General features: G+C 40.1%; 3 protein-coding genes across 7 annotated transcripts; 1 reads left to right on the top strand and 2 right to left on the bottom strand.

The window, feature by feature from the left end:
* Positions 1–9,092: 9,092 nt before the first annotated feature.
* Positions 9,093–61,925, top strand: LOC309386538 (guanine nucleotide-binding protein subunit alpha-14-like). 3 transcript variants are annotated; one of them, XM_081942029.1, is made up of 8 exons: positions 9,801–9,916; positions 23,912–23,946; positions 25,629–25,813; positions 52,899–53,053; positions 54,149–54,277; positions 56,523–56,652; positions 59,551–59,704; positions 60,559–61,925. In XM_081942029.1, the coding sequence occupies exons 2-8, from the start codon at positions 23,931–23,933 to the stop codon at positions 60,741–60,743; spliced, it is 954 nt and encodes a 317-aa protein (XP_081798155.1). In that variant the 5' UTR covers positions 9,801–9,916; positions 23,912–23,930; the 3' UTR covers positions 60,744–61,925. The 3 variants fall into 3 exon arrangements, with proteins under 3 accessions (XP_081798154.1, XP_081798153.1, XP_081798155.1); XM_081942028.1 differs by lacking the exon at positions 23,912–23,946 and having other exon boundaries at positions 9,093–9,916; positions 25,629–25,762; XM_081942027.1 differs by lacking the exon at positions 23,912–23,946 and having other exon boundaries at positions 9,095–9,916.
* A 1,008-nt stretch (positions 61,926–62,933) lies between these two features.
* VPS13A (vacuolar protein sorting 13 homolog A) lies at positions 62,934–201,209 on the bottom strand. 3 transcript variants are annotated; one of them, XM_081942022.1, is made up of 72 exons: positions 200,853–201,207; positions 192,076–192,119; positions 191,872–191,914; positions 185,923–186,018; positions 183,866–183,967; positions 180,819–180,925; positions 180,030–180,089; positions 179,566–179,625; positions 166,014–166,094; positions 161,267–161,324; positions 160,067–160,194; positions 159,283–159,389; positions 158,832–159,003; positions 156,743–156,805; positions 155,645–155,774; positions 154,743–154,837; positions 153,988–154,130; positions 153,033–153,234; positions 152,823–152,937; positions 152,565–152,701; positions 151,632–151,764; positions 150,048–150,165; positions 146,233–146,371; positions 143,747–143,834; positions 142,511–142,680; positions 139,868–140,024; positions 134,931–135,010; positions 134,603–134,662; positions 134,363–134,513; positions 133,591–133,707; positions 133,410–133,513; positions 132,690–132,857; positions 130,794–131,101; positions 127,967–128,114; positions 126,614–126,761; positions 125,768–125,895; positions 122,956–123,125; positions 121,222–121,445; positions 114,161–114,393; positions 113,296–113,388; positions 112,687–113,043; positions 111,041–111,142; positions 109,621–109,779; positions 109,259–109,520; positions 107,653–107,813; positions 107,258–107,361; positions 104,593–104,890; positions 103,179–103,574; positions 101,995–102,099; positions 99,675–99,821; positions 98,236–98,364; positions 95,157–95,290; positions 94,535–94,664; positions 93,067–93,299; positions 92,292–92,445; positions 89,658–89,804; positions 89,236–89,317; positions 88,405–88,474; positions 87,900–88,008; positions 87,612–87,725; positions 86,374–86,519; positions 86,199–86,280; positions 81,395–81,508; positions 80,952–81,027; positions 80,669–80,832; positions 80,350–80,395; positions 79,728–79,851; positions 78,726–78,840; positions 68,609–68,694; positions 67,911–68,034; positions 65,452–65,526; positions 62,934–65,019 (listed from the first exon to the last, which is right to left on the bottom strand). In XM_081942022.1, exons 1-72 carry the CDS (start codon positions 200,950–200,952, stop codon positions 64,966–64,968), a joined length of 9,579 nt encoding a protein of 3,192 aa, XP_081798148.1. In that variant the 5' UTR covers positions 200,953–201,207; the 3' UTR covers positions 62,934–64,965. The 3 variants fall into 3 exon arrangements, with proteins under 3 accessions (XP_081798148.1, XP_081798147.1, XP_081798149.1); XM_081942021.1 differs by having other exon boundaries at positions 89,658–89,807; XM_081942023.1 differs by lacking the exons at positions 62,934–65,019; positions 65,452–65,526; positions 67,911–68,034; positions 68,609–68,694 and adding an exon at positions 76,217–76,569 and having other exon boundaries at positions 89,658–89,807; positions 200,853–201,209.
* A 58,994-nt stretch (positions 201,210–260,203) lies between these two features.
* FOXB2 (forkhead box B2) lies at positions 260,204–261,254 on the bottom strand (the record flags this gene model as incomplete). Its single annotated transcript, XM_081944420.1, has 1 exon — positions 260,204–261,254. The coding sequence occupies exon 1, from the start codon at positions 261,212–261,214 to the stop codon at positions 260,204–260,206; it is 1,011 nt and encodes a 336-aa protein (XP_081800546.1). The 5' UTR covers positions 261,215–261,254.
* Positions 261,255–280,449: the final 19,195 nt, after the last annotated feature.

The raw sequence follows: 280,449 nt of genomic DNA on the forward strand, positions 1-280,449 counted from the left end.
TTTGCAAAGGCATTTGTTTCTTTTTTGACAACTGTTTCTGAATTGACCCCAAGACTCAGCCAGCATTCATCTGTAGACTGGTGGTAACTCTCAGGGACCCTGGTTGTATAAACAGCATTCCTGTATCATTCAATTACTGGTAGCCACTTTTTTTCTGTCACATTCCAAGACATCTTAGGCATCAGAACCTAAGTGTTAATTCAAGATTGTGTTTCTCAAAGTCCCTAAATATGGAAACGGCAGGTAAGATCAAGTTTCTGTCCAGTGGTAGGACTGAAATCTTGCGTAAGGAAGTTCTGTGGGCTCAATTACTGTGGTTTCCATCATCACTTCTTCCTTTTCTGGTCTTAAACTGGCAACAACATACAGTAGTTTCCCATATAATTTACCTTGAAAATAGGGACGTGTAATGTTCTAAGAATCTAATAAAGGAGGCAAACAGTTTCAGTCTAAACTGACCATTTTAACAAATCTTAAATTTAGGGACATTTTCAACTGCAACATCTCAGTTCCTTGTAAACCCTTAATTTAGTTCAGATTGTGGTTAATAATAAAGCCACATAAGAGGTGGTTTGAATATTTGTGTCGGGGAATTTTACAGATAAATCAAATAAAATGTTCCCCTCTTCCCATGGTTTTTCACATTTCTCTTTTTCCCACTATAAAAAAAAAGCAAGGGGGGGGGGTCAGGAAAGATAAATAGTGTCACACTATTTCTCACAATTATGGCTTTGAAGGCATTCTGGTAAAAGTAGCTAGCATGCTGATCTTCATTTTCTCATAGTTGTAAGAGGCTGAAACCTCTTGCACCTGCACAGGCAGCATGTCACATAGGCTGCAAATCATTGTCTGACATCCACGTTAACGTTTATTTAATAAGATATCTGTGTACAGAGTAGCTGAGTTTGGAAAGTAAATGCTTGGAGGTCTGATTCCATTTCTCTCAAAGTCCTTTAGATTTTCACAACCTGCCCTGCCTTCTGCTTTTTATCAAGCAGCTGGATAACCCTGGCTGCCATCTCTTACCTTCTATGCCTTGCTTTGACGCCTCACTGGAATCCTCCCTCTAACCTTGAGAGATATAGGGCTGTCATAAGCTGTCCTAGCCTTCTGATATTCAAAAGGTCAATGTGATGCAACTTGCTGCCCATATAGCTTATAGGCATGTATCTAGAGGTTTCAGCCCTTCCTTCCTTCCTTCCTTTGTCAAATAGATGATTTTCACTAAAGGCAAAATAAGTTCTTCTTTAAGAAAAAAAAAATCTGAAATCTGAAAGGCAAACATTTAGTACAGTAGTTAATGGAAATCAGTTGTAGAGGTGTTCAGATGATGGGGGGGGGAGCTGCCTTTTTTTTTTAAAAAAATGAAATTTAAACAAGATGTAAGACTCCCAGCAGACCACACAAGGCCACTCGTGCTGCAAATGAGTTTCTGCCAGGATCTGTAGAAAACGTCAGGTTGGATTCTAAGGAGAAGTTATTCCCTTATGCACAATCTAATGATACAGATGAATGCTAAAATAACTGCACAGAGAATTGTTAAACAAAAACTTCAGTACAGCACAATAAACCAAAGATCAGATGGAAAACTATAGTCATGTTACCTCTGTCTTTTCAGAGGTAGTACTTTCTCAAAGGAGCTCTTCTTTCAGTTATTCCTCAACTTTTCTCTTGTAATAAATTGATTTTTCTCTCAAGCTTCAATCTACGGCATCTGTCTTTATTTAAAAGAATTCCACATGTTCTTAGCAAAGAGCTTGGATTCAAAGACACTTGACACTTTGTATGATGTAAAGCAGGGGTCACCAACTTTTCGGACCTCAGGGACCCCTACATTCATAATTTTAAATCCTGTGGACCACTAATATAATCTGCCTAATGACCAGATGGGTGGGTGTGGTTAGGTGGTCATGTGACTGGGTGGACATGGCCAATTCAATGTAACTTATGCCGACGGGTGCCTCGCCAGCCTCTACTTGCCCCTCCCCTCTCAGCCTGCCCAGGCTCCTTGGGGCCACAACAGGAAGCAGTTGTTGGAGCTAAACATCCACCACGAAAAAGAGTTGGCAAAACAGCTGGCTCAGTTCAAATTAGATCTGACTGAGAAGGAGGCTCAGCCTAAGCCCCTCACTGAGGTTACAAGCATAGGCTTTCCAAGCAGAGGGAGTGCAAGGTCAGGTACCGGTGCCTGGAGGCTCAGCGGGCTGAGATGGTCAGCCAGTTCCAGGCCATGATACAGTACCACTGGAACAAGCCCCCCCCGGCTCTTCGTCGCCAGCGGCGCTTCCCTCCAGCTTTCGCCCAAGCCCTACAACAGGAGGCTGAAGCAGGCCATAAGTTGGAATTTCTGCCCCTCTCTGCCCCGCACAAAAAGACCCTGAAGGGGGAGACTTTCTGCAGCAACACAAATATTCATTGCACATATCCGTCCCAAGGGCCATAGTTTGAGGCCCCCTGATTTAGTGCAATATTAAAAAAAGCAAATAATTTTTCTGCAGACCACCAAAATTTTCTCACGGTGACCACTGATCTAAAGTCATGCCTCAGCCAGAGTAAATATTGATCTAGGATGGGGTTGACAAGTATCCAATTTTTTCCTTCATGCTACCACAAAATTGAGAGAGTAACGAGAACATATTAGAGATAAATATATTTAAAGTGGCCTGTATAATTTTATCCTAATACCATACACATTTTAAACATTTGATTCTCTTGAGCTGCTGCTGCTATTTAGCTAGAGCAGTAGAATGGACTTCCTTAGCTGATTAAAGGATCTCTCTTTAGCAATGTTGCATGAAATACAGGAACCAAAATATTCGGAAAAATTGCCAACCAGAACTTTCCTAAAATAAAACTAAAGGTTCTGACCAATGGCTAAACTTTCCCTTGAGTTATTAAAACTTGCCTCTTGTCTAGCACAGTCTATGACAGAAACTAATTGCTCAATGGACTTCTGTGTCCTTAATCGCTTAATTTATCCAGTTCTACCAAATTGGTTCGTCGAAGGCATTTCCTTGTCTTTTCTATGAACCTTAAGAGCAACTCCTTGTGGTTAAGACCAAATAAACACAAAACTGGAAAGTCTAGAAATGAAAATACAGCATCAGCTGATGGATACCTACAGGTGAAACCCGAAAAATTTGAATATAGTGCAAAAGTTCATTTATTTCAGTAATGCAACTTAAAAGGTGAAACTAATATATGAGATAAGAGTCATTACATGCAAAGCAAGATAGTTCAAGCTGTGATTTGTCATAATTGTGATGATTATGGCGTTCAGCTCATGAAAACCCCAAATCCACAATCTCAGAAAATTAGAATATTACATGCAATCAATAAAACAAGGATTGTACATAGAACAATATCGGACCTCTGAAAAGTATAAGCATGCATATGTACTCAGTACTTGGTTTGGGCCCCTTTTGCAGCAATTACTGCCTCAGTGTGGCGTGGCATGGAAGCTATCAGCCTGTGGCACTGCTGAGGTGTTATGGAAGACCAGGATGCTTCAATAGTGGTCTTCAGCTTTTCTGCATTGTTCGGTCTCATGTCTCTCATCTTTCTCTTGGCAGTGCCCCATAGATTCTCTATGGGGTTCAGGTCAGGTGAGTTTGCTGGTCAATCAAGCACAGTAATCCCACAGTCATTGAACCAGGTTTTGGTACTTTTGGAAGTGTGGACAGCTGGAAAATGAAGTCAGCATCCCCATAAATCTCGTCTGCAGAAGGAAGCATGAAATGCTCCAAAATCTCCTGGTAGACGGCTGCCTTGACCCTGGTCTTAATGAAGCACAGTGGTCCAAAGTCCTGTTGCTCAGTGGTCCAAAGTCCTCTTTTCTGATGAGAGCAACTTTTGCATCTCATTTGGAAACCGAGGACCCACAGTATGGAGAAAGAATGGAGAGGCCAATCAAGCACAGTAATCCCACGGTCATTGAACCAGTTTTAGGTGCTTTTGGCAAAAATTGCTCTCATCAGATGATGTAATATTCTAATTTTCTGAGATGGTGGATTTGGGGTTTTCATGAGCTGTAAGCCAGAATCATCACAATTATGACAAATCATGGCTTGGACTATCTTACTTTGTATGTAATAAGTTTTATCTCATATATTAGTTTCACCTTTTAAGTTGCATTACTGAAATAAATGAACTTTTGCATGATATTCTAATTTTTCGAGTTTCACCTGTATATTCCATTTTTATCACACTTGAACAAATTTCCTTGTATTGGGATTACCTTGGCATAATTATGTTGGCTTGTCATTGGTTAGATCTAAAAGTAGCTTTGCTTTTGGATCTCATTCAGATACACCATCTCTTTGCTTCTCATTCAAGCAGCCAGACTTTTTCAGGCCCTCTGTAAACCTCAACAAAATGAAGTTGATGTTTCATGGGATACACAAGTTTATCCAGCTTTATTTTTCATTTCCCAAAATATCTTTTGATGAAACCAGGCACTTGAAACTATGAAACTATGCATAGACATATAAAGTGTACTTGAAACTATAGGTAGTCCTCAACTTATAACTAGTTGCTTAGTGACCACTCAAAGTTATGACAGAGTTTACCAGAAGTAGTTATAACGCTGTTCCAAAGTTCTGACAGTTGACTCCCTGGTCACATGACCACATTTCAAGCTCCTGGCACTTAGGGCTGTTTGCAGCATTCTGCAGTCATGTGACCACATTTTATGTGGCATTTATGTGGCATTTACTTCTAGTTTTCAGCAAAACCATCCCTTAATGAACAATTGGTTTGCTTAATGACCACAGAATTAGCTTTACAACTGCTGCATTTGCTAAACGACCCCACCAAAAAGGTAAAATCAGCCTCCTGACCATCATTTTACAACCATCATAACTTATCATAATGAGTAGGCTCCATTACAGTCATAAATTGAGAACTACCTCTATGGATAGACCTAAAATGCACTGATACTCTAAAATGTTAAAATATTAATAAATGGAATATTAAAATGACAGGAGTCTAAAGAGCAATTATTGCTCTATGTAACACTGTTAAATAAGTCACTGAATGTTAAAGTCTGTTTCACCTTCATTATTATTAATAACAGCAGTACTTCCAAAAGTAAAATTCCAGTTTAACATTTTTATTGACTTATAAGATAAAGTAAGAAACAAAATATGAAAGTAAATAGGAAAGCAGTGAGGAGGAAGGGAGGGGAAGAAAAGTGAGGAAGGATTAGGAAAAAGAAACAGAAACATTGACTTCTGACTCTCTCTGACATTAACACCAAATCACACCTTTTTGTTTGTTTTTTTCATAATAATGTAAACTAGCCATTTCTATAAGGATCTAATTGGTAAAACCCAAAATCAAAATGTCATTCTTTTCCACTTCAAGAACAAAGTTCAGAAGTAGTCTCTTTGTGGAAACAAAAGTACTTATATTCTTTTCTTTAATCAAAATAGTCAATTTTGCCATTTCAGCCAACTCCATCAGTTTCTGCAACCATTCGTCTATGGTAGGAATTGAAGTGTCCTTCCAATGCAATAGTCTTGCCATTGTCAACATATATAGTAACATAAGTTCCAATTTTTTTCTCCAAGTCTTTTTCTATTAGACCCAAAAGGAAAATTTCTGGTTTCGTCTTCATCTTCCTTTTCAAAATTGTCTGTATTAAAATATGAATCGTACTCCTTTTTTTTTTTTTTTTTTGCTTTATCACATTTATTTATTTATTTATTTATTTATTTATTTATTTATTTATTTATTTCTTAGATTTTTAGACCGCCCCTCTCCCAGAAAGGGACTCGGGGCGGTGTACAATCAATACAGATAAAATCGGTCATAATAATAAAATACATTTAAGATACATTTGGAGGGGGAGATAGGCTGTACTAAGAAATAAATATATTCTAATCCTAAAAACATCACAATTAAAACCCCAAACCCAATTAAAATAAAATAAATCCCCGGGAGGTAAAACTAAGAAAGTGCCAGGCCAGCTGATTGAAATAGGTGAGTCTTTAACTTTTGCCGGAAGGAACGGAGGTCGGTGGTAGTTCGAATGTCTGGGGGGAGGTCATTCCAGAGGGTTGGGCCCATCACAGAGAAGGATCTACTCCCTCATATCCACCAGAAAGGATAACAAGTCCCTTCTTTACTTTTACACTTCCAATGTTCACCCAAAAGCAAAATTAATTATACTGAACCGGGGAAGAGGCAATGTCTAATATTGTTGTTAGTTGCGAAGTTGTGTTTGATACATCGCGACCCCATGGACAACATTCCTTCAGGCCCTCCTGTCCTCTACCATTCTCTGGAGTCCATTTAAGCTCAAGTCCAATGCACAGAATGTCTTAAACTCAACCACGGCCATTTTCTTTTCCTTATTTGCATTCTGTATCTAAAACATAGATTACCTGTGACTTATAACTACTCTCTACAATATAGGAGGCAGTCTGATATTAATAAATAACCAGTTACACCCAGAACTGTTCCAGTTCTTTCATTGTCACCACTCCCTAATTACTAGATTCTTCTGGTTAGGCCAAGGGCGCTCTTGCTCTTATCATATTAAAGAGCAGTAAGCACTATGAAGATAAGACATCAAGGATGAAGCTTGCAAGATAGGAATCTGTGGAATCAGGTCACATAATTTACTGAATATTGAACATAGATGGAGTTTATTTATCCATAAATGAAGGCAGCACCTATGCATTTGGGGGCGGGGGATTCCCTAGAAGGCAGGATTAAATTCAGGAAAAGACGCTAACTTCTTATCATCTCTATAATCCTGGGATCAAATAATGTCCACCAATTATGTACTGGAAAGACTTAACTTTTCTCCTCAAGAAAACTAGTTACTTTGATTGTCAATCAGTTGCCAATTCAACTCAGGAAGGACGCCATTTACCTCACCATTCCTTATTCCCAGAAAGAGGGCCCTCCAGCCTAACACATCCTTAGGCCCAACTATGTTTATTAATTTCAGTACATGAGCTAATATTGCCTCAGTATGGATCACAATGCAGTGGGAGTTTGGGGATTTCCCATAATATATCCCCATCGCACTTTTTTTTCAAGGTTAGCAGGGTCAGCCTGCAGGGGGGAAAAAGAGTAAGATTGTCAAAGTATGAGTAATAAAATAAACAGTAAGAACAAGAATAAGCTTTATAGCCTTTTCGGCACTGCAGCCATCAGCTGCTAGCCTCCCATGTGTAAACTGTCTGGAAATAAATCCAGTTTAAGAAATCCCTTCCCAAATTTCATCCTCAGCCTCCTCTAGTAATTAGGATTTAAGGTGAAAGTATATATAGCAATGGGTGGAGGGAGGGTGAGGTACAAGGAGACCATCAACTGAGTTGGAAAGAGTATGAATGCATACCCAAGAGAAGAAGTAAATATTGCAAGCATCAACAGAGTGGAACTGAAGGAAAGTAAAGGCTATAAATCAGCAACCCCATAGGAAGTATTTCTCATCCTAATTGGAAGTAACTAGCTACAACTTTTTTTTAATATCACCAAGAGAATATGTCATAAAAATATAATATGTAACCAGTTTGATCACCTCAGAAACCTCTGTACATTAAGTCTGTCTACTAGCCAAAGTCTTAAGCCTCTTTATATAATTTCTTACAGATTTTGCTGGATTTGAAAAGAATAAAAAGATGGAGTAAACCTCCCCCCCCCCAACTCTTTGCCAACAGTATTCATATGAGTTGATTCCATTTTCTGCTGTGGAAGGAGGTGCCATATCGCACCTTTGTGCCTCTATATGTGTTTCTGCAAAGACTGGGAGGAACAAAGCAGATTATATAATCCTCTCTGGGTCACATGACTGAGAGGGAGGAGCATTTAGAATGGAGTAATCAGCAACATACTGAGTCACTGCTCAGCTGCCTCTCTGACAGGAATGCATTAAGGGAATTTTTCTGGAATATTTTTCTACAGATCTGTACTATGTTGAACTCAATCTTTCTTTCTATGGCTCTCCCTTCTCAATGAAATTTCATCTCGTTTAGTTTACAAAGTTCTTCTGGTGATAGACACCCAGACAGATGGAGTGAGTCCATCTCAAGACCCCGCAATGATTTATTTTCAAAATTATGTTGGCCTCGAAAAAATACATACATACATACATACATACATACATACATACATACATACATACATACATACATACATTCTCTCTCTCTCTCTTTATCCATCCATCCATCTATCATCTGTCCATTATCTGTCTATCATCCATCTATCATCTGTCTGTCTGTCCATCCATCCATCCATCCATCCATCCATCCATCCATCCATCCAGTACTTAGTCCAAGAAAACTGTGTTTATATATAGGAAACACAGTTTTCTTGGACTAATTACTAGATGTTTAAATTAGTATTGCTTCTTGTTGTTGGTCTGTGGTGGTTCCAGGGATCTTGCTTTTCAACGATTTGTGAGAGAAATTCATTACTGAAGGTGTGCCAGGCAGTAGCCACCCAACGGGTGAAAGTTTAAAAATTCAGCTCGGTGAAATTTATTTATCCTGCCTGGGGAGGGATGTGCATTGCGCAATGATATCCGTACTGGGAAGAATATACCTGTTAAGGCATGCAGAAAAAGAGAAGGACAAAACTGGGGAAAGCTATGGGAAATAAGCAAGAAGACTCCACAAATGTTGACCCGGATAGAAAACAGAGGCAAGTAAGGAATTGAGAGATGGAAAATTGCCAAAGTCAATAACTGGTGGCAACTGGCGCACACTGAATAGGTGAGCTGGATCCTGTTGCAAAGTTTACCAGCTCAAAAATCTTTTTTTCCAATGAGTTTTGATAGTTCTCATTGAATCTACTCGCCTGCTTCAATGTATCCTTGAATCACGAACCAGGGTTAATGACCTATATAACAATCTGGATCAAACCTTATTATTAAGCCAGGAGCCACATTAGGGCTTAGATAGAAGTTTCCTTCAAAGGAGGCTGATCAAAATCAGCCAGATGGTGGGGAACTGTGTCACAACCCAAGCTCTGCCTGTTTTGTATGTGCACATGACAACAGGGATGTGGAGCTTGGATCACCACACCGCACCCATCATTTTGCACTTTTATTTCCTCTTCCTCCCCCCCCCCCACCTCCACCCCACATGCCACTGAGTGGCAAAGTATAAAAACTATTTCTGATCCATAACGTGGCTTGGCTTCGGCTTAACACATTGCACGAAGCCAGCCATTGTGGCTTGTTAAGCCACGATTTAGGACATCACGCTGGCCAACTCTGTCAAACGTTGTTTGTTTTGTTTTTTGTTCAGTAAACCGTGGCTTAACACGAGGCGTCGATTCGGGGCGTTTAAACGGACGGCGCTCTGACTTTTGGGAAGGAACGAGGGCGAGAGTGCACCTGGACCGAAGACAACCCAGGTAACCTTGAGGTTGTCGGAGCGCCCGAAGGGTTTGTGTGTGGGGAACGGATCTGCTGTTCCCGGAACAGCGCCGGATTTTCATCCGTACAAGGAAAGAAAGTAAACACTGCAAGTTTACACGCTCCCTTGCAGCCCAAGGAAAGCAGACCCGCGTCGGGCCAGAAGCGGAAAGGCTCCTTCCCGAAAAGTGAACGTGGGTTGACGGGGCGTGGCCTGGGCCGCCGACCGAGGGACTTTCGCTCTCCCTGGGGAGTCCGCTGACAATTCAGCCGGAGTTGCGGCCTCCCACCCGTTGCTGGCCCCCGATCTGTGTTTCTGCCTGGCAGGAAGAAGCGCCCGAGTTATCCGAGGGACCTTCGAAGTTTCCAAAGAAAGGGGCGCCCTCAGCCCGGCTTCTCCCGGGGCGCTGCCGAGCATGGGCGGCCAGTGCTGCTGCTTATCCGAAGAGCAGAAGGCGAACCGGCTCCTGAGGCTGGAGATCGAGCGGCGGCTGCGTCGAGACAAGCGGCGTTCCAACAAGGAGCTGAAGCTGCTGCTGTTGGGTGAGCCGACCGGCACGTCCTGCCTGGGTTTGGGCTCGGCCAGGGTGGGGCGCAGCCTTGGGGATCCGCTTCAGGAGCGATCTGGGGAAAGATCGGGAACCTGCCGAGAGCAGGAGCAGAAACCATGAGCTCACCGCTGCCAAGATCGCAGGATTTAGGTCAGGATTCCCCAAATGGTTAAGGAAGAGGTTCTGTTTAAGAACCTTCAGAGCTGAAGAAGCTTCTTGGCTGAGAAGCGAAACGTCTTCAAAGAAAACACCAAAAAGTCCAGTTGTCTCTTGAAAAAATGCACCTTTGGGACAACCATGACCTGGATGACTGAGAATCTCCATAGACATTCTGTTTAAGAGTTGCTAGTATTATTTTAAGCCCTGGAGGAACGTTGTCCATGGGGTCGCGATGGGTCGGACACGACTTTGCAGCTAACAACAAGAAGTATTATTTTGGCCTGGCATTTTAGCATGGTAGTTGAGGCTGAGATTTGTAAATGTGTTTATTCCTGATTTAAAAGGTTTATTTTGAATAAAATTACTAGTATATTACCAATTTAAAGGGCAGACCAAGGTGCCGATGTTTCTAGGGAACTTACTCAAGGCTATTTCCAACCTTACTTTCCTGAGAGATAAAAACAGACAGCTGAATGCAGGAAGTTTATTCAGATATTGTTTGGGGAGGGGCAGCCACTGACTTCTTATCTAGAATAGGTGAGTAATGCTGTATGTAGTCTGTTGAGTAGACTTCGAAGTCCAGTTTACATAACACGGAATTGAGGGAATGTGGGCAGAATTTATGTACATAATTGCAGCATGATTCCTTTGCCACGTTTGCACAATTTATTCTTCTGCTATGACTGGATGCTTTACTGCATGTTAGGGCTTCTGGGTGGGGGTTGCCTCTATTGTGGTGCAAGAACCCCAACACATCTCCTTATTCCTAGGTAGCATGAGCCAGTATTCAGTTTGGATCTGGACACTGCACTCAGTTCAGCCATGAAACTCACCATGTGACTTTGGCAAGCCACTACTGATATAAATCTATTGCCCAAGGTTGTTATGATGATAAATCAGAGTGGGGAGAGAATTATTTTGGGGATGGTTCAGCCAGCATGCAGTTAATAATGACCACCTGCCTTGATCACCTGCAGCCCCTCTGGATTTTACTGAACCGTTAGATTAATGTGAGAAAGCTAAAAGCAGCCCAGAGGAAGGAAGCCCACACTGCATCCAAGGCAACCCACAATAGTAACATCAGGTTGCACCTTTTTTTGCTAAGCTTTACAGCTTGGTTCTCTGCATGGTGTTCTTTTAAAGGAAAAATATTAAATAGAAGCTGTGAGCGAATAAAGTTTTTATTGTGGTCCCAATGAAAATAATCACCTTCAAGACACACACACACACCGCCCCATCCCACCTCTTTTTTTTAAGTATAGAATTTCACACGCTCAACATCCAGCCTATGAACCATTCTTGATGTCTGTGTTCTAATCCAGGAGTCTCCAACCTTGGCAATTTTAAGCCTGGCGGATTTCAATTCCCAGAATTCCCAGAATTCTAACAGTTGAAGTCCTCCAGGCTTAAAGTTGCCAAGGTTGGAGAGCCCTGATGTAATCTGTATCCACCCATCCTTGACCCAGGATAAAGTGTACCAGCCTGACATTTGCTGGCCTCGTTGGTGTTTGTCATCCCACCTTTCTTGTCTCTGTTTCCAGTCACTGTCAGGCATTTGACTTTCTTCCATGGTAAGGGGTGATGATGCTTAAGAGATTTAATGCACGTAGAGGTTGTTCTTGGATAGTATTGAAATAAATAAGGTTTAACACTGGTATAATTATTCACTGAGGATGAAGTGAATGCAATGTTTTGGGAACATCGCTCTTGTTATAGTGATTGTGGTGTGATTAGGTAGAGAAGTAGAAAAGCAGCCTGTGTCTTCATGATTTTTGGACAATCCTCCTAGCAACAAGGCCTTCTTTTTCTGACCACCCATTTTGACCAACCAAATCATAAAACGCAAAGGGCCAAAAAAGCCTGATCTGTCTTTCTGCTGATATCCCTACTATGGTATTCATCATGCAAACTCAGCAGCTAAAATATAACCTGTTTCCCTGAAAATAGGACCTCCCCGGATAATAAACTCAATCAGGCTTTTGAGCGCATGCGCTAAAAATAAGCCCTCCTTGAAAATATTGCAACGCAGCAGCAGCCATGAGGTGACCACGCTCGCTGCCTCCTGCACTTCAAAAACAATAAGAACCCCCCCCCCTGAAAATAAGGTCAAATGCTTATTTTAGGGGTCAAAAGAAAATAAAACTCTGTCTTATTTTTGGGGAAACACTGTAGCAACAGAAGGAAAAACACTTCCCCTGTTCTCTTCCAATTAGCCAATATTGTTTACTTTCACCATTTGTAGGTGCACAGAATGCCCAGAGGCATTCCAGGGAAAAGACATTAGTAAAGAGGCAGGAACTAGTAGCACTTTGCTTTTACAACATGGATATTCTACTTGTCCAAAATATCGTAAATGGTCATTAAGGATGGGAAGCAGTTCAGGTGAAAGAGAAATGTATTTTGAGGCATTACAGATAATCATCGACTTGCAACTGTTCGTTTAGTGACAATTCAAGGTTAGAATTGGAAAAAGGTGATTTATGTCCAGTTTTCACACTTGCAACTGTTGCAGCATCCCTATGGATTGCATGATCAAAATTTGGGTGCTTGGCAACTGGCATGTATTTATGATATTTATGACAGTTGCACAGACCCGGGTCATGTGATCACCTGTTGTGACCTTCCCAGCCAGCTTCTGACACGTAAAGCCAATGGGAAAAAACATATTCTCTTAGTGATCACATGATTCATTTGGCTACTGTCATGATTCACTTAATAACTGTGGCAAGAAAGGTTGTAAAATGGGGCACAAGTCTCTTAACAGCTGTCATGCTTAGCAGTGGAAATTTTGTGCTCCATTGTGGTTTGTAAGTTGAGAGCTAACTGTATAGAGAAGGGGGAAAAAGGGTACTGACATAGCTGAGTCAGAAAGGCCAATGAATGACATGGAATAAAAAACGTCTCTATATTCTAATTAAAATTTCAAAGAACTGCTTGGGACTAGGGAGGAAGAATTGCCGTAGAAGAATGGTGAACTATTTTTCAAAAACATTTTTATGTGTATTCATACAAACACAATAGCAGCACTAATCATATTTTTTCTTGCTCATGTGATAAATGGAGATATTCTATTTAGTATATTTCAAAAAGATTTTAAAGTACTGGTTAAAGTACTTGAAAAAAGGGGTAAAGTTCATGTGTGAAACATTGGCTTTTTCATATAAGTAATAACTTTTTGAGTGAATCTTCTGGAACATGTATTTCTGTTCTAAATATCAAATAAAGCAAATTCATTTTATATGTCAATTCAGTTATTGCTATTACTAGCACTAGCAACATAGTCTTAAAACAATTGAAAATAAAGGATAGTGATTTGAATCAGCATAGGTAAAATAGTTGGTAACCAAAATATTGACGCAACTAAACCTCATTAAAGCCAGTAATGTAATGTATCGTGCTTTCAAAACCACATTAGTTATGCCTGAAACTCATTTGTGGTTAATTATTTGCTCATTCTATTTTGTTACTACTGCAACAGTGATTTTGAATGAAATTCATGTCTGAAACTAAAAACTGTATTGGATGTTCACAAACCAAGACAACAGCATCTTTTGAGATGGTTTTTTGGGAACTGTTTAACAGAATGACAGACCCTAAATGTTCATTTTACCACCATTCCCTCAATCTGCCAGATTTGAATAGCAATGATGGGACCAAGTCCTATATAACTCTCGGTTTGAATTTCTAAGATCACATCTATACAACTACTTCAGCCACCACTTCTAGAGCAACTTATGCCTGGGGCAGCCCAAGATTAGATAAGCAGTGTGTTTCCGCCCCCCCCCCCCCAACCCCAATTTATATCACTGTAAAGTTAGTGCTATGCAATATGTGACTCTAAGTTTCAGTGGTGTCTCCTTTGGTTGCTCTTATGCTCAACTGGGGTTTATGGTGGGGCACATGACTTTATAAGCAGTAATACTTTCAGAGTATCCTCCTACCCAAGCTTTCTGCACAACAGTTCTTCTGCAGTACATTGTGCATTGTAACCTCCTTAAAGTGAAGCTCAGAAGCTGAGTCTCTTGGAGATTTTCTATCTCAGGTAAATTCTGCATGACAGACCTGTGTGAATAGACGCTCTTTGTTGAAGTCTCCTCTTATCAAGAGATAGGACAGGAAGGGTCAAAGAGGTGGGCATTTTGATGACTACTCCCCTCATTTGTAACAGTGTATCCTCAACACAAGAGGGGTCTCCCTCTTAGTCTTTCCTGCTAATGCAGAATCTGCTTTTTCTAATTTTGGCTCAACCAAGTGTTGGTCCATCCCATTCCACAGGAATTGACTGACCGGCTTGTTACACAAGCCTGACATTATGGGCTAGGAGACAGTGACTGGCCCAAAGTCACCCACAGGCTCTCATCCCTAAGGTGAGACTAGAATTCACTGTCTCCTGGTTTTCTAACCACTAGCCCAAATTGGCTCTCAGTGTCTTCCTTCTTATGACTTTCAAGAAATGGTTCTGGAAGGCCTTGATAATTAAGTAATGAAAAAAATATTTGTGCCATTATATTTCTGTTAATGTTTATTTTATATTATTTGTTGCATTAATTTTGCATTTGATTTTGATTAAAAGGCTCTTAAGAAAGAGAGTTTATACGCTATATAAGTACAATGTGGTTAAACAAAACTGCAACAAAGTGGATTCACACTTAATTTTTATTCATTTTCTTAGTAAAATTGATTACCGTAATTTTCAGAGTGTAAGATGCACCTTTTTCCCCCAAAAAAGAGGCTGAAAATCTGGGTGTGTCTTATATACTGAATACAGCATTTTTGACCTACCGAAACCCCGCCCCCTTCACAACAATGGATGTGCAGAGGGGTTGGGAGACTTGCAAAGTGCTCCTGGGGGCTGGGGAGGGCAGAAATGAGCAAAAAACCAGGCCATTTTTGCCCCCACTAGTCCCCAGGAGCACTCTACAAGCCTCCCAAAGTCTCTGCATGCCCTTTTTTTCTCCTGCAAAAAATAGCCCGTTTTTGCAAAAAACAGCCTGATTTTTGCTCATTCAACACCCCCCCCCCCAAGCCCCTAGGAGCACTCTACAAGCCTTCCAAGGCTCTGCATGCCCTTTTTTGTGTGTGTGCAAAAAACAGCCCAATTTTGTGAAAAATGAGCCTTTTTTGCTCTTTCCCACCCCAACTCCCAGGAGCACTCTATAAGCCTCCCAAAGCTCTGCATGCCCTTTTTTTATGCAAAAAAACGAGGCGTGCAAAGAGTTTGGGAGGCCTGTAGAGTGCAAAACCTTTTTAAAAAAATTTACCTCTTCAAAATCATGGTGTGTCTTATACTCCGGTGTGTCTTATAGTCCGAAAAATACGATATATGTCTACAATTTCTGGTTACAGTTTATCGTAACATACATTTATAAATATGGATTTGCACATTTATATTTTTTGAATTAAAGTTTGAATTAAACTTCTGTTTGCTTGATGTACTCAGACATTTGCAATGTTTGTATGCAACACATTTTCACAACTCGGCAATTTCTGAATAATTTCCTTTATTGTCCCCCCCTTTCATTTCCATTTCTCTAAAATATACTATATACAATACTATGCCACACACACATATGCACATATACCAGGTAATAAGAGTAGCAAGGTTTTACCCAATTTTTTTTCAGTTTTCCAGAGAATGTGGAGAGAGAAAAATGAAAAGAACAACGAATCAAGTGAATATATAAGCATAAAAGCTGGAGGATCAGTTATTGTCATTAGTCATAGTGCCCTGAGTCACTTTTGTATTTACTTGCACAGGATTGTTATTGTATTTTTATCCCATCTTTTTTTAAAATGTCCTAACTATGAGATTAGGCAAACAAGGATGTCTTTACTTCCTGATTTGATGGAGTGACAGGGTGACATCTAAAGTAAGAAACCTGTGAATGACAGTACCATAGTAATTGGGTCAAGGAGAGTTTTCTTAGCAATTACCGAAGTATTAATATACTTGTGATTGCATCTTCTACTTAATTTTAAGATATACAGACTAGAATATTCTGTCCCGCATTACCTCACAAACTCTTCGCAACGAGGAATACTTCCATATTTTCAGTTATTAATTTTTTTCTACAAAACATGTACAGTAACTAATCCCTTCAAAACTTCAGTATCACATGAATGAGCGAGTATTGTGGTTGAATTAAGTCTTGAAGTGGATTTCCTGTCTGCAAAAACAAAACATAATCATTGCTTTTTCTGAGTTATAGAAAACATTCAAAGGAAAGGGAGAGCGACGGCAGGTCTCCTTGGTAACAGTAAAACCAGCAGGTTTTTCAATTTCACTAGGGGGTGAATATAGCACTCATTACATTTTTTTAGATAACAAAATAGTTTCCATTTTTTGATGTGATGTGCAAAAATACTACTGGGGGGGCGAGGGCGAAAGGTATTTCCATGAGTTTATTTTCTATGGAGAACAAGATGTTTACAGTAGGAGGGAGCTAATGACTTCTAACTCCAGTTACTTTATATGTATAATATAGTATTTAGTTATTATTAATTATTATGGCTGCCTCTGTGAGCTCTCCCTATCTCTGGAACTTTTACAGTAGAAAAATACACCATAGTGCAGAATTCATAAAGTAAACATTAATAGTAAATATAAGTCCAACATTGCTGGTCCCAAGCCTGGATAAGAAAGGAAGAAGGTAGGCATCAGACTCTACTATAAGTTGGCTGAGATTTCCAGCCAACTTATCACAATGCATCAAACCCCAAGCGGACCCTGAGATACGGCGGGAATAATGCACAGAACAAGAAGACAATGATAATATAATCTTAGAAGAAAAAATAATGGCTTTCTTTTGATTTGTTTCTTGTATTACAAGAGCCATCACTTCAACATTCAGACTCTTGAAGAGCATATCTGTCTTGTGAAGTTAGGGTGGGGTGGGGGGGTTGTCCGAAAATATGAGCAAGCAAGCGTTATCCAAATGCCTAGTACTGTATTTTGCAGGACGTAGCAAAGCATGGAAGCACCCAGATAACCTTTTGACATTTCAGTAATCAGAGGTCTAAGGCCGCATGTTGGTGAACCCTGATATTCTGGCCCTCTATTTAGGTTTAGTTCACTGCTGCATTCCAGTAGAAAATTTGTATACAGAATAGAACTTATTATTACTAGCTCCATTAATGATCAATTAAGCTTGCTGCACCTACTATGACAAAGGAAAAAATGTAACATCAGCTACTTCTAAGGTCTTCTGGTAGATCTCTCTGGAGTAGGGTAACGAATTGCATTCAATTATTTAATGTAACAGTAGCAAATTATTTTCTCCCTTGCCTGCCTGCACTATAAATTATATTGCTGAAAAGACCAATGTGAAACTTTATGTGGAAAGTATGTGGATCATTTATCTCGTTCAAGCACAAAAGCAAATTCCTGGGTCTAGGCTTATTTAGCTTCTGGTTTTATTCCCCCCCCCCCCCCATTAGGTTCCATTTGGTGGTTGGGCTTCATAATAGAATAGAATAGAATAGAGAATAATAGAGTTGGAAGGGATCTTGGAAGTCTTCTAGTCCAAGCCCCTGCCTAGGCAGGAAACCCTACACCGCTTCAGACAAATGGTTATCCAACATCTTCTTATAAACCTTCAGTGTTGGAGCATTTCTAAGTGACTTGAGTGACATCTGAAATCTCCCCAGCATTTTGAAAGGTCCCGCTCTGTTGTTTTTGTGAAGTAATATTTGCCCTTGTTTTAGAGCAGTGAGTCTCATCCTTCCTAATGCCGCGACCCTTTAATACAGTTTCTCATGTTGTGGTGACCCCCAACCATAACATTATTTTATGTTTTCTGTATTTTTTTGAAAATATGTGTTTTCTGATGGTCTTAGGTGACCCCTGTGAAAGGGTCATTCGACCCCCAAAGGGGTCCCGACCCACAGGTTGAGAACCACTGTTTTAGAGGAATAGAAGAAGACATTTCTACCAAAGTCCTGTTGATGATGTTACCTAGGCTGGTAGCGAAACATTTGGAAACTGAATGACAAGCTCAGAAAGCAAACCACTGCCAACATCTCAACCTGTATCAGGTCCACATTAAAATTAATGTTTAAAGATCAAGAAAAAAAGCACAAAGGAAAGAAAGAGGGGAGAAAAATGAAGAGAAGATGGGTTGCATGAGGTGATAGTGCCCCATTTTTGAATGAAAAATGACAGGAGCATGGCACAGAATGGCAGGGTAACGGTGGGTGGTGATTGCAGATGTTCTCTATATACAGGTAGTCCTTGACTTACGACTATAATCAAACCCAAAATTTCTGTGGCTAAGCAAGACAGTTAAATGAATTTTGCCCCACTTTGCGACCTTTCTTGCCACAGTTGTTAAGTAAATCACTACAGTTGTTAAGTTAGCAACATGGTTGTTAAGTAAATCTGGTTTCCTCATTGACTTTGCTTGTCAAAAGGTCGGCAAAAGGGATCACATGAGCCCTGGACACTGGAACAATCCTAAATATGAATCATTTGCCAAGCAGCGGGATGTTGATCATGTGACATGCTGCAATAGTCGTAAGTGGGGGAAATGGCCATAAGTCACTTTTTTCAGTGCCATTGTAACTTTGAACAGTCACTAAATGAAGTGTTGTAAGTCATGTACCAAAAATGTGAATATTCTTGTGAATATTTGTAATTTTCTTGGTAAAATATTAAGAGAGGGAACAAACATCCCATATCATGGGACACATCAGTAGATATGGTAGCTACTTTGTTGTTTTCCATACGGCGAAACCTAATCCCATTTTGTCCAGAATGGGTGCTTTGATTGTCCTCAGCTGAAGAATTGGGATGGTCTTTGAAGCCTGCCTGCCCTTTGGCTGCCCTTTTTCTCATCCACAGTAGCATTGTCTTTCGTTTCCATTTACTTTTTGCGTTGTTTACTTACCAGTAATCTTCTTAAATAATTACATTGAATTATACCTTCTTAATTAAATCTTCTTTAATTGTAACTCTCTGCATCCCTTAAAACCTGGTGTTCTGCCTTGCTCCATGGAACTTCTGGAAAGCTGCAGGGATTTTGACAGTCTGCCCTCTGCCCTAGCGTTACAAGTTTAACTGTATGTGCAGGCGTAAAATTTCAGTGAGCCAAATAATACTGAAGAACTAGAATATTACAGGTTAGAGGAGGAAGACTGCTGTCAGCATAATCATCTCAGTTATCCCCCCCCTCTAATTGCTGTCGTTAGGATATGAAAAGTAGCTTTTGTGCTTGTAAAGTCTCTGTGGTCTGAAATTGACAGGGTTTTGATAACTATGGGAGTCTGGCTTCTTCACATTTTTATGGGAGTTGGGTCATGTCTAGACCAAACCTTCATAATCTGATATTCCCGCTGCCACTTTCATCTGTTTGACTATAAATCAGTCCTGCCGGAGATTGTGATGGGAATTATAATCAGTGCATCTGTAGGATACCAGATTGTGGAAAGTTTATCTTGATAGTTTATTACAGTACTTATTTGTTAAATGGCCCTTTGACTTGAGGTTGAGTGTTTATCTTCTGGACACCACTCTATAAAAAAAATCAGCCTTTGATCACAGCTGGACTTAATTTTCCATAAGTAGATGCTTGCATGCCTTGAGGCTGTGTCCATAATTTCGCTGCTCATTAGAAAATGCTGTGCGGGGATATGCCATGATAGCTTCATTATATCATCAGATGATGAATCCATAGGAATTGAGAAACAAAGGGCTTGTATGCTTGCTTGAGGTAATGAATCTTGATTTTAGAAGAATGTGGAATAACTTCAGAGTCTGCATGGATCAGCCACTGGTTACAAAAACACCAGCAGGTTATAAATTATTCTTATTTTTAGTGGAGCAAGTAAAGTCTTTTTGTCAGCCCTTGTGCTTCAATGGAAAATGGAAAAGGAGAACAATTGGGGATAATAATACATTGAGAAGCAACAGCAAGAACTGATTGCTGTAAATGAATTTCTTTCAGAAAAGCCACAACAATCTCTAGATATTGAAATTGTGGGTTTAACTCTTAGACGTCTAAAGTAAACTCTGCCTCATTGAATGATCAATTGTTGCAGATGTGTGCCTGTATTGGGATGGCGGTATTATTTAAACACTCGAGATTCGATGGGATTTCAATGTATTTCCTGTCATGACAAATATCTTAAAATCAGTTTTATGAAAGACATTTCAACTGAATTATAAGGCCCAAATGAGAACATAACCACCAGAGAACATGAAATGTGTTTTTGTCTCAGCAAAATGCTAAACTTGCAATTGATAAGTTTTACTTCAGAATATTGATAAGCATTTTCAATCAGTCAGAATAGAGCTGGAAGGGACCTTGGAGGTCTTCTATTCCAACTCCCTGCTCAAGAAGGAGTCCCTTATGGAGTTTCCAGTGGCACTGTTGGCGTTGGAAGACGCTCCCTAGGGAATGCCAGCCCCGTGACTGAGTATAAGCTCTAGAACAGCATAAATCAGTTGTCTAGCGGCTTGAAAACTCCCCCCTCAGGAAAAGAGGGGGGGTGAGCAGACAGGCAATTTGGGTAGAGCTCCCCGGGATCCCCAGGAGAAAATCTGGGGCGCGAAGGGTGAGAGCTCCCCAGAAGCCTGACATAGCTCTTCTTCCGGGATGCTTCTGCTTTTGCAGAAACGAAACATCACGACCACCCCTGCTGTCAATGTTTAAATCTATATTTGATTGATACGCAGGCAGAGCAAAACAGGAGTGAATATAATTGTAAGTACAACTCTTAATTCCGATGTAATATACTTCCCTCTGTGAAGACAAAGGGACTTAAGATGGTGATTGAATAACAAAGGATGTATCAAAAGTGAAACCTAAAAGGGACAGCACTTGTTAACTGCCTTTTAATGATGTTAAAAGACTCAAGAGTTTAAGATCAAAGAAAACAGTATTAGTTAACAAATCTGGGGGAATAGGTGGACTTTTTGGACTTAATAAACTGGCTGTTGAAAAGTTTGTTTGAATATCTGGAAATAGCTTCAAAACAAACAAAACTAAGTGTTTCCAAGAGCACTGGAAGTTCCCCAGCCCAGACACAGAAACTACAATCTTTATTACCCCCAGTAGAAACACAAACTCTGACACTTGAGGCTCTCCAAAATGCATTAAAGGACCAAGCTGTTGTTTTGGAGGAAAAGATTTCAAATGCTTTTAAAGATGTGTCTGAGGAAATGTCTGGAATTAAGGATTTAATCCAAACCCGTAATCAACAGATTAGGGAGGACATTGTAGATGCATTTAAAGGTTTACTTGGTTATGTAACATCTCTGGAAGAGAAGGTGGAAGAAATTAATCAGTCTAATATCAAGTTGGAGAATAAAGTTGAGGAGGCACAAAGCAAAATCGATAAATCAGAGGCAGAAGTTACAATGATACAATAGAGAACAATGGAATTTGCCTTAAGAATAAGAGGTCTGAAAGAACATAACCAAGAAGATCTGAGAGATATTTTTGCTGAAGCTTTCGCTCAATTAACTGGTGAACCAAAGGTAGAATGTGCCTGCAAATCGATAAAATTTACCATGTCAATTCATGCATTGCCAGACAGAGACAACTACCAAGAGATATTGTAATTTATTTTGTCACCAGGAAAACTAGGAATGAAATACTGAAAGCAACTTACAAAAATAAGTTACAAGTGGCAGGACAAGACGTGGTAGTACTGAAGGAAATCCCTCCAAAAATGTTGAGATCCAGAAAGGATTACGCATTTTTAGTGGAGAAACTTAGAAATCGCCAGATACAATATAGATGGGAGGCCCCAGCCGGATTGGTAGTGAATTATCAAGGTGAAAGATATCATCTTAACTCAGTTTGGAAAGCAAGATATTTCTATAGCAATGTATTAAAGGCTGGATACCCTCCATCCCCAGGATCTAGAAGAAGAAAAGAAACAGGTGAGACTAGACAGCAAGATATTCAGGTACAAGCGGGAACTGCTCAAGCTCTGGACTTACCTGAGGAGACAGAAGAAATTATGGAAGAAAGACAAACTCGAGCAGCCACTAAACGCAAAGAGCAGTGTTGAAAAGTGTTGGCGATCCTTTTTGGCACCAAGTGCTGAAACGGGAGTGCATGGGAGGGGGGTTAGCGCCAGAAACCAGAAGAGCAGCTCCCCTTGCGCATGCACATGTCAGGAATCTGAGCTTCCGGTTTCCGGTGTGCGCATGTACGCTGGTCACCTGGTCTTCTGGTTTCGGGTGTGGGTGCAAAAAACAGCTGGCTGGCACGCATGTGTGTGCCAGAACCCAGAAGAACAACGGGCGATGGCTGGCGTGTCCAGAGAGTTGGCTCTGTGTGCCACTTCCGGCACGTGTGCCATAGGTGTGCCATCACAGCCCTATACCATTTCCAGCTAGTGGCTGTCCAGGCTTTGCTTTAAAATCTCCAGTGATGAAGCATCTACAACTTCTGAAGACAACCTGTTTCACTAGTTAATTGTCCTCACTGTTAGGAAGTTTCTCCTTAATTCCAGATGGCGTCTCTCCTTGATTAGTTTCCATCTATTGTTTCTTATCTTGCCTTCTGGTGCTTTGGAAAATAAGTTGATCCCCTCTCCTTTGTGACAGCCCCTCCAATAATGGAATACTGCGATCATGTCACCCCTAGTCCTTCTGTTCTCTAGATGGGCCATACCCTATTTCTGCAACCGTTTTGGTCTCCAGGCCTTTAATCGTCTTAGTTGTTCTTTGCACTATTTCCCAAGTCTTAACATCGTTTTTGTAATGTGGGGACCAAAGCTGGATGCAGTATTCCAGATGTGACCTTACTAAGCATTTATAAAGCAATACTAATACTTCATGTGATTTTGATTCTATGCCTCTGTTTATACGATCAAGAATTGTATTAGCTTTTTTGGCTGCTGCCACACAGTGCTGACTCATGTTAAGTGATTGTCCACTAAGACTCCAAGGTCCCTCTCACAGTTACTGTTTTTTGAGCCAGGTTTTGCCTAATCTGTACTTGTACCTTAGGTTTTTTTTTCTGCCTAGGTGTAAAACCTTTTTTTTTGTCCACATTAAATTTCATGTTGCTGGATAGGGCCTATTGTTCAAGTCTGTCAAGATCTTTTTGGATCCTAAGCTTGTCTTCTAGGGTGTTGGCTATTCCTGCCAGCTTAGTTCCATCTGCAAATTTGATGATTTCCCCTTCTATTACCTCTTCTAAGTCATTTATAAAGATATTGAAGAGTACTGGGCCTAAAACAGAGCCTTGTAGTACCCCACTACTTACTTCCCTCCATGTAGATGTAGTACCATTAAGGAGTACTCGTTGAGTACAGTTTGTCAATCATTTGTCACCCATTTTTGTCAAACTGGCTGTCAAAAAGCATGGTTGCTTAGTTTTATCCAATGCTTTAATTTCTCTATAGATGGTTTGATTGACTGATCACAGAAGTGTGTTGGTGGGACACAGAGAAACACATTCTTGCTTCGGAATGGCTTTCACTTGGCAGCCAGATGGCACCAGCATTGTTTCCTTTTCAGTACTAGACCTAGTTTTACTTGTGTATTTGGGGCTTAACAGCAATGGCCTGCCAGTATTCTGCTGGTTTTTCGTTCAAGAAAATCTGTGCCTCTCTAAATCTGTGCTCATTGCTGTTTTAATTTTTAATTTTTTTATTCATGTATTTATTTTTATAGGAAGGAAGGAACGAAGGGAGGAAGGAAGGAAAGGAGGAAGGAAGGAAATGACAGGGAGGGAGAGAGGGAAGATTTTTTTAATGTTCTCTGCCAACTTCCCATAAGAAAACTCAATGGGGAAGCCAGCAGGAAGTCGGAGGTTGCTCTGGCTCTCACTGCTTTTTTGCCCAGTAATAGTCATTCTGTTTTTCTGTTTAGGTAAGGAAATGTCTCTGAAATGGTGACCCAACTAGGTAAGAGTTGTCTAGTGATAGTTTAAAGTGCTACAGTAGTGCCTAAACCTAGTGACCACCTTGTTAACACAAATTAACAAATTAGTTAGATTTTCACAAGTTAATGAATTGAGCTTAGAACAGAATAGAATTCTTTACTGGCCAAATGTGATTGGACACACAAGGAATTTCTCTTTGGTGCATATACTTTTAGCGTACATAAAGAAAAATAAAATAGAATACATTCATCAAGAATCATAAGATGCAACACTTAGTGATAGTCACTGGTTACTAATAAGCAATCAAATTATACTAGGAAACAAATAAAACAATATAAATTTTAAAGATACAAGTAACATGGTTGTAGTCATAAATGGAAAGAGATAGGTACTAGGAAGGAAGAGAATAATAATAGTAATACAGTCTTAATAGATAATTTAACAGTGTTGTGGTGATTAGTTGTTTAGCAGAGTGATGACATTTGGGGAAGAAACAGTCCTTGTGTCTAGTTGTTCTGGTGTGCAGTGCCCTATAGCGTCATTTTGAGGGTAGAAGTTGAAACAATTTATGTCCAGGATGTGAGGGGTCTGTAGATATTTTCACAGCCCTCTTTTTGACTTGTGCAGTATCGTCCTCAGGGGAAGGCAAGTTATACACATTGTTTTTTCTGCAGTTCGAATTATCCATTGAAGTCTGTGCCTGTCTAGTTATAGAGGTACAGATGACAGACTCAATAATTCCTCTGTAGAACTAAATCAGCAGTCCAACCAGTGCATTCTACCAGTGAAACATATTGTTTAGTGAATTCAAAGACAGAAGCTGTCTGCAGGCCAAATTACTTTGGTTTTTTTAAAAAAACTGTTGAGAGGCTATTAAGGAGAGGTTAAAAAAGAGAAAATCAAGAGAAGCCGTGGTGTTTTATTGGTGAATTGAAAGAGGAGATGCAAAAGATAAATAATAATCTAAACTTTTAAAATATAAACAGTATACGTAAAAATAGCCAGTGCATGCAGAGAGAACTTGCTAGAAATAATTAGCTTCATTACTCAATTTGAAAATCTCCTCAGTAATTTGCAAACCATACTGGAGACCCAGGCATTTTCAGATCATTCTGAAGCATTTGAATTTTTCAATCCCTCAATATTTTCATTTGTGGTATTGAGAGACCTCTAGTGGTGATATGGGGAAAATATTGGGTTTTTTTTTTTATTTTAAAAAGCATGTAGCGTGCTCCTTTTAAAGTTATAATGTACAATATCTAAGTAGATTATTTAGTAACACTTTAAGAGAACATTATTATGCTACATATGTCAATTGTAAATTTACCTGAAGAGGAGATTTTCTGTTGTGACTTTTTGAAGAATTTTCTTTCCAAAGTATAGGTATGTAGATATATTAGAAATATTTTCAATAACAGACTTGTTCTTTCAGATTCCTGTGGGTTAATGTCATGTTTTCAATCCCTGCCTCTGACTTCATTTATGACTTAAAAGCATTTAATCATATGTATGCTATTGTTTATATAAACACTGAAATTTTGTGACTGTGCTTCAGGCTGTCTCCTTACTTACGCATGCTATATGTGTTACTTTTTGGATAGCCCTATGTGTGCATCAGTTGATATTAGCATGAAGGAATAAAATCTCCCTTCCCTTTAAAAAATTGCCACCATGTTGCTTAATTATCACTTTCCTTTCTTGCAGGTACAGGAGAAAGTGGGAAAAGTACATTTATCAAGCAGATGAAGATAATTCATGGATCAGGCTTTTCAGAAGAAGAGAGGAAAAGCTACACGAAACTGGTTTATCATAACATATATTCTGCTATCCAAGCTATGGTGAGCGCTATGGATGCTTTACAAATACCATACTCATCTGAACAAAGCAAGGTATATTATTGCCCATGAAATCACTTCTGCTGTTATTATATAAATCAGATTAAGTAAAAATGCTCTGGTATAAATATATTCAGTCAATCTGGGTAGGGAAGGATTATTTCATGTGCAGGCATGGAGTAGCTGGAAATACGTAGTAATTCTATGGATTCTAACCAAGAATTTCAACCTTATGCTAAAACATGTATTATTTCACAGTGTGATTCGTTTATGTACATATGCAAAGGAGGCTGCAATAAGGTCACCAGATCTGGTTTGCAAAAATCTGGACCATCATTTGAAGATAGCAGCTTATTACTGTAGGTTACACAGTCAGCAGATCTTAGACTAGATTTGGCATGTTGAGTCCTTCCCAAGGATGTGGAGTAGGCAGATGTTTTGGTGGTGTCATCGCAGGGTGTAAGCTGTTCCTAGCAAAACTATCTTTGATATTCATTGCACACAAGAATTTCTTTTGCCACAGTGCTTCTATTTCTAGCTATAGTCTGTGTATATTGTGATTTTCTCCCATTTTTCTCTTCTAATCTGTTGTTTTTGGGTATTGCAGTGTCTACTCTCCAGACCTTTGTCTTTCTTATCAACAATGGTTAAGTCTGGGGTGTTATGTGGCAGGTGCTTTTCTGTTTTAATTCTAAAGTCCCAGAGCACTTTAGCATCTTCATTTTCTATTACATTATCTATTTTATGATCCCACTAGTTCTGGCTTGCAGGCACATATCTTGTAGATATTCCAATGCATCATTCTTTGCCATGCTGTTGTTTATAGTCAGTCTGTGCAAACTTCTTGCAACAGCTAACTAGGTGGTCCATAATTTCTTCAGCTTCTTTGCAGAGGCGGCGTTTACTGTCTGTTACTGCCTTCTCAATTTTGATGTTGTCTGTAATTGTTATTAAGGTTTGGTCTTGTGCAGCCAGAATTAGTCACTTTTCCAGTAGAATGGAGGGAGGGGTCACAGAAGGGTTATCGCAGCCTGATTGGTCCATTTGACTAAGAGAAAGCTTCTTAACCTTCGGCTTCTCCCGTTGGTTCCCAGTTTCCTCTCAGTCAAGGTCCAAGACTCAGGTTTGGTTCCTAGTTAGAGAGTTTTTATAGCTATTTTTGTATTGGATTTAGTGAAAATTGAGTATTCTAAATTTAATTTTTTTTTATAATTGGTCTGCCTTGCAGGGCTGTTGTTTACTGCCCTCGGAAGGCTGAGAGACGGGGGGGGCGTTCCATGCCTTCCCTCTCCTAAGGGGATCGCCCGGGCTGATGCCTGGAGTCTCGGGCGTGCTGGGCGGTCCTATTACCTCTATTGCTTCCTCGTCTGCAGAGAAATGTTTCAATTGCTTTGAGTCGCAGCGCGCCGGGGTTTTTCGGCGCGAAAGCGGCAGATCGGCTTCTTTTCCAGTCGCTTTAATCCCGGGACCGGTTGCAGCTCGCGGCAGCGACGCGGGGGCGTTTTTCTTGCCTCAGGGAGTGTTTTTTTCCGGCTGTCTCAGTGAGTGCTGGCTAGGATTGAGGCGGCGCGCTTGCGAGTGGTCGCCCAGAGGCTCAGGAAGCGAAGGGCAAGGTCGGCGGCCATTTTTGGGCGCGCTTTGTCGGAGGACCGCCCAAAGAAGCCGGCGGCCATTTTGACGCACATGGCTGGGCCTGCAGCACGTAGAGGCCGGAGGAACGTGTTGGTGCGAGTGGCAGCGTTGCCAGAAGCCCGGAGCAGGCGATTCTCACCAGGTAAAGGGCCGTAGCTGCTTAATTTCTCTGCCTTTCGGACTTTTCACCACCTGGAGCACGTGAGTGGGGCGATGGCGGAGAGATCAGAGTCCCAGCAGGCCGCGCCGTCTCAGGCCGGCGAAGATAGGGCGGATCCCACCCCCCCAGCTAGGCCTCGAGCTTCTAGGCCTTGTGCAGAGGAAAGGCCTTCAAGGGCTCTGCAGAGAGATGAGCTCAGGCGATCCAGGGCCATTGAAAAAGTCATTGAAAGGGCTGAGAAAAGGCAGGCCCGGGATCTTAGGCCTAGATCCAGATCTCCACGTCCTTTGGCTTCCTGCCCTTCTCCTCCTGTGGCCAGGGGGTTTAGCCCTTCATCTTCATCTGCCTCCTCATGCAGATCTGATAGGAGTCAGGGGCGGGGGGACCCTCGCTCTCCTTCTCCTTCCCGGGGGACTAGAGGGGCAGATAGGGAGGACCCTCTGGAGGGTACATCTGCAGGCCCGGGCAGGGGCAGAAAACGTAGCAGGGCCCATGTGGCACCAGACTATGATTCAGAGGGCGATGAGGAGGTTCTGGAACACCTCCCTGAGAACCTCAAAAGGCTTATTTCCGCGGCCATTTCTAGGGGCATAGCCCAAAGGGACAGGCCGTACCATCACAGTAGGATTACTCCTTTTAGTAGATCTAGGTCTAGGGCTTCTTCCCCCTCCCTCATGAGTGAGGTCTCCTCAAGGGGGGAGGCAATGAGGGATGATTGGGGGTTTTCGGAGGAGGAGGATGCGGCTCCCGAGCCGCCTCGTTCCTCAAACCTTTTCCTCCAGGCCATGTTCAAACCTTTGCTTAAAAAGGCTAGGAGGACCACCAAAGTAGGCACTGGGGACCCCACAGTCCCGCCGCCCACAGATCCGGACATGGTCATGTTCTCGGCGACGGCCACCAATAAGGAGGAGATCCCTGCTCCTCCCCTTTTCTTGGAGGTAGCTACTAGTCAGTGGGCCCGTCCTTCTAACTTTTCTCCTCCTGGCAGCAACGACCGTCGCGCCTATAACATGGAAAAGTCGTTTGTGCAGGCTATTCAGCTTCCAGTCATAGATCAGCCCATTGCAGCTCTAGTCTCCTCTTCCCCAGTGGTCTCGGGGGATGCGGCAGACAAGCTTAAACCAGAAGACAAGAGGGCGGAGCTCACTTTACGTAAAAATTATAAGGCCTCTGCATGGGCGGTGTGAGCGGCGGCTGCTGCTTCGTACTTCAACCGCACGACGGTGATGTGGCTCCGCCAACTTCAGGATCGGATCCCGATACAAGACGAACGTGTACACCAGGATTTGGCTAAAATTATGGCGGCGTGTCAGTACTCAGCTGACGCGACCTTAGATGCTGTTAGGTTCGGTTCTAGTGCCTTAGCCACTTCTGTGGCCGCCCGTCGGCTCCTGTGGCTCAGGAACTGGCAGATGGACTATAAGGCCAAATGGGATTTGGTGGCAGCCCCCTTCACGGGTACCAATTTGTTCGGGGCTTCCTTAGAACCGATTTTGGTGGAAAACAAAGATAAGAAAAAGGTTATGCCTACTTCCACCAAGAAGGCTGAGTCCCGTAGTCAACCTTTTCGCAGGACCCAGTTCAAATCCTATGACAGGGATCAGGAACAGCGTTACCAACCGTACAGGCAGGATAGACAGTTCAATAGGCAGAACTTTCAGGATCGTTCTAGGTATCAGCCGCAGTCCAAGCGGCCCTTTCGTGGGGGGGGTGGCCATCCCTTCCGCAGAGGGAAATGACTCGAACCCGAGTCATCCCATCGGAGGTCGCCTGGCACTGTACGCGGACAAGTGGGATCAGATCACATCAGACGGTTGGGTCAGGGCGACCGTTCGCCACGGCCTAAGGTTAGAGTTTCTCTCCAGCCCCCCGAGCTTTTTCAAGGTCTTCCCCCCGGCTCGAGATCCGGAGCGGCATGGACCTCGCGGTCGTCCACCTACTAGACATCAGGGCGGTGGAGGTCGTTCCGGAGCCGGAGAGGGGTCAGGGCTACTACTCTCACCTGTTCGTAGTCCCAAAATCCTCGGGGGGTTGGAGGGCAATTCTCAACCTGAAACGCCTGAACCGTTACCTAGTCTACAGGCGGTTCAAGATGGCATCCCTAAAATCAATCCTGCAGTGCATTCGGAAGGGGGATTACATGGCCTCGGTAGATTTGACGGAGGCCTACCTCCACATCCCCATTCTTCAGTCTCACCGGCGTTATCTCAGGTTTTCTCACAGGGGCAGGCATTACCAGTACCGAGCTCTCCCCTTTGGTCTAGCCTCGGCTCCGCGGACATTCACCAAGGTCCTGGCAGCACTGGCGGCTTACCTACGTTCCATCCCGGTGAGACTTCAGTGCTACTTGGACCACGTCCTTGTCCAGGCGGGGTCCCTTCCCAGAGCCACGTCGGATCTTCGGCTGACGATCCGTTGGCTCCAGGCGTTGGGGTTTTCCGTGAACTTTCCCAAGAGCCACCTGTCCCCATCCAGGCAGATCCTCCACTTAGGGACAGTGATAGACTCAGTGTCAGGGAGGGTCCGCCTATCCCCAGACCGCCTGACCAGCCTGCGTCAACTGGTCTCGTCCGTAAGAAGAAGAAGGTCTGTTTCCATCCTGACTTTGTCTCAACTCCTGGGGAAGATGGTCTCTTGCATAGGGATAGTTCCCTGGGCCCGGCTTCACCTGTGTCCACTGCAATGGGTCTTGATTCCGGTCCAGAGACGAATGATGAGCAGCTCCTTACGCCCTGTTCCTGTACCGGCGGAGGTGAGGCTTTCTCTTCGGTGGTGGATGTCCCCGGCTCTGCAGCAGGGAGCGTTGTTTTGGGAGCCGGAGAGGGTGACCATGACGACGGATGCGAGCCTCTTCGGCTGGGGGGCAGTGACAGACTCCGACATGGCCCAGAGGCGTTGGCCGGTCTCAGATCTCTGCCACAACATCAATTGGCTGGAGCTGAAAGCCGCGAGGCTTGCCCTTCGGACTTTTCATCACCGCCTGCGGGGACGCCATGTTCTCCTGCTCACGGACAATGTGGCGACGAAGGCTCATGTCAATCGTCAAGGGGGCACCCACTCCCGCGCTCTCTGGCGGGAGGCACAGTTGTTGGGCCTGTGGGCAGAGAGACATTTGGCTTCGATCGTAGCGGAGCACATCTCGGGGGTGTCGAATCTCCAGGCGGATTGGCTGAGCCGCACGGCTCTGGACGATGGCGAGTGGCAACTGGGCACGGAGTTGTTCCGGAAGATCTGCATCAGATTCGGCTCGCCCCTTGTGGACCTGTTCGCCTCCCCCGACAACGCCCAGCTGCCGCTGTTCTTCACCCGGTTCCAGACCCCCTCGGCGGAAGGAGCGGACGCCCTCAGGAGCCGGTGGCCTCCGGGCCTTCTTTATGCCTTTCCTCCCCTTCCCCTCATTCCCCGAACGATAAGGAAGGTAGTCACAGAGAGGGCTCTCGTTATCCTGCTAGCCCCGCACTGGCCGAGGAGACCATGGTTCGCGGACCTGGTCCAGCTGTCGGTAGTAGATCCCTGGAGGATTCCCCCAGGGGAGGTCGTTCTGCGTCAGGGTACCGTGCATCACCCATAGCCACAGTGGCTTCATCTGACCGCCTGGCTCTTGAACGGGGGATTTTGAGGGGGCGGAGGCTATCATCGGGAGTCATAGCCACCTTAGAGGCGTCCAGGAGGCCTTCCACGGTTAGGATTTACAACGCCACCTGGAAGGCGTTTGCAACATGGTGTGTTCCACTGGGGTTGGACTCCTCTAGGGTTACCGTCCCGGACATGTTGGAATTCCTCCAGAAGGGATTGGAGGACGGCTTGTCGCATAATACCCTCCGGCGACAAGTGGCGGCTTTGGCCACCATTTTGGGGGGGGGGAGGGTTCTCCGACTCTTTCCCGTTCCCCCCTGATTAAGCGTTTCCTGAAGGGGGCGGCTAATATCCGTCCACCTCCGGTTCATAGATTTCCGACCTGGGATCTGACCCTGGTTCTCCAGGCCCTGACGAGCTCTCCGTTCGAGCCACTTAGGACGGTGCACATGCGTCTGCTTACCCTTAAGGTGGTGTTTTTGGTGGCCATTACATTGGCCAGGCGCATCTCAGAGTTGGGGGCCCTTTCTTCCCGCAGTGACCTGTGTGTAATTCACCAGGACAGGGTGGTCCTTCGTTTGGATCCTTCGTTCATTCCGAAGGTAAATTTACAGTTTCACAGGGCCCAGGAGGTCGTGCTCCCGAATTTTTATCCCAACCCTTCGAGGGAGCAGGAGTTGGTGTGGCATAAGCTGGATGTTCGCTGGGCTGTTCGCATATACCTAAAGCGGACTGAGGGCATTAGGAGGACCGAGGCGTTGTTTGTTTCCTTTCATCCAGGCTCGTTAGGACGCAAGGTGTCTTCTTCCACCATCGGACGATGGATTAGGTTGGCCATAGTTGAGGCTTCCGGGGCTTCCGGGAAGCCCCCCCCGTCAGGGATCACTGCTCACTCCACCCGCAGTGCCGCTACATCTGCGGCTTGGGCCACCAGGGCGCCCTTCGAGGATATTTGTAGGGCGGCTGCCTGGGCCTCTCCTACGCCTTTTATTAGGCATTATCGTTTGGATGCTTATGCCTCGGCTGAGGCATCGTTTGGCCGGAGGGTCCTTCAGAGGGTGGTGGCCGATTCCTCACCTGGGACCCAGTCTGCCCGCCCGGGGACGTAGCGTGGGTATGTCCCTTCTGTGACCCCTCCCTCCACTCTACTGGAAAAAGAACGTTGGTCTTACCTGAACATTTTTTTCTGGAGAGGTGGAGGGAGGGGTCACATTCCCGCCCTAGTTAGTTAGACAGGGTCCGGGAGGTGTAGAATCGGGAGGCCCCGGGGGGGCTTGTCCTTGTTTGTGTTTAACTTGCAGGTGCTGACCGTGACATCGCGGAAACTGGGAACCAACGGGAGAAGCCGAAGGTTAAGAAGCTTTCTCTCAGTCAAATGGACCAATCAGGCTGCGATAACCCTTCTGTGACCCCTCCCTCCACCTCTCCAGAAAAAAACGTTCAGGTAAGACCAACGTTCTTTCGTCTCTTTCTTCCATTTTCCTGCTTTTATCTATTGCCAGGTTTTATTATTATCTGTTTTGCCTGGTAGTTTTTTATATACTGGCCATGTAAGGCTTTTGATCTCTCCAATACTGAGTAATCCTTCATGATGTAGTAGCTTAATTCCATCTTCGTCACTGTCCTTCAGATATTCTTCCAATGTCCTTTTTTATTCTTCAATTCTCTAGTGTGCATAAAACAGTCCATGCCCACTCGTTTTCCTTGGTAAGTAGAGTCTGTTATTGTATGGGTGAAGGATATGATTTATAGTCATCATGTTTCTAGGTCTTTCTCTGGCCACGCCTCCTTTGCCTCTTCTGGCTCAGTTTTAAAAACTCAGTCCGCCCGATAAGACTAGTTTTGGGGAACTCTCAGTTTTTGAGTAAATAGACTGGGTTCTCCAATAGTAATTTTAGAGTATTTTATGTATTAATATTAAGTTGTTATTAGGATTTTTCCCCAGATTTTATTATTTTGGCTTTTTATTTTCCTTTTTCAATTTTTGCCAAGAAGAAGATTTTACAAAAGTAAGGCTGAGGCAGTGATCGGTTCCACAGCTGCTTAGTAGCAGCTGGGGGAACAAGCGAGGCCGCTCGTCCGGCGTCTGCTGGCGAGCGCAGGGAAGGACAGCAATCCCCGTGTTTCCCTGGTCGCTTTGGAGAAGAGGCTTTTAAAAAAGCCCTTGCTTTTCCAAACGGCGTCTTTTGCCGATCGGGAGAGCGGCGGCCATTTTGAAAAGCGCTGCTTTGGCGCGCTTTTCGGCTGCAGCCAATTGGGAGCACCTGGACCTTAAGTGAGACTTTTGGCGCGCAGAAGAGCCGGCGGCCATTTTTTTGAAGCGTTTTTGCCTACCGGACAGCAGCAGCAAGCAGCAGAGCTCTCCGCCTCAACCAGACAGCCGCGGAGGATTGCGAGGGCTTGCCTGGGTCTCCAGCAAGCCTGAAGTTCCCCAGCCACCTAAGGGGAAGCGGCAAGGAGTGTCCTGGTGCCTGATCCAGCCTCCCAACTGAATCTGCAGACGCTTCTGGAGCCGTCGGGCCAGCGTCCACTGCCCTTCCCTCAGCAGCGACCTCTTCGACTCAAGATCAACCAAGGATGGCTGATGAAGGTTTGGAGCGAAGGGAGGAGCTGGCAGGGCCATCTGCAAAGCGCAGTAGGCCAGATCCCTCAGGCCAAGGGAGAAAGGGAAACAAGGGCGCTGGGGGAAAAGCTTCCCACTCTTCAGCTGGGAGCAAGGCCCCCAAAATTCAAGGGGACAAGGGGCAGGACTCCCTAAAGGACAAGTCTGCTAGGCCCCAGGTTCCCTCTGCACCCTTACCAAGTGAGGCTGGGCCAGTTCCTTCCCCACCCATTCAGAGGGAGATAGAGCAGGGGGAGGAAATGGGGGATAGATCTCCATCCTTCTGTGATAGGGATTCCATGTCAGGATCCCCTGCAGCCTCTCTGGGTTACCCAGGTTCTCCTAGCTCTTCAGTCAGGGAGGATATCCCCTCCTTTCAATGTTGTTTTCATGCAGAGGATCAGAGAGATCCTCCTAGGGGTGCCAGGGGACAGGCCTATGACCAATCCAGGCCTGTAGAGGACAAGGGCCCAGCTATGTCAGCAGAAATGAGGGATCTCATCACGCAGGCTATTTCCCAGGGTGTGGTAGAGGCCATGAGGCTACAGGAAGGCAGGGGTGGCAAGGCCTCTAGGTCTGTTCGCCCCCTGGGGGAAAAGAGGACCAGAGTGCTCGATTCCCCGGGCACTTCTATCACCACAGAGGTGTCTACGTGGGAGGAGGAGACTGCTGAGGAATTTGCTCTCTCGGAGGATGAGGATATGCCTCCAGACAAGCCCTCCTTCACTGGTCTCTTTAAGCCATCCTTGTTCAAGGCCATTCTACACAAGGCCAGAGCCTCTACTGAGCTTGGTGCCAAACCTAAGGACAAGGAAGTCCCCTCTACATCCCAGGACCTCATGGCAGGGCTGTTCAGCGAAACAACCCCTGACCCAGAACTGATACCAGTCCCTGATATGTTCATGGAAGTTATCCAGCGCCAATGGGCGCAGCCAGGTACCCTGGCCAACCCCAGTGGCGCAGACAAATCACTGTATCCCTTAGAACCTAGGCTGGAGGATGTATTGAAACCTCCAGAAGTGGATGCTCCTGTGGTCTCTCTGACCTCTAATTCTAATCTCCCGGCCGAGCTATTAGAAGGGTTAAAGGCAGAGGATAAGAGGGCAGAAAAAGCTTGTCTCAAAACGCACCAGGTGGCTGCCTGGGCGATCAAAACCTCCACTTCTGCCTCGTTCTTTACGAGGGCATCCCTATTATGGCTGCGCCAACTCAGATCTCAGCCCCCATCTGAAGCATCTCGTTGGCGACATGATCTTAACAAGATCATTACGGCTGTGGAATATGCCTCTGATGCGTCCCTGCATGCAGCGAAATTCGCCTCCAGGGCACTAGCATCTAACATCACTTCTCGCCGCCTGCTTTGGCTCCGGCACTGGCAGGCGGACATGAAGGCAAAGTGGAAGCTGGCTTCAGCTCCATTCAAAGGGGACAACCTCTTTGGGGATTCCCTAGAGAAATTCCTAATTGAGACAAAGGATAAGAGGAAGATTCTTCCTTCCACCTTCAGGAAGCATGACAGAAAAGGTCAGGGCTTGTTCAGGAAACAGGCCTTTCGGGCACAGGAAGGTGCCCAGGGCTCCACCTCTTCCTATTCCTCCCAGAGACAGTTTAACCAGTCCTCTGACAGGTCCCAGGAACGAAACAACTTTTCTTCCAGGGGCAGACAATCCAATCAAGGGTCCTTTCGGAAGCCCTTTCGTGGGGGCTCCCACAACCGTCAGTTTAGACCTGGGAAGTGACCGTCTGGGGTCTCCTCCCATCGGGGGCTGCCTGCAATTCTATGCAGACCGTTGGGAGGAAACAACCTCGGACAAGTGGGTCTTAAATACCATCAGGAGGGGTCTAACCTTGGAGTTTCTATCCTTCCCTCCGCGGACCTTTGTTCGCTGCCCACTATCCAGGAACCCTGTAAAGAGGGCTCTCATGCAGGCAGAAATAGATCATCTTCTGCAGATCAACGCAATAGAGTCAGTTCCTCCAGAACAGGAAGGGAGGGGGTTCTATTCCATTCTCTTCCTGGTCCCCAAGAGTTCAGGGGGGTGGAGGGCCATTTTAGATCTGAAGCGCCTGAACAGACATCTGGCCTACAAGCGCTTCAAAATGCAGTCTCTTCAGTCGATCCTAAGCTGCATGCGACAAGGGGATCTGCTCACCTCCATCGATCTCAAGGAGGCATATCTGCATGTGCCCATCCATCCCGCACACAGGAAATTCCTGCGCCTGTGTTACAACGGAAAGCACTTCCAATACAGGGCGCTTCCGTTCGGACTTTCTTCTGCTCCCAGAACGTTCACGAAGCTTCTTGCAGCTGTGGCGGCCCACCTGCACAAGCTTCCAGTCCGCCTGGAGTGCTATCTGGACGACATCATCATCCACTCAAGGACTCATCAACAAGCGGTGAGAGATGTAAACATCACAGTTCACACCTTACAGGACCACGGGTTTTCCGTAAACATGGAAAAAAGCAACTTGACTCCTGCCACACGCATACAACACCTGGGCGCCATAATAGACTCGGTATCTTGCCAGGTGTCCCTGTCTCCGGAAAGAATCCGCAACCTCAGGAGCAGAATCCGGTTGTGTTGCAAGAACAGGTCTTGGCAGGTAGTGCAACTATCCCAACTGTTAGGGATCATGATTTCTTGCCTCAACATAGTTCCCTGGGCACGTCTTCATGCAAGGGAGCTGCAATGGTTCTTGCTTCCAATGCAAAGAGCAAAGATCAGCAACTCCACCAGGAAAGTTCGCATCCCACCAAGAGTGACTCGGTCTCTGAATTGGTGGCAGTCTCGAGCAGTGGAGAAGGGCTGCCTATTCAGAGAACCCGACAGGATCGTGGTAACGACCGACGCCAGTCTCTACGGTTGGGGGGCGCATTGCCAGGGTCAGTTGGTGCAAGGCAGGTGGTCCAGCGCGGAGGCAGCCCGGAGCATCAATTGGCTAGAGCTCAGGGCAGCCCGGCTGGTGCTGAGGAGATTTGCAGAACAGCTGAAGGGGCACCACGTTCTGCTACTGACCGACAATGTGGCCACAAAGGCTCACGTGAACCGGCAAGGAGGGACCCACTCCAAAAGACTCATGTCAGAAGCGGAGGCCATAGGGCGATGGGCAGAGATCCACTTAGCGTCGCTGAGGGCGGATCACATCTCCGGAACCAGCAACGTGAGTGTGGATTGGTTGAGCCGTCAGACCATCGACAACTCAGAGTGGCAACTTCATCCGGACCTGTTCGCACAGGTGGTAAGGAGGTTTGGTCTCCCTCAGGTCGACCTGTTTGCAACGGCGGCAAACACACAGCTCCAGCGGTTCTTCTCCCGCTACAAGTCAGCACAAGCGGAGGGGACGGATGCCCTGAGGTCCAACTGGCCTCCAGGTCTGCTTTACGCGTTCCCGCCCCTCCCCCTGATCCCGCAGGTGATCTACAAGCTGCTGAAGGAGGGGGCGGAGCTGATCCTGGTGGCTCCACATTGGCCCAGGAGATCCTGGTTCGCGGACTTGGTCGATCTGTCTGTGGAACAACCGTGGAAAATTCCTCCAGACCAGGTATCCTTGCGTCAGGGGGCCATCAACCACCCAGAGCCCCAGTGGTTGCAGTTAGCCGTCTGGCGCTTGAGGGGCAGCTTCTGAAGGACCAGAGCCTCTCAGACAGCGTCATTAAGACTATCCAAGCGTCCAGACGTCCGGCCACTACTCGTATCTATGACGCGACTTGGGCTGCCTTTTCTACCTGGTGCAGCCAACTGGACATTGACAGTGTGGAAGCATCCATCCCTCAGTTGTTAGACTTCCTACAAGAGGGCTTGGACAAAGGACTGGTGCCAGCCACACTCAGGCGCCAGGTTGCTGCATTATCCACCATCTTAGCCAGACACCAACTTCAATCCCTGAGTCACCATCCTCAGGTCAAGAGTTTTTTGAAGGGGGCTTACAACATTCGACCCCAGGTGGTGCACAGGTACCCGACCTGGAACCTACCCTTTGTCCTGCAGGCATTGACAGCGGCTCCCTTCGAACCTTTGAGGAAGGTCTCTCTTCGACATCTGACCCTTAAGACTGCCTTCCTCATAGCCATTACTTCAGCCAGAAGGGTATCTGAGATTGCGGCCTTCTCGGCCAAGGAAGAATTGTGCATCATACACCCAGACAGGGTCATCCTACGGTTAGACCCCGCCTTCATGCCGAAGGTGAATTCTCATTTTCACAGGTCTCAGGAGGTGATCCTCCCGAATTTCTGTCCCAGCCCTCAACACTCCAAGGAGTGCAGGTGGCACAAATTGGATGTGCGAAGGGCAGTCCGCATTTACCTGAAACGAACTAAGGGCATCAGGCACTCCGAGGCCTTCTTTGTGTCTTTTCAACCAGGCTCGCTGGGGCGCAAGGTGTCATCTTCAACCATAGGTCGGTGGCTGCGGGCTTGCATTAAGATGACATATGACCTTCAGGGCAAGCCGGTTCCACCTCGTGTAACGGCACACTCCACCAGAAGTGCGGCCACGACCGCGGCCTGGGCGACTCAAGCATCTATTCTGGACATTTGCAGAGCGGCCACGTGGGCGTCTCCCACGGCCTTCATTAGAAACTACAAGATCGATTCCTTTGCCTCTGCCGAAGCCTCCTTTGGCCGTAGAGTGTTACAGAAGGTTATTGAGGCTCCAGACAATGCTACTTCTTCCCGCCCTGGGACACCATTGATTGGGCATGTCCCTTCCTTGGACTCTCCAAGCAGCGCTATGGAGAATGACCGTTGTCTTACCTGAACGGTCGTTCTCATGGCGCTGCGGAGAGTCCAAGACCCACCCAGGGTAATTGTTTAGCTCCGAGATTGTATCTTTACACAGGTGTGAGCTGAGGACATCTTCGTCGGACAAGACCTCGTTTTTAAAACTGAGCCAGAAGAGGCAAAGGAGGCGTGGCCAGAGGGGGAAAAATCTACTCAGTCCTTGGGCAAACAGGCTGTGTTAACCCTTCCTTGGACTCTCCGCAGCGCCATGAGAACGACCATTCAGGTAAGACAACGGTCATTCTGAAGAATTTCTATGTGGCCATTAACACTTGTCACCAATTTGATAGCCACATGCTCAATCAGTTGGATATCATTTCACCAGGATTATCTGTCAGTAATTTCTTCTTTAACTATTCAAAGCTCATGTTTGTTTTATAGTGATAGTATCTAGTCATACAGTCTTCTGCTGGTTTCTTTTACCACTTTGATTTTGCATCAAAGGGGTTCCTTGAATGATTTTTGCCTTCTCATTATGTGTCCCAAATATTTAAGCTTCAAATGCATCATTAGCATTTCCACTGAACTGTCTGGTTTGATTATCTAGTAATCAATGTTTGTCTTTCTCTCTGTCCACGTCCAAGGCATTTTCCACATTTCCCCCCACAATTCAAGGGCATTTATTTTTCTTTCCTCAACTTTTCTGATGATCCAGCTTTCACATCTGTTATAACCGGGAAAGCCATAGTCATGGCATTATGCACCTTTGTTTTAGGTGTGCTGGCAATATTTTATCTAGTCCCATCACAGAAGACATAGTTACAGCTTTTGCATTTTCACAATTTGTACACCGCAAATTTGTCTCTTCTGCATTGATTTTGGGAAGGAAAATTAAGCAAAGAATTGCATGCTATCCACCTGCTGCTTCCAACATGAAAGATGAAATTTCAGCAGGAGGCGAAAAACCAAAGCCAAACTGCCGGTGGCCCTTGCTTAATGGTGGTAATTGGGAGCAGAGTTTTTATTGCTAAGTGATGCATTCATCAAGCATGATGTCACATGACTGCAGTGCTTAGCAACAGCATTCCCAGCAGTTGCCATTGCCATTGTTAAGCAAGGATGGCAGGTTAAGCACGGATCACATGTCACTACAACTTTCTACTTCCTGCTGGCTTCCAACAAGCAAAGTCAATGGGGAATCCAGCAGGAAGTGGCAAGTCCTGATCACGAGAAGTCTTAGGTTTGGTGGCTTGCAAACAGGCCAGTGGGCAGGTGAATGCTGCGGAGTGCATGTGGGCATAGGCCATGGGTGCTGCCATGTGGCATGAGTGCAGACAGGCAGGTGTGCTATGGCATGTTGCAAATGAACATAGATGTATGAATATTTGCACACTACAGCCTGGCTCTCCTCAAGAGATAAAACAGCAGGATTGTGAGCTACTGACTGGAGTAACTTGCAACCTCTGGCCAGCTTCCCCACTGACTTTGCTTATGGGAAGTTGGCAGGGAAGATCACAAATGACAATCATGTGATTACAGGGGTGCGGCAAGAGCCAAAGTTTGAAGGACTGGTTGTCAGTCTCCTTCATTTGAACAGTTGCTGAACTAGTGGCTGTAACCCAAGGGTCATACAGGTAGTCCTCCGCTTATGACCACAGTTGAATCCAGAATGTATGTTACTAAGTGAGAAATTTGTTAAATGAGTTTTGTCCTGTTTTGTGACTTTTCCTGCCACCTTGGTTAAGTGAATCGCTGCAGTTGTTAAATTAGTATCACAGTTGTTAAATGAATCTGGCTTCCCCACTGACTTTGCTTGTCAAAAGGTTACAAAAGGGGATCAGATGACCCCTGGGCACTGCAAATCACATGACCATGGGGTTGCTACAACAGTCATAAGTGTGAAAAATGTCACTTTGAACAGTCACTAAATGAACTGTTGTAAGTCGAGGATTACCTATATATGTATCTCTACAGAATCTAGCTAGAGAATCTAGCCTAATTTGATCACCCCTTGCATCCTTTTATGGCTCACTCTGCAAGATAGTGTAATGTAAATGTATACCTGACTAAAACAAAGAGACCTATGACTTGGTAATGTAAAGTGCTGTTAGGCAAAATTAATTAGCATAGATTGCTAGTGAGAAAGTTAAATTGATTTATTTTATTTATTTATTTATGTCAGGGGTGTCCAAACTTGGGAACTTTAAGACTTGTGGACTTCAACTCCCAGAATTCCCCAGCCAGCTGCTGGCTGGGGAATTCTGGGAGTTGAAGTCCACAAGTCTTAAAGTTCCCAAGTTTGGACACCCCTGATTTATGTCCTTTATAAATAAAGGATATAAACAAATTTCTTTTAATTTTTTTTAATTTTTCCAGCTCTTACCTGTCTATTCCTACAGGTAGTTAGTGTAATCATGTGTAATAATACAGTTGGAGGGAAACTGTTTTTCACAAGCTGTCAAAAAGGCAAATTTCATGGGATCATGGGATAATTAGAAAAGAGATTGGAAATAAAATGCCAACAGGATAATGTCATCTGGAATACCTTGTTCAATACTGGCTGTTGCATTTGAAATAGAGCTGGAAAAGGTGCAGAAGAGAACAATCAAATATTTACCTTACGAGAAAGAATATCTGGTACATCTCAGACTAGAAAAAGACAACTGAGAGGGAATATTATCAAGGTGTGTACGTACAATCATGGATAGCTGTAGGGGAAGGGTGAGAAAACCTGGGGGTGGAATTAAAAGAGGTATCAACCTAGAATCTCTGTGTAGCTACAAGTGAGCTAAGTCCAACTCTCTCCTTGAATTCCATTGACCCTTATCTAACTCCTACCAGATGCTGATCTTAGTTGAGAAGATTTCTGTACATAGGAACGAGTACCAATAAATCAGTTTAACTGGACATTCACATGTGGACACGAACTTTCATACCTGACAATGGCTTGGAAGAAGATAAGGAGAAGTTCTTTTCTGTCTGTCTCTTTTGAACCACTAGAGTCAAGAATCACATAGAAGGAGATTTGGATGAGACAGAATAAAGCACTTCTTCACAGAATGCATAATCAACCGTGGAATTTGTAGCTGTAAGACACTTTTGCATGGCTTTACAGAGAATTGATTAGTCATGAAGTTTCATCGTTATCTCTGAGTTGGATGCAATACGCCTCCAAATATACCCATTGAAGATGAATATTCACAGGAGTCCATCATCTCTCACTTGTTGCACATCGGAAGTGTCTGATTGGTCATTGTGAGAAGCAGTGTTCTTTACATCACCTGACAGCATTCCAGGGTAGGGAGAATACAAGTCTCATATAAGACTCAGGTTGGCTGAATGGTTAAGGTATTGGGTTAGAAGCTGGGAGAGCCTAATTCAAGTCATCACTTAAACATGGAAGCAGTGGTGAAATTCAATTTCTTTTACTACCGGTCCTGTGGGCGTGGCTTGGTGAGCGTGGCAGGGGAAGGATACTGCAAAACCTCCATTCCCACCCCACTCTGGGGCCAGCCAGAGGTGACATTTGCCAGTTCTCTGAACTACTGAAAATTTCCGCTACCGGTTCTCCGAACTACTCAAAATTTTTGCTCCCGGTTCTCTAGAACCTGTCAAAACCTGCTGGATTTCACCCCTGCATTGAAGTCAGTTTGGTGACCTTGGATCAGTCCCAAGTTGGGGTCACCACAACTTAGTATCAGTCATCTGCAACACACTGGCTGAAAAACAAAACCTGTTGTCACAACCAGTGTTGAGGAGCTTCCCTATAAAACTAGGTGGGTACAGTGAGAAGAAAGCATCCCTGGCAAATGTGTGAGACAAACAATAAAACAACAGTTATGGACTCATAATTTAGCTTTTCAAGAAATCTAGAACCTGGTTTGGAGGGATGATAGCTTTTGTTCATTCTTTTTACTACATTTGGATTTTTAATTGGGTTTTAATTGCATTGCTTTTGTTTTATATTAGTTTTCTGTAGATTGCATCCTGACAGAAAAGTGAACTGTTGTTCTCATATTTTTATTTTAGATATTTCATATATTTAGATATTCTCTAATATTTATTTCTAAGTTATCTGAAACAAAAAAAGAATCCATTTTCACCCACCTCTCACCATAAATAACCTATCAGAATATTTTTCCTTCAAAGTTCTCTATTATTTGTTTGAATTCACTACTCTTTTTGTGCTGCAGGTGTGGAGAATTTGTAGCCCACATGTTGATATCAAATAAAAATGAATTAACAATGGGTTATGGCTTTAAAAAGAGCAAATATGATTATACTTCCACACCAGTAGAAATATGGTTCCACTATAATCTGCATTGTAAATACATTAAAAAGAAGAATTTTTGGCAATATATAAGAGAAGGAGTGTCAAACTCGATTTCATTGAGGGCCACATCAGGGTTGTGTTTGATCTCAGGGGGCTGAATGGGCATGGCCACCTCCACCCACTCGGAAGACCGAGTGGGTGGGTGTGGCCAGGGTGGACATGGCTAGCTCAATGTCCTGCAGCCCTCTGCCAGCAAAAATGGAGCCCGGGCGGGCTGCACGCGGCCCTCCCGGGCTCTGTTTTTGCTGGCAGAGGGTTGCAGGAGGCCATTACAGCCAGAAACGGAGCCCAGGAGGGCCGCATACGACCCTCGCAAACTCTGTTTTCACTGGCGGAGGCACTGCAGGCCAGTCCTTCACTGATAATCTTATAAACAGTAACTGAGGAAACTGAATTTATTTAAATTTGGAAAAAAAGAGATCCGAGATATCATCTTTCACGTACAGTACTTGTGGGGGTGGGGTGCTGTCACACAGAAGAAGAAGAAGAAAAGAACTATTCTCTGTTACCTCAAAATGCAGGATGTGGAATAATACCTTTCAGTTAGAAGCAGGCAAAGTCGGCTTCAGTCTTAGAAATAAATCATAATGGTAAGAGTGAATGCACAGTAGAAATAATTTTCTGTGGACATTTTGGGCATTAAGGAGAAGCAGAACAGCCATTTAATTTCTATTCCTGAACTGCAGAGGGAATCGGCTTGCTCGGTTATCTATAGTACTCCTTCCAGTTCTGTAACCCTGACATGATCGAATCCCTGCCTGTGGCCAAATCCTCCAGTGATTCTCATAACTGTTTTCTAGGCTGCTATCATTGCATTTAAGGAAGAGTCTAGAATAGTCCAGTCTAGAGAGGAAAATGTGGTAAGAAATGGCATTGAAGGAGATCTTCAATTTCCTTGCTGTTTTTAGTTTGCTTTCCAAAAATACTTTTATACAGGTAATTTGATTTATGATCAGTCACTAGGCAACCAAGATTATGATAGACTCCCTCCTCCCAAAAGCAATTTACAACCTGGTTTTGAAGTTATGGCCACTACAATACCCCATGGTCATTCGCCATTATGACCCACCTACTCCCTGTAACCAATTGCACACTTAAACTGCAGGGACACCCACCTATTCCTCCTATTTCCTCCCATCCTATCCTGCCAGGTCCCTTCAGGTCTTAGGCATTTGTGTCCCCCCCCCCCCGCCCCCGGTTCCTGCAGGCCTTGGACTGATTTTCCATCCCACCAGGGCCCAGACTCTCCTCCCAGGGGTGGATTGCTACCGGCATTACTGTTGGTTTGGCATGTGCATTAGCACCAAAAAAGGTCTGTGCATTTATCCTTTTGAATGAAAATAAGAATGAAATCAATATTTTTTCATTTGTTTGGCATTTTTAAGACCCTGTTTGTAAACTTCTACTTTGGACTGAGTATCTGCATAGTAGTCTCAGAGTCTTGATGCTCTCAAACATAATGAAAGCTAATATTAAAAAGCATTTACACCAGGTGTTAGATCGGGTGAACAGATGAGACAAACTCAGGCTTCAGTGACAAACAACAGCTCTTTATTAGATAACTATTTACAAATCCAGCATTTGACGGCTAGCCCTTTCGGAGGACCTTGGTGGAACCTACCATTTGACTGTCAGTATGTAACACCAGGCATTGTTGGGCTACTGTATTCCCAGCAATAATCTCTAATCCACTTCGAATAAGTCTCTTAAGCAGAAACTCCTTTTATGTAGTTTTTTTTCCAGACCTTTTTATGTAACCTTGGTCAAACTCAGCCTAGAAATTTGATCACCCAACAATTATTCTGAACCGAGTTGCAGTTTAATCCCAGTTTTTATAGGGTAGTAAAAAACTCTTAATCCAAGAGGCATGGCTCCCTACACTTTGCCCTCTGGCCTATTCCAACTATTGTTGGGTTTTTACCAGATCCCACTGTAATGCCCTTCCTTCAGCACCATTATGGGATAGATACAGGAGTTTCCTCCGGGCTCATTGCTTGTGCTCTTGTGTTGATCAATAACACACACCTTTATATTGCAGGAGTTATAGAACATTGCACCAAAGTCTTATTTTTCCCCAAATAGCAACATTCCCAGCCAGTCAGACAGTTTCTATGTTTATTTTCTAGTTGCTGATAAATGTTCATTTATACAACCTACAATGTTGTTGTAAAGTTTTGTTATTTAGCATCCAAGGTTTCACAGGAGGATTTAAAATGGATTATTGTCTATGTTATTTCTGTTTATCTATTTTGGCTTTCTTTTTCTTTCCGTTTCTGTTTCATTTGTTGGCCAAAAGCAGTTATAAATCACATTGAAATTGACTTACCTGTGTGTTTGCAGTTTGAGTCGCTCAAGAGGGAGATGTCCATCCGAAGAAAGTAGCTAATGTGTACAAAGAAAAGGAAGGAAGATCGATTCAATTAAGACCTGAACTTATATAAACTCTTGGAAAGTATTGATTTACACATAAATTAGATGTGGAATTTTCTCTCCATTAAAGCCTATCTTCTTTGTTATGAAATATAGATCAATACTATTGTCCTCAAATATTATAGATGCCAGATTGAGGTATAAAAGTTTTAATAATATAAATTCATGGCCCACATGAGGTGGGGAGTTTTTTAATTCCTATTATTTACTTACATTCAGGTACTTGGGCATCCTCCTGATATATTAGGCCAGTATTATTGATCCCATATTTAGGAGTTGTGGTGTGAAATTAATTAAAATAATAGAAACCACTACAGTACTTCACCATCTTCTCCACATCAACCAAATAAAATTAGAATTATAAGCATTTTTAAGGGATTCCCTGAGATTGTTTTTTAAAGCTAAAAGAAAAGAATGTCCCAATTTTAAACCATCACTCTAGAGAAGAATTTCAATTGCTCTGCCGTTAACATAATTCTATGCTGCATTATTTCTTCTGGCCTTGGTTAAAACCACAGTGGCATGTTAGATTAAGCAGGTGATCTTGATTATGTGATTTAGGATTAAATATTCAACAAGAAATTAATGTAAATCCCTTTGTTAATTAAGCAAGGGAAATATGCTAAATTCTGAGGTGACTGGGAGCTGTTATGTAAACATCTGCAAAAATCAATGAATGGCCATCACAGAATTTGTGCTATGTAAGTCAGTTAATGATGCCTTATAAATTGTGACTCTAAATGAAGCACAGGAGTCTGTCACAGAATTTTAGTATATTTAATCTTTAAAATCCTAATAAAATGTACGGGGCATGGGTTCCAGAATGAGACACGCTATCTCACTATGGTGGGTAGGTAAATTGGTCTCTTCTGCTAAACAAAAGCATTAAGACTTTACAGTAATGCGCAATAGATTTTTTTTAAAAAACTTAACTTAAGTTTTTTGTACAGTCTTGGGATCATCCAAATTTGCTAGAAAGTGATTCATTTCCTGATTTGTTACAGCTACTGAGTATTTTTCTCCTGAGAGGACATGAATTGGTTCCATAAATCTGGATGATGAGGTAGGATCAAAGAGAAAAGATAGTTATCTATTCAAGGTGAAAGATACAACTCTGGACATGTTCCATTCTTATTTTATCTAGCTTCATGTCCTATCTCTTACTGGAACAACTAATAAATTATAATCTATTATAACTGCTGATAAGTAGCGGAGCAAGGAGGAAGTGATGGAGAAGGAAGTGGAGAAGAGGGTTCAGTGAGAAAAGGAATCGCAAGTATGCCAGGGATGGGTTCCGGCAGAGACTACTGCTGGTTTGCTCAGGGATGCACTGTGCACGCATGTGCAGTACAACTAAAATTGCTCTGCGCATGCGCAGAAGCAAAAAACAAGATGGCAGCCACCGGGAGAACTGGTTTCAGGGGTGTAGCAATCCTGGGTCGCTGCCAGTTCCAGGAATCCAGGCTGCCAAGCTACTAGCGGTCCAAACCAGTAGGAACCCACCACTGAAGTCTGCCTACTGTTGGGTGACCAACACCATATTATTTTACAATTCATTCAGTTTTCATACCTTTGGTGCTTTGTATAGGAGTTCAAAATGGCATGCATTCCATTCCATCCTCCACTTTTCCCCTACATCAAAAACCCTGTGATGTATTTCCATGTAGGATGTAGAGAACTTGGCAGTCATTATAGCCTAGTCTTTCCTACTGGAGCTCACTAATTTGGTTTAATTATTCTCCATTGTGGAACTTTATTATTCCACATGGAATTATTTCCTGTGGAAAAAAAAAATACAGATATTTTGAACAAGCAAAGGGCTCCAGTATAGGTCTAAAGCACTGACTTTGGAATTATTCCATCAAAAATTGGAAGGGTCACAGATGTCTGTTTTCTCAGGTTTGCTTATGGGAAAATGTAGAGACCATACATGCATGCTGGATAGACACATACTGTATGCACACTCTTCCCTTTCTAATTTCCACCTCATACATTTCCATTTCATGTGTTGCCTTCTGTTCTTTAAACCTCATGGGGCTCTCATTTTTGGAGGATTTTATCAATTGTATCCCACCCTGTTTTCCATTGTAATAAATTGTAATAAATTGTAATAAATTACAATTACCTTGGTCCTCTGCATATTATTTTTCAGATCTGTCCCCCTCATTGAACTGTACTTATTTTACAATTTGTTGCAAGTCATTCTGGCCATGAAAACAACATTGTCTGCATGCAAAAGTAGTCGCATATTCATATCTCCACCCAACACCCTTGTAACAGCACAATAATAATTCCTTATGTGTTTATCCATAGAAATAGGTGACTTTCCTCTCCTATCAGAAGACCTATTTCAAATTCCACTTCAGGCTTCATTTTGGCTTCCAAAGAAGTTCCTTCTTTCATTTTATGATTTAATTACCTTTCTCCCCCCCCCCCTCACCATTTACCTTCTGTCCTTGTTTCCTCTGTTCTGCTGTTTACATACTCTGGACAATCAGATTCTTAGAAGCCAAATACCGTAATTTCCTTGCTTCTTCTGGCAAACCTCCATCACAAATTGTATAACTTTCTTCAATCTCCCAGCTTTACTGCAACACTCTGGGATGCCTAAATTACTACACCGAAGTATAGATATTCCTTGATTTACAACCATTCATTTAATGAGTATTCGAAGTTACAAGAGCCTTTTTGGCACTTACAGCCGATACAGTAACTATGGTCATGTGATCAACAATTAGATGCGTGACCGGGCTCATATGATCTCTTTTGTGATTTTCTGAAAAGCGAAGTCAATGGGAAAGCCAGATTCATTTACGAACCATATTACTAACTTAAGAACTTCAGTGAGTCACTTAACAATTGTGGTAAAAAAGGTCGTAAGATGGTACAAAATCACTTAATAACTGTCTTGTTTAGTAACAGAGATTTTTGGCTCATTTATGTAAGTCAAGGACTAGCAATAGCAATAGCACTTAGATTTACATACGACTTCACAGGGCTTTACAGACATCTCCAAGTGGTTTACAGAGTCAGCGTATTGCTTCCAAATATCTGGGCCCTCCTTTTACTGACTTTGGAAGGATGAAAGGCTGAGTCAACCTTGAGCCAATGAGACGTAAACTGCCAAACTGCTGGCAGCTGGCAGTCAACAGAAGTAGTCTCCAGTACTGCATTCTAACCACTGCGACCCCATGGCCACCACAACTACCCGTATTGTAGAACATGAAAGAGAGAACATGATAGCAGCAATGTTCTGGGTATGGGAAAATGAAGGGAGAAGGGTAGAGGTGCAATAGAGAAGAGGTTGAAGTCAGTCAATAGGGTGAATATAGAGCAAAACCCATGGCGTCATCTATGATGGCTACTTCATTTTGGAAACAATACAAAGTGCTAACATTTATAATATAATAAAAAGGAGACTGAAATAAAATAATTTTTAATTCTTTTCGAACTTAATTCAAGCCACTTAATAAGTGGCTAGTATAGGTGAAACGGCATACATGGAACCGTAATGCAGGAAAGGGAATATATTCCTAATTTAGTAGCTGGATTAGAAGAAATAATTAGGTCAGGCAAGACAGCAGCATTTTGCTCTTCATGAAAGCAGTCTGATTTCTTTTTCCAAGTGTCTACCTGAGTGTGGAAAAAAAGGGAGATGTTGCTGATTTATAAGCTTTATTGAGCTTAGAAAGCTGTTATAACCTTTGTTCCTTAAAGTAGTTGCATTTATTTTTCCGGCTTGCACCAAAATAGTGTGCTTTAATGAGCAGCAAAGCTGCACTGGACTTTCATGAGGCCCAGTGCACTTTTTCGGAATAGTTTTTGGAATAAGCGCTTATAAGTGCATGCTTGAAGCATCACGTTGTTCCTTTGAAAAGGGTTTTGAATTTCTAGTAACCCAGAATGCCACAAACAGACTATTCCTTGAGGTTACATGTAGGTCTCATTTGCTGCCTTGGTACCCAGTTCTTTCCTGGGCACACTTCATAGGCCTTGAAATGACAGATTTTTCAGCTACTCTTCGAAGACCCTTTTCTCTTTGTGAGGGGCAATTTGGGGGGAAACCTGAAAGAGAGCTTTTTTTAAAATGGCGGACTTTTTAGCAAGGAAGTTCAGGCAGCTTAGTTCTGTCCTTATGGTTGCTGCTGGCAAGCAAACATTTTGTTAATACTGGCAGCGTTTTGACATCTAAACTGATCTGTTTGCTGAAGGAGGTGATCTATATTTCCCTTTTTTTCTACCTTAATTTATGTTCCCTTATGATGTTGCACGTTATCCTGCCCTCTTTATTTTTCAGGCCTTTTGGACACTGTTTTGAAATGGAAAGTGGGACAAAAACTTTAAATAAATGGTGGGGTTTTTGTCAGCGTACCTTATCACTTCAGCAAAAGAAAAATTTATTTATCGGGAATTCAGTGTGTGCTGGTTTCAACTGGTGATAGCAGTCAATTAAGCATTTAGATAAGCAGATTTCTAGCAGGCTTGGTATGATTTGTATATACGAGAACATCTTGGTCAAGTGCATTTTTCACTTCACTCCCTCTTCAAATAGCATGGAAATGCTGTAATCAAAGAACCGATTGTGGTATGTCTTTGCTATTACTGGGTAGCAGGCATAATATCCAGCCCAGCACAGACACAGACAAAATGGCAGTGCTTCGTTACTATGGTGACCACCTTAGGTATGACTTTTCAAATAGAAATAGACTTTATAATAGAGTATTTCAGTTTATGTTCCTGGAAGGAAGCAGCAGGTTTTATAAATAAGCTGCAACCATCTTAAGTAACAATTCGCTTTACTGCAAGATTTTTAATTGTTTGCCTTTTTCTCTATGTGTTTTACTATATCAATTAGCTTTATGTTACAAACTTTACCACCTGCAGTTATAATACCGGTAGTAATTTTATGGAAAGCAATGGCTGTGCCAGCCTTATGAGGTTGACCAGAGCTGGAAACAGACTCCATAGGAAGACTTGACATTTTCTTCACTGAAATTAGTTGCAATGCAAAAATGGCATTGTACAAGATTGGTTGAAATTTACCCCTCCTTACTTTAACTTTTATCAAATAAACTAGTTTTAGAGTCCTTCCTTTTATTTCTGAAAATGTTAATTAAAATATTGTTATACGATTTGATCTCTCTTCAATTCTTCTTTCTTCCATTACAAAGGCTTCTTTGAAGTTTTAACAAGCCTGTTTTGTAAATCCCCGAAAAGAGATATTATAATTGTCTTGGTTAAGCATTTATTTATTCATTCAATTTTTTATAGCCACCCATCTCTGGGCAGTTTACAGTTCTAAGTACTATAGTTGTATTTCCTTTTTAATTGTTAAAACTTCAGCCAGCTTCAATACAATACAATACAATACAATACAATACAATACAATACAATACAATAAAATAGTAGAGTTGGAAGGGACCTTGGAGGTCTTCTAGTCCAACCCCCTGCCTAGGCAGGAAACCCTATACCGTTTCAGACAAATAGCTATCCAACATCTTCTTAAAGACTTCCAATGTTGGGCATTCACAACTTCTGGAGGCAAGCTTTTCCACTGATTAATTGTTCTAACTGTCAGGAAATTTCTCCTCAGTTCTAAGTTGCTTCTCTCCTTGATTAGTTTCCACCCATTGCTTCTTGTTCTACCCTCAGGTGCTTTGGAGAATAGTTTGACTCCCTCTTCTTTGTGGCAACCCCTGAGCTTCTTTTGAATAGTCTGTAAAATGTTTTTATCTGGGTCATTTTCTTGAGCTTTCACTTGTATTTCCACTTTAAATGCCTTTTCTGTTTATAATCCACACTTTTTATTCTAATATTTTTGACTCTATTATTTCTGCATCAAGCAAGATTTGTTTCACATCTGTCATTCATTAACATTGGATGATTGTTTATCCATAGAAGCATACATTGTTACTGATATCAGAGTTACTAATTTCTGGCCCCATTCTTTAATTTTTAACAGCTGAAGCATTTTGTATCATTTTGTAAATTCCAATCCTGATCAAAACTTTTGGTTTACACATTTTTGCCCAGAATCTTTAATCCCTAATAGTGTCCAATTTAAATCATAATCTAATATGTGATACGACTTACAATAGACAAAATAACTTCATTTCCCACAAAAAGCTGTTTATTTTATATAGTTAGCTCCAAAATCTTATTGTCAAAGTTTCAAAATTCCAAAAATTTTAGTAATAGCACTAGTAAATACATTACAATCAAAACACCTAGCATGTTTTTTTAATTTATGTGAGAAATCTACATCTTTTCATGCCTGTCAGGTTAATTTTATTCACATAGTCCAATGCAAATAAAATGCTTTCATCTGTTGCCCAGCCATTTGTATAAAATTTCCAAAGTGCCTGATTTCTTCATTCCTCAAAGTCACATTCTGGCTAATGCTAAAGGAATCAGAGTCAGCCTAGGGTAAGTGGAATGCCAAGTACTTTAGCAATGACGAGATTTATTTTTGGTTTAGATTCATTTCTATCATGGAACATTACTGCCAAAAGTTATGCCTGCATGTATGGCATTAGGCGTCAGATTTTAAGAAGATCATAGTTGCTTGTTTTTCTTTCTTTCTTTCTTTTTTGAAAAAAAAATCCAAGAAATAATTTGGGATACTGATTGCTGGGCCAGTAAATTCAAATGCCACTATGTGTTACTGCTTGCTTGCTTATTTATTTAACATTTTTCCTTTCCGCTTGGAGGACACTCATTATATATACGCTTAAAAGATGAGCACTGAGAAAGGACATGGGAAAAACCCAAAGTAATAACAATCTATTACTGTTGTCTATTGTCTATTTTAAGAGCTATATACTATTTCTAAGTTACACTGAGAGCTATGTGCTTGCAGCAGTTGGTGTACCCGGGTGAATTCTTTTTTCTTTCTTTCTTGTCTTCATATATTTAATTCAGAAGGTGCACTGTTACCTCCAAATTAAAGTTGGAAATTTTGTTCATCACTTTGCACTTTAGGAAAACTTTTAAATGAACAGATAGGTGTTTATTTGGTACATTAGAAATAGCAAATAGCAATAGGTAGTTTTTTTTAAAAGGCTGCTTTAATTAGGGTATTTGTGTAGTCAATATGGAAGACAGTGTCTTCCACTGTGTAATCAGTGCAACAACCTGCCTCCAGAAGTTGTGGCTGCTCCAACACTGGAAGAGATTGGACAACCATTTGTCTGAAATGGTATAGGGTTTCCTGTCTGAGCAGAGGGTTGGACTAGAAGACCTCAAGGTCTTCCAACTCTGTTATTCTGTTATTTATGTCTTCCTGGTTGTGGGGAGAGCCAACCATTAAGAGTCCTGATTGCATATCTCATTGGAAGCAGTTCAGACACATCAAATAGAGCAAGGGGCATGCATCTCCAAACAGCCTTCTTAGATATTGTTGTTTTCTCTTCCACCTTTCAAAGCTATTGATGCGCCATGGAAGCAATAAAAGATTTAGCCTTGTCCTCCATAAATCACATGTTTGCCACAGTTATCTCAATCAACCTTATAAGAATTGCTTGTTAAGTAAAGCTTCATTCCAATTGCTGAATTGGACAAATTAACTGGTGCTCTTGGTTATGCTTTGCTTAGCATAGAGCTGATGAACTCCAGTTTAACATTTTCTGTGTTCAAATGGATTTTTCCCAATCTATAACTGTGCCTACCCGTCACTCCCCATTTCAGGATGACAGCCGGATGATTGAAGAGGTACAAATAGACAAAATAGAAAGCCTGGAAAGAAAATATGCAGAAGCAATTAAGAGGCTATGGGAGGATCCAGGCATCCAAAAGTGCTACCACCGACGGAGAGAATACCAATTGTCAGACTCAGCTAAATAGTAAGTATAGTAATCTTGTCAAACTTCACTTTTGCTTTAAAAAAGTTTTTTTTAAAGTATGGCTTATTACCACTTTGTTGTATGAAATGTTAATGAACTGATTTTACGAAGTGTGCGGGTTCAGTTTTTATGATTTCGAACAGTTAATGAAACATAGTTGAAACAAATGCACGACAGGATCACATAGTGCTTCTCTGGTGAGAACTGGAAATTGCTCTCCCCCTCCCTTCTTTCCTTTTTTGTGGGGAGGCCTTGGAGGGCTGCAGTGGCTTATTGACCCAGTGGCATCATTGGAGGCTCAAAGCTGAAGGTTGTAAGTCTCTTTTCGGAGTTTTGGAGGCATTGAGTTTATCCTCAATTTTGATAAGTCTTCCAAAAACTTGATTTTTTTTCTTTATTAGAGAAGAAATATTGCTATCAGAAAATATAATTGTAATGCCAAATTTTGATCACATTGTTTTAGAAGACTGTCATCAATACATAATGTATGCTTTTCTGTATAAGGGATATGCATATAAAATGTTTCCAGTAGATTGTCCTTCTCTGTTAAATGGATATTACAAATACTTCCTGTACATTATCTAGCTATCTGTAGAATAATTGGATATTTGATCTTTGAAGCCATCATCGTCTTCTTACATACTTTGCTCACCAAAGCAACTGAATGTATACAAGGAATTGAATTTAAAAACAGAAATAAAGTAATATCAAGATGTACATATGTCAGATCACATCGGGGAACAACAGTAATGGGGAAATAGTAATCAAGAATTGGAGTTACAGATCACTTTATCTCAGATCCAGCTGGAGAAGTCAAATCTTTAGGGCTCTTCTGAAATCCAGCAGGTTTAGAGCATATATGCTTCAGAGGGAGGGTATAGGGCAGCGACAAAAAAGCATTACAACTCTCTGCAGTCTTCAAGTAGAAGTAAGATTTCCACAACAGCATCCTAATTCGGAATACATCTTCAAACCTTTTGTTGTTGTTGTTGTTGCTATATTAGCTTTCATGTGAAATATCACTTTTAGTCTCTTGAATCATGTGAAATGCTTTCTGATGGCATGAACTAAAAATGTGTGACTTTGATTTTGAAGTTTCCTTTCAGATTTAGAACGTATTGCTGTGCCATCATATGTGCCAAATGAGCAAGATGTCCTCAGAGTGCGCATACCAACAACTGGAATAATTGAATATCCTTTTGTGCTACAAAAAGTTCCATTTCGGTAAGTCTATCCTGAAGGCCTTCTCTTAGTCATCATGATTATCATATGCTCAAAATTGCACCAATTGTTTTCAGTAAATGGATAATTATAGAAAATGCATAAAACTAGAAAAATTCTCTCCAGTCTTGTTTTACCTTTGCTATTATGCTACATCCATTTCCATCTGTAAAGAAAGATTTTAGAATCATAGAATCAAGACATTTAAAATATCATTTAGAAGGTCAAGACCAAATTAAAATGTCCATGATGGAAGGCTAATTCGCCTTTGCTTGACCATATTCAGTGAAAAGAAGCATACCCTCTGTAATTGGTTCCATTGTTCAACTGTGCTTACTGTAATTGATAAGTCTACTAGCTGATAACCCGGTGTTGTCCGTGTATTTATTTATAGGGGGAAATAGGGGCCAAACGTAATTTCTAATGTTGGATTTTCCCCCTTACCAGAGGGAGCTCCCTTGTGGAGTACTGTGAAGCCATTACCATGGCAACTCCACTGTGCTGTACAGTAGAAGCCATTTTACGGCAGTACAGCATTTTAAGCCACAACAGGCTGTATCTTAACAGAGCACACCCCTCCGAGGGTTGTTAGGGGTATCTTAGTATTTTTTTCCAGAGAGTAAGTCATCTGTGTACCAAATTTGGTTGAAATATGTATTTGTGTTACAACCCCTGGTATGCCCAAATATGGGAGGAAGCTCACTACTCTATATTTGGGCATACCAGGGGTTGTAACACAAATACATACCTATTTCCCTGGCTCAGCTGATAAAGGAGGAGAGCCTGTAGCATAGTGGCTAAGACTCCTGCCTAATATGTAATACAGCCCAGGTTCAAATCCCAGTAAGGTTATGGCTAGCTGATGAGAGCTAAATAGCTCGAAATGGATCTATACTAGTCTCCCTTTATTTATTTATTTATTAGCACAAATACAACACACACACACATATATACATATACATATACATCATATACATATACATATACATCATATACATATACATATACACATACACACACACATACATACATACATACATACATACATATATATGTGTGTGTGTGTGTGTGTGTGTGTTGTATTCGTCCCATATTTGGGCATACCAGGGGTTGTAGCTTCCTCCCATATTTGGGCATACCAGGGGTTGTAACACAAATATATATAATCTAAAGGTAAAGGCTTTCCTTTCAGTTGTATCCGACTCTAGGAATTGGTACTCATCTCAGTTTCTTCGCCGAGGGAGCCAGCATTGTCCAAAAATAATTTCCATGGTCATGTGACCAGCATGGCTCTATGCCAAAGGTGCACAGAAAGCTATTCCCTTCTCAGCAAAGTCATATCTATTAATCCACTTGCATTTGCATGCTTTCAAACTGCTAGGTGTGCAGGACCTGGAGCAAGGAATGGGAGCTCACCTCATTGCGCAGAGCTTGAGTTTCGAACCTGGGCTGCCAGCTCTCCAGCTGACAAGCTCAGTGTCTTTAATTGCAGAGCCATTGCGCATCAGATTTCATAATCTATAAACTACTAAAATTGTAGTTGTCTTGACCTTTAGCGGTGCATCATTGGGCAACAATTTTTGAATAAGGTACCTCAGCTGGACTGACAGAATGTGTTCAAGATCGAAGACCCATGACTCTTGATAAATGAAATTTAGGGAAGTTATGGCTGATTTAGTGCTATTGGCTGCTGCTGCACTTCTGGTTTGCTGCAATCACGCAAATTTACTTTTCAACAGTCCATGATAGTTTCCCAGCCAGTCTTACAATCCCTTGCTCACGCTCTCCCCCCTCCCCTCCGCCACAGCATGGGCAGCAATAGGAATTGTTTTTCTGAGTTTTGCTGAGAGCTGCTACTGCCTGGTTTCAATATCTTCCACATTTGGATTCACTTTATTCAGTGCATTAGAAAAACAACTCTTGCACTATACATTTTCACTACTTGTCTTTTACTCGTAGTGCACAGCCACTAGGAATGTGTGTTGTGGAAGAGTTGTAGAGATGGGATGAAGTCACACATTATTTGATCCAACAATAGAATTGGTACCCATAAAGCTCAGATAACTTGAAATAACTTTTCCATCATCATTTTAGTGGAACATAATTTACCTGTTAATTTTTCCAAACGTAAAATGTAAAAATCAATTGTATAAAAATCAATAAATCGTTCTAGCAAAGTGCAGCCTCAAAGTTGGTGCTTGGCGAAGTTCTTTACAGGATGATTAGTGAGTTATGCTCCTTTTTACAGAATAGTAGATGTTGGTGGACAAAGATCAGAAAGAAGGAAATGGATTCACTGCTTTGAAAATGTGACCTCAATTATATTTTTAGTTGCACTGAGTGAATATGACCAAGTCCTGGCAGAATCCCATAATGAGGTAGGACAAAGAAAAGTAATTGCTGTCATAAATAGTTGTTCAATACTCATGTGTGCATCTTAACAGAAGTTATCATGGAAGGCTGACATTTGTGCCACTTATCTAGTGGGGGGAAAAGGAACTTGAGCCATAACTGCCCAACTATGCCCTTAACACGAAAACTATACCAATATAATTGGCTTGGACTTCTCCATGTTCAACAAAACTAATAGAACATCCATGGTTGAAAATAAACTAATATATGATTAATAATAAATAAATGACAATACGTAGCTTCACTTAATGATCACAATTGAGCGTGGGATTTTGGTTGAAAGCCACTGTGATTGTTAGGTGGGTCACCACATGGCCTGATTTGATTTTACCACTGTTTTTACAATAGTCCGTAAAATGGCTCACCACCGTTCTTAACCGAATGACATGGTCGCTAAGTAAATCCATTTTTGAGAATGGGCATTTTTTTTGCCTGGAAGCTGGCAAAAAACATTGCCAATTATGAGCACATGACTGTGGGGTGCTGCAACTGGTCGTAAATGCAAGCTAGTTGCCAAGCACCCAAAATGCAATCACGTGACCATGGTGTGTCTGTGCACATGTGGCAATCGTAACTTGTATGTAATCCCATCCTTGGGGAGGAACAGGGTCTGTCATAACTTTGAATAATCTTTAAGTGACAGGTCATTAAACGAGGACTACCTCTAATCAGCCACAAAAATCAAACCTAGTGGCATCTCAATCAAGAGATGTTCTCTGGAAGAGCATAATTTTTAGCATCTTCAAAGAACAAGCAAGGGAACATATCTGAGCTCTGTAGGCAGGCTGTTCCAAAGAAGGACCAGTTCCCCAAGAGCAACGCCTTTGAATAGGTCAAGTCTGATTGGAAGATACGGTCCTGAACGTACCCAAGTGTCAAAGGCATACATAGGTCAAAACAGGAATTTTGAATTATCCCTAAAAGCTGCTTGGAAACCTATCACGTATAATGTTATTCTGGCCACTTGTGCTGGCTAACACCTGGGACACTCCATCCACACTACCAGAGGCTCCTAAGTGATCTTCAGAGACAATCACATATACAAAGTGATAAAGGCCCGAGTTACTGCAACACAGCCTGCTCCAGGTAGGGTCGCAATTGGTGCACCAGCAAGAGCTGGTCAAAGGTCTTCTGCCTACACCTTCCATTTGCCAACTGACATTGGCTTTGAGCATCTCCTAACTCCTCCTTCAGTCCCTCTATTCCTCCCTACTAATGAGTTTTCTGATCTCACAATCTACATCACCCAAAGCATTCCACTATGAGTCAGCCTCCAGGAACTTTGTATAGGTAGACTTTGAGTTATAAGGACAATTGGGACCAGAATTTCCATCATTAAGCAATAGAATCATAAAGCACAATGTCATGTGATTGCATTGCTTAATGATAGCAATCCCTGCAGTGCCCATGGCCATTGTTAAGAGAAGATTGTGGGTTGTTACACAGTTTCTAACAACCAAAGTCAGAGGGAAGTCAGCAGAAATGTGCAAATCTCCAGTAGATTGCAAGCAGGCCAGCAGACAGGTAAATGACTGTTACTGGGTGGGAGAGAGTGCATAAGGGTGTGCAAATGCACTGGAAGGCACATGGGTGGCTTGGGAGGTGAGTGCAACGAAGCGTGGGGTGGCTGCTGCTGGGTGGGAGAGTCAGAGCGAGCTGCTGGGAAGATATGGCACAAATGCAGCAAGGCTTGGGAAGGTGTGCAACGGGGAATAACTGGTACAGACTTGGGATGGTTGCTAACAGGTAGGGGAAAGTGCACTAGTAGCTGGGGAAGCATGAAGTGAGCTCAGCAAGGCTGGAGATGGTGTCTAAAGCGTTGGGAGAGTGTCCGAGCATAGCAAGACTCAGAGGATGCATGAAGGTCCAGGGATAGTTTACGGGCGGCCAGCAAGGCATGTCATACGTGCAGAGGATGGGACATGTTGCGCGGGTGGAGAGAGGCTAATCTGAGCAATTTACAATCTTCCCTGCCAGTCTCCCCATTGACTTTGCTTGTGAGAAACTGGCAGGGAAAGTTGCAAATCGGGATCACGTGACCTTGGGATGCTGCAACCATCATAAGTGTGAGCTGATTGCCAAGGGCCTAGGTCGCAGCTACGTAACTATGGTGGTCTTGGGATGACAGGAAAATTGGGAAAGGTCATAACCACCATCCACAGCATAATGGTAACTTTGAACAGATGCTTATCGAATGGTCGTTAACCAAGGACTACCTGCATCACAATCCTGCAGTCCATTGAAATCCTTCAGCAGAGATAACTGTAACAATAACTGTAAATCACTCATCATAAACATTTATAAGTAGGTGGTTTGCTATCACGCAGCACTCAATTTTGTAGCAGGGCTCATCTTAGTGATTCTTGTATGATTGCAGTTTTATGTATGGATTCATATGGAGTCCATGCTATTAGTCATACACAAACATCACCATTCCTCGAACAGAATTCCTGTTTTCTTGCCAACTGTACCATCTGGAGGTGGTCCAGTAGTTTTCTGGAAATGTGCCAGCATTAAGCATTTCCTCTTCTGGAAGATATACTTCTCCAACACTGTTGCACCATCCCAAAATGAAATAGATCATTGCGTTCCCGAGGTGGTGGGGAGGAAGTTCCAGTGTTCCCAGGAACATTCTGTCCACCGGCCAGTGAAGTTTTCCCATCTCCACATGTCTATTTTAAGATGTGTAATAGTTTATGGCATTATCTGGATAGCTAATATAGTTGCCCAGATTAATTACATTTTGTGTACATGTCAGGATGAAAAAAATGTACTTTCGTTTTGAATATTAAATAAAGGTTCTTTAATTTTTGAAGATACCCTATTTAAAAATGCTTCTTTGTTCTTTTATACTTTTCTTGTAGAATCGTTTGGAAGAAAGCAAGGCCTTATTCAAAACAGTGATTACCTATCCTTGGTTTCAGAAGTCTTCAATCATCTTGTTCTTAAACAAAAAAGATATTTTGGAAGAGAAAATTATGTATTCTCATTTAATTAACTATTTTCCACAATTCCAAGGTAAATAATTATTCTAAGTAGGGCTTATCTCTGTTATGCAGGGGTACAATTTCTTCTATTCACTTATACAATTGGCGCTCTCTTGGTAAAATCTGTCAGCCATCACTGTTCTTTCCTATACTATCAAAATTTGTTATTTTATTACAATTTATATTATAGAGCCGTGGTGGCGCAGAGGTTAGAATGCAGTAAGTACTGCAGGCTACTTCTGAAGGCTGCCTGCAATTTGGTAGTTCAAATCTCACCAGGCTCAAGGGTTGACTCAGCCTTCCATCCTTCTGAGGTTGGTAAAATGAGGACCCAGATAATTGGGGGCAATATGCCGGCTCTGTAAACTGCTTAAGAGGGCTGTAAAGCACTGTGAAACAGTAAATGCTATTGCTATGCTATTACTTGGAATACTTAGTTTGTATTATTATAATTGAAGTTACACATTATCAGATTCTAATCCTAACAGATGGATACTGATGCTAGAATAAAAAGTTATCATCTGTTCAATCCAGCATGTTTGAAAACAATGGACTGGATTACACTAATAAACATTCAAGGCAAAAGGAGAAGGGAATGGCAGAAGGTAATTAGATCAAGGATACCCAATCCCCAGGCCATGGCCCACTACTGTGCTGTAAGCAGAACCGGGCCATGAAAGCGGCAGGAGTGTGTGTGCATACATACGCACTAGCGGGAGCAGTGGGCAATCATGCACGTATTTGCTGGCCTCTCACAAGGAACCATCTCCTCTCCCCTGCGAAGAGTCAGACACAGTTTAGGTATTGAACAACTAATAAATATAAAAACGTATTTGATGATCTCAATCTGCGGTTTCTTAAGTTATCGATTTTGATTTTGAACAGGACCAAAACAAGATGTCAAAGCTGCTGGAGACTTCATTCTGCAGTTATATAAGGATCAGAATTCAGACAAAGACATCTATGCCCACTTTACGTGTGCCACGGACACCGAGAACATTCGATTTGTGTTTGCAGTTGTTAAAGAGACCATCCTTAAGTTGAACCTAGAGGAATTCAACCTGGCATGAATAAAAGGGAATCAGCTACATATGTTTGACTACACTGCAATTTTATTTATTACTTATGAAAGATTCTGTGTAATAGATTTTTAAGCAATTGTTCATGTCCTTGCTGAACATGGAAGGGAACTTCAAATAAGTTTAGAACTTTTTAAGGAATAGATTTTGAATATTCTGCTTTTAATTTTTTGGAGGGGGTTTGTGAGCATTTTGGTCATAATCACAGAGATCCTTTTGCCTTTCATAATTTATAATACGGTAGATGTGCATTTAAACCTAGCGTGGACACAAGAATGAGTTTGAGACTAATTGTTCTCTTATTATTCAGCAGAAAGAAGGGTGCTTAGTTTTGAGCAATTATTTATTAAATCTGTTTTTAATGGTGCCTTTCTCCTTGTAGTGAACAGTCAGCCTTAACAGGTGGCAGCAGTTGGTTGCTCTTTTTTTAGGCTCAAAAAACAACAACAAAGTAGCCTCAAGCTTAATTATTACTTGGGTGTGAATTATATAATTCTCTCAAGCTAGATAAAAAAAAGTTGGAACTGGTCTGATGAAGGGACTAATAGAGTCTTCACATGCTGTTCCTGTGAAATTTGCATGAAGTTACCATGAACTGAGCTTCATCAGAGTATTTATTTTACTTGCAATTAAATGATGGATACCAAAGAGGCTGTTTGCATATCTTCTCATTTAATGACAGGCAGCTACAACTGACAGGTGCTTTTATGAAAAACCTTGATGCTTTAATATTATTTGAATTAATATCAATAGGTTAACAAGCCAAGAGCAGTTGTTTGAGGGACCCTCTATTCCCAATTGTATCTATCGGTCAGGAGGGATGCATTATGGGGCCAATCTGCTAAGAAGGTACACCTGAGGGGAATCAAAATATCAGTCTTTCCTGCTGTGGTTCCTAGCCCTCTGGAGCCCAAGTCTTCCTATTCCAGCTTTCTGAAAACCCTGCAATAAAATATGGTTTTTCCAACAACCCTGAGGAACCCATTGGGAGTCTGCAAAATGGCCCCACTGTACTTAGAATATTGATATTCTTCCACAATCTTTATTTCTATTTGTGTTTAATTTTTTAAATGATTGTTATATTTGTTTTTAATCATTTGTTGACTGTATGCTGCTCAGTGACATGGGTAGCTATACAAATTTGCTAAATAAACAGTGGCTTTCTATGATCAACTAATCCTTGTTTGGGAACTTGAATAATGCTTTGATTCTCCATTCGATCCCTTTTAAGAAAAATGTTTTACCTATTCAAAATCTTTTATAGCTCACTTACTCTACAGCAGCCCCTAAGTTGGATCAATAAAAGCAATCTTTATTTTAAGCTTTACAATTTCAGTCACTCAATACAAAGAGAATGAGGCAGGGAAGAGAGATAAAATGTTTGGGCAGCAATCAAGGAAAGGCAGGGTGAGCTCCTTCAATTGGTGTGGCATCTAAAGTGCCAACCGAGCGTGGCTGTAGCTAGGTGACAATTGTGGCTGGGAGACCATGTAATGTTGCAAGTTTGGCATTATTTTAAAGCAAACTCTGTCCTCAAATTACTGTTTGTTTGGTGAAGGTGTAAGGTATAAGCGATGCCCAAATCTCTGGGAATCCATGGTTCTTCTCAATGCATAAATACAGTGACTACATTTTTGGTACTAAGCAAATGGCCACACTTATGGCAGTTTGCAGCATCCTGCAGTTATGTGACCACGATTCATGATTGTTTGCTGGAAACCAGCATTTACTTCTAGTTTCCAGCAAAAAGCAATCCACAGCAAGCAACGGATTTGCTTAATGACTGTGGTGTTTACTTAACTACCCTGGTGTTTGCTTAATGACTGTCATGAAAAAAGATTTTTTTTAAAACAGGTCTGGTTACTTGCTTTATAACTCTCATAATTTACAACTGTAATTGCCAGGCTTAATTATGGTCATAATTCAATAACTAATTGTAAGTGAATTTCTCTATTTAAACGTAGATTTGGTCTTGAACAAGTATTCTTGGTTCTTTTCTCCTCTCAATCCAAGCTGATTTCTCCTCCTTTCATGGTCCTTCAGCAACATCCTTGAGCTACTGAATGAAATGCAGCCTAAATATCTAACAAAACATTTTACACATGTGCCTATTTAAAATAAACAGAACAGCTATGTTGAGAAAATAAAAACTACATCCAAATAAGGTCAATTGAAACAGTGTAAAAGCTAAATATGTGTTTATTGTATATCTTTAAAGATGCTATATAGTTGGCCTTGCTGTACAATTAATGCAGTGATTGAATATGCTCAAGTGTGTGATATGAAGTCAGAGACCCTAGATGGGTATCACAAACTTGAGCCACACAATACAAATTATACTTTGGCATTTCTGATAATCTAATTTACAGGAATTATATAAAGAAATAAAAGCTTGGAACAATGCAATGGAGAGCAGTACTTCCCTCAAGCAGTTACATAAAACGTATCAGAATATATTATAAATACATAACACATACTGTCACATTGGGCATGCCATTTACTTTATTCAGCTTTTACAACAAAGCTACAGTTTGATTAGTTTAAGCACCACTAGTGAAGACTAGTTTTCCTCCGCCACAATCATTCAAACAATCTGAAAAGAATATTCTGGCAGCAGACATTTACCGCATGCATCAAAGTACTCAAATCTGTATTGTGCAATATATTTATGCGTATTTGCATTCCATTTCTCTTTCATGAAGTAGCCTCTGTCATAAAGGTGGGATAGGCAGTATTTATTTGCATAGTCTTAAAATTAACATTGTGCAATATTTTCCCCATCCTGATCTGATAGTGTGTGTGTGTGTGTGTGTGTTATTTTGATATATGTTGTAACATTACTTTATTAAATGTTCTGAAATGAGCCATGGTTTCCCTGTACACACACACCCCAAAATCGCATACAAACCCATGGGGACATTCTTAGATAAAATCAGGGATGTATTACTACTTTGGATCCAAAGCTGAAACAGTACTTCAGAGTGGGAGCAAAAACACATGGATGCATTTTCTTGGAATTCTCAGCAAGTCCAAAAGTTTCTTTAAGGCAGTGTTTCTCAACCTTGGCTACTTGAAGATGTCTGGACTTCAACTCCCAGAATTCCCCAGCCAGCTGGCTGGGGAATTCTGGGAGTTGAAGTCCAAACATCTTCAAGTTGCCAAGGTTGAGAAACACCGCTTTAAGGAGATGCCAAGAGGTATGATACAAGACATGTTCACTCTGAAACATGCTTTTGACTTCATATCCAAAATGTAACTCATTCCTAAATGAAAAACTATGATTCAAAGCTGATACAATACTTCAGAGTGGCTACAAAAACACATGCATTTTCCTGGTATTCTTCAGCAAGTCCAAAAAAAGTCAGTTTCTTTAAGGAGGTGCTGACCTATGGGATATAAGCCCCATTCACTTTGAAATATGCTTCTGACTTCAAATCCCAAATATAGCTCATGCCTAAATGAACTAGTACTTTAAAACATGAAGCTGTGTTGATAGTTTTCTGACTTCATTTTGACCACCGACCTGCAAAAAATCACTAAAATTTCTTATTTCGTTTGATAGATATTTGCTTAATTGTATAACAACAGAACGTTTTGTTAATTTTTTATTATATAAAAATGTGATTATTTAAAAACGGTGTTACAGTACCATAAACTCCTTATCTGTATCAAAAATTAAATCACTTCATTATATACATATGTATTTATATCTATTAGTAAACAAAAAGCTTCTCAAACAAAGCAAGGTCAGCAAGGTAATATTAGAACACTGCTGCTGGTTAAATCAGTCTTCCTGAATTAAACTGAATTTCAGTGACTATTAAAGGGATGTGTTAGTAGAGCATTACTTTTAAATAAACAGAATAAAAGCATGGAAGAACCTGATTACTACAACATAAGACTCTGCTAAGATGTTTGGTCTTGTTGATTTAAAAATGGCAGATCTAAAAATAAAACCAATTTAGTTTAGATTTAAACAATTATTATTTATAAATACAAAATCAAATAAGTCACATTTCAATAGCAGCTTTCAGCAATAGAGCCGCTTGCACCTATTGATAAAACTGACCTTTTTTCACTCAATAGTATGTAGAAGATTCAAAAACAATTGATTTAAATACACAAAATTACCGTGTCAATCTCTTTGTATTTAAATAGTATCACATGCTTTGAAATATAAAACAACTACAATGTTCTGATTTTCTTCAACTGGTCATAGTTTTGGTTGACTCTCCTTTACTTTTTCTTCCAGCTTACAGAGGATCCACTGTGGAAATTAAAAAGAAAAAAATTGAACAAACCTAAGTTAAAGCAAAAGTGATTTGGTTAATAAAAATGGGGGGGGGGGGGATTTACAAATTAATAAAGCATAGAGCTAAACACTGAACAATTCATGTGGTGTCATTACTCTCATGACCACTGTGAATCACCTGGTTAAGCCACACTTGAATGAAAACAGCTTCCCTGAGAAATGTCACACCCATGCCTTCCTGCTTCTACTATGAAAAAATTGATATCTGGGCACTTCAGATCTATCTACAACTCCCAGCATCACAAAGAAGCACCGTAAAAGAGCAATGAGAATTGCAATTCACCAACAATGGAAGTACTTATTCACTATCCACATATTGTCCATTACATTGTTGATTCCTTCAAAACAGGATTAATATATTATGTAGTAATAGCATTTCATATTCACCTTTGCATCTTCTGGTGTTCTAAAATTAATTATTTTTCCAAATTCTTTGGCATGAAATACAGACTTCACTCGTTCCTGAAATAAACAAGCAAACAAATACAGTTGTGCATTAAAAGCAAATTTCCAGATACCTAGCAGCACTATTTTTTCCGTTCCAGGAAAGGATTCACAAGTTATATAATGAAATTACTATTTGTTTAACATGTCTTTTAGGTTTTGCAGATTCCCCGCACCCCCCAAATCCCAAAAACAATCTGTGACTGGCTCTCAAATTTAAACTTTCTCTCTCTGAACATTTAGAGTATTTGGGGGGGGGGGTGAGCAATATCTATTGTAACTGCTGCAGTTTGCAAAAAAGGTACCTCATCAGAAACCTTCTTAACCTAATATCCTCAAATGCATTGGATTTAGCTGATTTAGCATAGCTGGAGACCACTAGATTGGAAAAAGTTGCTATGTGGGAAGACGAAATCTCTAAGACAGCAGACTACATAAGATTTTTCTGCAACACGATGAGACCCTTGTATGAATAGTAGAGTAGATATTTTGCCAATCATTATAATTTTTTAAAAATAAGCTAAAGGTTTCATATAAAGTTTAATAAAACAATAAATTAAATATTTAATATTGTACAAGATGAATTTTAAGTACAGCTATTTAGATAAAATCTTTTTGAGAGTACTGATTGAGAAAGGATCCCAAATGCAAAGGGGTGTGGGGGAGTACTAAATAAGTGAAGGAGAATCCTATCATTTTATTCATTGTTTTGGCATGTTAAACTCTTGCAAATTTTGAAGACGTTTATCTCAGAAGTCCTGCTTGGCATGGGAAAGTTTCTGCATCGTGATTTGTACAATAACCTAAAGCTGGGATGGCGAACCTATGGTACGCATGCCACAGTTGGCACACAAAGCCATTTGTCGGGGCACATTTGTCAGCATACGCGCGCTGGCCAGCTGAGTTCCGCCTTTTTTAAAGCCATTTTTCGCTCTCCCCAGGCTCCAGAGGCTTTATAGGAGCCTGGGGAGGGCGAAAAGAACCCCCCCCCCGAAGAGGCCCTTCGGAGGCTTCAGGAGCTTCCCTGAAGCCTCCGGAGTGCAAAAAAACGGCCCTATGGGCAAACCGGAACTTCAAGAACAGACTTCCAGTTTGCTCATAGGGTCTGTTTAAGCCCTCTGGAGCCTTCAGGGGCTTTTAGGAGGCTTCCCTGAAGCCTCCCCGAGGGCTTAAACCGGCCCTACAAGCAAACTGGAAGTGACTTCCGGTTTACTCGTAGGGTCATTAGTTCTCTGGAGGCTTCAGGGAAACCTCCTGAAAGTCCCTGACGCCTCCGGGTGTGTGTGTGTAGGGGAGGCTGTTTTCGCCCTCCCGAGGCTCCTATAAAGCCTCTGGAGCCTGAGGAGGGCGAAAAACGCATGCAAAAAATGGTGTGGGGGGGGAGTGCCTCTCATGCATGCATGTGCATTGGGGGGGTCATGCGTTGTATTATGGGTGCGGCATGCCCGTGCACGACCCCCCTGCGCTCCCCTCCCTTATGGCACGCGAGCCAAAAAAGGTTCACCATCGCTGACCTAAAGGCTCTTAAATGAAAAAAGGTTAATTACTAAGCATCTTTTTTGGATGTAACATACAGGTAATGTCTGACTGTCTCTGTCTCTGAAAGGAGTCTGATTTTTGGAGTGGCAACCATTCATAGGATGGCACCATATTCCCTAGTTGAGTAAGGGAGCAGCCTGCTTTCCTTCTCCAATGCAACCTCCAGAGCTCTACAAAAGGTAAAGGAGTGACTTGGTGGGAGGAGAGTGTAGAACCATCTGGAGTGAAAAACTGGCCGAAGTCCTACAGGGATGGGGGGGGGGGAATAGGGGGGGGAGGTTCAGTTTCCTGTGGTCAGTTTTAAGGGAGAATCCATCCAATTTCTGTGCACATGACCATGGGCATACAATGGCATTAACTTTGAAACTGGGCTGTAAGTAGCTTTTGGGGGGCTCCACAGTAACTTCCAGTCGTAAGTTGATGACAATCTGTGTGCATGGAAATCAGAGTGACAGAAAATGGATAATTCCAGGATAATGGAATGATGTTTGCTTCTTGGCCAGACCAGAACTACAAGGTACACATCCAGAGGAAAGAAATGGTGAAAAAGAGTGTCTTCCAACAAGCAATTTTTTTATGGTACTAAGCAAGAAGGGGAGGCAACAATAGTAATTTGGGAGATGGTGAAGATTTGCAAAGAAAGAGTGAATTGTAATCAATACAAATGAAACTCAAGCTCCATGAAAATATATATACATTTAAAATGATAACATATCCTTTATTAGTTAATAATAGTTAAGTATTATTCATGGAAAAATTGCTTACTAATATAATATTCTAATATTTATATTATATAGTATATAACTATTTGAATGTTAATCAAATAATTTGTTTTGTTCCATCTCTACCATCCATAACTTTACCTTTGCTTCAATGCGCAACCTTCGTCCATCAATAATGAATGGTTTCTTGGTAAATTCATCATATGTGTACTGCCATTCACATGTTAACTGTCCAAACGTACCTCTTGTCACAAACAATATGCCACTGTATACAAATACAGGACAAATAATTAAAACAAATACAATCATATAACCTTTTTTTGAAAAATAATGTTTAAATATCATATAAACATTCAGTTTAAAATTCTCTCAATTTCAGTCTTCTTCTTTTTTCTTCATCTTAGTGATTTCCCACAAGTATAGGATCCACTTTTATTTGGCTCAACCAAAAAATTATAAAAATGAAGCCTGATGGCAATCAAAATTGCTGCACTCAATTCATCTTTAACTTCAAGTTCTATCTACTGTATTTAATTCCAAATTCACTTTCATGCTTAAAAGAAATCAATTTTGTCCATCGTAAAATTATTTTTATTCTAATTTAAAGTAAATTGAGCACTAATTACAAACCAGATGTTCATAATAACTGTAATTTTAATAGCTGGAAATCTGTTATTCCTTTCACCACTTCCCTGCCCCACCCTTCCCCATCATTGACATAGAAGACTTGAAGACAAGAACTATCTTTCTACTCACATGTCTAAATTCTGGGAAACATTTTGATTACAGAGTGCACATAAATGCTTTGTTTAAAATAAGAAATACTGGAAGAATCTTACCTTTTTGTAACCATTAATAAATCTGTATTATTAACCATTGCATGTGTAAAGTATCGCAGTTTTGCAAATCTTCCATTTTCAATATTCTAAAAGAAAAAAAAGTTGTAGAGTTTTCTAGAATACAGCATCTTAATTTTGAGGAAAAGATTTATATTGCATTAAAATCTTATACAAATATGTATGAACTTGATACTTTTAGTACTCTGAATATCTATTATGAGCAAAAATCTCTCTCTTCACTAACTTTATCCTGCCTCTCCCTATCTCCTCTCCATTAAATCACATGCCACATAATTATTAGTTGTTCTGAAATATTATATGCAAAATTGCATTGTTTCTAAAATAATTAATGGACTACCCTGAGACAGTTGGAACACTTATAAGCTGCATTTTTCAGGTTATATGAATTTTAAACTAGTAAAGGTATCTTGAATTAACTCGGCATTATTCAAAATAAAGAACAGATTCCATTCTTCTTTTGGGTAGGCTCTCATACTAAAGGAAACAAAAGCAAAATAAGTGTGAGGATCCTATGCTTTCATACCTTTATATGAAAGTACATGTTTAAAACTCTAAACAGTGATTTGTATGTAGGTTGAATAACTTAAGATATTAAGATAGTTTGCTCATTATATTCAGGAATAATAATAATAAAAAACAAACACCTTCTGTGTTGAGTATAATGCTGTCTCCCATTAAAGAGTTCTACATACAAAATTATTATTTTTTCTTATTAATGATTCATTATCCATCCCTCAAGTCACAGATTATCCTGAGCTTAAAGATATATACATTGTATAAAAATTTAATCACAGCAATGTATTCACATCTAGCATATTTAAATTTTTGAAATGGTTAATGATTTTGATGTTTCTCTGAACAAATATAAACATTCATTTTTAGTATTTGTTTTGGTATTTATAAATTCCTTTCTCAACTAATCAACCAAAGGAATTCTTCTATTAAAATAAAATTCTACTTTTATAACCACAACAGTTGAATCACGGGAAAAAAAGATTATGAATTGTGAAAGGCACATGGCATGGTGAAAGCATCAACACAAGGACTGCATGCACAAGCCTAGCAAAAGAATTCAGGAAGCAGCAATGAAAAGAGCTGATTTAATATTCTTGCTAGTGACCTTCCAAACAGGTCTTGTAGGTTTATCTTGAGATCTGGATAGATTGATAGTATAGTAAGAACGCCTGGCCCGAAACCATTTAGGAATTTAAAGCACTAAGACAGAGTTCTGAAAAGTCCCTGGCAATAGTAAACCTAATACAAAATAGGTCATATCCTGGCCCTCAGCTAAAACAATGAGTTGTATTCTTCGTAAATCAGAGCTTCTGAATCATCAAAAGACCTGTATGTATGAATAAATAATCTAAGCTAAATACAGCCAGATCATGTGTGACTTTAGGAAACATGCCTTCTCTGGCATTAAAGCTGTGCCATCAATCTGATCAGATCAAAGCGCTTGCTATTTACACAATCTGATTCATTGAAGTAATAAATATAAAAATACCCCAAATATGAATATTTAGGGAGGTGAAGGGAGGTATATGTCCGGAACCAGTGATACATCTATATCTATATCTGATTTTCTCCAGCCTTTGCCAAAACTATTATACACTACCCTTTCACCAGAACTATTTCAATGTTCCACATATTGTATTTATATAATACATTTAATGATCACATTGCTTCAAATTCTAACATATCTTCTTAAAGGTATTTCTCCTATATTTTTGCACGTGGACTAAACAACAGTGAATGACTATAATGACCATCTTCCAGCTCACATCCAATATTTTTTAAAAGTGCAATTATCTCCAATTATATATTAATTTTTGAAAAGTGTACTTCTAAAATGTAGAAATAGGATGAGAGGAAATTGATTTTTTAATATATTAAGAAAAATGTGCAAGTAAACAAAATGGATGTATCAATATAATCATTGTAAGTTGAATTCAACTCAAGATTTTCCCTCAAAATTCACATTACATATCTTTTGCAAATGTATATGCTCCTTTCTTCAAAGACGTGTTTTTTTTTTGCTGCCAGAGAAATGCAGAGATGGATCCTTATAAGATTTTCTGCTTGAGAGACTAAAATCATTGGAACTGCTTTTGATACTTTTTGACATAGCTTCATCTTTGCCCTGCAAATTTTGCAGCTAAACTTTTTTAGATATATACTCTCTTTTATATTTTCAAACTGGGTTGAATGAATTGGAACTATATAGTACTTAATATGGTGAACAGCTGAACAATTGACCGGAGCTCTACAGTAGGTTATTATTTTTGTAAATAAATATATATTTTAGTGAACCCTCTCACCTTTTCCCCGTTTGGTATTAAATGTACTGCAATTTATTGATTTATCTACAGATACACACATACTTTACTTTTACTTTACTTTTATTCATATTTATAGACCGCCCCCTCTCCCAAAAGGGACTCAGGGCGGTGTACAGTCAATACATAAAAAGAATACATAGATAAATCAATACTCAAATATTTAAATACATAAATAATTAAATGTTTAGATGTTTAGATGGAGGAGGTTAAAAAACTGTACATTCAAGTAAAGTATTAAGATACAATCTTTAAAAGACCCCTAAAAATACCCCGAAGAATTAAATTTAAAATGGTTCCCCAGAAATTCCAATTAAAATATATCTGTCAGGAGGTAAAAACTATGAGTGTGCCAGGCCAGCTAATCGAAACAGGTGAGTCTTTAGCTTTTGTCAGAAGGAGCGGAAGTCGGTGGTGGTTCTAATGTCGTGGGGGAGGTCATTCCAGAGGGTTGGGCCCATCACAGAGAAGGCCCTACTCCTAGGCGCCGCCCGCTGGCATTGCCTGGTGGACGGCACCAGGAGAAGTCCCTCCCTGTGAGAGCGAATTAAATTTAAATTTAGATTACATCTAATGTAATATTAATAAGTTCAGAAATGATCTACAAATCTGATATTACATATGTTCAATGTCCCCTTTGAAAATGAAAATCCAACTGAAAAATTCCAGTGTAGTGCTGGTTGCCCTGTAAAATAAAACAAACACTTCCCCTGTAAAATAAAAGAAATGTCCTGGTTCACAGGATAACCTATTTTCCCTGAATAGAAACCATTTATCAATAAATCGTTTTGTTAATGTGTCAGATTGCTGCAAAAGGGATCCTGTAAAGTTACCTGCTATGGCAGATCTCCAAATACGGTACACGCAGGCCTCTGAAGTTAGCTGCTAGGACAATCAGATCACCAAAGAGGGTTCGTAACTTTGTTTGCACTTGCCCCTTAATATGCATATAACTATGTATTTTCTTACAATTACAGTATATCCTTAAAAAGTCAGGGAGCTGTCTTTTCTTATCAAATGTTACATAATTCTTATCTTGCATTATAGCAGCTTTTTCTAAACACTGAATCTTTTGAAGCTCTATAGATAATAACATCAGAACATAAAGGAAGTATTATCATCACTCTGGCCCATTTGCTTGTCCTCTCTCTTTGGACTGAATCGTTACACCAACTGGAAGAACTGAAAAAGCAAGTGGAAATCAGTGCTTCTTTCTCTTAGTTTCATCAAAGCTACTAATGGCATGTAAGGGTTGTTCAGTAAAAATTTATAGTCGGGAAGCGCCCTCAGTTATATCCTTAGACAATATCAGAAAATAGATCACAGCCTGGTCTAAAGCATAACAATCTTGTGCAATCCCCAAGGGTAATGGGAAATGTTATGAATATTATAAATTTCGTGATTTAGAGAATCCCATTCTCTGCATGGCTCCATCTCTACTGCTTTTAAAAATATTAAGAACTCAAAGATATATAAACACTTATCCACTTTGCTTTAAAAGAAAATGATCAGCCAGTATGCGAAATTGTTAATTTTTTTTAATTTCAAAGTCTCCAAGCTATATTTCAACTTCAAAGTCACTAAACATAGCAGTTTCTCACCTGTGGAGCTTTGGTGTTCTCTGAGCTTTGTTGTTTGCTTGCAAACATTTTATTATCTGATTAGGGTGCTATCAGTGCTAGTGAGTGTGGCTTTGCTCCCTGTTTATATACAGTAGCTTTCCCTGCCGGTATTGATGTGTGCGTGTGTGGTTTTATCCTTAGCAGTTCCTTGATTAGAGTATTGTTTTCTTAAGAATTGGTTTTCTTAAGTAAACCAAAAGACCCAAAAGTGCAAGAAGAAAAAACAGGGTTCAACTACATCATACAGTATGAAGACTAAAACAGCCACTATATACTATAAGACAGCCAGGCAGAAGACTAGCAGAGTGCATTAATGAACACCAACTGGCAATCAGAAGACACCATGAAAACTCCTTAAACTCACAACACAGAGACAGACTCAACCATAGTTGCAATTGGAAAATTGAGCATTCAAGAACAAACTAAATCTAAACACACTAGGAATTCCCGGAAGCTTGACATTCAGAAAAATCAACCACATTTACACACCATTCAAAAGAGAATAAAAAACTAAGAAGGGAACAAAAAGATAAAACCACATCCTCTGCAGCAGCGAGTACCAAGATAAGCAGGGATTAATACCAGACAAATAAGCAAGCAAGCAAACAGAAAACAATACTCTAATCAACTAACTGCCAAAAGAATATTCCTCCTCCCACTTCAAATCACTGGCAGGGAAAGCTACTATAGGTAATTGTCGGGTTATGTTGTGGTACGCATGCAGCCTGCAGAGCTGGCAGCAGAGTCAGACAATGAGGAGGTTGAGGAGAAACATGGGTCAGTCCTGGAGTCTATAGAAGGCTTGGACAAGGGCTCTGCGTCGGAGGCAGAAAGTGGGGTTATGACACGTCACTTATCTACCTTAAGGCCTGCATGAGATCCATGGCAAAAGGCTTTGCAAAATGGACTTTCTTCCATTTGCAAAGGCCTTTGCCACAGATCTGGTACAGGATTCGGTTTGCAGAGAACAGAGACCTAAAGTACTGTAGTGCAAGATTTCACAAGATCAGTTGTGCAAGATCTTGCGTTACTGATCTTGCATGATCTTGAACGCTTTTCGCAGTGATCTGGAATGGGCAGATGAGAACAGCGCGAAAAGCATTTGCAAGCTAACAGGAGGCTTGAAATGATGTTATTTCCCTGACCCAAAATCTCGTCAGCTTGCAAATGCTTTTTGCACTGAGATTGGAAAGAAACCATAGCAGAGAAGATGGAGGAGCCAGATTGCTAAATCTTCACAAGGTAAATGACATTGCATGGCCGGATAGGGGGGAGCAATTGTGGGGAGGGAGCATGAATAGCTTGGTCAGGGGAGGCCTTGGGTGGTCTGAAGCAGGTGGCCTGTTCCATCGCTAGCCCCCCCCTGGTTTTCCCCACCCTGAGATACCTCATGTGCACTTAACAACCTGTGCATTCGATTAGCGAATGCGTGGGAAAAAGCAGGGAGTGATGCCGTTTGTTTGACATGAATCACTCCAACAAATCTTTGGGTTACAAATGTAATTGGCAGGGTCCATTTCATTCATAACTCGAGGACTACCAGTATGTAAACAGAAAAATGAAAAAACCACACACACTAGCAATGATGATGTTACCTAGTCAGGTAATGTAATGTCTGCAAGGAAACAATCAAGCTCAGAGAGCACCAAGGACTCCAGTTCAACTCTGATATATATTATCCATACAGTGTTTTTATTGGAGTTCCCTGAGTACAAGTAAAATTCTCCATTATATTGTTCCAACTTGTTATTTTCATCCTGTTTGTGGCAAGAAAGTTTTAAACATTATGTTGCACGGTATTAATCCCACAATACTGGAAAACTCCAGCCATTAATGGATTTGAATTGTAAGCTGCTAAGAATCATTGATTTGAGATGGGTCGCTATAGAAATTGAATGAATGAATGATTCAATTGTAATTTGTGATCCAGTCATTACCTAATATGTATAATCAGAAGCCAAATCTAATTGACATAAAGGATTTGAGGAATAATAAATATGGTGTGCTCTTATTGGATTTCTACTTTTGTAATATTCATAGAAAGAATCAGAATTTTTTTTTTTGCTCCTTGGGTAAACAATTTCTAGTCATATATTTGATCTTAAGAAAATATTTATTCAATTACCTCATTCAGAAGGATAAATAACTCATGGATAATGAAGCCATAGTGTAAGAGAAGGGACCTACCCTACTTTTATTATTTACATTGCTTATGAATTTGTCAAAAAGCATATTTTATTTGTCCATATATCTAAAGTGATGTATAACTGTTCATTATACTGTTTGACTTAGACGTATGGTTGTTGTCACAATAGAGACAAAGCTCTACTGCATAGAGTTGCCACTTCTTTTCTTAGCACCAAGTTACTGAAAAGAATAAAATTGTATATGCACTAACTAAAAGTTCAGGTTAGTTTTGAGGGAAAAAATGCATTTCTTTTCTTTAAAAAAAAACCTCTATAGTAGTAGGTCCGGAGATCTTTTTTTGTTTATCAATAAACCCAATATTTCAAGCAAAAAATATAGGCCATTTGGCTGGTCAAACTGAAAAATTATTCAATATTAGTGAGTATATTACAAATACGATTGTTGGAAACATTTTGACTGTATTCTCGAAGACCCTATCCCAGAAATAATCCATTGCAAATCCAAGTTCTTTTCCTGTTTCCTGATAAAAAATAAGCTTCGTGGGTATGTCTTTTAAAGCTATATTTTCCTAAGAAAATTAGATTTTGATAGCGTTGTAATTGTAATGTAAATGAGGACCCAGAGCGTTGGGAGCAATATGCTGAAATTGTAAATTGCCCAGAGAATGCTGTAAAGCACTAAGGGGATGGTATACAAGTCTAAGTGCTATACTATTGTAATTAGTAATATATACAAGAAATTTTATAAAATGTCTAATTAACAACTGAATTTAAACCTATTATATAATTCCAAGATGGTCCGTGGGTAATCATTGTCAGATAAAACAGAAATAGCCATATATAAACTTCTACTTGTACTTTTTAAATAAAACAACAGTAAGAAAAAACCCATCAATTTAGGTCTTCTATATTTCGGAAGCTTTAGCTATCAAGATTAAGTTTAGAATGGAGTGGATTTCTTACTCTATTTTCATTTAGAAACAGATCACAGAATAGACCCTATGTAGAATTATTAAAATAATCTTGCAATATTTTCTTCTGTAGGCAAGAAGCAAATTTGCAAATGGAAAATTGGCTCATTAGTAATACAGTTTTTACTGATTAGCCATCCAAATATTTCAAATTTGTATTATTTTTGGATACAGTTACATTCAGGTCATTATTAGAGTTTAATCAGAAAAATAAAAGACTTCTATTCGCTCTACATTTAATAAGATAGTTTAAAATAAATGAAAATATAAAAAAATATGGTAAACTAAGTCTCTAAGGATGAAAATATGTAAGACATAAAGGTATCTTTATAAATAAATCAATTTTGATAGATGAAACTTTTCCATTAAAAATTTAGAATGGAGAGAAGTAAGGCTAGTAAAATGGTGTGAATATTTGAACAGAAGAAATCAATCTTTTCTTATATAGACTTATTTATTGTTATTACAGAATAAAGACAATATACCTAAAAAGAATATAAGACAATATTAACATTCACAATGTATGTGAGAACACAAGACAAGTAATTATCACAAGATTACGGCCAATGTCAAACAATGTTTCAATGCGACAATTGAAATATAGACAAGTTAAATAATAAATTATTTTAATTTATGTTGCTGATTAGAATATATTTTAAAATGTACACGTAAAACACAATTTTATAACAATTATTAGAATTTTTTCTCGGGCAGTCTCATAAAAGAAACTTAACATTCAGCTGTTGCAATTCAACAAGTAAGGCATACATTATCCTAATTGTTATCATCATCATCATCATTAACATCATCATCATCACTACCACTAATATGGCACAAAGTCCATTTCCTGTAGGCCTGTCTTTTCTGTAAGCATGAGTAAGAGAAGAAAGAAGCAGAAGAGTTAGTTGATGCTGGTCAATTTGGGTTGAATTTTTAAATGCAAGAGAATGAAAGAACAAAATTAAAGATGAGATGTAGCTTTTGAATTATAGCATGCAGAAGAAAAACACTAATCAGTGGAGTATGTTAATCCTATATTTCAACCTCTTATTCAACCAACTATTTAAAGATGTCCTAAGTTTTTTTTTTAATTTAAAAAACACAAGCTAACTTGGTTCATGGCTATGTAAGGTAAAATAATTTACATTTTGTATATCAGTGAACTTATAAATTTTATAATTAAAGCATAAAACGGAAAACCTTGAAAAAAAAAAGAATTTGTGATCCAAACAGCTTTGCTCTTGTTTTCAATAGATTTCCTTCCTTCCTTCCTTCGAATGTAATGTAACTCCCTGGAGGCATACCAGATTTATGGATCATGGTACCAACTACTGAGAGCTAAAATTAAAATGTGCAAATAAATTGGAACACACTATAACTGCAATTCATGAATACCTTCTAACTGACTGTACACTAATATTTGTAGCCTAATTTGCACAAATTTAGACAGCAGGATGTGAAATGAGTGATTGTTATCTTGCTGAACCAGAATACGAGGAAAAACAGAGCAATTGCTTGGCAGGCAGTCAAGGTGTTTTTATTTTTATTGTTACTGATATGAGGCTAGAACTTCAAAGTTTCAGCTCAGTTCAGATTTCTACAATTTTGTGGAAGAATCTACTCAATCTACAGTAGTTTTTAGGCTATTTAAAAGTTATACTTACTGTTCTAACTTATGCATAATTTAAGAAGTGAAGTGTTAATATACTCATTGACATATTTCTTCTCACTGAAGACAGCTTCAGCAGGATAAACAAATTAAATTTCCATAAAATATTAAAAATACCTGACAAGATGCATTTAATATGTTATAGCTTAAATTCCTTCTTATTTTTTTCTGAATTTTATAAGCAATAATTACTATTCCAAAGTACAATAGGCATTATTATTTTTGTAATGTTTATTACAAATCTTAAATTTTTTAAAAAATGTAACAAGAATATTTGGTTAAATGCATTGTTTACTTTAAAATATATATATATATATATATATATATATATATATATATATATATATATATATATATATATATATATATATATATATATATATATATATATATATATACACACACACACACACACACACACACACACACACACACACACACTCTTTACAATCATTTGCCCTAGGCATGGTGTGTTTTAGATAAATTATTGCTAGTTTGACTATTGTTGTATTTTTTATTTATCACCAATAGAAATGGAATATGTAAAATCATTTCATAAAAAATGGATTTCTAAATAAGTTCTTTTGAAAGCAGAAAATATAAGAAAAATAAATTTATATTTGAAAAATTCCTCTAAGTTACTAAAAATTTAAAACTGTCTCTAGATTAAAAATTCTATTTAAAATATGTAAAATAAAACAAAACCAATAGTCCTACTAATACATTAATTTTGTTCAAAATGAGTTTTTAGGTGTTTAGCTGCATATTTAAATTACGTTAATTAACCATATTAACTCCATTTCTAAATGTAAAGATATGTTTTCATATATTAGATTTAATATATTAATTTAAAAATTAAAATTAAAAATATCCAGGCTAGGAAGAAAATTATGTATAAGGGAGTATAATAATCTCCTGACTCTCCAGAAGATCAGATGTATTTTTACATAATAAATCTGTCCTATTATTTTGGAGAGAAAAAAGAATATAGATTTTAAATCATTGTACTTAATGAGCCACATCCTTCTAAGGTGGGTAAAATGAGGACCCAAATTGTTGGAGGCATTATGCTGACTCTTCAAACCACTTAGAGAGGGCTGTAAAGCACTGTAAAGTAGTATATAAGTCTAAATGCTAATGCTAAAGGTATTTTCACTACTAGAACCAAGTGGCACATGATTATATTCTTATAATTATCATTTAAAATGTGATTCAAATTTATGGTAAGTTAAAGAAAATGTGCAGTGTTAAAATCACTCTACTTCTAGAAAGAGAAAAATATATTTACATAAATAATGTATAATCTGTCATATTAAATATGTCATATTTTTTAGCTGTTTACTCTCTTCACCTGCAACATTTGACTTCCAGCACCATCTCTTAATCTGTACGGTCTAATGACTCCATCGTCGCTAAAGAAGCGTGGAGGACGCAAGCTTAAGACATCTTCAGAAGCATTTGTAGCTCTGAAATTATAAGTTTAATGATTATGCACTTAGAGATAATATTGACATACCTATTTAAAAGATACAACACAAGCTGTAAATAAGATTACACAAAGACTTTCCCCCATATATTTCTCTGAACTATTTAATAAATCACAGTACTTTTTAATAAATATGCTATAATTGTATACTGATATGCAGATGCGGCAACTTTAACAAAACAGCTATTGTGTCTAGTAAATTTCATGGTGGATTGCTTTAAAAATGAAAAATTTTAAGCCACAGATTTGCTTTGTTTTGTCTTTGGATGGTCAATGCAGCAACTCCCATGATAATAAAAATTCTTACAGCCATGGGTCTGCAGTTCTGCCGCACCTGCTTATCTCTCTCATCTCTTATGACTATAATTGGGACAGGAGTTTTTGTCCTAAATTGTTACGGTCTTAAGTCAAGTTGAACTAACTTTTACAACAATTTTACCGCAGTCGTAAAGCAAAATCCATCTTCCCCAGTGGTAACTGTTTTGCAAAAAATTAGGGGGGGGGGGAAGGGAAGAGTAACAAATTGTGATCATGTGACTGCAACATGCTGCAAATGGTCATAAATGCAATCTCATTTGCAATCCCAATGCCCAAACTGCGATCAAGTAACGGTGGGTGTGCTTTGACGATTTTAAGTATAAGTCACTCTTCCCAAGGTGCGGTAACTTTGAACCATCTTTAAATGAACTGTCAAGTTGTGGACTATTTATTGTTTTGCTGTAATGCACTACTTTGCCCCGTAAAGATTACGAGAACAAGCGTTTTAGTAGTATCTAGATAATAATTATTTGCATTTCAGATACTGAACATATTTAAAGATAATTGACAAATTTATAGAGAAACAATTAGACATTATTTTAGTCTTGCCTTTTAATTCCTTGAAAAGTGCTACTAGCCATATCTATTATTCCTCCAGTAGGCCTTGCCACTGCTCCTACTAATCCTTTTCCAACTCCTTTGAAGAAACCTGCTGCTCCTTCCTTTTGGGCTCCTAGAGGAAAAAGCAACAACATTTAAAGAAAGCATTAAATAAAAATATATACAAAATTTTGTCAAAAGTTCTATTCAAAGTTATTTTACCATTTTTTTTACTGGAAAAAAAAACCCAAGGGAACTTTAATAACATTCCCTTCCCACATGGCTTTCAGAAACCAAAACAGACTGAGAGCAAAGCGTCTGGCTTTCTGATTACAGCCTTCTAAAGGAAGAAATGGGATAAATAGCTATACAGCAGCAGCAGAGGACATAATAAACATGATAAAATGTGAATTATTTTTCCTATTTGTGAGGGCAACCATTAGATGAAAAAAATAATTCCCTTGTAGGCTGCCCATATCCAGTCAACAGCAAAGGTGCTACAAATGAATTCCTATTTAAAAAATTGTTAATTTGCAATATTTTCTTTCATACTATGAATGTTCACATATTATCAACTGCTATAGTATGAAACAATGATATATTTTTTTTCATTTTATGAACAGTAGGTTACCTCTTATTGGCTTGGTTACTATTCCTGTTATGCCACTGACAAAACCCTGTGAATAGAGACAAATATTTCATTTTCCACCCAAAATGGAATGTATATTTTAAGTATTTTCTATGTTAAAATTTATAAATGATTTATATTAGTCAAAGTATTGAATCATAAAAAGTAGTTAATTTAATTGATAAATTGTCAACCTAACTCACAATCTTTACCATAATGAAATTTTAAATTTTCATTAATGTAACATATGAATGAAGTGCCCCAGCTCTTACAATCTACTACTCTTGAGGCCATTCTAAACATTCAAATATATATTTCTTACAGATACTAAGCCTTTTCCTCCACGAGTAAAGCCCTCCTTCAGGCCAGCAGGTTGCTTATTCATTGCTTCCCGTCGTTTCTGCTGATAATCTTCATCCATAGTTATTGCTGCTACTCCTTTAGCCATAGCACCAGTTATTCTTGAAGCAGCACCAGCTAGTCCACCTTTTACGGTTACACAAGATATATTTTTTATTAAAATTAGAAATCTTAAATATAGTAAAAGCACAATATATATTGTAAATATATGGCATTTCTGAATCCATGTTAAAAATCATATTTACCAACAGCGCCCCCAACTAAGGCTTTCAATCCTAGTGCCATTCCTTCTACAAATTCTTCTGGACCCTGGATAGCCCCCTGAGAAAAGATATTTTAAAAAACTATTTTACTATAATGATAAATTCTCCAATGAAAAAATGAAGTAAATACAAGCAAGCAAGAAAAGTATAAAGTGCATGTGGTAATCACTATAAGTAGTATAGGAAATAAAATCGGAAAGGTAAAGCTTTGGATAATGACACCTAAAGCAATTTATATCTAAGCTAAGTAGTTGATTCTTACTAAAACCGATAAGCAAAGGTTAGTACCTTTTGTTCTACTGTGATTGAATTTCAAAACTTGCTAACATTCCACATTTCTGTAGAATTTTATGTAAAGTGAATACAACATTTTCACAGCCAACATTAACAAATACAGCCAGTCCTTGTGTAGATAATAAACATACCTGATAAGGCTCATAAAAAAATGCTTCAACTCCTTCAGACAAATCTCTTATGAATCCAAATGGATTGCCCAAAACATCGAGGCCAAGAACAAGAACATACATTTGTTTAATAGCCTGAAATGAAAATCAGATTTTATGAAAAAACGTAGTTGTTAAGAGTAATTTGGAACCATGTTTTTTTGTAATGATGCAACAAATGTTTTAAATGCATAAAATCTAAACTAAAAATGCCTCTCTGGGTTCCATTTGTAGAAGGGAAATTGGTATTGTGGAGAAACAGAAATGGCTAATTTCCAACCCTTACAGAAGATGGATACGATACAATAAAAAAAGCAATTTTCTTTCCTGTCAAATATTTCCTGTCTACTTTCCTCTGTCTGAGCACTGCTGTCATTACAGATAGTCTTCAACCTATGACGTAATTGAGCCCAGAATTACAGTTGTAAATCAATGTGGATATACACAGAGGCAAAAACCAGAAGTAAATGCCAGAAAGCAGGCAAAACAATGCAAACTGCAGTCACATGACAGTTAGGATACTACAAATGGCTGTAAAGAGCAGCTGGTTGCCAAGTGCTCAAAATGCAATCATATGACTGCAGGATGAATGCTTTTGTGCATTCACCAAAACTCTGAAAACAGGTTGTAAGTAGTTCTGGGGAGGTCCACTGTAACTTCAAAAGGTTAAGTGACCAGCCCATAAGTTTTGTATCATTCATAAATCCAGGGTTTTGTATTGCTTTGAATGGGTAATATTGGGCTTCCTGAAAAGGCAAAAACAAATGAAGAAATTTATAATATTTATAGATACTTTAATTGTAATATTTCTGTTTCTGAAAATTTAAAAATAATCTGTCAATATGTACAGATAAAGTTTATCACTGTTATATGCATACTTGAAAAATCAGAATAGAGGCAAGATATAGGAAAATTCTGTATAGGTTTGGTACAATTTTGGCGAGTTTGGGTTTTATCTTGCAACTGATTTTCCAGAGAGATGTCATGGTTGAAATAGGATGGACAGGCAGAAAAGATTGTGGAATCCTTGACTGCCAGGGCTGGAATTTCATGGCTTTTATGTAAGGTGCTGTAGGTCAAGGAAAGAAGGCAATCTAGGTTTTCAAAGGGGCCACCTACCAAGTTCTGCTTTTGAAATAATGAAATGGTTTTTCCTTGGGACTGTGTCACTCTGGTGAAAGTGACATATCCCTTCCTGACAATAAAGCAAAATTCTCATTATAGAACTAATTTGGAAAGAATCTGAATAGAAATTTGGACAGAAAAAAATTCCATTTTGGATATATATGGAAGCACAGGATTCCTTTCTGAAAGGAAATGTTCTTCACTAAAGCAACAAAGTAGTAAATGAATATGTTGATTGTGAATCTAATTCTGTATGATTTATGTTCCTACAATAAGAAGTATTGGAAGGCAGATGTAATAATAGATGGAACAACAGGGAACATATGTAAGGTTGCTATTTGTGGATTATAGCTCTGCCTTTAACACCATTCTACACAATAGGTTGTTTCTTAAAATGTCCAATTTGGGTATAAATCAGAGGATTTGTTTGTGGATAAAGGATTTTCTGACAGATAGGCCACAGTCAGTAAGGATGGGATCTCACCACTCTTCTACTCTGATATTAAGCACAGGAGCCCCCCAGGGTTGTGTGCTAAGCCCCTTCCTTTATTCTTTGTACATACATGACTGTACGCCATTGTATAACACCAATGCAATTATTAAATTTGTGGATGACACAACAGTGGTGGGGCTCAATAAGAACAATGAGTCTGCTTATAGGAAGGAAGTACAAGGGCTAACATTGCGGTGTAAAGAAAATAATCTTACACTTAATACCAAAAAAACTAAAGAACTTATAATTGACTTCAGGAGGAAGAGAGGTATACATTTACCATTGTCCATAAATGGCGAGGAGGTGGAGAAGGTTGGTAGTTTTAAATTTCTGGGCATTTATATCTCTGAGGACCTCTCATGGACCATGAATGCTAACATGTTTGTGAAGAAGGCACCAAAGAGGCTGTACTTCCTGAGAATGCTAAGGAAGATAAATCTATCTCAGCATCTACTTCTGTCCTACTATTGCAGCACTATTGAGAGTGTCCTGACGTACGGCATTCTTGCATGGTATGGGAGCAGCTCTGCAGTGGACAAAAAAGCTCTACAGAGAATCATTAAAACTGCCCAGAATATCACTGGGCTCCAGCTAGGTGTCCTGGTGACATCTTCGCAACTCGCTGTTTGAGAAAGTTGTATAACATTCTCAGAAGCTCTTCCCATCCTGCTTACAATCTTTTTAGACTGTTGCCTTCTGGCAGAAGATACAGAACAACTTAAACTAGGACCACACATCATCTGAATAGCTTTCATTCCAAAGCTATAATTGCACTCAACAATGAACTAAATCTACGAAAACATGTATATATATGTATATATATGTATATATGTATATGTATTTGTGTTACAACCCCTGGTATGCCTAAATATGGGAGGAAGCTCACTACTCCCTCTTTCTGTCCCTCGGCTCATCACAGAAAACCATGCAGGCAGAAAACCATATTTTCATTTTTAATGTTGCCTTTTTATATTTGTGTTGTATTTGTACTGATAAATAAATAGATAAATAAATAGACTAGATCTATACTAGTCTCCCTTTATTTATTTATCAGTACAAATACAACACACACACACACACATATATGCATATTTAGCACATAGTAAAACTCAAATGAGGTATATTTTATAGAGACGCTATGTTTAAAATATTTAGTATTAAAACTAGCTTGAGAACTGAGAACTGGCTGAAATTGAGAACTGGCTGGGAACTGAATGAAATTGGCAAATAAATTTCAATAGCAGATATTTTATCATAAGGAAAAAAATCATGGTATTTATTGACACATGATGGATTTTGAGGAATGTTGCCTTCTATTACCCCCTAGCGGTCTGTTAAATGAACATGCCTTCATTTTGTATAATAATCTGCTGTTTAGTCAATAGAATTTGGAGCATGTAAAATCCTGAACATGGAAGCAGAGGCATCCATAGCATGAGAGAAAGAAATTGTAAAATAAGCTTTGCACTGTTGTGATATAGGCTATAACTCTCTTGTACATGATCATGACCTTGTATATGTGTATGAAAGAACTGGAATTTGCAGTACAATGCTTGTTTTGTCATTGTGAATCTGTGATTGTGAGCCTCTGCCTGGCTTGTCAGAAGTAGAAAGCTGTGAGATTGATTAATACTTGCTCTAAAACATGCTGCCAACTCCTGTTCTGGGCAGACCTTATGTTTCCACCTGTATTCTGATTATGCACATGTTTCTTAAATCCTAGAGCTTCTTTTTTGGTTTCCTGGGATGACTATTCTTTGAGATGAATCATTTTCCATTCTCAGCTCATGCGGAATGTTAGCCTTTCCAGCAACAATTCAAGCTTAGGTTATTCCAAAATCAGTTATGATTTAGTGATTGTTGTGTAAAACTTCTCTCTCACACACATACTAACACATCAGAAATATTTACACTTTTTCTTATTGTTGAATTGTTTTTAAAGGTAGTTCCTGACTTACAACCAGTTGCTTATTTCAGTTTGAAGTCATACAAAACTCAGGCAAAACTAATTATGACCTGTCCTTGAAGTTACAATTACTGCACCACCCCCATGGTGACATGTTCACATTTCAGCCACTTGGCACCCTGTTTGGGTTTTTCCTTCCGGCAACACAGGGTCTCCTGGGGGGGAGTGGGAAGCAGTTGGGGATATGGAGAAATTAAAACCTTGAAAGTGAAGGCTTCTTTTCTACCCAGCACTGTAGTTCTGACACACAAACAAAAACACAGAAGGGAATGTGGAGAGAATAAGCTAGCATCTGAGGATCTGAGCTTTTTCCCGGCTTTTCTTCTCTTCAGAAACATTGTGTTTGCTAAGTTTTCCAGCCAGAAAGTTAGTGAACACAATATTTTTAAATAGCAGAAAGGCCCTCTCCAACCTTTCTTGCCTTCAGAAACATCATGAGAGCTCGTGATTCTTCTGAACAGTAAGAACAGCCTCTTTCTACCATTCAGAAAGATTGCATTTGCTAGTTTTTTGGCTAGAAAGTTAATGAACACAATGTTTCTGTAACGATAAAAACATTGCATTCACTAGCATCTGCAGAGGGGACAGGAACCACCTTCCTAGGCTGGAGAAAGGAAGCTTAACTTCCTTTCTCCAGCCCAGCCCAGCAGTTCCCTTTGACACACTGAAGGAAGGGGAATTGGTGCACTGGGATGGAGAAAGGAAATTTGAGACCCTAAAGATCCAAGCTTCATTTTTCTGGCTAGCATGGCAGTTTTCTTCTACATATAAATGGAAGGGGAAGGCTTGTGGTGGGATGGAGAGCTTGGATCTTAGGGTCTCAAGGATTGGATCTTCATTTCTACATACCAGGGCAGGAATTCCTGTCTGCTGTTTTGACAGACAGCTCCTTTGTTCTGTCCACTCAGTTACCCTGCAATTGCTCAATATTTGCAACAGAAAAGGTCAGAATTGCAGTCTTTGAGCAAGGAGTCTTATGGACACCTTGCTTAATGGCTGCAACACCTAAAATTTCAGACCCAACTGAGGTAAGTCAAGTCACATCTGCATTTTGTATTATTTAAATTTTATTTAAAAAGGATAATAAAGAAAACAAGGACAACTTGATCTTTGATAGATACATTTTTGCTTCTGCCTACCTAATCATTTCAGTTACATGGAAAAAGTGCTCATATGGTTAATTCATATTGGCTTATACTAACCTGTTTTGAATAATGCGTGACAACTGCCCACTGCAATTGTTGGGTAGTACAGAAGTGATAGTTCAGTTCAAAGAAAGCCAACCTAAAACAGGCAAATCACATACATAAATGAAAAATAAAATAAAGTATAAGTACTATTCTAATTAAGACTATTATATTAATGTAGTCCACATACTTAAGAACAACATCCTGCACATCTGTAAGTGTGGCCCCAATGCTCTTTAACAAGAGGTTTAAGGACTGAACCGGAATCAGTTCCTTGTGTTTTTCGTCCTTGTTGTTCTCTTCTCTACCAGTACTGAGTGAAAAGCTTAAATGCAGCTGAAAGAAAAAAACAATAAAGAATTGGAAACTTTGAATAATATTCTAATTCTTGAAATATTTTTTGTTGTTTCTATAAGAACTACCGTGTTTTCCCCAAAATAAGATAGAGTCTTATTTTCTTTTGACCCCCGAAATAAGTGCTTGGTCTTATTTTCAGGGAGGTCTTATTATTTTTGAGGTGCAGAAGACGGCAAGCAGAGTCACCTCATGGCTGCTGCTCTGTTGCAATATTTTCGGGGAGGGATTATTTTAGTGCATGCGCTCAAAAGCCCGATTGGGCTTATTATCCGGGGAGGTCTTATTTTCAGGGAAACAGGGTACTGATAATTTGTCAAAGTTATAGTCATATTGCCTTGCATAATCCATGCCAATGTTACAGACCACCATCTATTTTGTTCAACTGTTTTTACAGTATTTTTTTTTAATTGGAAATTCAAACTTTGCTATCATCTGCATTGTTCTGCAATACAGGTAGTTCGTGTTTAATACTATCTCATTTAGAGACTGTTTGCAGTTATGACTATGATGGAAAAATAACTTTGCAACCAATCCTTACCTTTACAGCCTTCGCAGGTCTGTAAAGCAAAGCTGAAGTAAGATTGTAAGTACAGTCACAATTTCACTTAGAGATCGCTTCGGGATCCCAATTGGATCACTAAACAAGTCCTACCTGTATAAATATTTGGGATTGTGACCATCCTTTAAAAATGCAACTAAAGCTAATATACTTTTCCAATAAAATTTGTTGGGTGTAGCTTTCCCCCAAATGTTTTTGTAATTTTTTTAATGTGAAAAATTATTAATGCTACTCTATTTTGTTGGTTCTGATCTACTGAATTAAGTATTCATTGTGGTGGGATGCATCATTCTGTTGACAGTTATATTTTGTTTTCCTATTTTGAACCTGTAGCTCTTAGTAAAACTAGTCCTGCTTTCCCCTAAGAGTATTGAAGCTTACTAAAATAGCAGAAATTTTATAAAAATCTCCTGAAACAATTATGAGGGTTATAAATATTGATAGGCATTCATTCTTGCTTAATACTTATTGCTAACTTTATTTAAACAAACAAATGTTACATTGATGGCTACCTTGATTGGAGAGATATGAAAATATTCATATAAACTGATTTGTGATGTGTCAGTTGATACTACATTCTTTAATTCTTCCTGCGCAGATTCTACATCCTTTTTAAAAAGTTCAACCTGCGAAAAATTTGACAACAGGTAGTAAGTCTTAAAACTTTAAAGACAATACTGATATATATTTTTACACAGCAGTTGGTAGGTAGTACACAGTTGATTTTAAAAAATAAAATATTGGAATATGTAACAATTTGTTGTTGCATTACTTAAAAAATATCCTATAGGAATTCATACCTCCTGGTCTCTGGGAAGTTCATCAACAAGTGTAAAAAACTCAGAAAGCGCATTAAGGAAACCAAGATCTAATCGGAGATCCATCTCTTGAATTAAAACTTTAAAATACCTATAAAAAGTTGAAACCATTAAATAGTAGAAATATGTAACTATTAAATATGCAACTGTTTCAACATCAAGAATGAAAGAAAATGCCTCAGTGAACAGGTAACCAAACAATTCATATAACAATGCTTTATGCATTTATGTTAAACTTTTATAAAATTATAGAAAAAACTGCAAACACATTAATTCCAATACTTTTACTCTAATCATGTCTACTCAAAAGAAAAAAAATCTGTGGTTACACTACAATTTATTTCTAACTAAATAAAGTTTCTCATTCCAAAGGTAAAAGACTGAAGTGCAATGCTATAAATATTCAGTCAGAAATAAATTCCAATAATTTCAAATGGAGAAAGTTACAATTGCATCCCCAAGTTAAGATTGGAAAAAGCATACTTACTTTATGCGTGATATCTGAGAATGTCCTGCAGTTCTCATCACAATACTGACATCAGTAAATGGTTTGGGTTCTATAAAAATTCCAAACATACTCTCATGGAGAATATAATTTATTTTAATATACAAAAGGTAATATATGTAATTGATATCATTTGCAAAAGATGCAATGAATGAGTTGAATAAATAAAGGAACCAAGTTATTACAAAACACACACACATACACACACACAAACACACACACGGATATGAGATCAAATGAAGCCATTTATTAAAATGAGAAGTACACATTCACAAACATTTTAAACTCTAAATCCTAGCAGGTGCATGTTTGTGATAGTTTAGTGACATCAATGATTAATAATTTTAAGATTTCAATGACATTAGCTAAACAGTCTCAATTTAAAAGATTTGCAATTTGTAATTATATAGTTCAGGCTAACTGTGTACACTTGTCAAGCGAGAGCAATACGAACAAATCAGTTTGATGAAAATGCAACTGATAGAAACATTCCATCCAGATTACTTCCACACTTGGAAAGATAATAATTTTTCCTCTAAAATGTTTGGTTACTCTTATTTATTGACAAGCACTTCATCTAAGTGAAAAAGAGCAAGTATTTCTGTAATGTTTTCACTTAAAAATTATATATGTTTACCTTCTAAAAAATGTAGGAAGAAATATGTAAATGTATTAACAAGATCTAGTAAATTTATCTTACTTTACTCTTTTGTATTGTAAAATGGCTTTTTATTTGTATATTTTAATTTATGTTCCTTAAGTTACTACAGATGCAAGAAAAGCATAATAATGTATTAAACTGTGTTAACAAACCTGAATCCAATGAGATGGATTTGGGAGGTTTAATGGGATAGAACACAAAAGGAAATATGGCTCCAGGAATCTGATTTTGTACCTAATAGGAGCAATTACAGGAAAATACACTGAAGGTTAGAAATGTTTTCACTTTATATAAATTGTTAGGTCCTAGTTTGCAATTACACTAGCTTCACAAATTAGAAATTCAGAATTCCCCAAACAAAAGCTTTAATCTACAATAGTCAGCAGCTAATCATTACTTACTGGTTTGTCTATCAAACAAAAGTTCATTTTAAAATTTGAATTTTCATACATCATTTAAGTATAGCCTAATGCTGATATTTTTAAAACAAATAACAGGACATAGTGTTAAAACTATACATAGATGATTTTCCATTATCAGTTTTTCACCATGAATTGTGGGTAATCTGATATACCTGTATTCTATAGATTTGAACTCTGAAAGAAGACTGATGTTCAGAGGTACTGTATTGTACTTTTAAAGCTGGCAAAAAGCTTCTTCTCACAGGAAATTCATATGGCTGCAATATTTTCATGTCATTACCAGTAGGAGTCAAACAGACCTGCTAGAAGACAAAATCCAAATTTTACTCAATTTTGAAAATTAACCTTTCAAATCAAAGGTCACAGCATAATTCAAACTAAACATTTTTAAATTCCATATATTTCTAAGTGACATTTCATATGCTTAGCCTTTCACTTGTATGCAATTGTAATAACAATGTTTTAAACTTTATCCAAATATGCTAATCACTTCATTTTAAAATTAACAACAGAATCTTCTCCAGGATTACTCAGAAATAATCCAATTAAATTCAACTGAAATTCATCTTTACTAGTAACAGTATATGCTGAGAGAAAGCAGAAATCTGGTGACATAAAATTTGTCTAGGGGCATAAAAAAATCCTGGCTATAATCCTGCCTCATTCATTTAAAATTTAGCTACTGAATTTAGCAATGTTACTTCCCACATCAGCAATATAAGGAGTAGAGATATTGACCATATTGATTTAAAGGACAAGAAAGTAGGTTAAGAAAGAAGTGACAATGCTGAAGAGGTCAATACTAGACACACACACACAGGCAGGCTGTAGAACAATGTTAATTGATATCAGAATCTCTATATCTGGAAACCCAAGGGATATGATTAAAAGGAAATTCCATAAAGGGTTTAAATTCAGTCAAAATGCTGGTATCTGCATATCCTATATATTTAAGAGATCAAAAAGATGTTGAAAAATTCTTCATTACATTGTCATAGATCTTAAGAGTATCAGGGAAGCAAAATATAAGACACCATGTTATTTATGACAATAAGAGCAGATTTTCTGAAAATTCACAAATAATCAAAAATCTCTACTGTTTTACATAAGAAGTCTACTGCCATGTTAGAAGAGTTTTGCCTTCTTAAGCAACAAGTTCATCTGTTTTCATCCCTAAGGAATGCACTGTATGCATTCAAACAAACACATCATATTCAGAATCCTGGAACAGAGAATTGCCTTCTTGGCTATTATGCTACGTATTATTACTTTTTGCTGCTTGAACCAGTGGGAAAAAAATGATAAAAAAATGATGATGTGGTCAAATTGAAAAGCATAAATCTTAAATAAGCAGGACCACTGGGACAAAGAAAGAAAAAAAGTTTTCTCTCCCAGGAACTGATTATATTGGGAAATAACGCTCCCCAACGCACTCTAAACACTTATATGATGTGCTTTTGAAAAATGTTAGTCTAGACACTGTTCATGTTCTTAAGACAACTGAATCTGACCAAGGAGTTTTGCTCAGGAGAATCAAGAGTGACAGTTGCAAACTGTCCTAGCAATTTAAAGAAGAAATTAGGACCCAGCAGTCCCGAGAACATTGGCCACCGGGCAGGAAATTTCCCATAACAAGTCATAAAAATTACAAAAGCTCAGTAGTTTCAATTACACGTTCAATTGCACATGTTGAACTGGGGGTGGATTGGTTAATTATATAGTTTCACTAATTCTAGGCTGCAGATCAACCACCCGTTTTAAAAAAACAATGGTTATACAGTACAAGCCAGGCTTCCTGTCTCTCTTGCAGCTGAATCACACTGCAGAACAGACACCAAGCCCAGGGATAAGATAGAAAAGGGTGATGCCACAGCAGGCCTGCTGGAACAATAAGGGCCAAGCAGATCATGGCTTCCAACTGTCTTACCTAAAATCATCTTATGCATGTATCATTAACATGCCCAGATCAGAACACCTAAGGTAATTTCAAATTACTGGCTGACAATGAAATACAGGGACAAGCGTGATAACATATCCGGGGAAGTGATTAGCGCAATATTCTGATGGAGCAAAGAGGCATTGTAGCTTTGGTCTAAAATAGTCATGGTTTTTCTCAGAATTGTTCTAGATTTTTTTTCTGGGCCTTGTCATTCAATCCTTGACACAAATAGACTATTTCCACAAATTCACACCAGCGCAGAAAGAAGCGAAAACTGCTCAACTGCAACATATAAAATTAATCAAATTAAATGTTTTAATTAATTAAAATAAAATAGTTATTGATCAAAATATTTATAACCCATACCAAGATAGGATTTGGTATTTAAAAACAGCCAAGAAACAACAAAAACTATTCATCCCTGGACTTAAGAGAACAATGAAAAACTAGTTAAGGAAAATAAGGGCTAACGCATGCTCTTTGTGAAAAACAAAAATATTTTTTTAGAGGATACTGAACTCAAAAGGTTATGCCCCTTTTAATTTGCATAAAGTTACAGGAACATTTCCCTCCATGAACTTTTGACTACTTCCAGAAAGTTCTGAACATTGTTCTGAGATCACAAAGGAAAACTATAACAGATGAAGATAAGGGATTTCATAGTCTCTCCCAGGCAGCAAGAAATAGTTACATTCCATAATTTTATTAAATGAAACTTACCAAGCCTCTGCTTTAGAACAAATGACATGTATGGCATAACATTAACAAGAGAGAGAAACGGGAAAATGTGTGCAAATGCTTGAAGGAATCTGGTACTAGTATAAACTTTAAAAAAACTTCAATTTACCGGAATATTATCATCAAGTTCCACTATTTTATTTTCTGTAGGTGAGTTATCACAGTATTCAATAAACTCTTTCTCCAGCTTGTCAGTTTGCTTCACGCTTAGTGGCTTCCATCTTGACTTTTTCTTGGGTTTTGTCTCCCAAATTATATCAGAGCTTGCAAGTAAATTAAAAAAAAACTTTATCAAATTGTAAAACTGTGATAAGTAATAAAACTTTATTAAATCTTTGAGATTTACTAACTTTAAAAAGTCTTCAATATCCGAAGTACTTTATATTTTTTTGAAAAAAATTGCATTAAAACTATTTGGAAATATAAATTATTTTATAACTGAGACTTTAATGTACTTATTAAAAATACTGTAATAGCAATTAATTGTCATAATCCTCAATTATTTATTGCATATAAATTACATATTCTGTCAAGTATTAACTTTAAACTTGGCATTTATGTAGCTGGTACCTGTAATTGTGCTAATAAATCAACATAACTTGCCCATAACAAATTTAAAAGCAGCATATGATGGCAACCTTAAATTGTTTGTACATAGTTTATTCAGATAGAAGATAAACATCTGCCACCATTTCAACACGCAGAAAGGGATTCTAGGTTACAATTGGGCTCGTAATAGTTCATATACATTACGCTCACTTCTGAAGTTAAAGATTCTAAATTACAACATCAAATATAATTTACTATATAATATACATTACTAATATTAAGATTTTACATTTAGTTTTTTCAAATGTAAATGGTAAATTGAATATATTAGTTACCTTGTGATTCCAATGTAAGCAATTTCCTGCCTTAAATAGTTATTTACTAAAGAAATTCCAACATCTTGCAATGATACAATTATTTCCTGTTCTGCTAATTCTACTTTTTCACTTTCGTATGTCATTTTGAAAACCTTTTCATCTTCAGTGAATAAGATTATACGCTGCAAACCTTCAAAAAATGAAACTATAAAAATAAGCTTGTCTCCCATCTGAAATGGTGTCATCAGGTCCTAAAATAAGAGATAAGTTTTAATTATCAGACGTTCTTCAAAGGAGTATTGCTCAGAAAGTTTTTATTTCCAAGTTTGATAACCCACTGCAACTGGGCCATATTTAAAGGTGTATATGGGGTATTCCTGCAACAGGCAGGGAATACAGCTCTTCAGAATCTCCAACCTCAGAATGATTATAAAGAAGTAGTTAGCTAATTCACATATTTAAAAGGCTGCTTTAAGGATATAAATAACAATTGTTTTATATATTGTTATATACTACTTTCATGAATTCTATGGAAATATAGTTTATGTATATCTATTTACTTCTAATTATGTTTATATTTATTTTGATGACACTTTTGTGGTTATCAGCAGTGAAGCAGACCAGTAAAAATATGCTGCCTTCTCCATACTTAGATAACTAGACCCTAAACAAATCCAGGATAATCCAATAACAGTTTATTCTGCACCTAAGGCATTCTGAGAATGCTAGTTTTATAAGACAGCCTAAGAGGAAATTAATTAAATTAAACTAAGATGAAGGGATTTACATAAGATTCTCACACCTTAAAATAAACTAATCTCTTAATAGGGAAGATGTATTTCTTCACTGAAGTCACAGAGCATTAAATTGTAATCATAACATGTAGTGCAACTTATTAACAATGTAGCCTTATTATTATTGCACTTTTTAAAGCATCCAGAGGTCAATCTTTTACAATTAATAAATTCAGTTATTATGAGTATATCATTTTACCATTTTAAATTTTATACACAGATATAGTATGACTATATAATAAATTATATGTGATACAGTGTACTTTATATTCTATGAACCAAGGATTATGAAAGAAAAGTATCTTTATCAGTGAACTGAAAAAGTTACAGTATCAAAAAATGATATTCCTACTAATATTCTACTCTAAACATAGTGTGTTTTGAGATACTGTACATATAAGGATATAAATATCATAATAAACTAACATGCTTAATCATTAAATATTAGTATTCTGGTATATCAGAAAATTTATACTACATGTATATTAGATTTTACAGCATTTTTTAGAATTGATTTCATGAAGATGCTTGAAAGCAAATAGTACCACTCTCTATATTAGATATATATATTTGATCCTAGATTTCCATTATCCCTCCCTCCATTTCCTTCATATTTGCTGTTTTAAACATTATCCCTTCTAAAATCTAAATTATTTGATTGCTATTATATTGCTTTGAAACATTACACATACATCTTTTTGAGTTATTTCTTCACTGTTCTTTCCACATTTCCATTTCAGTTTTCTAGAACCTACAGGATCTGCCCATGTATACAGTACTGCTTTATTTGGTTCTAAAGTTTCTTCCATTGAAGTGAGAGAACTGCAAACAAAAATAGGAAAATCTAGATTTCAATGCCAAATACACCTCAACAAAAATTTACCTTCCCTCCAAAGCAATTATTTTCTAGTGTTATTCAATTTCTGTCAACTAACTCTGACAATTCAATTTAAACATTCCCATGTTATAATGTTCAATTTGAGTTTTTAAAATTAAATGATAAAAGCTTATTAATATCTAGATAGACTTAACAGATTCATTTCTCAGATATTTACATTTCACTGTAACTCTGCTGCTTCACATTCTATGTAGATAAAGTGACAGGTTTATGATAAATTGCAGTGTTTGAAACTTTTCTTTCATTTTTGTTCAAACAATAATAACTAGTAAACAGAATAGACTAATTTATCAATTGTGTTAGATACACTATTAACAAGGATATGCTTATAGAACATGATCACTATTTATTCATACAGCACTACAATGTATGCTGTTTATCTTTAACAGTATACAAATAAAACATTGCATACATACCTTTGTCCATATTCGATCACTTCTTCTTTGGTATGATTAATTATCAGGAATGGGGCTGCACCATCATGGTAATTAGAGAATGTAACTGTTGTTGAATGTTCAGCCAGCGTAATATCCACAACAATGCCACCAAGCTATCAGATATGCAAAGATGAAATGATATATAATATGCATATTACATCGACGATTCATTCATATAATTCAAGGATCTCAATGTTTCTGATTCAAAATCAATAGAAAAATAGTAGATTACTACTATTATTTTAAAACATGGAAACGGTTCATGTTTCCAAACCTGTAAAAAATGCCCAAACCTGACAACACATTTTAGTCCTATTCATTGTGTTCTTCTCTGATCTTACTTATCATAAAAATAATTGTATTAATTGCAGACAGTCAAGTAATATGGCAGATTTTAAAGGTTTAAAGACTTTAACATGGTTTCAAATTAAACAAATGTATTTATTTTACCTTAAGCTTATAAGATCATATCAAATAAGAACACAAGAATATTTGGAGAATAGTACTTCTCCATAAAATTTAAATCAAACAACTTTGATATTATACTAAATTTTATAGCAAATACACTGGATTATCATTAAAGTTTTTAAAAAGTGCGGTTCCTGCTGGCGACAGACATGTTGTCCACTGCTCGTCTCCCCGGTTGGCTCCATAAGAAGCACAGGGGGCCTTGGAGGGGTCCCCTGCCGAAGGGAGGCTTGCTGACGCCCCCTGGAATCGGCGGCAGCTGGCGGGGGCGCTTTTCAGCTTTGCCTAGGAGCTGAGGACCGGAGGGGGGGCGTGGGACAGCTTCAGGCTGTCCGCCCTTTCGCCGAATGGCTCCGGAGGAAGGAGTTTATCCAGAGAAGTGCGGCTGGATGCTGGCGGTGGGGGATTCATCCTGATCTCTTTGATCGTCATCAGAGGATAAGCAGCAGATGCCTGTAAATTCATGTTCAACTTACTTGAAGGGAGATTAGAGGGGGTGTTCTTTTTACCCCCCTCGGATTAAGCGGCATTTGAATTATCTCTCTCTATATTGGAAGGGAGAGAGAACAAAGGCTGATTCATCACTTGAACTAACTGAGAAAGATCGTTATCACAATTGCTAGAGATGATTGCTGAGCTGGTTTTCTTTAAAAAAACTTTATAGAGATCTCTGTTTCTTCTCCCTGTGAAAAGAGGAGCCAAGATGGCTTCCGCCCTTCTTTGTTTTTGTATTTACAAATGAAGTCTGCCTTTTGAAACTACCTTTGGAACTGTTTTATTACTCTCTCTGAGGGAGACCGGGACCTCCCCTGATACGTGGCCTTCCTGGACTTTGACTATTTGATTTTCTTCTTTCTGGTGTGCCTTGGTGCCTTGGAACTGTGAAGGAGAGTTAACTCTTCGCTTTCGGATTTGCTTGCCTCTCGGGATCGGCACAGCTGCGCAATCCTCGGACTTTCAATCTTCTTTGAAAAAGACTTATATACATCTCTGAATTTAGACAAATGGGGCCTAAGAAACCACCAACGGGCAAGTCATTTTCAGCTCCCGCATCTGCCACCTCCAGTCCAAGCATGCAGCAAATGAAAATTACTTCATTGTTACAGCAAGAAGGTACTGGAGAGGGCTCAAAAGAACTATCTGTCTCCCAAATGTTTCAAGAAATTATGAGGGGTCAAAATGAGTTGAAAAAAGAAGTGACAGAGCTTAAAGAGGAACTCAGAGATGTTAAACATCATATTGCAGAAAATAAACAGAGAATTGTGGTGCTGGAGGAGGGAGCGGCTGGGCTGGGGGAAGAGGTTAAAGCAATCCGGAAAGGAAATGTAGACCTGGAAAACTTTTTGGCAAAAATAGAATTTGAAAGAATGTCCTTTTTTCTCAGATTCCAGAACCTACCAGAGGCAGAAAATGAAGATCTCAAGGATATTATGAGTACAATTTTAGCAGAATATATCAAGAGAGATAAAAAACAGTTGTGGTGGGACATGGGTCTGGTCTATAGGATTAATTCAGCATATGCTAGAAGTCATAATGTTCCAAGGGAGGTGCATGTTAAATTCCTCAGGAGGACCACAAGGGATGAGGTGCTTGGGGCCCAAAGGGAGAGACCACTGAAATATAAAGATGAAGAAATTACCATTCTTAAGCAGATTCCGAAAAAGATAAGAAAGAGAAGGAGGAAGTATTCCTCTTTATCAAAGAAATTATACAATAAAGGAATTTGGTTTAGATGGTTATTGCCAGAAGGAATGTTGATCTTCTGGGAGGGAAATAGGATTAGAATTAACACAGTGCAGGAGGCTGAAGCCTTCATTAAAAAGCATTTTTCTCTCCTAGAGGACGAACACAGCGAGGGTAGGGAAAAGGGTAGCAAGGTACAAGACATGGAGGGGGGGCTGTGGCTCCTTCTGGGGACAGGGAGGAAGGAGCAATATCCAAAAGGCTCAGGTCACAAAAATAAAAATATTTGAAACATTAGTAATTGTTGATATTCTAGAAAGTGACAAAGGAAAAATGATTGAACACATGGTTGACACAATATAGAATAGGATTCTGTTTTTTGCTTATCTTTTATATCTTGTTTTTAATATTGTAAAAATTGTGAGATTTGGATGGATCTCTACCACTAGCGTGGGAGCTGCCAAAATTTTCTATGTATCCCCTTACCTTTTCCCATAAATGTTTAAAAAACCAATAAATTTTTTTAAAAAGTTTTTAAAAAGTAAGGAAAACTCATTGAGTTAGCTTGGAACTTCTTATTGCACAGTTGGGCAGCCAAAGGACATATATTGCCTTCAGCACCCCTAGACTATATATGAAAAACTGACATCAATATCATCAAAATTTAGCCATAGAAATTTAGTCAGATGGTATGGATACGCATGGGAAGAGGGAGCCATTTAAATCATTTGACATTCCTATTCCCAACTTGAAATACTACTCCCAAAACTTTCAAAAAGCAGAAAACTCTCAAATTTACCAATTACATTAAAACTGTGGCATTACCAGTCTGCTATTAATCTGTTTAAAAGGGTGGGAGGCAATATGTCATTCTTTTCTCATTTAAAATTTATCTCTATATACTCACCTTGTTATCTAAGTGAAGTAATAAGCAATTTTCTTGTTTATCAAGTCGTATAATGTTGGGTGGAATGTAAGAATCTTTTACTCTAACCTGTAACTTGCTGTCATTATTCTCAGGCCAATATGGAATACACTGGAATAAGAATGAAATGAATTTATAAAGAAAATTTATCATGGAACCATCACTATAAAAAAACAGTATTTCTTCTTTACTGGAATACAAAGTTATACAGTAATCAAAATCCTGAAAGCGAATGGCTAAATATCACCAAATACTAGAATACAGCACAGTAAAAATGTTAATAATTTTTTAAAAACCGCTTTTAGAAATTTGTATGTGTCTTTAAAAAAATACATATTAACAAAAGTATAAAAAAACTCTTGTGAAACTATAATTCACATCCTTCAATTTATAAAAATAAACAGAACTCTAACTTGCAGTTTTTAGCAACTAGTAGCATAAAACTAGAATATAACTAAAATGATAATAGTACTGCATTTTTGGACAAAGGAGTATGCTAATTGGGAAAGTTAAAGTTATATGCAAAAATGTCCCTGTTTTAATGTAAATTGGTGGAATTAATTTTGGGCAGTTTTTATTGTTTTAGCCACCGTTATAAGAATAGTTGTTGACTATTCGCAGACAGCTCAGAACCTGTTAAATGTCAAGGTCCTCTTCAAATACGATGAATGAATATCATCATCAGTTGTTGACTTTAATAGTCATTACCAATTTTTATGCATTTAATTTTTTTTAATCCTATGTGGCTGAGATTTTGAGGCAACAAACAGTCAATGAATCAGATATTGCACAATTTTTAAAGTATAGGAAAAAATACATACAGTAGAACCTCTGGTCACGACCAAATCGGGTTCTTTTGTAAACACCAAATTTCCTGTTGTTTACTAACAACAGTGACCTATGTGTGGTTGCTGCATTAATTTTGGTTAGGTTCAAGTCACAAGCAAATCGGGTTGCGACCAAAGTTATGGAACAAATTTTGGTCATGACCATATATGGGGTTGTAGCCATTTTGTTTCAAATCAGCACTTTAAAAACAATAGGATATTGTTAAATATTATACATTTTATTTTATTTTTATTCTATGCTTTTGAGTTATTGTTGAGTCTTGGCAATTTCCTGGACTAATTGCTGCAGTCTTCTTGGCTATATTTTTACCATTGCCTTCTTCCCAGGGCTGAAAGAGAATGTCTGGCCCATGGTTACCTAGCTAGCTTCCTGGTTTCTAGCCTGGTCCCTTAACTATAATACTAAACAGGCTTCCCATATTGTGTATAAGCCAAGTCTTTTGTATTGTAATATATAATAAGGTAAATAATTATGAACAGACAAGCTAACAGATGCAAGAAACAGTTCATGCCTGAATTATGAAGTTTTTTTTTTACAATGGCTATAAAAACTTAAAGACTTAAAAAAATTACCTGCTGGAAAAGTATTGGTATCCAATTTTCATTGCCTTCTTCTGCAACTTCTAAAATGTGTGTACTTCTATTTGTGATCATTAAAAAAGGTGTGAAAGTCACTATTCTAGTGATATTAAAGCTGCTGTTATCTATAGTGACACCAACCTGGAAAATATAAAATTATTTAATATAAATCAGTTTCATTATTGTTAATAATGTCCTTATTTTTTCCTAAATAAATTAATATTTCTGCAAGAAAAAATGCAATTTATTCTGTAGTGAGTGAATGAGAATGAAATAAATTCTGCCAAAAATACATCTGATGAATTATTTTGCTTTCAAAGACATTATACCTATACTACAGGGGTGAAATTCAGCAGGTTCTAGAGAACCAGTAGTGGAAATTTAGAGTAGTTCGGAGAACCGGCAAATACTACCTCTGGCTGACCCCAGAGTGGGATGGGAATGGATATTTATAATACAATACAATACAATAGTAGAGTTGGAAGGGACCTTGGAGGTCTTCTAGTCCAACCCCCTGCCTAGGCAGGAAACCCTATACCGTTTCAGACAAATAGCTATCCAACATCTTCTTAAAGACTTCCAGTGTTGGGGCATTCACAACTTCACAATTTTGCAGTATACTTTCCCAAGAGTGGGGAGGGAATGGGGATTTTGTAGTATCCTTCCCCTGGAGTGGGCTGGGAGTGGAGATTTTGCAGTATACTTCCCCTGCCACGCCTAGCAAGCCACGCCTACAGTACTGGTAGTAAAAAAAAATTGAATTTTACCACTGCTATACTATATATCAGTTAACACGTTTAGCATTATCTAGTGTAGACTGACAATAGCTTTTCCCAAATTCAGCCACATTTTGTTCAAGTTCCACTCCTATTTGTAGACTGTATCTAAAATTGTAACTTTATTAGTTTTAGGCCCAGTACTCTTCAACATCTTCATCAATGATTTGGATGAGGGAATAAATGGGGAACTCATCAAATTTGCAGATGATACCAAGCTGGCAGGAATAGCCAACACTCCAGAAGATAGGCTTAAGATACAGAAGGATCTTGACAAACTTGAACATTGGGCACTATCTAATAAAATGAAATTCAATGGTGAAAAGAGTAAGGTTCTACATTTAGGCAACAAAAACGGAATGCACAGGTACAGTATAGGTGATACCTTACTCAGTAGTAGTAACTGTGAAAGGGATCTTGGAGTCCTAGTGGACAACCATTTAAATATGAGCCAGCAGTGTGCAGCAGCTGCCAAAAAAGCCAACACAGTTCTAGGCTGCATCAACAGAGGGATAGAATCAAGATCACGTGAAGTGTTAATACCACTTTATAATGCCTTGGTAAGGCCACACTTGGAATACTGCATTCAGTTCTGGTCGCCACGATGTAAAAAAGATGTGGAGACTCTAGAAAGAGTGCAGAGAAGAGCAACAAAGATGATTAGGGGACTGGAGACTAAAACATATGAAGAACGGTTGCAGGAACTGGGTATGTTTAGCTTAAGAGAAAGAAGGACTAGGGGAGACATGATAGCATTATTCCAATATCTCAGAGGTTGCCACAAAGAAGAGGGAGTCAAACTATTCTCCAAAGCACCTGAGGGTAGAACAAGAAGCAATGGGTGGAAACTAATCAAGGAGAGAAGCAACTTAGAACTGAGGAGAAATTTCCTGACAGTGAGAACAATTAATCAGTGGAACAGCTTGCCTCCAGAAATTGTGAATGCCCCAACACTGGAAGTCTTTAAGAAGATGTTGGATAGCTATTTGTCTGAAACGGTATAGGGTTTCCTGCCTAGGCAGGGGGTTGGACTAGAAGACCTCCAAGGTCCCTTCCAACTCTACTATTGTATTGTATTGTATTGTATTATCTTCAGCATCCAAATTAAGTCAAATACTAAGCAAATAAAATATTAAGCTGCTTGCCATTAGGATTCAGGTTGATTTTTTCCTCACACAGAAGCTGTATAGACATCTGCAATACATGTGCTGCTAACATACCTTAAATCTATTGCTTATGGCATTAAATTTTGTGACCAGGTTTAGTCTAAGAGGTAAGTGAATTGTGCACGTGTCCTAAGCAATGACATGAAGCAAATACTAAGCCCATTCAGTAATTGTGAAGCTGTTTGTTCAAAAGTTTGAAATACTGAAGAAAACTGAAATGAAATGCAGGGGATGGGATGACTTGAATTTGGCTAAAAACTGGAATGCTCTGGAAACTTATTTGGAAGTCAATCTTGTTAAATGAAATAGAATTTTCTTTATAGTAAACATAGAAAAATATGGCTGCAAGAAAAATACAATAAAACAACTTACCTGGTATTCCTTTTTGTGACTTTTACATTTTACAAAGCCATGACTCCCAACTGTATCCAGGGAAAAATGATCAGAAAGGTCACTTTCTGTCACCATGAGCTGAACCTGCAAGGAGGAAACTTGTTATTCAACCTTTATCATGAACAGAATTAAAGAAAAGAAAAATACTTAATATTCTTAGTTAAATGAAACCTGTAAAATACTATACTTTGAAGTGCTCCGTTTTCACATTTTAGTTAACCAAGCATGCATTTTTTTGAGCATACTCCAGTTCATTTGGTAGCTATAACAGCACTCAAAACTTTTGGGATACTAAACTCTCAAACCTTCATTTGGCTATTTCAGGAGGGGGGGGGTTGTTCCCTTGTCTTATTTTTCTTATACTTCAGCAAGTATACCCCACCTGCGCCAGCAGAGGAGGCATGCTGCGGGACCTGTCAGTCAAGGAACTTTAGCTGGTGTGGTGCAGAAGGGCCTTCTCTGCTACGGCTCCTAATCTTTGAAACATCTTACCCACTGAGGAGAGATCAACTCCCACCCTTCTGATCTTCTGTAAGGGTCTAAAGACCTGGTTCTACCAGATGCCTGGGACCCCGATGACCAAGCATCACACTTGAGGAAGCTGATGCATTAAGAGTCTCTCTTGAGCATCCTGCTCCCTCCTCACCTTTTAACTATAAAGTTATCTTTGATTATAACTCAATTTTTATTGTTTTAGAAATATTTATCTTATATTTTAATGCTGTAACCCACCGAGAGTCATTTTGAAATGAAATGGATGGCAAATAAATTTGATAAATAAATAATTAAATAAATAAATAAAGTTTAGACTTCCTGAAGACTTCCTCTTTTGTCTGTTTAAAAAAAAGTAATAATGTATATGATAATTATCTTATACAATAAAAGTTCAAGGAAAGTTTCAAAGTTACAAAACATATAATTCAGAGTTAACTTTAAAAAAAAAGTATTATAGAATAGCAATTACTTATTGATACTCTTAAAAATCATATTTTTTCAGTGCCATGTTAAAAACAAAAGACCTCTTCCTGTGTCTTAAATATAACAATTTATTAAAATACAATTATCATTAATAATGGCTTGTAGCGTTTTTTATAGTAATAAGATTCAAAGTACTTGAAAACTAAATATAAGATAAACTTGATTTATGAGACTAAAATCAATACCTTGTTATCACGGTAAAAGTGTTTAGGCTGGAAAGAAAAGAGAAGCGGCAACTTGTAGTCAGGTGGATGTTTGCGGTGAATACCATCAGCTTTATACTGTAACATTCGACCGGTCTTGTTGACCATCCAATAGGGACTGTGAATTTCTAGAATCACTTGTCCTGTAGCATATGTCACATGGATAGCTATATCCAAATCTGTTCTATCCAGGTCACTAATGCATGAAAATGTGATGAAACTAATTTCTTGTTGATTTGACTGGATGCAGTACTCAGTAGTCCAATCTTTATCAAGATAATTAAGTAAATGCAATTCCAACTTGCTCTGATCCAGTAATGCATTATGAATCTGAGCAGAACATCCAGCTTCTAGAGCACTGCGTGTGGTGCTATATCCCTAGGAAAGAAAAGTTTCAATAGTTATAAAACACATAATCAATGCACTAATTATTTCATTAATTAGTGCAATTGTGCAATTGCTCATTAACAATTGCACAGAATGAAATGGAAAGCTGTTCGCATTGAAATATGACATCTGAAGTCATTGCCTTTGTGTTATTTTCTTGGGAGATTCTGGTAATAATTAATAATAAATATAACATAAATGGGAAGATATAAGCAATTCTATTATTGAAAAATACATATTTCTCCTCATATTAAATGGTTTTTTTTATTTATACCATGATTCAAAACCGTCTTCAGCTTGCTCTTATAAAACTTCTGAAATGTTTTGAATTAGAAATGTTTTTATTTCAAAATGCTGTTTCAAATTTGAGACAGGCTGCTCTGATCTTACTGGAAACATTCTGTTGCTTTCCTTATTTTACCAGGACGATTCCAAAGTGAACTTGTTAGCAGTAATATCAGAAATGCATCGAGATACTTCCAGTGATCTCAAGCCACCTCTTTTTCAAAAATAGCTCTTCAAGCTGAAAACATTTCAAACTTGAGGTTTGCACACTTTTTCATATAATGAAAAGAAATCACATCAGAAAGTAACTTTTGAAGGATTTGAAATAAATATTTAATTGTACAGTATGTAGAATTCTTTAAAATTATATTCTTACTACACATTTACCTACTTGCATATTTATTGTATCAGTGCAAAGATATAATTGCAATTAAGAAAGATACCAAAGATACCAAATATTTATCCTTGTGATCTAAAATGAACATTCCTCAGATCAAGTAGCAGACCAGCTAATAATTACTTAACTAAGACTAACTGAAAAAAACATTAGAAACTCAAGAGAATTTTCTTTCATATTTAGTGTGCATGTGTGGCAGCAACTGAATTCTGGACATGGCCAAGCATATTTTGAGGAATTTCAATGCCATTTATTCAGTGGAACGGAGGGTATATTCTAAATTATAAGATCCAAAGAAAGGGAAAGGGAATTTAAAAAAAACACTACCTCTAAAGAATAGGCAATCTGATATGGCAGTAGATTGCGGAGAATAACAGAAGACCACAAATGAACAACATATGGTAAATCCCACTGATCATCTGTACATGTTGAAGAAATCAAGGTATCTTGCATTGGAACAATGTTGATAATAAGTGGGTGATTAGGTGATTTGAAAGACCGGCATTTCTTCTGTAGCAATTTGTCAAAATTCTTCACCATTTCATCAAAGCTAACACCTTCACTGAATTCATATTCTCCAGAAGTTTCATTTTCATCAATTACTGGTCGAAAAAACAGTAATGACCTGTAAATAATCACAATAATTATTCTCATTTTCCTTTTCTATTAAGAATATTCAATATTTATATCCTGATTTAAACAAATGAAACTAGAACAAAATATATTTAGAAGCAACACAAATAATATTAAATAAGCTGCATTCAAATATACTATAAATGTTACGGTGAAAGACCGAAATCTGGTGAATGTCGACATTCACCGGTGAAAGACCGAATATTTCATTACATTGTTTTACATTCGGACCTTCACCGGTGAATGTCGACATTCACACAGTCGCTTGGTGTATGTCCGAAAATACCCTTATCCTCTCGACACCCTTACCCTAATACCTCGGCTCCTCGCTTCCTTTTAAGCGTCTTCTTAAGGATCAGAGGTTTAAAAAAAAAAAAACTCCGCGAATAGAAGACGCTTAAAAGGAAGCGAAGAGCCGAGGTATTAGGGTAAGGGGATTAGGGTAAGGGTGTCGAGAGGATTACCCTTATCCTCTCGATACCCTTACCCTAATCCCCTTACCCTAATACCTCGGCTCTTCGCTTCCTTTTAAGCGTCTTCTTAAGGATCACAGGTTTTTTTAAAAAAAAACTCCGCGAATAGAAGACGCTTCTATTAGGGTAAGGGGATTAGGGTAAGGGTGTCGAGAGGATAAGGGTATTTTCGGACATACACCAAGCGACTGTGTGAATGTCGACATTCACCGGTGAAGTTCCGAATGTAAAACAATGTAATGAAATATTTGGTCTTTCACCGGTGAATGTCGACATTCACCAGATTTCGGTCTTTCACCGTAACATAAACATAACCTAAGGGTCTTTTGTTGCCTTATTAAGTAACATCAGTGCATGCCCTGGTTGACAGGTTTTCTATTTTGTCTGCCTTCTGCAAGCTTGATGATGGTCCTATGGATAGATGTGGTTTTCCAAATCATCAATGCTTTTGGGGAGAATATTTAGTTGCCATAAAATGGTAGAGGTGATAGAATGGCTCAATGAGAAGGTATTATTTTTTTTGTAATTGGATATCATTAATTTATAATCTAAGAGAGATCTTTCAACCAGCAGGAAAGAATAAGAACAGAGTGAGTAGCTTTTTAAAAAATTAAGATTAGAAAAAAGAAACCATTTTAAATGATTTTGACTTAGAAGCAAAGACTATGATTTTAAAAGTTTTAAACAGAGAAATTAGACAATAATTTAGAAAATTATTTTTGTTCTTTGATGAAATTGCCTTTAAAAATAGCAAAATCAACTAGACAAACGACTGACAAGCTTCATAGGAATATTGACTGTTTATTGTTACCTCAGAAAATAATTGGTGTTTTACAAAATTAAGAAAGATAATATAAGCCAGTGATGGCGAACCTATGGCACGCGTGCCACAGGTGGCACACTGAGCCATTTGTCAGGGCACGCGAGGCACTGCCCTGTCAGCTGGCCAGCGTGCATGCGCGCGCTGGCCAGCTGAGTTCACCCTTTTTTAAAGCCATTTTTCACCCTCCCCAGGCTCCAGAGCCCACCCACCCCCCGCCAGCCCTCTGGAGGCTTCATGAGCTTCTATGAAGCCTCCAGAATGTAAAAAACCGGCCCTACGGGCAAACCGAAAGTTCGGGGACGGACTTCCGGTTTGCTCGAAGGGTCGTTTTGAGCACTCTGAAGGCTTCAGGGACCATCCGGAGGCTTTCTTTTGCAAATACTACAGGTAGCCCTCAATTCACCATTCATTTAGCAACCATTCGAAATTACAATGGTACTGAGAAAAATGACTTACGACCAATCCTCGCATGTAATGATTATAGCAGCATCCCCATGGTCACATGTATTTATTATGATTGCAGTTTCTTGGGGCCATGTAACTGCTGTTTGCAAGTTGGTTATTGCATGAATCACTTAAACACTGCAGTGATTCATTTAACAACCATGGCAATAAAGGCTGGAAAATTAGGTGCAACTTACTTAACAACTGCCTTGCTTACCAATATAAATTCTGGTCTCAATTGTGATTGTATACCTTTTTCTTTGAATGCACTTTTTGTTATATATGTAAATCTTTAAATAAAAAAAATTCTAATTTTTTTCTCTTCATCAATTAGATTTTTGATAGAGTGATCTTTTCCAAGGATTAATAAATAATAAATGGGAGATATTAAACAGCAATGTTAAAAAGGAAATAGTCCCAAGAGTAATAATGATGGAAACAAAACATAAAGAGTACAAGCTTAACATTTAATCTAACTATATTCCTTTACTAAAATACCTAATAGTAATTATTTATTGATTTATTACATTTAGAACTAATTTACCAATGGATGTTTACAAAATAAATATATGTACAAAATATGTACAAAATAATAATGTACAAAAAAGAAAGTAATTACCTATAAGAAGTTAATGGTATGTTAAATTCATTATCTGGTAGTGCTACTCCTAAACATTTTCCGTCTTCAAATATACTCAAAGGAATTGAAAAATGATTCTTTATCTATACAGAAAAATAAAAAGTTTGTGTCAATTGACCAAAAATAACTCTATGTTACAATTTCATTTCATCTGCTAATTAAATCTTTACTGATCTGAAAAATACAATGAAATTTAATATTTAGGAATTTAGGAAGATGTGATATCCACTTTATAAATACCTTTATAAAATGTTTTATACTTGCTGATACGCATTGGAAATAAAACAATTTTCCCCAACTAAGATTCTATAAATAAAAACATTCTTCTTGGCAGATTTGCACTGATCAGTAAACTTTAAAAGAAAGTATCTCACCTGAATTGGAGAATGTACGGTTACTATCTTGCTCCCATCAACAGTATCAATTTGACAAACAATAGATCTTACAACACCTGAATCATTATGTCTAACTCTGTACAAGCTCCGACCCACTTTTGTTAATGGGATCTTGTCAGTAGTAGAATGATTCTGAGGAGCTAAAAAAATGAAGGCAAAAACACCATCAAAAATGAAGCCGCACAGATCTCTGTGTAGCTATGAGACAGAGGGAAGGAGAAATAAAAGTACTAAGTTAACTGCAAATACATAAATGTCATAAAAAATATAATGTATGCTCTGACCTAGGCTTCACAGAATCACGAAACAAGACTTCTTGTCCTGCAAAAAACCCTTTTTATTTGTTAATGTAAATTCTTAGCATTCACATCCAGAAAAGTCCCAGCAATAAGGTTTAACTGCAAGAACAGACCTTATCAGTCCTTGGATAGTTGCCAGGCCGAGAACTTCTGGGCACAACACTTTACAATAGAATATCTGGCAAAGAGTCTCTGTGAGGCACAAACTCAGGTAAGCAAATTTTCACAATAATAAGCCAACTAATTGTCTCCTGGAAACACCACTCCCCTTTTGCTCCTATTTATTCCCTATGGGAGGGGCCATTCAGCGTCCACTTGTGACTTTACTCCCGAGGCGACCCCTATTCCTTAATTGTTCCCTTCTCCTGACAGCTCTGTGTATGTGCACATTGGGAACAAGCTCCAGCTGTTCTTCTGCCCCACTTATCTCTGACTCTGAAGGTAGCTGATAAATGTCAGATTGCCCTGGCCTCATCTCTGCCTCTGATGCAGAGAACCCATCAAAGCCTTTCCCAGACTCCAGGACTGGCCCAACCTCCTCCCCAGCCTCCTTCTCATCCGAGTCTGCTGCCAGCTCCACTGGCAGCTAGCAGGCTGTAACAATGTATCAACAAAATGTTGTTTTGTGTGCATTCACTGATTTGAACAAGTGCTATAGTAAAAGGAGCTTTAGTTTAACTTGTATTCTTCTTTTCCTAATTTATTAATGCAATTGTTATCCTTTGCCCAATCAACGTTATTTTTCTTACCCCATAATCCAAATTGAGACATTGGAAGCTAATTTTAGAAAAAAAATATTAGTTACAAGACTCAATCACAGATATGTGTAATGTACAGTTTGATTCTGCTATACAAATGATCGCTAATTTATTCATTTTCTCCTAAAATATTAATTAGGTCTCAGAAAAACAGCTGTTAATGTAGTGTATTCACAATATTTATGAATATAAGCCATGAAACAATAGCATTCAGACTTATATATGACGCTTCATAGTGCTTTACAGCCCTCTCTAAGCTGTTTCAGAGAGCCTCTAATAATCTGGGTCCTCATTTTACCAACCTTGGAAGGATGGCAAGCTGAGTCAACCTTGAACTGGTCAGGATTGAACTCCTGATATTGGCAGAGTTAGCCTGCCATACTGCACGCTAATCACTGCACCACCAGTTAGAATTACATACACTAAATAGTTATTTAAACAGACTTAAGTTTTTAAAACTTTTCTTAAACACCATGATTGCATCATATAATTTAAATGTTTACTAAAAGACATTTCAGGTGTACTTACTGAGCCAAATGTAGAATACCTTGCTGCTTAGAGTGGTCATTGCTGTGAACTGGTCTTGCTCACTTTTGGTTCTGATATATTCCATATTTAGACTTTGCCCATCTTCAAGATGAAATGAATTTGCTTTTGGTTCAATATTAAGAACACTGAAGGATTCACTAGGCAAAACAGTGGTGGAGACTCCTAATAAATTTATTAATACAAAAGGGGCCCTATCTTTTTTGAATGTTTCTGAAGCCTCGGTAGCTGCTTCTGCAAATGCCTAACAAGAATAATAAATCAACAAATTTTCAAATTAATAACTTTTTCTATAGATGATTCTCTTCACTTAAGGCCCAAATCTAAATTAAAATTTCACTTACCGTGCCTAGATTACTCAACATTAGTAGCCCACATTTAGATAAAGTAATGTTCAGCTGATTTTGAGAATAAATAGTTATTACTGTTTTATATTCTGGCACTTTATAGTGTTCTTCTTCTGCCACTGATTCAACAAAGGCCTTTTTGTTTTTCTTTTTCATCTTAAAGAGAAAATATTTGGCACATGTAAAATTAGCAACTCTAAGTGAAAGTTATTTAAAGTTTAGAATGCTTTGTAAAGTTAACCTAATTTATTAAAAGTATTGTTAAATAATACAAGATGGTGGAAAGAAATATAATAAATGTATCTTTTTAAAAATAATATTTATTAGTTTTTTTAAAAAATAGAAGACAATATAAACTAAACTAAGAAAAGAAAAATAAAGATTTGATATACTAAATAAAAAGGGGAAAAAGAGAAAAAATAAATATTTAAAGAAGTGACTTTTGATTTTCATCACAAGTACAAACTTAGTTCATCCACCTATAAATGTGATGGCGAACCTATGGCACGTGTGCCTCAGGTGGCATGTGGAGCCATTTCTGAGGGCACGCAAGGCGTTGCCCTGTCAGCTGCAGCGCACATGCTCACGCTGGCCAGCTGATTTTCGGCCTTGATTTTTGGCTATTTTTTGCCCACCGGAGGCTTTCCTGAAGCCTCCGGAGGGTGAACAATGGCCCAAAGGGCAAACCGGAAGTCCGTTCCTGAGTGTTGGGCCATTTTTCACCTTCCCCAGGCTCCTAGAAAACCTCTGGAGCCTCGGGAGGGGGAAAATGGACTTACTGGGCCCACCAAAAGTTGGAAAACGGGCTGTTTCCGCCCTCTGGAGGGCCTCCGGGGGGAAAGGCAGTTTTTGCCCTTCCCAGGCCCCCCGAAAGCCGTGCATGTCTGCGCGGGAGTCATCCATGCATACGTAAGGGTCACTAAATTATGGGGGTGGGCATGCGAGTGCGCGCACATGCATGCTTTTGACACCCGAGGTGAAAAAGGTTCAGCATCACTGCTAAGTATCTTCCTTCAGTTCTCCTCCCCCCATATGTGACCCTCCCGAGCTCAGTTTTCATTGGTAGAGGATGGCAGGTGGCCATTGCAGTGAAAACGGAGCTCGGGAGCCCTTTTTACTGGCCACCACAGAGGCACCTGACATAAATGACATCAAGCTGGCCATGCCCACCCCACCCAACCAAGGTCAAACAATACCCTGATACGGCCCTCAATGAAATTGACTTTGACACCCGTTCTAAAAAATGAAACAAAAGTACTACTCAAAAGTAACAAGCAAGAAATAATTCTTCTCAAATAAGTTTAACAAGATTGTATATTGAACATTTTTATTACAATGATAGATCATAAAGAACATTTACTATATTCGTTAACATGTCTGTCCTACACGCAAGTAAAATTATAATTCTAAACCATACCTTTAATTCTAGAATCCATGGTCTGAATTCTTCAGTGTTTTCTACTTCTAGAGGCTCAAGTAATGGTTCCCAAACACCAAACATTTCATTGAAATAGTGTACCTAAAAATACAAATTAAATGAAGTGTGAAAATTAGGTTATATCAATTTGAATGAACTGAAAATGGAGAACAATTTTAAAAAGATAAAGTTCATCCCTTACTATAAAACAGCGATGCCGAACCTTTTTTGTATCGCGTGCCACAAGTGGGGGGAGTGCAGGGGGTCGTGTGCAGGCGTGCCATACTCATAATGCAATGTGCGACCCCAGTGTGCATGCGCGCACTACAGGCGCTCCCCCCCATTTTTACATGCTTTTTTGCCCTCCCCAGGCTCCAGAGGCTTTATAGGAGCCTGAGGAGGGCAAAAAGAGCCTCCCCCTCCGGAGGCCCTCCAGAGGCTTCAGGGACCGTCCGGATGCTTTCCTGACGCCTTCGGAGCGCTTAAAACAACCCTAAGAGCAAACCAGAAGTCACTTTCGGTTTGCTCGGAAAGTCATTTTAAGTGTTCTGAAGGCTTCAGTGAAGCCTCCGGACAGTCCCTGAAGCCTTCAGAGCGCTCAAAACGACCCTCTGAGCAAACCGGAAATTTTGAGTGCTCCGAAGGGTTCAGTGAAGCCTTCGGAGCACTCAAAACGACCCTCCCAGCAAACCGGAAGTCCGGTTTGCTCGGAGGGTCGTTTTGAGCGCTCCGAAGGCTTCAGGGAAGCCTCTGGACGGTCCCTGAAGCCTCCGGAGGGCCTCTGGGCCTGGGGAGGGCGAAAAATCGCTTTAAAAAAGGGTGAACTCAGCTGGCCAGCGCGCACATGCGCACTGGCCAGCTGACAGGGCAGCCCGTGTGCCCTGACAAATGGCTCCGCGTGCCACCTGTGGCACGCGTGCCATAGGTTCGCCATCACTGCTATATAAAATGTAAGGAAGAAGGGGAAACTGGAGTAAGATTGCCTCCACACCCTCTTTTCTGGCTTGTCATCACAGTGAAGTCTCGATTTTGGATGTTTGTACAGGTAGTCCTCGACAATGTTGTAAAATTTTTTAAAGGGTTATCATGTTACTGACCCAATTTTGTAACTATTTGTGTGGTTGTTAAGCAAGTCCATTGTTCACTATGCGATGTTTGCCAAAAACTGGAAGTAAATGCTTGGTTTTGGCAAAAATGTAAATCACTGTCACACGACCTCAGGATGCTGCAAACAGCCATAAATGGGGGCCAGTTGCCAAGGGCCTTAAAAGCAGTTGCATGATCATAGTTTTGTGTGTGTGTGTGTGTGTGTGTGTGTGTGTGTGTTGGAACTTTGTAACCAGGTTTTAAGTACCTTTTGAGGACTTTGTTGAAACTATAAACAGCCATTAAACGGCTGGTCCTACGTTGAGGACTATCTCTATTGTGGTAAGATGGAAATTGAGAAAGGAACTAAAGGTATACATCAACGTAAATATAGCTTCAGAAATACTAGTTTAATATAGATTATTCAACAGCTATCTGGTGATAACAGAGCTTTTTGCTGAATTTAAAATAGTACGGAAAAATGTCAACCAACATATCCCACTACATAATCACTTTTAAGCAGCCTACAAGGCGAAGCATATTTTGAACACTGTACTGACCTCTAGTTCAAGACGTGATGAGAGATTGATTAGACTACTCCAATTTTTGACTTCTCCAGAAAGTGAGGATTTTGCTGAAAGCATTGGTACTGTTTTGTGACCAACTCCAGCTTCAAGAGTTATAACAACAGTTTCAATTTTCATTGTTAATGACTCTCCTGTAGGAATCAACTCAGCTACAGAAGCAGGATCTTTGTTTTCAACGGACTCTTCAAGAAACCACATATTTAGATTTTTAATATTCTTCTTATCCCAAAGATCTGGTGGTACTGGACTAAGATCTTTTTCTGCAGTCTCTTTGGTTGGGAAAAGTGCTGATGTGATAGTTATAACTGTATTTATGATAATAGGTGATACCTGATTTTTTTAAAAAGAAGATTATGTAGTTTAAGAAATTAGAAAATCAAGTAATTACTAAAATATTAGATATAATAATATAAAGAAAAATATTTATGTTTGAAATAGACAGGAGTCCACTTTAAATTATTATGTAACATTTACTTAATACCTGAATTAGTTTATACAAAAAAATCTATTTCTACAGCTCATATAAGACTAAAAGTATATTTACTCCCACGATTAATATAAATATAGAAATATTTAATATACCTTAATAGTTAGGGATTTTATTGACAGCTCAGCTTTCTGCGGTTCTTCACCTGACTGCATCATATTAAAGAAAATATCACATGGTTGTAATACCTGGAATCAAATAATAAATTAATTAATATAAATATTTGCATGTTAAGAATGTAAATTTCTTCAGTGAAATCATAATAAACACTGCAAATAATTGAAACAATGTATTTTAGAAATTGCTGTCTCTATGATCATTTGATAGGAAGCAAGTAAGCTTCCATGAAGTCAATCTGCTGCTATATGCATAAGTTTTCATTTACATACTGTAGCTGCCACCAATAATAATCAAAAATTATATACATAATTCCTAATGTCAGAATATGAATTGTGTATGCAGAACCAGAGACATGGTTAGTGATATGGCTACAGATCAAGAGTAGATAAAGTCTTTTTCCAACAACACTGCAAAATCAGAACAGCAACTTGTAATTATTGATGGTTCTTCCATCAAGCCAGGGAGCTTGGTCCATTTAATTTCCTCTCAGTCACGATATTGGCATTTTAATTATTATTGTTTCATATACAACCCTGCTTCCATAGAAATGTTAGTTGTTATTTTTTACTGACTGTATGATTTTAAATTGAATTACTAATTGGAAAGTATAATTGACAGAATGAAACAATCTTTAAGACAAGCAAGCAAGAAAATAGAGAAAGCAATCTTTATATTAATCTATCTATCCAATTTACCTATCCCGCTATCTTAATTACAAGACAGAATTTGACTATTGTGTAGATACATATATATAGCCAATCCAAGCATATTGCTTTCACATGAAATTGCATAACACTGCAGCAGATTTCAGTTTTAGATCAGGTTATCTTAAAATCTTACCGTGGTAATATTTCCTTCCCTCAGAGCTGGAAAAAATGGACAAGCTTTCACATTTATATCTTCGACAACAGCTGTCATTTTATACATTCCGGGTCCGCTTTTTATGGAGATTTCACACTGTGTTGTGGCTACCAACGCAGAAGCATCTTTTCGAGTTAAATCAGCCACAAACACTATATCAGAATTTTTAACAGTAAGATTTATTTCCATTGTGGATGCTGACTGTACAGGAGCTAAAAATGTAACGCATATATTTAGTAAGATTGTAAGTATATCGTTTTACTGTCCAATGTATCTACAGTATCTAGCTAATTCTTGCTTTTAATGAAAAATGTTGAAAATATTCACAATAAACAATTTGATTGACCAAATATATAAAATATAGGGAAAACAAATTGGGTTCTGGCAAGACTTAAAACTGAAACAGAACTCAAATGAACATTGGCAATTAATATAAATCAACTGATCTAAGATTATGTCAAGTAGTACCTTGCTTCCTATATCACATGGTTCTATTTTAATATTATTTGATAGAAGTGTCAAATCTATTTTTCACAGAAGACATAAGCCTTAATTAGATAACCTCCTGTATAAAATTATTGACTTAAGAATTCATTTTTTAAAAAATTACCAAATCAATAAAGATTTCATTTCCCATGTAATGAAAGTCCTAGTGTCTTCACCTAAAAGTAAAGGTAAAGGCTCTCCTCGCAAATATATGCTTGTTGTTCCTGACTCTAAGGGGCAGTGCTGATCTCTATTTCAAAGCTGAAGAGCCAGCACTGTCTGTAGACGTCTCCGTAGTCATGTGGTCGGCATGACTAAACGCCAAAGGTGCACGGAACACTGTTACCTTCCCACCAAAGTGGTCCCTACTTTTCTACTTGCATTTTTACCTGCTTTCGAACTGCTAGGTTGGCAGAAGCTGGGAAAAGTAATGGGAGCTCACTCCGTTACGCAGTGCTAGGGATTCGAACCACCAAACTGCCAACAATTTTAATTGATTTATGTGATTTTATGGAGCTAACTTAAGAGTTTCTAGGCATTCTAAAATACAACTAAGCAAATTAGAGTTATTAACAGAATATCTATGTTTGTTATGTGTTTGTGTAACCTGACATGCCCATCTATGTGAAAAACATTGTGTCTCCGAAGTGAGGCGTGGGAGGAGTCACACATGGGTATTAACACAGCCCTTTTGCCCTGGAGACTGAGGTAATCTTGAGGCCACACCTCCATTCCTCCTCTGACCTCCCAGATTAACCTCAGTCTCCGGCCCAGAAGGAGTGTTTTACCTGACTCTCCCTCACTTCGAAGACTAAGGATTTTTTTACAGGATCTTACCTTGGATCGCTTCACCCCTCCTTGCTGTGCTCAGCGCCGCTAGCCAAGCCGCGCCGCTGGCTAGCGCGAAGCCAGGCAACCGGACGGTTGCGTAATCGGTTAGGAAGCCCCACGCCGCGTGGTGCGCATCGGAGGGCTCTACGCACCCAGGCCATTGGAGGAACGGGGACCCAGCAGAATGGTCCCCCAACGCTCCCGAGCTTCAAGGGATCGGGTTGCAGATTGGCAGCCGCCATCTTGGTCCTCCGCCATCTTAGGAGCACGTGAGTGAGCATGTGACCAGCATGCCTCCTACGGATGCCGTAAGCGCTCAGAAGAGACACCACCGAAGCCAGAAGAGGCTTCGAAGGCCCCAACTCTACTGGCGATCCGGGGAGGGCCAGTTCATGTGGTGCACCGGTAGTTGGGCCGCAGTTCAGCAGCAGGGATCGCAGGAGCGCGGAGCCTAGGCAGGCAACGCGGAGCCTAGGCAGGCAACGCGGAGCCTAGGCAGGCTACGCGCCGGCAAGAAGAGAGGAGGCGGTGAACAGCGTAACTGTGAGTATGGCGGAGGCGGCGAAGAGTGGGGGTGCCAGGTCCAGATCACCAGTGGATTCGGATCCGGGCGAGGGGACCTCCAGGGGGGTTCCCCTAGTCACCAGAGGGAGGTCTCTCACCAAGAAAGGCACCCCCAGACCCGATAGGAAGGGAACCTCTGGGAAGGAGGTTTGGATTACCAGGGCCTCCTCAAGGTTCAGGGCCACCATCAGGCCCTCTCCTTTCAGATCTCGCTCCCCCCGCAGGCTTCCTGTTTTGGAAGAGACCAGGGTGTCATCCCCTGGTTCCCCAAGGGGCTCAGGCAGAGGGCACAGCTCCCTATCGCCTGCCCATCCATCGGAGGCTAGGGGAGAGCCCTTTGGGCGCAGGGCCCCCAGCCCTTCTAGACTCCGGCTGGCACCACAATCCCCTGAGCCAAGGGAGTCCCTGCAACCCCCAGAACTGCATCCCTCCCTTCCAGAGCTTCCTGATAGTTTCCAGGAGGTGTTAGCCAGGCCCATGGCCCAAGGGATTGCTTCTGGAATGAAACACCAGTCCCAGGGTTCTAGGAGTAGATGTTCCCGGGACCAGTCTAGGGGTCATCAGGATCTCCCCAGGTCCTCTACCACCAGAGAACCCAGGTCGCCCTCCCCATGCACTGCCAGTGAGGCTTTGGATTTAGAGGAAGGGGACTTGAAGGAGGTTGGGTTTTCTAAGGATGAGGACGCCCAGGCCCCTGAGGCTCCCAACATCACTGGGCTTTTTCCTCCATCCTTGTTTAGTTCCTTACTTCGTAAGGCCAGGGCCACAGCAGACCCCCCTCCAGAGCCCAGTGTTACGTCTGCCACCTCCGGCAATGGCGGGAGAACAAGAAGGAGCCCTTCCACAGGCCCCAGGTGGAGAAGGAGGAGATCTCCACTCCAGAGATGTTCCTAGAGATGCTTAAGTCCCAGTGGGTTAAGCCAGGCTCTTTTCCCAATCCGGGGGGCAATGAACGTAGATTTTATAATCTCAATTCTACCTTCGTCCAAGCTCTGCAGTTACCTTCAGTGGACACTCCGGTCGTCAGCCTGGCTTCATCTTACATGGTGGTGACTGAAGACAAAGCCAACTGCCTCAAGGCAGAAGACAAAAAGGCGGAGTTCATTAGGCGTAAGTCCTTTCAGGCCATAACCTGGGCTATCAGAGCGGTCGCAACTGCTTCCTTTTTTAACAGGTCAACAGTGCTATGGCTGGAACAGCTAAGAGACAGGACCCCGGCCACAAAGGTACGTTTGCTACAGGACATCTCCTAGGCGCTGGCAGCCACCCAGTTTTTGGCGGACGCCACACTGGATGTAGTTAAGTATGCCTCACGAGCTTTGTCATCCTCTGTAGCATCCAGGGGCCTGCTATGGCTGCGTCACTGGCAGGCAAAGTCTCGTGCAAAGTGGCACCTGGCAGGAGCTGACTACACCGGGGACAAGCTGTTCGGTTCTGCACTGGATCCCATCCTGGTGGAGGACAAGAATAAGCGGAAGGTCTTCCCGGCCACGACCAGAAGGTCAGATCACTGACTGGCGCCTTACCCCAGGAGAGCATCTTACCTCCCGCTTTACACGGACTCCCAGAATCAGAGGTACCCGGTTCCCAGGTTTCACAGGCAGGGGGACAGGCAGTTCCAAGGGACAGATTCAGAGGCCAGCAGCAGAGCAAGCAGCCCTTTCAAAGAGGGGGCGGCCGTCCTTTCCGCAGGTTCAAGTGATCCGATCGTGGATCACCCCATAGGCAGTCGCCTCTCCCTATTTGCGGGCGCCTGGGATCGCGTCACTTCGGACGAGTGGGTTCTCCAGATGGTTAAGGTCGGGCTCCCGCGAATAGATTCTGCACCTTCGCCTCCTCCAGAGATCCGGCCAAACGGGCCCTTACGCTCTGTCCCTGTAGTTCTTCTTTCCAGGCTCCTTGGGAAATTCATTTGTTGCATAGGGATCGTGCTTTGGGCTCGTCTCCATGCCAGGGAGCTCCAGTGGTTCCTGCTCCCACACCAGAGAGCCAGGACGAGCGACACCAGCTTCAAAGTTCGAGTGTCACCCCAGGTTCTCCTATCGCTCTGTTGGTGGTTGACCCCAGCCCTAGACAAGGGGTCACTCTTCAGGGAACCAGCAAGGAAGGTGCTCATGACAGACACGAGTCTGTTCGGCTGGGGAGCACATCTGGAGGCCCAGATAGCCCAGGGCCGCTGGACTCCAACAGACCTGTGCAACATCATCAACTGTTTGGAGCTCAGGGCCATCCATCTGGCTCTATGCCACTTCAGAACTACTGTGACCGACCATGATGTCCTGGTCTTGACGGACAACATGGCAGCCAAGGCCCACGTGAACAGACAGGGGGGCACCCACTCCAAGGCCCTGCGCAACGAGGCCCTCCGGCTGGGGAACTGGGCAGAGAGGAACCCCCGATCCATCAGAGCAGAACACATCTCCAGGATAGAGAACCAACAAGCAGACTGGCTCAGCAGGGAGACGGTCGACAACAGAGAGTGGCAACTCCATCCCAATGTCTTCCTACAGATCTGCGAGAGGTTCGGACGCCTGGCAATGGATCTCTTCGCAACCCCAGCAAACGCCCAGCTGCCAAGATTCATTTTAAGGTTCCCAGCCAGGGGCGCCATGGACACACATGCTCTTCGTTGCAGATGGCCACCCGGTCTCCTCTATGCCTTTCCTCCCCTTCCCCTCATTGTGGGGTTCTGAGGAAGTTAGTGTCAGAGAGAGCAGAGATGGTTCTAGTGGCCCCCTTCTGGCCACGTCGTCCCTGGCTAGCAGACCTGGTGGAGCTGTCCTCAGTTCCCCACTGGAAGATTCCCTCAGGGGAGGTGTCCCTGCACCAGGGGGCTCTGGAGCATCTGGACCCAGAGTGGCTCCATCTGACCGTCTGGCGATTGAGCAGGAACAATTAAGAGGGGTCCATTTTTCTGCGAAGATCATTAAGACCATTGAGGCGTCCAGGAGGCAGTCCACCACTCGCATCTACAACGCCTCCTGGGTAGCCTTCGCGGATTGGTGCTAAGCAAGGGACATTGACCCAGCTTCGGCTTCCGTGCCCCAGGTTCTGGACTTTCTACAAGAAGGTCTGGAAAAAGGTCTGGCCCCCAGCACCCTTAGGAGACAGGTCTCCGCCCTATTTACAGGCAAACCCGGAGTGGGTTGGACTCCCCGCCTTTGTTCCAGCATCCGGTCCTAAAGCGTTTCCTCAAGGGAGCGGCAAATCTGAAACCCCCTGTGGTCCATCAATTCCCAACCTGGGACTTGCCCAGGTCCTCCAGGCTCTGACAGAGCACATTTCGAACCCTTGAGGGAGGTGTCCCTCCAATTCTTGACCCTTAAGGTCGTTTTCCTGGTTGCCATCACCTCAGCCAGGAGAGTATCCGAGCTTAACGCTCTGTCCAGCAGGGAGGACCTCTGCACCTTCCTGGATAACCGGGTCGTCCTCAGACTGGATCCAGCGTTCATGCCCATGATCAACTCTCCCACAGGGCATTAGAGATAGTTCTGCTGGACTTCTGTCTGCAGTCCTCCAGGGATAGAGAAAGATCATGGCACTGGCTGGACGTTAGAAGAGCCCTGCTCATCTACCTGAAGCGCACGGCGTCTTTTAGACGTTCAGAGGCCCTCTTCATCTCCTTCAGGCGTCTACCCGGGGAGCCAAGGTTTCCCCGGCAACCATTAGCAGGTGGATCAAAGCAGCCATTTCCAGGGCGTACGAGGCACGTAGGCTCCAGGCCCCAGATGGCATCACCGCGCACTCCACCAGAAGTGCGTCCATCTCAGCAGCTTGAGCCACGCAGGCTCTCATAGAGGAGATCTGCAGGGCTGCCACCTAGTCCTCTCCCTCGCCTTTCATCAGGCATTACCGGCTAGACGCGTATGCCTCCGCAGACGTGGCCTTTCGGAGGAGGGTCCTTCAGGGAGTCCTGGACTCTCGGAGGGCTCAGGCCCATTGATCCCTCCCTAGGACATCTAGCTTTGGTATGTCCCATGTGTAATTCCTCACACGCCTCATTTCGGAGACTGTCAGTTGGTCTTACCTGAACTGCATGTCTCGAAGGTGGCGTGGGAGTAGTCACTTCCCCCCCCCTTAGGGCGCCCCGCACCAGAGGCCTGAGTTAGTTCAGTGGTCAGTCAGGGCCAGGCAGGAAGGAGGTGTGTGGTTTCTCTGTCCCTTCCTTCCAGGGGCTCTGCTACGAACCATCAGTTAATTTGGGAGGTCAGAGGAGGAATGAAGGTGTGGCCTCAAGATTACCTCAGTCTCCAGGGCAAAAGGGCTGTGTTAATACCCATGTGTGACTACTCCCATGCCATCTTCGAGACATGCAGTTCAGGTAAGACCAACTGACATTTTAAAGAGTCATTTTTTCCTATAAAAACAATTTTTATAATTATTTCCATTAAAAAATTGTAGTGATTGAAAAAACTGGCTGTCTAATAACACAGCGTTCCCCAATCCCCAGTCCATGCAAACAAGCAAAGCTCAATCCGCGGGATGCAGGCAGCATGCAAAACCATGCTCCCTCCAGTCCACGAAAAAACTCTCTCCACAGTACCAGTCCCTGGTGCTCAAAAGGTTGGGAGCCGCTGTAATAAAGGGCAGCTTTATAGTCCCAGTGTATTTCTTTTTCATTCATTTTATGATTGTTAAAATATTTCAATACTGCAGTTTTAGCAAACATTAATAATGTTTATAAACTTTGGAATAAAAACATTCACTATAGTTTTTTGCCTCTATCTTCATTTTACTGCTCTGGACTTAGAATATTTCTACCTCTGCAATTTCAAGATATGTTGTACACCGCAACTGTAAATAGCAGCCTGCATTTTCCTCTTTTTTCACTTATAATTTAATAAACAATGAATTTCAAAATGATAACTTACTGACATTTATTTCACAGGCTTTAGAACACTCTCCTAATTATCCGTTAAGAATTAAGACAGCCTCCTCAGAAACAAGGATGAGTTGCACAGCAAGGAATCACATAACCCCTTACAATTATATTCAATTCAGCAAAATTTGAATATAGGAACACTTGAAATATAGCATAAGACTAATTTGTGACATAAAATTACTGAGTAAGATGCTTATCACAGCATCATGCAGACGAAGTTACAGCCTCATAATAAAGCCAAAGGTATATATAAAATATACTGGTACCGATTACTAACCTTGTTCCTTTGTAGCCAGTGTTTGCCGGAAGTTTTTATTTGCAGCAGTGCTTTCAGCATTAGCATTGAGAAATACTTCTGCAACAGCAAGCAGAAACTCAACACTAGCACAGAGATAAGTTTCTTCAACAATTGTGTCCACAACAGTGGTGCCATCTCTCCCCTGTTTATAGCTTATATTCACCATGACTTTCTTTTCAGATCCATATTTCATTTCTACCATTCTGAAAGACAAGTTGACAAAATAATAACGTATAAAACACAATATCAATAATAAAAGACTGGATGTGCATAATCTGAAATATCTCTCAAATCACGTAAAATCCTGAAATTTGGAAATTTATCCATCTTACTTTTTGCTCTGTTTGTCATTCCATAATTTAAATAGCCCTTGAGAAACAAATATGTTTTATGCAATTTTTTAAAGCTTTATATACATTGAAGTTTCCGTTCAGAGTTCTAATCCTCTCACATTTCAAACTGTTACTAAAAAAAATTAAAATGTTTTGGCCAAACCTAAAGAGAATTTTTGGAAAGATGAATATATTAAGTATATATATCAGGGGAATTGCTATCACTTTTATGAACCTTTTAAAACTTTTTAACATGTCCATATCCTTCATCTGTCAGGTATAGTTGTTGTATTAAACCAATTTTTTAAAAAAATCTTTTGGATTATATTATTTGGTTATTTTTGTCTGCTAATTGCCTTGAATTTCACAGGTATGGAAATGTAGAATATAACTTGAAACAATTATATATGCACACTAGTGGTGGGTTCCAGATCGCATTGCAACCGGTATGGTTGCAATGGGGCCCGGCATCCTCCACATGAACGCGTGTGGCACACGCATGCATCGTACCTGCCAGCGACGGCTCTGCAAGCCTCCGTGACGCTCCAGCTGCTCGGTGGAGCATCACACATGCGCTGTATGCGCCATGAGCGTACATTGAAACGCCAAAGGCTTTAAAGGACAGGTAAAGAGCTCAGGTGGGGCGGGTGGGCCCTCCGGAGCACCGTACTGGAACGGTACCTGGTGCTTCAGGTAGTCTCTGACACCAGGGCGTACCGCCTACAACCCACCACTGATGCACACATATTTATTAAATATTTTTTAACAAACCACATTAAGGCTTAGTCCAGAAGGCAAGTGAGAAATAGTAGGGGAAAAAAAGGTGGCAGATAAGAAAAAAAGAAAGAAACAAGCTAAATATATTTATATTAACAATATTTCAAGTAACATAGTAAGTTCAGATGGAATGAAAAAAATCAGCAAATATCTGTCTCCCTTCCTTCATCAGGAATCTTCACTAGACTTCATCCCTTTCCATGAATGCATGTTCTTATATTCCAAGAATCTAAATTCTTGATCCAATGTCTTTAAACTAGATAGAACTTCAGATGCAACTATATTAATATGTAATTTTATACTGTTTTACATAACTATGAATTTCCACACTAATTAAATTCAAATGTTTAGCCTTTTGGAGGGTGAGGAAGAAAGAGTGCAAAAAAAAAAAAAAAAAGCTCTCAACATGCAGTCCCAAGTATTAGCAGCAGTGAAAACTACACATCTCTTTTATATACAGTAAAAATCATTTGCATGCATTTTAAAGTATCAATTTTTTATCTCACTTAACATTTGTAAGCACATATTTTTTGGTATTGTCAGCACAAATATTCAACGTAAGTTAACTATTTTAAGTTTTATTGTTTTGGAAAAAAATGAGTACCTTGGTGTAGCCTTCTGTACAGTTTCTCGTTTATCATCTAAAGTGCAATTTGTTAATTTAACTGAAGCATTCAGTGACCCATCTGATAACATCTTGGCCGCAGCAGCTATTAACAGTAATTTAAATTCTGCAAGTTTCAGACTATTATCTCGTCCATCCTTAACTTGAGGCTGTTTTGAAGAGAAAGCAAATAATTTAATACAGTACATTGCTTAATACAGTAAACAATCAATTCACAACAAAATGTACAAATGTCCTTCCTCTCTCCCACCCTTCCTTCAAGTCAGTCTTGACTTTGGCAATTATTCTGGACAAGTCTTTTCATAGAAACATTTTCAAAATATTCAGTGTTAATTCCTAGCGACTGCCTGGATTGGTCACTGTATTTTTTCTGGAAGGTTCTCTGAAAGTGGTTTGCCACTGCCTCCTTCCTAGACTGAGAGGGGGACTGATCCAAATTCACCCAGCTAGTTCTGTGCCTAAGGCAGGACTACAACTCAAGAGTTTCCAAATTTCCAAATTGGTGCCTTAACTGGTTCTTCAATTTCTGCACCAAACTGGTTCTTCAATGTCTTTTACTAGAGGTGGACCTGGGTCTGGAAAGATGTGTTGGGTTGTCTAAGTGGTGACACACAGGCAGGGAAGGTGCATAGGGAAGTGGCACAGATCACGAAGGGCACATGGTAATGTACACGAGAAGTGGTATGTGGGTCCGAGAAGAAAAGCAGGAAGGGTCGCATGGGTCAGGGAAAGTGCACTAGAGGACAGCACAGGTCAGAGAGCACAAGGGGGAGTGATATGGGACACGAATGTTACAAGGAAGCTCCTTCCTCCGTTTTTCTCTTCTTCCCTTTCCATAAGACATGCAAGTGGCTGCTACTACCGTGTTTCTCCAAAATTACGACATGTCCTGATAATAAGACCATGCCATATTTTTCCTGTGGGCAAAAATATACGTCCTCCCCAATAATAAGCCCCATGGACAAACCCCCCTTCCAGCCAGGCAGAGCACCACTCACCAACCTAGAGATATCCCGAAGGCGCAAAGCCGCAGGAGCTGGGGGAGGGTGGCAAAGGTGCACACATTGCTTGATGCCTTTGGGATACCGCTAGGTTGGTGGGTGGCGCTGTTGCCACCTGGAGTGGGGGGTTGCCGGGCAGCTGCTGTCACAAGCAGCCGCCTGGCAACGCCCCTTTCCAGCCGGGCAGAGCGCCACTCACAGACCCAGTAATATCCCAAAGGCGCTAAGCAGCATGGCAGTCTGCCCGGCGGGAAAGAGAGGTTGCGCGAGCACTTGTTCTGCCTCCAGCTCGCGTGCCTCCCTGCCTCACCATGCCCAACTCTCCCTGCAGAGCTGGGCCAGAGTGCCAGTGCCGCCCCATTGCCGCCGCCACCCCGCTGCCACCGCTCCGAGCATAACCGGCTTCCAAACTCCAGAGATCCACTGCTGTGTCTTCCGGTAGCAGCTGCTCTGGGACTATGCTCTATGGTTGTGGGCTGGCTTTTGGAAGACTCTAGTTTTCCTGCAGCCAACCCACAACCATAGAGCGAAGTCCTAGAGCGGCCGCTGCCAGAAGACTTGGCAGCGGATCTCCAGAGTTTGGAAGCCAGTTATGCTCGGAGCATGGTGGCGGTGCCCTGGCCCAGCCCTGCAGGGAGAGTTGGGCATGGTGAGGCAGGGAGGCACGCGAGCTGGAGGCAGAACAAGTGCTCACGCAACCTCTCTTTCCAGCCGGGCAGAGCACCACGCGGCTTAGTGCCTTTGGGATATTACTGGGTCAGTGAGTGGTGCTCTGCCCGGCTGCAAAGGTGGTTTGCCGGGTGGCTGCTCGTGAGCATGGTCGCTTCATGGCTGTTGTGTTGTAATGCTACGACAGCCATTCGCCCATGAGGCTGTGCCGGGCTCTTTGGGAGCCCGCTCGCAAGAGAGCAGCCGCCCGGCAACCCCAAAACAATAAACCCTCCCCCCATAATAAAGCCCAAGTCATATTTTGTAGGTAAAAAGTAAATAAGACCCTGTCGTATTTTCAGGAAAACACGGTAGATGGGGAAGGGGTGAGGACTGGTAACCTATCATGGACTGTTGAAAATGAAGATCACATGACCATAGCAGCAGCTAGTAACATTGAAACAGCCAAACTTCCCAAATTCCATTCCCATATTTGGGGTGCATTCTGTAAGTTATCAAATGTATCTCATTTGAGATACATAGATTCAAAATTTATTGCTTTTATGATGCGCTGTTTCACTCTGTTAAGGATCATGAAGAGAGTTTAAGTAGTATACAAATGGCATGTTAAGGATAACAAGGAGGAGAAGCTATACCTTGCACAAGATTTAAGTATGTGCTTATGTATTTATGTGTACTGTTTATTTCCATCTATTCTTCTTTTGTAATGGAGTGTTGTCTTAAATTCAGGTTGTCTTTCTTTCAACTAAATCAGAGACAGCCAAAAATAGATCTGAACAAACATAGTCTATTATGCTGCATAAATGGTATTGATGTGAATAATGTGGATTATGTCCCAATAATTTAGTTTTAATGAAGCAGAACAGTTTTTCTTACACTTTATCTTTTTACTGTAAAAAAGGTACACATACAGAAGACCAAAAAAAAGCAATAAAATCTAATTCTTCATTATCCCACAATTATCACTATAGGGTTGTGTTTTTTTTTTTGTTTCCTTACTAGATTTGAATGGATAAATGTTTGCTCCACTGTCTAAATATCCACAAAGTAAGATTATGCAATTAAAGTAAGCCAGTTGAAAAGTTACACTGATTTAATTTCAAAGAATATATTTTCCTTACCTGCTTGGACTGTGGACTGTACAAAACTAGAGTCAGGGAATCAAACTGAAAGTCTAGTTTTAATGTTGTTTTTACTTTAACTGAGGAATGCATTTCCACCACAGCTGAAGTCACCACTGTTGTTCCAGCTTTAAATATTAGAGACATACATATTAAGCACATATACAAAGGATATATTAAGTATCAAGAAAGTGAAGTCTACCCAGAACATTTTAAAAGAGATCTACTTTTGACTGAATAAAATGTATTAAGTACTATTGCTATGAAAAGCTTTCATCAGAAAAATGGCTTACAGTACCCAAAGTTGTAAAGCTGTGTGTCTTAAAACATTCGCATATTCAGGGATAGTCTGACTGCATGCAAGGAAAATGGGAAGAAGAGTGGTAACCCCATTATCCTTTCACCACTCACATGTAAAGGATGACCATCTGTATAGTTGAACTTCTACTATCCATGCAGGCTCCCCAGACGATTGAAGCTGATTGAAAAATCAAGATCTGTAATCACCTGGAAACCCTCTACGGATAGAAAGGGATCTCTACAACAGATAGTTTCTCTTTATATGTAGAAGGCATAACAAGGTGTTTGGTGCTAACATATCAATTTCTGCTCACAGTGAATATGAGCACAGTATTTTGAATAAACCCTGAAGAGGTTTTAATCAGGTCTCACTAAATAAATCTACTTCTAAGTATATATATATATATATGCTCTAATTATAAAACTATACAACTTTCACACAACTTCAACCAACATGAAATATTATTTAATTAATTGGTTAAAGAACAAAAACAATCATATTTTTACTAGCAAAAAAGGAAGAATTTGTTTAACAGAATAACATACCTCCAGAGTGCTGGGAGACACTTGCAGCTCCACTATGAATGCTTAACACATCTTTTTTTTCTTGTACAGATGGAGATTCAGAACTATCTCCTAAATTTTCATTCAAAGTCCTCAACATTGTAGTTATATCTGCTTCACTGAGAATCAGCTTTAGGGAAAAAATCAGGTAATACAAAGCATTATTTTTGCTTGAGAATGTTTGAAATTATTATTTATTACTTCCACACTGGAAAAATCATAATTTGTTTTTTAAAATGTATTTACACTTTCAATGCCAATAATTAATTTACAGAAATATTTCAAATATGACTTTGCAATACAAGCTGTCCTATGAATGTTTTTGTGCAGTAAAAATGATTTCTCCTTTCCTTTTGCCAAAATCCCTGATTTCTCTCATTAGCACAGTATCTTTGCTAATATAAACTACTATTTTCTTAACAATTGCCACTGTCTGCATTTCATTTTTCTCTGTTCTCACGTTTACTCTTTAATCCTTAAAGTGGGTGTCTTTAGAATATATATGGAATGTGTCTATAGGTGCACGTATATACTATCACAGATCAGGAGAGTTCTAAATTCACCTTATGATTGGTTTGGACATACCTTATGCCATGGTTCGTGTATGACCTTTTATTAACTGGCTTATTTACCACTTTTATATGCCAATTACTCTCAAATGGCTGAAAGTAGCTTATAGATATACGCAATGCTATAAGGATTTAAATTTATATGAGTTTATTTTTGTTGTTTCTATTTTTTGCTTTGTTTTTTATCTTTTGTACAATGTTTGAGTTTATAAAATATGTACAATGTTTTGTATATTATTTGGTTTTATAACCACAACCCAAGGTTTAGTTTTAAGATGGGAAGCCATATAAGTCTTTTAAATAAACAAATACATAAATAAATACAGGCCTTGGCAAAAAATAGATTTTAAGACTCAGACTAACTGCTCAAACTCAACCTGGATACAGCACAAGACTTTTTCTCAAAGATGCTTTTTCAAAAAATGCTTCTTAGATGAGAAACAAAAGATCTTCAAGGAAAAACAACACAAAGTCCAGTTGCCTTTTGAAAAAGCATCTTTGGGACCACCATGACCTGGATGACTGAAAATCTCCCTAGACAGCATAAAACCTTATTTCCTTCCCCCCTCCCCCCTTGCCTTTATATATTGTTAAGTTGCAAAATATAACTATGAACATAGTATGACATAACATAAAATATTTGTATTCTATTTGATATTAATCATGTTAAAATCTACTGGTATGTTTTCAAAATATAATTTATGAATATCTGTGTTAAAATTGTCCATGGGATCGATTTCTGAAAACATCTAAATAAAGAACTTACATTAATTGGTTTGAGACGCCCAAATATGTTAATGTCAGGAATTTCATGATACCAAAGAGCAGCTAAATTGCGTTCAACTTTAACTTCAAGATTTAATGGCTGCAGTAGTTGTAATTCATTTTGTAATAATCCACTCATAATACTTGATCTGAAAATAAAAATGGAAAATATCAGTGATGCATTAAATAAAATTAGAAACAGGAAGGCAATTTAAATTTACTATGATTCCCTATAGAATGAATACATTCTGAAAGGTGCAATCCTATTAGAATGCAAAGTATTATTACAAAATTTTACCAAACCATACATTCCTTCAAAATATAGAGAATTGGCTTGGTACATGTTAGAAGTTGCAAAGATTTTATATACCTTTTATTTGAAAAGACTTTTGATTCCCTCTCTGGAAGAACAGATAAATAAATTATGAAACTTCATCTTAATATCTAGAATAACTTTGTATTTAACAAGCAAATCTGACAAAGAATTTAAGCTTATTTGGAAATAATCTTTATATTGTAATCTAATATCTAATAGGATTAAAATTAAAAATTGGTTTTGAGAGTTCATATATGAACTAGCACTATAACTTATAAAATGATGGAATACATCATTTACTTTATAATTAACTTTTAGTTATTTGAACAATATTAACTATTTTTAGCCTAAAGCTCAAGAGAGAGTATAATAATAATAATAATAATAATAATAATAATAATAATAATAATAATAATAATAATAATAATAATAATAATAATAGTAATAATAATAATAATAATAATAAATTTTTATTTATTAGCCGCACCCTCTCCCGAAGGTGCACCGGAGTACAAAACGCACCAAGATTTTGAAGAGGTAAATTTCTTTACAAAGTTCCCCCCCCCCAGCCCCCAGGAGCACTCTGCAGATCTCCCAAACCCTCTGCACACCCCATTTTTTGTGAAAAATGGGGCATGCAGAGTTTGGGAGGCCTGAAAAGTGCTTCTGGGGGCCGGGGAGGGCAAAAACGTGATGTGTGGGAGCTTGATCTTCCTAAAGAATAAGGCTTTTATCAACCTCAAATCCACTTTTCTCTACCCCTCTCACAGCAGGGCAGGACTAAACATATCTCTTCGTGCTTCATTTCCGCCCCCCCCCTTCCCTCTAACCGGTGATCACACAGAGTCGCTGGGCCCAAGGAGTGGCAGTCGGCTCGCTTCTTCTCTTCAGCGAGGAGGAAAAGACACGTGGGGGCTGCTGAACGGCTGCCACTGCGCTTGACCGAGAACGACCCACTGGGCAAGGAGGGGTGGGGATCCCTTCCATTTGGATTAACGGTTCCTCACAGTGGCGTCTGAGCGGCAAAAGGGAAGCCCAAAGAAAATGACCCGGCAAGGCTGCTTCCTTGAACAACTGGGCTTGTTCACAGTCCTGTTGGCAACCCCGCTTCCTTAGTCTCAGGGCAAAAGCAGGTTCCAGGTTCCAGGGAGACTCCTGACCCACCGCTTCCGCATTCTGAAGTTTTCTTTCTATCCCACGCTTCTTCCACTAGCCAAGGTCCTGATGATGCCAATAACTTTTTCCGGAGAGAAAGTAGATATTTAGCATCCTAATCAAAAGCCTTTGTGGAGAGGAGATCGTTCCTCTTCCCTTTCTCCACCCCCCCCCCATCCCCCTGGATCTGTCATGCAGTGTTTATTGCTACTGTGCCCAGCTACCGTATCTCTTTGCTGCATGACAGATCTGGGGGGGATTGGGGGGTTTGTGTGGAGGAAGGAAAGAGGAATGATCTCCTCTCCATGAAGGCTTTTCTCAGGATGCTAGATTGGGAAGTTAAAAACCTGGAATGGGATACAATCAAGCTTGATTCAAAGGCTTTGGCTGCTGAGATCGCTGTGCTGCCACCCGAAAACGCTGTTACCGCAGTCTCTGCTGTCTGGAACTGCCTGAGAAGGGGCAGGTGAAGTGGGCCCTGCAGAAATTGCGGTGGCAGCGTTTTTGGGAAGCAGTGCAGGGATCTCAGCAGCCAAAGCCTTTGAATCAAGCTTGATTGTATCCCATTCCTGGTTTTTAACTTCCCAATCTAGCGTACTGAGAAAAGCCTTCATGGAGAGGAGATCGTTCCTCTTCCCTTTCTCCACCGCCACCCCCAATCTCCTCCGGATCTGTCATGCAGTGCTTATTTCTATTGCTGCTATTGCTCCCAGCTACCGTATCTCTTTACTGCATGACAGATCCGGGGGGATTGGGATGGAGAAAGTTTAGTATCCAAGTAAATATTGCCTTAGAATTGTATGTATAACAAATGAACTAACTTAATTCTTCAGCATACTTTGGAAAAACTCAATTTAGATTAAAATGGTTTTGAATCAATTGCTGTATACAAAAGATTCATTATATTCTTCTTGCTTTACTTCAGACTTTGAAAGTCATTGAGAAGTGTGGATTTTTCAGACATAAGGGTTCATGAAGCAAAAATATTACTCTGCTGTCAGAAAAAATCTATACTGACTTACAACAATGGATTTTTGTTCTATTTGTCAACATTTAAATTGAGAAGGCAAGTTTTCAAGGAAAAGGACTTTCAAACAAAATACTTAAGGTTTTTGGAGATATTTTAATTAATTTGAAATTATAAAATAATTTTAAAAAAGGAGAAAATAAAAAGAATGACTAGGAAAGTCTGAATTTGATGGTAGTACAGAATTGGGTTTTTTCAAAATTACTTTTGGGTGGTTACACAGTATAAAGCTGAGGTTGTTAACTGTACAATAACCACATCATACTCTTCCAATTAAATTGCTTAGTTTGAAATTACATTTAGAAAAATTATGAAATCATTTTAATTTACCTGTATAATTTGAGTTCACTCAGATTCACAACAATACTGTCAAGAACTGGTGGGACACTGTAACGAAGCTTTGTTTTCACAAGCATAAACTCATTTTTTATGGTGATCATACCAAAATCAGCAACTAAAACATCAGTAGATACCGCTGACTGTGGGATTATGACAACAGGTGCTTTAATGTTAATGTCCAGTGCCATTCGGGAACTCTGCTTAGCTAATTCCTTTACACCTGTGGCTGCTTTTTCAGCAGCTTGAACAGTGGCTTCAGTAATTGCTTCCTTTGCCATCTGAAAATTGTTTACAAAAGCCTAGAATTTAAATAAAAATAGTTCAGCAATAAGGATAACAGGCATATTTAATATGGCAGTATTAACCAATATGCATTCCAAATTATCATTACAGATTATCTTCATCTCACATTTAAATACTTCAGGAACAAGCATTTTGTTATGTTAAGGAAAATATAGATTTGAAGGAAGTAGGAATGTAGAGTCCAATTTGTCCAAACATTTTTGGACCATATTTTGCAAGTACTAGTTCCTCAATAGTTCCTACATAAAGCATCTTAAGCACGAGCAGAAGTCCAGGAGAGGCCACAAACTGCACACCAGTTTTATCTGACAGAATACTAGCCAATCAAAGGTGATTCCTCACCAGAACCAGAAGGACCAAAAGTCCCAAGACACTCCATCTTATTTTGGTTGAGTCACAGTTGGTTCTGCCCCATCCAGATCCTCACAGCTTCCAGGCTCTGAGCCAACAGCTGATCAGTGTCATGTGCCAGGTCAGAGCTGGAGATACAGAGCTGAGTATCTGATGATACTATACTCTATGCTGCTGGATGATCTTCTCCAGAAGTCTCATATAGATTTAAAGAGAAAAATGAGGCTAGAACCCTGAAATGCTCCACACTGTAGAGGACTATTCTTTCCCACAACCCTAACTTGAACCAGTCACAGAAGGAAGAGGAGAATCACTGCAAGACAATGCCATCCATTCCCAAACCAATCCTGATGAAACCATGCTCAATGATATCAAATACAAGGAGAGGTCTAGGAGTGCTTGAATGGATGTTCCACCCACATCCTAAATTCTCACAGATCATTCAAAAGCACAAGTAATATAGTCTCAGTGCATAGTCCAGTCTTAATCCGGAAACGGTCCAGATACCCTGTTCTACCCAGCATCCTCTGAGGTTGAGTGCCTATGGCTCTCTCAACAACCTTCCATCAAGAGATCCAGTCTGGTGTAATGGTTAAGGCACCAGGCAAGAAACCAGTAAGAAACACTGATTTCTAATCCTGTCTCTTGAGAATGCGGCATATATACTATTCTTTCAAAACACATGACACCATACCATTCTGTAATGAGACATTACTCACTATTTAGCCAATCATATGCCACCTCCCAGGAGGAAGGCATTAATATACATGATTTCTTGGGCAGTAACTTTAGAGGACGATTACACTTCTTCCATAAACTGACTATTCTGCATTATTTTGAAGATTCTATTTCAAAGTGGCACATATCAAATAGGAAAATATTCTCTCTCGCTACATCAATCTTAAACTCTGATGTGCACCAGAACCTCTTAAGTATAGAACTTAATAACATGAGCGTAATATATATATAATGAATGTATTGTTTAAATACAACGTAACAAATTACATTTTAAACTGCTCTCAGGGATAATGCTTAGCTGAAAAGTTGTATTAACAATGTGCAGGTAACAATATATAGTTTAAATAATCTCTTCTATCAATACACAATTCAATTGAGAATAAATAGAGATTTCTAAAACAAGTTTTTATAGTGTACAGTAAGCAAAATGAGATTATTTTAAAATCATCCAAGCTGTGTGTTAGTTCAAATATCGGAAGAAATGTTTCGACTTACCAAAATTGCAGAAACAAATTTGTTGACAAAAACAATTTGAATACATCCAACAGTTAAATAAATCTTGCTGTCAACAGCATTCATATTTGTAATGGCAGCACCATCAGTGGCACATGTGTATGTAATCATTTTTAAACTAAAGACTTCTTTTCCAGTTATATACAGAGCCTTGAAATAAAAACAAATTTCAGTATAAATATTTTAATTTTAAAGAATTATGTGTTTAATAAAAATGCCAGGAGAAAATTCTATGGCTCCCCTTCTATTCATGTAATCCTTCATGTTCATGAAATGGGCTTTGATCCAATGAATTAATGGGAAGTTGTAGGAGGAAAATGTATCATCTTCAAACTATACAGCACATATTAAAAGCAGGAAAAGGAAAGATTTTTAAAAAAAATATCTGTGGTATGAGCTAATTTCAGTCTGTACAATATAGGGACCAATCCAATATGTGCACTGTAGCGGTAACTAGATATAGAATGCAAACAGTAAAGTTAAATTGAGAGGAGCAATTTGTCTGTAGTCTTTGTTATAAAGTAATATTCAAGGCGATTTTCCTCTCTGAAAAATTGAATAATTTAAACCATCTTCTTCTAAACCAGGGGCAGATAAGTATTTAAATTGGTAAATGCACTGTTTTCTATAGAGACCCTAAAGCCTAAAACACAACTGATCTTTGAATTAGTAAATATCAACACATTAAAAGTACACCTGTACCTTTTTATAAAGTGCTGTCACATCACAATCCACAATAATTATATTTTTTAATTTAGCAGATATTTCAGTTGTTTCTTTCTTCATTACCACTTCACTGTCAAGACCTACATATAATAAAATTATAAATATCAATAAAATCCCATTTTCAAAGCTTTTTCTCTACAATTTTGTTTATTTTTACCTTCTATGCTAATTTCTGAGATCCAGCGTTTCTGTTCCCTTATAAAAATACGTAAACAATTCATGTCTACCAAAAGATGGAGATCGCAAACATCCTCATATTTTGATTTTTTTGAACCTATGGGAAATTAAAAATTACAAGTAAATATAACTCCAATAGAAAGTTGAATTTCCTTAGGTGAATGTATTGCATTAATTCCCAATTCAGAAGAGGAAATCAATAAGAAAATATATCAGGGGAAGGGGGCTAGTGACTCCTTTCATCCAACTATAATTAAAAAAACACTAATACAACAGGAACTACAAAGAATTACAGCTTATATGTAGGATATCATTTGTTCCATCTGTTCTAACTATAAATAGAGATTTTATTTCAGATTGATACTGAAATATTAATTTCAGTAAAATTCAGTAATTTCAGAATATTAATACTAATTTCAATATTAATAAAGCTTTCAACAGATTTTTTTAACAGCTTGAAAGGGATAACTTTTCTTAAATAATAAATGTTTTAGCATCAGTCATGGAAAGAATAAAAATTTAAAGGTATAATTCTCTCCTTATCTTGTTTCATCAACAAAATCCAAAATTGTTTTCAGACTTGGAATATAAGAATACCTAATAGTCACATTTTTAAAATTATCCTGAGTAATTTAGAAATGGAAGCTATTAATCCTGAAATAATCTCATTAATATTCTTTTAAAGAATCCAGAATGTGAAATGAGGCGGAAATAAAAGAAGCAACACAGAGTTTGATATCAAAAAGCCTTACTAAATTTTCTAAGAACTTCTTTTTTTTCTTCTTTTTCCTGGACAATTTCTACTGTATTAGTCTCTTGAGTTGGAAGGAGATTATTTAGAAAATTCATTGTATTCAGAAGTGCTTCTGTATGTAAATGGATATCTATAGAAGAAAAAGAAACCTAAAGAACAAATGCATTTTATTAATAATATGCTTTAAAAGCACCTTCTGATATGTAGCAATTATATAAATAGAAACCATCATTATTACCTTTATGAGCTGTAGAACGTTCTGGTAAGTAGTCTTCAGTTCTGGGGCATTAATATCTGCCTATCTCAAAAACATAACATTTTAAACTGTAAATATTACAAAACATAGCTGCAACAGAACTATACAGATTGTAGATCTATAATCAATTCTCAGTATTTGCATTAGTAATTACCACACTTTTCAAATAGCCTCCTCCACCAATTGAAATAGCTGTTTATCTATTACCCAATGATAAACCTGTCCTTTATAAATGTGCTTAATTTTAATTTAAATTCCTTCTATTGTCTACAGAAAGTTTAAAGGAAAAAAAATGAATCCTTTCCCTTACCTTGATGTACTCAATTGATAGAAGATCTTCCACTGAATTATCCAGAGTTGAAATAATATAAACTGGCTTGTCTTTATTATCTAATTAAAGAAACATTAAAAAAAATTTTAAAAATCATACTGCGAAACAAATTAATTGGGTTCAAATACAGAATTTCACCCATTTCACTATCACAATTACAATGGCTTATAGTATAATACAAAGCAATTAAATTTTTAAAAATATTAAATAACCTAAGGTAACAAATTAATTAATTAATTTATTTATTTATTACTTGAACTTATTAGTCGCCCCCTCTCCCCACAGGGACTCGGGGCGACGTACAAGGCGAGGTACTGGCAGCCTGGGGTACTGGCAGCCTGGGAGGTGACACGAGGCTGGCTCCTGGGCCTGGTGAGCGCATCATTGGGTGAGGGTTACTTACCAACCGCCTTGAAAGAGGCGGTGGTGAGACCCTTGCTCAAGAGGCCTTCACTCGACCCAATGGAGCTAGCTAACTATCGTCCAGTCTCCAACCTTCCCTTCGTGGCGAAGGTTGTTGAGAATGTGGTGGCGCAGCAGCTCCCGCGACACCTAGCCGAATCCGATTATCTAGACCCACGCCAGTCCGGCTTCCGACCCGGGCACAGCACCGAGACAGCCTTGGTCGCGTTGGTCGATGATCTCTGGAGGGCCAGAGATAGGGGTTGCTCCTCTATCCTGGTCCTATTAGACCTCTCGGCGGCTTTTGATACCATCGACCATGGTATCCTATTGCGCCGGTTGGAGGGGATGGGAGTCGGAGGCACCGTTTTGCGGTGGTTCGGCTCCTACCTCTCTGACCGGAAGCAATGTGTGTTGACAGGGGGACAGAGGTCGTCCCTGAGGCCACTCACTTGTGGGGTGCCACAGGGGTCGGTCCTCTCGCCTCTCCTGTTCAACGCATATGTGAAGCCGCTGGGTGAGATCATCCGTGGTTTTGGGGTTGAATACCACCTCTACGCTGATGATACTCAGCTGTATATTTCAACCCCAAACCACCCCAACGAGGCTGTCGAAGTGATGTCCCGGTGTTTGGAGGCCGTCGGGGTCTGGATGGGGGACAACAGACTCAAACTCAACCCCTCCAAGACCGAGTGGCTGTGGTTGCCGGCACCTCGGTTCAGCCAGCTGACTCCATCGCTGGCCATAGGGGGCGAACAGTTGTCCCCTGTGGAGCGGGCGCGCAATTTGGGTGTCCTCCTTGATGCCCGGCTGTCAATGGAGGACCATGTGACAGCCGTGGCAAGGGGGGCATTCCACCAGGTTCGCCTGGTGCGCCAATTGCGCCCCCTACTGGACCGGAGTGCCCTGCGCACGGTCACTCATGCGCTGGTGACGTCTCGCCTGGACTACTGCAATGCCCTCTACATGGGGCTTCCCTTGGGACGCATCCGGAGACTGCAGCTAGTTCAGAACGCAGCCGCGCGGGTTATTATGGGAAGTACTCGTTACTCCCACGTAACACCTCTCCTGCGCGAGCTGCACTGGCTACCTGTAGCCTTTCGGGTGCGTTTCAAGGTATTGATTACCATCTTTAAAGCGCTCCATGGCAGAGGACCTAGTTATCTGCAGGATCGCATCCTACCACACATGTCCCTGCGACCTATCCGCTCACACAGGGAGGGGCTCCTCCTGGTGCCGTCTGCTAGGCAATGCCAGCGGGCGACACCTAGGAGTAGATCCTTCTCTGTGATGGGCCCAACCCTCTGGAATGACCTCCCCCCAGACATTCGAACCACCACCGACCTCCGCTCCTTCCGGCAAAAGTTAAAGACTCACCTATTTCAATCAGCTGGCCTGGCACTGTCTTAGTTTGACCTCCCGGGATTTATTTATTTTAATTGGGTTTTAAGGGTTTTATAGGCTTTTAACGTATTATATTTATTATTCGATTACAGTCTCATAACCTCCTTCACTAGTATTAATTTAATTGTTTATGTATGTATTCTATAATGTATTTTAGTGACTGTACACCGCCCCGAGTCCTCTCCGGGAGAGGGGGCGGTCTATAAGTGTGAATAATAAATAAAATAAATAAATAAATACAAAGGTATTATATAGCGTATAGAGGAGGTAAGAATAAATAAATAAGTTACAATACTTAAAAAAGTTAAAACCCCAGTGAAATTAACCCTTAAAAACTAAAATTACAATTAAAAATGCCCTGGGCTGGGGAGGTTGTAGAGTTATGCCAGGTCAGCTAGTCGAAACAGGTAGGTTTTCAGCTTCATACGGAAGGAGCGAAGGTCGGTTGTAGTTCTGATGTCTGGGGGGAGGTCATTCCAAAGGGTGGGGCCCACTACAGAGAAGGCCCTACTTCTGGGCGCTGCCCTCTGGCACTCTCTGGAGGACGGCACCCGGAGTAGTCCCTCTCTGTGTGAGTGGACGGGTCGCAGGGATGTATGGGGCAGGACGCGATCCCGCAGGTAACTAGGCCCTGTGCCATGGAGCGCTTTGAAGGTGGTAACCAGTACCTTGAAGCGCACCCGGTAGACCACAGGAAGCCAGTGCAGCTCGTGCAGGATAGGTGTTATATGGGAGAACCTCGATCTCCCCATAATTACCCGCGCGGCTGCATTCTGGACCAACTGCAGTCTCCGGGTGCACCTCAAGGGGAGCCCCATGTAGAGAGCATTACAGTAGTCCAGGCGAGACGTCACCAGCGCGTGAGTGACTGTACGCAAGGCCTCCCGGTCCAAAAGGGGCCGCAACTGGCGCACCAGGCGAACCTGGTGGAACGCCCCCCTCGCCACGGCTGTCACATGATCTTCCATAGACAGCCGGGCATCAAGGAGGACGCCCAAATTGCGTGCCCCTTCCACCGGGGCTAATTGATCATCTCCGATGGTCAGCGATGGCATATGCTGGTTGAACCGGGAAGCCGGAAGCCACAGCCACTCTGTCTTGGAGGGGTTGAGCCTGAGCCTGTTGTCATCCATCCAGACCCGTACGGCTTCCAGACATCGGGACATCACTTCAACAGCCTCGTTGGGGTGGTTTGGGGTGGAAATGTACAGCTGAGTGTCATCAGCATACAGATGGTATCCCACCCCAAAACCACGGATGATCTCACCCAGCGGCTTCATATATATGTTGAACAGGAGAGGCGAGAGGATCGAGCCCTGTGGGACCCCACAGATAAGGGGCCTCGCGGTCGACCTCTCCTCTCCTGCCAACACACATTGCGTCCGGCCAGAGAGGTAGGAGCGGAACCATCGTAATACGGTGCCCCCGACCCCCAACCCCTCCAGACGGCGCAATAGGATACCATGGTCGATGGTATCGAAGGCCGCCGAGAGGTCTAATAGGACAAGGATGGAGGAACAACCCCCATCCTTTGCCCTCCAGAGATCATCCACCAACGCGACCAAGGCTGTCTCCGTGCTGTGACCGGGCCGGAAGCCGGACTGGCGCGGGTCTAGATAATCAGCTTCTTCTAGGTGACGCGGAAACTGCTGAGCCACCACACTCTCAACAACCTTCGCTAAGAAAGGAAGGTTGGAGACAGGACGGTAATTTGCTAGCTCCGTTGAGTCCAGAGAAGGCTTCTTGAGCAGGGGCCTCACCACCGCCTCTTTCAAGGCGGCTGGTAAAAGGCCCTCACCCAGCGAAGCGTTCACCAGCTCCAGTAGCCAGCCTCGTGAGCCCTCCCAGGAGGCCAGTACCAACCAGGAGGGACACGGGTCCAATAAACATGTAGTGGCTCGCAGTCGCCCGCGCAACCTGTCCAAATCTTCGGTGACAACAGGGTCAAACTCCTCCCAGCATGGTCTCTCAAGACTAGCTTCAGACGTCCCCACTGGAGCACTGAGGTGGGTCCATCCCCTTCGGATCCGATCGATTTTATCCTGCAGGAACTCTCCAAATTCCTCTGCCCGGCCCAGTAATGGGGGGTCCCGCTGCCCCTGTGACAAAAGGGAGCGGGTCACCCGAAATAGGGCGGCAGGGCGGTTCTCCGCGGACGCTATAAGGGTGGCACAATACTGACGTTTGGCCACTCTTATTGCCACAAGGTAAGTCCTTACGTAGGCTCTTACTTGTGCTCGGTCGGATTCGGAGCGGGAGGACCTCCACTTACTCTCTAGGCGTCTCCTAAGGCGTTTCATTGCCCTTAGCTCCCCGTTAAACCAGGGGGCCCGGGTAGATCGTGGCCGTCGAAGAGGCCGCAAAGGCGCCACCCGGTCTAAGGCACCGGCGGCCGCATTATTCCAAGCGGCTACCAGGTCCTCTGCCCGGGGGTGGGGCAGGTCTGCAGGAGGTGGCCCAAGCTCTGCCTGGAACCTATCTGGCTCCATCAGACGCCTGGGGCGGAACCATCTGGGATAGTCTGGTTCCGCCTCCCCGCGGTGGGGAGCAGCGCCAGGGAAGTCCAGCTGGAGAAGTGAGTGATCTGACCATGACAGGGGCGTGATGACTAAATTCCCTCTTCCCAGATCACTCTGGGAATTGGGTTCAAATACAGAATTTCACCCATTTCACTATCACAATTACAATGGCTTATAGTATAATACAAAGCAATTAAATTTTTAAAAATATTAAATAACCTAAGGTAATAATAATATTGAAGTTGTTTCTTTTTGTATGCTTGATATTGGCTTTGACCATAAAATTAAATAAACTATTGTTAAAATAACAGTGCAAAGATATTGTTTATATGTATAAACAAACAACAGCTAGTCTAATTTAATTTAATATAGGCAGTCTTTGTTTAGTGACCATTCATTCAATGACCATTCAAAGTTATAATGGCATTTAATGGGGCACTTAGATAAGAATAGATTTCTGCTGGAAGTCTTCACTAAATTTTTCTTTCGTTTAACTAAAATAAAAATTGAGTAAATTGCTATTTTAATGAACTGTTATTTTTTAAAAAAGTAGCTTCAATTTGCTCATTTAAAATCATATGCAATACTTACCTTTATATTCTGGACACATTAAGCAAATTTCTCTAAGAAAAGCAGTAGCACTCATGTCATATGTTCTGAGCTTAAGTTCAGTGCCTAATTTTAAAATTTCCAACTGAAGAATTGGCTTTTCAATGTCTTCTGCAAGATGACACACCTGAAGGAACACCTATTTATTTAAAAGACAGGATGGTTAACCTAATTTTCAATAAGCTTAGGCTGGAGAGCTATCCTAGGGCTGGAAATAACTTCTAGACAATAATTTGTCTTTTAATAGTTAAAGCAACATTTCACTTCTTAAAGATATGAAATGCTTAATTTATACAGTAAGCATGAGTTACCTATAATGTAATAAAGGCAGGAAAAAAATCTAGCAGATGAATAAAACATAGTTTTTGAATTTGGGGAATGATATATTTTAAGTACATAACAATGCAAGGAAAAAACAGAATACAGTTATTCCTTGACTTACAACAGTTCATTTAGTGACTGTTTAAAGTTACAACAGCATTGGAAAAAGTGACTTTTCACACAACTGCATCACCCATAGTTATGTGATCAAAATTCAGATGCTTGACCACTGACTCATATTTATGTCCCGGGGTCATGTGGTCATCTTTTATGACTTTCTGACAAGCAAAGTCAATGGGGAAGCCAGATTCACTTAACAACTGTAACACAAAAGTTCGTAAAATGGGCCAAAATTGATTTACCAAATGTTTCATTTAGCAACAAAAATTTGGGGTTCAATTGTGGTCATAAGTCAAGGTATCTGTATAAGTAATTATTTTTTCACCAAAAGTTATGCCAATAATTCTAAATTTGTCAAAAGCCTATGATTGCATTTCATTGGTTATTAACTCAGTTAAAGGAAAACCAAATCTTCTTTTATCCTAAAGTAACACAATGTAATGAAGTACTTGTTTCAATCAAAAGAAAATACATTCTCCCAAAGTGACCGTATTAATTCTTACTACCCAATGTAAGGCCACTGCTACAATCACAGTTGATAAAAAAAATAAACCAAGCTTTTATCCAAGGAAATGTGACTGAGTACTGGTTGCTTTGCTTTTTTCCCTGTCTCTCATGCTGTATTCTTTATCTATATGTAGTTGTGGATCATTTTCCTCAATAAATAAAAACACAGGTATAATATATTTGACTCATTTGTCAGAGTTAGGTTCTCTTTATCTTTAATACTTGTAAGGAAAACAGATCATTTATGCAGAAACATTGAAAATTCATGTAGGTTCACAAACTGTTAAGCATGACTGTATGTTTAATTATATGTTTCTGAATTAAATATTCAAATTTGGATTTTTTAAGATCTAAACTGTAAAGGTGGTTAAGTAACTGGTCCAGGCAGCTATGAAATATGTTTTTACTCATTATAGTATTATGAGATTCATTGGAGAAAGATGCTGAAAATAAACAGATGCCACCACATATAGTCTATTAAAATTCAACTGAATAACAAAAATTGAAGAGAAGAAAATGAAAGAAATGGTCAAGTACAGAAAAATATTTACCTGCCTAAGGTAGTTTGATTGCAACAGTGTAGAAACAAGTATGCATAGATGGATATGGAGATAGGTAGGTAGGTAGGTAGGTAGGTAAGTCTCATTCTCCATTCACTCTCACTCACTCACTCACTCTCAATACTGATCCAGCAGGCATAGGGAAAATTCATAATGAAGTTACTAGTGGAGTGAATTAAAGAGAACCAAAAGGAAAGGTTCAAGAAACAGAATAAAGTACCTGAAGCCTCTGAAGCGCAAAACCCCACCCAACACGCAAACCGGAAGTTCGGGAACTGACTCCCAGTTTGCACGTTGGGCTGGTTTTTTTGCTCCGGATGCTTCAGGGAAGCATCCTGAAGGAGAAAAATGGCCCAACGGGCAACTCAGAAGTCAGTTCCCAAACTTCCGGTTTGGGTGTTGGGCTGTTTTTCACCCTCCAGAGGGAGAAAAGCAGACCATCGGGCAATCCAGAAGTCAAAAAACGGGCCATTTCCAGCTTCTGGAGGGCGTTCGGGGGGCAGGGGAGGCCGTTTTTGCCCTCGCCATGCTCCTAGAAAGCCTCTGGAGCTGAGGAGGGCAAAAAACAGACCTACCGGGTGCACCAGAAGTTGCAAAATGGGCAGTTTCCAGCCTCCGGAGGCCTCCGGGAATGGCAGGGAGGTCATTTTCGCCCTCCCCAGGCTGCAAGAGGAAGCGGGGGGGGGGTTGCTCATGCATGCACAGGGGGCATGTTGCAGGGTGGCATTAACTTATGGGGGTGGCCATGCGAGCGTGTCTGATAGTACATGTGCCCGTGCTTTTGGCACCCAAGGCAAAAAAGGTTCTCCATCACTGCCCTTAGTCCTTAAGATGATGGACAGATCATCTGAACTCTGGGAAGAAAGGGAAATATCAAATGATTTTTTGCCCTCAATATCAGAACTTGAGATATAGTTAAAGATAAATGTAGCAGAGTAGTCTTTGTTCAACCTAGTCATATATGTAAGGAGATACTGATTCCAATCAAATTTAGAAATAAAGCAACTGTAGTAATAATGGTAAAATAAAGACATGAACATACATTTCAGAAAGAAAACATACATAAACAGTTTGACAAACAATCACAAATCTTTAATAGTAAAAAGTAAAGCATTACCTCAGATATTTCAAATCTTAATTGGAAATCAGTCATATTTTTCAAAGGTTCTGTTTTTGTTTTGTTTTTTCGGAAGCTACTAGCTCTACTCAGTGAGCCCAAAGGTGCTTCAAAAAATGGTAGGTCTTCCAAAGGACTACTTGGAGCATCATAAAACTCATCCTCAGATTCTAATAGACAGTTCAAGGTAAAATAATGATTATTAAAACATGCTCCCATTTTTACTTATTTGTGTTACATGCTGTAGTGAAAACCCAATATTTACATCTAACATAGGCAGATTTGAGATTCTATTTAGGTATTTGTTTTTATTATTTGGCTCAAGCTCCAAGACTTACCATCTATATCCTAATACAAAAGGTTATGAAGTAATAATTCTGAGACTATTTTTTATTATTGGAATAAAACTGAAATTATAGTGCTTTTACATAAAAAATGAATCTTATTTGTTCCAGTTCTTTTCATTTCAAATGGCAAATTTAAAGAAATTGACCTTTGTTGCTACTGATTAGCGATTGAAAGTCATAAAACACTGCTGACCTTCAGGCATACATATATTTTCTACTCATTTCTAATTTGCCTAAAAAATATATTAGCCATATAGAAAAACTGCATGAAAACACATATAAAATAATGAAATTCTGGTACATACATACATTACCATTAAACAATTTTCTTTTGTGGCAACCAGTGTTACATAACATACAGAAAATAAGTAACAAAAAGTCAAGAGTGAAGAAAAACAAAATTCTAACTAAATCTAGTTTGCAGAAACACTAATTATTATACATGTTCATGTCTTTTTGTCATAGATAGATTTATATATTGCCTTTTGGTATTAAACTTCTCACTGCTCTCTTTTTTCATTCCTCTCAACCCATTCATTCTTTTTTCATATGCTTTGGTTTTTAATCTGATCCTATTCATTGATCATATTTTTTTAAAAAACTGCAACCATTCATTCTTTACCTTACCTCTTCTTGTTTTAACACACTTAAGTACCAATTTCCACTTCAGTTAGAATAATATTATGATTGATTGATCTGCCCTTGCCAATTCTCACTTCCATACAGAAAAGCAAAGAGAAATACGCTGTTATCACAGCTATTTTCCATTCTTCTGCTAAGCATTTATTCCTTGCAACAGATCTCATTATCTAGTATTTTTTCTAACATTTACAAAGTATTTTATAAGTAAACATTACTAGAATAAATAAAAATGAAATGAACAATTTACCACTTGATCCAGCTACTGAAAGATGTTCTAAAAATGGAAGTACTGAGGTTGACATTTGAGGCGTTGTTATCAGAGAAGATACTTGAAGCTGCAGTACAAAAGCAAAATGTAATCTTCTTTAATTCAGTAATATGTTACTCCTTTAGCCAATATAAACATTTGCCTATTTTTTCTGGTTACTCAAAGTCAGTAAGCTATAACAAGATCAATAATAATAATACATTTCAAAATATCCAAGTACAACAGCTAATTAAGAATGAGACAAGACTTACAAATCTCCTCTTTTTTAAAAAATGTGATGCTAACAATAATGCCAACCAGGAAGTAAATACAATTAAAAATAACGAAACAAAACAATACAAGAGTTGCTATTTAGCAGAAATTTAATTACGTAGGAACAAAAAGTACTTGAGGAACAATGTTATTGTTCCTTTGAATTTAAGTAATTGTTTTAAGTAAAACAATTACTTAAATATATCTTCTATCTGCTCTCAGATATTAATATTATTAATAATAATAATAATAATAATAAACTTTAATTTATAAACCGCACCCTTTCCTAAACAGGACTCGGGGCGGTGTTCAGTCATATTAAAACAGTATGAATACAAAATATAGATATACTTAAATATACAAATCGGTAAATGGAGGAGGTAGGATGTGGACTGTACAATATTTAAATTAAAATACAAATAAACATTAAAATTACCCTTAAAAACTACCCAATAAGATGTTTGCCAGGAGGTTAAAATGGGACTATAAATCAGTTAAGCCAGCTAATTGGAACAGGTGGGTCTTAAGCTTCTGTCGGAAGGAGCGGAGGTCGGTAGTAGTTCTAATATCGAATTAAGAATAGATGGAAGTACTTCAGGTATAGCGAGTAAGTAGATCTGTATAGAAGGTAGGCCTTCAGTTTCTCCTAATCTTAGATGACCTAGTTGCTCTTTGAACTGAACTCAGAAACAAAGCAAAACACAGCACTGTTTCTCAAAGGAGAAATTGCATGCTTCCATAGCATGTAAATTTAATTTAAACTGTATTATGTACCAGATGAATTTGTCAATGTTTCACAAAATTGACCATATAGTAGACAAGACAGTCGTTGGGTTATGATGGGAAATTGGAAACATAATTTCTCAGAATGATGCAGTTGTAAAGTGCATGCCATAATATATCATTTAAATGATGGCAATCAAGGTAGTCCTAGTTGCCATTGTTAACCAAACATCTGGCTTGGTCCCTCCCAAGTCTCAGTAAGGTAAGAGACTGCCTCTTCTTCAATTCTTCCCATTTGCTTATCTAGCCCTCGTCTCTGCCCTTTCGGTTACTCTGTACTCTACTGCCTCTGTAACCCTGTGCTCTGCTGGCTCTGCCACCCTACACTCCCCTGGCCCTGCTATCTTGCACTTGTTAGCCCTGGCACTGTCAAAAACAATTAAGTATACATTAAGCAAGATGATAAAGCTAGCTGGAGAGCAGGGCCAGGGTCAATAGGGTGACAGAGCTTCAGAATGCAAGGCAACCAAAAGGACAGAGATGGGGTGGGGGGTGGGAAATGATGAGAGCAGCCATGCAGTTGTAGTACAGGCTGTCAAACACCTGATATTTTATGTGACTGCACGAACATTGCAACAGCCATAACTTCAGGGACCAGATATTAACTAACATTTGTTCAGCATAGCCATAACTCCAAATTGTTTCTAAACAAGGGTTACCTACAATCCAATAGTCTGAATATAACTTGTCTACCAGCTAAAACTGGTGGCTTGCCTACTAGCCAAAATTGCTGGCCAATAACTGAAAAATCAAAGTTAAATCCAAATCCAAAAATATCTGTACAAATCAAATCTGCAGCTTCTGAGTAAGTTCTAATAAAAATGAGCTCCTGGTTCTCAATTAACTATCTAGCCTTTTATAAATTAGGTTTTGATTTGTTTGCCCATTACAATTCAAAAACTAACTTGAGATTAATATTTTCTTGGCTGTGATGGAAAGACAGAATTAAAAATTCTTTCTCATTGAGTCAACAGTCCACATGATAGTATGAATTATCAGAATAAAAATAAACCATGTACTCTCAAGCTTCTTTCTCACATCACGGATCTAATTTTAGTCCTTCTATGCTCTTGTTCTTGAAACTACAAGAAATGTACCTTAATGCAGTTTACGTGGATATGACATGGAAGATTCATTAAGAAGATCACTATCATGACAAATTCACCACAGCAGCAAGACAACGAGAGGTTGAAACAATTTCTAAAAACTTGTAATTTTTCCTAATTGCTATTCCCTCGCAATCCACTTTTCTATGCTGGCAAATTATCACAGAAAAAAGAAAATAAAGACCTTAACTAAATATTTGTTCAGATGACTTCTGCTAATTATTTCCTTTGTACAAAATAAGGAAATATCACATCAATCAAATATTTCATTGTGATTAAATTGCCCAAGAATCTTTTGTGTTATAAATGAACATTTAAACTTGCCTTGGAAGGTTGTAGAACAGCTGTGGAGTCAGATGAATTTTTTGGTTTTGGAATGCTGTCAATAAGTTCCAGAATAGATTTTAATTTCTCATCTGAGATATTGAAAGAAAGTAATGGCAGCTCACCATACATTTTGTACCTAAAAAAGAAACAACCATTGAAAAACAAATCCAGCTAGGATTTGTGCAGTTTACAATCAAAACAAATAAAAATAACAACAAAAAGCATCATTTTAAAAACAAGAGAAATAAAACTATATGAAAACCATCATAAAATACACACAACTCACAGCCCATAAACCCATTTATCAAAACAATCAGTATAGCCACTGCACCAGTTCCACCACATTCCCCTGTCTCCACGCCCATTGGCAAAACCATGTCTTCAGTGTGTCCTTTGCTTTGGAGGCAAAGCGAGCTGCGTTAAGTGCAGCATCCACAGAAAACTCTAGAGCTGTTTTTAATTAGTTTAAATCCCTGTGGGCCCTAGTGTCTTTATTTGGGATCCTGCTCTGAAGTTGCTTTAGCCAAAGGAGAGCAGATCTGCTAAAAAGTGAAGAAGAAGTGGAAGCCCTAATAGCCCAGGCAGAGCCCTGGTGACCTTTGACAAGCATTTGTTCTAAATGCTTGTCTTCAGGCTTAAGTGAATCCTCAGGGGCACTGGCAGCTGCATTAGGAGAGGCCACAGCTACCACAGGCAGGTCGATGGCTGGAAGGTCTAGAGCCTTAACTAACGCAGGTCCTACATTATACAGGTGCTTATCAAGAGAATTAGGAAGAAGGCCGGTGCCCAGAGAGGCCCATTGCTTTTGCACTACGTTCATAAAACTCCTAGGAGAAGAAACCACCTCATTCTCAACAGTAGGTTCTAGGAAAAGAGGATCCTCAGAATCCCCAGTGTCAGAGGCTGCAGGCTTAGGATCTGGGGTAGGCTTAAAACCAGCAATCTTCTTTGCCTTAAACAGCAAAGACCGGAAAAGAGCCAGTTTGAACAATCCCACAAAGGCTGGTTGGTCAGGGGCCAGATCCTCGTCTTCAGAGAGTTCAGAATCTTGGGGGGGGGGGGGCTGCTCATCCTCATCCTCTGCTGTGGTAGACTTAGAAGTCGAAGGATCAGCAGCATCCTTACTAGAAGAGTGTTTCTTTTTACTCTTGGATTTAGACACACACACACCCTCCCGATTTAGATATAGAACTATGGCTAGAGGATCTGTTACGTTTGAGGCCCGCAGCTAGCCCCTTTTCAATGGCAGAAGAGATAATGGCAGATACATCAGGGGTAATAGCAGTAGTAGCAGGGGGTGGTTCAAACCCCAAAAATCCTGGGGAAGAGGAAGCCTGAACTGCCACCCGAGAAAGGCCTGCATTCTCTAAGGAGTCATCCTCACTTTGAGGAGAATCAAAAACCCCTGTACCGTCTCCTATTTGAGAAGGAGAACTAGGATCAGAAAGGGAATCCTCTGAATCAGAAGAAAGACCCACAGGTGGGGGGCTACCAGGAGAGACAGGGATCACCTGGAATGGATGAGGGCTCTCTCTGCCATCCTGTGTGCGCTTGCTGGGAGCTTTCTTCTGCGATGAGGACTTGAGCTCCCCTTTCCCCTTTTTTTTTTGCTGCCTTAGGAATCTTTGTGGGGTGCTCCTCAGCTGCCACCCTTTTTCTAGAGGTCTGAGCTGATGAAGAGCCAGCAGTAGGGCTCTCTGGTGGAGAGGTCTGGTGGGAGGTTACTGCCCCACCTCCTGTGCTGGAAGCCATCATTAGAAGTCAAGCAGAAACAGCCACCCTCAAGGTAAATGCTGTAAAAGAGCCCCGTTACTGACCGTTGGTTTCAAAATGGCGCCTGCTGATCTTCGCGCCAAAATCAACTGTCAGTACTCTCTGTTGGCTTGAAACTGCGCCTGCTGCAATCTCTGAGGGAAACAGCGATCTTCCCGAGAGCTTTGCAGCCCCAGCACTGTGTTCCTGACAACAACCGCAGGGTTACCACCCTTGGGCTTGTCACCGGGGCAACCTCCAGCAATCCGCTGGAAAGAGAAGCGTCGGAGCCGCTCCGCTGCCTAATACAAGCCTCCGACGATCGCTGACAGGAAAAAAGCCTCCATCGCTTTAAAACGGCTGTCCCAGCAGCGCGGCTAGCTCCGCGGTGAGGGACAAAGCTCCTTGCTTAATATACACACTCCCCCTGCCTGCAAGATCTTAAGAAATGGCAGGGGTTGAAATATGGAACTTTTAGAAATAGTCAATCAGTAAGAAAGAAAAATATAATCAGAGAAATACAACTACACATCCAGCCCAGAACTGGCTGAGTCTAAAAACTGGAGAAGAGCAGCAAGAAGGAAGGCTTTATAATCTGTAGACTCAGCCTATTGGTTACTGGACAGAGTGAACCCTATGTGACTGTTGTCTCCACCTGCAGTGAGAATGAGCATATCAGGTAAGTACCATTTTATGGTATTTAGTATTATTCCTGTTGTTGATTTTTTTCCCCATTTGTCTCCAGCTCTCTTTGAAAGCTCTCTCTTTTCTTTGAAAGAAAATCAACAACAGGAGTAATACTAAATACCATAAAATAATGCAGCGCTTTTTCTAAAACTCTGAATTACCGGTCTGAGCATATATTCCGAAGCAAGACATAAATTTGAAGGCCATTTCTAATAGCCAGAAAAACTGAGCATTAAATAAGCTTTTACGGGACCAGACTTTGATCTCAATACAGCAGGGGTGTGTTTCGGCTGCTGCTATTGCCGGTTTGCTCAGGGATGTGCCAAGCACACATGCATTTGGCATTTGATGTACGTGCATGCACAGTGTAGCAAAAATTGCTCTGCGCATGTGGCAAAAACAAGATGGTGCCACCTATGGCGCCGAGAGAACAAGTTTGGGGGGGGAGCAGGCCTGGATCGCTGCTGGTTCCAGCAACCCAGGTCACCAACTTACTACTTACTACTGGTAGGAACCCATCTCTGCAATACAGGTAGTCCTTGACTTACAATAGTTTGTTTAGTGACGGTTTAAAGTTATAATGGCACTGAAAAAAGTGACCTATGGCTGTTTTTCATACTTAAGATCGTTGCACCACCAATTTAGGGCATATCAAATTTTTCAACTTTCAATTTCCAAATATTAGCGGTCCTCAAAAGTTGTGACATGCCTTGGGGATTGTAACGGTATTTTGGCTACTTTAATATAATTTAGATATGCTTGGTAGGTAACTACATAAACATGACTTTTTAACATTTTGTTTCATTCTCTATGATCACATGAAAAAATCTGGATGCTTGGTAACTGGTTCATATTTATCACAGTTGCAGAGTCCTGGGGTCAGAGGATACCTTTTGCAACCTTCTGACAAGCGAAGTCAACGGGGAATTCAGATTCACATAATAACCATGTTCCTTAACAACTATCATGACTCACTTAACAAATGTGGCAAGAAAGGTCGTAAAATGGGGCAAAATTCACTTAATAAATGTCTCATTTAGGAGCAGAAATTTTGGGCTCAGTTGTGATCAAGTCAAGGGCTATCTGAAGATGATTTATCTGGCAATAAAATGATGTTACCATGAAATAGCTACCCCCGAGTAAACTAAAAAACTAATCTAGGAAGTTGGTCTAATTTTCAGATTTGATTACTGGGTTCAATATTCTGCTATTTTGGTACCAAGTGGTCAATTTAAAACCATGTCTATTGGATTTGCTGGTAGAAGGTCAACAGATATTGAAGAAGTATATAATCACAGTCTCCATCAAATGAACAATATTAGTAACAGTAATAATAGTAATAATGCAAATAGTTATAATTGTTGCAGTAATACTTGGGCATTCTTGCATCTGTTACAACCATTGCTCTGTTCAGTTCCATTTTCACATCCAGAGGTTGCAAGATATGTTGAGATGATGACTGTAATCTACGAGCGTCCTCCCACTTTTCATCTAGAAATGAAAAAATATTTCTTGTAAGAAACTTCAAAAAACAATTATATTACAGTTCAATAGATGCTTTTGAAGTGTTTTTCATCAATTTTAAGAAGCTTGGCTACATCACTGTTGATGCTAATTTAAAGCTACAAAGAGCAACTTTATACTAATTTTAGTATCATCTTTCAATAGATAGAAGAAGAAGAATGACAGGATTTGTTTGAGCTTTTAAAAATCAAAGTGGCTAGTTCCCCTTATTTCCCACTTTCTCTGGAATGGTCCTGTGATTCCTATGAACTAGTCTGGGGGTAGAGTGCCTTCACTGCAACTCTTATACTCTGTAGGTAAACTGTACCCAGAAAAACATCGCTCCTCAGTGTCCTAAACTGCCTGGGTGAGCCATGATAAGCTGACTTGCTTTTTTGTTTTACCAGAGCTCCCAGCCTAGCTTCTTGATGTATTGCCCGAGGATTCCTGTTTCTCCAGTTAGTATTCTAATAATGGAGGAGATTCAGCTCAGATGCCTGCAACATTCTAAAAAGTATTAAGTGCTTCTATCTGCACTGCCTTTCTTGGCTTCTATGATGATCCTGTATCCTGCTGCTTGCCTCCCCTGCTATGCTCCAGGCCTTAGAGGATATCCATATTTTGAAGTAGAAGAATAGTGTCTGATTCTTTTCTACTGAGAGATATTTTGAAATCTGCAAAATACATTGCAATAAATAAATGACAATTTGTTTCTATCGACTGCTGGTTAGCAGAGTTCATCACATTTGCTCTTATGCAACTTCTATTATTGGCTACGAATTCTCTAAACCTTGATTTCTTCAAAGCTAGGAAAAGATTGCTATTCTTAGCAACAATGAAATAACACTCCCTGTTGGAATTGGTACAGTAGTCACTGAACCATTATGCCCAACTACATAACATACTCTTATTACAGAGCAGATTGGCAGACAGAGCTGGGACAGATGGCTTCCCCCTCTTCTGTAAGGTTTCTCTGAAGCAGGTTATTGATGGTGGTTCTTCCATTTTTAAAACCATGCTCATCTTCTTCCAATTCAGTTTTCCTCAATATTTATTCAGCACAGAAGATAAATAATGGAAGAGTATGCATCTTCTCTCATTTTTGCCAGTCTGTTTTTCTGTGTACTGTTTGAATTATGGCTTTCTAATCTGCGAATAGGTTTTGCATGGAGACAATGAAATGTTCTGGGATTCCCAGGTTTTTAAGAACATTCTACAGTCTTAATATGATTGACACAATAGGTGGCCTAATATTATGAACTAACCTAGATAAATTTGACTCTTATTTTGTGAAGAAAAAACTATGTTTAGCTGAGCCTTAATGAGATGATTCTCATTAAAAGTGATAACTTGCTCAAGATGAACAGAAGCCATAGGGAGGGGAAATTTAGATAGTATGTTAAACAAGGGTATTCCAAGTTATTCCTTAAAAATCAACAAAATTTAATACTTACTATGTCTGCTATAAAGTAACTGTATGCTACTGAGTTGAATGTCAAACCTTTCATATGCTCTTGACATAATATCTTCAAGAGCACTTTCACCAACTTTGATATCTGACAAGGTGGACCGACATTTACTACTCATCTTAAAAAAAAGATAACAATAGAAATAGTCAATACATACTTCATGACTAGATTACAAATAAAGCGAAGGGCTCTGTACCAATCAATCAGGTAGCACCCTGCATCGAGCATTGTTCTCTATACATAAATTACCTAATACTGTTAAGTCTTCAAATTATATCATCACGTGTATATTTTCAAAACTGTGGAAATTAATGTACATGATTTAACTGAATTATATAATATTCTCTCTCTCTGTGTAAAAATATCTTCTAAATCAAATTTGATTCCTGGTTAATTCAAGTCAGATAATAATAATAATAATAATAATTTTATTTGATTAGCCGCAACCCTCTCCCGAAGGACTCGGGGCGGCGTACAATCAAAGCAAATAAAATACAGATAAAGACAACATACATACATAAGAAACAAAGACATATACATGTGCATGGAGGAGGTAGACTAATAAGTGAAGACAATTAAAAAACACAATTTAAAATCCCATTAAATAAAATTACCAATTAAAAAACCCGTCAGGAGCGTTATGAAGTTATGGTTGAGCCAGGCCAGCTATTTGGAGGAGGGACCATAAGATCTATTTTCATGGCAACTATATGGAAATGGTTTGATCTGCCCTCTGTGCCCACTGTCTAGTTTATTCCTATCATCCTATTCCCAAATCTCCAACCAGGCAGTACCCAGATTAAATGTGGGGCTGATAAATGAACTCTGTTAAACTCAAATAAGGTCAGCCAATGATTATAAAACTAATAACATAAACATAGAATATAAGCATCTTTTTTTGGGATTTGAAGGGGTTACCTTTAAATGACCTAGATCCAAAAGTAGCTTATTTGATGTAGCTTCGTAAAATCCATTTTGTGGAACAATGACATAGGAAGACATAAGATTTATTTTTAAATCTAAGACCTTCTGGGTTTCTATAACATACACTAATCCTAGACAAAAAAAGTAAAAAAACTGCATTAGTAATTGGGCTAGATTCTGCTCCTCACACTATGATAGCTGTTACAATGTGAATTCAGTGCGTGTGTGCATGTGTGTAAATATATAATTTACCGGTAGCTGTCTTGTCACGGAATTCTTCCAATTTTGTTAAGGTTGCTGAAGTTATTTGCTCTAAATGAACATCACTTGGGGGTCGGAAGAAATCAATTAAACTATTCACGGTCATCTGATAAGTATATAAAAGAACAATGATGTATATTCTTAATGTAGAATGTGGGTCTTTTTAAAAATTAATTTGTAGAATAGGCATTTTCTACTTACGGCATCATATATTATTTCCAAAGGCTGTGACTCTATTATTAGTCTCTGATTGCAATTGTCATCTAAGGGATTGGTTTCAAACATTATTGTGAAGAGCGATGCATTGTGCTGTGAATGGACTGTGTGAGAGGACAGCACACAGGGTACTGTTTTTTTCTGAGCCATGCCGTGAACTTCAAATGCACTTACGCTTGATTCAAATCTGAAAAATAGAACACAAAGGACACACATGCATAAGGGCACAAATACACAAATGCATTTAATGTACACCACACACACACACACACACACACACACAAACTATACAAAAGAAGTTACTACAGAGTTTTTGCTCCATGCTCTCTCATAATGTAATAATCAGAAAATTACAATGGAAAATGTGAAGGATTTTGACTTTTTCGCCAATTACATTTTTCTCACATCGCTGAATAGGATCAAAGGACAAAAAATTCCATTTACACAAAAAAGAGGTCTTTACTTAATTGCTGCATTTATATCTTGCTTTTCTTCCAGGAGATCAAGGCTGAATGGTCCCTCTTCTAAATATTTTTCATCAGAACAACAACTTGTCCAGTACCTAATTCCCTGACCAAAATCCAACATTAGAACTACTACATATTGCTCCATACTAATCCTCAGGTAGTTTCTTTAGACATAGATCAAATATCAAATAACAAGAATGAAACGTATTTTGCATCTCTCTCTCTCTTTTTTTTTTTTGTATCTTCTTAAATTTTTGTAATGCCCTCAAAATCTTATCTTCCATAAAATATGTTTCAAGGTTCTTCATGTGAGGAGGAAAAACAAACCTGGAAAAAAGCTATCGAAGAGCACAAAACCAGGGGGACGGGGCAAAGCCGATACAGAAAGAAGGTCACACATGGCCACTCATCCAGAGAAAGGCTCCAACAACTTAATCTCTATTTCTATTTACCTACCCTTAATAAATGCCTACCTTATTGCTTCAGCACCAGGGCGTTGTGCTACTGTTGTACGCAGATCAATTAATGCAAGTTTTATCAGTTCAGGCTTCTCCTTGTTTTCCCTGATTAGCACTGACATGCTCATTAATTTTACATAAAGCTTCACAGCTTCATACTATGAAAATGAACAAAAAATATCATGAACTGAAGAACATTTAACCAAACATTATTAATGATTACATCAGTAAATTAATCATTATGTATGAAATTCTAAGTAGTGAACTGGACTGAACACACAACACCAAATTTAGAAAAATGCCTTCTATGAAATGTTAATTATTAATTAATTATTTAAAATAATTTTAAAAATTAATAATTCTAATAATTTAACTTTAAGTAATTAAAAGATCACTCAGAATATTCTGAATGGTCTATCATGAGGGGACAACACAAATAATCCCTCTCTTCCTCAAAGAAGATTCTCCCTTACTCTAATGGCAATTAAGCTTAGTTATGCACCAATTAATATTTAAAGTTCTAGGAAATGGATTTAGGACAAAGGCCTGTGGGCCCATAGTTCTCATGCGTCCTATCCCAACTACAAAAGTCTGGTTCATTTACGCTTCAATATGTAAGCAAGCAAGCAATCCAGCAAACAAACAAATGAATTATTTAATTCTTAGGTCTATGTATTAATTTGTACTCTAAATATAATTGTTCATTATAAGATACCATTGCTTTTAAAAGTCCAATGTTTGCTGATCTATCCTACCCAAATCATACCCACCGTTTTTGGCAATGTTGGATCGACAGCAGTTTCACTATATCCAATTGCTGCATAGAGTTTATCTTTTTCTTGTGGAGTCATGAACTGTTCAATACCTGCAATAGCAATTAATTTCAATTTCAATTTCAATTTATTAGCGCTTATAGACCGCCCCCTCTCCCGAAAGGGACTCGGGGCGGTGTACAGTCCATGTCAAAGAACAAAATTAAAACAATTAAAATTACTACATGGAGAATGTATATATACAAATATAAAATGGATGAATGGATAAGAGGAGGATAAAAGATGTGCAGGACTGTATTGCTAATAAATAATTAAAATAAACAGACATTAAAATCCCAATACCCAATAAAATTAAATCTACAGAATAATACCCTTAAAAACCAGTAAAATATAAATGCCAGGAGATGGGCGTTGAAATTATGCCAGGCCAGCCAGTCGAAACAGGTGAGTCTTTAGTTTCTGCCGGAAGGAGCGTAAGTCGGTGGTGGTTCTAATGTCGGGGGGGAGGTCATTCCAGAGGGTTGGGCCCATCACAGAGAAGGCCCTACTCCTTGGCGTCGCCCGCTGGCATTGCCTAGCGGACGGCACCAGGAGAAGCCCCTCTCTGTGAGAGCGAATTGGCCGCTGGGATGTATGTGGGAGCAAATTTTACTACATTCAATAAAAACAAGCATGCTTTTCATATGGAAGCATTCTATAACAAACACTGCATAAGGGTTCCAATATTTTTTTTACAATTACAGCTTTGTCAAATGCTTAAATCTACTCCATTAGTGGAAGCAACTTTACTGTTTCTAATAGCTAAAGGTACTATGATAAGATAGTTTGGTGTTTAATCCTAGTGAAAGCTCATTCCAGCACTATGCAAATTATTAGATCAAAACTGCCCAAATTTATACCTTTTGGTTCTTGTTTTGTTTCACTGCTCTTTCCTCCAGACCATCCCCACATCCAACTAAACCAGCCACCAGAGTTTTCATCATCTTGTTTAGCACCTGGTTTGAAAATCTTTAATCCAGCTTTAATAGCCTATTATGCAAAACAAAGCATAAATTAACATTGCTTGTATAACATCAAATAATTTATTTATTATATCAGTTATAAAGAAAACCTAGCAAGGTGCCTGGAGAAATGCAACCTAATCTGAGCATCTCTTTGAAATAGGTAAATCTGAAGCAGGAGTAATGTTTTCATCATATAAGTTCATACTACTAAAAAGTAGCAACTGCTATTTTAACTCTGTGCATAAGATTAAATAACTCTCATTTTGGAGCTTCATCTTTGAAAAGTATTATCCCATAGTTGACAATCCTTTTCAAGGTACCGTTATATTGCCAGAACTAAATTAAAATATCCGCAATGGACAGATGACTTGCCTGTTCCTGTCTCAGCATATCCAACAGATTTATAACCCAGGAAATCAGGAATCCTCTCTCTCTCTTCAGGCTTCCCCCACTCCTTCTTAGAAATCTAGCTTCCTCCCCTCTTTCTTAGAAATCCAGCTCAACAAACTCTGTGGAACAGAGAAATAGGAAATCCAGGCAAGCCAGCTGGGTCCCTTTCCATCAGCATTAACCTCTTTCAGAAAACATGTACCCACTAGTTGCAGATATTGTCATCCAGATCTTGCAGTTCTTAACACCTTATCAGCAAAGGTAAAAAGCTCAGAAAGTTTTTATAATGCACAATAATTAAATGGAGGTGGTCACAAAAGGTGATCACATGACCCCAGGACATTGCAACTGTCATAAATCTGAGTCACTTGCCAAGTATCTGAATTTTTATCAGGTTGTGGAAAATGCGGCCATGTTCATAACCATGAAAAAGATCATAAGTCACTTTTTTCAAGGCTATTGTAAGTTTGAAAAGTCATTAAATGAATGGTTGTAAATAGAGGTATTAATTTCATAATCCGGATGGTTTTCATTATACTTATAATCTACATTATAAATGCTAAAATAAAGACACTTGTATAGTGTAATTTAGAAGACATTTACCTCAAATTCTGCCTGTTGTCTTGCTAGAGTGATGTTGAATATATCTAAAGTCTTCTCTAGATCCTATAAAAAAAAAGTACATTACATACAATACAATGTATTTATTTAAATATATTTCTACAGAGTTTCCATCACTAAATAATATGGTTGTAAGGTGTAATGTCATGTGACTTCACTGCATAGAGATGGCAGTCTTGGTTGCTATTATCAAGTGAGGACCTCATGGGTCATTATGTAATGACCTCACATGACCATAACTTCCAGGTTCCTGCCAATGACTTTGCTTGTAGGAAACTAATAGGGAATGACTTGTTGCAACATTGTAATCATGAGCTATGTGCCAAGTCACAATTGTGTGGCTGAAGGGATACTGCAAAGGCCAAAACTCCAAGACTGGTTATAAGTCCCCTTGTTGTTCCAAAAGTGCTTTTTCAAGAGTCAACAGTCCTTCCAAAAGTTCCAAGAAGGCTCCACACCCATTTGCTCTACTCAGGGAACTCTGAGAACACAGAAAAACCTCCAAGTGGCTTCAATGACACTCTAAAAAAATGCAAAAGAATATCAATCCTTCCATTCCTCACCAACCAGTCAGAGTTGAAGAAGCTTCTTGGATGAGAAGCAAAACATCTTCAAAGAAAAACCAGAAGGGCCAGTTGCCTCTTGAAAAAGCACCCTTGGGTCAACCATGACCTGGATGACTGAGAATCTCTATAGACAAGTCCCCTTGTTTTGCATGGTTGCGGGTTTGAGTGATCACTGAACAAATGAACATAAACTACCTGTAGTACAATTTTTAACAATCAAAGATTCATAAGTTGCTATAGCATATCCTTACTCTAAACCAAGTACTATTATTCCAGATTTCTACCTGCAGCAGAAATCTTGGCATCTTCTTAGAAAATTTAGAAAAAAATATTATATACTGCCAGCGAGCTTCCATTTTGAGATGGTAAGATTCAAATCAAACAACCTGCAACCACAATATAACATGCGCCCCCAATCACTCTTAGCATGAATTGTACCAATAATTGTGGTCTGTTTGGAGGCCTAAATCTCTGAAAGGTTTAGGGTATCTATTTTTATCATCAAAAATCCCAAAATGTCAAGCAGATTTTTCTCATTTCTTATTCCAAAGGGCAAGAGATATCTTAATTATTGTTGAATTAAAATTGGGAGAAGCTATTTTTATCCCTATTCTCTGCCCAGGCCCCTGATATGCATACATACTTGGAACCTTCATGAACAATTAGTTTTGGTATTCAAAATATATAGTGTAGAAGACAACTGGCAAAAGGAACCTTCCCTTGTTCAACTGAGGAAAGAACTGGAGAAAAGAAGATACACCCCTTCCTGAAAAAGTGTTCTCTCAATCCAATCAACTGGACAACTTCTACCTGGTGGATTATCTCTTATAGTCAGAGTTTATGCCTGGGAATGGGACAGAAGTCACACTTGCCAGCACAACCAGGATGGAAAAGGGAGATCTCCTGTTGTTTCTGCACCTCTCAGATGCACTTAGTACCAATGACCAGTGTTCACTGGTACTGCTTCTGAGAATTGGGGGTAGATGTTACCATTTTATAGTAGTTTCACTGTTTCCTGAGTGATAGTAACAGAATTGGACTTAGAGAGAAGTTAGTAATAGCTTTTTTGCATTAATAGTACCATACATTCCAGACAATGGAAAGTAATTTATCCACTCTACCCTGTCTTGGTCAGCCCCATTTGGAACACTTGGAATGGAAACTAACTGGCAACTTCACAGGAAAGCTTCCAAGATGGTAAAGGGAGGCCAGAAATAAAATCTTGTGAGGAACAGTTGTATATTGGATATTTTTAGACCACAGAACAGAAAACTAAGGGGATAGCATTCAAATATTTGAAGTGTTATCCAAAGAAGAACGAGTAGACTAGGTAGGATAGGACTGACCAGAATCAATGGAAACCATAATGAAGAAGATTCATGAAAGCTGTCAGGAGGAACTTCCTGTCAGCCAGTGGAGATTTATAAATAGATATGAAATCCATCATTATATTTTGGAAAACAATGTGTAGCTTGTGATAAAGATATTAATTTTAAACCTCTAACCTCCAACATAAACAAACTCTCTTGTGTAACCTTCTTTGAAGTTATTTTTATTTTATAAAGCTCTTTATAACTTTTCACTTGATTCCTATGGTATCGAATATGTTCCCAAGACCACATTTGTAGCTTAGGTTGGACGTTTACTTCAAGAATGCCTTGTGTAACATATTGCCACCTAATAGAAAAAGAAAAAAAAATGTTAGGACATTTTAAAGCAAAGTTAACATTTCTTTTTAAATTATATTTTAGTAAAGCAATCTTCACAAATTAATTTATAATTCTTGATTCTCTTCCCCCAAATACAAAAATTAAATATATTATTTTATTAATAAGGGTACTTATGAAATTCTTTCCTATCAAGTTTTTTGGGGATTTTGAATTCCAATTTATGAGAATATTCTAACAGAAAGTCCATCAGAATTGTAGAAGTTTCCAAACGTTATTGGATGTGTACCATTTCCTGGCATTGTGGTGAACAGGAACCTCTGGCCTATATTTCCTATATGGTAAATTCCGGGTCATCATATCAATTGATTCAAGAAGTTCCATAATACTGAAATACTGGAAGAAAAAAATGCAATAAGATATTTATTACTAATATGGTATAAGAATCACAACAAAATGTAACAGCATTTGCCTTAAAAGTTACATTATTTAAAGGTTGAATACAGTGTAACATTAGAAGCTTTCATTTTATAACAACAATGGAGTATTTAATTTTGAGTTAAAGTAATAATTGTTCCAAGAAAAATCTGTTCTTTGGCAGATATATTTATTTCAAGTTGTTCACAAATCAATACTGATACAAATACATGATTAAAAATCCCCATGGCTATGTGGAAAGTGGTGTAAAAGTGAATGATGTTGGGAAGTATTCAGTCGATGCCCAACAATATGGCTAAAAATTCAAGAGTATGAAAAGTCCCATCTTCAAATAGTGCTGTTATTGATTAATTGACTGTGCATTTGACTTAGTATTGATTCCTGGTGGTTGTCTGACAAGTCTACAGTTTTCTTGGCAATATTTTGGAAGTGGTTTGCCATTGCCTGCTTCCTGGGGCACATTTTCGACACTTAAATAACCTTGTTATACAAGCCTACTCAAATGTAAATTTGGGAATTCTTTCAAGGATTACCGAAAACTATAGCCTCATAAAAAGATGCAAATAGAACAATGAGAATTTAATTCAGGAAATAAAAAAGCTTTCTATTAAAATCTAAATCATTTATACAGTTACCTGTGGTTTGTTCAGTTCAATGGTTATATCCTGAAGATTTACATCCAGATCTAGCTTTGGTGCAGAAAAGTCAAAATCAGATCGTGGATTCATACGGAGTTTGGCTTTAGCTGAAATTGGACGGAATACTAAAAAGCAGAATTTTAGATAAAGTTAATCAAGAAACAAACAGATCATGCAAATAGATCCCCCCCCCCCCCTATTATATGGATGCTCCTTATGGAGGGATACGAAAACAAGATTCACTTTTTAGGCACCAAAAGCTAAATTTTATAATCAGTTGCCCAACTAGGGACAAGGCTATACTATGTTTGCTCACATGTAGCATTCTGGAAGATAAAACAAAGATTTTACTATAATCTCTACAAGAACCAAGCCATATCAATATTATAGTGTAACCTACTATGATAATGCAAAAAAGGTGGAACTGTACCAATAAAATGTTAAGTTCAGTCCTAGTTGGGTAGATAAGTGCCAAACACTATCTTATAATGAAACCTGTTTTGGTTTGTTTAGATCTTTAAATATATATAGTTTTCAAGGTAATAAATGCCTCTTTGTATTTTATCCAGTAAGTAAATAAATGTTACAATCAGTGTAACATTTTAGCTCAGACATAATATGATCCCTAAGCTCCTTACAAAACTAATCTAAGCACAATTGTCTGTGTTAAATGAAGTTTTTGGGCTACCATATTTTTGGAGTATAAGATGCACCTTTTCCCCCTCAAAAAAGAGGCTGAAAATCTGGGTGCGTCTTATACACCAAATAGAACATTTTTGGCCTCCCGAAACCCTGCCTCCTTTGCAAAAATGGCTGTGCATGGCCTTTAGGAGGCTTCCAGAGTGCTCCTGGGAGCTGGGGAGGGCAAAAATGAGCAAAAATTGGGCCAGTTTTGCTCATTTTGCCCCCTCCCAGTCCCCAGGAGCATTCTATAAACCTCCTAAAGGCTATGCGTGCCCATTTTTTTGACAAAAAACGAGTCTGTTTTCCCAAAAAATGGGCCATTTGTGGGAGGTCTGCAGAGTGCAAAACCTTTTTTTAAAAAATTTGCCTCTTCAAAATCTTGGTGTGTCTTATACTCCAGTGTATCTTATACTCCGAAAAATACAGTAAATAAAAAGGTAGTTCCAAGAAGAAACTATACTTATGCTTTTTGTACTCCACAAGTAAGTTTGTTAGGAAATATTAAAAACTTACCAAAACTATAGCCTTCTGGAATCACATTAGTGCTTGCAATTCCATATTTTAAATGACTCTTTTTGGAGACAAAAATTGAATTGAAAATTTATTCACAATAAAAATGCAAAATTCAATATAAACCAAATAGACTATTTTTCCCTAGCAATATTTTAAACTGATCAATGTTAAGTTAAAATACAGAGACCCAAGGTATATCTTACACAGGTTCAATAATTATATCTATATATCATGGAGAAGAGGCTCCTGGTTTAAAAATGTGGGAATAGGTATTATGATATTATGGTGAAATGTAAATATTAAGTCACCCTTAGAATGCTAAATCACAGTAGACAACTGCCTAAATAAGAAGAAGATAATAGATAGAATTAATCTGACCTCTGATCTCTGTTAAGGTCTGATTGAAAAAAAATATCAAGAGGAAAACAATCATTCCTACCCTTATTTAATGAAGAATAAAAAAAATTATGATAAAGTAATGGGGATTTTAACTACCCTGACATCAACTGGGAAACAAACTCTGCACCAAGTGGAAGATCCAACAGGCTCCTAATGAAGGAGCAGACAACTTTGCTTTCCAAAAAGTAGAGAAGGGAACAAGGGAATCAGCCATATTGGACTTTATTCCCACTAACAGAGAGGAAATGATAGAAGGTGTTGAAGCCATAGGAACCCTGGGGGCAAGTGACCATGCAATATTGGAATTCAACATCATGCAAACACAAGTAGTAGAACAAAGTCAAACTAGAGTCTTGGACTTTAAGAGAGCTAATTTCAGTAAACTTAGAGAGAGCTTGGGAAATATTCCATGGATGAGAATCCTCAAGGGGAAAACAATTCAAGTAACTTGGGAAATTTTAAAAAATGATATTACAAAAGCCCAGTCTAGCACAATACCAATGACGAAGAAAAGTAACAGGTCCCAAAAGAAACCAGCATGGCTGCATAAAGAACTCTCTGACAAATTGAAAGACAAAAAAGATAAGTATAAAAAGTGGACCGAGGGGAACATAACGAAGGCAGAATGTCAGCAAATAGCCTGAGCCTGTAAAGATGAAGTAAGGAAAGCTAAGGCTCATAATGAAGAAAGGCTTGCAACAAAAGTAAAAAACAAAACAAAGCTTCTTCCAACATGTTAAAAATAAGAAAAAGGTTAAGGAAACAATTGGTCCATTGCTTGGAGAAAGTGGCAAGAAGGTGACAAGCAAAAGGGAGAAAGCAGAACTATTTAACTCATTTTTGCATGTCTTTACACAAAGGGATAAAACAGTCCAACCTATCAAAAGCAGCACCACAAAAATCAGATTAGAAACACAAATTAAAATAGGGAAGAAAATGGTAAGTGAGCACCTGTCTACCCTAGACGAGTTCAAATCACCAGGACCTGATGGATTACACCCCAGGGTTCTGAAGGAACTGACAAATGAGATTTCAGAAGTATCTTTCAGAGATCCTGGAGCACCGGGAAACTGCCAGAGGACTGGAAAAGAGCTGATGTGGTTCCCATCTTCAAAAAAGGGGAAAAATAGATCCAGGAAACTATAGACCTATCAGCCTGATCTCAATACCAGGAAAGATTCTGGAAAAGATAATCAAGCAACGAATTAGCGAACACCTAGAAGTAAACTAAGTAATAGGCAAAAGCCAACATGGGTTTGTCAAAAACAGATCATGCCAGACTAATCTTATTACATTCTTTGAAAAGTGACAAAATTAGTGGACCAGAGGAATGCTGTCGATATAGTTGACTTGGACTTCAGTAAGGCATTTGATAAGGCAGCTCATAACCTACTACTAGATAAAGTAGAAGAATGTGGGTTAGACAGCATCACCACCAGATGGATTCGTAACTGGCTGAGCAACCGCACTCAACATGTAGTCCTCAATGGAACTGAATCTTCATGGAGGGAAGTATGCAGTGGAGTAACCCAAGTCTCTGTTTTAGGCCCAGTACTCTTCAACATCTTCATCAATGATTTAGATGAAGGAATAAATGGGGAACTCATCAAATTTGCAGATGACACCAAGCTAGCAGGAACAGTCAACACTCCAGAAGACAGGCTTAAGATACAGAAGGATCTTGACAAACTTGAACATTGGGCACTATCTAATAAAATGAAATTCAATCGTGAAAAGAGTAAGGTTCTACATTTAGGCAAGAAAAATGAAATGCACAGGTACAGTATAGGTGGTACCCTGCTCAATAGTAGTAACTGTGAGAGGGATCTTGGAGTCCTAGTGGACAACCATTTAAATATGAGCCAGCAGTGTGCAGCAGCTGCCAAAAAAGCCAACACACTTCTAGGCTACATAAACAGAGGGATAGAGTCAAGATCACGTGAAGTATTAATACCACTTTATAATGCCTTGGGAAGGCCACACTTGGAACACTGCATTCAGTTTTGGTCACCACGATGTAGAAAAGATGTGGAGACTCTAGAAAGAGTGCAGAGAAGAGCAACAAAGATGATTAGGGGACTGGAGACTAAAACATATGAAGGATTGCAGGAACTAGGTATGTCTAGTTTAGTATAAAGAAGGACTAGGGGAAACATGATAGCAGTGTTCCAATATCTCAAGGGTTGCCACAAAGAAGAGGGAGTCAAACTATTCTCCAAGGCACCTAAGGGTAGAACAAGAATCAATGGGTGGAAACTGATCAAGGAGAGAAGCAACTCAGAACTGAGGAGAAATTTCCTGACAGTTAGAACAATTAATTAGTGGAACAGCTTGCCTCCAGAAGTTGTGAATGCCCCAACACTGGAAGTCTTTAAGAAGATGTTGGATAGCCATTTGTCTGAAACAGTATAGGGTTTCCTGCCTAGGCAGGGCGTTGGACTAGAAGACCTCCAAGGTCCCTTCCAACTCTGCTATTGTATTGTATTGTATTGAACTTGGCTAATCTTAAAAAAATCTTTCCCAAGTCATAATTTCAGCAGAAAATTTTATAGTGGAGACCCAGGCAGGAGATGATAGCTTCTATGATAAGCACAACACTTTAATTTTCTAAACATAGACCCTAATGAAGCAATTCATTGATAATCCCAAGTAACTCAGGTCTTCAATTCAAAATATCTACTGTGGTCTTTGGTCAGAAAATATACATACTTGATAGTTAAATGAGCATAATATTAATAAGCATTTAATATACTGCTTGGGTTGTCTGCAATGGCATGTCCCAGGATATGACAAAATTCTAAAATATTTCACTTACTAAGGTTTTTGGTTGAAAGACTGAACATTTCCAAGAAAACTGAGGAAAAGTACTTATACACTTATGAATAAACTAAAAATTTTAGATGCAAAAATACATCCCCAAAATTGCATTTGGCTTATTTTCTGATGAGTTTATCCATAAGTATATATAATAATACTTTAAAGTACCTGTATATCTGGTATAAGTTGTCAGATAAGCCATCCACTGACACTCAAATTTTAACCACAAATCTCACAAAAATGTATAATTTGTAGATTACCTACAAATAGTACAATTATTAAAATTTAAGCATATAAAAATGTGAGTGTCAGCTTATAGATGGATGATACATTTTTCATAATAATTGGATTTAAAAAGTTGAGGTCGGCTGATATGTATGTAGATGAGCTTATATGGGGGTGCCATGCACAGGTATTGCAGGTGAGCAATAGGTAACTGCGGGTGGGTGTCATGGGTGGGAATGGGTCATAGGTGGGAACGGCTGGGTGGCAGTGAGGAAGCTGTAAATTTTTATCATGTGACTGCAGGGCAGTAAGATATGAGGAATTTTGAGAGCCAGTCATACACTCATTTTTCAGTTACACTGTAACTTTGAACAGTTGAACAACTGGACATAAAATAAGGATTACCTGTATATGAATTTAAAAATGCCAAACCTAAGTTCCAAACTTTTAATCATTTAAACTTTTTTTTTCCTGTTAAAGTGTAGATAATTTTTTTCATCTTTTTTATATTGTATTTTTATTTAAGATTCCTAACAAACTATTTTACAATTTGGAGAAGGTTGGCCTTAGTACTAACTTTTAAAAGTTAAAATCTAAGACAATGACTTTGATTTTGATCAAAGTTATTTTCACTTTAGCCTTATAATTCTACAGTGATTTTATTTTATATTATTTCAATATTTTATTTTAGGAACATTTATATAAGACCATTTTAGGACCATTTTACAATGAAACTGAGTTGCTAATAAATGAGTATTTTGTTGGTAGACAGCTGTACAATATTTCCCATACAAATCTCTGATTTTTTCTCTCAATTTAATGCCTATATTAATCTTCATACATAATAACTATTCCCAAGATCAGCTGAAAAGAGAGAAAACAGACATAAATTTGCTAAGTTCAGTGAACCTTTTCTTAATGCTCTTGAGTATTTGATTCCTGGCAGTTGCCTTCAGTAGTCCCTGCAGGTTTCTTGATAAGGTTTTCAAGAAGAGGTTTGTCCTTGCCTCCTTCTTAGGGTACCTGGCCCAAGGTCACCCAGCTTCATTCATGCCGAAGGCAGAATTAGAACACAGTTTCCTGCTTTTTAGCCTAATGTCTTAATCACCACAGGAAACTGGTGGTTCTCATATCAGTAGTGCTTCTTGAAAAGTTAGCTAGCATTAAGACTAGAGCATTAATGGCATTTTTTAAGCTTAAAAAGACACTGTATAAAAATATAAATGAACTGTAATTCGTTTTGGACATAAATGAATATGTCCGATTGTTTATACTTGAAAATGATTTATTAACTTCGTCTACTCACCAAGGATTCGTTATAGTCACCATGATAATACATTTCAGACTTCACATTCCAGTATGCAAAGAAGTTGTCCAATCGAACTAACTGAAATTAAAAAAAAAAAAGGAATTACTTAACATCATATTTAAGATTATCATGGTCTAATATCTTATATGTATGCATGTTTAGGAAAGTTATTACAAATATTAATATATCTTTGACAATAGTTAAACACATGTAAACGGCACTACTAAAATTAATCAAATAAAGCAGCGATCCCCAAAGTTTGCAGCTTGGTGGCCCGGCAGAGGGTGTGTGTGTGTGTGTGTGTGTGTGTGTTTGTGTGTTTGTGTGTGTGAAGGGGAACTGAACAAGTTGAGATGCATGAAAACATGCAACACATATTAGTTCTCAGTTGTGGACAATCAGAGCAAAAAAGAATACCTCTCCCTTGTATTTATTTTTAAATATATTTGTATTATAGATTATGAAATTAACAAACAAAAATAAAAAAGTGGTACCAGAATTAAAAATAATCATAATTATGTTTTAAAAGATTCATGGAATTATTCTCTGGTCATCAGGAATAATATTGGCAAAATGTGTCAGAAAATGGGCATTGGTCCTTACCTGATACGCTCATTTTCTGGTAGAGCAGAGACAGCAGCCAGACTGAGTATGCTCCGTCCATTAACCAATCGGACTGAGTCTACACTTATGATGTCATCGGGCCCTTGTGGCTCCTCCCGTTTCAGATGAAGGAAAACTGTAGACTCAAGTGAGAATTGTGAGCAAAAAGTGAAAGTCCAAAGTCACTGTATCTCTCTCTCTCTCTCTCCTCCACACAAGGAATCCCCTCGCGTGACCCATACCAGGGCGGGGCTGGCTGCTGTCTCTATTCTACCAGAAAATGAGCTTATCAGGTAAGAACCAACGCCCATTTTCCTGTTATCGTAGAGGCAGCAGCCAGACTGGGACGTACCAAAGACTGGGCTGTCCACTAGGGTGGGAAATTGTAAAAAAAGGTCTGTTAGGGCACAAGCACTTGCTGCAGCACCCTGTGTCCAAAGGCCGTGTCAGCCGACGCATACTTGTCCAACTTGTAATGACGTATGAAGACTGTGGGAGATGCCCAGGTGGCCGCCTGGCAGACTTCTTCCAAGGTGGCCTGAGTGGACCAAGCTGCAGATGTCGTGGCGCGGTGTGTAGAGTGAGCTGTAATGTTTGCAAGGACCTGTATGGATTGAAGTTCGTAAGACAGTTTAATACAGGCTCTTATCCAACGCTCCAGACTAGACGATGAAGCTTTGATACCCAAGGAGGCCTGGCGAAAGGAGATGAAGAGAGCTTCCGAGTGGCGGAACGAGGCGGTGCGGTCGATGTAGATCTTGAGGGCACGACGTACGTCAAGAGTGTGCCACTTGCACTCCCTCTTGTGACGGGGAGACGGACAGAAATCAGGTAAGGTCAACTCCTGACCTCGGTGGAAACAACTATTGACCTTCCGTATGAATGTCGGGTCCAGTCTTAAGACAACTCGGTCTGGATGGAACACGCACAAGTCATGTCTGGCTGAAAGAGCAGCCAAATCAGAAATACATCTGGCTGAAGTTACAGCCACCAAAAACAGCATTTTAAAGGACAACAGTTTCAAAGAAGTGGATCTCATAGGTTCAAAGGAAGTGGAAGTCAAAGCTCTAAGACACGAGGTAAGTCCAAAGTCGGATATCTATGTATGGCAGGGGACGCAGGTTGGACGCTCCATGGAGAAATCTCCGGATCAAGGGGTGAGAAGGTAGATGTTCGGATGCCAGGCCACCCAGAACAGAGGCCAGAGCAGCCACCTGTCGGCGTAGCGTGTTAGGGGTAGGTCCCTGATCCAGCCCCCTCTGCAGGAAGTCCAATATCTGCGGAATGGATGCCCTAAGAGGGTCAACAGTCTGGTTGGAACACCACAGATCAAAAGTCCGCCACGTGGCGTCATAAATGCAGTTAGTAGAGCTTCTGCGTGATGCCTGAATGGTAGCAATGATGTTGAGGGAGATGTTATCGTCTGTTAAGGCTTGCCGCTCAATTGCCACGCGGTTAATTGCAGCCACTGGGGGTGGGGATGACAAACTGATCCTTGGAGTAGAGACAGAAGAGACCATGGGATGTGCCAGGTGGAGATTGACAGAGTCATTAGGTCGGCATACCAAGGCCGGTGTGGCCAATTTGGCGCTAGCAGCAACAGTTCTGCCTCCAGCTCCAGCATTTTTTGAATTACCCTCTGAATGAGGGGAAGGGGAGGAAATGCGTACAGGAGACCCGTGGACCACCGGCATCTGAGAATGTCTACTCCTTTTGCCATGGAGTTCATGAACTTCGAGAAATACCTGGGTACCTGGTTGTTGTCTGCTGTCGCGAACAGGTCTAGGACTGGGAGGTCGAATCGTAGTGTCAGTCAATGGAAGAGGTTCAGATGGATGCTCCACTCCACTTGATCTATCGTTGTCAGGCTCAGCCAGTCTGCTTGGACATTGGAGACCCGAGATGTGTTCTGCCCTCAGAGATGACAAGTGAGATTCTGCCCACTGGCACAACAGATTGGACTCCTGCATCAGGGACCAGGAACGAGCTCCTCCCTGTCTGTTTATGTGTGCCTTGATCGTGGTATTGTCCGTGAGGACTAATATGTGTCGGGCCTGAACTCTATGGTGGAAGTGTCTGAGGGTGAGGCGAACCACCCGCAATTCTAGCCAATTTATGCTGTTTTGGCTCTCTTCAAGGGACCACTGACCCTGAGCCACTAGGTCCTGCATGTGTGTCCCCCATCCTGTCAGACTTGTGTCCATCGTAAATGTGAGATGGCACGGCTCTCTGAACAAGGTCCCTTGCAAAATCGCTGGGGACTGCCACCATTTGAGAGTGTGTAATACCTGTCTGGGAAGGGGGACCCTGAGAGGAGAGCTGCCCCTGTCCGCCTTTTGATGTGGAAGCATGAACCAAGGCTCCTGCTGTGAAACCTGGCCCACGGGACAATCCTGAAGCAGGATACCATCTTCCCCAAGACTTGGGAGAGAAGAAGAAGGGAAGCCTTGTGTAGATGTGGCACCTTCCTGACAAGTTCCCTCAGACTGAGAATGCGGTCGTTGGATAGGAACAACCTCTCCGCCATGGTGTCTATCAAGCCCTGAGGTGGAGAAGGTGAGTGCTGAGAACGAGGTGACTCTTTTTGAGATTCACCCCGACCCCATGATTTTCAGTGGTCTATGAAGATGGGGATATAAAGATAAGCTTCGGTCAAGTCTACCGACATGAGGAAGTTGCCTTTCCTGACCGCCTGGAGGACAGTGTGCAGAGAATGCATTTTGAACTGCCGATAGACAATGTGGCGGTTCAATGTTTTTAGATCTAATATTGCTCTTCATCCCCCGGAATTCTTCGGTACCACAAACAGGCGGGAATAAAAGTCCTACCCTTCCTTTTTTTTTAAAAAAACAAAGTTTTATTGGTTTTTTGATATTTTACAAAGGGAAAAGGTAAGGGAAAGGTTACAAATTTTGGCAGCTGCGAAATGCGGTACGTGCACCCCCCCCTCCAAACTCATAGTATACATTTACATAAAATTCAATATTAAGTAGTAACATATAGTCAGTGTGATAAATTCAATTGGTAATTTCGATCAGTTTATATCAAGTGACTTTTCTTACTCATTTTTGTGATCTGAGCTTTCTTGATGTCGCCCCATCTCCCCCCGCTGGCAGAGCTCCGGCCCCTCCCGTGTCTTGTATGTCTGTTAAAGAGTCTTCTGATTTTTCTAGGAGTACTTTGTTTTTCTCCATAAAGGCCTGCACCACTATGGGTGTATTAATTCTAACTCTTGTCTCCTCCCAGAATATTAACATACCTTCAGGCATCGACCATCTAAACCACACCCCCTTCTGGTATAATTTATTCGCCAATTGCGAATAATTTTTTTTCTTTTTTCCCTCACTTTCTTGGGGATCTGTTTCAGAATGGTTATCTTCTTATCTTTGTATATCAAGGCTTGCCCCCTTTGTGCACTCAGAATTTCATCTCTTGTGCTTTTCCTAAGAAATTTAATGTGTACCTCCCTGGGAACATTGTGTGTTCTAGCATAAGCTGAGTTCACTCTATAAGCCAGGTCTATTTCCCACCCCATCTGTTGTTTCTCCTTCTGGATATACTCAGCCAAAATGCTTGTTATGATGTCCCTTATATTTTCATCATCTGTCTCCATCACGTTTTGAAATCTAAGATAAAAAGACATTCTCTCAAACTCTATTTTCATTTGTTGGGTGTCAAGTTCTTTGTTTCCCTTCTGCACCCCCTCTATCCCCTCCCTCATCTCAGCCGCCCTACCCTCCAAATGATCCAGTCTCTGTGAGTTCTTATTAATTTTATCCTGGTTCTCTTTAATTTCTTCTTTCATCTCCTTCAGTTGTCTCTTTATTTCCTCTTGTCCCTGTAGAAGTTGCTGAAACATTTGATGAAACTCCAGTTCCGTAGATTTAGGTTGCATTAAGGCTGTTATCGTTGATTGTGTACTAGGACTGGAGGTTGCAGATGTCGGGGCAGAGGCAGCAAAGCCTGGCTTTCCAGGAGGTGGTTTTTTAGGTGGCATTGTTTATGGAGTAAAGAGTCCAGTCAGTATAGAGAATGATCAGTCAGAAGGGTAGAACAGCCAGGAGAGTCCAAGAGACAGAGGGTCCAGGCAGAGGGGAATTTTCTAATCACCCTGGCAGAAGAGCAAAAGTTTTTCACTCCAGGGAGTTCAAAAACAGTCAAACACACAAGAGAATTGTCTGAGTAGCACGGAGACAAAGACCAGAAGCCTGAAGTTTTGAAGGTGGAGTCAAGTTTCACATTTCATAAAGACAACGGAAGTGTGCCATCTTGCCCTGCCAGCTTCGGGTTTAGAGGCAACAAATAAAGTTTTCAAAGTTCAAAATTCCCAAAGCTTCCAGATCATCATTATATTATAAGTTTAAGTCCGAAAATCCACTTAGTATGGGCGTGACACAGTGGTGGGTTTCTGCCGGATCGCACCGGATCACGCGATCCGGTTGGCCGATGAACCCGGAAGTAAGTTTCCTGCCCCGCCCCTTTCACGGGACGGCACTTGCCTGCGCTCCACCAGCTCGGGCGTGACCGGAGAAGTTTCTCTTCTCAGAAATGTCTTCAGTGGAGCGGTGGCAGCCTGCGTCCCTTTCAGGAGCTCCACTGAAGAAGCTTCTCCGGTCGCACCCAAGCTGGTTCACGCTGCAGAGACGAAATGCCAGCCTTCGGGTTGCAAACCCCACCTGCCTCCCCTTCGCGCCTCTTGCAGCTGCCAGCTGCTCAGGAAAGGCGGGAGGCTTCAGCTGGCCAACTTGTGTAAGACAAGACAGGCAAGCTGGTGGACACATGACTCTGCCCAGGATAACGTAGAAGGTGCAGAATCAGCTCTGTCTGAAGGCGAGAAGGCTCGGAGCTACCACCACCCCTGCTTGCCCACCAGCCGAAGCCTCCCGGGAGGTTTTGGCTGACGGGTGCGCGGGGGGGGGGGAGGTCCAAGCTTTTTGCCTTCAGGCAGAGCAGCGCGCGGAGTCCGTCTCTCTCCTCCTCCTCCCAGCCCTGCAGAGCAGCGCGCGGAGTCCGTCTCTCTCCTCCTCCTACCAGCCCTGCAGAGCAGCGCGCGGAGTCCGTCTCTCTCCTCCTCCTACCAGCCGAAGGAAAAGCGCCGGGAGACGAGCTCTGCGCGCTGCTCTGCCAGGCTGCAGCGCGTGGAGCCCGTCTCCCCGGGGCTTTTCCTTCGGCTGCAGGAGGAGGAGAGAGAAGCCACTTCGGCCTTCGGCTGCAGCACAGCGGAGGATCGGCTGCGACAGCCTTGCAGAGCAGCGCACGGAGTCCATCTCTCTCCTCCTCCTACCAGCCGAAGGAAAAGCGCCGGGGAGACGGGCTCTGCGCGCTGCTCTGCCGGGCTGCAGTGCGTGGAGCCCGTCTCCCCGGGGCTTTTCCTTCGGCTGCAGGAGGAGGAGAGAGAAGCCACTTCGGCCTTTGGCTGCAGCACAGCGGAGGATCGGCTGCGACAGCCTTGCAGAGCAGCGCACGGAGTCCGTCTCTCTCTTCCTCCTACCAGCCGAAGGAAAAGCGCCGGGGAGACGAGCTCTGCGCGCTGCTCTGCCGGGCTGCAGCGCATGGAGCCCGTCTCCCCGGGGCTTTTCCTTCGGCTGCAGGAGGAGGAGAGAGAAGCCACTTCGGCCTTCGGCTGCAGCACAGCGGAGGATTGGCTGCGACAGCCTTGCAGAGCAGCGCACGGAGTCCGTCTCTCTCCTCCTCCTACCAGCCGAAGGAAAAGCGCCGGGGAGACGAGCTCTGCGCGCTGCTCTGCCGGGCTGCAGCCCGTGGAGCCCGTCTCCCCGGGGCTTTTCCTTCGGCTGCAGGAGGAGGAGAGAGAAGCCACTTCGGCCACTCTCTTCCAGACGCCCAGCTGGGACCGAAAAGGTGCCCTTTTGACCAAGAAGGGATCAGCTGTGAATGTGGAACTGCGGGGTCTTTTCAAGTGCGTAAGCTGAGCAGAAGGAACATCCGTTCCTCAAACCCAGCGCTACTCCCACCTCCCCATTGTCCGAGTTGCAGCAAGTGAAGTGCCACGGGCGGCAGGCAAAACGAGGCTTCTTTGCCAGCCTCCCAGCTGGCAAAACAGAAATTTTCGCCAACTGGAAGGTATGTGTGTGTGAGAGGGGGGGGGGAGAGTGAGAAAGAAAGAGTAAGAGAGAAAGGAAGGAAGGGAGAGAGAGAGAAAGAGAGAGAGAGAGACAAAGATAGAAAGAGAAAGAGAGAAAGAAAGAGAAAGAAGGAAAGAGAAAGAAAGAACGTTGGAGAGAGAGACACAAGACGGATGGAGGGAAGGGAGGGAGGAGGGAGGAAATAAGTGGGGGAGAGAGACAAGAAAGAAAGAAAGAAAGAAAGAAGGAAGGAAGACAGAGGAAGAGAAAGGAAAGAAAGAAAGAAAGAGGGAAAGAGAGGCACAAGAAGGAATGAAGAAAGAAAGTAAGTGGGGGAGAGAGACACAAGAAAGAAAGAAGAAGGAAGAAAGAAAGGAAGAGGGAGAGAGACACACAAGAAAGGAAGGAAGGAAAGGAAGGAAGGAAGGAAAGAAAGAGGGAGAGAGAGACACAAGAAAGAAAGGAAGAAGGAAGGAAGAAAGAAAAAGAAAGAAAGAAAAAGGAAGAGAACTTATGATCACAATTGAGCCCAAAATTTTGGTTCCTAAGCAAGAGCATTGTTAAATGAGTTTCACCACATTTACAAGTTGGTCACTCCCACCCGGTCACATGACTGCTAAGCCACGCCCACAAAATAGGCCACACCTACGGAGTAGGTTCCAAAAAATTTTGAAACCCACCACTGGCGTGACATCATTGGTTTGGCTCTCCCCCTCCTCCTTCCCTTGGGGCTGGGAGCACGATTGTTTCCAGCCGCTTGTCCGGGGGGGGGGAAAATCCCCCTCCCTCCAGCCACGCCTCTCTAAGTCAAGCCGAAAAGTAAAGTTTACACAACTGACAAGTTTTCAAGTTTGTAGTGGGAATGGAGAAAGTCTACGCCTCACCGCACCGCCGCTGCATCCTTCAGCTTTCTTTATCTCCGCACAGCCTCACAGCGAAGACGCCGGAGCGTCTCCCCTTCGTGCTCCTCGGTGCCTGGAGCAAAGCGGGGGCCCCCTGCCGGCCGCCGCCGATCCAGGGGTTCCCCCACCACGCCGCTCCTCCGGCAGAACGCCTCTGCGGGGCGTCCTGTGCCCCCCAAGGAGTGGGGAGCCCACTGGGGATGCGCAGGGCGAGCAGTCCCTGCCTGTCGCCGTCAGCCGCCGGAACCGGAAGTCCAAAGTCCTACCCTTCCTGATGGGGAGGAACCAGTTGGATGGCCCAGATCTCCAACAGGTGCTGAATGGCCTGTTCCATCAGTGCCCTCTTGCGAGGACACCGAGAGACCGGGCATGGCACAAAGTGATCCTGGGGGGATGGAGAGGAATTCTAGCATGAGACCAAATTTGACAGCTTTGAGTACCCAATTGTCTGTTGTGGTCTCCTCCCAGTGGTGGGTAAAGAATGCCAGGCAGCCTCCGATCGGAAGAGAGTCCAGATAGTCATTTCCTATGTGAAAATTGGTGGTTGCCTCCTCCACGGTAAGATTTCTTGGAAGGGAAATGCTGTGGGTTTCTACTGGACCTGTCCTGGTGAGATCCCTGTCTGGGAGTGTAGGAATGGCATTGTGGATGGGGGAAGGAAGGCCCCCCCGTCCACCGGTCGAAAGGGTGACCTCCTATAGAAGGGAGCGAGCCAACTGTCCTGTTTCTTGTAGATGGATGAAAGGACCTTGCGCTTGTCTTTAGATTCCGTGAGGTACGGGTCTAAGGGACTACCAAATAATTAGGTGCCACTGAATGGGGAGGCTGCTAGGCGCCACTTGGTACAGACATCCACCTGCCATGGCTTGAGCCAAAGCAGACACCTGGTCGCAACCAAAGAGACCATGGCTTTAGAAACGAATCTAGCAGCATTAAGGGAAGAATCAGCCGCAAATTCAACCGCTGCCCTGATCTTGTTGAGATCCCTATGTGATCTAGTGTCAGTAGGAGTGATGCGCTCCTGAAGTTGTTCAATCCAAACCAGGGCCGCCCTGCAGAAGGAGGAAGTGGCCGTAGAGGCCCTAACAGCCCAGGCCCCAACCTGATAGTTTTTGACTAAGGTTTGATCTGACCTTTTCTCCTCAGGCTTGAGAACCTCCTCAGGGGCTCCAGAGAGCGCAGTAGGTGAAGACAGGGCTGCAACCAGTGTGTCCACTGGGGGAGTCTCGAAGAACTTGGTGAGGTCTGGTGCAATGTTGTCAAGGTTGGTCGGCTGTGGGCCCGTGCCTGGAGACTTCCACTGCTTCTGGATGATGTTCAGGAATATCTTGGGAACAGGGATCACCTCTTTTTCCACCGTGGGTTCGGTGAATGGCATACTGGAACCCTCAGTTGAAGCCGGTTCTGTTGGTTTATCCTGTGAAGTAGAAGCTGAAGCAGAAGATGGTAAGTTAGCAGCTTTAATGGCCTTAAGTAGAAGGGACTTGAATCAATCAGTTTTGAATAATCCAGTAAAGGCAGGGGTATCTGGGGTGACTACCTTGTCATCAGACAGGTCTGAGTCCTGCAGGTTATCTTGCTCCCCACCAATTGAGGCCTGAAAAGTAGAGGCAGAGGGATCAGGTTGCTGAGCCGCAGCAGAAGATTTATGCTTATGGCCCTGTGATAGAGCAGGTTGAGGTTGCTGCTGTAGGCCAGCAGCCATGACCTGTTTAATGGTTTCAGCAATGATGGTTGCCATATCAGCATGAGAAATGTACATGGTGTGGGGGGCCCAGAACCATGTGTAACCGGGAGGGAAGCCTGTTCAAAGGTGCGCTCCCTATTGAGGAACATCAAAGAAATTGTTTCTGTTGTCAGGCTCCATCGAAGACGAGGACTCGGAAGAAGACAATTCCCCTTCTGAATAGGCCAGAGTGGGGTCAGGGCCCATGGGAGGCAAGACAGGTGGAGCTGGGGACGCCACTTGGTGATCCTCGGAGGGAGGGAGGGAGGGCAGTTAGACTATGTTGTTTTTGGGCCCTCTGAAATTCTTTCTCAAGGGCCTTCTGTCTGTGCTCTTCTGCCCTGGTAGTCGCCTTAGAGACCTTGGGGTTTACTCCTGAGGAAGGGGCTCTTTGGCTTGCCTCTTCCTGCTGCTCTTTGCCCCTGATGGCCCTGCCTCCTCTAATCCTGCATTCATATCCATAGCTGGATCAGCCATTTCCCCAAACATAAATCAACACCCCAATAAGATAGGCAACGGTGTCACCCGTTTGCTGGCCAGGCGCTCCTGATCCGATCCACCTGGGGTGATCCTGCATTGCTGGGCACTCCAAACAGCTGCTGTAGAGTTCTCGCCTTTTTTAAAGCGTCCAAAATGGCCGACTTTTTTCCCCTGAGGCTTTTTCGAGCCTCAAAATGGCCACCGATATTAAGTGTGGCCAGGCAATCTGCAGAATGGCCACCGGACTCGCCTGGAACCGCTGCACATGAAACGGCCGGTCGTGCGTCCCTCCGAGTGCCCAGAATCAAGGAGCGCCGCGGGGAAGCAGCTGTGGAGCCATAGCTCGTGAGCTGGCCAATCTGATTGCAAGGCAGGCTTCCTGAGCGAACTCGTGGCCGCAGGCAATCAGACAGCTGAGGAGAGGCAACCAGAGATCAGTTTTGAATTTCCCTCCAATTTGTAGAATAAGGATTATTTAAGGACCCAATTTAAAGGAACAACATTTTTTTTGGAAAAATTCACCAATTAAAGGTATAATTAAATAATTTGGAGGAGAGATCAATTCTCACAGCCAGTCCAGGTTGGACTGAATGTGAAACTGGGGAGGAGCCACAAGGGCCCGATGACATCATAAGTGTAGACTCAGTCCGATTGGTTAATGGACGGCGCATACCCAGTCTGGCTGCTGTCTCTACGATAACAGGAAAATGGCTATTAGTATGTTCCAGCAGTAGAACTGATTTTTTTTTTCTATTTTGAACTACAAATGAAATTTGAATAAAACAATTCATCTGATGAATAAATCACTTTATTTTATCTAAAAGGAGACCAAAATTTCAAACAGCCCAGCAAGATAATATTAAAATAACACTTAAAGTATATCTGCTTTAGCATGGGGTGGACAGGACAATACAACATTGTATTATTTCATTCAGTTATTTTAATTATTGGTGACCATTTTAGTCAAAATTATTGTAACTTTTGTATTTCTGGATTTATTCAATTATTATTGGCCACAGTTCTAGTGAAATTAATTTAAGAGTTTTATTTGTTGATTTGTCCCGCAGTGAGTTTGCTGTGGCAAGTTGGCTGCAGCGAGTTAGATGTGGCAAGATATCCCATTCCATTTTAAATGTTTTAAATAATTATATCCATTATAGCAAGAGTTTTGAAAACTATGGTTCGGAATCTCTGGGACTGTCATGAGCAGTTTGGTATGTCACTGTGATTTTTCTTTTAAAAAGTGACCAGGCTTCCACAAGGAGAGTAGAACATGGTCATAATTTGCTCTAAGCTCTACTCTTTATTTTGACTATGTAAGTCCTAGTGGCCTGCTACAAAGTCTGAGAACTCTTAAAATACATAGATTAAAACATAATTATTGAAAGTAAAAGGTATATTTATTTCTTCTTCAATCCTAACCCCAAAGCAAATTATCTTTACTTATGGGTGCTGTCACATATATTTATCTATCCTTTTAATTGATCATGATACTGAAAAAATTGCCCTACGGCTATTTTGAAGCAATAATTAAATCATTACAGATATTAACCAATATCTAAGAATAGACATAAATGTTTAAGAATATCATATATTAACTTGCATACGATTCTATATTAAAGCATCTAGGTAGTTCATGAGGAACTGATCTGCTGGATAACTAGCAAGGTAATTCAATGTTAAGCATGAATTAAGATAAATTACCCAGAATATTTCCAACAAATGTTATGGTAATTGAGAAGTATGGAGGTAGAGCATCCAACAGTACATCCAACATGTTGGAAGGCAAAAGAAGGCTACTATAACAAGATATCAAACACTGTGGCAAATAAAATGGTTCGTCTCAGTGATCAATTATCATAGATTTTATGAAGTTTTAACATGAAACTGAATGGGTCTAATGCATACTTACTGCAAGTATAAAATCATTTCATTACAATGAATGAAAAAAAATACACTTTTGGTATAAAGTCCTCATAATTAACACAAAGTATAGAACAAAAATAAAGTAGTCAACAATACGTTGATTTAAAAAAATATTATTGGAAGAAGAGAATTCAAATTTCCTTTGAATTGGGATAGTTAAGTATGATATATAAATAATAAGTATATATTATTATATAGCATATAAATACTAAGGAGGAAAGGGTGTTGAAAGAATGAAAAAAATGTGGCCTGTGTCTGTTCTTCATTGTGCTAGTTTTGACAATAAGGAAGGCTCTTTCAGCACACCAAACCCTTGGCCTTCTCACAGCCCTCCCTTCCTATCATCTTTGCTTTCCTATTTATGAGACTGAAGAAAGCTCTTGCTTGTGTAGTAGTTAATAAAAAACATATAGCCACTTCTTCAGATTTTGATGTTTACCTGATTTTATTTACTCAATTCAAAACCAGCTGAAGCAATCTTTGGATCAGTTAAAAAATGGGGTTGCTATACTTTATCTCTTATTTCTAGGTTTATCAGAAAAGTAAAGAAATCGCTAAAGTTTCATGTACCAATGGTCTATGAATCATTAACTGGTTATCACACTTTACTAAGCAATAATTTCAATTTATTTATCAACTTTACCACCCTGAGTTCCTGAATAAAAAGCAGGTCATAAATCCAACAAACTTTTAGTCCCTTCAGTGTGTCAAAATTACCATATGCACATAAAAAAACTTGCCATGTAGCAATTCAGTGTAGTTGTGATTTAGCTCTGTTCAATATGAGATTAATATGTAAGTAAGTAAGTAAATCTTTATTACGGTCAAAGACCAGCAATACACATTAGTTTTTACAATATGTTAAAAAATACTGACATTTAAGATACAAAAAAGTATTGACATTAAAAGTGGAACATAACATACATGTTCTCAGATTGTTCGGGTCACTCCCTGGTTTACCTAGGTGCAACGCTGTCAAGTATAGGAGTAAATACAATGGTCCAAAGATTGTTAGAGATATGTCCAGATAATTGGTACAAGATGACAACTATACTTCTGTAGCCAATTTTTTTCTTATGGACATTGCAGCAGCACAGAACTTTGCCACTGCATGCGTGGTAACCGGGTTAGTGTCCTGGAGGAGAAAGCCTACATAAAAATTGTCTGCCCTCCCTGGCAATCTCTCTAATAAGGGGAGAATATGTGCAGACCTACAAGCTCTGTATAGCTCACAGTGTAATAGAACATGTGAATTATCTTCCACTTCTCCTTTACCACATATACAAACCCGTTCTGCTATAGGTGTTCTCCTATACCTGCCCTGGAGGAGTGCTTTAGGAAGAATGTTAAATCTGGCTCTGAAGAAAGCTATTCTTTGTTTTGGGAAGATCAGGTCATTTAGATATCTTGCCGATTCCCACACACCCTGTTTGATTCTGTCCCTACTGTGGAGAGGCAACCTATTTAGTTCTTCTTGGAACTCCATGTCCTTCATTCTATTAATTACTACTTGCTTTGCTTGATCAAAGCCTAGGGACATTAAGAATAACGGTGAGAGCCCATAAGAGCCTAGTTTGTGACCAATTGCCTGTTTCCAGGGGGAGGGGAAATTGTCAGTCAACACTAGGGGGGACAGTCCCTCTGGAAAGAAATGCATTTTAAGCCAATGAATGATCATCATCTTCCAGGCTCTTACCTAAATTTCACAGATTAATATGTGAAACAAACAGCAAAAGAATGAAACCTCCCTTGTGCTTTACATTAACACAAAACTCAGAAGGTGTCTCACGGCACATTCTACTCAATTGGATTTCCACCTAGGACTCTACCTTATAGAACAATTTAGTGGTTGCATCTTGAATACATGGATTCCAATCCTGATCTGAAGTCTGAAATAGAAACATAAGTTATTCTGACATTACTTTATTTATGAGATAAAACAACATTAAGACTTTCCCAAACTGTCATCAGGAACACCTGAATGAATTTGTGCACTGTTCCATATTTAGAAGTAAAGTCTGAATCTTAGTCAGTTCCCAAGTATAAAAATAATCTTTCTGTGGAGACCACCCAAATTTCAGATCTTTTTTCTTTATAAATAATGCAAACAATTTTATTCTATATTCAATATTTATTCAATTTAAATAATAAAACTAATTGTGCTTAAAGTTATGTCTTGCTGACTTTTGAAGTTGTCATTTAATACTGAATTATTAAGATTAAAGAGGCTACATATTAAGACACTCAAAAATAGAAACAAGTTTTTAATTAAAAACCTAAGCAATGATAATACCTGTAAACTAAAATTTTCGAGTGAGATACCAAATGACAACGGAATATCTTTATTTGTGATCTGCAAAAAAAAAAAAAAAAAAATCAATATGCAACAATGTAATACCAGTATATACAGGTATACAACATGCAGGATGTAAAATCTGTGGCAACATTTGTGCCTTATAATAAAAGAAAACAGACATTTTTTGACAATTTCTCTATGTATAAGTATTGATTTTATAAACTAGAATATGAATTACTATGATGAATTTTGGGTTAAGATTAGTTAACCTTTGTATCTTAACTATATCTTTCAGCCCAATATTCCCAACATTGTATCCTTAGTATTCTATTCTACACATACTCCTTTATTTATACATATTTTAGATTAGTGTACTGCTGCATAAAAGAGTACCTTCCAAATCTGAACTACAGTTGTATAACTACTACGGGCTCCAGGCAGAGAAAAGCTGTGCTTATTTTTAAATCTAAGGGTTGGAATGTATATAGTCATTAGTTCTGCAATCCACTAAAACCAGAGAAAGAAGGGAGGATTCAAACATTTGCTCAAAATGTTTCCTAGCATTACACCAGTACTTAAAGAAATAATTTGATATGCAATTTTGTAATCATATCATTGAAACTTTCAAAATTATGATGCAATAGACAAATAAAGACAGCACTGACTCAACTATTTCAGCAATCACTTTCTTTATGGATGAACAGAACAAAGATTATCCATGTATCCATCTGAAGTATCATTCACATTTTTAAAACTTATCTGAATATTCTATGCACATATACTTACATCATCTTCATATCGTATATGGATGTTGGAAATTTTCAATTGAAGGTTTCTTATAACTTGAGTAATTAGCTTTTCTATGAAAGTATCTTGCTTTTCTTGTGCTTTATCTAAATCAAGTGAATGAATACTTTATATTATTAAGCAATGGAGACTACATTTGATTTAGGAAGAAAAATAATATTCAGGAATACAGGTAACAGATAATTCCATATATTTTTTATTTATATATTCACATAGACATGGATACCAGAAATAGTGTAGGTAGAAATTAAACATGAGTTCCTTTGAAGGGCTGAATGCAATCATCTCTTTTTCCATCAACAGATGTGTGCCTTGTTAAACATGGAAAACTAAGAAAGGGTGCTTAGGAACTCATTTGATGTAATCATTTGAGATGACACAAGCAGCCATGCTAAAGTGTGATGGAAGTTGGTCAGTCAAGCCTAAAATAGGGCTAAGGGGATAAAGAGAAGAGTGAAGAGAAATGAAAACTCAAGACAAAGGATCACTGGAATCCTTACAATAAATGGTGCCTCAGCTAAGTGAAGTGAGTTGAGATCCTCTATATAACATTTGTGACTGAAATCTAACAGGGACAAAGTTTGGTGCTGACTGAAGCAATTAAAGGACTACAGTTGGAGCCAGACTGGAAGTGAACATTATTCAGAACCTCAGTCTACAATGATTCAGCTCCACAGCATTAGAAAATAATAATAGTGAATAACTAAATTGGCAGGCTGCAAGCGATGATTATTTGTGATTCCACAGGCACTTAATAATTCATTAAGTGGGTAAAAGGTCTACTGAATCCAAACTGAATTATACCTTTTAAGAGACTTATCAAAGGAGCAGCCAAACCTTAACATTTCATTTAACCAACAGCATATATCCTATGGTAAAATACTTACATTTAAGCAAATGCAAAATTTGTAAGACAGGCAAATAATAAATAGCCACAAATATAACTGATGACTGTACAACTTTTGGAAATATTTTGATATATTTTGAATAAATTGCAATTCTATATTCAATATATTCAAAATAATAGATTCAACCACTTCTGACATTTCTGATCATGGGATCTTTCTGGATTTGGTACCAGAAGCAATCAGCATGAAATAAAACACAATGTATTCTGCATTACAAAAGAAAACAGCCTCAACTAGAATACTGCTAAAAGTTTTAAATGAATTTCTCAGTTTTAATTTCTAATACAGTAAATATTGGTAAATATAATGCACATAAGCCAAAGCTTCTTTGGTCATGTATCATTTTTAAGAAGGAAACCCAAAATATTTGAGAATCACTGGTTTAAAAGGATGAAAAACAATAACAAGCCAATAACAGAATTCAGAATTCTAGAAACAATTTGGAATGACATTTGCAAGTTTGTTTTAAACACTAAGCAAGATCCTTTTGCTGCTTGCCTGATTGCCTTTAGAACATTCCTAGATGGATCTTGAAGAGAGTCAGATGAAAAGTAGAACCTTCTTTGAAAAGCTTTTTGCTTCTTGTCTGACCCTCTTTACATCCTTTCTTTAGGACTCCTGTAAAGGCAATCAGACAAGCAGCAAAAAGATTTCCAAGGACCCAGCTTCCACCATGGCTGATGGCTGCATGGGTTTTGCCCTAGGCATTTTTTTCTTTTGAGTAGATTTTTTTCTTCAGCTCCTCAACCTCAGCTGCAGAAGATTTTCTTTGTTCCCTTCCTTCCTTTCCTCTACTCTTCAATCTGGCAGTCACTCATCAAGATAAGTAATTTACAGATTCTGTCACCCTCTTTCCAGGCATTCAGCAAATTTAGCAAATGAGGTGGGAAAAGGGATCAACATTGGAAGCGGAGAGTTAGTTTCAGCACCTAATTGGTGGAGGAGTGGGAAGAAAGATCAACAAGTCTGCCCCTCCCAACTTTTTTTCCGTTTTCTTTATTATTATTTAAATTTTTTAATAAGTTTTACAATTATTACCCCCCTTATCCTTCCCTCTTCCCCCATCCCTACCCCTCTTCCCTCCCTCCCTCCCAGAGCAAAATACAGGGTATAAACATTAAACAACCATACGCAAACGTAAGCTAACTAATTTTAACATGTTACTATTCTTGTGCTTTAACTCCCCCTTTATTAAACTAGCTTTGAATAAATTGTAGCATTCCTTATGCCTTCATTCATAAGCTAACTGAAATTTTTTAGTCCGGTATTTGTTTTGAATATAGTCAATCCATCTTCTCCAGTCCAGCTTATACTTCTCATCTGAGTGGTCCTTCAGATACGCTGAAATTTTGGCCATCTCTGCTAAGTTTACTACTTTTAACGTCCATTCTTGGATAGTGGGCAACTCTTCCTTCTTCCAATATTGCACCACCAACAATCTTGCTGCCGTCATTAGGTTCAAAATCAAATTAGTCTCTATAACAGTACAATCTGAAACTATACCTAACAATAACTATACCTTTCTTTATTGAAGAAATTAGATTTTGGCGGGAGGGAAGGGAAGGAAAAAGCCTCTTTTGGGATGCCTCTCCTAAAGCTGCCATCCTTGCATCCAGGTGGCTGGCTTTTCCAAAGCATAGCACGATCCCGGAGAAATTTGCAGTCTCCCAAAGACCAGCTGATCTGGGTAGAAAACTCCAAAAGCAGTCACCGTTTCCACAAAAAATTGTTGGAGTACTGCAAATAGTGCCTGCTTCTAGGAGGCATGGAGTGCAGGCCCAAGCACTGCAGGGTCCCAGTAGGATGAGAGTAGGATGAGAGGAGAGGTGGGGGGCACTGTAGTATCACTGTGGTAGGTTGTAAGGGAAAAGGACATGGAGGGTGCTGCAGTCACCATAACTTTGGAACAAGATTGTATGTAGCCTGGGAGAGGGAGGGAGTCTGTCATAACTTCAAATGGCTATTAAGGGACTGATCATATCTCAAAGGCTACCTGTATTTTGTAATTCTTTTTAATTTTACTGGCTTCATATTTATTTCATTTTGATATGCTTTATTTTGTGAGCCATTCAGTTGGAGTTGGAATTAAAATTGAATGACTATTGCATCTTTTCTTACCTTTGTCAGCAATCTTTTGTTTCGCATCTTCAATTCTTTGCAATTCCTTTTGCTTTGCTTCCAGATGTTGCTTTTCTTCTTTTTCAGCATCATATTTAATACCTAACAGAATGGATTACTTTAATAATTAAACACAACTAGATTAAATCAACATTTGAAATTACACAAATACAAAATTAAGTCCTATTTGACTGTACTTACTCTCTGTATGAAAAAATATTTAATACCTATTCTTTCTAGCAGTAAGCAAAAGTCATTCTTCAAGAATAAAACAATGCATTAAAATAGTTTTCCTATATATAATGGATGGGTATAATGATATGTAGGAATGAAAGGATCTTTGGAGATGGAGAAAGAGCTGCAGGCTAGACAATTGCCTTGTAAAATATTTCTCAACTCACAGAAGGAAAGGGGCAGAGGCAGCATTTCAGAAAGGGCCCTCCATAGTTTTCCAGAGAGTAAAAGGAGAAATAATTTCAATCTTTAAAAAAAAAGCTGTTAAAGTAATTTTACAATAAAGATGGAGTTAGTACTTAAAGAGTTGTGGTTGTCTGGAGTACATCAAAGGGCTAACAACGTACCTATGCAAACATGCACCTATGACTCAATAGCCAAGAATCATAGGATATTTGCAGAACATCCTATGTCCAGAATGCAAGAGCTATGAGAGGCAAGCAGGCATTTTCATGGTGTTGTTAAGATTGCAAAATATATCATCAAATATTTGGTACGTGACAAACTATCTTTAAAAAGTTCACCAAAACCCGAAAGTTTGAATTTAGGTTGACATTCATTCATTGATTTGTAAACTGGATTATGCCTTTATTGCATAACTATTTATACCTACCATATTTTTCAGAGTATAAAATGCACCTTTTTCGCTCAAAAAAAGAGGCTGAAAATCTGGGTGCATCTGATACACTGAATACAGCATTTTTTGCCTCCCGAAACCCTGCCCCCTTCACCGAAATGGCCGTGCAAAGCCTTTAGGAGGCTTTCAGAGTGCTCCTGGAGGCTGGGGAGGGCAGAAATGAGCGAAAAATGGACTGTTTTTGCTCAGTGTTGCCTCCCCAGCCCCCAGGAACACTCTATAAGCCTCCTAAAGGCTATGCATGCCCTTTTTTTTTTGAAAAAAAAGGCCCGTTTACACGAAAAACAGGCCATTTTTGGAAAATCTGCAGAGTGCAAAAACTTTTTTTTTTAATTTGCCTCTTCAAAATGTTGGTTCGTCCGGTGCATCTTATACTCCGAAAAATACAGTACTACTTCTCGTTATTTTACTTTATTGATTTACAAAGAAACCTCTTTTTTGTAGCATCAATTTATCTAGAAAATTTTGGTGAAGAATTAAGGACAATGTTCTTTAAAGTATTCTAGCATTCTTATAAAAATTCTAAGCTTAATGACCTGTTCTGAATCAGAATAGATACTTTTAGAAAGAACAGGTGTATCATTTGGGAGTTTTCAAATATGTTGTTAGATGCATTGGGGGGAAAGCTTTATTGGTAAGAAGAAGCTATGTTCAGCTTCAGTTGATGTTTCAGATATAATATTTTAATAAACAAAAATCTATTTCCATTGAACTATAGTCACTAACATTCTTGTAGCTGGGCTTCAGTTAAAGATTATCACTGAAGAAGGTTCAGAAGCTTCAGGCTACAGAGAAAATAGCTGTTAAAATCTTGAGCAAGGTAGCTAAATAAATCCATGGGAGCTCAATCCTTAGCCTGTGAGCTACTAGACTCAATTTGGGGATCTGGTAACAAACTATCTAGCTCTAAACAGCTTAGGACCCATTTTCTTCTGCAGGGAAGTATGAACAGATTCAAATTAGATTAGACATGTTTGCTTTCCCAGAAATTGTCCACTAGACACATTTGGGATATTAATTAAACCAACAAATAATAATACTAACTGCTTCTTTCTTGCCAATCACAGATTATTTAAACTATTCAAACTATTGCATGATTAAAATATAGAAGCAGAAATTATAATGGTTAAATGTTGTTTTATATATTTATTTTACAAAATTCAATTCCATTTCTTAATAAACTTACTAGCTGTAGGTACTATAAGCAGATAAACTTCATCTAAAACAGCTTCAACTGGCTGAGTATAAAGGTTTTTCCATGGTATTTGCAAATTTAGCTGACCTAAAATAATAAAGAAATAGTCATTTTAAAAAAATCAGCCATATTTTAAATAACAACTTTAAAAAACATTTAATATTATTAACATTTTCTACTTCAAAATATTTCCAAGTTTCATATTTAACTTTAAATAAAAATAAGTTGTAAATTATACTGATAATTATATTAATCTGAGTCAAGCTAGATAATTACTCCTCATCTTTTTTTGCTTGGAATTTAATATAAATTCAATTTATATTCCTCATGATTTAAAACATATTATACATATATTTTTTAAAGTTGTGCAAATATTACGTAAAAGAAAAACACTTTAGGGACGGGCAAAAGATTCTATGCACTGATCACCTCATGCACAAAACGCATTAATTCTGAGTGGTGGTATATTTCATTGAGACACAGACTCTTAATGTTTCATCTGGGGACAAATCTAGGACATGGTCATTTAATTCAGTGGTTGTTCCAAGATGTGGCAGGGAAGAAAAGGGGACTATAATATGATTCAGCAGAGTAGGATAGCCGTTAAATGGAGATAAGCAAAGGAAAATGCAAAAAGATTAATGGGAGGAACAGGCAGGTTTGCTGGTTAGGTTTATGGAGCATTAGGTGTGTGTCACGAAGGGGAAACAAATAATGGGAAGATGAGAGTAATGTGCACCAGCCTTGCCCTACTTTTCCCACTTTTGGAATTTGTCTCAGCTAAAATATAAAATATACAATACTTTCCACCTTCTGAGTCAGCTGGACCATGGCATTTTCAGAACAATCCAGCTGAATGTTCAAGCTACAATGTACTTGTACCTTACCATTCTCCCATTACCATTAAATGTTTCTAAAACCATAGACTGTGAATATAAATCTGAACTTTATTTTCCCTATATGTATAAAAGCACAATATGGCACTATTTTACCCATGGAGAGGGGGAAGACCAGTGAAGTTTTTTAAAAAATATATTATTATTTAATATATTACTATATCATATGTTAATATAATATATTATTTCATATATTATTAAGTTTGTGCACTGTCCAATTCTCAATTATTTTGGAGGTTCACATCTTACAACCGTAAAAGGAATAAGAAATAGAGTAATAAGTAATAATAATAATAACCCCTCCAAGGAGCTTTACCTTGTCATGGTGGAAGGGCTTACGCAGTCTAGTGATCCTAAGGGCTATGCTGAACAGGTGCAACCATATCAGACAGGTGTTACGTGAAGGGCCAGACAAAATTTACTCCACAACCCATTCAAACATGGTGAATATGAGAAAAATGAAATGTATGCCGGCTGAACCATCGCCCGGATTAACAAGGGTTCCGTTGGATGCTATGGCTCTTGGGCATTGTGCACAAAATGAGCTACAGGGCTCAGCTCCCTCTGCTAGACAACTGGGGCATGGAGCTGACAAGCTATTGGAAAAAAAAGCAAAAAAGCAAAAAATCTGGACTAGGGGAAAAAAACACATCATTATTATGGAAGCTTATTATCAGTCTGAGCCAGAAATTCGTTTTGGATTTCAAAAACGAATGCATCAGATTTGGAAGGTGAACCACATGGACTGTGATATCAGTGAGAAAAGGCTAATGGACCAACAACGTGTAATTCTGAGCCACAAATTTTTCACTACAGCAGAATTAACAGGAATCGAAGAGAAAGCAACTAATGGTCTGAGTATACCAACAAAGAAGAGTAACTTCAAAAAATGATTTGCAGACTTAAAAGCAAACTGAGGAAGAAAGGGAGGAAGAGGCTGCTGAAATGGATGAAGATAAAGAACAAGGAAGCACTGAAGAGCAAGCACCAACAGATAGTGCTCAATTAACTGAGAAAGTAAAGCATCAAATGGAAGATGCTGAAGGAACACATTTGCCAAAGCTGAACCAAGTGAACCGGAAAGAATTGAGAAATGTACTAAAAAAGATTGATGAGGCTGTGCAAACCATTCAAACCACTACATTAGCTGAAACAAAGCAGTTGATGTATGCAGCAGCCTTCATAACCACCAAAGAATTGGGTTTGAAAATACAAAGGAACCAAAGAGGCAAGAAGGGGAAGCCTAAGTGGAAAATTCGGTTGGAATTGAAGATCAAAAAATTTCGTGGAGACTTGAGCAACTTAAAGAATCTAAGACAAGGTCAGTTAAAGAACAAGCAGGTCAAAAGCAGCCTGGAAGCAAGATACGATTTGGAGAATAAGGAGATTGCGGTAGTAATAGAAGAGCTGAAGCAGAGGGTTGTTGCCATTGCTGAAAAGATTAAACGGTATGAAAATCGAGTAACTCAGTTCAAGGAAAACTCACAATTCAGAGCAAATCAGCACCAGATTTATAAGAGCTTAGAAAGTGGAGATGGAGTAACAACAAATGAAAAGCCTGGTAAAGAGAAAGCTCTGAAATTCTGAAAGAATTTGTGGGAAAACAACAAGAAGCACAACATAAATGCAAAATGGATCAAGCCGGTTGAGGAGTCTATTAAAGTGCATAAAATGGAAGATGTGAAAATAAGAAAAGAAATGGTGCAAAGGCAGTCAAGAAAAGTGAAGAATGGGAGTGCACCTGGACCAGATGAGCTACATAGTTTCTGGCTAAAGGCACTTACAAGATCTGAACCAGATCTTAAAAACACCTGAAAATGATGAATGGATGACAACTGGAAGGACATTTTTGATCCAAAAAGATAAAGAAAAAGAAAAGGACCCTGGAAACTATAGGCCAATCACCTGTTTGCCAACAACATACAAGCTCCTTACTGGTATCATTGCAAACCAAATTTACGAATACTTGTAAAGAAATGACTTGCTTCCTGTAGAACAGAAAGGATGCTGCAAAAATTCAAGAGGAACAAAGGACCAACTGCTGATTGACAAGCTAATCCTAAAGAATTCAAAGAAAAGACGAACCAAGCTGTTTATGGCTTGGATAGACTATAAGAAAGCGTTTGATTCAGTTCCCCACAGCTGGATCAAGAAATGCCTGAAAATCTTTGGCATCAGCAGCAACATACAAAAATTCATGGAAACTTCAATGAACCTCTGGAAAACGAAGCTTATGGCTAATGGAGAAGAACTGGGTGAAGTTGAAATTAAATGAGGCATTTTCCAGGGTGATTCCCTTTCACCCCTACTTTTTATATTCTCAATGCTACCACTGACAACCATTTTGAAGAAGGTGAACTGTGGATACGAACCTGCAAGAAAGGACTGAAAATTTCACACTTGGTGTACATGGATGATTTCAAGCTGTTTCGTAAAACAAAAGCTGAGCTTAATTTATTAATTGAAAGCACAAAAGAATTTAGCCAAGACATTGGTATGCAGTTTGGAATTGACAAATATGCAACAATGGCAACCAAGGCAGGCAAGATCCTAGAAGATGATGGAAGACAACTTGAGAATGAAGACATGATAAAGGCAGTAAAACCAGAAGTAGGCTATAAGTACTTGGGGATTTTAGAGGCCTCTGACTTAATGCATAATAAAGTAAAGGAATTAACCTCAGCCAAGTACATTTGACGAATTTGCAAGATATTAAAGTCCAAACTGAGTGGAGGAAACATCATAAAAGCCATAAATACCTGGGCTATACCTGTAATTCGATACTCTGCAGGAATAATTGACTGGACCCAGATGGAGTTGGACAATTTGGACAAAAAAACAAGGAAGCTTATGACAATGAATCATGCTTTGCACCCTAAAAGTGATGTTGACCAATTGTATCTACCAAGAGCACAGGGTGGTCGAGGACTCCTACAAGTAAAGCAGACTGTGGAAGAAGAAAGACACAGCTTGAATGATTACATCCAGAAAAGTGAAGAACCAATGATTAAGGAAGTAAATAAAGGAGGCCTTTTGAAGACAACTAAGTTAAAAGCTGGATATAAGAAAGAAGTAATCGAGAAGCGAGCTGAAAATTGGAAAAGCAAAGCTATGCATGGCCAATACTTGAAAAGTATTGAAGGCAAAGCTGACCAAAAACTAACTTGAAACTGGTTAAGATCAGGAGTACTGAAAAAAGAAACAGGTGGCTTTATTTTGGCAGTTCAAGAACAAGCCTTAGCCACAAATTGCATGAAGGCAAAAATTCAACATGTTACTGCCAACAGCAAATGTCGCCTTTTAATGAGAAAGATGAGTCGACCACTTGATCAGCGGGTGCAGCAAAATTTCACAAACTGACTACCTACAACACCATGACTGCGTTGCTAAGATTATTCACTGGAAATTGTGCCAAAAGTTTGGATTTGAGTACAGCAAAAACCACTAGGATCATCAGGTTGGGAAGGTTTTAGAGAATGAGAAAAGTATGGTTCATTGACACTGCAATACCTGGTGATGCCCGAATTGAAGATAAGCAGCAAGAAAAAAATTCGCAAAATACCGGGACTTGCAAATTGAGGTTGAGCGACTGTGGAAAAAGAAATCATGTGTTGTCCCAATTGTAATTGGAGCCCTTGGAGCAATACCTAAAGGGCTACCACGCTATTTGGAAATTCTAAATTTACCTGACTTGAACATTCTGACTCTACAAAAAAAAAAAACGCCCTACTTGGAGCAACTTATATCCTCCGACATTACCTTAACAGTTCCTAGGTCTTTGGTTAGGACTCGAGCTGTTGAGCTGCCAACCAGCCCCAAAGGCTGTGAATCTCACCAAAGATTATCATAATAATAATAATAATAATAATAATAATAATAATAATAATAATAATAATAATAATAATAATAATAATAATAATAATAATAATAGAAGAAGAATGCAAACTGGTAGGAGCAAAAAACCAATCCATACAACCAAAAAGGGGACCTCAATCATTCTTGCCCAAGATTTGGCAAAGAGATGGGCTTTCAAAGCCATTAGAACACCAGCAAGATAGGAGTCAATCAAATCTCAGAGGGCACTTCATTCCCTAGAGCCGGCACTCTTCCAGGGACCCACCAGATGGCAATATTTAATTGAAGGAATCCAAAGTGCCCAAAATTGGCTAGGTAGATAACACTGGAGATACTGGAAATGGGTGCCCCTCAAGTAACGAAGTCCTATGCCATGCAGGGCTTTACAGATAACAACAAACTCCGACCTATAATGACTACTAACTTATTGAAAGCACGAAAAAAATACAACCTCAATATTTGAATCTAAATTCAAAAAATAGATACATAAAATATAGCAGATACAGTAGTCCTCGACTTACAACAATTCACTTAGTGACTGTTCAAAAGTACAACGGCACTGAAAGGAGTGACATATGACAGTTTTTTCACACTTACAACTGTTGTAGCATCCCGTGGTAATGTGATCAAAATTCAGACTCTCGGCATCTGACTCATATTTATAATGATTGCAGTGATCACCTTTTGTGATCTTCTGACGAGCAAAATCAATGGAGAAGCCAGATTCACTTAATATCCATGTTATTTGTAAAGCACTGTAAAGTGGTATATAAGTCTAAGTGCTGTTGCTATTATTAAATTAACAACTGCAGTGATTTACTTAACAATTGTGGCAAGAAAGATTGCAAAATGGAGCAAAGCTCACTTAACAAATGTCTCACTGAGCAACAGAAATTCTGGGTTCAATTGTGGTCGTAAATCAAGGACTATCTGTATATAAAGAAGCCAGATTAGATTAACCAAGAATACAAGTAGATATTTTTATGTATTCAATACAATTAATAATCTGCTAATTAACCAAAATGGTGAACCATAATAGGCAACATATTTTTACCCTATTTTTATGTTGTCTACTATGGTTCCTTGTTTTGGATAATAGCTGCATGATGAACCAATGCATTTCTAATACCATGTCTTTAAAAATACAAATTTAATTAATTATTGTAAGAAGCTTGGGAATTCTACTTACCAATATGACCTGCTTTAACTTTAAAGGGGACATCAAATTGATACTGTAAAGATAAATGTTTTATTACATTTCAATGATTAAAACATTATTATTTTAACAGCATAGAGCCCAGAATGTGCACAAATATTTTTAATTAATTCCTAAGACAGCATAAAAACACGTATTTATGAAGGACTATGATGCAAAAGGCACTTTAGTACTTACCAATGCATTTTCTTTTATTACAAGATTTTTAAGTGCTACAGCTCCTATTAAGAAATTTGGGGGGAAAAATCATAATCAGAAAACAAACTTAATTTACAATATTTCAATAGTCAGCAAACACATTTACGTTGCTCAAACCAAACTACATTACACAAGAGTTCCAGTAACATTATCATACCAGTATGTATATGTGAAATACTCTATAGCAATATGCAGCAAGTTGCATGCTAATCTTGGGTGGAACACTGCAGAGAAGAATGAGGCCTTGCGGGATTTCTTTGAATTGAAAACTAAAACTCTCCATCCATCACTGGTCTACAGTACATATAAACTTTTTCTTTCTTTCTGATGAAGTTGCCATGATATTGCTAATCACCAAAACAATGATTTTCAGTTTCTTCACCAAAAGGAAAAGAGAATCTAAGGGCTTTTTGTTTTCTTCTAGCAAAAAAGAAGAAAATCAGTTTTATATTGGCTAGCCACAACAGTTTTCAGTAGGATTTTGCTTCCCTTCTAACCAAAGGTCATCTGATATAGTTTTCTGAGTAGCTGACTGATGGGCAGATGAGTGGAGCTGAAGGTTGCATGGAACACTATACTGGCACCTTCCAAAGGCCAGGTGCAGTTCTCAGGCAACGAACTGCACCTTTGAAAAGAGAATTGCCCATGTAAATTCATTCTGTATCTACTTCTGGATAATCACACATGCACACATAAAAACCACTCCCTGAATTCACTGAAAAAATATCCAAAGCCTGTAGGCAGCAATGCCTTTAATAAAGTCAACTAATAGTCAGAGAATGAATTATTTATCTGCTGGGCCACAGAAGTTGGCGCATTATTAAAATCACAACTTCTGTAACTTGTAAGTTTTAAGATAAAGTGCAGACTTAAATTAGCTTCAGCTAGCTGTTAAGTTGGTTTCATGTTGCACTCAGATGCCAGGACAAGTCACCTTGGTTGATGTCACATTTGTAATAAGTCAAGGAAGTAGAAATTATATAGTTCTCATATCTATATAGTGATAAGTGGATATAAGAAAGAAAAATTAATCCAAAGTGTTGATCTTCACATAAAATAACCTGGAGAATAATTTTAGACAGGGCACTTAGTGATCTGGCAAGTACCGGATTTATCGGCGTATAACACGCACAGGCGTATAACACGCACCTTCATTTTAAGAGGGAAAGTTCAGGAAAAAAATTTAAATTTCAAATAAAGAACTTTGAAGCAAAATAAGGGTAGCTTAGAACTTTTTTAAATTAACTTTTAGTCGGGAGTCCGGGGAGAGGAGAGACGGCTCATCCATTCTCTCCTTCTCTCACCCACACCCCGCTGTCTAAAGCGCTTCCTTTCGCCCGCCCGAGCTCTTCCGCGGGAGAAAGAAAGCGTTTTAGTCGGGTGTCCGGGGAGAGGAGAGAATATTCAGCCAGTCTCTCCTCCTCTCGCCCACACCCCGCTGAGTAGCGCTCCGTGATCCTTTTCTGTGCGCCTGGCATTTAGGACATCCGGCTATCTATCTAAACGCCAGGCACACAGAAAAGGATCGCAGAGCGCTTCGCCCCAAAAGCAGCTGCTTTTCTGTGCGCCTGGCGTTTAAAACATCCGGCTATCTATCTAAACGCCAGGCACACAGAAAAGCAGCTGCTGTTGGAGCGAAGCGCTCCGCGATCCTTTTCTGTTTGCCTGGCGTTTAGATAGATAGCCGGATGTCCTAAACGCCAGGCACACAGAAAAGGATCACGGAGCGCTTTGCCCCAACAGCAGCTGCTTTTCTGTGTGCCTGGCGTTTAGATAGATAGCCGGATGTTTTAAACGCCAGGCACACAGAAAAGGATCGCGGAGCGCTTCGCCCCAACAGCAGTTGCTTTTCTGTGCGCCTGGCGTTTAAAACATCCAGCTATCTATCTAAACGCCAGGCACACAGAAAAGCAGCTGCTGTTGGGGCGAAGCGCTCCGCGATCCTTTTCTGTGTGCCTGGCGTTTAGGACATCCGGCTATCTATCTAAACGCCAGGCACACAGAAAAGGATCGCGGAGCGCTTCGCCCCAACAGCAGCTGCTTTTCTGTGTGCCTGGCGTTTAGATAGATAGCCGGATGTTTTAAACGCCAGGCGCACAGAAAAGCAGCTGCTGTTGGGGATCGCAGAACGCGAACCGGTGAAGCGCGCTCAGGAAGGCGGGGTAATGGGGTCACGTGTGCTTGAGGCTGAGGCAGCCTCAGGCTACTGTAAAAACAGTATCGGCGTATAACACGCATACATCATTTGCCCCCTATTTTTCGGGGGGGGGGAAAGTGCGTGTTATACGCCGATAAATACGGTAATAGCAAGAGCAGCGATACATACCAGAAAGACTAATGTGTTTTATTATTGTCATTTACTAACTGAATGATCATAATTTAGTTTTCACTAAAGTTTAACATTTTTTTCTGATCCACTTAGTATAATATTGTGTGCCATTTATATTGCATCTTCATAATATGTGAAACTGCTTTGTTGGCTACCTTCACATAAAAACCACTTACAACAAAGATGATGTAAAACATAAACAATGGAATAATTAGTTAAGGAGTGCAGTAAGAAAATCAACAAAGACATTCACAGAAAAAGCTATAAGGTCCTCTTAAAGGCTACATGAACAAGACCAAGTAAAATTCTTGGGGGGGGGGGGGGGGGAATAAGCATTTCCCAGCAATGGAACATCAATAGAACATTCAGTTGTACCAACCATACTAATCAACCACAATGATAATCCAGAAAACATGAGCTCATCTAATATTAGGTGATGGAAAAGTTTGAGTAAGTGTGAGCAAGTATAAAAATACAGAGATAATGAAAACATGATGCAAAATTCTATTTCATAATCAAGTTATGTTGTTGAAATGTATAGCAATGAACTATGTCGTTTTCAGGCAACCCAGTAGAAGAAAAAAATCTGTAATCTAACTGAAATGTAACTAGAATTTATTTAGTTGAGGCCAGCATCCTAGTCCTTAAATGGAAATCCAGAGCAAATACTGTAATAATGCTTCCTCTGGAGTTGTAAAGTAAGATTATGTTCCATTGGCAATATTTCCCTCTCAATCCCACTTCTGGTGGGATTTTCTCCCTTCTCTCCAGAAGACAAGCCACTAAACAGACGTTTTCCTTCTCCTTATATTGGGCATTTTCTTCTTCCATACTGTAAATAGTCAATGTTGACAGATGACAAACAAACATAATGGTGGAACAAATCTCTTATTTTGGGTATCTTTCACTGGAGAGACAACTTCAGGGAAAGAAAGGAGACAGTTCTGGTGCTACATATTGCATGAAAATTATTGTAATGAAGCGGCATAGTGACCAGTCACGTGAGATGGGGCCAACTCTTATTTTCTGAGCTAGAACTTGAACCAATTGTTGCACCTACTAAACTAAGCATCTACCTGAAAATGTCAGGACTTTATGAATAAAAGTATAGGTACTATCACTGAGTTTCACTATTTCCCCCACACATACACAGAAGAAAGTGATAAAAAGTATATTAGAAAACAGAGGCAAAATTACTACTACCTTTCAAACTTGAAGATAGGTGCTGTATCATTTGAGCAAATTCCCTAACCAATGATTAATATGTAATGCTGTTGTATTTATAGTTGCATGGATTTTCTTACTGGTATTTCAATCACTCTAAATTTAAACACCAGTACAGTACAATATATCCCTGACCACAAATAACACCGTTAGTGTTAGGTATGCTTTTCTAGTATTCTCTTTTTTCTATTCTCTTATTTCCAATACTATTTATAATAGAAATGGTAGCTTGCTTCCTGGGCTCTGTTTAACTATGATGCTATTTGAAATATTTATTAAGTTCATATTACTTTGCAAAAAATATATACACTATCTAAGAACAGATTGAAGATGCATTTCATATATTCTAAAATCACAAATTATATCAGGAGCTAAATAAGCTGTCTATAACATACAAAAAAAACCAAGTTGTTTTTTACAATTTAATTTGCACAGCATTCCAAGAGCTACAGAATATTTCACTATCTTCCCCGCAGCAAATTTAAATTCACCTCTTCCTCTCAAGCAACCTGAAATGCTTCCTCCCAATAGAAGTAGTCCTCAAGTTAACAACAGTTCATTTAGTGACCATTTGAAGTTACAACAGCATTGAAAAGAATGATTTATGGCACTTACAATTGTTGTAGCATTCCCATGGTCATATGATCAAAATTCAGATGCTTGGCAACCGACTGATATTTATGATTGCAATATCTTGAGGTCATGTGGTCACCTTTTGTAACCTTCTGACAAGCAAACTCAATGGGGAAGCCAAATTCACTTAACAAACTTGTTACTAACTTAACAACTGTAGTGATTCACTTAACAACTGTATCAAGAAATGTCGTAAAATGGGGCAAAACTCACTTAACAAATGTATCACTTAGCAGCAGAAATGTTGGGATCAATTGTGGTTGTAATTTGAGGACTACTTGTACTTTAATAGTAGGCTGCCAAAAGGATGTATGTAGGGCAGAATAGGTTCTCAGAGTAGGAAACTCCCAAATGGCTTCAATTTGGTTCACATGGACATTGGAAATTGCTCTGAAAAAGTACCTTTATTTTGCTGACATTATTTATTTAGCATAAGAAAGAAAATAAACCTAACATATTAAAAAATTGTAGAATAATAGGGCTGCAAGACATCTTGGAATACTTCTACTTCAATTACCTACCCAGGGCATACATCCTTTAAGAAACATTGATATGAGAGATCACTTCCGGTTTCTGAAGATGACGGACGTTGGTCCGCTGCTCGCTTCTCCGGTGGGCTCCTTTTAGGAGCACAGGCGATATTGGATGGACCACTTGCCGGGGGTTCCACCTGCTTGCTGGAATCCCCGGATCGGCGGCAGCCATGGGGGGGTTTCCAGCTTCGCCTCAGGAGCCGGGGAGCGTGGGGGGTACATAGCAGCACCTTCGCTGAATGGATTCCTGAAGGAAGTAACTAATTAGAAGTAGCGGCTGAAGTGCTGGAGGTGAGAAGTTTGCTCCAATCTCCCTAACCCCTTTTAATTGATGAACAGCAGCCTTTTGTAAGTTGTGGATTCAATCTATTTGAAGTTGGAAGATTGGAGGGTTTTTTTTTCACCCCTCTCAGGCAAAGCGGCATTTGGACTATCTCTCAATCTCGGAATGGAGAGAGAGAGAAAAAAAAGTTGAATTAGTCACTTGTACTAACTATGTGAAAAGATTTATATTACAATTGCAAGAGGCGATTGCTGAGTTGTTTTAAAAACTTTATGGAAATTTTTGATGTTCTGCTCCCTGGTTCCCTGTGAAAGGGGGAGCTAAGATGGCCTGCTTCCATCTTCTTCTTCGCACTTATAAATGAAGTCTGCCTTTTGAAACTACCTTGAAGAAAGTCTGGCTTTATATTACTATTCCCCCTGAAGGACTCCTGGAGCTTCTCCTGTTATGTGGTCTTTCTGGATTTGGATTAATTGGTTTTTTTTTCTTGTGACTTCTTGGCTTGGAACTGTGACTGAGGATTAACTTTCACTTTTGGATTTGCCTGTCTTCTCGGATTTGCTCGGCTGCACGCCTCACAGAAGCCATTTCTTTTGCAAAATATTTACAGTCATCTCTGAACTCAAGACAAATGGGGCCCAGAAAACCACCTTCAGGCAAGGCAGCGTCGGCACCTACATCTTCTACATCCAGCCCAACGACTCAACAGACAAAAAATTCATCATTCTCACAACAAGAAGGGACTGGAGAGAACTCAAAAGACTTATCTGTTATACAAATGTTCCAGGCTCTTATGCAGGGACAAAATGAATTGAAAAAAGAGGTGGCAGATTTTAGAGAACAGCTCAAAGGTGTACAGCAGCAAACAACAGAAAATAAACAGAGAATTGGTGTGCTGGAAAAGGGTGCGGCCGGGCTGGGGGAGGAGGTTAAGGCAGTCCAGAAGGGGAATACAGAATTGGAAAATTTTATGGTAAAGATAGAACTTGAAAGAATGTCCTTCTTTCTCAGATTCCAGAACCTACCGGAGACAGAAGATGAAGATCTTAAGGATATCGTGAGTACAATCTTAGCAGAATACATTAAGAGAGATAAGGAACAGTTGTGGTGGAATATGGAGCTGGTTTACAGGATTAACTCAGCATATGCCAGAACACATAATGTTCCAAGGGAAGTCCACATTAAATTTCTTAGGAAGACCATGAGGGATGAGGTTTTGGGAGCCCAAAGGGGGGGACCACTAAAATATAAAGATAAAGAAATTGCCATTCTTAAACAAATTCCAAAAAAAAAATAAGAGATAAGATGAGGAAGTATTCCTCCTTATCAAAGAAATTATATAATAAAGGAGTTTGGTTTAGATGGTTATTGCCAGAAGGAATGTTGATCTTCTGGGAGGGAAATAGAATTAGAATACATACAGTTGTGGAGGCAGAGGCCTTCATTAAAAAAATAGTGCCCTCCTAGAGGACGAAAATATAAGAGGTAGTGAAAAAGGTGACAATATACAAGACATGAGGGAGGGAGGGGCTGCTGCTCCGCCTGGGGACAGGGGGAGGGAACAATATTGGGAAGACTCAGGTCACAAAAATAAATGTATTTGAAATATCATTGTAATTGTTGATACATTAGAAAGTGGCAAAAGAGATGATTGAACACATGCTGGATACAATGTATAATAAGATGCTGTTTCTGCTTATCTTTTATCTTTTGTTTTTTCTTTTCTGTAAAAGTTGTGAGAATTGGAGAGATTTCTACTTCTAGCACGATGGAATTGCCAAAATTTTCTGTATATCCACTTACCCTTTCCCATAAATTTTAAAAAATCAATAAAATTATTTTAAATAAGAAACATTCTTATGTGAGAACTGTTTAAATCTGTGAAGGCAAACCTATGGCATGCGTGCCAGAAGTGACACACAGAGCCCTCTCTGTGGACACATGTGCCATCGCCAGCTGCTCTCCTGGTTTCCTATTTCTTATTTCCTCTGTAATTGTTTTGGACCAAAAAAGAGAAAATTGATAAAATCAATGGCCTAGCATCAGAAAATATTTCACCCATCTATGGATTATCAACCAAAGGCCAAATATGTTGAACAATGCAAACAATTCAGCAACTCCAAGGTATTCATATCCTAAAATGAGTAATTACTGTGTTCAGAGAATTACACATATATATTCCATGTGGTACATACTCAATTTCTTAAAGCACCTTGCCAAAACTACATCTGGCTTGAATTACTACCTCAGTAACAAATTGGGAGTTCAATGAAAGAATTGTGATTGAAAACAACTCAAATTGCAGAGACATACAGGTAGTCCTCAACTTACAACCACAGCTGAGCCCAAAACTTCTATTGTTAATTTCTGTTGTTAGACATTTGCTAAGTCAGCTTTGCCCCACTTTACGATTTTTCTTGTCACAGTTGTTCAGTGAATCACTGCAGTTGGTAAGTTAGTTAGTAACCTGGTTGTTACATGAATCTGGCTTCCTTATTGACTTTGCTTGACAGCAGGTTGAAAAAGGTGCTGACTCCGGGACACAGCAAAGATCATAAATAGAACCAGTTGCCAAGCATCTGAACTTTGATCACATGATCATGGGGGTGCTACAAAAGTTGTAACTATGAAAAACGATTGTCACTTCTTTCAGTGACTTTGAACAGTCACAACAAAACTGCTGTAAGCTGAGAACTACCTGTATTAGGTATAACATGCACGTTTCTTATCATTATTCTTGAATGACAATAAAATAAAATTGTCACTGCAAGATTTTGTCCCATTGCCTACTCTCTGAAAAAGCAATCCATAGGCTCCCATTCTACAAGGATCTACCAGTTTTTGCCTATGGAGATTCTCAATCATCCAGATTATAGTTGTGCCAAAGGTGCTTTTTCAAGAGGCAACTGGATTTCCTGGGTTTTTTTGTCTTTTCTTCCCTCCCCCTTCTCATTCAAGAAGCTTCTTCAAAAGCACCTTTGAGACTACAAGTCTTTGACAACATGGTCCACTCCCAGGACTGGAGTTTGATTATCTGCTGATTTTCTGCAAGGGAATGTGTATTTACTCCTGTTGCACGTTGTTATCTTTTTGTTTTCTTTAATTATGTAAGTGATAAGTGTCATTCGGGAATCAGGCACCTTTTAAAATTAAATATGAATGAACATGCCAATAATGCATCTAAGCAAAGCAGCGTATTAACCGAAGGCCACAGTATTAAGTTCCAATGCAGTACTTAGGTTCCCACACCCACTCAAACAAAATCACCACAAACGGAACGAGAGACGCAGTACACGGGGGGAAAACACTATTTTTACACCTCGTTTAACACAACTGCCTCTTTATTCTCGAGCACACTGGAACGAGGCCTTAACTTCTCTCCTACAGTCTCCCCTTAAAGGACAGTCACTTCCAAAAAAAGAGCAAACACGGGAGAAGTCAAGGCATGACAGGTGACGAGAAGGCCTGGCCGTGCTGGAAGGAAAACAACTCTAAGCAATTCAGCTAGAGACCGCTCGCGGGGCTTCGCTCGCCGAGGACGAACGAGAGTCCGCCCCGGTTCTTCGTCTCTCGGGCAGGACCGCGCTCGCCAGCGACACAGACCACGCGGGCGAGCAGGCGCACCAGGAGACTAGCCGCCGCGCCCTGCGAAGGGGAGAAGCCCGGCCACCGCCTCCTGAACAGAAAGGGGATTTCTGAATTTAAGGGGGTTTGGACGAGGCCGGGCTGGGCTCCAATCCGGTCTCTGGCTTACCTCCCCAAATGCCCAGCTGGAGCTGGGAACTATCCAAGTTCACCACATAATCGCCCAGGAACCGGTTCAGAACGTCCACTACCACCGATTCGAAGACCATCCTTGAAAGCGGGAGGACTCGCTCGCTCCCCTTTCCGCCAGTTCTAAATGTCGCCTGACAGGGGGGGGGAAACACCCCCAAACCTCGGGAAGTTCCCCGCTCCCGCTGGCCAATCCACCCTCTCTCTTCCAAACAGGGTGGCGCCGCGGCCCTCGCCTCGGCGTGTTCTGCTGTACTGTACTCCCGACTCACCTAGCTTAGCGCGCAGGCGCGGAAGAGAATGCGATGACGCCGCGCCTTTGGGAAGGCTCGGGTCGCGCGCGCGCCTTCAGCGGGTGGAAGGGCTGGGTTCTTCTTGTGAGACTGGCGGTTAAAACTGCTCCTCCAGCAGCAGTGGGGGGGGGGGGGCTGTGAACCCCTAAACGTAGCGATGGAGTTGTTTTCCCCGCTTCTCGCTGGCTTTGCCACCTTCCTTCTCCGCGGCCCGCTGAATGGGCCCGTGGGTGAACAGCTTCACAAGAGCCGAAGGTCCTGTCCCACCCGACATGAGCGCACGGAGACCCTCGGCCGGTCTGTCATGCTGTGTAGAAACTGAGCTGCTGCCTCCGTAAAAAATTGCAGGGAAGCTGAAATTTTGGAATGTGATTCTAAGGGGAAGAGAGTCTACTCCGCTTGAGCTACTTTCTTATGTAAATAAGGATTGAACAGCGTACGAAAGAGGTTGTGGATTGTAATCCTTTCATGCTGGGGCAGGGCGTGATTTTGCAGCTACTTCATAGATGCACGTTTTTTTCTACAGTATTAGTATTGTTAATAGGATTCTTTTTTAAATCATCTGGATTAATAAACAATCTTAATCTTGCCGACTGCTGGAAATACTCCAGAAAATGTGTTTTAAATTAGTAATAATCTTTATAGCATTAGCTGGCTGGCTGATCTGCTGAAAGAGGGAGGCACGCTTTGTTCAGAATAGTTTGTGGAATTGAAACAAGTGGTTCTCAAGCATTGACACACCTATCAAAAGTAGCTTACAGTGCAGTTTAACATTATGTCCTGACTACATCCTTGTGTTTCCCCCCAAAATGAATTGTCATTGCCCTGATCTCATTCCCAGTAATGAGTGGAATATCTTTAATCATTAGTTGTGCTAGCTATAAAGTGGCATTTTCCTCATAAGTCCATAGTATTTCAACCATAGTTACAAAGCGTGCAAATTAGTATTGCTTATTATCCATTATTTTGAAATCAGCAACCTATAGTGGGGAACAAAAATGAATTTGGGAAGTGGCACATCTCTCCAGTGTTCACAAGACAGACACCTCTTGCATTCCTGACAACAGCAGAGGTCCAGCAACACTTGGTTTCTGGCTTTGTCATGCCTAAAGTACCATGAACAACACATGGACTTACTTCGGAACAGTTTCTTTATTGTTGCTCATCTATAATCTTGCTAGACTACAGCAATTACCTGCAATAATTATAGATATAGTTGTAGTCCTTGACTTATTATCAAAATTGATCCAGAGGTGGGCTTCACTTACCTTTAAACAACCGATTTGCTGGTTGTGAGCATGCGCACATGTGCACATGCGCTTCACTTGCACACACCTCTTCGGGGCTGAAACAGCTTCAAACATGCAGCTAATCAACTCAGGCAGCTCCAGTGAGTACAGCAGGTGCGGTGCGGAACTCAGCTGGGCCATGTGGGCAGGGGGAACAAGCCAGAAAGTTAGTTATAAATGGAAAGGATAGCGCAAGTGTAGGTGGATCGGCCCAGCCATGAACACAACTACCAGTTCACCCGAACCGGTCAGACTAGGCAGCAGCCCACCATTGAATTGATCCCAAAGTTTCTTTTGCTAAGCAAGGCAGTTAAGTGAGTTTTGCCCCATTTTATAACCTTTCTTGTCACAGTTGTTAAGTGAATCATTGCAATTGTTAAATTAGTAACACGGTTGTAAAGTGAATCTGATTCCCTCATTGACTTTGCTTGCCAGGAGGTCACAAAGGTGACCAACATGACCCCGGGACACTGCAACCATCATCAATATGAATAAGTTGCCAAGTGCTTGAATTTTTATCACATGGGCATGGGAATGGTGCAATGGTTATAAGTGTGAAAAGCAGTCATAACTCATTTCTTTCAGTGCCATTGTAACTTCATACTGTCACTAAACTAATAATTGTAAGATAAGGACCACCTGTATTTCACAAATTGCTAGGGAAGATACAAACTTGCTCTCTTCCTGCCTACATTCCAAACTCTGCTATCTCTTTGCCCTCTGAAAAGCCTTTTTCCTCCTGCTGCAGACTACAGGTAGTCCTCAGATTACGACTATAATTAAGCCCAAAATTTCTGTTGTTAAGTGAAAAGTTGTTAAGTGAATTTTGCCCTATTTTATTATCTTTCTTGCCACTTGTTAAATGAATCACTGCACTTGTCACTAACGTTGTTAAGTGAATCTGGCTTCTCCATTGACTTTGCCTTGTCAGAAGGTTGCAAAAGGTGATCATATGACCTCGGGACACTGCAACCATTGTAAATACAGTATGAGTCAGTTGCCAAGCATCCACATTTTGATCTCACAACCATGGGGATGCTACAATGGTCATAACTCTCAAAAATGGTCATAGGTCACTTTTTCAATACTGTTGTAGCTTTGAATTGTCACTATATGCTCTGTTATAAGTCAAGGACTACTACCTGTACATTCCACTACAGGCTTGGTTCCTTGGCAACCATTTTGTCATCTTCCTTCAACCCCAAGAAAGGCAGCACAACTGCCATTATTGTGATTGCTTCTGACCTGCCCTTATGCTATTTGCATCTGTAGCTGGCAGATAAAGGCTTGTGGTTTATGGTTGGGTTTTGGCAGCGTATTTTGTTTTGGTGGGGGATGATCTTTTACTATCTGAAATGAATGCTGTTGGGCTTTTCTGTGAGGGAGAACCATTTGCTGGTAAATGAGTTCATTTTTTGCTTCAAATGATTAATCTGATGGCTGCTTAAGTCTGATGCTGAGTTACATGGTTTTGATACTGAAATAAGTTCAGGGGTCAGTAAGATGGCAAAAGGCTCAGTTGCCAACATCTGGATCTAGAAACCTCAAATGAATTTTACCTCTTATTTATTGGAAGTAAAGTCGTTGCTGAAATTGTCTGACTTTTCTGGACAAGCTAAGCAAGAAACTGCAAGAATAGACTTCCAACTCTGCTAAGTAGAATGTCAAATCCCTTCCATAAAGCTGTAAAAATCTAGCCCATTAAATGAACCCATTCTCTTGTGCAAGTGAGTGCTTCCCAATGTTAGTTATGAGCTCTGCTTTTTTAATTGATTCTATGTAATTTTTGACTTGTTTTTATATTCTTTATTGAACTTCACATACAACCCACAATCCTGACAAAGTAAAATTTATTTGGGCCTCCCAGATCCAGATGTAGACTTTTAATAGTATTATGTTTTCCCATTTGAAACGTATGTGCTTGGAGGTCTTCTTGGAGTCTCCACTCCTATTCAAAAAGCAGATGGACGTTTTGGCCCTTTGAACAGGTAGATTTACTGCACCAGTTGTGCCCTTTCCTGGCTCAGGAGGCCTTCAGGCAGGCAGTCATACGCCTTCACCTCACAATTGGATTACTATAATGCACTTTATTTGACACTGCCCTAGAAAACCATCCAGAAGGTAAAGCTGGTCAAGAGTGAGATACAGTGGGTAGTGATGACCGATATTATGATTATGCTATTTTGTGAACTGCACTGGCTATAGTTGGCTTCCAAGCGCTGGTTATTCCTCTTAGTATCCTTCATGGTGTAGAGCAGTGATGGCGAACCTATGGCACGCGTGCCACAAGTGGCACGCGGAGCCATTTGTCAGGGCACGCGAGGCGCTGCCCTGTCAGCTGAGTTCACCTTTTTAAAAGCTATTTTTCGTCTTCCCCAGGCTCCAGAGGCTTTATAGGAGCATGGGGAGGGCGAAAAGAGCCTCCCCTGCCCTCCCCCCCGGAGGCTTCAGGGACCGTCCGGAGGCTTTCCTGAAGCCTTCGGAACGCTTAAAACCACCCTCCGAGCAACCCGGAAGTCACTTCCGGTTTGCTCGGAGGGTCGTTTTAAGCGCTCCAAAGGCGTCAGGGAAGCCTCCGGACGGTCCCTGAAGCCGTCGGAATGCTTAAAACGACCCTCTGAGCAACCCGGAAGTCACTTCCGGTTTGCTCGGAGGGTGGTTTTAAGCGTTCCGAAGGCTTCAGGGAAGCCTCCGGATGGTCCCTGAAGCCTCCGGATCGCGTGTTGCATTATGGGTGCGGTACGCCCGCACACGACCCCCCGCGCTCCCCCCACTTGTGGCACGCGAGCCAAAAAAGGTTCGCCATCGCTGGTGTAGAGCCTGGCTATCTAAGGTCCTACTTATCTTCAGCTGTCTCTGCTGATCTGGTATAGTCCAGCAGGATTGGTACTCTCCAGGTACCAGTAATTTAAAAATGTCAGCTTAAGGGATCCTGGAAATGTGCATATTTGGTTGCAATTTCTGCTTCTGGACAATCAGTCTCCCCACAAGATGTGTGTGGCATTCATCTTTATGTCAATCAGGTAAATATGGGAAACCTGGTGGATCTCCATTGTTGGTGGAGACAGCAGTCATGAATGGGTTAACTCTGTTATCATCCAATGGGACTGAGTCTGAAGATTTGCATATCCCGCCTTCTTCACTGGCCTCACCAGCTTTTTTAGACTCAGTTTTCAAGGGATAACATGCTATTCTAGTTCTCTAGCTATAATAATTACAAAAATACAAAAAAAATTCTTTCTTCACTGATTTCTCCCCTGGCTTCTTTTAATTTAGATCAGCAAGTCCAGGGGAGGCCTAGGAGCCAAAGGAGCCTTGCAGAGGTGAGGGCTTTGTTGTGGGGCAGTTTCCGTCCCCCCTACCCCTCTTCCTCAGTTTCAGATTGTTCGGAGGGGGTGAGCTCTGGAGGCGTCGGGAAGGCCCAGGTTAGCTGAGACCGTTGTGTGGGAGGTCCCTGCTGCTCAGGCTTCACTCCACATGGCTGCTAGAGCTGCCGGTGGAGTTCCTCTTCAGGTGGCCCCCATTTTAACCATCCTGCAAGTCATGGCCACCATTTTGTTTTGGCGCAAAAAGCGCCAGGCCACAGAAGAAGACCGGCAGGCCTCTCCTCCTTTGTAGGAGGCTGGTAGAACATTGGTAGTCGCCCTGCAGACACGGGCAGCCCCGGGAAGTCCCCCTGCGCCTCTGCAAGCCCATTCCCTGAGGCTTGTGAGCAGCTTGAGCCTGATCGCACCGCAGCAGAGCTGCAGCCTCCTGCCACCACTGCTGGGACCCGGGTGAGCCAGCATCAACTGCACGAGGCCAGAGAACCCAGCACCAGGCCTGCAGGACAGATGAGTATGGAGGATTCCCCGGGGAGGTGATTTCCCATTCTCCCCCTCTGAAAGAGGCTGTTGCAGGGCCTTCAGGGATACCCCCCCACCAGAAAGAGGGTTGCTCCTCCTCCCAAAGCTGGGCCTTCTCAAAAAGCCTCTAAGGCATCACAACTGGCAGAAGAGAGGAGGCAAAGAGCCCTGGATTGTGAATTTGCCAGAACTCAGAAGGCGTTTGAGAAACGGGCCTCCCAAATTACTGTGCAGGCCCAAATCCATTCTCAGCCCTCTGAAGAGGTTTCTGTATCTCCTGATCTTCTTCTGCCCCAAGATATGTCCGCAGATAGCGGGGAGGAAGGTTCCCTTTAAGAACAGGCGGAAGGTGAGGTCACTCCCAACTCCCCCAGGGTCAGTACATGCCAGGCTGTGACTGCTACTCCGACCATTGGGATCCAACCGGGGTCTCAACCTGACATGGCCGCCATAATTTCTGAGGCCATTCGCAAGAGCATAGCACCAGTGGCAGGCGGTTCCCTGAGGTGGTGGGTGTCATCGGCGATTTTCCAGGGGAACCTGTTCTGAGAGGCGACCCAGATCTTGGTGACCACAGACGCCAGCCTCTCGGGCTGGGTAGCGCACCTTTGCTCGGACATTGCCTAGGGCCTCTGGTCCCCGTCGGACAGCCAACACAGCATCAATTGGCTGGAACTGAGGGCCATCCGCCTGGCGTTCCTGCACTTCAGCTGTCACCTGGAGAGACGCCACATCCTCGTCTACGCTAACAATGTGATCGCAAAGGCGCACGTCAATCCCTGGGCGGCACACGATCCAGGTCCCTAAGGTAGGAGGCATTAAAAGAAGTCTTTTTTTTAAAAGGCGAACATGAGAACATCAATAAAAACAATTCTAATAGATTCTGGTGCAAAACAGATGGGATCATATGAGAAATGGAGTCCTGTAGAAAAAAGTAGAACTGTATAGCCTCGAGACTTTGTTGTTTAAACTTCCCATGGGCGTACAGTGTTCACTCTTGAGTTGAAAAAGTTATTATATTTTCCTTTTAGTTTAGTTCTGGATGCTAAACATAGAAAGCTGTACAGGTACTTGTCAGGGTAAACAGCTTTCTACAGAATATTGTAGAGATTCTATGTTGTTTTTGAAGGTCTGTAACTAGTACATTTTTTAAAATTTCAGAATGTGATTTCAGTGAAGTTTTTATGTTGTCCATAAAAAGGGGCTCTTTAAAAAATAACTTAATTAGGACAACTTTAATTCTAAACAATGTAATATTGATTTCTTTTAAGAAATCAATGATATATTGAATATTGATTTTTAAATGTAGCTAAGAATTGTAAGTTCTAATAATATATTCTTTTTAAGATGGTCTAATAAGATGAGATTGATTTCTATTTGTAGTAAGCAGCTTAAATTCCAAAGCCAATGCATAAATAGCTCAAGTTCCAGAGCCACTACACACAACTTCAGTAGTGTAAGGCCTGTAAATGTAGATAATATTTAGGATTGTAATTAAGATATATACATAGAATAATATAAAACCTGGGGCCAGTTTTATATGTTTGTAAATGTATGCTTATGAAAAAAGAGGAAGTTCATGACCTGCTTCTCTCTTGTTGCTTCAGAGTTTTGAAAAATGCAATCTTCTATAGAATTGTGCATAGGAAATTGAGATAAAAATAACTAATAATTCAAGGTTTACACATGAATAAAGGTGGGTTATTAACAGAGGTGGGTTGCTCCCGGTTCGGCCCATTTCGGGCAAACCGGTATTTTGACCTGGGTCGCAGAACAGGCAGCGACCCAGGCTCGCCACACCCCCAAACTGGTTCCCTGGTTGCTGCTGCCTTTGCCAGCATGTTGTTTAATAGTGCACACACATGCACAGTTCACTGTAAATTGTTATGCGCATGCGCGAAGAACAATTTACATTGAACTGTGCACATGTGTGCAGTGCACGGCTGGCACGGGTGCGAAGTGAACCGGTAGTAAAACCAGGAGCAACCCACCACTTGTTATTAATATAATTAATATTAAAATTAATGATTATAAACCATCCCAAGTTTTCTGTGGTAAGAAAGGGAGCCAATATATTTATATTGGGATGTGGGTGTGTATACATATCATATTCTTCCTTTCTACTGCTATCATGGAAACGGAAATGCAGAATCAGATATGAAGAAGCCTTATTGACTTAGTTTGCATTGGGCATTCTTCAAATTAACATCAAGACAGCATTGATTATTTCTTCCAGAATGAATATAGATATAGTATTTCCAAGTAAAACTATCTGATCATGTGGAATTTGCGGCTTTGATCATTACTTTATGATTACATTACTCTGGAGGACACTAGAACTACCTTGGGAAGAGTAATTTGAGGATAATTACGTAGAGCTATAATGGTTTCTATGTGTGCTTTTACATTAATTTATTTCTCTAAACAAGGTTTCACACAGTAGTGGAGCAGATGGGCAGTTTCTTTTCTGTGAAATGATGAATCCTTGCAATTAAAACCCACACAGTAAAGCAACTCACCTTGTCTTAAAACAATTACCCAGATAACTGATTTTAGCATTATTGTAAGCTTCTTTAAAAGAACAATATGCAGATATTAAAAAAGAAATGGAGATGATTTCCTAAAAAAATAGCAACAGCGGTTGTCACCGGTAGGAGAGATGAAATGTATCTAAATTATGTATTTATTATTTATAAAATATATTTATTTTAATATTTATTATGCTGTAAGCCATAGAATTGTTTGAAATGAGACGGGTGGCAAATAAATGTAATAAATAAAATACACCAATTTATAATGCTGTGCATTCACAGTGTCCATTTAATATGTGACTTAGGAAGGCATACAAAATAACCAAGATAAATTAAAATATATGGTAATTAAAATTACCTGATAATTTACCTGCCCCAGTAGGCACACCAGACCAAGAAAACAATTCCACAGGATACTAAAACCACTTTTATTGAGATTGGCTATAATAACAGACTCTTGTGAGTCTGATTATGCTTTACCTCTTCCCCTTTCTTATAACTCAGTGAATTAGGGAATTGTCTGTAAGCCACTTATGAATGCTATCTGGATACAATTAAAAACTGCTGACTCTAACCTATAACGCTCTTCTTGAAATAGAACCATACTGTTTGCAGGACCACCAGTCTCCAATTATTTCTACTAATCTAATTCAATGGACAGATATATTACCAGGTTCCATCACTCAAATAATATCATGTGATAATAATCAGAAGACATACTTTTTTGGTTGCTGTGTTTACTGGAGAACAAAAGCTTTCCTTCTAAGGCATGAATAGTTCCAATCCCCTCTGCCTTTTGAGAATTTGTTTTTCTACCCAGTTCCAGGCATAGAATCAGGAGATTTTGTTGGTTGTTTTTGATGGTTTGAGATTCTCTGAAGTTATCCCTCTATATGGAGTAAGGAAAATGACCTTGACAGAGATATACAAGTTCTGTAACCTGGGAGATAATGAGCAACGAATATTTTAAATTTGCCACAGACAGATAACTCCTGAGGGCCATTCCTTGTCAACCACTCCAGAGGCTCCACCCAATCCCACTCCTCACCAATACCAAAGTTCTTAATAGTTGCCAAAGTTTCTCCTAGGCGCTGCTTGGAGTGTCCAAGCACGGGTTAACTTCAGCTTGCTGCCCAAGGACTGAGTTCGAATTCTTGTAGCTTCGCCTCTTGCTCCCTTCAGAGGCTCAGTTTTAAAAAACTCAGTCGCCCTACAGGACGCAATTTGGGGAGATCCAGTCCTTGAGCAGCAGGCTGGACCCTCTAGTTAGCGTAGTATTGCTCCTCATAATTATTTTACCAGTTTAGTTAGCTCCTAGTTAGAATTTTTTTTGTTTTCTGTAGTTTTCCTTTCAGCGTTGAAGAGTACGCGTGCGAGACAGGCTGCCTGGAGCGCGGATCGCTCCTCGCCACGGCGAGGGCTACCGCACCGTGGGGGTTTGTTTGGCGGCTGCCGACGAACAGCTGGGGGTCAGGTAGGAGTTTTAGGACCCCAGCGCCAGCGTTAGGCTGCAGTTTGTTGCCCCGGTGCCGCTCCAGGCGCAAGCGCGTGAACGGCCACCATTTTGTTTAAAAAATTGGCGCGCTTTTCTCCCGGGCTTTTTAGCCTTGCCGCGCAGCCTGTGCTCCTTGCAGATCGCCGCAGAAGGGATTGAAGCAGGCCTAGCTCCGGGTCTCCTGACAGGCTCCCTTCCTTCCGGACTGACCACGCGGCCGCAGGGGTTCTTTTGGTCACCACCAGACCATTCACCCTTGCTTAATTTCCAGCGCGGATCTGCAGGCTTCCAGCTTACCTCAGCCGGAGCCATTTCCAGCCACCACTTGCCAGCAGCTACAAAGTCTCCAGGGTAGCAGGCCTCAGTCTCCTCCTCCATTCAGCCATCGGAGTGATTCCTTCCAATATGGAGAAGCAAGTGGATCAACAGGCTGGCCCATCAGCCACTAAACGCAGCAGGCCCAACCCTGCTGCTAAAGGTGACGGGGTGGAACGCCCAGCTAAGGGGAAGGCTCCTAAAGCCAAGAAGCCTTCTAAGGCCGAGGAGAGATTGGCTGAGAGGCGGCAGAAGGCCCTTGAAAGGCAATTTCAGAAGGCCCAGTCTGCCCAGCAGGGCCACCCCTTAGTACCTCCACCTGGGGAGGAAGGGGTTCCTTCTCCAGCTATTTCCCAGCAAGGGGTGTCCCCCTCCATACCAGAGGAAAGGGAGGATTTTGGTTTTTCCCCCAATCCTTCCAGGGCTTCAATGGGTTCCCCCAGCCATTCCCTGGCTGTAGATTCCCTTGATGAGGAAGATTCCCTGGCAGAGGAAGGTTCCTTGATCCATTCAGTGACCGGGCCAGATCCACCTCAGGTGCACGAGTCACCTTTGTCTAAAAGCATGCAGGATGTGGTGGCACGTGCCATCTCTCGTGGCATTTCTGATGGGATGATGCAGTTGGCCTCTAAGTTGCCCTTTGCCTCTGCAAATCCCAGTAAGGGCAAACCGGCTAGGACACAGGAGCCTCCAATTAGGGAGGCCTCCCCTGCTCCCACGGGCATCAGTGAGGTCTCTGATTCAGAGGAAGTGGAGCAGGACGCTCCAGATCTCTCTGAGTACGAGAATCCTGCACCAGAGACACCCACTGCACTGGGTCTCTTCAAGCCCTCCATGTTTCAGGCTATTCTAACCAAAGCCCAGGCTGCGGGCCCCCAGGTGGGTCTCCCAGCTCCAGCAGCAAAACCTGCCTCTGATCAGGCTTCAAAGGAGACCATCGGTCCCCAGGACCTGGGTGCAGGTCTTTTTAATGAGGTCGCCCCTCCCCTAGACCTGGTTCCAGCTCCACAGCTGTTCTTAGACATCATTCAGCGCTAATGGGCCCAGCCAGGCTCCATGGCAAACCCCAGTGGGAATGACAAAAAGTTGTATACCATGGAGGGCCCTCTGGAGGAACTCTTAAAGCTCCCCCAGGTAGATGACCCCATTGTGTCCCTCACCTCCAATTCTGCCCTTCCAGCTGACCTACTGGAGGGCCTTAAGGCAGAGGACAAAAGGGCTGAGTCATCTTCCCACAAGACTCATATGGCCACCGCTTGGGCCATGAGAGCTTCTTCCGCCTCTTCTTATTTTGGCAGGGCAGCTCTCTTTTGGCTCCGCAAACTGTTGTCCGGCCTACCGGCTGGGGACACTAGAATAAGGCAGGACGTTAACAAGATTATAGCGGCCATCGAATATTCTGCGGATGCCTCCCTTAGTGCCACTAAGTTCTCCTCCAGGGCACTAGCTGCTAATGTGACCTCACGCCTCCTCCTGTGGCTCCACCACTGGCAGGCCGACATCAAGGCAAAATGGAAGCTGGCTTCCGCTCCCTTTAAGGGTGGAAAATTATTTGGGGAGGCCTTGGATTTCTATCTAATTGAATCCAAAGATAAACGGAAAGTATTACCGGCTATGACTAAGAAACCAGAACTTAAGGGCCAGTCCTTTCGTAGGGGTTCCTTTCGGGGCTCAGAGCCTTCCACCTCCTCAGGTGGTACAGGCCGACCTTACTCCCAGACCCAGGACTGTCCCCAGGACAGACCCTCCTACAGGGATAGGAATAAGCAGCAGAACTACCGTAAGCCTTTCCGAGGGGGGTATTCCAACCGCCCCTTCCGGAAGTCCAAGTGACCGTCACAGGGACCCTCCCATAGGCAGCCGTCTCCAACTCTATGCCGCCCAGTGGGAGGAGACCACGACGGACACCTGGATTCTCAACACGGTCCGTCACGGCCTGACCCTGGACTTCCTGTCCCTCCCTCCGAGATCCCTTGTCCGCTGCCCCATCCCCAGGTCACCTCACAAGTTCCAGCTCATGAGGGCGGAGATAGACCACCTGTTAGAAATAGCGGCCATAGAAAGGGTGCCCGAGGGTCAGGAAGGCACAGGCTTCTACTCCATCCTGTTCCTAGTCCCCAAGTCATCGGGAGGAGTGAGGGCAATACTGGACCTCAAGAGGCTCAACAAGCATCTAGAGTACAAACGCTTCAAGATGCAGTCCCTTCAGACCATCCTGGGCTGCATCAGACAGAGAGACCTCTTGACTTTGATAGACCTGAAGGAAGCGTACCTGCACGTACCAATTCATCCGGCGCATCGCAGGTTCCTGAGGTTCCAGTTTGCCAATCAACACTTCCAGTACAGAGCCCTTCCCTTCGGACTCTCGTCGGCCCCACACACCTTCACCAAGCTGCTGGCCGCCATCGCAGCTCACCTACGCTCACTTCCGGTGAGGCTGGAATGTTACCTGGATGACATCCTCATCCACTCGTCGTCCAGGGAGCAGGTCCAGCAGGACCTCAACACCACCATTCGAGTCCTGAAACATCAAGGGTTCTCGGTCAACTTGGCCAAGAGCCATCTCAACCCGACCCGCAGGATCCAGCACCTCGGCACGGTGATCGACTTGGAGTCATGCAAGGTCTTCCTCACACAAGAGAGAGTGGACAGTATCAGGTCTCTCGTGCGGAAGATTCGCTCAACAGGATCGGCATCAGTCGTCTCCCTATCCCAACTCCTAGGGAAACTGGTGTCCTGCATCTCGGTGGTCCTGTGGGCACGTCTGCACACACGGGATCTCCAGTGGTTCCTGCTGCCGCTCCAGAGACGCAAGGCCAGCAACTCCAAGAGGGTGGTGCGCCTACCCCCCAAGTACTTTGCTCCCTCCGGTGATGGCAGTCGGACGCTCTCCTGAAGGGCTCCTACTTCAAGGAGCCGGAGCGCCTGGTCATAACAACGGATGCCAGCCCCTTCGGGTGGGGTGCCCACCTTCAGAACCAGGTGATCCAGGGCAGATGGTCGCCAGCGGAGCTCGCCCACAACATAAATTGGCTAGAGCTCCGGGCTGCCAGATTGGCCCTGCGACACTTCCTCCGGCTGGTCAGGGACAGAGACGTGCTGATACTGACCGACAACATTGCCACAAAGGCGTACATCAATCATCAGGGCGGCACAAGATCCCTCGCCCTGATGACGGAGGCGGAGTCCCTGGGTCGGTGGGCGGAGCGACACCTGAGGTCCCTGCGAGCGGACCACATCTCGGGAGAGGACAACGTGATGGCAGACTGGCTCAGCAGATCCACCATCCAGAACACGGAGTGGCGCCTTCACCCGGAGTTGTTCCGCCAGCTGTCTCAGAGATTCGCCCTTCCAGTCGTCGATCTCTTCGCGTCTCCGGCCAACGCCCAACTACCCAGGTACTTCACGAGGTTCCAGTGTCCCGGGGAGGAGGGCACAGATGCTCTTCGGTCTCACTTGCCCCCGGGCCTGCTGTACGCCTTCCCGCCCCTCCCTCTGATCCCTCAGGTCATCAGGAAGATTCTGTCAGAGGGGGCAGAAGTACTGCTGGTAGCTCCTCACTGGCCGAGGAGATCCTGGTTTGCCAACCTGATCAGCCTCTCCGTATCACACCACTGGCGCATTCCTCAGGATCAGATATCCCTCAGCCAGGGGGCAATTCAACATCCGGAGCCCCAGTGACTGCAACTTGCCGTTTGGCACTTGAGGGGGACATCCTGAGGCTCAGCGCATATTTGAAGAGGGTGATCCGTACCATCCAGGCATTCAGACGCCCCTCGATGGTCAGAATCTATGAAGCCACCTGGTCGTCCTTCTCTCGCTGGTGCCTCCAACATCAGATCGTTGCTACATCTGCCACCGTTCCCCAGGTCCTGGACTTTTTGCAGGACAGCCTTGACAAGGGCCTGGCACCCAATACCCTCAAGTGCCAGACTGCTGCCTTAGCCACCATCTTGTCTACGGGATCACACCTGCCTCTCAGCAAACACCCGCAGGTGCGTAATTTCCTTAAAGGAGCCACCAATCTGTCTCCTCCCACCATTCACAGGTATCCAACCTGGGACTTGTCCGTGGTGTTGCGTTCTCTATCCGAACCACCATTTGAACCTCTTCTGACAGTTGGACTACGCCACCTGACTCTCAAAATGACCTTCCTTATTGCCATCACTTCGGCACGTAGGATCTCTGAACTGGCCGCCCTATCAGTCAGAGATCATCTTTGTGTCATCCATTCCGACAGAGTGGTTCTGCGGCTGGACCCAGCATTTGTGCCAAAAGTCAACAGCGTCTTCCACTGTTCGCAGGAGGTGGTCCTCCCGGATTTTTGTCCGCACCCCAGACATCCCAGGGAACGTGGGTGGCATTAGCTGGACGTCCGTCGCGCCCTGCGGATCTACATGAAAAGGACAGGACCTTTTCGCAAGACTGAGGCACTCGTTGTGTCATTTCAACCTGCTACCATGGGCAGGAAGGTTACCTCTTCCACCATAGGGCGCTGGATAAGGGCGTGTATCCAGCTGGCCTACGAACATCAAGGCAGACCAGCCCCTCCTCGTGTCACCGCCCATTCAACGAGGAGTGCCGCAACCTCGGCTGCATGGGCCACCCAAGCATCCATCGAAGACATCTGTCGGGCCGCTACGTGGTCGAGCCCGTTGCCCTTTGTCAAAAATTATAGACTGGACACTTTCGCCTTGGCTGAGGCAGACTTTGGGAGGAGAGTTCTACAGAGAGTTGTCGCGAGCCCTGCGCCTGTGGACAATTCTTCCCTCCCTGGGGGATCATAGCTTTGGCATGTCCCGTGCTTGGACACTCCAAGCAGCGCCTAGGAGAATGACCGTTGGCTTACCTGAATGGTCTTTCTCTAGGCGCTGCGGGAGTGTCCAACCCCACCCTGTATAAGGGCCACGGGGTTCCTTCCATTGGACATCCGGACTATCGCCATTGACAGATCCTTTGGACTACTCTTTTCGTTTTTTAAAACTGAGCCTCTGAGGGGAGCAAGAGGCGGAGCTACAAGAATTCGAACTCAGTCCTTGGGCAGCAAGCTGAAGTTAACCCGTGCTTGGACACTCCCGCAGCACCTAGAGAAAGACCAGTCAGGTAAGCCAACGGTCATTCTCACAGAGATGGAAGGACTTACAAATACCTACAATAGAAGAATGGATGGGAAAACTAATGGAATTGGCTGAGATGGCTTAATCAGATGACTACTCTGTTTAAAGAAAATATTTTGGCTAACTTTATTGCTACTTGGAAATTACTATTCAACTGCTTTCTAGAAACTTAAATGGAAATTTTAGGATTTGACAATTTGAACTGCTTATGATTATAGAAAACTATTTAATAATATTGAATTTAGAGAAATAGATTAATGTATTTTATATCTGTATCAAAGAAAGTTGGAAGTTATTTTTTCCCCTTTCTTCCTTTTTCTTTCCCCTTGTAGTCCTGATTTTGTCTTTTCTTTAACTTTTCCTAACCCTTTTCTTTTGAGTTTATTTGGATTTTATTTTTTCTAAAATTTAATGTTTTTTTAAGTACTTGCCAAGAGTTCAAAAAATTCTATTCCTTCCACAATCTCCATCTTAGCCACCGATTCTCCAAAAAATAAACACAGCTATTCAGACTCTGAAGCCATCCCAAACATCTGTCTTATCCTGTTTCAGATTTTAAATTCATAGTTATTAGGTGCAAAAAACTGTAATATAATATATCAAAGTTGAATAGATGGCAAATAAGGAGAGAAGTATAAGTTGTCTCTGTGTCTCTCAGAAAGAAAGCTTACCTGTTTAGTTTCACTTTCAGCAAAACTCAAAAATTATCCCATGATTGCCATCTTCTCTTCAAACAGAAGTTTTCAGTTCACTGAGACCTCCAGATTGCACACAGAGTATGCCTGGTGTAGTGCAATCCATTCAGCACCAAAGATGTTATAGTCCTAGATCTGGCAGCCCCTCAAATCCAAAGCCAATGAATCTTCCTAGGGCTGAGCTGAAGCCTGTTGTTCTCCCTCTAAATCTGCCCAGCTTCCAGGCCCCAAGATAAGTGTCCTGTCCCCATCTAAGCTGCAATTGGTTAGCGGGTTAGCACTAAGGAGGATACAGTTTTATTAAAGTATTGCAAGCCCCTAATATTATTCCCCAGATCCCACTCACAACAAATACCAAGTCTCAATGAGTCCGAATTAGTACAGCCAAGACATGAAGTCAAAAGCAAGTATAAAGTCCAAGTCCACAAATCTACACTCACGAGTCCATAATCCAGGCACAAGTCCAAAGTTCACACACAGTAACTAAAGTCAAGATCCAAATCCAGAATCAAAGCCCCAAAATCCAAGATCCAGTCACGAAATTAAAAAAAAAAAAGGCACAGAACTTGAATCACGAAACATGAAGTCAGAGCACATGCCTCACAGGGAAGCAAATGGACAAGTTGCCTCTGTCACTTTTCATCACGCACTGGGCTAAATAGCCACCAATCAGTGCGGTTTATCAGGAGGGGCGAGGGTGCCTCCTCACAAGTAGTCTCGCCGATCTCTGTTGCACTTCCCTGTGTGCCCTGCAATCCTGTGGAGGAGGCAGTTCCTCCTCAACCTGCTAACCAATTGCAGCTGTATCCCTTCTCTGTCCCCTGCTTCTGGTTGGTCATCTGAGCTTCCTGGTGCAGCTGTATCTTTTCTCTTTCCTCTTCAACCAAGTGCTCATCCTCTGATAAGCTTTCCAAGTTTCCTGGCCTCTCTTATCCTTTTACCCCTCCTCTCCTGGTTCACAGTCTCCTGCATCTTCCTGAGGCTCCTCTGAGCCGCACCTTGCTTCCAAATCCTTGAAGCCAGCTCTTCCTCATTGCGCAAGCTGGCATATAGGGCAGAGGTGGGTTCCTACCAGTTCAGACCAGTTCGGCCGAATAGGTAATAACTTGGTGGCCTAGGTCACTGGAACTGGTAGCGACCCAGGCCTGCCATGCCCCGAACCAGTTTTCCCGGTAACGCCATAGCGCCGCCATCTTGGGTTTTGCTTCTATGTATGCGCAGAACAATTTTTATTGCACTGGCTGGTCACTCCCACCTGTTCCGATGCTTGCCCTGCCTCGCCTTTGCCATGTGGATCCACAGAGCTGCCTCCTCCTGCCTACACATAGGTAAGCAGCATTCATGCTAGCCTAGTCCCCACTCCCCGCCGGCTGCAACCCGTGCCCTGCCTGGTCAGCAGGGCAGCCGGCCAGGAAAGCAAGCGGGTGAGCAGCTGGGACTGGCTTGGCCTCCAACACTCCGTTCGGCAGGGGTGGCGGTGGCAAGTGGTAAGGGAAGTGAGCCCTGGGATGGCATCCCTTCCTCCTTCCTCTGAGAGCTGCGGTGGCAGGGAAAGCGAAGTGAAATGGGAGGCACCCGCCAGCAGAGGGTCCGCGTGGAAGGCGAGGGCACAGCAGCAGGGGAAACTGGCTGTCCCCTAAGTTGGCTCTCAGAGGAAGGAGGCAGGGATGCCAGCCCGGGGCTCACTTCCCTTACCACTCGCTGCCACCCGCCCTGTCGTTCGCTGCTTTCCCAGGAAGAGCCTCAGGAGGCTTCGCTGAGCCATCCCAGAACTGCGTGGAGGCTTCCCTGCTGGGAAACCCAACCCACTGCTCCCACAAGGCTCAACCCTGGTCTGCTGCTGCTTTTAGGCCTGGACCTTGTTCGCCGGACAGCCTTTTCAGGAGCATCACAGCTCAGCCTCGCCTCACCCAGCTCCCTTCTTAAGTTAAAAAGCAGTGTTTTGCCCCCGGGACACCGCAGAAGCTCAGGCTTGGGTGCTTTGTGTGAAGACCCTCGTTGCCCATTCCTTCAAGTGGGTATTGGTCAGCAGCCCCTATGTCACCACCACATGGACCATGTTCTTTTAAACTTTCCATTTCAATGAGAATTTTTCTAAAACTTCTTGAATTCTCATTGAAATTGAAAGTTTAAAAGAAAATGGTTAATTTCTGTTTATAGGTTGGTGGGCAGCCGGCTGGGAAAGCGTCCCTGGGAGCTGAGCAGGCCGAGCATGGCTTTGCAGGCTGAAAGGGAAGCTGTGCCCCTGCCTGCCAGATGCCCCCTCCCCTTCTTGCCTCCCCCCTGCCCTGGCAGGAGCAATCACATGGCTGCAGCACGTGGACTGCTGACTGACCCAGTGCCTGTCCGGGCGTGGTCTCCCGGCCGGGAAGGGGAGCCAGGAGAAAGCAGGGCCACTGAAGGGCCAACTGCAGCTGGCAACAGGGTGTGAAGGAGCTGCTGCCCACATGAGCCATGAGAGTCCCCAGGTCAGTGGGATGGCAGGGAGGTTGCACAGGGCTGGAGGAGGCAGGGAGGTGGGGGTTGAGGCTGCCTTTGGCACCTGCAACAGGACACGACAATTCCCCAGGGTGGGAGGTTGTCGGAGTCCCTCGCCTGCCCCGTGGCCAGTTCGGGTCCCACTTGAAGGGACCTCCGCTTGAAGGAACGGGTGCCAGGGGTCTTCCTGCCGCCAAGGCTACACAAACCACCCCAGCCTGGGCTTCTGCGGCGTCCCAGGCGCGAACTGCCACTTCCTAACTTAAGAAGGAAGTCGGGTGAGGCGAGGCTTAGCTGCGATGCTCCCGAAAAGGCTGCCCGGGGGGTGAGGCTGAGCCTCTCGTGGGAGCGGCAGGTCGGGTTTCCCAGCACGCAGCTCTGGGATGGCTCAGCAAAGCCTCCCAAGGCCCTTCCCAGGAAAGCGGCGAGCAAGCAGGTGGATGGCAGCGAGTGGTAAGGGAAGTGACGCTGCCTCCTTCCTCCAAGAGCCAGGCACCTGGGCTGAACAGCCGCATCCTAGCTGTAGGTCCCGCCGCATTCAGTCTCAGAGGCGAAATGGGAGGCGTCCTGCTGGCAGAGGGAAGGATGCAGCAGCGAGAGAGGCTGGGCTTTCCACAAGCCAGCTCTCGGATAAAGGAGGCAGAGATGCTGCCTGGGCTCACTTCCCTGCCTCCTTCCTCCAAGAGCCGTGGGCAGCAGGTAAAGGGAGGTTTCTTTGCCAGCCTCTCAGCTGACAAAACAGAAATGTCCGTGGTTCTGTGGGCATGGCTAGGTGGGGGGCATGTGACTGAGTGGGCATGTGCATGAGTGATGTCATGTTGGCCCCACCCACTCAGTCACAAGTCCCCCACCTAGCCACGCCCACAGAACCGGTAGTAAAAAAAAATGAAACCTACCCCTGATATGGGAAAGCCATTACAATGAGACTTTCATAGCAAAGCTTAATTTGCCAGGGACAGAGATATACAGATAATCCTCAATTAGGACTGGAGTCCTAATTGTAGTGCCCAATTTTATGATGTTTTTGCTATGGTTGGTATGTGAAACAATGTGGTGATTAAATGAATTGGTTAAGTGAATCCAATTTCACCCCTTTGACTTTGCTTGTTGGAAGACCCTAGGAAGGTCACATATGGCAAATGTGACCCTAGGAAATTACAACTATGTAAATACATGCCAGTTGCCAAGTTCCCAAATTTTGATTTCTTGACTATGTGAATGCTGTTACAGTTTAAAATATGAAGTCTGGTCATAAGAATTTTTTTTCAGTGGCTTCATAACTTCAAATGGTCTGTAAGCAAATGTTAAGTCAAAGTCTACCTATATATCAACAGGGAAACCCACTGCTTTAACCAGAATCAAGTAAACTAACTTTATGTTTTTTTGTCTCCCAGCAATCTTTAAGGGCCACAAATCAAGTGTAACATCTACTTTCTCATATTCTCTCTCTTCCCTTGAAATTATTTTATCTTTATCAAAATATTTTACTAATTCCTTGTAGAATTTATATTCCAACATAAGAAAATAATACACATTGTTCTTTTGATTTATTTTCGTGAATCCTTTTTGATGTTTAATTATCTAAGTCCATTTGTAAATCCAATATGTCTATCTTTTTCTTGTTAGTTGTACTTTTTAAATCCTTCTTAAAGTCAATTTCAGTTTTATTCAATGATTCTTGTTCAATAGCATTTCACTGCCACTTTTTAATTTTATTATAGAGTTAAATAATTTGAAAACCTCTTGGTTTTCATCAAACATTTCTTTTAAGGCCGCCTCTAGCATCCAATCTTCAAAGTCTTCTTACATTATGCGTGCTCACATTTGAGCACCGGTAGGAAAAGTAAATGAATACCACCCCTGATCAGGACTATAGTAATTTAAAAGTTCTAATGCTATCACACTATGTCTTTTAGTTACTTTATCAAATGAAGCTGTTGTGCCTGATAGGATTCTGTAGCTTAAAAACATACTTACTTTCAGCAAATAACTCTGCTTTGGGTAAAAAATGTTTCTTGTTTTCTATGGCTTTATAAAATGCACTTAGTTCATTACATGACCAGAAGATGGCAGCATGGAAACTGAATTGCTTATGTAGTCAGTTTAAAAAAAACCACACACAACCCTGTCCTTCATAATCTTGTAACTGCTTTTACAATGAAAAGCTACCGTACTTGCAAAAATAATTTTCATTTGTATCACCAGTAGCAAAACAGAAAACTAATCAGTATCCATCAGATTTTCCATTATATTGTTAAGGTCCTGAACCAACAATGGATAATATATTCAGGTGAAGTGTATAATTACTAATATAATTCTTAATAATGCAGGACCACAGTTACATATTGAATTGTAATCTAGCAATTAACTAATTATTGCATGTTTAATTAAAAAAACTTGCCACAGAAAGTTAGAAGAAAAGCACATACTGATTTTAATTTCTGAAGTAGTAATATTAACTCTGATGCTTAAGGTAATGTAAAAACCATGGTTTAAAGCTCTTTCTTTCTTCTTTCTTTCTTTCTTTCTTTCTTTCTTTCTTTCTTTCTTTCTTTCTTTCTTTCTTTCTTTTTCTCCTTGACAACTCCCCAAAAAGATTGACTTAATTTATTTGGGCATTTTATGACTAGTGTTCTAAATTTTAAGGAACTAAATATTGATCGAATACATGGCAAGGGATTCTAGGGTGCACACACACATTCAAACACCACATACAAACCTAAAGCCATTCTACAAAAATTTAGTAATTACGGTACACACTACATCAACATAATTAGGTTCATGCCAAATATATATGACTAAAATCTCTCTTTGAAAAGGTCAGAGGTGATAATTTGAATTTATTTACTAAACTACCCAGAGTCCCTATAAAGGTTTAAAAAACACCACCTTGATATTACTTATATAATTATTATTATTTTTTATTATTTATTGGATTTGTCAACCGCTCCCTCTCCCCAAGGGGACTCGGGGCGGTGTACAGACAGAATAAAAAACATTATATACAACAATTACAAAATCCCATAAAAACAAATTAAACACAAGTCTGTACAATAGTGCAAAAATTAATTAGTGATTAAAACCAAATTAAAATACCCCAAAATTTAAAATAACCGGCCAGGAGAGTCAAGGGATTAGATCATAATTGTGGTTGGGCCAGGCCTGCTAATTGGAACAGGTGGGTCTTGAGTTTCTTACGGAAGGAGCGGAGATCAGTAATGATTCTAATGTCAGGGGGGAGGTCGTTCCAGAGGGTCGGGCCCATCACAGAGAAGGCCCTACTCCTGGGCGTCGCCCACCAGCATTGTTTGGCGGATGGCACCCGGAGGAGTCCCTCTCTGTGAGAGCGAATTGGTCGCAGGGATGTATGGGGTAGGATGCGATCCCGCAGATAACTAGGTCCTGAGCCATGGAGCGCTTTAAAGGTGAGAATCAACACCTTGAAACGCACCCGAAAAGCCACAGGTAGCCAGTGCAGCTCGTGCAGGAGAGGTGTTACATGGGAGTACCTAGTACTCCCCATAATTGCCCGCGCGGCCGCATTCTGGACCAGCTGCAGCCTTCGGGTGCATCTCAAGGGGAGCCCAATGTAGAGAGCATTGCAGTAATCCAGACGGGACATCACCAGGGCGTGAGTGACTATGCGAAGGGCGTCCCGGTCCAGTAGGGGGCGCAATTGGCGTACCAGGCGAACCTGGTGGAACGCCCCCCTAGCCACGGCTGTCACGTGGTCGTCCAGCGACAACTGCGTGTCTAGGAGGACACCCAAATTGCGCGCCCGGTCCACGGGGGGGGGGAGTTGCTCACCCCCAATGGCCAGAGATGGAGCCCACTGGCTGAACCGGGGCGCCGGTAACCACAGCCACTCCGTCTTGGAAGGGTTGAGCTTGAGTCTGTTGTCGCCCATCCAGACCCGTACGGCCTCGAGGCACCGGGACATCATCTCGATGGCTTCGTTGGGGTGGTTCGGGGTGGAGATGTATAACTGAGTATCATCAGCATACAGATGATACTCAACCCCGAAACCTCGAATGATCTCGCCCAGCGGCTTCATGTATGTGTTGAACAGGAGAGGTGAGAGGACCGAACCCTGTGGCACCCCACAAGTGAATGGCCTCAGGGTCGACCTCTGCTCCCCTGCCAACACACATTGCGTCCGTCCGGAGAGGTAGGAGGAGAACCACCGCAGCACGGTGCCCCTCACCCCCAATCCCTCCAGCCGATGCAACAGGATACCATGGTTGATGGTATCAAAAGCCTCTGAGAGATCTAATAGGACCAGGATGGAGGAACAACCCCCATCCTTAGCCCTCCAGAGATCATCCACCAACGCGACCAAAGCCGTCTCCGTGCTGTGACCGGGCCGGAAACCGGACTGGCGCGGGTCTAGATAGTCAATTTCCTCCAGGTGACGAGGGAACTGTTGCGCCACCACACTCTCTACAACCTTCGCTAGAAAGGGAAGGTTGGAGACGGGACGATAATTGGCAAGCTCTGATGGGTCCAGGGAAGGTTTCTTAAGTAGGGGCCTCACCACCGCCTCTTTCAAGACAGCTGGCAAGGACCCCTCACTCAATGAAGCGTTCACTAGTCCCAGGAGCCAGCCTCGTGTAACCTCCAAGGCTGCCAGTATAAGCCAGGAGGGACACGGGTCCAGTAAACATGTGGTGGCCCTCAGTCGCCCGCGTAACCTGTCCATATCCTCGGCGGCAACAGAGTCAAACTCCTCCCAGAATGGTCCCTCAAGACTCGCCTCCGACGTCACCCCTGGATCACTGAGGGAGACCCATTCGGTCCGGATTTGAAAACAGCAAGAGTTTTAGATGATTTTGTTGTTACAAGTTGCCATGTCTTTCCCCAGGAATTTCACCATTTTAAAGTCCATCATAAAAAAATGCTATTTGACTAGTAATTGACTAGTCCCATTCATCATGACATTCTCAGTGATGACACTCTTTTAAGTATGCAATAAGTCTAAGAAACAGGTCCCGGTAGAAATGATGTTCCTCCTCCTCCTCCCACTCCTCTTCCAAAAAGTCAAAAGGAACTGAACAACTGAATAATAGCAACAATATCTCAGAAAATGCTGTTATCTAAGTAATCAGGTTATATACACTGTATTGCTAAGAGAAAATGTTTTGCATACTCATTTAATGAAAACTGAAAAAATTAGGTGGGCTATCCTGATATTTTCAAACTATTTTAATATCTATTTTTGTACTTTCCTCAATACAAGTTGAGAGCCAGTTTGATGTAGTGATTAAAGTATCAGACTAGAAACAGGAAGATTATGTGTTCTAGTCCTGCCTTAGGCAAAAGCCAGCTGGGTGACTTTCAGCCAGTTACTTTCAGTCCTAGGAAGGAGACAGTGGCAAAACATTTCTGAAAAACCTGCCAAGAAAACTGCAGGGACTTGTCTGGGTAGTCTCTTAGAATCGGACATGAGTGAATAGTTACGTGGCTGTAGTACCTCCTTATTATAAATTCTTAATTCAGTTCTCTGAGTGGTCACTGTACAAGAAACTAGGAAGAACTCTGAAAAAAGTAATTAACACAGTTGCTATTATAGATAATCATGGGATTCAAGCCTCTTTCTCGTAAAAAAGATTTTTTTACAAGAGGTTTTATTACTGTAATGTAAGTATGAGAGCTCTCTCTAGGGGGGGAAATAGGTTATATTTCAAATAGCCTGTGTCTGCTGACAAACATAATCTAACGTTTGATATTTTTATCAGCAGGCCGGGTATCTTCCAAGAAGTGGAGCATGTTGCTTAAACACACAGTTGCCACTCGTATTGTTTGAGGCATCTCATACTGTTGTTTAGTGAAGGAGGAAAAGCTGAATCTGGTAATTGAGAATGAATGTCAAGTAGTGTCAAGACTCCGCTGTTCATAAAGCCAATGACTCTTTGTATGATTGCATTTTTACCTGTACAGCTGCTGTACTCCTGGACTTGGTTCTTTATGCCATATAACAAGTAAGGCTTACAACAAATTTCAGTGACTTCAAGTGCTCCCTTCTGAGGATTCTTGTTACTCTAGGAGTCTGGGCCATTTCCTCTCCCTATTTCCATTGACAGATGATACTATTGTGGCTACATAAGCCACGCCACACACAATCTGGATAATCTGGACCTTGTTTTTGTCTCTGGCCAGTGGCTGAGTGATCTGGGAGGAGGGGACTTAACCATCACTCCCCTGTCATGGTCAGATCACTCACTCCTCCGTCTTGACTTCCCTGGTGCTACCTCCCGCTGCGGGGAGGCGGAACCAGAAAGTTCCAGATGGTTCCGCCCCAGGCGCCTGATGGAACCTGATAGGTTCCAGACGGAGCTTGGGCCACCTCCTGTAACCTTGACCCGCCCCCAGGTAGAGGACCTGGTAGTTGCGTGGAATAATGCAACTACCGGGGCCTTGAACCGGGTGGCGCCTTTGCGGCCTCTCCGGCGGCAACGATCCACCCTAGCCCCTTGGTTTACCGAGGAGCTAAGGGTGATGAAGTGCCGCAAGAGACGTCTAGAGAGTCGTTGGAGATCCTCTCGCTCCGAATTTGATCGAACACAGGCACGAGCCCATTTAAGGACGTACCTTGTGGCATTGAGAGTGGCCAAACGCCAATATTGTGCCACTCTCATTGCATCCGCGGAGAACCGCCCTGCCACCCTGTTTCGGGTGTCCCGCTCCCTCTTGTTTCAGAGGCCGCGGGAGGCCCCCCTACAGGGCAGGGCAGAGGAATTTGGTAAATATCTGCAGGATAAAATCGCTCAAATCCGGAGAGATTGGGTTCCTGTCAGTGATCCAATGGAGACGTCCATGGCGAGTCTTGAGGTATCGATCTGGGAGGACTTTGACTTGGTTGCCATCGAGGATTTGGACAGATTGCGTGGACGACTGCGACCCACCACATGTTTATTGGACCCATGCCCCTCCTGGCTTGTACTGGCATCCTGGGAGGTTACACGAGACTGGCTCCTGGGCCTAGTGAATGCTTCGCTGAGCGAGGGGTCTCTCCCGGCCGCCTTGAAAGAGGCGGTGGTGAGACCCTTGCTCAAGAAGCCTTCCCTGGACCCTTTGGAGCTGGCCAATTATCGTCCTGTCTCCAACCTTCCCTTTTTGGCGAAGGTTGTAGAGAGTGTGGTGGCCTACCAGTTTCCACGACATCTGGAGGAAAATGATTATCTAGACCCGCGCCAGTCCGGCTTCCGCCCCGGTCACAGCACGGAGACGGCCTTGGTCGCGTTGGTGGATGATCTCTGGAGGGCCAGAGACAGAGGTTGTTCCTCTATCCTGGTCCTATTAGACCTCTCGGCGGCTTTTGATACCATCGACCATGGTATCCTGCTGCGCCGGCTGGAGGGGCTGGGGGTCCGGGGCACCGTTTTGCGGTGGTTCGGCTCCTACCTTTCTGACCGGACGCAGCGTGTGTTGGCAGGAGAAGAGAGGTCGACCCTACGCCCCCTTACTTGTGGGGTGCCACAGGGGTCGGTCCTCTCGCCACTCCTCTTCAACACATATATGAAGCCGCTGGGTGAGATCATCCGTGGTTTCGGGGTGGGATACCATCTGTACGCTGATGATACTCAGCTGTACTTTTCCACCCCGAACCACCCCAACGAGGCCATCGAAGTGATGTCCCGGTGTGTGGAAGCCGTACGGATCTGGATGGATGACAACCGACTCAAGCTCAACCCCTCCAAGACGGAGTGGCTGTGGGTACCAGCTCCCCGGTTCAGCCAATTAATTCCATCATTGGCCATTGGGGGCATTCAACTTGCCCCCGTGGAGCGGGCGCGCAATTTGGGCGTCATCCTGGATGCCCGGCTGTCCATGGATGACCATGTGACAGCCGTGGCAAGGGGGGCGTTCCACCAGGTTCGCCTGGTGTGTCAATTGCGCCCCTACTGGACCGGGACGCCTTACGCACAGTCACTCATGCGCTGGTGACGTGTCGCTTGGACTACTGTAACGCTCTCTACATGGGGCTTCCCTTGAAATGCACCCGGAGGCTACAGTTGGTCCAGAACGCAGCCGCGCGGGTAATTATGGGGAGTACTAGGTACTCCCATGTGACACCGTTCCTGCGCGAGCTGCACTGGCTTCCTGTGGTCTATCGGGTGCATTTCAAGGTTTTGATAATAATCTTTAAAGCGCTCCATGGCTCAGGACCTAGTTACTTGCGGGATCGTATTCTGCCCCATACATCCCTGCGACCAATCCGCTCGCACAGAGAGGGCCTCCTCCAGGTGCCGTCCACAAGACAGTGTCGGGGGGCGGCGCCTAGGAGTAGAGCCTTCTCTGTGGCGGGCCCAGCCCTGTGGAATGACCTCCCTCCAGATATTAGGAATACCTCTGACCTCCGCTCCTTTCGTATTAAGCTTAAGACCCACCTATTCCAAGCAGCTGGCCTGGCTCAACTTTGATCTAACCATATCGCTCCTGACGGGCTTTTACTGGGTATTTTAATTATATTTAATTATCTAGGGGTTTTTAAATACTGTATTTTAATTGTTTTATTTATCAGCCGACCTCCTCCTTGTGTATGTCTCGGTATATGTCTCTGTTATATGTTTGTTTTGTCCATATTTATTTCATATGTTTCATTGTACGCCGCCCCGAGTCCTTCGGGAGAGGGTGCGGCTAAGAAATAAATATTTTTTATTATTATTATTATTATTATTATTATTATTATTATTATTATTATTATTATTATTATTATTATTATTATTATTATTATTATTATTATTACATAGATCAGTGTTTTTCAAACTTGGCAACTTTAAGATCTGTGGAATTCCTCTGGAATTCAGAATTCCTCAGCCGACACATCAAATTAAATCCTAAGATTGGATTCTGGCTAAATGCATTGTGTGACCATCATGATTTAAAACAGGGGGTTATTAATCAGCACAAAGTGTTAACCAAGTCAGTTAAAATAAACTGTTGCTCAGCTATATAGACTGCAGGGTCTAATGATGGATTCAGTAATGTTGGCCTTACTTAAAGAGAAAAGGCTAGTATTTGGACAACTTTTACCAAACTAGTGCTTGACAATGACCAGAGCTTCATATATCATTTTGCTGATGGAAGATTTTTCACCTGTGCAAAAGAAATGTTTATAAAAATAAAGAGACTTTTTGGTTTTGGAAATAGAGTCACTGAACTTTTTATAAGATTTTTTTCAGACTATCAATCCTTAATTTTCAATATGTTTTGTTTTAAAAATTAACTTTAAAATCAATAGTCCTAAAGAAGGAAAATCAAACCTATTCTGTTATGTATTTGCCTCTGATATACTGGCATTTTGACGTAAGTGCATATAAATATATCATTATTTTACTTTAAAATATAATATTTTATTTGATTAACTTATGCTGTGATACTAAAATATTTCCAGTGTTTAGAAAACTATTTGTACAGTTTTACATTCAGCAGTATTCAAGCTTTGCTAGTTCTAAAATGTTTTAGGAAAAAAGTTGTTTTTAACAAAGCGATAATAACTAGTTGATGCTCACATTTCATGATGTATGAAATAATCTGCTCTGAAAGATACAAGAGAGTTGCTGATTTTTTTCTATAGCTATCTTTAAACAAAATATTAACTTTGTCTATAGTCTTTATTCCTATTAAATAGAACTAATATTTAAGACTCTTGTTGTCTAGGTATTCTTTTATTTTTCTTTCTTAGATAAAAATTAAACACAGGCACATAGACATGTATATAAACATAAATATAATAGTAGTACTTAAATACAACTTTTGAAACCCTCCAGATAATATTTAGAATTTAAGAATAACGCAGGGGATTCAACAAATAAAGATCAATGAATACTGACACCAGTTCAGTTATCTGGATAATAATTAAAATTTGTCTCAATTTCTTATTAAAGAACAAGTAAAAGATTATGTCAAAATTGGATAAGATTTCAACAGTTAAAAGCTATTGAAATGTAATTGAGCATGAGTAGAGCTGCTGGATAATGCAGACAAGATAATGAACTGGAGATAAATGATCTCAAGAGGCTATCTGCTTGGTATCAGGAGAATATGTGGATGAGCCAGATTTATTATCTTAACATCTTATGGTTATGACTTTCAATTTATCCAAAATACCGTGATACGTTATAAGTGATATCTTCATGTTATAACTCCATCACAATATATTTCACTTACCGACATTCATTTCCCAGAGCCTTTCACAACAGAGTAGAATACTGGTATTTGTTTTATTTTATAACAATGCATTTAAGTCCAGATTTTGACTTTCAAAGACAAGCTTCCATCAGTGTTCCCCAAAAAAAGTTTAGTCTCATTTATGCATTTTTAAATAAGAACATGTTTTATAAAAGCAACAAGGTGTTTTATATTCACCACCTAAAACATACAGTGTTTAACATAAACCATTAACAATATGCTAACTTCTTTACAGATTGTATTCCATTAATATTCCCTGGAACATAATAATGGATATTTTTGGCATTTATTTATGAAGCATCAATTGTGTATATGAATTAAATACTATAATAGGGTGCCACGCTTCTCAGTCTCTGGAACTTGCACTTATAATTCTTTCCATGGCCCAGTGACAAAGATACTTAATGGGTATCAGAGAGAAGCATTTTTCCTGCTTGCCACAATTTGCTTTGGACTGGGAAGGGATTTCCCCCCTACAGGATTAAACTGGAAAACATTTTTTGTATAACTGGGTTTGATAGCAAATTGACATCAATCATTGTATTTCACTGATATACAATCAGTCTTGTATAAAACATTTCAATAACTGAAATGTTTACTGAATAAGATTTGAACATCTTGGACTGGCACGTGCAAAGTTAAAAATGAAACAAGAATACTTCGTCACCATCCATGGCCAGAAATCTCAGTTAAACTGTTTTTCTCAGATCTGAATCTACTCCCCTTTTTCCTTTAACAAGCTTCCTCTTCAAATCACCAACTTTAGTTAATATTTCTTTTACCAATTATATCCTCTCTTTCCTTCTCTCTAAACAGCAAACTTTAATCTCTTTTTGGTCAGCAACCACTATATGTCTTGTACAGTGATGGGTTCTGGCAGCCGCTACTGCCAGTTTGCTCAGAGATGCGCTGCACGCTTGCTTGATGCACGCTGCATGCACATGCACAGTACAACAAAAAATGCTCTGTGCATGCGCAGAAGCAAAAAACAAGGACAACCAGTTCGGGGGCGTGGCAGGCCTGGATTGCTGCCGGTTCCTGGATCAGCCGAACCGGTAGGAACCCACCACTGGTCTTGTACACCTAGGATAATGTTACTGTAGGAGGGAGGAGATATGTTGACAGGTCTATCATTAATACCCATACTATCTTGTGAAACCCCTGCTTGAGATTTTCATCCTCATATCTTTCATCTTGGGAGCTATTTTATCCTGTTGGATAGATATGTGAACTCTATCTATTCATGAATGGGAGATGCCTCCCTTACCTGCAATTCACATTTCCAAAACAAGAAATCCCACTTTCCCAGGGCTTTCAAATTAATGCCTCCAACTTCCCCCTGTCAACTGAAGCTATCAAACCAAGCCACTCAAAGTTAAGATATTCCCCAGTTAGAGCTGGCCATACCTTTTCTTGAAACTATCCAGCCTTGGTGGCACAGTGGTTAGAGTGCAGTACTGCAGGCTCCTTTGCTGACTTTGGCAGATTGAATCTCACCAGGCTCAAGGTTGACTCAGCCTTCCATTCTTCCAAGGTGGGTAAAATGAGGATCCAGATTTTTGCAGGCAATATGCTGACTCTGTAAAGAGTGGGCCGTAAAAGCACTGCGAAGCGGTATATAAGTCTAAATGCTATTATTAATATAAGAGTTACTCTCTTTAATTTTTCTTCCACTACTACTCTTCTATTTGGTTACTGTTGTGGGTACTTTTATTCTACAGCATGCTAGTAAGAGTTACCCTGTGGTAAGATGGGTGGATAGATGATAGATAGATGATAGATAGATGATAGATAGATAGATAGATAGATAGATAGATAGATAGATAGATAGATAGATGATAGATAGATAGATAGATAGATAGATAGATAGATAGATAGATAGATAGATAATCAATCAATCCTGGGAACAGGTAGATCTTACTGGGCAAAAATTAACATTTTATTTCTACTATCCTGAGAAAGTGACACTTTTGGGTAATTTAAAAATGAACAGGAATATTTTTCTTTAAAAATGACTTAAAATGAGTAATAATTAAGAATTACTCTTACTAGTAATCATCATCTAATAAGTAACAGTATTTTTAAAACTTTATAACCTTTACAAAAAATATAATTTACCTAAAATAGAAGAAAGAAAGAAATTAATGAAATGGCAAACAATTCAAAATCCACAATTATACCACCATTCTACATTATCCTATAAATTTTATATTAATACAAATATTTACCGTACAACTTTTAAACAATGAATTGAACTAAACTATATGGAATCATGTTCAATCTAGTCTCTCCTGTGATCTAAAGCTAATTCAAAGACTGAAAGTTGATACATTCATTTTACCAATTGCCAGGGATGCATAATCATTTTTTTTCCACAAATGTCTCTTCTTAATATATCTCAGTTTCTTTATAAACAGAGAGATACCAAATGGGAACTATCTTTTAACAACACATTCATATATACGATTGTTAAGTTCCTCCTAAGAATCTGATTCACCATAGTAATGCCAGTGGCCACATTCATAGCATTTGCTCTAAAGTATATTCATACACTTCCAGCATGGAAAGGATAATAGGTTAAACATTTTTGAAGGTAACGATAAGCCTGGGTTTCTGTTTTTAAGTTATATGAAACATATCTGACATTCCTTAAAATCTGAAGATATTGTTTGTACAATATAGGATATTCCATTTAAACTCCCTTTTTATTACCCAGTCATCTCTTAATTCAGGATAGACTGGATGGAGCTGAGCCAGATGCCCTTCCTGATGCCACATGGAGATATTTTTTCTTTGCACCCTAGAAGAGGCTCTGCCCCTACCTAGGATTGAATTCTCAATCTTTTCAAGTGGGAGGCACAAGTCTTCACCACTAGGTTCACCATCATAGCACTCAGTAGGATATTCTATTTGACTATGCCAAATTTCTTGTATATTATCCAAGCTTAGCTTTGTAATTTTTAAAAAAATATATAATTGTAATGCATTGTTAATTAATTCTGGATGACTTTTTGAAGGCCTTCTCCCATACACTCAATGTCTATGGAATTTCAGAGACTTCAAGGTATTGATATTCATCCATTTTCTTTTTTTCTTTCTTTGTTGCTGTTGGATTTCCCCTCTTTTTTCATAGTTTTTATTTAATCAGTTTATGTTTTCTTTTTCAGCATATGGTTTATTATATAATAGTTTATAGCTAGATATTTGCTATTAATTATGTAATGCCTTTTTAAAAACCTAGCTGTAATTATTATTTTTTTAGAAAAATAAGTAGATTTAGTTTAGTTGGATCTATTTTGAATTATTTCCAAATAAATTAGTAACCCAAGAACATCTTAGCTCTCTAATATGGAGACAAAAATCTAGTCATTCATAGTGTTTCTATGAAATATTTTGAGTGTACATGGCCCCAAGACATCTGGCCTTTATATGTCTATATGTGGAGAATTTGTAGCTGAGGCGAGGAGTGGAGTTAAGAGGCTAGCTAGGTTGGAGTCCCTGCAAAGGAGGAAGTGTCGATGAATCCCCCCCCCCCCCATTTCAATCCCTGAAATGTTTCCTTGTTTTTAAGAGAATAAGTTAGTTTGGCAAGATACTTCTAAATAGGCAAGCAGCAATAAAGGAACTTCTCTGAGCATCTCAGTGTCATTCTGGTTCCTTGCTCCTACAAGCAAGGATTATAACTATTCCAAACCTTTACTACCAGTAGCTATTGGATGTCTTGAATGTCCACGCATATATTGTAACCATAGCCAACAACAATCAGGTATGAACAGACATCACAAATGAACATGAAAGAGTAATTTTGTATCAGTTTTTGATCTACTTTGCAAAATTTGCAGAATCCTGGAACTCTTAGCTCCTATGTAGTAGCTGTCCAGCTCTCTGAAGGCTAGATAAGGTAGATTTTTGTAAAATACAATAGGTTAACATAGAGCAGATTGTAATTTCAGAACAAATCATTAAATGAAGTTACAACTGTAAGGATTATCCCAAAGTGGAAAAATTAAGTTTCATTTTATCTCATTTCTTTCTGCCATATGACATGTAGAGCAATTAGTGTTGGAAGCACAAATCATTGTTTTATGAATTACTTAGCAGAATCATAAATAGTCATGCATACAAACATATTAAGTGATTTAGAACAATAATTAGTAATTCTAAAGTCTTGAAAAACAGCAGGAAGATCATACTTGGCCTGTTGCACTTTCAAAGAAGGGCAGCTCTTGTTTTTTAATCTGTTTTTCCAAAAGCTACCAGCAAATAAATGAACAGAACTTACTTGCTATGATGAATTAATATGCACACTGACAACTTATAAGATAATACTGCTCGGGGGAATTTGCTTTGAGAATATATACATACAATTATGTTTTAATGGTTTATTTAATTTTCTGAATAATATACCTCTTAAATGGAAATTGTAAAAATAGAGAACACAAATATAAAGTTTTATCAACTTTGCATTGAACTTATTAAGATAAGGCTCATTTTAATGAGAAAATTAATGTATTAAGCATTTCATTATGGATGAGCATTATTTCTCGTTGTTAAGCATTTATTGCTTCCAAACTGTCATAGTCACTCTAATTATGATTAATACCTTATCTTGAATTCCATCGCCATTCACAGATCAGAAATAAATGCAGACTTCTATCGCACACTCAGGGTTCACAAAAGTAGAGTGATTTATTTGTGTGCTTATATTTTATTCATTTATATATTCACATTTAAACCATAACATTGATTTTTCAAATTCTGAAATTTATTTTATCATGACATAGTACGTAAATCTTTATCTTCCTCTGAACTGTTGTTTGTATATAGAATAAAAATAAAAAAGTCAACAACATAATTACGATTTTACAAATATAACAATAATAATTGTTTTATACTAATCTTTAAACAGCTCTTCTCCCCACACAAGAGAAAAATAAGAATAAAATTGTCTTTTATATTGGTTCAAATATAACATTTCATTTCATAACATGCAATCAAATATGAGTTATATAGAAAATTATATAATGTTTAGGTTTTATGTCTAGTAGTATTTATCATTCTCACAATACAGCAATATATGAGAAATTCAGATAAAATAATACATATAATAATAAAACCTAAACAAAAATATGAATACATTAACAGAATAATAGAATAACAGAATTGGAAGGTCTTCTAGTCCAACTCCCTGCTTAAGCAGGAAACCCTATAATATTCCAAATAAATGGTTGTCCAATCTCTTCTTAAAAACTTGCAGTGATGGAGCACCCACAACTCATGAAGGCAAAGTGTTCCACTCATTAATTGTTCTCACTGTTAGGAAATTTCTCCTTAGTTCTAGGTTGGCCCTCTCCTTGATTATCCATTGCTTCTTCTCCCGCCTTTGTCCTGCCTTTAGGTGCTTTGGAGAATAGATTGCCCCCCTTTTCTTTGTGGCAGCCCGTTAGATATTGGAACACTGCTATCATGTCACCTCTAGTCGTTCTTTTAATTAAATGAGACATACCCAATTCTTGCAACCCTTCTTCATGTTTTAGCCTCCAGCCCCCTAATCATCTTGTTTGTTCTCTGCACTCTTTTTAAAGTCTCAACATCATTTTTATATTGTGGTGATTAAAATTGGATGAAATATCCCAAGTGTGGTTAATGCAGCCTAAGACTGTGTTGGCTTTTTTGGCAGCTGCAGCACACTGCTGACACACATTTAAGTGATTGTCTACTAGGACTCCAAGATCCCACTCACAGTTACTACTATTGAGCCAGGTTCCACCTATTCTGTACCTGTGCATTTATTTTTGTTTTTCTTGCCTAAATGTAGAACCTTACTTTTCTAACTATTGAATTTCATCTTGTTAGATAAGGCCCAGTCTTCCAGTCTGTTGATATCCTTCTGTATCTTCTTGAGCTTTTCTTCTGAAATACTGAATATTCCTGCCAGCTTGGTGTCATCTGCAATTTGATGAGTTCCCATTCTTCCCGTCATCTAAATCATTAAGATATTAAAGAGTACTGAGCTCAAGACAGAGCTTTGGGATATCCCACTGCATATTTCCCTCCATGTAGATGCAATTCCATTGAATACCACATGTTGAGTGTAGTTGATCAGCCAGTTACAAAAACAACTGGTGGTGATGCTGTCCAATCCACATTTTTCTATCTTATCAAATAGTAGGTTGTGGTCTACTTTGTCAAATGCCTTACTGCAGTCCAAGTAAATTATATCTACAGCATTTTTGTGGCCCACTAATTTTGTCACATTGTCAAAGAATGCAATAAGATTTGTCTGGCATGATCTGTTTATGACAAATCCATATTGGTTTCTGGTTATGACTTTGTTTGCCGCTAGGTGTTCACAGATTCATTGCTTGATTATCTTTTCCAGAATCTTCCCAGGTATTGATGTCAGGATGATAGGTATGTAGTTTCCTGGAACCATTTTTTTATTTTTTTTAAATTGGAAACTACATTGGCTCTTTTCCAGTCATCTGATAGTTCCCCGGTGTTGCAGGTTCTTTTAAATATATAGTTCAGTAGTTCTGAGATCACATCTGCCAGTTCCTTCAGGTGTAATCCATCTGATCTTGGTGATTTGAATTTGTCTAGAGTGGATAGGTTTCTTGGTTATTTTGATTTGTATTTCTGTTCTGTATTTTACAGTATATTTTTGGATAGGTTGGACTGTTTTAACTTTTGTGTAAAGACAGACTCAAAAAATGAATTAACAGTTCTGCTTTCTGATTAAAAATATGAAATGTATTCCCAGGTAAGCAGATCTAAAACCGTTACCCACAAATAATTTGAAAGTTCAAACAGAATTTTATTTTATAAGAAAATATTTGAGTTTGCAAGCCAATAATGTGTACCTGACAAATCAGTCTGTCAATCTTCAGAGATAGCCCTTCAGAGTTTGCAAGTTAAAATGTACATGCCTGACAAATCATTCTCTGTCAGTATCCAGTGATATCCTTACAAGTTATTGCACTCATAATAGACTAAAAATGTTACGTTCAAGGAATGGGTGATTATTGCCAAATTAAGAAAGATTGTGCCAATGGGTGGGACAAAACAACTTTTGATCTGTGAAGAAGAATGCTTCTACATCCAATTTCCTCTGAAACCATTCCCTTATTTATTAATGAATAGATTCTGTCTTCCTGATAATTAGATAGCTTATACATTTAACACAATTACAATTTGTTAAAAATTTCAAAAACAATCAATATTAAAGGAAATAAGATGAAAAGTTTAGAACATCTAGCAGCAATTGTAGACATCACATAAAACGTTTGATTTGGCTGCTTAGATATCTTCGGGAATACAATTACCTAGGTTCTTGGGAAATACATTTCTTCATAATTTTTGTTTTTACCTCTAATTTTGCAAACCAGAGCATTTTTTTTCTAAAATAGTTTCATTTAACAATCTATATCATACCACCACATTGAAAGGTATGTTTGCCTTCAGATGTATTTTATCATTTCAGTCATAGAATAATAATCCTGATTTAAGAAGCAGAACAGCCAAATATTTCAGTGATGAAAAATAAAACCGGTCACAAAATATTATTTTCTTCTTATCCTCACCTGTACTAGAACCAAAGAAAGAATTTTTTTAAAGGTTGCCCACCCATTTTTTTAGTTGTAAATTCCTTTTGAAAATAACACAATTTAATAACATTTATATGCAGAAAATGTTGTAACATTGTTTTTAATACATTTGATTATTTCTTTGCTTGAAGATAAATTATTGTTTTGTTCTGTGAGTTAAAACTTAGCTTTATTCCATTCCACATTTTCATTACAAGGCCACATCAATTGTGCTCACTAGAAAAAAAACTACTGCAAAAATAAAATATACTTTCAAAGCTGTCATACTCTGCATCTTAATGACATTTTCCCATAGGTATATGGGGTCATATGTTTAAGAGTGTATGAGGTACTTAAAAGTTATTTCTTTCAGCAGTCTCCACCATTGAGATAATGGGTCTGCCCTTTTGAGAGTCACCCTTTGTCATATTTATGACAGTGTCTAGTTGTTCTAAGTCAATTGATTGTGCCCATTGAGTTTGTTGTCTTGGCTCTTGGGGGAAACTGACAGCTCTTGTGATAGTCTATTCTTTGTCAAATAATCAGATGTCAATTATTTCTAATTTCTGGTAGACAATCTGTATAATACATACACTTCTTATCCTCAAATCTGAGCCACTTCCAAATAGTACTGCCAAAATTCTTCTATTTAAGTATGTCAGTTTTTGACTGCATGCTTTTTATTAAAAATAACAAAGAAAATAGATACCTCAACCCTCTTTTCTTGTACCATTAATGCAGCCATTATATGAAGGACAATATATGGATCAGTCTTCAGGTATTCTAATATATTTTAGAGGAGCAGGGAGCATATGTTGTACTAAACCTGAGTCTCATCATTGTGCCAGGATCACAGTATGCCCATGGTCACCTCCCTTGATATGCGAATGGTTAAGCAACTACCAGTTGCCTCTTAACTGTAGACTTGACCAGAGTCTCATATATAAATACAAATGTAAGCACTATATCCATTCATTTGATTCCCAAGTATCCCTAGTGTTACATGCACATACCAACATCATACAAATCACCTTGGTTAAGACTAATAAGCACCAAATACCTCAGCTATGTTCTTATTCACTAAATATGAAACTACTTCCCTTCCCCCCCTTTCTCACAAGCACATAGAAGACACATGAAAATTACACATGTCAGAGGACAACTCTTCTGGTCAAAGTTTGCTCAACCACCTCAACCAGGAAGTGGGCCTCTTGATAACATGATATCAGAACCCAGTAAAAAATTTATATAAATAACACACAACTTGAAGAGGACAAAATAATATCTAAAATATCGATGGGAGGGTTTGTGTTGAAATAGTGAATGCTAGTCAAGTACCTGAAAGGAATGCATCAAAAGTGTGGATATCTGAGGCATAAGCTCCATGTTACTGCTAAGATTATTTACAAGTCAAGTGAAATGAAAGAGAATTAAGAATAGTGACCTGGCACTTTCCCCAGACATTGGAACAGGTGAGATTAGGATGGGATGAAAATGTGGGTGCATTAGAGAACTTAGACTGTAGCAGCATGTGTTTCTGTTTTTAGTTTTATCGTTGTATATATTCTTCTAAATTGCTTTACAATGTTTTATTGTTGTAAGCCACTCAGAATGACTTTTAAAATTGATTACTGCATAAATGATTTAAATACACAAATAAAAATTAAACCTATGCTTTTATAAAATAGGACAAAAAGAAACTACACACCTAGTAAAAAATAGGGAAATACAGCAACCAAGGTCTCTAAATAGCAATAACATTTAGACTTATATACTGCTTCACAGTGTTTTTACAGCCCTCTCTAAGCGGTTTACGGAGTCAGCATATTGCCCCCAACAATCTGGGGGCAATATGATCCAGAGGACAATCTGGGTCCTCATTTTACTGACCTCAGAAGAATGGAAGGCTGAGTCAACCTAGACTTGATCTGTCAAATTGTAGGCAGCGGGCAGTCAGCAGAAGTAGCCTGCAGTACTGCATTCTAACCAATGCACCACCACAGCTCTAAAGCCAACTAAGGGGACCTGAATCAGCCAAGGAATTCTAAATGTCTATTTCAACAGGCCCAAGGCTTTAGAAACATCTGTAACTGTGTTACAGTTATAACTGGCAAATAAGTTTAATGTTTTTACATAGACAAAAAAAAAGTTGGAAAGCTGGCATGCTGCAGAACAAAATGTCTACTTCCAGCATTACCTTTACTTTCAAGTATACATCTAGTCTCTTGCCATTTGTAGTGTTAATATTCTAGTTACTTTCTTAGTAGGTCTTGTATGGACTTCTCTTCACATCTTGTTGCTCATTGAGTATCTTATAAACACTTGAAACCTTCCATCTGTTCCTTTCATCAGCTTGTCTTTGGTTATCGCCGATGTTTCTGTCAAGTTTTCTCTCCTTACTTCCATGAAATTTTCTCTCTTTTCTTCTTCTATACTTTGAAATCTGAGATAGAGCTCCGGTCCATCTATCTCCCTTTTCCATAATCCACTCTTGGCATTTCCAACCATGCTCAGTTTTCTGTCAGTATCAACAATTTTCTTATCTCTTTGCTCATTTTTTTCTTCAATTTTTGGAACTCTGTCCTCAACTTTCTTCATTTGATAAGTGTCCTCAATTTTTTCATCACTTTTTGCTGTTCTGCATTCTATATTTTCCATTCTCTTCTCAATTTTATCTCTTACTACTAATATTTTTTCAATTTCAAACATAATCATTTGCAATGTTAATGTTTCTTTTTCATATTGCCCCATTCTTCCAACTTATAAACACTGCCACCATAGCATTCAAAGCTTTTTGTTATATTTCAAACAAGTTCATTATAATCTTTCAGGTCAAGGCTTTGTCTTCACTCCAGTCCAGCTACTGATAGTACTCCCAAAGAGCATCTGTGTAAACAACCTGTGCTGTTCCAACTATCACTCTCAATAAACAAACTGAAAAGCCTTGAAAGGTAAATCAAATGATCAAAGAGAAGAAAGAAAAAACAATGTTTCCAAGCCTCCAGCCTCTACGTGACAGTGTTACTTCTTTTTCCTCTGCTGTTACAACCCTCTTTATCTTCCAGACTTAAGGAGAAAAGTTCTTAAGAAAAAAAAACAATCTAATCAAGCGTTGTAAAAAAGGATTTTCTTAATCCATAAGTATTTAAAAAAGGAATAGAAAGTAGTAGAAGAAAAACTAACCCATCCAGTTTAAAAATTAGGAAACATTTGCAAAAATTCCATCTGTAAAAGAAAAATTAAGAGAAAATAACACATTAAGTTTAATGTAGCTTAATCTCACTGCTTACTCTCTTCTGTCTTCAATTTTAATTTAGTTTTGATTTTCTTTGGGTAGTCTCTTTTCTAATAATAAAAATTTCCTTATCAATTCGACACACTTTCTCTTCCGCTTTCTTTCTGTTCCGGAGCTGTCCCAACTTCAGCAGCTTCAATGGCTGCGTTTCTGTCATCAGAAAAAAAGAGCTTTTCCTGGATCAAACAGGGACTTTGCGATGTTGCTGAGATCAGCTGGAGGTGCTCTTCTCTGTCACTGTCTCTACCGGACAGTTTAGGGCCAAAAGGACCGTCCAGTGGCAGAAATATTGACTGCGATCTTGGAGTTCCAAAATAGCGCGTCATATCGTCGCGACGTCAGCTCCTCCCTCTGCACTACTATTGGAAAGACACAGGTTGATGTAATGAAAGTTTTTAATAAAAACCAAGTTAAACTTAGTTAAATTCAGAGTATTATGTATAAAATGGTGTGAGAATAGTTATAGTCACATAAATGAGTAATAATGATAATGCACACACACACATATATATACTAGTTTGATAATATGAAATTTTATACAAACTGCAAATGCGGACTATGAGAGGACGTTTAAAATTTTTGTTATTAAATGTAACCAATTTTTATTCAGAACATGTTATAAAGATGTAATGTCACTGGATGATTTTAGGAAGATTTAATGGTATGCCATTATATAATCTTACTTTAAATTTAGAATATTTCATACAAAAGGATGTAAAAACAATTATAGTCAAATAAATGTTTAATAATTATAATAATCTTTTATACAATATATTGGATTGATATGAGAATTTGTTTAAATTGTCAAATGCAATATAAAAGAGTTACAATAATAGTAATGTATAGAAATATACTTGATTTAATAATATGTGATTTGATATGAATTGTAAATGATGACTATGGAAGGGATGTACAAAATTTTTTAACCAATCGACACACTCTCTGTAATTTGTAATGGAAGATGGTTTTATTTATTTTTTGTTCTGTCTGTTTATGTTTGTTTAGAAATAAAAAAAAAAAGAATACATCTAGTCTATATGGTTGAGACCCAAAGTTTGAGCATGAAACCCTGGTCGGTATACGACAAAGCTAAGCAATAAAATAGGCTATATTATATAAATATAATTGGTATATATGAGTGGTTAAAGAGAATAAAATTATTTTAAATTACTACAGTAGTTGACAACTGGAGGTTGCCTTTTATCACAGAGGGAAGATTTTGACTGATTTGAAAAAGTTAAGCAGAGTTAGACCTGTTAAAACATGGATGGGAAACAGTCAAGAAATGCTGGAGCTACACTGTACTGCTGACTAGTAAGTTTTAAAAAAAAACCAAGGAGGATTAGGATCATCCAATGTCTATATGGAAAAAGAAAAGGCCAAGGAACGTGAGACATTATTGCTGATGTCAGCTGGATAGTTTCAAAAGCTAAAGAATACCAAAAAGAAGTCAGCATGTGGGTAATTGATTACAGAAAGACCTTTTGTTTACATCAGTCCCATCAAGCTTTGGAAAGTGCTCAGAAAAACAGGAATCCCAAAACGTCTCATTGTTCTGAGGAGAAACTTACAGTATGTCGAGGTGAGGAAGACACAATACGAACAGAACATGGCAAAACAGACTGGCTCCAGGTTGGCAAATGAGTGTAACAAGGGTGTATATTATTCCCTTATTTAATCAACCTATACATATCCTGAATATATACTAATTATATATTCTAACTAATTATATACTGTATTAAGAGAAGCTGAATTGGAAGAAGAGTGTGGTTTTAAAACTGGAAGAAAGCACAGCAATAATCTACACTTTGGTGATGACACTATCCTGATAGCTGCAAATGCAAAAAATCTGCAGGCCTAGAACTAAATGTCAAAGAGCACAGTGAAAAAAATGGGACTAAAATTAAATATAAAGAAGACCAAACTACTGTAATGACAATAGGTAGAACAATCAGCCCTAGAACTGGCAATGAAGATATCGAAGTGGTAGATAGTATCTGCCTTTTAGGATCAACCATCAACAATCAAGAAATAAGCAGTAAAGAAATATCCCTCAGACACCACTTGGTGAAACAGCAATGAAGTCTTTTGAGAAGCTATTCAAATGCCATGTCATCTGTCTTTATATAAAGAACAGATCTCTGCAAACCATGGCATTCATTCCCTGTGACACTCTATGGAAGTGAAAGTTTGAAATTTAAAGAAGCAGGATGGGAAGAGTATTGACAACTTTGAACTTTGGTGTTGGAGAAGACTCCTGAGAATACGACGGACAGCCTAGAAAACAAACCAATAAATTTCAAAAATGTCCACCAGTCCACAAAGGCTGGAAACCTCTGCCCTAGGCCATTGTTTGTTTGATACATTCACTGAGTAAGCCACAACTGATTTGACACAGCATGCTAACCATACCGTAAACCATGCTAACACACTATCTCAAAATCAAACCACATTATGATTTGGCACAGTATCTGAACTCAGCCTGTTTATGTGTTCATAGGAGTCACTGGATGTGAATTTTATGAGAAAAAGTTAGAATATCAGTTTACATTCAGAGACAGTAATTCAAAAGTTGCTGGTTTATTATCAAATATTTGCTTTATAGTCAGCCATAATAGTTATAAAAGCCAACAACGATTCTCATGAGAAATGCAGGCTGAAATATTAACTTAAAAAACATAAACCACAGTCGCAATACATTAACCTCCCATTACATAGTAAGGGGGATAAAGAAACATGTCTCTGGAAATAAAGATATAACAGCCATCAAGGAATGCTATAAACAAGAGGTACAATATGTTACATTTTCATTTAACTGTATAAAGACTCTATCCTCCATTCAATATCTGATTCTCCAAGATTGCCTAGACAAGTTCTTGCACTTTTCTTGGCTAGATTTTTCAGAAGTGGTTTGCCATTGAGAGAAGATGAATGGCTCAAGGTCACCCAGTCTAAGACAGTACTAGAGCTCTCGGTCTCCCATTTCTAGCTGATGACTTATCCATTATACAATACATAGACAGGAATTCCAGTTTTGAAAAGTTAAAAAAGCACTTCAATTAAAATTGCACATCTAAGATGTGTACTGTATGTTTTGTTTAAAAAAATAGAAGATGAAGAAAAGTTTTGGCTCTTCATCTCTTCAGCAACCCCAATCCAGAACAGACCAAAGCAGTCTTGTAATTTTAAAAAATTAAATCCAGAAATAGAAGACATTTTATACAGCATCTATAGTGGTTTGTCCTTGACTTGCAACAATATCTAGCGAACAGTGTAAATTGTGGGTGAACGTAAACCAGAACTGGAAGGAGACTAGGATTTTAAGTTATCTGTGTCTTTATCCAATGAAGCAGGAATAGATAGTCTACTTTTTTCAGATCACCTCCCCTCAGAGATTATTTTACAAGATTTGCACACCAATGAGGAAATATCTGAAGGAAATAGTAAGTAATAAACTATCCTTTCTCTTTTTTCTGATTTTCTTTTATTCTACCCTATCAGGCTTCTGAGAAATAAGCTTCTGTTTGAATAGATGACTTTCAGACAGCTCAAAAATTAAGAACTGCCGGTTGTATTTCTGCAGATACCTTCATATAAAATTTTTATGCAACAGAATAAGAATGCTAGTTTTTCCATAGAGAAACCACTGATGTCTCAGTTTATTGATCAATATGTAAACCATTGTCTATGGTGAAAGGTTTTAGCCTGGGCATTTACAGTATAGGTTACTGCTAATTCCTGCTTTGAGATTGTTTTTAATGGAAAGTAGGCTGAAAATAATAAAAATTGAAAAAATAAAAGTAAACAGTCAGATAGGTTTTTAAAAAAGAGTTAGCACCTTATTTTAACCATTACTATCTCATACTGAAATATTTAAGATGGTAATCATATTAAATAATACATTTTTACAACATTCCTTATTCCCTGTAATATCAAAACAAATTAAGATGTGTGTATATTGGTGTGTACATATGTATGTAAGCATGTGCTATATGTATGTATTTACTTATGTGTGTATCAGTGGTGGGTTGCAAATCCTGTTCCAACCGGTACAGTTGGAACGGGGCCGGTGGTGTCCTCATGGTCACGCACAGCGCACGCCTGCGTCTTAGCGCCTCCGTGACGCTCTGCAACACTCCAGCTGCTCTGCAGAGCATCGCGCAGGCACTGTACGTGCCATGTGCCTGCACGGAAGCACAGAAGCCTTTAAACACCGGCAAGGAGCGCGGGCAGGCGGGTCCTCCGGAGCACCGTACCGGAACGATATCCGATGCTCCAGGCTGGCTCCGGTACGCCCGCACTAGGGTCAACCGCCTGCAACCCACCACTGGTGTGGATGTCCATCTGTTATACAAGAAAAGTGATTTTACCTTCATTATTTATTATTTTGCCTGATTAATTTTACCTCAATAACATTTGATTATAGTACTGGTAAGATCCAGTTTGCTGTAGTGGTTAAGGCATTAAGCTAGAAACCAGGAGACTCTGAGTTCTAGTCCTGGGTTACACACAAAGTTTTAATCATAAACCCAGGTGGGTAAGCTTAGACCAAACACCCTCTCAGCCCTAGAAAGAAGGCAATGGCACTTCTCAAACTGTTGGCAAGAAAAGTGTAGAGACCAGTCCAGGTAGGAATCAAAACAAACTTGAATTAACAACAGTAATATAAATGTTTACTTTACTACACAACACTGTCTTACAATTTATTCCACTTAGGTGTTTTTTTTAACATTTTAGTATTTTAATCAATATAGCTAATAAGGTTTGCTATTCCAGTGTTGCACAGCTAAAAGAAATTAGCACAAAATGTACCTTTTAAATGTGAAAATGTATATTTTTCTTCAAAGAACCTCCAAACTGGAAAGGTTGCAGTGGCATAACTTTTTCCAATTAGTGTGTTGTAAGATAGAAGAATTCAGAAAAGAGGAAAAAGAATGACCTCACATAAACACACTATACTTATAACTTTCAGTCACATATATTGTCTGATCAGTTATCACACTAAGCTAAACAAATATCCATACTTTGGGTGAAGAAAAATAACATAAGCTGTAAAATATAATCTCACACTTCCAGCCATGAGTTTGTTAACTATACACAGTATCACTTACCTTGAATTTGAATTCTTTGTCTCGAAAACTCTTTCTAACTGCTGGGTATAAGACTTTCCTTTAGGATGCAAAGCAGAAAACAACAAAAATGGTTCAAAAGAGAAGTAAACCTACGGCCCTTAAATTACAAATTCAATGAACTTTTTTCTGTTCTGTTCTGAGAGGCTTCAATCTGGTGACTTCAAAGGAAGGATTATGTAAGAAGATAAAAAACTTGATTAAGGCTCATGTTTGAAGTCCCTAAGCTTCCCCTTTACAACCAAAAATAGCTCTCTTTAAAGCATAAAAAACAAGTTCCAAGTGTAAGCAGGAAGCTACAACTCTGAGCTGAAGATTGTAGGAAGAAAATTAGAGAAAAGAAAATAGATTTCCCTTAATATACTCATGGTTGGCTTTTGCACACATGAAATATAATTAACAGGGTGGCTTTAAAATAATTTAAATGGGGAAATATGAAATATTCATAATTAGATTTCCTGTTTGGTAATTATTAATTTTTCTATCGTATTGGAAACAAGGGAGTTCACAGAGGCTTATCAGTGTAAGCAAAGCATATGCTGTGCAAAGCTTTTGTAGCTGCTTCAAATGTCACCTCTTGAGTGTTTACTTGTTTATGTATTTGTGTAATTGCCAACTCTGCTGGGTTTCTGTGAAAGTACAATCTTGCACAAATATGAACAAGCAGAGAACGGAGGATAGATTTGCAGCATTGTGTGTCATTATGTGTTTGAATGACAAAGTTCCTTTAAAGCTTAATAGAAAGAGTGTTTTGCTTATATGAAGCGTCTTGAGAGATACCAGTTAATACTTTGCAAATTTTCAGATTTTTACAGATCTCTAATGCTTGGTTTCCAAAACAATATTAATAGGCGAATAGAATAGAATAGAATAGAATAGAATAGTGTAGAATAAATAGAATAGAACTTTATTGTCACTTTAAATGTACACTAATCAAAATTTCATTGCATTCATCTCTCAAAAGATAATTGTTATACATATATCCACATGCACATACATATATGACACAGAGAAACATCACAGTCTAGTTCAAGTGTATACATATACATCGTGGGGGGAAAAGAATCCTGCAAATTTACAAGATGGATGGCATAAGGAACAAAGCTGTTACAAAATCTAGTAGTCCTGCTATAAAAACCTCCTCCCAGAGGGAAGCAACAGACCTTGAAGTGGGTGTGGGGTGCCTCTAACAATTCTTCAAGCTCTAGGCACATAGAGTTTATAAGCAGTATCCTGAATAATGGGAATCAAACTTCCTATAATCTTCTCAGCTGTCTTTACCACTCTCTGTATGGACTTTCTATCTGAGACACTGCTACCATCAAAGCAAACACTGATACAGTTTGTTAAAACACGCTCAATCATGCCTCTGTAAAAATTGGCCAGGACAGAAGAAGAAAGATATGGTCTCCTTATCTGGTGCAGGAAATGCAAATGCTGGTTTGCACACTTCACTAAAGATAACATATGAAGAGACCAAATCAAATTGTTAATTATTTTCACCCCCAGATACTTAATACTGTTGACCACCTCCACAGCTGCAACCTTGATACAAAGTGAAGTATGACTATGTTGGCTCTTTGTAAAATCAACAATGATCTCCTTTATTTTGTTAACATTTATATGCACCAGTCCACCAAAGCCTTCACCTCCTCCCTATAAGAATCTTCATTGTAATCCAGGATAAGACCCATCACTGCCGTGTCATCCACATACTGCACAATATGATTCATAACAGACTTCATATAGCAGTCATGGGTCATCAAGGTGAACAGTAACAGACTCAAGACACAGCCTTGAGGGGAACCTGATGGAATTGGAAACTTGTCTTCCAACTCGCACAGCCTAGCAATAAGGAAATAGAGTATTCAATTACATTAAGAAGTATTAAACCTAATAGGTCCTGTTTGTTCACCAAGTCTCAGGAATTATTGTGCTGAACTAAAATAAAAATAAAAAACATTCACATATGAGTATTTTTTTTCTTCCAGGTGAGCCAAACTAAGATGAAGCACAGAAGAAAAGTGCATCATCTATAGAGCGGTTCTTCCAATAAGCAAACTAATGAGTCAAATGTAGAGGGAAGGCATGAAACAATATAACCCTTTACCAATCTCTCAAAACGGAGAGTGGAGTAGAAGTGAATACAACTAGATGCCAATCATTAAGGCATGCAATTATAGATTTTGGGGGGACTGGTACAATGGCTGCAGTCTTAAAACATGCTGGAATCATGGCCTGGAGCAATGAAAGATTGAACATGTGTGCAAGAACAGAGGCCAGTTGGTCACAAAAGTACTCACCCAGGGATATTTTTAAGATATTATGCAGCCTTTCAAGTTTTGACTTTCCTCAAGATCTTCCAAATGGTTGTATCAAACCTAAGCACCTGACTCCAAGTCTTAATATTTGATGGCTCCATATTAAGAGTCTTCACATAGTTGGTAATATACTCTTTATAACTATTAAAAACTATATATAAAATATACTTCAGAGAACATTTTATGATTAAACTTTAACAGTGTATCACCGAAACCTAATAATAGGTTAATAATCAATATATTGGGACTTAATAATCAATATATTGATGCATTGATAACTGTTGCCTTAAATGTATTTTTTACTTTTGGAAAACATCTTAGTAAGAAATTCACATCATTATTTCAATGAACATTCTATAAAATCCAATCATACACTTTCTGAATGAAAAGGTAGATTTTAGATATAAAGAGGAAATGCACAACCTTATTGCTGGAAAAGCTAACATACAAATATGTACTAATTAACCTTTGCTTCACTTTGCAAAAGCATACCATTTATGCTAGTTACTGAAATACTTTACATAGCTATTTGGGTTGATTTTATAGAAAGTTAATCTTATAGTAAGTTGAACCTATAGACAGTGTGTGTGTCTGTATGTGCATGCCAAAGCCATTATCGTAAGTTCTGGTGATAAATCTTCTTTCCATTTAATTTTCATTGAGCAAAAATAATGTTAACTCACTCGTGAAAGAAAAGAGCTTTATTTCTTTTATTTCCAGAAATGATTAAATATGCATTTTAAAAGTGATGAATTACTGTTCTTGAAAATTTATTTTGAAGCATTATCAGAGGCAGACTTTTTCTCTATTCTGTTTAAAATACAGCATGGTAGAGTTTCAGTTCAGGGCAATTGTATTAAAGTACTTTGGAAGAGTAGAGCAGAAGGTCTTTTGTTACTTGATGATGTTTTATAAGCACTCATTGAGGGCTTTCTGAAAAACTTTAAAGAGGACCAAATTTAATTTAACAAACAGTCCTTGATGGTCTTTATAGTATTCACAGATCTGGGTGGTCCTCCCAGATTGGTTATTTCTAAAGACTTTAACATTTTGCAGATAACATTGTTAGAAGATGCTTCAAACTCGTCAAGGAGAACTGCATTCACATTTTTCAGGGGTCTGGTATGCTACTTTTATATTTACAAATTTCAGACCTCGAAAGCATAAAGCATTTTACACCTGATGCAGGAGCAAAGGCAAATAACATAGTTTTGACCAGTATAATGAATCACTGTTTTCTATGATATTCTTTAGAACTGATAGAATTTCTTTTTCATTTCTTAACAGGAGATATTAAAGTTTTTAATGAACTAAAAGGGGAAAATAGTCATTTCTTGATTTATGCTATAAACAAAAGAATTTAGGACAAATGTAACACAGTTTCAGTGCCAAGTGGTATCTAAGCCTGATAAAATATTAATATAAGTACAAAATAATAGTTTTATAAATAAACAATTGCAAAATCTTATTTGCAAACAAAAATAATTATAGTGAAGATTCATAAATAGTTAGCTAGGTTGATTATTTGAAATGTACATCAGGAAATTGATTTAGTCCAATATTTATAATAAACATTAAAATATAAACATAATCTAAAGCCAAATTATTATATTCATTAGGCTAGTGTATACACTTGAGCTTTGTAAATCATGGGAATTTTCTCTATATGTGGCTGATGTGCACATTATTTTATAAATATTGCGAACTTTTAGAACAATACAGCAGTCAAACAATGCAGTCAAATTTGTCAGTAGCTGATAATGGAGTTTATTAGCCAGGAAGGGAAGAATGTGGATGCAAACTGGAATTGCTGTAACTGTAGCCACTAACATCATCTTGACATTCATCCATATCTCTTCAAGTGGTACCTCTTCTCCCACCTGAACCAGATTTTAAATCTCTACTCTATTCAGACCAGTAGATTTCTCAACTATCAACTCTTCATGCTTCATTTAGGGTTGGATTAAATTTCATCCTAATCCATGCCAAACGTGCTCTGAATTCCAGTTCAGACGCTTCACATCTGAAATTAATAAATAGAAACAAAGACCCCATTCAGGCATTGTGCTATGTGATAGCTGTATTTACTCAAAACAATAAATCGAAATTAAACAAACTACATTGGGACAGTGTAAAGCATAAACTCTACTAAAAAGCAGAACTCAGTAAATCCAGCATTTTGATGCTTTAAGTAAAACCTCTGGATAACCTCCCACTGATTTAATGTGTATGCTCAAAACTTGGGAATAAAAAATTATTCAAAGGTCAAGTGTGGACAAGATTTTCTTTTCTGAGAGTAAATGAAATGAGCTGTGGTTTTGATATCACACATTTATTCATATTTAAATGAACACTGCATGTATATGTACCCCTTCATCACCCCCTCCATTATTTCTCCCAAATAAACACTTTAAACAAAAAGAATTGCAGTGTTTTGGGTCTTTAAGTTAGTTTTGACATCTGGCAATTGCTTAGACAAGTCCCTGCAGGCCTTTTTGGCAACATTTTTGGAAGTGGCTTGCCATGGCCTTTTTTCTAGAGCTGAGAGAGTAGTACCTGCCCAGAGACATTCAGTCGATTTAATGCCTAAGGCAGGACTAGAAAATTCAGTCTCCCACCACACCAAATTGACTCTTCATATATTTATTTATTAATCATATTTATAAAACACAGAACCTTAAGGACTGTCAGCAGTTTAAAAGGTAAAATACATAGAACACAACATACAAATAAATGCTAAGTATAAAATAAAAATAAAATATGGCAAATCTAGATAGCATACTAAAAAGCAAAGACATCACCTTGCCAATAAAAGTGTGTATAGTCAAGGCTATGGTTTTGCCAGTTGCAATGTGTGGTTGTGAAAGTTGGACCATAAGAAAGGCTGAAGAATTGAGGATTTTGAACTATGGTGCTGGAAAAGACTCCTGTGAGTCCCTTGGACTGCAAGATGATCAAAGCGGTCAGTCCTAGAGGAGATCAACCCTGACTGCTCTTTAGATGGCCAGATCATGAAGATGAAACTCAAATACTTTAGCCACCTAATGAGAAGAAAGGACTCACTGGAGAAGAGCCAATACTGGGAAAGATTGGGGGCAAAAGAAGAAGGGGACGACAGAGAATAAGGTGGCTGGATGGAGTCACTGAAGCAGTAGGCGTGAGCTTAAATGGACTCCAGAAGATAGTAGAGGAGAGGAAGGCCTGGGGGAATGTTGCCCATAGGGTCACGATGGGTCGGACATGACTTCGCAACTAACAACAACATAAAATAGAGATTTGCAATGCAAACTAATGAAAGCAAATAAAATAAAACTAACCAGACCAAACAAAAAACAAAGAAAAGATGGAATCAAGATTCAGATTCTCTACTGAAGAGCTCTCTTTTCAGAAACTGCCTGGCTGGAAGCCAACCGAATGCCATCTGGAGACCATTCCAAAGTGCTGTCACAGAAAAGCGGCACCACTGAACTTCAGCTCAGCTTGCCTCCCTAAAATGGTACACTGCTAGTTGTTGTTTTTCCTAGATAGATTGAACTCACCAGGGAATTTCAAAAGGAAAATGTAGTCTTCTAGTACCAAGCCACAGAGGATCTTATAAGTTAACACCAGCATGTTAAACTCCATTCCCTGTAGGCCAGGAGTGTCAAGCTCAAGGCCCATGGGCTGGATCCGGCCCATGGCTTGCTTAGATCAGGTCCATGCCAGGTTCCTGGAAACAGCAAAGGACCAGCCCGCAGTATCTCTGCTAGCGAAAATGGGCTCCCAATCTCCGTTTTCGGGTGGGACGGCCTCCTGCTGCCCTCTGCCAGTGAAAACGGAGCTCGTGAAGGCGTGTGTAACAGAGAGAATACTCCAATAAACAAACAATAATTCCCTCTTATTGGGATTCAGTTTTAGTCTGCTCTTTCTTGTTGTGTTAGTCCAGACAAAATGAAGAGATAAAGGCATTTTTGGCTGGGGATCGGAGGGAATCAAAGAGTTTTGCTAGATGAAATTAAATTAGATTTACCGAAATAGTTGCAATTGTGTTATGTAAAGGCCGTATCACATACATGTACTGCCTACATTTGCTCTGAGAGTTTTCTTTTTATCTATACTTGTGAAACTGATTCATGCTGAACCTCTAAGCTCCTTTGCTGATAGGCTTCGTGTACTTTTGTTTTGTAATTTGTTTTTGAACTAAATAAACTATCTAATTTCAGTAATAGAGTTCATCACTCTTGGGGGAGGTTTTAAGTGCTTGATTTTGGATCCAACCTCATGGGATTTATAATGGGAGGGGGGGAAGGAAAGGAGATTATACCCGGGGAGAGTAATAGAGACTGGTTTTGTTTTGTTTTGTTTATATTCTAGGAGAAGCAGAAATCAAAAGGGATTGGCTGTCACAGTATGTCATTCATTTTCACAACTACAATGATTCCTTTCCAACACTCAGAAGGGAACGGACCTAAATATTCAGAATAAAGAATTATACAAAGTGAAATTACTAGATTTCCATTCTTCCATCTATTCTTACTTCAAAATGGCATATGATGCTAGATGTCCAAAACAACAATATTCTGAAGGGTATGTGTGATTGTTCTAAAAAAGAGAGATAGAAAAGCTGTCAGAGATTTGGGAGAACAATACATTTTTGAAATCCAAAACCAATCTTACATCATAGATAAATGAGCATAAGGTGAGGAAGTAGTGAAAAATTCTTCTTCAACAAGGGTTTTCGCCAGCGACAGAGGATTATTGATGTCATTGTTATTTTGAAGGCAGATTTATAGGATTGCCACCTCCTAAATTTTATATCCAAATCTGGGCTAGAACTTTTCTGGTATATCTAACTTCAAGTATGCAGCCTGTATATGTTTATCAAGGCTTCTGAAGCTGAAAAACTGTCATAGCAAACCAACCAGACAGTACTACACCCACTATTAAAATTATGGAGGTCAAATGTAAATAAATGGAGTGACAGTAGTCTAGCCAGAGATGTCAATTACTCCCAATGGCCAAACTGAAAGAAGAAAAGTAAAACTAAATGTTAGAAAATAAAAAAGCAAATGTTAGAGAATGAAAAAGCAAAGTCTCAATGGACTGTGAAGAAACTGAATGCATTTCACGGGAATTCTTCAAGGGCACAAGAACATAATTTTGCAATGACAGCTGAAGGCATATTGTAGATTAATGGTCCTCCATAATTGCTTGCACTGCCACTGATTGTACAGAAATATGTCATTTTTCACAGAAGCATTTTTTTCCATTTAACTATCAACCCTGGGACTTCTTGCTGTCTTCTAGCAGAAGGAAATAGAAATGCGTGCATTAAATCAGTAGGATCATTCTTTTGAAAGATCCCCTGCCTCCAAAATCAAAACCTATAGCCAGTAAATTACCAGAATAGTAAACTACTCAGCATGAAGGTAGACCTATTTATGGAGGGAAAAATAATCTGAACAACTGCTAAAGATATGCCAAAGTGACTCTTGTGGCCATGTGGATTTTTGCAATCTAGAACTGGTAGCTATACTAAAAGTATCTTTCTGTGATCGGCCAGGGAAGAATGATACAAATGCCACCTCTTCTTCCTCTGCATAAAAATATTAGACTTTTAAGTGCCGATATTGCAGCATGTACAAACTAGCTCTCTTCCATACTTGCTTCGATTGTAAAATCTGTAAACCAGGTTCTGTGAATAAGCCCCACTGAATGATTCTTAATTCTGAGTAGGTATTGACAGCATATTTTAAATCAATCCTATATAAAACCAAATGTTTAGTAAACTGTACACCATTCTCACTCTCATCTCACATATCAACCCCAAAATTAAAAAAAAAAAACTTGCAGAAGCTAATTTTCTATGCAGATGCTTCAGAGTTTCTGATATAGAAAGAAAAGGCTTTTCTATGTTTCTGGTGAGAAGAGACAGAAGAATCTATATTAATTTCAAGGCTAATGCTAGGATATGTATCCTGTCTTTTTTAAACAAATACTTCAATTCTCTTTGCCAAGTTAAATCCCAAGGGTGTACAATATGAACAAGACTGATTAAGCTGTTTTGAAACCAAGGCAGGAAAAAAAAATCATCATGTCATTCCTCCCATTTCCCACAATAAAATTGATTAGTAATATATTTAGTAAATTGCACATCCTAAATCTGCTTGAGTTTATTCTGGCCCATCTAATGACTGTTCAAGTCTTAAAGTTGCCAAGAATTCTCCAGCCATAGAAGTCAAGTTGGGGAAATCTGTCCTAGCTGAACACTAACCTGGATGTAACAAACACACTCAGTTCCAGTGCATACTCACAAACAATACTCTCCTTCAATCTCTTTAACTTTTAGGTTTAAGTTACAGTGTGGTTGGGCAACCTTTTGCCTTGCCTCATTGAGTGAAGAGGCATTGTCTTGACTGCATATAAAATATATAATATATTTTATAATATAAAATAAACTTTCTTTTAAAATACTTTTTATTATTTTGTGGGGCCTCATTACCAGCTGTGCAGAGCCTCTTGTGGCCAATGGGCCACAAGTTGGAGACCCCTGCTATAGAGTCACACTGAAGTTGCCAGAATTAAGCTGCTGGTAGGAACACCACAAAAGCATGCTTGCGTTTTCAACTTCTGTTCTATCTGGCACATGAAGAACTGATTTGCTTTGAAGATATGACAAGAAAGTGAACATAATTTATATAATCTGTGTTTCTCAACCTTAGCAACTTTATGAAGCATGGAGTTCAACTCTCAGATTTCCCCAACTTGACTTCTATGGCTAGAGAATTCTGAGAAATGAAGTCTGCACATCTTAAAGTTGGCAGGGTTAAAAACAATTTAAAGAGTATTTAGTGAAATGGGTATTTCAGTACAAAATTCATTCACTGAAGAATTCTATTTGGCTCACCAAAACTTGAAAATAAGAGAGAAGAGTGGTCCATTCTGACCCCAAGCATTTATTTCCCAGGAAGTTCCTGCTTTTTCCCCTCTATGGAAAACAGCATAGCACAAGTGTTTTCTCTAGAAGACAAATTGAGTCCTTCGCTTGGAAGGTGGAAGGAGCTCTACCACGCTCATCTTTTTTCGCGCATGCGCTAGCGGTATATGTTCCTTTGGTGCTGAAAGACTTCCCAGCACACTGCGGAGAATACAGCCGCGTAACTTATGAACTTGAATGTTTTGGGTGGGTTTTTTGTTGTTGTTGTTGTTCTCGTGAAACCACCACTAAAGCTCCCTACTGAGATGCCTCGGCAGTTATAGGTAGGCGGGTGCACGTCACTTGCAGCCTGTACATGAGTGTTTCTCTCTCTCTCCCCCCTCTTATTTTACCTCGCCACCCCCCACCATTAGGCAACCTGGCGGGCAGAGGTTCGTCTCAGTCCCCAAAGCCCGGGGTCCCCCTTGCCTCCCCTGCCCGCTGCCTGACCTGCCGCTGGAAGCCGGCGAGGCAATTCCTGAGGGCAAAGCAGCTCCGCTAATCGGGTTGGCATCAGGCAGCGGCCGTTTCGGGTTTCAGGAGTTGGCCGTGTGTGTGTACAGTACAAATTACCGGCTCTCCAAACACTGGCTGCTGCCAGGGAGGCTGGCTGCCAAGCTGCGCCCCGGGATTCCCACACCGGATCCTTCCCGGCCGGCCCTGTGCGCGGACCCATCTCCCCAGTACTGACCAAAAGAGGCCATTCTCAAGCCCGATCGCACCCCCCCCGAACCCCCCTGCCCTTGGCAGAGCCGGGAGGGGAATTGTTCGCGCCTGTAGACGCAGGGCTGTCAAAAACAAGGGGTCTCTCCACCCCCTTCTCTGGGCGGCTCCCTGGGCGCTGCCGCCGCAGGTTGCCAAGCAGGCACCAGATTTCTGGTGGTGCCGCTTTGGCTGCAGCCGAATCGGATGGCGCATCCCCGCCGCCAGCCCAACTGTCAGCGCTCGGCTCCCCTCTAGCCTTCCGAGACACGGAGGGATTCCCGGGGGACAACAGGGGCTCACCTCGGCGGAATCGGGGCGCCCAGGCGAGGCAGGAGGACTCTTTTTTTGAGAAGGAGAGATCCTCCCCTTTCTCTCTCTGGAAACTGGATTTTATCCCAAATGTCTCCCCAGGCGGGGTCAGCGATTGCCAACTGGACACAGGTGAAGCATCTGCAGAGCCTGCCAAATATGTGGGATTTCGGCTCAAACAACAAGCTCCCAGTCCCTAGAAAACTCTATTTGAGGGACCATCTTCATGCAAATTTAGAGGACGGAGGGAGGTTAATGCCCACCAGCAAACTTCAACTTTATTCTATCATAAGCAGTAATTATGAGATCTTACCAGACCCCCCTCCAAAAAAAAAACCTAATAGAAATTAGTCTTTATAATAGTTTTTAATGTCCTATGATATGTTATGTTGTCCTGCATCGTCAATGTAATTGTTCATGATATATTTTGTTTGCTCTGTAAAATGAAATCCTTACTCAGATAAACGCGGAATCCTTTGTAACAAATACACAAACCAGGTTCGTTTGATAATTTGTCGCCTCTTTTTTTAACTAGTAGACTAATAGACTTTTCAAACTAAAGATAAAGTCATTAAATCACTTGCACAGGATGATAGTAAATACGGCGACTCCCAATATTGTCGGTCCCAATTTACAATATACTGAAATCCTTAAAACTCCAGTTTACAACAGCAGATCTCAAAACCAGAAACCGCGTATATCTTTGGCATGTTAGCAGAAAGAGAATTCCACTTCAAGAGCAGACAGTCCCTGCCCAGCTGAAATTCAGGCGACTCGTTACACCGGGGATTTACAGACGTTCTCACGAACGTCTTTGATCCAATTTACTCTTCAGTTTTTAAGGTGTCCCGACCCAAAGTTCAATGCCAGGACTGTCTCTTTTGCGTGGGGCTGTTGGAAGACTTCAAGCTGGGCTAAAGGAAAACTGAACTCCCTATTGTGTCCTCATCACCGGTCAGGTTCCTCCTCCAGCGCAGTCCCGGCGCTTTTCACCCGGGGAGACCAGGCGGTAGTGAAGAAGGGTGAACTCACTCTTCCGACCCACTTTTTCTACGACTCCGTTCCCAAGCTGTCGCACCTCAATCGTTGTTTTTTTTTCTAATCAACAAATCCGTTTCAAGACTATTTTACCGCTTGCCTCTCCTTCCGTATTATATGAAACGGCTCCAAGGCATTTATTGAACCAAGAGTCATCCCATGTTTCGCATTTATTTTGAGTAGGAAAAGTGATGAATCGATTCTGTAATTCTTTAACAAGGGTGGGCAATGTGACTGCCCTACCTATTTGTAAGGTGGAGTCTTTTTTAGTGAAATCAAGGAGAAATGATGTTCTCTCTAGTAATGGAAATAAAATTTCGTTTCATTAAAATTATAGGACAAAATACGGGTCTCCAGCACTCTCCTAACAAAACTGAAGAACATTTGTACATAGGGTGAGATTAAAGTTACTTCGTTCATCTGGAATAAGAACTGAAGCCTGCCTGATATCAGAGCCTGTTGCAGGGGTTCCTGAGTTCATCCCTCTCCCCAAATGATTCATTGCGCTTAGATTTTCACGGTGTAGGTATGCTGGTCTTGTTGTATTCGGATCTTTTCCCGTGTAAGATTGAGATTGTCTTGGCAACGTTTCATCGAGGTCTCACTCGCCATCTTCAGGCTGGGTTTTGGGCTTAAAGCGTGGTCGGAGCTTTAATACAAAAAGACCAGTATATATATATATATATATATACTGGTCTTTTTGTATTAAAGCTCCGACCACGCTTTAAGCCCAAAACCCAGCCTGAAGATGGCGAGTGAGACCTCGATATATATATATATATAGTCTTCCAATATTCTGACAGGTATATTGATTTATCACTAAGATTTTAATATGAATTTTCCTATATATCTCATTATGTAAAAATATGTGATATAATTATGTCATTAAAACTCTTCTTTAATTCCAGAAAACAAACTTCTAAGGGTATTGATTTCTTTATTATTTGTTCCAAGTAATTTGGTAAGAACCAACCTTGCATTACGTGTGCTCAGATTTTCTGTGGAAAGAAACTTCCTGAAAAAGAAAGCATGAAAGACATTTAAAACCAAGGAAATACTCAAAGCATCTCAAAATATTCTAAATTTAATAAATGAAATTGTGCTGAAATGTTAATTTTAGCTCCAGATTACACTGAATTTAAAATTTGATGTAGTGGTATAATTCTAGTTTTCAAGAAGTTCTGGTGGGTATAGAGACTAATGCATCATTTTACTACCAAACTTCATTGTATTGGTCTGATCCTCAAATACAAATTGCATGAGAAATAGAACTCAGATTTTAAATTTCTTTTAAAAAAAGGTTGTAATTTAGGTATAAAAATGTCTGCTGCAGCACAATTTAATTCCATACAAGGTTCATCATGATTATTGCTGTAGATTAGTGACTGAAAAATCCTATCAGGGTAGAATACATGCAGGATAATAGCTTGTGAGTTACAACTGAGAGATTTATTGATGTTTTATGGATATAAATGGCTAGCTAGACTGAAAAGCGAAAGTTCCAAAACTATAGTCAGTCTGCTGGGAATGTTCCTACAATATACTATTTATTCTGTAAAGTCTAACAACATGCTATTTATTCTGTAAAGTCTAAGAAACAAACTATGAGCACATCCTTTAAGAGGTCACTTTATCCTTTTAGTGGAACCTCTCTTGATCTACCCCTTCTTGCATAAACAAAAATACAAAAGCTGATGCAATTTAATCTTAAGAAAATTGAAACACTCTGGTGCTAGCTGACACTTCAGCACGAAGCGTATTATGGCTTCAATGGGATTTCCTTGTAGACGCATATAATGAGTTCACAGAAGAACTACAGAGGATGGTGGAGAATTTCTCTCAGAACTATACATTTGCACAAACTAATGCATTTTTAAGTAGGATTTCAGAGGATTTTGTTCTAACCATCACAAATTAACCTCTGACATTTAGTCAAAGGGTTAACATATATATTAATTGTTCCTCAATTCAAGAGAACATCTTTGGCCTCCAAAAACACTTTCTTGTGGCATAGTGAAATTATCAATGCACACAGTTGCATCCTAGACAGGTTAATAAATCACAAGAATTAGAGTTAGAATAGGAAACCAAGGGATCACTTTTAATGAAAACAACCATGTACAATAAAGGTCCAACTACAGCAATTCACAAACCAGTTGAGACTCAAATTCCAACCAAAAACAAAGCTCAAAAGCTGACTCCTGGAAACAGAATATTCTCTTATTTCATTGAAAGTTCTTTGTGTAAAGTGCTTATCTAGGTAAGTATGTAAGTAAGTGGGAAAAGGAGAGATCAACGCACACACACTTAAAGCAGAATAGTACTTTCGAAGATAATAAAAATGTTGTGATAAGCATTATTTTTTTTTCTTAAAAAACAAACAGAAAAATACAAGTTTTGCACATGTATACAGCAATATAACATTGATGTGTTGATAGGCTGAAACTTATTTCTAAGTAAGGGTCAAAAGGGCAACAAGTTTACACCTTAGCTTCAGGAACTTAAACATTTTTACTGCAGTCTTTACTGTACCATCTGGTGGCAATGTTTCCAATCTGACATGGAATACAAAGCAAATTTAAAACCCAGATTCTTTTTCAATCTTCACTTATTTTGTCTTTTAATTGTTTCTTCTTCATTTACAAAATGAAGAAAAATCAAATTACAAAGAAACTGAGAGTTAATGAATAACTGAGAAAGACTCTAAATTGTCTTAGTTGTAATATTCCCAATCCAAAGCACAAGTTTCATTTTTAATACTCTTTAGGCCCTGAAAAATTCATGTTGCTCTAATATTCAAAATTATCAAAATTACAGTAACAAAAATATAACAAGAATACATTTTAATTAAACCTTTAATCTTAATATCAGTCTCCTGATATCATGGCATTATGTTGCTGCTTTATTTAGCTTCCTTAATTTTTAAAAGCAATCTACTTTACTTCATTCTTGTTTGACATTGTCACTTGATTTAAACTTAATAGTTTGAAATAAGAAGGATTGAATAAGTTAATAAAGAATTCTGTATGATTTAAAAGCTTGCATACCTTAAATTTGCAAGATCATGGTGGGGGGAACTTTATTTTACAGAACAAGTGGCAAACCCCAATCAATGACAAAATTTTCTGATTCTTATAGCTCATAACCTACAGTGCTAAAATACTTCATTTGAGATATGTATATGTATATATATATATTTACAAATTCACTCCAACTACACCTCACTTTTGCACATGCTAACATGAAAATAAGTCTAATTGAAATCACGAGGCTGACCCAATACTGGTGGAATTCTAATAGGCATTCATGTAATCTTGATTCTTTTCTATTGTAACAATGGTTAAGGGTAACTTATTTTCAAGAAATTCAGGGAGGCAAAATTTACAACAATTGTATATAAAGTTTCTTTTGGGACTGGAGCTTGAGGTGTCTGTGTGTGTGCATGCGTGCTTGTGTCATTATATAGCAATTCATGTGTTAACTGAATACAGCTTTAAATATTTTACAAAATTAATAGAACTATTTCTGGGTTTATGATGGCTAACATTGAACACAGAAATTCTTACCTGAACCTGGCTTTGAACACTTTGATTTTACAATAGTCAAAATACATGATAATTGTAATTATAATAATACAAATGCTTCTTTTCAAAGCCATTCAGCAGGCCCAGGCCAATCTTTGCCCTGTGCTTATATCTTAGAGGATAGGATTGTGTCAAGAGTCATACTTCTCCATCTTCCATTCTATGAATGTACCAAGGCAGAATGTAAGGAGATTTTGCCATTGGATGAATTAGGCGGAATCTGTTCAAGAAGGGAAGAGGAGACACTGGGAGATGTTGTCTGACAAAGCTGCTGTGTGACATGGTTGACCGTCAGGGCAGAGATGGCAGTGGATGGTGCAATGGACGGTGTGGGCTTAATTGGCACAGGGATGGCGGGCAGTGTCTGTGTCGATGGGTGGCAGATGGTCTTGACCGGCATCCCGAAAGGTCCGTATTCTCTTGGCGAAAGGGGAATGCCACCCGCTGGCTCGAGCATACCCACGTGGGGCCACACCGAGCTGACCATGGTGCTGATCTGTTGACCGGCCATTGGGTAGCCCAGGTGGTGCATTACGGAAGCCAAGGGCAATCCACTGCCCTGGATCACTCCTTTGTAGTCTCGGCCAATGAGGTTCTCGATGGCGAAGGGATGCTTGAAGCCAGGAGCCGGGCTGTAAGGCTGGAACGGAGGCAGCCTTCCTACGGCCGCAGCCACAGCCGCCGCCGAGTCTGGATGTCCTTTGGTCGCCGCTGGAGGCTGCAGGGGAGGCGGTGGGGGCGGCGGCGGCGGGTGATGAGGGTGGAAATAGTGGCTCAGGTGGGGGTGCAGCACCCCCGCTTTGCCCGCCGCTGCTGGCATGTGGGGCTCCGGCCGCGGCACCTTGAAGCGCTTTCTGCGCCTGAGGAAGCTGCCGTTCTCGAACATGTCCCCGCAGTCCGGGTGCAGCGCCCAGAAGCTGCCTTTGCCGGGCTGGTCGGGCCGCCTGGGGATCTTAATGAAGCAGTCGTTGAAGGAGAGATTGTGGCGGAGCGAGTTTTGCCAGCGCTGGGTGTGCTCGCGGTAGTAAGGGAAGCGCTCCATGATGAACTTGTAGATGTCGCTGAGGGGGAGCATCTTCTCACTCGAGTGCTGGATGGCCATGGCCGTCAACGAGATGTAAGAATAAGGAGGCTTCTGGTCACTGTACGAGCTCTTGCCCGGCCGAGGCATGGCACATTCCTACCCTTCCTCCGGCTTGTCCCGCCCAAAAGGACCGCGCTCTAGGACCAGAAAGGGCCCCTTCACCGCGTCAGGAGAGGAGCAGGAGGATCTGTCGTCGCTTCTCAAGGAGAACCGCTGCCTCTTCGGCACATTCAGCCGGCATTTCTAAGTCGAGAATCGGCGGACACTTTGTAAGTTCTCCTCCTGCCCAGTCCGCGTGCGCAACAGCCTTCGCCGCCTGCTTTTCCCCTCACGCCGTTTTTCCCGCCAAGCGCTGCGACCGCCGCTCCTCTTCTCCTGACCTCGAAACTGAGCCGCTTAATTCCGAGGGCGCCTCCCGCCAAAGGTACGAGAAAGCCTTTCCTTAGCTCCCTTTGCCCCGCCTCGGAGTCAAGCCCTCGCCCAGCGCTTCAGCCCAGAAGCGCCAGAGTCCAGCCACTCCGCTCCCTCCATCTTCGCCTCGATTCTGACCGAGCACAAGTTCCCCGCGAACCCCAATGACCGCCGGGCTCTCCTTCAGCCTTTCCCCAGTTTTCCTTCCCTCAAACCCGTCCCTTTTCTCCGAGAGGAGCCGCACCCAGCGCCGCTTCCGAGTTTCTGGGCCGTTTTCGCTCCGCCCGAAAGCGGCGACCTCAGACGCCTGGCTGTGAGGCGGAGACTTCGGACTCCGCTTTCAGTTTCCCGGGGACTGCAAGAAAGAGGTCCCGCGTCTTCCCTCTCGCCGGCTTGAAGTGGAAAAGCAGCAAAGACACGACCGGTTCTTTTGAAAAAGAAGCGGATGGAGTCGGCGGAAGCCGCGGAAGCCAGAGCAGGCGGTGGCTGAAAGACGCGGGAGCGGCCGGCGGGTTGGCTTTGGCGAGGCGGCTGGGCTTGTGGCGCGACGGAGCTTCCCAGCTCGGTTTTGTGCCGGTGCTGGTCTCTGAGTCCGAGAGCCCCCCGCCTCGCTCCGCTTCCCTCGCGTCACATGACTGGGCTCGGGGAAGAGACGGAGCTGCGAATGGTCGCCTTTTTCTCCCGCTGCTTCGGCGGACGAGGAGGTGGGGGCCAGGGAAGCCCGCGGCGAAGCGAAGCGAAGCCGGAGGGAGCCTTCCACGCAGGTCTCTCTCCGCTCCTCGCAGGCACTTGAAGGACGGGCAGCTCGCTTTGGCTCCCGGCCTGGGAATCGGATTCCGTTCCGCCCCTAGCTCGCTCCCCCGCCTAAAGCCTCGCTCGCCCTCCTCTCTGAAGACGCCCGCGCCTGTCCTCGTTATTGTCGACAGGACAATGTGAGAGAAAAGACCACGCCTCTCAGGGCACGGCGATGCTGGCTGGCTCCGTGGAGGAAATCTTTCAAACTTTGAAAGTTGGTGCCCTGCGCTTTCTGCTAGAGATAAGGAAGGTGTTCCAGATGTTGGGACTCTGGAAAGAGTGCAAAGATGAGCAACAAACATGATTAGGGGTCTGGATGCTAAAACAGACGAAGGACGGCTACAGGAATTAGGTAGGTATCTATTCTAATGAAAAGAAGGACTAGGGAGACGTGATAGCGCTGTTCTACAAAGACGAGGAGTCAAACTATTCTCCAAAGCAGGTGGGACAAGAAGCAATAGATGGAAACTAACCAAGGAGAGACGCAACCTAGAACTAAGGAGAAATTCCCTAACTGTGAGAACAATCAACCAATGGAACTGCTTGCCTTCAGAAGTTGTGTGCGCCATCATCGGAGGCTTTCAAAATGAGACTGGGCTACGATTTTCTGAAATGGTATATAGGGTCTCTTGCTGGAGCAAGGGTTGGATTAGAGGACTTCCGAGGTCCCTTCCAACTCTATTGTTCTAAGTTCTAAGGCTGCTTTAGCTTCAGGTATCCTTGGCCTTGGCTCAAATCCATTTCCACGGTTTTGTGTGTGTGTGTGTGTGTGGTGAGTGGCACAGTCCAGTTCACATCCTACTACCTTTCAACTAAGAGTCAAGTGTTCAATTTGTCTCAAACAAGTAGCACAATCTTGCACCTTTCTTGAACTGAAAAGAGGAAGGCAGCAATTCGGAAGTCACTTTCTGGTACTAGAGAAAGAATACAAAGATAGGAAAACGAAAGTTGACATCTCCACGATGGCTGATAGTTTATACTTGCTTTTATGGTCATATAGTACAACGAATTTGAAGTGCCTCTAGATTAGCATAACGGGCCAATAGGCAAAGACTTAGCCTTAGATATGTTGAAATCAATTGGACGTCATTGTAAAGCAGCCTTCCTATACTGCGTGCAGTCCAAAGCAATTAAAGCTAGAATTTATCTGCTAGGGAGGCGGGAAGTGATTTTAAATAATAGCATTTAGGGCTGATTGGTAAAAATGTGATCTAAGACTACCTGAAATTGATGCAGAGAAACCTTGGAATTGCACCATATCGTCTCTGAAAGGGTATATTACGTTTTTAAGGCTTGTGGGCTAAGTAGTGTCATTTCCCTTACCCCAACCCAAGCAAAAATTGGAAGGAGCTGGGAGGAAAGTATATTTCTTCCGGGCGGAGGATGCACTTTTGAATAGTATCTTCAGTCATTGAATCAGCCCGGAGGAACGGTCAGAGCCAAAAGGCACGGAGAGGTTTCTTTCAGCGCTGCGTCCATGAGCCACTTCGCCCGTCGCAGCATAAACAAGAGCACAAAGGGGGTAGTGGCTTGTGCAGGTGTCTTTCTGCAGCCCAGAGCTGAGACTTCCCAGCGACGACTTTTTGGTGGTCGGAAAACAGTTACCGGATCCGGAGAAGAATGTGAAAATACTTTGACTGGGAAAGAAAGGCTTGAAATGTCTGCGTAATTGTGTCGCTGTCTTAACCCTGAGCGATGCGCACCATTACCCTTTTTTCGAGCGTATTGGAATCCCCCTGCTGAATCGGTCGTGAAATGCTAAAGTTTGCAAGCAAAAGTAACCCAAATTAACAGACAGCAGAGAGGACCTCACAGAACACAGTATATTTTAAAGCAAATGAAAATACACACCCACAAAACAAACCATGAGTGAACAACTTGTTGCACTGTTAGGGGGAGAAAAACACTGGAACAAAGCATGAATTCAGTTTTGAAACGGCTCGTGTCTCTTTTCCAGCCAGAACGTTCCGTGAGCATTGATAAAACTAAAGATGTATGTAAAGGATTCCCCTCTCCCCAGTCCAGGCAATGTTCAGATCTAGCTGGGACAAAAAAGGTTTGGGCAACAACAACAAAACCTTGGCATCAGTATATTAAAATACAATTCCGCGTAATTTCTTCTTTTTCTGCTACACTCCCCCACCATTAGGCAACCTGGCGGGCAGAGGTTCGTCTCAGTCCCCAAAGCCCGGGGTCCCCCTTGCCTCCCCTGCCCGCTGCCTGACCTGCCGCTGGAAGCCGGCGAGGCAATTCCCGAGGGCAAAGCAGCTCCGCTAATCGGGTTGGCATCAGGCAGCGGCCGTTTCGGGTTTCAGGAGTTGGCCGTGTGTGTGTACAGTACAAATTACCGGCTCTCCAAACACTGGCTGCTGCCAGGGAGGCTGGCTGCCAAGCTGCGCCCCGGGATTCCCACAATTGGCAGCGGATCCGCTGCTTCCCGGCCGACCCTGTGCGCGGACCCATCTCCCCAGCACTGACCAAAAGAGGCCATTCTCAAGCACGATCCCCCCTCCCCAAGACCCTCCCCTGCCCCTGGCAGAGCCGGGAGGGGAATTGTTCGCGCCTGTAGCCGCAGGGCTGTCAAAAACAAGGGGTCTCTCCACCCCCCTCCTCTGGGCGGCTCCCTGTGCGCTGCCGCCGCAGGTTGCCAAACAGGCACCAGATTTCTGGTGGTGCCGCTTTGGCTGCAGCCGAATCGGATGGCGCATCCCCGCCGCCAGCCCAACTGTCAGCGCTCGGCTCCCCTCTAGCCTTCCGAGACACGGAGGGATTCCCGAGGGACAACAGGGGCTCACCTCGGCGGAATCGGGGCGCCCAGGCGAGGCAGGAGGACCCTTTCTTTGAGAAGGAGAGATCCTCCCCTTTCTCTCTCTGGAAACTCCCAAATATGTCCCCAGGTGGGGTCATTGACACATGATCTCTGAAAAATATTTACAATATTTGACAAATATTGGGGAGGCAGTGGTATGATTAATGATTATGTGCCATCAATTGTGTGTAGACTCTTGGAGACCATATAGATTTTCTACAATATGATATCCCCCATACTTCAAAGAGGTTTAGTCTTTATATAATGTGTCCAATGTACAATATTTTGTATGTGTTTATTTGGGTCTGGGAGTGATTTGTCCCATGATCCAGTCTTTTGACAATCCATGATATTTTCTGGAACATTTTCCTACATCAAAGTTAAAAACTGTCAATCTTCTTTCTATCCTACTTACTCAAAGTCCAACTTGTGCTTCAACAGAGTTTCATGGGGAAATCCTGTGCCTACACAATTGTGATCTTTGTAGGTATCTACATATCTTTGCATGTGAATCTCTTTTCCAAAGACTTTATTGCTTCTCTATTGCTGGTTGGTGCTACCGGTAGTATCTCTGTTGTATTTCTTGGCTGCTTTTTAATGTGAACAGTTGGTCCTAAAAGGCATACGGTATATCTTCATTTTCAATTATGTGGTTTATCAACCAATAAAATTGGGGATCAATGGGGTTAATCTCTTTGTACCCAAATCACCACCTAGCAACGGTCATTCACTCACATATTTAATTCTAATCCCATTTCAAAAAAGCAGAGATACTAACTCCCTTCATATTTGAACTTTGCAAAATTATCATAGTTTCAGCATTTATTCTGAGGGCAGCTTCTCTGGTTCTCTTTCCTAATTTTCTACCACCCTCAGAAGAGAAGATAAGTATTTTTCTTGTTAGATTTTGGTTCCATCCATTTACCCTTCAAGACTTTAAATCTGCTTTCATCTTGTCTTTATCCCTGGAGAAATAATGTTGAGCAGAAAGAGTGGCCCAAAGTCCTACAGGATATTTCCATTCCTAAGGATGGGCCTGAACCCATCTTAGTCCTTAGGAATGGACCTATCTAGTCCTAATTCAGGACCTAAATCATTGCATCACATTGTCTGGTAAATGTTGTGGAGCAGCAGAGAAAACTGGGCAAGTGATTAATCTTTTGAATGTTTCAACATTCAGAAAAATTAATTAAGATTGGGACACAAAACCCAACCTTAAATATGGCTTTTAGAAGCCAAGTTCATGCCTTAGTCCACCTTATTATCCAGTTTGCAAGGCCTTCCAAAGCCTAATTGTGATGGGCTTCAAGTATCTTGGGATCCTGTCTGGCAGCAGGGGGTGGCAGAGCCTAAAGCCAAGCTAAAGATGGATTTCCTTGTCTCTCTCTCCTTGGAGAGATTGCTGCAAGATCCGGTCCAGATGTCTGCCTCCGTTCTCTTTATTTCCAGTAAAAGTTTCAAAATCCAACATTTTAATGAGAATCAGTGATGGGGCTTCCTTATCTGCGAGATCTGATGCTCTGTTTTTGCCTTTTTAATAATACATTACTGCTTTTAATTGTTGATCAATTTTAATATTCCTATTTTATCATCTCTATTGTATGCTGCCCAGAGTCATGTTCTCTCAGATGGGTGGTTATATAAATATGATAAATAAATAATTTTATAACATTATTACAGTTCATATATTTTATCCAAGGGTGATTTTAAAAAAACACCCTATACTTGTGGATAAGGGAATGGGGGCATCTAGGTGGTAAAACAGACTTTGCCTCTTCCATTTGGAAAGATGTCAGAAATTGGTGCTTTAGGGGGGGAATTGCTTTAAGTCAAAGGGAAGCTCAATCCCCCCTCCCCCGCAGCTATAAGGAACAAAGTTTTCCTTTTCTCTTGGAAAGAGTAACAACAAAAGATTGTTCATCAGCAGCCAGGTGTCACGGCGCAACTCTTGACAGCAACTGTCTTCCTTTTGAGCCAGCCAGCTCTGGAATACATTACATTAATTAAGTCTTTGGTGATTTAGCCTCCTTAGAGATAAGTCCAACAATGTAATTAAGAGCATGGTGGTTATATTAGGTATGAATATTCAAAACAGCATCAATTAATTAGCCAACATATCTCTCTCACTGTTTCTCAATAGCCCCTTAAGTCCTCTGATACATTTCAAGAGTCATTGTCAGGAAAAGAAGAAAGAATTTAAAATGTTTAACCACCCACCGTCAAGCACCCACACAAGCAGGGCAGAGCAGGCTTTACATGGTGCACAACATTTTTGTAATATTGCATATTACTCTCTCTCCTCCCCCCACCCCCTGGAGCATGTGCAGAAAGCAATGAAGGTGGGATTGAGTGACCCAGGAAAGCCAAGATCACTTACAATTAAAGACAGGAGCAATTGGAGTGGAAGGCCTTCCTTCCAGGCACCAGGAGGCTAATCCATTCTCCATCCTTTCAGACATGTTAGAAAGATAAATATTAAATCTGCTATCACAAAGGGAGCTGTTAAACAGATACTAAGCTGATATGCATAAAAAATTAATTAGGTAGTTTTCTCAGCTTCAAACTCCTGGACAAATAACTACTTGTAAAGTACACCTTCTGGGCATATTGAACATATGCTGGAATTATCCTTAATTGACTAATTACATAAATTACTCATTAATTTTACAGCACATCAATTATAAAAGATATATCAATTAATTTTGCATAAATTAAGACCCAAGCCTCCCCAGAACACAAGAGAGAGAGGTTGGTGTAACAAAACATGCAGAGCAGGAGGAGAAAAAACAATGTTTGTGTATTTGTAGATGGCAATAATAATTTGTTCTGCTCTGGGCACCAAGATTTTCTTAAAGAACAACTTCCTTGGCAATTAAAATAGTCCTAAAGACCACTTACGATGTGATCATGCGTGCACCAAGGCGAAACAGACCATTTAAATCAATTAGAATTGCTCTGATGGAAAATGAGAGCTTGGCAATGACAAAGTACTTAGACATTAGTAATCACAAATGATTTAACATCCACATTAAATGGCTGACTGGGTAGTAAAGCTTATTTTCCTAAGTCAGCAGGGTGCCTATAACTAAGTAAGTTATCTCTGTATATTCCAAAATAGACTTTGGCAACGATTTCACACACAATTGGTAAAAATTAATTTGACACTCTTCATACCAAACACATGCATATCTGTTTTTTCTTCAATTTTCCAATTGTCTTAGGAGCATATTTTTCCCCTCACATTGTGTTACCTTAAAATATAGGCCTGAAAAAGTTTTTTTTTAAAGAAAAAAACCAAAGGAACAAATAAAAATAAAGACATGTTCCTTTATTTGTAAGGATAGTAAAGGCAAAGACATCAGTTTAATCTGTTGGGCTGTCAGTCTAGGTACAGTACTGTATAACATTCTTAAATTGTGTTAATCTTTCTTGACTTTTCATTATCAGATTGAAATGAGTCTTGGTGAAAAAGTCTTTACTTGGTTAATATGATAGATTATTTTGTTTTGTCTGTCTAATTATTCCAACTATTTTCCCAATATGCAGTACATGATATATTTGTAGTGCAAAAATGCATGGAATAAATGTATACACAAATGTCTGGTGTATAGTTTTTATATACATTATACATACTGTAGAGTTTCTGCTGTTATAGACTTCTAATATTTGGATAGATTTCTTTAAAAAAATATGCAAAAATCTTTGAATTAAAAAAAAGGTTGAGTAACAGTTGATATTGAGCAAAAAATGCAAGATCTAGGCAAATTTAAAAACTTAGCAAAACAAAAAATTATCTCAGAATAACTTTTTAATATTAAATAATTCTAGCAGCTAATGTTAGATATATACATGTGAACATGCAGTTGCACAGAGTACACAATAGCTAAATTTTGATCACAGAGATAAGGCAAACAATTCAGGCCCACATATTTTTTTTCTAGCCAATATTATAGCATTAATCCACTGCGCAAATTAAATATCTAGTTCTGGCTATCTAAATATCATGTAACATGCCCTACATTGTCAAAAGGACTTTTGATCAGAGTTATATTTGAGTAAATTTGTCAAGATGGAGACCTTAATATTTATATCAGATTATCACTTATGAAAAACAATGTAAGTCACAATTAGTCACAGATAACGTTTTGTATTTGGAAATCTGATTGGATGTGGATAAGGGTTTTCAGAAATCGGAAGCAATTATTTGTATTTTGTCTTATGAACACTGAAGGTGCAGTGGGACAAATAATTTCATCTGAACAATTTTTTTCTCCACGAAAGAATGAAGACCAAAGTGAGTGGATATCAAAAGCTAAGATCAAAGTTTAGTGATAAATTAAAAATCAGCATGTAGCTAGATTTGAGTGGCATCAATTTTAGTTTATAATTGCTGATCATCTAGCAAAAGGATGATGCAAGCAAAATGTAGCTGAAAAAGCTGAGAGGCAAAATGTTGTGTTTCTTTCAGATACCGAAAATGTTACCACTATAGTCACCTTTTGTTTCTATTGTCATTTTGGTGTGTCCCAGGCAGCAAATGTCCTAAGCCAATTTTGACTAGGGAATTTTAAGTCCCTGCTGTTAGTCTTTCTGGAAAATTTAAAGTGGCCAGTGTAAAAGAGAGGACTTGGATGATCAATTAGCATTCTTATGTTCCTAGTTTAATATCTTCCAGAGAACATTTAAAAATTATATTCTGTATTGTATTGACAAATCAAATGTTCTTGAAAATTGTCCATACTGCAGAAATGGCTGTCCAAAGCGAATTACAAAACAGTTATTTTAAATCAGCATTTACCCTGAGACCCTGAGACTCAGCTTAAATTTTTATGGGCACACTATGGAGGGGAAGGAAAAGCAAGACTCTCTTATACTCTTATAACAGTTGTCTGTTCGTGTGAGTGCCACTTCTTCATCAGGGCCCGACTGAGCCCAATTAATTAGTGGCAAACTCTGTCATTTACTTTCATGAGATATCTATTAAATAAAAGAATGACCCAGCACACAGTTTATGTAGTTAGTCAGAAATCACAGTGAAATGTCATTATGTTTCATCAAGGGATTTAACCGAAGTGAAGTGAGTTAAATGCAAAATTAATTAAGTTGTTAATTAGTTAATTAACTGTTATGCTTTTAAGTGATGCCATTAACAAACTGACATAAATTTCAGTTTAATTTCCTAAATGTAGAAAGTGTTTGTGAAGCTGTAAAAGCCCGAGGGCTCCATTTACCCCACACAATTTTAAAGCAACTTTCATATTTATATGAAAAATATTAGATTGCTTTTTAAAAACAGTCCAAAGTGAACCTTGCTCTATTTTTGGAGTACTGTAATGGTGGTGAATTTTTATATATTGTTTTGTGATTGATCCTCCATCATTCCAACTTTTTAAAGATGCCTCAGGTGGCTTTAGTCATGATGTTATTTATTCAGCTAATGTAATGGTTTGAGCGGTGGACTAGGAGTGGGGACCATCTGGGTTCAAATCCCCACTCAGCCATGAAGCTTACTGAGTAACCTTGGGCCAGTCATTATCTTTCAGCATAGTCTTCGAGGATTGCTGAGGGAATTAAATTGGATGTGTGGAGAACCTTATAAACAACATGGAATGTTACTCTCACTGTTAATCATACTTCGCATTTTAACACTTTTCTCTCAAAGGATCTGTATTAAATAAGTTATCTAGTTACATTATCAAAGAGGTACCACTGGATTGTCCTACTAACTGGAAATTCATCTAAAAATGTATAGACTGCATTTATCTCATAAAATAACCAGTCCTTTCTAGATTTTGGAGCACGTGGGTTGCAAGTTTTACCTTATTTTACAAAGTTTTCTCTCTGGTAATGCTATACTTCTAACTAGGGCATACAAAACCTTTGCCAAACCTATCCTTGAGTACTGCTCACCTGCTTGGAACCCACACTGTATTTTGGACATTAATACATTAGAAAGGGTCCAGAGGTATTTTACAAGAAGAGTATTCAACTCCTTTGCTCACAATAAAATTCCTTATATCACCAGGCTTGAAATTTTAGGCTGGATAACCTTAAACTTCTACGCTTTGACCTAAGCTTAGTACACAAGATTATCTGCCATAATGTCCTACCTGTTAGCGACTACTTTAACTTAAACCGCAATAACACAAAGGCTAACAATAGATACAAACTAAATGTAATCTGCTCTAATCTCGATAGCAGAAAATACGACTTCAGCAATAGAGTAGTAAATGTCTGGAACACTCTACCTGATCCTATTGTTAGTTCCTCTAAGCCCCATAACTTTTACCTTAAACTGTCTACCGTGGACCTTACACATTTCTTAAGAGGTCCTTAAGGGGGGGTGCATAAGCGCACCAGCATGCCTACCGTCCCTGTCCTACTGTCCCCATTTATATGTACTCATTTTATATTTATGGCTATGGTTTGCTTACTTATATTCATTTATTTGTGCCATTTTTCATGTGTCCATGTCTATGTCTATACTGATATTTGTTTTCTTGTACTTGTTGACAAATAAATACATGAATAAATAAATAAATAAATAAATAAATAAATAAATAAAGTTTGGAAACTAAAATTCAGGAATTGAAAAATTTAGGTGTTATCTTTAAAAAATAATAATAATGGCTTGAATATAAGGATTCTTTTTCTTTAGCTACACATACCATAACAGCACCTGCTGTAAAGCTCATTAAAACAATAATAGTGTGTCGGGTTCCTTTACATAATTTATTGCCAATATTCTGTTTATCTGAAAATAATAAAAAGCAATGAATCCATTGATTTTACTCAGACAAAGCTGATATTCGAATATTCATAAATGGTCATCTTTTAGCTTTAAATAGTTTACTTTCTACGCATCATCTTTTCCAAAATAATATTCTTAAGGTATTTGGATACAATTGTTGGAATTCCCATAGTCCATAGCATTTAAGAATCTTTGCTATTAGAGTTCCATCACATTTACAGATATTTAAAGGAATCAGATATTGTTTTAAACCAATTCTAAGCAAATAGATGTACATGTGAATGTTAATATGCTCCTAGCTTGGCCTGTGAAATAATAACCTAGTAATTGACCATTTAATGTAGCTGCTATTTTCAATATAGCCAGCAGAGGAAGTAATACTTTAAATTTAAATCTTTAGTTTTGAAGAACTTCATTCTTAATGAGGGAAAATAGTGTTCTCAACTCTTTTATATTTATTTTAAATTTACTTGAAGTATTATGAGCTATTCCCTTCCCCTAAATAAATACATTTACAAAAGCTGATTGGGTTTATATTTAATATTTATAGATGGCTCAAATAAAACTTTGGCAAAAGGGAAGCCCCCTTGGATGGGTTTGTTTCTTTTCATTCTTCCAGTCTGGCTTTTTTCTTGTCCTTGCCTTCTTTACATTTCAGGTGATGACTTCCTGGTGTCCAAATCATCACCTGTATAACTAGAAGAAATTAAAGTTACACTATCTAATAGTAGAATTTAATTTAATTTGATTTGTTCTTTAATTAGGAGGACCAGTTTGGTGTAGTAGAAACTAGGAGACATTGAATTCTAGTCCTGCCTTAGGCTCAAAGTCAGCTTGGCCAGTCACGATCCCTCTGCCCTGGAAAATAACAGGGGCAAAATAACCAGAAATGTTGCCAAAAAAACTGCCTTCACTTGTTCAGGCAGTTCCAAGAATCAAAACTGTCTCAAAACCATAGGGGAAAAAAAGAGATAACAAAGGTTGTGGCTCAAACATCAAACCTCTCAGTTCACGTTCTGGATAAATTAACTTCAACACTCATATTGTAGTCATATGCAATTTTACTAAGCCATACGTAATATAGAATTAATTGACACTTATTCCTCTGCGAATATATTTCAGTGTATAATAGTTATAACTTCTGAATATGACAAAATAGTGGGAAATGATATTTTTCTGCTTTTAAATAGAAAGACAAAATATATCCTCAATTAGTCATAAAACTGAGCAACATAGTTAATTGCTTGGCCCAATTAACACTGCAGAATTTCTCAGAGATTATAAAAGAAAGGTGCAGTATATAAAATTCCTTAGAGTAGGAGCAGAAAATACATGTAATAATTATAAATATAATTCACTGGATATATTTTTAAATTCTTCCCTGATGCTCATATTTTTCATATTAATTTTTAGATTCACAAAGCATACAAAATTATCTATTTCACCAAATCCCTACTGGATTACTCTCTTCGTATAAAATTTGATACCCAGTTTGATCAGAAATCTTGAATGTAGATTTATAAAATATAAATGAATGAGATTTAGTGGTTATTCTCCGTTGAATCATGTGCTTAATTCCCATTGATGTTAAGAGAAGCTATGCAAAATATCAAGTCGAGATGCTTCCCTTAAGGTTAGCTTATGAAAAGAATGCTAATTTGATGTGTTTACAAGCATCAGAAATTTGAATAATTTATAAGTATAAATTCTAACTAAAATGTTGTCTAAGCAGGACTGTCTGTATCCAATTGTCTCTTCTCATTCTATGACATTCAGCAGGGTGGGCTTATCTGAAATAATGTCACCTAGTAGGATCTTTCTTCCTATTTTCATCCAAGATTTGGATGGCTCCAATTGTGTTGTCTTTTGCGTAAGGCTTTGAAAATCTGGTTTATTCTCCTGGGTGCTGGGCTAGACTGTGGATGAACCCATCCTCAAATGACTTTGGAACTGGAACATATGGTGGCTTGGCCTTTCTGTTGTGTTTTAAGTATTTTGTTTTTGGTCCTTTTTGTTTTTATGTTTTAACCTAATTTAAACTACCCAGAATCACTACTTGCAAGATGAATGATCACATAAATAATATAAACAAATACAGCTTTTTTCTAAGAGGTCAGTCTGAATTAGAAAGAATCACATTGCAATGACTGTGTTTGCATCACTATACGTACTGCTATAAGACTTGGCATTTTGACAGAAGCTAATCAATGGAGTCCAAAATACTGCTGGAAATATAAAGCCAAATCCTTACTTAGGAAAATTATAGTTAATGGCTCAGAAAAGTAATTATAGAAGATTTGTTCTAATCACTGTACTTCCAAAGGCTGTGTAGACTGACTATAGAAAAGACACAATTGAAAAGCAATTTGTTAATTGGAAAAACAAGCCAGTTCATGGTTAACACTTGAAGAATATAGAAGCAAAAGTTGATTTAAAAACCCACATGGAGTTAGTTGAAATCAGTAGTGTTAAAGAAAGAAGCCATTTATCAGATGTGAGCACTCTAACTTTACAGAAAAAAAATCATATTTTACTTGAACAGCCAATATTCTTAGGCGCCACCTTAATAATTCTTAGGTCTTGGTTAGAACTTGATATATTAAGATAGCACCAGTCATATACTGCAAATATAACAGCAAATTATTCATCATCATCATAATTTAACAAAAATGTACAGTATGTTGCCCAACCCTCAATGGCTCTTGTCAGCTCACAAACAATAAATCACATCAATAAATAGTAAAAATAAAAGACGGTTAGTGTAATGAGCAAGGGTTCTCACCAGTGGTGGGTTACGGGTGGTAGGCCTCAATATAAGCATACTGGTGGCAGCTGGGAGAATGGCCACAGTACTGGAACAGTGTTTTGAAGGGCCCGCCAGTGTTCCTTACCTGTATTTAAGCCAATTGGGCCATTTGCGCATGCGCGCACAGCGTACGGTGCCTGTGCGACCTCCTCTGAGTAGCTGGATTGTCACAGGGTGGTGGGTGCACATGCGTGCACAGCATGTGTGCCCGAGGTGGACACCAGGCCCCGTCACAGTGTACCGGTTGCGACGGGATCTGGAACCCACCACTGGTTCTCACTCTTGCTTGCCAAAGTCCTTCTCAGCTCTTCTAAACATCTGGCTATCTGAATCTTAGGGTGGTGGGAAGTTGACCCCTTTGGGGTGAGTTTCCTGCAATATAAGATCTCATTGAGTTAAATTTGACATCTAGTGGCTATATTACGTTCTCCATGTAGTTTTCTTGACAAACATAAAGAAGTATTCAAACTTTGCCTTTTCCTGGGTTTAGTTCTTCCTTTCTTTTCTTTCTTTCCAACTTCCCAGTCAAACATATAGCCCTATAATAATTTTACAGAAAAGAGCATTTGAAAGGGTCAATTTGTTGTGCAAAGCAGAAAAGCTCCATACAGTAACATCAATTATTTCCTGCAACTACTAAATGCCAGGGAATCCTTCTCTTTGGAAAACTTAATCTTTTTTTATATTGCAGAATTTTTATTGGTTTTAAAATATATAGGGAAGGGTAAAAGGGTATACAAAATTTTTTTTGCAGCTTCCATACTGGTGGCGAGAATCTCCCCTAGAAACTCACAAATTTAACAATCTTAGAACTAAAATATAAAAGAAAGCATCAGAACAAATTTAACCAATATTATCAAACATGTGCTCTACTATTTTTTCTCTGTTACTTTTGTAGTATCAACAATTACAATTACTCCAAATACATTCATTTTTGTGATCTAAGCCTTTTCGATATTGCTTCTTCTAACGCCCCCCACCCCCTCCTTGTCTTGCGTCTTGCTGTCCTTTTCCCTACTCCCACTAAATTCCTCCTCTGGGGGGGGAAAGATTCTTTTTAATAAGGAAGTTAATATTCAAGTTAATAATTGTGCAGCATTTTGTGCATGGCAAGATTCTACAGGTATTAACCAACAATGCTATCTTTTTTTATAAGATTACTTAAGTTCATAGGGAAACTTATGGATAACAATAAGCACTTTATGACTATCTATTTAATGGCATTCTATATGGGCATATAATTTATAGACATTCAATAAAATACACCAACATATTAAGTACAATAATTTTCATTAATTAATATAAAAGCATTATTTTCTTGTTTTATTCTCAATTATCATGAAAATAAGTAGCTGTCATGTAAGGCTACGCCATTCAGCAATTCATATTACTTGTTTCAAGGTGTTCTTCAAAACAGAAGCTGATTGCCCAGTAGAACAAATTGTTCCTGACAGGCAGCTCCGTAATATGTTGTACAGAATATCAAGAGCTGGTAAATCAAATGGGAGTAAAGCAGATCTTTATGAAAAGATTTGCTAATAAGGAAACAAATGCTCCAGAGTGTTGCCGTAATATCTTCAATGAACTGTAAAATAGCACAAGTGAGGAAAAAAATTCCCAAGACCTTGAAATGCACCAAATTTATATCTGATTATGTGGCTTCTAATTTATGCACCATTGTAGGCTGACTGTCTTTCTTTTTGTTTTGTTTTTGTCCATTCACGTCTCTCTTGACTCCTGGTAATTGCTTGGACAAAACCCTGCAGTTTTCTTGGCAAGATTTCAGAAGTGGTTTGCCATTGCCTCCTTCCTGGCTGAAGCCAAGTGACTGGCCCAAGGTCACTCAGCTGGCTTTGTACCTTGGGACTAGAATTCATTTATAATATTTGCAGCTAATGTATACAAATATCCAGTGGTAGGATTCAAATAATTTAAGAACCAGTTCTCTGCCCTAATGATTTCTTCCAGCAACCAGTTCACCAAACTGCTCAGAAAGTTAACAATCGATTCTCCCGAAGTGGTGTGAACTGGCTGAATCCCACCACTGCAGATATCTCACATGACATATAACTATTTTATTTTTCACTGGTTTCTGATGGCCAGACTCAAATAATCAGGTTTGTATCATGGCATGATTTTCACAACCTCTTATTGTGTTGAGAAGGGCCATGGCAGAACCCTTCTCCTCTTACTTCAGCATTTGCTCCTCAGAGTAGCCATCCAGATGCCTCTGGGTTGTTCGCAAGTAGGAAACAGTGACATGCTACTGTCCCATTTTTACTGCCCAGCAAACGGTATTTGGAGCCTACAGTTTTTGGATTCTTGAAGACTGAATCTTGAAGACCAATAGCTTTGATAGACTTGTCCTCCATGAATTTATTCAGCCTCTTTTAAAGCCATCTATGCTAGTGGCCATTGCATGTCACAAGGTAATGAATTCCATAGATTAATGAAGCATTGTGTGGAAAAAGTACTTACTTCTGTCTGTTTTAGATCTTTTATTCTCTCCACCAGCATCACGCCCTTCTCATTCTTGCCTTCACATTATTTATACAAAATACCTCAGTTTCAGCTTCATCATTATTTTTTCCAGTGAGCTGTTTGGTTTTATTCACGCAATATGGAATAATTTATAGCCCAAAATATTCTCAGCAATTTAAAATGCCACCACAATTAAAAGGCAAACCTTTTTCTTCACTAGTCTTTCTGATGATCCAACGTTCATAGACACATATTATAACTGGGAAAGCTACGTCCTTAACAATGCATACCTTTGTGGTCAATGCTAGTCCCTGTATATTAGTATTTCATCTGCATTTTTCATAAATTTTCTCCCAAGAAGCATACATCGCTTTTTTTGTAACTACAGCCACCATCTCTATAAAAGTCTGAACCTTCTTCCACCTAGATTTTCCAAGTTCTCTTTTTTTCACATCTAATTCAATATTACTTACATTTCTTTAAATTAACCAATTAGCAATCCATAAAAAGATGAATTATCTGATAGTCGCTAAGTTTACTCAAGAGCCGTTTGTAAAGTTTTTTGGCAAAGTTTTTAAAATCAAAATAGATTTCCTTTCTACACAGCTTGTTCTATAATGTGTGTGTGTGTGTGTTTTAAACAATTTAATTTAAACAATTAAATTTTGCTTTAATTCTAATTCTATCACAGAGGAATTCAATAGGCTTAGATATATCTCGTACAACTTCTGTAGTTAAAAAGCAAATGCAGAGAATTCATTGCGTTCTTTGCAATTTCTATAAATTGATTGAGGATTTCTTGCTTTCCTTCTTTTTTCTATTTTCTTAATTAGTTTTGTGCTACATGTGACTTGGTTCTACCCATTATGCACTTTGCGTTTTTGAAATTGTCAGGCAAAAATTCAAAATAATTCTGTGGAAGAATATTCAGTTTGCTAATATTATACACAGTTTTCTCATGGATAAACTATCTTCAGATGCAATTAAGAAAAAAATAGATGTAGTTGGGAACCAATGTTCTAGGTTATTCTAATGACTCTGGTTTGGCCTAACTGAACCTAATGAATAATGAATAATAAAAATATCTGGCTTCAGATTCTTTTTACAGGTTACAGTCCTTGAATTGGCTGTCTGACATCTGGAAAGTCATTAACATACTGTTCAAATAATGACCAATTTAATGAAAATGTACTAGGTAAGCAGAAATAGAAACAATATGCAGATGGTTTAGGTTATAGAGAAGTGATAAGCTGCCTACATTTTATTGCCCCATCAATCAATTTTCACAATGGATTTTAATATGTAAAATGTTTTTATGAAAAAGTAATAGTATACCCCAGGTATTTGTGCTGTTTGTTAAATTTAATGTATAATTCAAATTTGCTGGTGAAAATTATCTTAGTACATATTTCACTAAATATGTTCTGCAATGTTATTTCAGATCTTATAATCCATCTTGCCTACCATTGATTACCCATTACATTTTAATGGTCATTGCCATTTACAACTACTTAAAACTTAAAATCTTCTGGTAATTACTCAAACCTTGAAAAAACCTGATACTAGGAGACCCCAGGGTGCTTTACCTCTACCCAAAATCCTGGGGACAGCCAAGTTACAGTTTTTCAACCTTACTATTTCTTACATTGCTGTAATCAGTTATTATTTTGCCATCTCATTTGTCACTTCAGTCAGAATATGTATTAAAATCAAAGAACTGTAAGCTGGTCCCTCTAACTTGTGCATATTGTAAAACAGTAAACTTAGTTTTTTAGAGTTAGGCCAGGATACAATGACCTTTGTCCTACATTTGGCATGAAGCCAGCTGAGTGACCTTGGGCCAGTCATTTTTTCTTACCCTATGAAGGAGGCAATGGCAAACCGCTTCTCAAAAACCTCACCACCAAAACTGTATGTATTGGTCCAGGTAGTCTCTGTTCCTCTGAACAGAAGAGGAAAAAAGTAGTCTAATGTTACGTATGCTTTTGAGAGCTAAAGTAAAACAAGCACAAAATTCATACAAACATATGCTTATATATAGTAAACATGCACCCCTTAGATGGAATATAAAAAAGTAGAATCTTAAAATCATATTCAAACTAGGGATTCCCCTTCAAAGGTAAACCCTTTTACTAAGTAATTATCCTAAGCTAAATTGAATTCTGTAGTGAAGGGGGAAAAAAGGATATATTGCCTTGTTGGCTCATTGGAGTCTAGGATCTTGGCTTACTAGCAAGGCAGTAATCTGAGTACCCTATGCCAATTTGAATTATGTTTAGTAATGAACTTTAACAACAGTAACCTTTCAAAACACTTGATATTACTAAAAGTCATCCTTAGGAATTTAGATAATTCCAGTGGTCAGAAAGAATGCCACTCTAAATACATTTGGTTGTTAAATGGAACAACTGTCCAGTGACCAGATGGCAAGAGTCAGAGATGTGCAGTGAGGTTTATGGCTGGTGAGGCTGGTGATGTAATCAGGAAGGCGGGGAATGGGACCACGTGTGCAGGAGGCTGAGGCACCCTCAGCCTCCTGCACACGTGGTCCCATTCCCCGCCTTCCTGAGTCAACATGAACGGGACCGCGGAGCGCGAGCCACGGAGCGTGAGCCGCAGGACTGCGGAGCGCAAGCCATGGTCCCCTTCATGTTGACTCAGGAAGGCGGGGAATGGGACCACGTGTGCCTTTTCCCTTTTCCCTTTTTTTTCCTTTTCATGATGAGAGCGGTGAGGCTCTGCCTCCCCTGCCTCCCCTGACCGCACGTCCCTGGCAAGAGTATTTCCACTTTATGCATGTTTGCTAAGAAGCAAATCTTAATGACTTTTGCAGTCTCAAAACAATGCACAGCGATTACACAGAAGATCTCATTAAATGTTTTTTTAAAAAAATCCAGCTGTGGATGAGAAATAGGAATGTATGTTCTGCTTTGACCTGAGTCATTCCATGCTGACCTGGAAGTTATATTAAATAAAACTGTAGCTGCATTATTTCCATTTCTCCTTCTCCAAACCATATATTTTTCTTTAAAAAAAAATCCCTGTAACAATTCTTTTATGGCTACCAGAATTTCTCTGTCAATTTTATAGGTTTTTCTCTCTCTACCTAGTCAACACTGAAATCATGTGACATCTGGATGGTACTGAGAATGCTTTTTGTCCTGATTTTTCTTCTTTATCTTTTAATGTATAATATATTTAAATGCAAATATTATCTTGGCACAAATAATCAAATTTTCAGGCTTAGGAAATGTCACCAATTTGCTAAG

Source organism: Natrix helvetica (assembly GCF_964273705.1).
Source record: "Natrix helvetica genome assembly, chromosome: 2".
Taxonomy (NCBI): Eukaryota; Metazoa; Chordata; class Lepidosauria; order Squamata; family Natricidae; genus Natrix; species Natrix helvetica.

Coding starts and splice junctions, on each gene's coding strand:
- VPS13A (XM_081942021.1), bottom strand. CDS start 200,952: ATGGTCTTCGAATCGGTGGTAGTGGACGTTCTGAACCGGTTCCTGGGC. Junction 179,626..180,029: donor TCGAAAATTTTAGTTTACAG/GTATTATCATTG, acceptor TTTCTATTTCAG/ACTTCAGATCAGGATTGGAA. Junction 153,235..153,987: donor CCTGGTGCTGAAGCAATAAG/GTAGGCATTTAT, acceptor TCTATTTTTCAG/ATTTGAATCAAGCGTAAGTG.
- LOC309386538 (XM_081942027.1), top strand. CDS start 9,790: ATGGGCGGCCAGTGCTGCTGCTTATCCGAAGAGCAGAAGGCGAACCGG. Junction 53,054..54,148: donor TTGTCAGACTCAGCTAAATA/GTAAGTATAGTA, acceptor TTGATTTTGAAG/TTTCCTTTCAGATTTAGAAC. Junction 59,705..60,558: donor CTATTTTCCACAATTCCAAG/GTAAATAATTAT, acceptor GATTTTGAACAG/GACCAAAACAAGATGTCAAA.